The sequence below is a fragment of the Callospermophilus lateralis genome, chromosome 20, assembly GCF_048772815.1.
Source record: "Callospermophilus lateralis isolate mCalLat2 chromosome 20, mCalLat2.hap1, whole genome shotgun sequence".
NCBI lineage: Eukaryota > Metazoa > Chordata > Mammalia > Rodentia > Sciuridae > Callospermophilus > Callospermophilus lateralis.
The window spans coordinates 4,682,227-4,970,584 of NC_135324.1; the positions used below are offsets into that span (position 1 = coordinate 4,682,227).

General features: G+C 41.4%; 3 protein-coding genes and 1 pseudogene across 4 annotated transcripts; 3 read left to right on the plus strand and 1 right to left on the minus strand.

Moving 5' to 3' along the window:
- Positions 1-3,071: 3,071 nt before the first annotated feature.
- Positions 3,072-150,117, minus strand: Syn2 (synapsin II). Its single transcript, XM_076841048.1, has 13 exons — positions 149,604-150,117; positions 48,527-48,584; positions 47,307-47,398; positions 45,004-45,160; positions 39,973-40,062; positions 29,015-29,077; positions 28,651-28,793; positions 26,009-26,083; positions 25,436-25,538; positions 23,999-24,148; positions 10,749-10,809; positions 6,345-6,588; positions 3,072-3,774 (listed from the first exon to the last, which is right to left on the minus strand). The coding sequence occupies exons 1-13, from the start codon at positions 149,981-149,983 to the stop codon at positions 3,639-3,641; spliced, it is 1,752 nt and encodes a 583-aa protein (XP_076697163.1). The 5' UTR covers positions 149,984-150,117; the 3' UTR covers positions 3,072-3,638.
- On the plus strand, positions 30,456-37,703 carry Timp4 (TIMP metallopeptidase inhibitor 4). Its single transcript, XM_077106252.1, has 8 exons — positions 30,456-30,516; positions 30,645-30,722; positions 31,445-31,506; positions 31,677-31,848; positions 32,932-33,029; positions 33,498-33,612; positions 36,725-36,849; positions 37,479-37,703. Exons 1-8 carry the CDS (start codon positions 30,456-30,458, stop codon positions 37,677-37,679), a joined length of 912 nt encoding a protein of 303 aa, XP_076962367.1. The 3' UTR covers positions 37,680-37,703.
- On the plus strand, positions 98,829-99,187 carry LOC143385689 (large ribosomal subunit protein eL34 pseudogene; annotated as a pseudogene).
- A 79,935-nt stretch (positions 150,118-230,052) lies between the features above and the next one.
- Positions 230,053-277,710, plus strand: Tamm41 (TAM41 mitochondrial translocator assembly and maintenance homolog). Of its 2 annotated transcripts, XM_076841073.1 has the most exons (8): positions 230,053-230,433; positions 232,774-232,956; positions 235,806-235,898; positions 245,827-245,977; positions 258,360-258,505; positions 266,718-266,883; positions 268,177-268,239; positions 277,571-277,710. In XM_076841073.1, exons 1-8 carry the CDS (start codon positions 230,299-230,301, stop codon positions 277,645-277,647), a joined length of 1,014 nt encoding a protein of 337 aa, XP_076697188.1. In that variant the 5' UTR covers positions 230,053-230,298; the 3' UTR covers positions 277,648-277,710. The 2 variants fall into 2 exon arrangements, with proteins under 2 accessions (XP_076697188.1, XP_076697189.1); XM_076841074.1 differs by lacking the exons at positions 230,053-230,433; positions 232,774-232,956; positions 235,806-235,898 and adding an exon at positions 242,662-242,749.
- The last annotated feature ends 10,648 nt before the right edge of the window (positions 277,711-288,358 follow it).

Below are 288,358 nucleotides of genomic sequence, written 5' to 3' on the forward strand. Positions count from 1 at the left end.
GTGCATGCCTTTAATCCCAGCGACTCAGGAGGCTGAGGCAGGAGGATTACAAATTCAAGGCCAGCCTCAGCAACTTAGTGAGACCTTCAGCAACACAGTGAGACCCCTTCTCAAAAAAAGGGGAGGGGGGCTTGGGAATGCACCTCAGTGGTAAAACAACCCTGGGTTCAATCCCTAGTACCCCTCCCCCCCAAAAAACCCCAAAAGTTTATAAAAACAGTTGTGAGTAAATACATAATGGAAAGAATTAATTTATATTGATCCAAGGAGATGACTGAATTCCATGAGGATATACACGAGGCTTTCTACATTTATTAATCTGGGGTGAAGATGGAGGTAGAATATACCCCAAAACTGCAGAGGTGATTTGTATGGTCAGCACAACTGTCTATAAGGCCAAAATCTTAAAACATCTACAGAACTGTGACCAGCTTTTTCAGGATCCCATCCTTTAGGTCCTTATTTCTATCCTAGTATTCATCAAGCATTTAGTGACTGTTGTGAGGAACCATTTCTCTGTATCTGGGGCCATTTTTATTAAGTACCAAGAGGCCCATGTCTGAATGGAACTCCCCCACCCATGGTCCCGCCCAATACGAAGGGTTGGGTACAATCCATGTGTCCTTTGGACTAGGGTGCTGCATGACCTATGGTAAATATCTGCTCTTTTTGTACCCCCAGCTGTTCCTCCAGGATGACTCATTTTCTAAATAAGCTACTTGTGGTTTTTTTGGTCTGACATCACATGTGGAAGAATGAGTAATTTTTCAAGAACCAGAATTATATTTGATCCGAATAAGATATATAATGTATGTTACTCATGGTTGGAGGACAAGGGGTCAACGTTGGTAACAAGTTCTTTAACCTTCTCCCCCACCTCCTTTCCCTGGACCCGTGGATGCAGGGGAGGTGAAAGAAGGGGGCGGAACAGGTGTGGGTGTGAAAATCTTTGGTGTATGCGTCTCATTTTGTGATCATATTACACAAAATTTAATAAAATTACATTTTATGGCCTCTGCTAGATTGAACAAATAATATGGTGTAGTTATGAAGGCCATGAGTTTTGCTTCTATATTGCTTGGGTTTAAAGTCCAGCTTTATCACCTGACCAGCCAGGTGACCTCAAGCATGTTATTGAACTTTGATGTACCTTCATTCCCTCATGTATAAAATAATAGTACTTATCCTAGAGCCTGGTCATAAGAAATAATTGTTACATGTTAGAATAGTACCTGGAAGTTAACTGGTCCCGTGGAAGTGTTAGTAGAGATTTCTTCGGATCCATCACAATCTTTATGCTCATAGTAAGTGTTTAATAAATGCTTTTGAGTAAATGAATGCATTCTATTGAGAATATTTGCAATCAGGGGGACAGAAGCAATGATAAGCGGAGGATTCTTGGTTGCAAAGGGGTTCACTGCAGGCCACCTCAAAATATGCCACGTTGGGAACATACTGTTCATTTTGAACTCAACAGTGAAGCAATGACAGATATAGGGAGGATTCTCTGACCCTCTGTGTGCCTGAAGCATAATCTAAAACTTCTCACATGGAAGTGTCTCACCCCCAACCAGTACAAGATGGAAGAGAACATTCCTAGCACCAGAGACAGGGGATTGACGCTGGGATGGATCTGTACAAACAAAACCTTCCTAAGATCTGTAACTTCTCTTCCGGTAATTTTCTAGTGACTTTCCCATAATTTATTGGCATTTGCTCAAACTCCTTTGTCTTATCTCATCATAATTTATCATTCTTTGTTTAATCTTGCCTATGATTTGGGCCTAACTGCTTGTTTGGGCCTTCACTTTTCTTAAGAAGACTCCTGTGTGTGTGTAAGAATGTTAAATAAAATGCATATGCTGGGGTAGGGATGTAACTCAGAGGTAGACAGAGCCCGGGCTTAGCATGAGTGAGGCCCTGGTTCCACTCCCAGCGCTCCAAAAAAAAAAAAAAAAAAAAGAAAAAAAGCATTTGTTTTTGTCTCATCCTGTGTTCAATTCATTCTCAGGCCCAGCCAGCCACAGAAGAGAGCAGAAGGCCATGTTCCTGTCCCTGTTGCTGGAACTAGAAGGAACCCTGCACATCAATTACCTTGAGCCTCACCATGCCCCCACCTTTTGATTGGTTTGTGCCCTAGCTACGGGTGTGAGGGCTACCTCGGCTCAAGTGTCACTCAAGGGGGGGGGGCTCCACTTCCTGTTTTGCACATCTCAATCCTTAATCCTGGAAAACATGGGATGAGTGTGACTTAGAAAGGAAATTCACCTCTGACTTGGTGGCATTTGGAAGAGTGTTATCTTGTTGACTTGGATGGGTATCGTGTGCAGGAAATTAGATATGATGTGAATAGATTTGTTTTTGTCAGTGCCAATATGCATTGATCTTTAGAGCATTTGTGGCCTTTGGGAACACACTTGAGCATCAAGGAGTCAGGAAGAAGCCACAGCACAATCCCTTGGAGCCCATCTCCACTGCGGGCCTCTCCAGGATGCCCGTGTAGGACTCTGTCCACCAAAGCAGCTCGGTCCATTGATGCTGGCACCACCACGTGGGCATTAGCTGAGGAGCTCAATAGACCAGAAAAGTGGGTCTCACCTGCCTCATACAGGAGCAGGGGTGCTATGCTTATGGAAATGGTTTATTGCTGGAAGAAGGCCTCCTATGTTGGAGGAGGCTGATTTGCTGGGGTGTGTTGGAGGCCCAGTGTTAAGTGGCGTGTTAAGGATGGACACATCCTTGTAGCCTCTCGTGTGTACCTACAGTCACGCCCACACACACTCACAAGCAGCCCCACACTCCTAGGCTTTCATTGCCTACACTCAAACACACACACGTGCGTGCCTCTCATATGCTCTCTCAGCCTGAAGGGCGGCCCAGGGGAGACCTCTTGGCTGAATCAAATGCTGGTGAACGTTGCTGCTTTTATTACACCAAAGGTCTGACATTTATTAGGTGAGGAACACAAAACTGGGCAGACTGCTGTTAATAGTGGCATGCATTCTCCTCTACAGCGTAGCTTAGGAGTTCAAGGTCACTGCACTCATACGAAAGAAACAGTCTCCAGAGAGGACACTGCAGATCTAGTTTTCTGGAATGTCACAGACTTAAGGTGCTTTGCCACCACAGCAGCTTAGGGATCGTGAGGGGTTGGGCGAGTGTGCTTTGAACAGGTGTGACAAGGAATCGGGAAGGTTCTTAAAACACAGAGCTCATGGGACATCTAGGTAAGCTCACACTTCCCACACAGGTGGCACTGGCTACGAGGGGGCATGCTTCGCACTGCCTAGGAGCTGGGGAAGCTGTCAGGAGTCCTCAGTTAGAGTGAATCTGGCTTCACGGAAAGAAGACACAATGGCGCTGTCACAATAAGGCCACTAAACGCACAGTGACGACTACAGAAGGAAGCTCTCATGACTACAGGGGAGCAGCTCTTTCCTCTCTGGGTAGGCACCTGCCCTGAGTCTGTCACATGGTCCTTTCTGGGCTGCACAACATCACTGAGCACGACGGAGCAGAGGAAGGGGCTCACGCACGTCAAAGTCAGGGGACACGGCCACTAAGCGTGGCTGACAGTTGTTGGTGAATGTCTGGGTGCCTTTCCTGGCTGGGTCGGGTGCCCCCATGTGTCTGCAGAGCTAATCTGAAAAGAGGCTGGCAAAGGACTTCCTCAAGCTCCGGATGGTCTCCGCTTGGGCTGCGTCCTCACTGGTTGAAGACCGGAAGAAGGAGGACTCAGAGAAGCTGAAGGCATTTGTCAGGGACTGCGACTTGCTTGAAGATAAAAACCAGAGAGAAGGTGAGAGGGTGGGGGTTCCAGCGAGGCAGGGAAGGACACACAACCGGAGCCCCCACTCCCACCCCAGGGAGGCCACGGGTGGCTGTGCTACCAGGGCATGCTACCAGGGCTACCAGGGCTGTGCTACCAGGGCCACAGGTGGCATGTGCTACCAGGGCCACAGGTGGCATGTGCTACCGCTCATGCTACCTCCTCACCTTAGGTGCTGCTGAGATAGGAAAGGACAAGGGCAGCAGGAGAACGAGAGAGAAGGGGGAGAAAGAGAGATGGGGAGGAAGAAGATGGGGTGACTTTTATTTTTTTAAAATTTTCCTTTCTTGCAATGTGGGCCTCCTGCAGGCTGGACAGGCGCTGTCCCCCTGTGTCCCTAGCCCTGTTGTTTCTGTTGATTGCTAAAGGGCCTGAGGGATAAATTTCAGAGGCCCCCAACTTGGAAAGCGCTAATCCAGGAACATCACACCCTGCTCCTCTGCTAAAGGGCAGACCAGGGGCCTGTGGGCTCTCGCCTTTGCCTTTCCAGCAGCTGCCAAGTGGTGGATTCGGCATTGGAAGATTCTGGTTCCATGTCTTGGTTCTGACACTCACTTATGCCTGACCTTGGGCAAATCATGTGACACTTGGGTTTTCACTTGTGACATGCAGATGTCTGGTCCAATGATACCTAGGCCCTCTTGATTCTTTCCTCTCTATTCTTGGACTCTAAAGGAACTTTTTGTCTTGGCCAAAACCTCTAAGGGCTCCATTTTCCTGTTCTTAAAGTGGGCGTGGTCACCCCTGCAAGTCTCTCAGTCCAGATATGAGGTCTGTGGGGCTCAGGGGATGGAGGAGCAAGAGATGCATATCAGGACATGATTATTAGGCAGTTTGCTAATGAAAAAAAACAGAACCACCACATTTTAGGGACCTGTTTTTCCCTTTGGAGACCAGTGAGTGATCCAAAGGAAAAAAACCGTGAAGGCAGGAGGCCATGAGGAGGTTGAGCCTCCAGTCTTGAAGGGGACATCAGTTCTGGCTTTTCTAGGGTCCTGGCTTGTCTCCTCCTTGACTCTCACCAAATCCCTTTCCTGATGATTTCCAGCTCCAGAACTCTCCTCCTGGTGTCCTCTCCCAAATGCAGGAAAACTGCTTCTGTAGGACTTGTAGCAGACTCTCCTTTTGTGAACAGATGGCCTGCCTTTAATTAGGGCTGGGGACAAGCCCCAGCACGCTGGCCTCTGCAAGGGAGGGGATTCCTGTAGGCCCAACAGGCAGAGGGCACCAGGTACAGGCCTCCAGCTTGTCATCAGTCACTGGCTCTATTTGACAGCTTCAGCCCAGAGGCAGTGATGGCCTAAAGATCTGCCCTCAGGCGGGGGCAGGGCTGGCTCTTGGAAACTCAACACCAGCAAGAAGATACAGAGGCAGGCAAAATGTGGGAGGTGCCACTGGCTGGTGCTGGGGAGAGGAGCGGGTGGTGCCCTTCCCCTCACCAGGGATGGGAAGGCCTAGAGAAACTGAGCATCTGGACCCCGGAGCCCCAATGCTGGCTCTGCACTAGCTAGAGGAGTGGCTTTGAAAAAGGAAATCCAGGGCTAGGGTTGTGGCTCAGCGGTAGAGCGCTCGTCTAGCATGTGTGAGGTCCTGGGTTCGATCCTCAGCACCACATAAAAAGAAATTAAAAAAATAAATGTGAAAAAAGGAAAATCCATCGAATCTCTTAGAGAGATTCTCTCTCTCTAAGCAAGGTTTTCTCATTTGTGTGATGACTAGGTGATCTCCAAGTGGCCCACTGGAACCCTGGAAATCTGAAACCTCCTTTTCTCCCTCCCTAAAGATTTATTGGATCTGAGAAGCTGGGGGGGGGGGGGCCTCCTATCCTCTTAGGGTGACAGCAATCAGAGGTGTGTCTTGGCTCTGCTATTTCCAAGGGGAACTCCTCCGCTGCCCACATCTACTTTGGACAGAGCTGAAGGTCAAATGGACCTGGGATTAACTACTTTCTCTTCTTTCTTCTGGACTGCCCTGCTGATTGTACACCCCGGACTGTGAGTCAGAGGCAGGAAAGAGTGTAAAACCAAAAAGAAAAAAGATGTATATTTTTAGAAGGTGAGAGATGCACACAGAGAAAAGAAATAGAAAAGAGAGTGAGAGATGGGTTTAAAAAAAAAAAAAAAGATAACCAAAACCCTAGGCAACACTCTGCCTCGGGGCTGTGTTCCTTTGGGGTTGCCCAGGGCCCCCTAGGTTCAATACAAGAAAAACTTCATAATTGTGCAGGAGCAGTGCCACTCCCCAGCAAGAAAGCGAGGTGGCTGTGAGCTTCTAGCTAGACCTTAGACTGTCATATCCCACTTCCCACCCCTCCCTAGTCAACCCCCAACATTCCCCTCACCCTAAACAACAACAACAAAAAAAAACCCAACACTAGAATACAAACGCAAAAAAAAAAAAAAAATCATAAAATATGTGTAGGAGGAGCCCTGCTTGAAGGAACTTTCTAGCAGCTCTGGAGCCCAGGAGGAGGGGCAGGAAGAAGGGGAGGTAGGAGCTGCTGCTTGTCTCTTACTTGAGCTGTGGGTGAGGCTGGGGCTTCTGCGGAGGAGCGGCCGGGGGTGGCTGGGCCTCTGCCAGGGAGTTGCTGCTGGAGGGTGCATCTCCGTGGGTGGCGGTGGGGCCGCCCGGCCGCTGAGGAGCCGAGGAGGAGGAAGAGGAGGAGGAAGAGGAAGGTGGCAGAGATGGTCCAGGGGGGAGCCGGCGTGGTGGCAGCACTCTGCCTGGGGGCTGCGTTCCTTGGGGTTGCCCAGGGCCCCCTAGGTTCAGTACAAGAAAAACTTCATAATTTAACCATTTCAAAGGGTTTCCTCCGTAGAATCTATGTCTCAAAGGGTGTGGTTAAGTACCAAAGGGATCTAAGTTCTACTCTGAGAAGCCACCCCAGGCTCTCAAGGGCTCCAAAGGGAGTCCCTGCCCTTGTATGTCATCACTGCATGCTCCTCCTCAGAGGCATGGCAACTGAGTCACAGCAGAAATCAGGAGGACAGGGAAGAAAGCCGGGGTGACCGGGCCCGAGACAGAGGTAAGCTCTCTTACAGAAGGCCCCAGACCACACAGACCCCATCCATTCCTCAGAACTCCCAAATTCTATACGTCAGATGCAGGAGAGGGCCGAGGGGAGGAGGCAGCAGACAGGAATTCAGAAAACCCAAGAAAGAGTTATCAGCGACTCCCTGAGCAAATCGCCAAGCTTCTCTGGGTCTTGGTTTTCCCAACCATGAAACCACTAAACAATAAGTCCTAAATCTTTTAAGATGATAGTGTTTTTTGCTTTTTTGGGGGGTGGGGAGGGATAGGGGATACCAGGGATTGACCTCAGGGGCACTCAACCACTGAGACACATCCCCAGCCCTATTTCATATTTTATTTACAGACAGGGTCTCACTGAGTTACTTAGCACCTCTCTGAGGCCGAGGCTGGCTTTGAATTTGCGATCCTCCTGTCTCAGCCTCCCGTGCCACTGGGATTATGGGCGTGTGCCACTGCGCCCAGCTGACGATAGTGTTTTGAAGATAATGGATGAGAAATTTCTTCTAAAAGAATTGGGCTTTAGGGTCATGACTGATCATCACAGACTGGCATCTGGCATCACTGGGCTGCCCTTGGTCCGGCTCCAAGCCTGTGTGGGGCTGACTGCCACACTTGGGCTTCAAAACTGTACCCCTAACTTCCAGACTAGGATCAGTCCTTTCTTCTCAGACACTCTTGCCTCTCAGTGTCATCCTCGGGGGCTTTCAAGTGTGTGAAGAAAGTTGAACCCCATTGGTCCCCTGGGGATTCTTGTAGGCACCATCTGGCAAGGAGTCCCTCTATAAAGAACTAGTATACCTTTCTCCCAGCATGAAACACACAACCAACCAGTAGCCTTGAAAGAAAAAAAGCCCTTTTTCCTCTGAGGGTTGATGGGTGATAAGGGTAAAACCAGTTTGCCCAGATTTGGCTGAAGAGTGGGGAGGGTCCCTACACTCAGAAGTCAAAAGATGACCCCACAAGCACATGTAAACTAGTGGAAATGATGCTCGACTGGCCTGGAAGATCCAGCTTTTGGCCTCAATCCCATGGGCTGGCTGGAAACAGTGAGCTTACAGAAACTCAACAGGAGCTGAGAGTCGTATTCGTACTTAGTTTTCTAGAAACAGCAGAACCCTCGGGTTTTGGGGAGGCAGGACCATGTGTCTATGCCACTGTGCCCTCATGACTGTAAGTCGGCTCCCCTAGGACAGGCCACGGGCTCCCCTTTATCATCTTAACCAATGAATTTCAGGGTTAGTCACACATAAATAGGTACATACATAAATACATGGAATTCTGCATGTTTAAGAAGTTCACAGTTCAAGTCAAGTAACTATGGATGATGACAGATTAGAAGATTATTCCACTTCAATCAGCTCTTGTGTCTCCCCAAGCTTCACATCATCTGTATTAGGATTTTCTTGTAAAGTCATTCAGGTTGAGAGCTCAGCCTCTTGTTCCAGAACCCTGCGTGCTTTCCCACTGTACAGAGAGGTGAATAGCCAGAAACTTTACAACTTAACACTGAAGACAGATATAACTTTTCCTTTATTGCACATTAAGCTGTACAAGAGAGTCACAAAAGAGAGAGGTACTTCAATCACACTCCAGCATTGGCTGAGGGTCTCCCAGCTGGATCAGTACAAAAAAAGAGGGGGGGTGGGGGACAACATCAGAAATGTGTACAAAACACCTGAACGGCAATCCTACACTGTGACACAGATGTCCCTCAGGCCACAGAGTTGTCCCTTAGCATGCTGCCTGAGGGCACATGACAGTCAGGTGATATGCTCTGCTTGCGTTTGGCAGTGGGAGTCCTGATCGGTTTCTCCCTGCCTCAGAGGCCACGGCTGACCCCACCTTTGTAGCCTGACTGAATTCAAATGGCAACTTTGTATTTGTGGCTCACTGAATGTCACATGAAAAGCACCTGGATGTACACACTGATAACATGCAGAGAAGCAACACCACCATCAGCTCACTGCTTGGACAAAAATATTCGAAAAACAAAAATAAATGCGTTCCTCCATTCTGGGAAATGTTACTGTCTACCATTTCATCAGATTGGGAGGTATTTAAGGACCTGATTCTTAAGCAACCCACCTGCGAGTGCACATGTGCGTGTATGTATATATTTACAACAGACTGACTACCACCATCATCCAAGGGAGGGATCACAGGCAAGAACATTCACACTCTGTGCATTTCTCTACGGCCTTGGATTTTGCCAAAGGAGAACCAGGGCGTGTGCCCCTTGACATGTCCCTCAGGATCTATGCTGCCAACCCTGCTGACTCCTCAGACCTGGTCGTCTAGAATGGAGCCAGGTGGGTACAGAGGTGCGAGGGAATGTAAAAGTAGAGCCAGAAGCATTTCTTGTAAAAGGCAAACTGCTGGCACGAACTCCCCAGGGCCACGGTGCTAGAGAAGGCCACTTGGTACCCGTTCCCAGCCCTGCCCGGAGATGGCAAGACGAGGCACTGATTCCGAGTCCTGGTTTAATGAACTGCCGCATCATCTGCCCAGATGCTTCCTGCTGCGGGCAAGGGGACCAACTAGGAGGGCTCTTCCAGCTGCGAAGCCTCTGTCCAACACACACACAAGCTACATGGGAGACAGCTCCTTCCAGAAAGCTCTGCATTCCCAGGCCCGTGGCGGGCTACAGCAGCAGCTGAGAACTAAAGCTGGCATCAACCTCCGAGTTCCGTGGGCAGTGTAACCTACCCACTGAGGTGACGCAGGGTGTCTAGGTTTGGTGTCACATCACCACGCCTCAGGAATGGGCAAACCCTTCTCAGAATTTTAGTAGCTCCCTGCATTCTCTCTCCAACATTGCTGAAGAATCATCTCTGAACGTAGGTCAAGCTTTGGGGAACACGAAGCAGCCCTGGCACCAGAAAAAAATGCACGTATGGCTGGTTCAGAAACAGCAACAAGGAAGGAACGACTTTGGGGGTCTGAGATCAACACACGGAAAACACGAATTCACTTGGATATTGCACATCGGCGGCCCCGTTTTTTGTTTTTGTTTACTCTCATGAGTTCATCATCAAAACGAAGGGTACACTGGGATGTAAAATACAGAACACATTCCTGGAAGAAGCTTGTTCTTTGTATTTCATCACTAAAAACACAAGAGCTCTACAGGCACAAGCCAGCCTATTCACATAAACTCAAAACGGCACCAAATTTTAGCAAATGGAGGAAAAAGGTGGATGCCTTCAAATTCAACGGATGAAGCTATGGAAATCAGATCTTGAAAATCTCTTAAAAGTTCTATTTACCCTAGACATGCAGAAAGGAAGCGAAAGCACAGTTCACTGAGGATCCCAAGCACACTCATGGAGGTCAGTGGGAGGGGTGTTAGTCTGAGCCTGCGGGAGGAGACGGGGAGCTGGGTTTTATTCCTGTGGCCTGTTTCTCCCCTGTGCATCCTCCATGCGCCTAGCTCACCCGGCATCATCTAATACTTTAAAAAACACTAGCAAACCCGCCCATAAGGTAGAGTCCTACTGGACTTGGGAGAGGCACGATTCTTTTGTACACTGTTGACAAACAGCCCTGGAATCACAAAGTTATACAGAGAAACGTTAAGTGAGCATTACAAGCACGAACAGGAACAGGTCAACAACCAGACAGAGGAGCTGACACTGCATAGGAAAAAACACAGTCCAGTCAGCACTGAGAACAGAACGCAGCAACAGGCACCGACCAAGCGGAGGGCTGTTCTCCCCTCCCCCACTTTCCTTTCTTTCTTTTTCTTTTTTTTATGTTTTGTTTTATTTGTTTTTTTGGCTTAAGATTTTCTGCTTTTGAAAAATTAACTACCGATCACTTTAAGAGGCTTGGACTTGTTTTGGCCCTACTGCAATGCCATTACAGTCGAGAATATACTGTAAACAACCTTGCGGGGGAGGCCGCTGAGGTGGGGTCTTGCTGGAATCCGGATCCTTAAGGGTTCCACTCTGGAAGACAAAAATGCAAAAGAGATAAAAACAAAACACTCCAAGCAAATTCCAAAGAGAAACCCCTGTGGCTCCTTGGCAAGGCTGCAACAGCACCCGGTGGGATGGGTCATAAGTTTGTGCTGTTCCAGGAACACCTGGGAAGGACCCCGAGCCTCTGGGCCTGGGGCAAGGTGGGGGCAGTGTGGGGAGTGGGACCACCTTGACACCCGAGCCCGAGGCTCCTCGACCTCTTTTTCATTTGCTTTTCTTTAGGCTTGCTCCTTTCTAGAAGCTCTGGGTCTTGCATATCACCTGTGTTCTTCTCTGGCACCTGCCTGGTGTCCAGATGCAGGGAGTTCCAGCACCCAGCTCCAGACACAGGGTTGGTGGCTCCAGGGACAGGGGGAGTGGTGACTGGGCCAGGTGACTAACCCAGACGTGGCTCACTGCTGGAGTGGACTCTGGGGCGGGATCAGTTCTGGGGCCGAATCAGGGTCCTGTCTACTCTTTGGGCAGGGATGGACCACAGAGGGGAGGAGACAGCCATTTTTTTCCCAGAACCCTCCTTACCTAAAAGGAAGCAATAAGACATTAACGCTTGTAAAGTGCTCAAGGCCCAGCTGTCTTCCCCTCTCACACAGGAGAAATGACACTTTGCCCAACAACATGGCTCTGCTCCCATGCTTCCTCTCTTTCCAGCTGTGATTCTGATTATGCCCTGACAGGAATCAAAGACTAACATCTGTATGAAGGGCAGTGAACACTTGGAGCTTGACTTGAGCTCAGGGGAAGCACTCTCAAAGCCTAAGGCCTGCCAAATGGGCTGACAGTGACGTCAAACAGGGGGCTTCCGAGGCAGGGCTGTGAAGCGAGCTAAGTATATCTCCGGCATTCTCCCACTTCCTCTTTTCAGTGCTCCTCTCCCCTTGTGACAGGCCCCCAGCTCTACTCCCACATTAACGCCATTTCTCCACGTTCCCTCTTTCCCCTGGGCCTTGATTCTGGCCATCTATCTCATCTCCTGCTTATTAGAGCCTGTTTTCAGACTTATGACCAAGTAGAAGTGTTACCCTTCCCAGTGTCACAGCTTTGTTGACAACAGCATAATTTAGAACTGTTCTAACAAGAGGATTTGGGATCGTAACAGGCAGAGACATCTCAAATGTCCTTGGTCATGACAGCAGCGAGCGCCCATCCTCCCTGTAACCCCCAGCTACTCGAAAGTCACAGCAAGAACACTGCACGGCTTTTCCTTTCTTCCAAGAAGTCTCGTGGGGTCTGTGAGACTGTGCCTCAGCCCTGATCCTGAAATACCCGCATCCAGCTTGCCACGTGGAGATGACTCTGTCCAGCCAGCCATCAAGGCTCCGCAGTTATCCCCTCCTGGCATCTAAGATTCACCATCTTTTGTTTACCATGATGGTCCGACCTATATCAGTTCTGAGACTAGAAAGTCTCTTAATTCTTTTAACTCTTCTCTCTCCAATCCTTCATCTCCATGGCTACCTCTCATCCTCCTAAACCCCTTCCCTAGCTGTGCCACTAAGCTTCTCTAAGTGACTTAGAGCTCATACTTCCTGGGTGCTTACTGCATGCCTGGGAACATGGGGCTATTTTTATGCACTATCTCCCGTATACCTTGCAATGGTTCCATGAGATAACTCTTTTATCAGCATCCCTAATTGCTTCGGCATGGTTGGAATCAAACTTTCGAAACTTCTCTCTGCTTCTTCTTCTTCTTTTGGTACTGGAGATTGAGCCCAGGGGCACTTAAGCACTGAGTCACATCCCCAGCCCTTTTTAATATTTTGTTTAGAGACAGGATCTTGCTGAGTTGCTTAGGGCCTTGCTAAGTTGCTGAGGCTGGCTTTGAACTTGTAATCCTCCTGCCTCAGCCTCCCAAGCCACTTTGATTACAGGCATGTGCCACTGCGCCCAGCTAGACTTTACTCTTGTTTATGTCCTAAATGTGCCTGCTCCTCCTAGTCCTGACCTTGCCATGCCATCCATGTGACAGCTTCTGCCTGCCTGAGATGGACACTCAATTATTGAATAGCAAAAGTCATACAGCTTGTCTCCACCAGCTAGACAAGTTCTCGCCAGCCTCCTCCCCAGGGCATCATTTCAGGTATTACTGATGGCTACCAACGAATCGCCTCAGACTCTGGTTAAGATGAGTTTATACCATTACCCTCCAAGAAAATTTCAGAGAGGGTTACAGAAAACCACACAGCAGGAAAGTAGAACCAGGGCCAGTGAACCACAGCTCCAGAGAGGCAGACTTTCACTATTGTAAAAAACGGAACAGGCTATCTTAGGAGGTAGATGTGTTTATGCACAACTAGAGAATTATCTGACAAAGATATTGTAGAGAAGAAGATACATCTATTTAATATGAAATTTATTTAATCTAATAAATATGAAGGGCCCTTCTAACCCTGAGAAACTATGGGTCCAGAAAGAAATTTCTAAAATTCCATAGATGAATTTTACTGGGAGACTCCAGCCACTCGTAGGATGAGCTCACAGAGCGGGTCACACCACGAAGGCTGGCCCCAGCTCTCCTCAACCACAGAAATACACATGTGAGACTCTCAAGGATAAACTGAGCCCAAAAGTGTCCTTCCCAAAGCTTTGGGGAAGAACTCCCAAGGCAGTCCTTTGGGCTGGAGCCTGGGAATGTGCCTTGGCCACCCGAGATGGCGCCTAGGGAGCCTCTCCTGTTCCTGGCTCCAACGAGGTTGTGGACTGAAGACTTTTCAGGGGCTATGGGAGACTGAGAGGAGAGTCCCTAAGGACTGTCACTTGCCAGCTGAGACACTCTGGCTCCGCCCACAAGCCTACTGTCGGCTAGGGGCTGAGGGCCTATTCCCTGTGGGGTTTGGCTACCATGGGATCTGTCTCCAGTCACCAAGAGCCTCCTGGGATGCCAAATTCCACAGAAGTCTGGCCACTCTGGCGTCACTGCCAAAGTCTGGCTTGTAGCCAGCCCACAGCAGGAACCCGTGGTCATACTGAGCAGCAGAGTTTCTCTCAGGAAGCTGGTTGACTCAAACAGGTAAGAATGTGAAGTCCAGTGCCTGTGACCAGCTATACACAGAAAGGAACTGGGAAAATGGCCTTATAGTCACATAAGAAAAAACCCCAAACAACCCTGGGCTTCTAGAATGACTGAGATGCTGCTGTCAAAGATCTGATATGGCTGGAGGTGGATCAGTGTCTCCCGAAGGGGGAGTAACAGATCTGTCACTGGGTTGACTGATCAGTCCTCATAAGAAAGTTCTGCCACCACTTCTGGGCACCTCTTTTAAGGGGCATGCTGGAAGAATAAAATGGATCTGTGGAACAGATAAGAGGGTGAGAAGTCTGGAAATGACATCTTTCTTCATTTGACTTTGGACAAATGACATAATCTCTGAATCTGTTTCCTGAATGGCAGATGGTAGGGATTAAATGAGGGACCCATGATAGCACCTAGGGCTTACAGCAGAAGACTCAAGTTAAGTCTAGTACAAATCTGAATGGAGTCACAGGCTGCCTGGGGAGTAGTGAGCTTTCTAGGGCGAGAGGTGTTTGAGAAGGACCTGGACAAACTCTGGTCAGAGACACTGTGAAGGGCTGAAGCAGTCAAAGGCAGATGACTTCGACAGGCTCTTCTGGCTCTAGGCTCCCATTAATTCTTTCATGCATTTTTCAGTTCTTCAGATGTCTGAGATAGGAGATAAGCCCTTCTTAGCTGCACAGTCTGGAGCCCAGCAAGACCCCAGGGCTATTAGGCCTTAGCAGAGAGATCCCGCGGGCGCAGGCTGTGAGGGCTTGGCAAGGAGATCTGGCTGCTCCCCTCCGTGGAGGCCGGTATCCTCCTGTGTAGAATCCATGGGGCTTTTAGTGATCAGAGAAGCCAGGGGCAGAACAGAGCTGGGGAAGCTCAGAGACTCCCCCGGTTGATTAGGAGGAAAGCAAGAGTTTGCTTCACACAGGGCCACAGTGCCCATTCTTACCTTACCCTGTGCTCCAGGGACAGCACCACAAGACCATGGTGCATGGTAATGTGCAGAAACCCCTGAACTGGGGACCAGAAGATCCAGCTCTCCTCCTTAGCAGGCATGCGACTATGGGCAAGTCATTTGCATTCTCTTTGCTGATATATAAACACAGAGTTACTAGCTCCATCCATTTCACATAAGAGTTGGGAAACCTAAAATAATGAATATGCTTTGTAAACGAGTGCTAGGCAAAGCAAGAATGAAAGTGAGCATCACGAGTATCATTTAAATAGTAACAAATTTCATCCCGAAGGAACGAAGCCGTAAATGTTAGAATCGCATGCATCAGTGGAGAAGGTATTGTTGCGCAGCTTCCTGTCAGCTGGGGCGCAGCAGTTTCATGTGCGAGAGTTTCTGGGCTGGGCAAGGTCCCTGCAGATACAGAAAAGTCAGTTCAGAAAGAGCAAATATTAGCTCTTGAGGTGACTGTAAAGGAAATCACGGTCTGGGAGAAAAACCAAGCCCATGGATGAGAGTTTGTGGGGTTTTATCAAAGGCACCTTGAATTTGCCATCCCCAGCTGGAAGAGGGGAGAGCTCCTTCTGAGGTCCCAGCAGGATGAAGAGCTGAGGAAGGAAAGACGTGGAGTGACTCAACCCTTGAGAGCTGTTGGCTTGGGACCAGCTGCCCCCATCAAGGAGGAAGGCCTGTGCTTGGTCAGCATATCTGAGACAGGAAATTGGGAAAGGGTCCCAGGGTCTGGCCCCAGGAAAAGGGCCAGGCCAAGCTCCTTGCTGGACACGCCACAGAACTATTCTGATCAGCTCCCCCAGGCCCCGCTCCCCGGTCCAGGACCCCAGGGAGAATGAAGCAGCAGGAAGGAATGTGGTCAGGAGGCTCGAGGTTTTAGTCAGAGTAAAGGGGACAGCACGTTTTCAGCACCTTGGGACCTTTCCGGACTCTCCCTGGAAGTTACCAGCGCCCACCTTCCTTCCTCTAAAAGTCAGAAAGGTAACCAGGGATGCGCTGCTCCTACCTCGCTTCCTGAGGGGAATTGCTGACCGCAGGGCACGGCTTGCCCGCCTCCTGGACTGGCCCCTCCCATAACCTAAGGACACCAGAAATGTCCCAGAGGGGGCAGTCCATGAGTTCTACAGGGGCACTGAGGGTCAGGTCACCCGAGGTCAGAATGTCAGCTTCAAGTGATTAAAGATGTCCCTGAAAGTTAAGCCAGTCCCAAAATAGTCAGTTTCTCTTAATGTCTGTTAAGGGATCTGGTCACTAGTGGCTTTATCTGAACCTGCCCCAAATCTCCTCACATTCTCAGCTTATCCTCACTGGGGAACAAATTCTCTAAAGTCAGCCCTGCTGTGGGAAGCAGGAAGGCCTTTCGTTTGTCCTAAATTTACCTCTTCTAAGCTCAAGAGAAGCTGAAGCCCATGTTTGGGATCTGAGGGACAGTTGTGTCCCCTACATGCACAGCCTCCAGGCTGTACTTCTCAGGATGAGAGATCCCTCCCAGTCCTGATCTCCTAGCACTCAGGAGAGCTTGGCTTTTGGAGCCGCGGGGGCTGCAAAGATCTGGCTAGAAATGTTATGAGTCTCTCTTCAGACCAGAGAGCCAATAAACAAGGACTGGCAGAATGTCCCACCAGAGGCCAGAGGTGACCCGGCCCCGCTCCTTCAACTCTGAACTCTTACGATGCCTTTCCCATGTCCAGTGACTGCACACCATCTAGACCACGGCAATTGAGATTGGAAGGAGGTTTTAAGTCAGCAATACCTCCAGCCCCAGCCCACCCTTCCATCATGCCCCTGAGAAGCAGCTCATCCTGCCTCTGCCTGAACGTCAGCTGCCCCATGAGCCACACGCCACTGCCCAGGGCAGCCGTTTCCTCTCTCAGTGTCAGTGAGTGTATTCCCTATGCTGAGTCAGAATGTGTCTTCCAGCAGATTTGCCTTTGGAACCATTTCTAATCCACAATGGCACTGAGAGCTGAAGACACTGAATCATGGGCTCCTAGAAACAACTGCTATTCGATTGCAGTTCCTTTAACTCTTACCCACAGAACAAATCTGCCACATCCCTCCACCGCCTACTTTCTCTCCTCTGAATATATTCCAGTTAAAGTTAGAGTTTGTCCTTGTTTTATTGTGACCCTCAGACCAGAAACAACACCCCAGGTGTGGCCTGCCTGCTCAGGGAGGATGAGGCGGCTCATGTTCACCTGGCACCAGATGGGCATTAATGCTTCCAAAGGCCACGCCATGGAATCACTGCCATGGGTCTAACCCACAAGCTGAACAGCAAGGCAGCTGGCTCTGGGGTACAGCTGAGGGACACTGAAGAGAGACCAGTCCCCACCTCGCCCATCGGTGGCTGAAACTTCTGCATTAGCAATTCAGCCTTCGACTCCAGAAGATTTTGTAGGAAAAGAAAAAGGACGGGGCCAGTGTAATGAGATGAGAAAAGATTAGTTACGCTCAGGAGAGGACCAGATACTGCTATCTCTCCTGGTGGGGCCTGAAAGCTCTCTCTACTCAACATTCTCTCTCTTTCTTCTGGGGAGTCTGTGGAGCAACTCACACCTCTCCAGAGCCCCAGGATGCAAGGCTCAACTCAGATCGTGAATGATGGACCCCAACAAACGGTCCATGAATGTGTTGGGAGGATGGGAGACTTTTGGGTCCTGGGAGGAAGGTCTACACCTACACAGCCTGAGGGCTTTGGCCTCTACTGGCCACCAGGTGTCACTGCCACACTGATAACAGTCTCCTTAAAGCACTCAAAAGAGGCCAAGTACAGAGGGTCAGAGGCCCCAGCTGCCCCAAGCCCCAAGGCTGGCAGTCCAGACAGGCTGAGGCCGAGCTGCAGTCGGTTCCATCAGGCCTTGGCACTCATCTCCTGCTTTTGATGACATGGCCAAGGCTCCTTACATCCCTGCGCTTAGTCCTCAGAACCGTGCACAGCATAAGCTAGCTCCTGTTTTCCATAATTAATCTACCCCAGGCTAGGGAGCGGGCTGGGACCAAGATAGGTTGGCCCTCTACTTGCCACCGTCGCCCTCCCTGTCTGCCAGCCTGCTGGAGGTGCTCTTCTGTAATCAAAGAAATGAAATCTCTCTCTCCTGGAGAGCTGGAGGCAAGGAAGGGGAAAGATCAAGAGAGGAAGCTTCGTAAGCAGTTGGTCACTGGTCTGTTCTGGTTTTGGTCTAGAATTTGGAGCAAGAGGCAGATCCTAGGACTATGAATGACTTGGGCCAGAATCTTTTTCAGCCTGATCTTCTAGAGCCACAGAAAATAGACCAGCAAAAGGGCCGGACTCTGAAGAGTGACCCACAAGTCAGTAACAACATCAGGGGCTCAGTTGGCCATGCAGCGGCCAGGCTGGGACCTAGACAGTGTTCCTTGGTTTAGATCTTCCTACTGCACAGTCTAAGGTCTCCACAGGAGCCCGGTGTCAACTCCAATGTGCTGATAGGGAGTTTGTGAGGTTCATTCCCAGTGGGAACCCATTCAACAAGTATGCCTTGCAATGGCCTAGCAGGGCAGAGAGGTGGTGGGAGTGGTTTGCTGGATAGGAGGAACATTTTATCTTTGTTATTTGTGTAGAATTGATATCACACGGTAACAGCAACAAAAGTAATAAAAGACAGACTTCATTTTGTTATTATTGTTTAAATTTTCTACAGAAAACTGACTGAACTTGGGCAAACCACTCTCAACCATTCTTCTTAAAACAGTTTTGAGGGCTGGGGTAGTGGCTCAGTGGTAGCGCACTTGCCTGGCATGTGCGAGGCACTGGGTTCAATTCTCAGCACCACATATAAATAAATGAAATAAACGTCTATCAACAACTAAAAAGAATTAAAAAAAAACAGTTTTGATATAAGTCATATGCTGAGTAACAGTATCTGGGTCAATGATTGGCCATGTATATGATGGTGGGCCCATGAGAGTATAGTGCCTGGAGATGTCACAACCTTAGTAAGCTTAGCGGATAGAAAGTGCTATGCTAAGTATTAAAAAGGGAGAGGTGGCACCCAGCGAGTCAGTGAGTAGGTGGCAACTTTGGGTCTGATGGTTGAGGAAATACCAGTTACACTGCCGTAGAAGAACCAGCCATGCAAAAAATACAGAGATTAAAAAAGGAGGGTAGGGGAGAGCTGTCTGAGAGAGGACACAACCAACACAAAGGCCCTTACACTGTGGCTAGGGCATCATGAGCAAGAAGCAGGGTGGTACAAGGGCAAAGAGCTAGGCAAGGGCCTGCACGAATTACTTCTAGAAAATTAAGCAAGGGGTAAGGACACGGTTAAGGAGGGGGGAAAAATAAACAAGAATCCTGCTCTGGGCATGTTATATTTAGGATGCCTTCTAGGAATTCAAAAAAAGGTGTCTAAGGAGTTAGACATGTGAATCTGGAGTTCAATGAGTGAACTTTGCTAGGTCCCAGAGGCCTAGCAAAGGACGCATTTCAAGGAAGTAGCCAACTATGTCAAATGCTGCTGCAGAGTCTGCAGGGCAGGAACAGAAGTGACCACTAGGTGTGGAGGGAACATGGAGATGACTTTGCCCACGGCAGTTGCAGTGGGATGGTGGGGAAAGAATGTCGACTGGAGTGGGTTGATGGAGGAGGAGAGATGGTGGCTAAAACAACTCAAGATTGGGCTGGGAACAGAGAAGTGGGGCAGTAGCTAGAAGGGAATATGAAGTTGAGGGATGTTTTTGATTTTAAGTGGAAGCTGTTTGGATGTGGATGTGATGATCATTTGATGGTGGGGAAGAGAGGGTACCCTAGAAAGCAAAGTGGGTGTGATCTAGATGACAGGCGGAAGGGGGGCCTTGAAGCAGATTCACGTAGGTAAAGATTCAGGAAAGTGGGAAGTGACTGCAGGAACAAGGCCATCTAGTCTGAGAGACCCAAGGGCCTGCACCCAGGGTGACTGAAATGTCTCCTCAACCGTAAACAATGTGCTGTCACCCAGGACAGACAGGGAGGTGGAACTGTGACCAGGACAGTCATGCCTTCAAGCCCAAGTTACAGCATTTTGCCAAATGTTGGGTGCTTTATGTCTTCTGGGCGGCCTGGGGTCAGGGCACAAGCTTAGGAGGAAGCTAAAAGAAGATTCAAGAAGACACCATTCGATAGCCCATGAATTCAGTCATGATTTCAACTTAGAATCTGAACAATTTTTGGACGGGAACAATATCTCCTTCTTCACTGGAGTCCTGAGGCTATGAGCTAACTTCCGCACACACTCTGGGCCAGGCCTGTGTTGGTCAGTGGAAACAGAGGAATAGGCAAGGTTTGTGCCCACAAGGGGCTGCAAGTATCTGAGACATCTGTGATATTAACCTGATGGTGTGTGCTTGCCCTTATTAACCTGATAGTGTGGCCTTGCCCTTAAAGAGGTCTTAGCCTTTATGCCAGGCTCTCAGGAAGTGACCTCTAAACTCCTGGAATTTCCGGAGTGGCAGGAGTGTCTTTGTTATTCATGGTAAGTTCCCTAAGCCACATGGCATTAGCCTGATCTCCAGGGAACAGGAGCTGGAGACTAGAGTTCAACCGCATGACCAGTCAGTCCATCATGCTGAAGTAATGAAGCCCATAATAACTCTGAACTCTGAAGTGCAGGTGAGCATCCCTGGTTGGCAATACGTCATGGGTATGGTCACACGCTGACGCTGTGAGGGTAACACATCCTAAGGATAATGGAAGCTTTGGGTTTTGAACTTTCCCAGATTCTGCCCTGGGCATCTTGCTTTGACTTTAGTATTGACCTGTGTCCTTTCCCCACAATCCAACGGGACTGCGAGTACAACAGGGTTCAGTGAGCTCTGTGAGTTCTTCCAGGGAGCTGTCGAACCTGTCGAAGTTTGGGGAACTTCTGAATTTCGGCTGATGTTAGAAGTGAGAGCAATACCCTGAGGAACTCTGCCTTCACAGTCTGCAGTGTGTCTATCTAGCTCCAGCAATTACATGACTTTAGAATTGAAAGAGATCTAGAAATCATCTAACTCAACTCCATTTCATAGGTGAGGAAAGAAATGTCCAGAAATGGAAAGTAACTTGTCCAAGGTCACAGGGAATAGCCTGGGAGTCTCCTGACACCCAGCACAGGGAGCTTTCTACAATGCCCAGAGGTGATGGGAGAATAAACAGAGAAAAGCTCATTCTTGAGTCAGACTAACTTCACTACTAGGGATTTATGCAGGAGCCCATATATTTAGGGAAGCTTATTCTTTTTGGTTTTCTGCCTGCGCTTTGAGATATATTTCTCTTTAGAAATGTTTTAAGTTGCAATATTTAAATTTTATAAAATAAGGGATGCTATATTGTGGACAGGTACTTTGAATATTCCTTCAGGGTTCATATGCTAAAATTTAATCCCCATTGTGAAATATTAAGAGGTAGAAACAATCTGACTGGTATTTAAAGGTGGGTTTTATTATTATTATTATTAGGATTAGACAAGGTCATCAGAGTGGAGCCCACAGAACTGAATCCCAGTGACTATGAAAAAAGAAAAATAAGAGACACAGAACTACATGTGCTCCCCATTTCTTGCTATGTGATGCTTAATGTTGCCTCAAGACTCTGCTAGCAACAAGGCTACCATCAGATGCAGCCCCTTGTCCTTGAATCTCCAGAACTGTGAGTTAAAATAAACTTTCTTCTTTATAAAGTAGCCTGCCTCAGGTATTTCATTTTAGTAACACAAAATGGACTAATTTAAGGGGCTTGTACCAAAGAAGAGCTAATGCTTTCTGTGAGGTAAAACTTTTTTTTCACTAATTGTCTCTTTGACAATGAACTTTTATGTTTTTTGAGGCAACCACCATAGACCTAAATGCATTTCTGATAGGCAGTTGGCTGAATTTGCAGATATGGAATGTACAGATAGGGAAGGCCAACTGTATGTGTCACTTTTTCTTTAGGGCAGGAACAAGCAATAATCTGATTAACAGGATATTTCTAACTATTGACTAAGGCCTATTGTGGACTAAAAGACAGGACTAGTACCCAAGTATCTTTATTTCATCACATTTACTAAGTTACAAAATCTAGTTACAGGCCTGATATTTTTTAATCATGAAAATATTTTTCAGTATTTATCTACCCACTCCCCTACCTACCTACCTACTTACCCACCCACCTATCTATATTTAGTGATGTTGGGGATCAAACTCAGGGCCTTGCGCATGATGCTAAGCCACACTGTATCACTGAGTTATACCCTCAGCCCCAGGAACAGATTCTCCCATCTGGTCAGAGGTCCGATCCAGTGTGCATCAGCTAAAGAAGGTGTAAAATCCTCACCATATGTATTGAGTGGTAGGAGCCCACTGTACAAGGCTACTCTCAACATGGCTACTCGAGAGTTGCTATCTATTAGAGTTTCCATTTATCCAGAATCTATAAGGACAGGAGTATTCTACTCAAGACATTTTTATTGTTTTGTTGTTGTTGTTGGTGGTGTGCTGGGAATGGAACCCAGGGTCTTGTTGCATGATAGATAAGTCTTCTGCATGCCCAGCCCCTAAAGACATTTTTAGAGCAGAAAAGATAGTTCTTATGTTTTCCCATATGACAGGTGGGAAAACAGATTCAGAGAGGGAACTGACTTACCAATTGTCACACTGTTTTATTTTAGTCAATTCTTTTCTGGAAATATTTCCTACATTTTGTTTCTAGTTTTCTTAAACAGAATATGAAACACTAAAATGTCAGCATTCCCTTTCCCAATGACTCAGGTTCATTATTATGAGTATCAACAACACTTGCAGGCTATGATTCTGTGATATTCAAATATCGGGGGTAATTTCCTCTACCCTAAATAACCCACATTGCTGTGCTGTTTTGTTTTTTTTCTTCCCTCTTCCAGTGTCAGGGTGCCAGCCCTTTCTTCTTTCTTACTGAAGGATTTCTAGATTCCAGCTATTTGCTTCTGAGTGCAGCCTAATTGGGTGAGGCCTCCATTTTCAGAAGCGGCAGCGATGATCTCCAGGCCTAAGGCTGCAGGGATCCAAGGCCAGAGTCTACCTTCTTCTAAGACAACATCTGATCTTCACCAGGTGCTTTACTTTGCCAGGTTTTAGGTTCCTTACATCATTTAATTCTCCTAACAACCCTATGAGACGGGTTCTGTGATTATCATTCCTGAGCCAAAGATAAAGACCTTGTCCAAGATCACAACACCAATAAATGCTGGATTCAGAATTCAAACTGGGTTTCATTCTCATTTCAAAGCCCATATTTTGAATCACTATTATATTCTACCTCTCTAACCGACTCATGTTGGATTTTAAAGATTTTTGAGAGAATTCTAATTTATAAATTCTAATTTATAAAATCCATAAAGCACTCCGAACTAATAGCTTCTCCCCATAATTACACAGTTCTTTAGGGAAAAAGCTAGATCAGGTTCAATTATTTGATTCATTGCCCCAAGTGCAATGAATTTCCCCCACTTCATTATACAAAAGTTCAGTGGAGAGAAGACTGTGAATATTTTTGAAATATAAGATACCTTCTTTGTGGAACCAAAGAACTCCAGGTCTAGGGATCTTCCTTTCCTTGGCATATGCTAGAGCGACAGGGCCTAATGTTCCACAAAAAACTTCACTGTAGATTTCCTAGTAGACCTGCAGCTAGGATACTGTCACCATGATGTGACTGGACCTGAGTTAGGCACTATTAACTCAAGGCCACCACCTCCTCTCCCTTACGGAAAGGAGATCTTTAATTTTGAGTTTCACCTTGTCGCTCTCCCAGAAGGAAGAAACTGACTCTTCTCTTTTTCTGCACCAGATTTCTCAGAAAGACCCCTCTTTCTTTTTAAACCCAATTTAGCAGTGAACAGCTAGTGAGCAATCTGATACAGCTCCTCCTCAGAGACCTCCCATTTTGAAAAAGGGAGCATCCTGAGTCCCAGAGAAAGCAAGCTCTGGTTCCCTGGAGACTTCAAGTTCAGAGGGAAGAGATCTAGTACTCCATGCCTGTCAGTCCTACAGCTGATACTGCACACTGCTCACGAGAAGGCCCCTATAAGGGATGGTGGGAGATAAGCGGCCCTCCAGAGGAAGACAAGGAGGAGGGAGAAGACTGCTTAGATCCTATCCAGGCCTGTGGGTATCTGACCTCTGCTCCATTCTAGAACCACCAATGTCCAGAACAGTGGCTCTTGGCTGTCCTGTGTCTCTGCACAGCTGCTTACCTGTGGCTGCTGGGTGGTTAAGGGCCTCTGAGGAGACAGGACAGGAGTCCTCGACAGCAGCTGGTTCATCTTGCTGATGACTAGTTCAGTGATGAGCTGTCTGTCCTCCACCTGGTGTTCGCCAATCAGCGGCATGCTGCAGTCCATGACCTGGTGGAAGATGTGGCCTGGGTGAGGAAAGGGTCTGGAAATTTCAAGGCCTGGCCTGGTCTCCCTGGGCTGGTGATGAAGCAGGCGTTCTTCTCTTCAGTTGGAAGCATGGTCCTTGGCAGAAAATAGGACCTTTGTCCCCTCCTCCTGCAAACCTTGCCTCAAGCCACTTCCCTTTACCTTCACCCAGGCCAGGGATGGGGGAGAGGGAGATTGCTAGCTGAAGGTAACTGGAAGAGGGAGAGAGAAAGGAGAGGGCTTGAAGGGCCCAGGGCTCAAAGTTTGCAGACAGAGGAACAGGAAGACATGAAAGATGTTTCCATAAGTCTCTGCTGAAGAATGGGCAGTTTTCATCCCTGTGAATTTTTACCTGTACAATCTCTGTCTCCAAATAGGCTCTTTTCATTAAATGATCAGAATCCTCCCTGTGCTTCTGACTTGGGATGCCTTCCCTACCTGCCACTGATCCTGATTCTTCTTGAATCTCAGGGCCCAAAGCAATGGGTCCTTCTTTTTGGAAATGTCTGCCTTAGTGGGATCATAGCTTCCATAGTCCAACTGTCTCATTTATTGAGGAAACATCTGCTCCCACTCTGGGAGGGGAGGTGTAGCCATCCCAGAGTTTGAGAAGACCATGGGGTAGATTCTGAACCTGAAGCCCACTCTAGCTAGGCTCCTGACACTAGTTCTCTGGAATCACTTCTGGCCAGGAGCCTTTCCTGCTCCCAGGAAGACTGGGCGACATGTATGTGAAGAATTCATACTGTCATGGGCTTTTCTTTGAATATGGAAAAAGAGAGTCAGAAAAGTTGTGTTAGAGGATCAGGATAAGAAAAGTGTCTCCAGGGCCCAGAGGGATGCTCAGAAAAATCTCCTGTCCCCAGGTGCCCAGGTGGAGACACCGATTCACCCTGTGGCCTTAGGCACAGGCTCGCAGCACTTAGGCCTGTTTTCTTGCCTGTAAAATGACTGCAAAAGGAGGCAGCTTTCTCAAACTAAGAATACTAAAGTCACTATAGTCTTTCCAGATAGATGGCTGCACTAGGACCCCAGGAACCCATATCTGCCAGTTATCACCCCTGGTGTGCACAGGCTTAGCAGGTTGGAAGTAATAGCTCCCCACCGGTGGAGGTATCCTGCTATGCAGATGTGCTGTCTAGGGCCTTCCAACAACTCAGAAGATTCTACACTATAAATGCAGTCTGGGCTGTCCACATAGTTTTTGAGCCAAGAGTTTGGCCTGCAGCCTTGGGTGTTGTTTCTCAGATACGATTGGGACAGACTTACCTCAAAAATGTAGTCTTTCCCATCTTTGCCATGTACAGCTTTGACAGCACAGATGTCTAGGCCACCAAACATCTCAGAGCAGGTGTCCACCCATAGTTTGTACCTGGAGGGGACAGGAAGGTGTCCTGAGGATGGAGCATTAGCTCACCCCAAGCCTGCTTGCTGGTTGGGCTCTTCTTACAGCCTGTATCTCTCCCATCTCCACCACCCGCTTTTTCTATCCCACAACCATCAAAGGTGGTCCCTTATTTACAGAACTTTCCCTTTCTGCTCTCCTGATCCTACCCATCTTTTCAAGCCCAGGGCAGATTCCACCTCTTCTAGGAGGCCTTCCTTGGCTATTCCAGCCCATATTAACTACTACTCCTTTCTTGGAGATTCTGTGATATGCAAAGCCTTTATCTCTATAATTTAGCACAAGACCCAGTCTTGCCTGATCTTGTCGACTGGCTGCTTGGGCCTTTTGTGTTTTATCAGTCCTGTCTGCCCAGAGGCTCCCCTCCCGCTTTCTTACACCTCTTCATCTATGGTAGCCTCCCTCTCATGGGGGACTGGACCCCTTTGCTTACTCACCTGTCTGACATGGCGATCTGCTCCAGCATTGCAGAGCCAGTGTTCGTCTTCCAGTTCCCCGAAATTGATGTCCTCCTGCAACAAGGTCCCGCCAGGGTAGGACAGGCCATGAGCCACACCAGCAATGGGAGGCCATGAAACTTTTCAGAACTGAAGCTCACAGTTCCCTAACCGCTTTCCCCACAAAGAGCCTGAAGTCTGTCTGTGGAGCTTACAGCCCCACGGCCTCAGCCAAACTCCCACCTGTGAGACCCTCAGATCTGCACAATGGTCCACCTCAGAAGGCCTGGCTCCATGAAGCCTTCTCTGACCTGATCTTTCAAATGGATGGATTCTTGATCCCATTAGAATTTTGCCTATATCTCACTTAACAATCTAACATGTACTTTTTAATTTAGTTACTTGAGCTGAGGCTTAAGCTAAGACTTGTCCATAACTATATAAAACACCTGGGGTAGTACTGTGGCCTGTCCTCCTGCCTACTCACAGTGTCTGGGCATACAAAAACCGAATCCCACTTCTCCTGGGAGCTCTTGCAGGGTTCTGGTGAATATCTTCCAATGTCTTCTTCATTAGCACTCTCATTCACTCATTCAACAGTTAATTTCTGAGGTTCACTACAATTTTAGTCATGTGGCTCTGGGTCAGTCAATTAACCTCTTTGGGCTTCACTCATCTATTCAATGGAAATGATGACATCAGTCATCAATCTCTGCTATGTCCACTGTACCTGCCCTCTATGAGCATGGGTTAAGAATCAGCTAGTCTTGGACAACATAGGAGGTAGAAGACCAGGTTTCTGGTTCTGGATTTGCTCTTGGCTGGCTAGGTGACCATGGGAGAGTTAGTCTCTGAGCCTCTATCTGTTAACACAGGGTTGCCAGAAGGACCGATTGGTACAGGGTTAAGTAAACTGTAAAATACCAAAAATAGATCTTTTAAATCATAAGTTTTCACCAAGATATACTTACTGGGAAAGGGAATGGCTTAGGGGACAGAAAAGTCCTCTTACACCATGGACAGAGCCCTCCGTGTGCTATCCTCACCATGCAGTTTGGAGAGTAGTTGTGCCAGTTCCCATAAATGTCCTCCGCAGAGATCTGACTTCAGGCACTGAGAAATATTTATATGGAGGGGGCGACAACAACCATCTACTTGGACAGTACTGGCTGCTTTCTAAGGTGCCTCTTCTCCAAACCCCTCATAATAGCCTCACTTCAAACTCCCTGTTCTGAGTAGGCTGGAGTTCTTGCTCTGCTTTATAGACAAGAAGATTCAGACTCAGAAAGGCTGGATGACTTGTCCAAGATTGCATATTCAGTCACAGCAGATGGGAGATAAAAATCCAGGAAACTGGATTCCCTCTGTGATGTGCTTTTCCCTGCAACCACTACCAAGTTCAGAAAAAAGCAAATAAATAAATAGCTGAGTAGCTGGCAAAACCTGAGTAGAAACTCAGAGACTAGAAAATCACAATAAATGTAACTGTCTTCCTAAGCTTATGGTTTACTAAGGTATCCCTGTAAGCAACCTCCTCAAGGCGGGGACAGAGAGACACTCACTTTCAAGTTCCCAGCATAGACCATGACACATAACAGGGTCTCAGAAACTCTGAGTAAATAATAATGTCCCTTATATTTTTATTACATTTTAAAGTTAGCAAAGTTCTGTAAGACTTTACATCTCAGTTAACAATGGGACATGTGGCAGAGATCCATAAGGGCCCCCTAAAGTATGGGAGCAGATATGACACTGAGAGGCCACTCAGTGACAGCCCATCTGCCTGTGGACTTGCAGGTCATGTGACCTCTGTAATGGCCTACTGAGACTGGAGGCAGAACCAGCACCTTCTTTTCACTAAACATGGATGTTTTTCGTTTTGCAAAAACAAACAAACAAACAAACAAAAAGAAATGCCATCTAAAGTTTCTCTGGCTTTCCACCCTCCATCAATTTTGGGGATTTTTCTTTTAATTCTAATGAGGGACATTTTTAACTTTTCATTCTGCCGAATGGATAGAGTTTTGTGGGGAAGTCAACTACTCTTACAACCACTAGACTTAGGGCTGGATATTTGCATTTGGAGTTTAACTTTACCCATTTTTTGGTAGTCTGTTGAAGCACAGGATTCTTTTCAATGTTTAAAATGTATAAAACGTGCAAGTGCATAAAGTATATAAGATCACAAAGATATCCAATTAGAGTTATCAAAAATATTTTAAAACACAAAATATTTTGATTAGTCAAAGATGTGTTTCTTTAAATAATGTGATACAGAGGCAGGTCTAATAACTATCATGAGTTTTACATAGGGATGACAGTAACTGGTACTCAGGTCTGTCACAACTGTACTGTGATACACGATTACCTTTGGTGATAAAGTCCTATGTACTGCTACTACTATTGCCTGTAGTTTTTGGTTTATAACTGAAGAGAGCTAGTGAAATTAATACTAATTTTATTTCTCATCTTAGTTTACAGACCCCCTCCCTTGACTTCAAAAGAACCCAGGTTAGGAGTTCTAGACGTAAGTGGCATGCTCTCTCTGTAAGCTGCCTTATGGGCCTAGTGAGGTTCGACTGAGAGCTGGTGGCTGAGATGAACAAAAAGCATCTGCTGGGACGCTACACCTCCCCACTTACATGTAAGCCTTGTAATTGCCGCCAATCTTCTGGACTCGGATGTCATACTTGGCGTCAATGAAGGGCTCTGCTGTGGCGTAGGTCTGAGTGAGGGCCACCACACTAGCAATGTCCTGGAAGTCGTAGTGGTTTTCCACTTTGACCTAATGTTGGAATTAGGCAAAGAGGAAGAAAGGGAGACCTTAGTCAAAAGGCCCTGAAGCCTTCAAACCCATCTGAAAAGTGCCCTTCTTTATTATCCCCAGTATGGGGGATGGAAGCTAGGGCCTCATGCATGCTAGGCAAGTGCTCTACTGAGCTACCTTTCCAGCAAAAACACCCCTCTGGGCCCAACTCCACACCACTGCAGCCCCCACTGCCTTACCTTGCCCATACCGGAGTGAGCATGGCCAATCTTCACCACCACGGGGAATGTGGGCAGTGTCAGCTGAAGGCAAAGAAGAAAGGAACAAACTGGTCAGGTGTGCCTCTCTCTGTGGAATCCTATGCATATATTTCTTAGAAACACCCTTTGGGGGGCTGGGGATGTGGCTCAAGCGGTAGTGCGCTCGCCTGGCATGCGTGCGGCCCGGGTTCGATCCTCAGCACCACATACAAAAAAAACAAAAGATGTTGTGCCTGCCAAAAAACTAAAAAAAAAAAAAAAAAAAAAAAAAATTAAAAAATTCTCTCTCTCTCTCCACTCTTTAAAAAAAAAAAAAAAAAAAAAAGAAACACCCTTTGGAGGATCATTAAAGAACCAGACCAACCTATTTGCTTTACAAATTAAGAAACTGGACTCATAGAATGACAATGACTTTCCCAAAGTTGCACAGCATGTTAGAGGAAGAGCTGTTCGAACCTTGATCTTTCTGTGTCTCGCTGCTTCAATCTCCTCTGTTAGACAAACACTGGGCGGGACTGGCTCTCAGCTAAAGATGTATGTAAATTGTGTCTTAATTAACCTGAAGCTTTTTTTGAATGCATATTTATTATATCAAAGTCCTTTCATCATGTATCTCTTAGTACCTACCCCTTCGAAAAAGAGTACACCCAGCTGTACTCTTCTTCATTCAGAGTCTTTGCTGCTCACCAACACCCCAAACTAAACCTCAAACATGGCTTAATATGCTAAGGCCTAGTTCTGCCCAGCTTGGAGTTTGGAAGAGAGCTCATGTAAGAATTCAATATGTTTACCCTTGGAAAGGGATCCTTATGAAAATGAATGCATTCTTGAAGTAGCCTTATTTTAACAGAGGAGCAATAAAAACTTAAAAGAAAGAATTATCCTCCAAAGACAAGATTTCGAGCTGTTAAAAAAAAAAAAAAAAAAAAAAAAAAAGCTAAATGAAAAGAAATAATGTGGGGGCTGGGGATGTGGCTCAAGTGGTAGTGTGCTCGCCTGGCATGCGCGCGGCCCGGGTTCAATCCTCAGCACCACGTACAAACAAAGATGTGTGTCCGCCAAGTACTAAAAAAATAAATGTTAAAAAAATTCTCTCTCTCTCTCTCACTCTTTCTTAAAAAAAAAAAAAAAAGAAATAATGTGGTAGAGTATACAGAGCACTAGAATAAACATAAGGATACTTGTTTTCTAGTGCTTTCTGCCACTAACTTTCTATAAGTCACTTTATATCACTGAGCCTCAACCTTCACACCTGTCAAGTGAATGATTGGACTGGATGCTTCTGAGATCCCTCCAAATAATACATTCAGCTCTTATCTTGGTCTAGACATGGGATGAAGAACCAACCTGGACACCAGCTTGGGCCTATCCTGTCAGTCTCTCTCCTTTCAAATGTCACCAATACCATCCAAGTGAAAAGATGTCTTCTGAAGAAGATAATGGCAACCCTGATGAAAAAGTCAGATTCCCATGGAATCTTGGTGTGAGGAGATACTGGGAGAATGTGACCTGAGAATTTCAGCATTCCTGGCTGAAGTCAGTGGAGGCTGGGGGTGTAGTCCAGTGGGACAGTGCTTGCCTAGCTTGTGCAAGGCTCCTTGATCTCCAGCACTGAAGAAGGAGAAGGAGAAGGTGAAGAAGATCATGCAAGCCTATATTATGGAGAAAAAAATTGAGGTCCTGCAAAGTAAAGGTGACAAAGCTACCTAATGACAGAATCAGAACCTGACCTTCTACTTTCTATAGTTATAATTCAATGGTTCTCCTTCTATTGCGAGCTTTGGACAGTGGACAAGGCTTGGGTCACAACGAGGCCGAGCCCCTTACTTCTTTGGCCTCCAAGCTCCCCCATGTAGTCTCCAGTGGCTATAACATGCAATAACAATCAGTGTCGCCCAGGAATTGGAAACAGGGCTTTGAGGCCCAAAGTTTGTCCTAAGTGATGGGACACCTGAGAGAACTGTCCCTTGCTATCTGCAGAGTCTAAGGCTCCTGCTTAGAGAAAGGGTTTCTAAGCACAGGCTGCTGTCTCTGACATCTCTCCCCACCCCCCAGCTGACAGAGCCAAGACACACACACACCCCAACTTTCTCTGTCCCTTCCCTTAGTGTTTGCTGTTGCTTTGGAGCCTCATAAATAGGGCATTCAAAACACTTCCTGCAGCTGAAAGGAGCCCTGAGTAGCTTGTCTCATTCCCAGTATGCCGCTCAGCAAGGGTCCGTCCTTCTCCATCACTGTGTGTTTTGCCTGTTGTATTTCTGTCTGCCTCTCGGCCTCTGCCTGTCTCCTCCTCTCTGAGCCTCTCCTCACTGTCCCTTCTGCCTGAATCATAGCCCCTGGTCTTTCTGCCCTGGGGCGTTGGTCTTGGTTGCTCTTCTCTTTTTGCCCCTGACAGCATCCCTCTCCCAGTGTCTGCCCGCTACTTCCAGAGGCTTAGCTCCTCAGGACCCCCACTAACTCTCACTGAGACGGTCAGTTGGAGGGTCTCGGGTCCTGCCGTCACGGGTGGCCTCAAGCCAAAAGAAAGCGGAGTCCATTAGGGCGGGATTGGTTCTATGGTCATCTCATAGAGCCGAGGTGGGGGGGGGGTGGAGGGCCGGGCGTTCTAAGGCGCCTTGGACCGACTGTTTTGGTCCAACAGACCCCACAGCCTCCGATGGGGCTCTGCAGTGTGGTGCTCTGGAGCCCCTCAGTCGCGACGAGCAGGGTGCTGGTGCTGGGACTGCTGGCTTTGCTGTGGCCCCGGGGGCGGGGCGAGGCGTGCAACTGCCTCCCAACGCACCCGCAGCAGCATTTCTGCCGCTCGGCGGTTGGTGAGTCCGGCCCAGGCGGTCCACAGCAGGGGCGGTGGCGGTGGGGACTGGCTTGGAGCTGAGCGGTAGACCAGGAGTCTGAGGAAAGGGGAGGAGCTCAAACCCCCCCTTCACCGTTGCCTCCTGCTGAGGCTGATGGGTTGAGAGGGCTGGCACCAGAGCAACCTTGCAAGCACAGAGTCTGATTTGTAAAAAAATAGATTGTCCCAACCTCTATAGCGATGCCCCTCATCCTGACTATACTGCAACCTGGGAGTATCATTGAACTGGAGTGTCACCAGAGTGATCCAGCTGGGTTAGGGGTGGGGCTTGTCTCTGTCCAAGCCCATAAAGGAGGTTGCCACCGGGTCCCCATCCCAACTCTGATCTTTTGCCCTTTCTCTCCTCTATCTGGATGCCCCTTTTCCCATACCCTCGCATTCCTGGCCAACTCCAATTCATCCTCCAAGGGCTAACTCAGGACAGCTCTTTGGAGGCTTCCTTGCTCCCTGGCTACCACTGTGTCTCTATCAAGTTTGTGCTTCTACTATTCAGCGTTATTGGTTTTTATAGGCACATCCTCTGATAGACCAAAAGTTCTGCAGGATAGGGACCCGGTTGCAATCACATCTGTGGGACTTGTGCCCAGTACAAGACCAAAAGGAAGACTTTCATAAACAGTTTTTTTGATTAACGCCCAAATGGCAAGAGATGGGTTTTCTCAGCAGGGTCAGAATATTTATGGATTCAATAAACATTTACTAATATCAACTCTGGGAGAGCTTTGAGGCTCTGAGCTATTTCAACAGATGAGCCTCACAGGAATCCTTCAAGGGGCTCCTTCCCGCCCACCACTCTGACTCCTCTCCTTTGCCCACTGTTCCCAGAATTATAGGAACTAGAGCTCTCCAAATGAACAGGTTGAACAGGGCCCAAAAAGCACAGAGGCTGAGGACTTAAGAATCCCAAAGAGTTTGAACTTGCAGTGACTGCAGAACTCCTATCTATTACACCACTCAAAATCCAACACCCGAAATTCTCCAGATCCCAAATAAACTGCTCCAAGTGCTAATGGTTTCTTCCCTCTTTCTTCTCCCTGTGCAGTGATTCGGGCCAAAGTCACCAGTGAGAAGATAGTGAATGCTAATGAAGACCCTTCTAACCCTAACAAATTGCTCCGGTATGAACTCAAACAGATGAAGGTACGTGGGGGCAGGACAGGGCATTTACCCTCATTAGGCTGGTAGGGGGAAATGGGGTCTGTATTTTGGGAGGGTAGGTTTCAGACAATCCAGTTCAGTGAACTTTTTGTAGAGATGGTGAAGTGGAACTGGTTGGAATGTTGGGGGCAGGGACCACAAAACCCAAGGGCAGTGCAGTGTGGGGGCCTCAGTGGGTCCCATAGCTGCCATTGAGGTACCTTTCCTTCCATTGGAATAAATTAAGTTTAGGTTTTTAAAAAAAAATTTTTTTTAAGACAAAGACAACCCAGTTGGAGTCTGTGGACTCTGAGTGCACCAATTCTGAAACTAGACTTTCACTTAATTTTTGAGACTGAGAAAAGAGAAGTTTTTGCCTGTTAATATACAAATTATACTCACTGACCAAATACTGTGTTTTTGGGTTTGTTTTTGAGGTTTTTTTTTTTTTTTTTTGCAATTGTCTTTCAGATGTTTAAAGGGGTTGAGAAAGTCAAGGAGGTTCGCTATGTCTATACCTCTGTGAACACTTCTCTCTGTGGAACTAGAATAGCAGTCAACACTAAGAGGCAGTACTTTATAACTGGTAAGTCAAAGACCAGCGACTGGTGGGGATGGAGTTTGTCCCAAGGAGGTCCTGAGGCGGGAGCCAGGGCCTTCCTGGGGCAGCAGGTCAGCCAGGTGGCATTTTCTTACACATAAAAACAGTTGTGATAGTGACAGCCTGTTAGTTGGGAGGAGTCTTGGTGACCTCTCATTAAGGCAAGATTTTTCCTTAGAATGATCTTGGCTACTGCTTCCCAGTTTTAAGGAAAGGATACTCTCCCAGGCTCTGGCAGTAAGCTCCATTTTGAAACAGTTTTAATTAGCGTAAGATTTTTGGCATTTTGACCAAAATCTGTCTCCTGAAACTGCTCCTTTTGGGTTATCCCTGCCTTTTGTATGGACCCTAATAAGAGCCTTGAGTCTAACACAGTTCTGTTCCATGAACTTGGGCACAGGCAAGCCTCCATTCTGAAATGGTTTGGATGGAACAGTTAGAGAACTGTATAAGAATATGACTTCATAAATTAATAAATACAACATTAAATTATTTTGGAGTTTAAGGAAAGGAGGTATTTGTGTGACTGGGAACAATCAAGGAAGCTTTGCGATATAAGTGAGATCTAAACTGGCCTCTTTCAAAAGATGAAAAATGGCTGGTCCCAGTGACTTTGGAGGCTGAGGCAGGAGGACTGCAAGTTCAAGGCCAGCTTTAGTAACTGAGATTCTGTCTCAAAAATTTAAAAAAGGCGGTGGAGGGGGGGGAGCAGGCTGGGGTTGTAGCTTAGTGGTAGAGTGCTTCTGGATTCAGTCCCCAGTACTTCTCCTCACCAACAAAATAAACAAATAAGGAAGAAAAAAAAGAAAGAAAAACTATCTAGGAAGAAAGCAAGGAAAATGAAGAGCATAGCAGGTGGAGAGAACAGGCAGAATTCTACCATCCATTTATCCATTCAACAACAAATGACCACCTACAACGCACTGCCAGGCCTTGGACAGGAGAATGGAAATTCCAAAAACAAGTCATAGACTTCAAAGAGTTCGGACATGGCTCTTGAAGAGTGGCAGGCATTGGAGGCCACACTGATAGAGGTTAGCTCTAAGGATGTGGAATTGTGCTGAGCAGGGAGCTCCTGGATGGGAGACATGGCATGCTGCTGAGCCCTCTGGTTCCCAGCAGACCAGTGCCTACCAGTGCCTCTGTGTGTCTAGCCATTTGTTAGACTCTTAGGTACAAGCTCTCTGCCCTCAAGGTCAAGTATAATTGAGGGTTGGGATAACAACAAAACATAAGTCCATGGAAAAGCCATCAATGACACCTGTACCCTTTTGAGAAAGTCAGAAACTCTTTTTTTTGCCAGATTATGAAAGCCCTTTGAGACCAGAACACTGCTAACCTTTCTAGCTTGGACTTCTGCTATCTGTCTTAATAGTTCCTTGACCCTTCTTCTCCCAGAGCTGAAACAAACTATTTGGAGCTGCAGAAGGTGTGCCAATGGGATGTCATTCTGCCTTGGTGTAGGACAGTCCCAGTGTTCAGAAGACCTCCACTTATTTGACAGATGAAGTCCTCCCCATCCCTTCTAAGCACAGCACAACCTTCCCTCCTTGGAGACACTTTTTTTTCATTCTGCCTGTTCCTTACCTGGAGATAATTGGACCTCCTTTGCTCTTATACTGCATATTCTTTATAATCATACCATAAGGTCATTTTTGCCTACTTATCAGTCACATTTGAAGTTTCTTGGAGGCAGAGTCCTGTCCTATTTATTTCTGTATTCCTGGTACTGGGTTATAGCTGCTGTGATTTGTGAGCAAATGACTGAGCAGCGGAAGTTCTAGGAGAGGTGAAGGCCTGCATGGTCACAACAAGGACAAGGTATTATTAAAAAGGATCTTTGAAAGATGGGAAGGAGCTTGGTAGGAAAGAAGGGGAATTTTCTAATGTGCAAAGACTCACCAGGGGACAGAAGACTGGCCTAGATATGGGGAAAGACTGGAAAGGGGAAGGGATCCTATTATTTATTGAACATTTTCTGTGAGTCTTCAACTGTATGGGGAATTCTACAGACATTCTCATTTAATATTGACCAAACTTTATTATTATTATCTTCCAGTTGAAAGATTTCATGACTTTCTTTAAGGTTATACAGCAAGTAATTGAAAAGAAGAGGGTCCCGCATAGAGTCTCATTTTTTTTTGGGGGGGGGGATCAAAACCAAGACATTACACATGCTAGGAAAGCACTTACTTCAGCTACACCCCCCAGAGCTCCTGAAGTCTGATTTTAAAGCCCACCTTCTCTCTGTACCTATTAGAGAAAAATGTCTTTACCAGACCCCACAATTCTACCTTGCACAAGCATAATATGTTAATTTCCTGCTATAAAAATTATAGTTTTTTTTTCTAGTTCCTTCATTGAGCCCCATATTGTCACTGCTATTAAAAAGCCACTGGACCCTGCCCACTGAGGTATATTTTTAACCAGCACAGAGGCCCCTGAGTTATTTTGTTGGAAGATTCAATAAGATGCAGAAGCTCAGGAAGTAGAGGTTAACAGATAAAATTACATCAGGTTTCTTAATTAAAACAAAGATCCGTATCAATCTTTAGTCTAATTTTGGTAGTTCACAATTAAACACTGAAAATTAAAAATCAATACATTTTATTGCTTACAAATCTTAATACCTAAATTTAAAACATTACTATTTGTAACTAGAAATTGTGTTTCCTTCATTCTTTCAACTGAATATGCCTTAAAATAAAATTCTGATTTTTTACATTGGGAAAAAAAAAAGCCACTGAAGATGGTGGTGTAGCTCAGTGGCAAAGCATATGCAAGGCCTGGATTTAATTGCCAGTAATAAATAGATAAATAAATTAATAGGGGCTGGGGTTGTGGCTCAGCAGTAGAGCGCTTGCCTAGCATGTGCAAGGACCTGGGTTCGATCCTTAATACCACATAAAAATAAATAAACAAAATAAAGGTATTGTGTAGAACTAAAAAAATAAATATTTTAAAAATAAGCAAACAAATAAACCAACCAACCACTGGAGCTTTGGCTCATCATTGGCTATAATTCTGGGTTCTTGAAGGACCCAGGACTCTAGGAGCACAGTTCTGATGTTATATTCTCTTCTATCTCCCCATGAAGGTAATGTTCTCAATGATGGAAAAATCTTCATCAATATGTGTAACTATATCCAGCCTTGGGAAAACGTGTCCATGGCGCAGAGACAGAGTCTGAATCACCACTATCTTTTCAACTGTGACTGCGAAGTGAGGGGGGGGTCCATTTCTAAGACGATCTGGGGTGGGTGAGGGTCTTAAGCCTTGTAGACTCACCCTTCATGATTCTTTCCTTCATGTATTTATTTATTTATTTATCAATCATATTCTACTTGAAATATGGATCAGACACTGCATGAAGTTGGGGGTGAAAAAGCAAGAAAGAGTCCATAGTCCCTGACCTCAAAGAACTTAACATTTTGGCTGGTAGAGTGGTCATCATATAAAGCAGAAGGAGATGACTTTATCACAGCCACTATTTAGAGAGAGTCTACTTTTTGCTGGACCCTGTAGTAGTCAATTTATTTTAAATATTTAATTTGGTCTCCATAACACATTTGTAAAGAAATAAGACTTCCATTTTAAGGTAAAGAAATTAAAGCTCTGGGAAGTGAAGTACTTGCTCAAGGTCAGTGGTAGATTCCAGAAAATATTAGAAAGGTAATTCTTACACAAGGAGCATGGGGCAGGAGAACTCAGAGGAAGAGTGGGTATGAGGAAAGGCTTCATAAGACATGGGGGGCAGTCGAAAAGGGCTGGGAGGATATGTTGGGGTCTGACAGCAGCAACAGAAGAGGAAGGGCCTCTTCCTCACTCTGATGTTGTGGCTATGACTCTAGGTTACCATCTGCTACTCACCGACCTGTAACAAATCGATGCGCAATCAGTGTCTCTGGACAGACTGGCTGTTGGAACGGAAGCTCTATGGGAACCAGGCCCACCATTTTTTCTGCAAGAAGAATGAGTATGGCACCTGCAAATGGCAGCTGGTACAACACCACCCCAATAGGGAGGAGTTTGTTGATGTCATCGAGCCTTAGTAAAGACCAGTGACCACCAGAGCCTTTCGAGAGACCTGAAGACCAATCCTTCACTGTGGAACTCTGTTACCATCTACCCTGTTGCTGCTAGCCAATGGGAAGTGCCAAGTGGAAGGCCTTACCAACATCATGGCAGGGATGGGGAACATTACTCTTGTGTCTAAGAGCCTAGTCCATAACCTGGGAAGGTAGCATGACTTTTTTGTCCTGACCTCATTCCTTCTCTCCTTCCTCCCAACCCCTACCCCCAATAGTTTAATGTATTATTGAAAGTTTTGATCTGGTTTAGTTTGTTTTCCAAGGCCAAGACTAATTCCTTTTCTCCCCAGGAAAATAAGTGCTGTTTACCTTAAATTATCTGATAGGGGAGAAACGGTGAATGTTATACCTATGAAATGGTGCAGCCTTGTGATGTATAATAACAGAAGATGGGTTGACCACAGTGGTAATGGAATGAACAACACTATGGCTATGTGTCCTCTACTCCTCCTAACTCCATTCATCCCAATCCTCTCATGTACTCTCATCTACTTAGGGGACCCAGAATCACTCTGTGTGAGAGCTAAACAGCCTCACCTTCCTCTCTGTGCGGCAATCCCCTTGACACCATTCCTGGCAGAAGATCCTAGCACACCTCTGGATAGGAGGAGACTTGCTGTCTAGGAATGAATACTTTCCCTCCAGGTTAACTATTCCTGGTTCCCTCAGCTGATGTCCAGAGGCTGTCCCTTCTGCCTCTTTAAGGTTACTAATGTCTTCATTCCTACTTCAGGACTTGTTTTTAAAATTTTTATTTCTCTTCTTGTACATGGACCTTTATTTTATTCATTTATCTTTATGTGGTACTAAGGATTGAACCCAGTGCCTTTTTTCTTTTTTCTTTTTTTTTTTTTTTTTTTAAGCCAAAAGGCCTTTCTCTTGCAGAGTGGAAATTCCCCCTTCATCAGCTTTTGACATCCTGAGAGATGACCTCCTGGGTGCATATTTCAGGATAAGAGGATAGGAGAGAAATATCACAAGGACCCTGGGAGGAAAGAGGAGGAATACATCCTGCACTTAATGTAATTTTCTTCCCCATTGGTCAGCCCTGCTAGATGTTATAGCAGGAAAAAAATTGCTTTGATCCTCAGAGACTTCCTCCACCTCTCAGCTCATTGCCTGCCTCCTCATTGTGTCCTAGACTACCTGAGATCTCCAGCTGTGGGCCCCTCGGGGTTCCTCAGGCCTTCTGCAAACCTTCCTGGCTTGCCTTAAATGGTAAAAATCCTCATACTAACCTCTAGGATTTATTTAGGGCAAGGGTTTAAAATTCCAGAGCCTCTCCCTGAGGAAGTTCTGGTGAAGATGATGTTAGACATAGTTCTTTTCAAAGTCCAAGCTCCTCTCCCTCCAGCCCCAAATCTCCCATATGTGTGGTCTGCTGGGTAAGCAGGGATATGTACAATGTGCTAGAAGAAGGCTCAGGATTCACAGAAATGCTGCAAATGGAGATCCCTTTTGGGGGAAGGAATAGGAGGGTGAACAACAGTGTCTTTGTCCCAGAGCACAATACTTGCAAGGCTTTGGCAGCTAGTTTCCACTGGTGGGTTAAGCAGGATCACATCTGATCACACCAGCTTTGGGCAGAGGGTGTGGACAGTAAGGAAGATGGGCGCTTGAGCTCCAGGCTATGCTGGAGGAAAATCCTTAGTCCCAACCTTCTATGGACAAAACATCCCATCTCACTGATTTTTCTGACCTCCTAGGTTGCACTCAGAAAAAGCACAGGGTTAGCCTAGCCTTATCCCAGTTGGAGGAAGCCGAGGGAATGGAAGTCTGGTGAATAATACAAGAGCAACAGCTTATATCTAAGGAGAGCTTCACGCTTTATCAGAAAGCTATTACTAAGAGACTCTTTTAAGTTTTGTACCTATCGTGTTAGACATCCTGGTCAGGGATAGTTTTGCCCACCTGGGTGGTTGGAAAACTGACACAAGAGTGAGGAAATGTAACTTGCAGAGATACCTGGCAGAGCCAGAGATACAACTCCAAGTAGTGAGATCTTCTGATTGTTGGTCCACAGGTTCATTACTCCCTTAGATTTATTAAACTGCCCTTGTTGCTGTTATTTCCTATTCTGTCTCCAGAATTTAAAAACAAGAGATTGTTGGCCAAAATCCAGTTACTATAGCTCCACAAAGTGACTTGATAGTTCCATTCCAGTGGAATCTTTGGGATTGAGATGGTGAGATCCATGTGGTTAATTAAGCTCAGAGGGCAAACAGCAGAGACTCAGTCCCTACTTAGCACCTACCATCTCTTTGTGGTTGGGGTAGTATGTTTGCTCAATGAGTGGGAACTTGTCTCCTCCAAGTGTCTTGTAGATGGCCACCATCTGGGCAAACTGCAAAAGAGAAGAAAACATTTCAGCTTACTTAGGACAACTTCTGGAACAGGGGGACAAAGCATCAATCCATGAAACAAATACTGAGCACTTTCTCTACTGAAGGCTTTGTGCTAAGCACATTGAAGACATAAGTGAACATCTAATTTCTGTTCTGAAGGAACATATGCTTTAGTTGGGGAAGGGGGAGAGAGAGAGAGAGAGAGAGAGAGAGAGAGAGAGAGAGAGAGAGAGAGAGAGCACTTTCATTGAGCACATATTCAGTTTTAATGGTATTTCATTTAATCCATATCAAACTGATGAAGTAGGTGTCTTGTCTTTATTTTATGTACACAACACAGAGTGGGTAAGAAACTGAACTAAAATCCCAGGACTGAAAAGAGGTAATTCTAGGTTGAATCTTGGGTCTCTTAACTGAAAATACCTGCTTATCTGACCAATAGACCAGGAAAAAGCTAGAGAGGTTATAAGGCCAATTCTTGGAAGTTCAAGTGTCAAAAGAATGGAAGTTTTTTCATGGAGCTGTATGGAGTCCCCAGAAATTGGCAGAGAATGTCAAGAATAAAGCTATTCTTTAGAAAGATTTAGATGGTTATGATGTGTAGGATAGATCGGCCTAGTCTTTCTGGGACTGACTTATCCAAGGACTCAACTTGCTGGACCTTTCCCCTTTGAGAAATGGGATAGCTTCAAGGGGAAGAGGCAGAGAATATATATATATGGTGTCAGGGTTAAAGGGCTTTTGGCACCCAGCCAGCACCCCTCTCCCGTTTATAAATGAAGAAACTCAGGTTCAACAAGTCACTTGCCTAGTTGTTTAGTTGTTGAGCAGAGTTACAGCCAGGGCCCTTAATTCCCAACCTCTAACTCTCCCAGTTCCTTCAAGTAATTGCCTATCAGGCTCTGCAGAGACCACGCTCTCCCCACAGGAGACCCAGGACTTTCCTGTCCAGCCAAGACCCCCATGTATGAGCAACAGGGCAAAGCTTCTCTCTAGCACTAGAGGATTAGTTCATACTCCATACCACCAGTATCTAGAACAGCTAGAATGGAAAGTTGTCTGATCAAAATTAGCTTCTACTTATCAGAAAGAAAAGCTAGGACAATTTTTAAAAGCTCAGGTGATACTCTCTATAAGGAAGGGATGCTGGCCCACAAGCCAGGCAGAGGAAAAGGGGTTAGAGTAGCAAGAGCTCAGCCAGGTTATTAGAAAATTGGAGTCTTCTAGTTCTTGTTCTTCCTCCTAACTTGCTAGATATCTCTAAACAAGAGATTACTTCTCATTTTCTTCACATACAAAATGAGAGGGTTAAATCTGATCAGTTCCTCAAATTCTGTACCACACAGAATATCCCTTTATTAGATTTCCTCCCACACTCCACTAAATAACTGAAGTTTAAGTAATCATCTGTTGTGGCAGATGATTTTATGGGCAAAGATATTATTTTTGAAATGGTAGAAAATATTGGAATTCCTGGGCCACACCCTCTGGTGACACATAATTGGTGACTCAGGAGCTCTAAGGTCTCTAGGACAGAAAGCGAGATTCACAAACTCTCATTAAACAAGATTTTATTGCTGAAAAAGACTTCATGGTCTCCAGACCAGACCTCCTGCTTCAAAAATGAGGTGTCAGGCTAGGGAAGCAGGGGAGGGTGGAGGCTGGAATGGGGGCTTCCCTGGGGGAGGGCTCAGGACTCTTCCCTGTGCCCAGTGCACCCTCCATTGTACCCTGCTGCTCTCCTCTTTATTCTTCAGTTTGCACTGAATGTCAAGACTGTCCCTCAGACCTATCTTCTTATCTTCTTTGATTCCCCGCACAATCTCATCTGCCTGCCCACATGGGCCCAGCTAGTCTCCTGTTCTGCCCGGACTCTTGAGGCTCTCCAGCGTCCCCAGAGAGCTGATGCCAGCTCTGCCTAACAACCTCTGTCCTGCTGCAGCCCACGCTCTGGCAAGGTACTAAGGCATGTGGGGCCCTATCTGCCCCGTGTGTGGGGGAGTTACACAGATACCACACGGATGCCAGGAAGGCCTGCGGCAGACTCTCAGGGCCCTAGGACAGCCAAGACCAAAATGACAGCCAGTTCCCAGGCTCTAGCTGGGTCCCAGGGAGCTCACTCCACCCTCCTCACCTGATTTCCAGCAGTCCCTGTCTGCTCAAGCTACTAGGTTTGGCATCTAACCTCTGCCTCCCTGGAAACTTAGAGAAAGTCACAGGTACATGATTACCAACTAAACAAATATAATATCTGATAAGGTCTATTTCCTCTATTCACAATAAAGGAGTGAATTTGGGAACTGGGAAAAAATTCTCATAACCAATTACTCAATGAAGCAAGAAAGAATTCATGGAAGAAATGAAATTTCAAGATCCGTTTAAATAATATGTTTTCCCTATCTCTACTGGAACTTAAATGCTTTAGCTTGACCTTGCTTCATCTGTCACTAAAGAACTCAGAAAGTGGGTTAAGGATGTGGTTCCTTGGTAGAGTGCTTGCCTGGCATGTGTGAGGCCCTGGGTTCTATCAACAGCACTGGAGAGAAAAGAAAAGAAGAGAAACAAACCAGAAAGACTGACAGGAATTCTGATAAATTTAGAGCAATAAGGGGTGGTGGCATTCTTACTTTCTCAGGAATGCTTTCATTGAAAGCCTCATTTTTGCTTCTGAAAATCCAGTGGCCTGCCTTGACCAATTTCAGAGACAACACATGTGTTCAGATGTGCAAGGCAGTGCCCTTTCCAACCCACTGGAGGCCTCTCATCCAGAGCAGCCACAGTAAGAAATTTAGAAACATGAGCCAAAGCCATCATCTCAAAGGGACCCTCCCCTTAGTCACCAAATTTGTCCACTTCCATTAACAGGCAGAGAACAATATGTAAAATGTCATTTGTGTAAGCTGCTTAGTCAAACTGAAGGGAAAACTTGGTGTGTGGCCAGGGAGCCCTGTTGTTCTCATGCAATGCCAAAGGCAATGTGCTGGGATTGTGAATGGGTGAGAGTGTGACCCCTCACCAGATCCCAGATCCCACGGGGGCAAAGCCCTAGGCATAGGCTCTCCCTGTTCCATCTCTGGCCTCTGCCACAGTTTAGGTAAAAAAATAGGGAACTAGTTTCTTTATGAGGTTTCAGACACTGGGGGACTGTAACAACCAGGCTAGCAAAGGAGAAGCAGATAATAATATTAATCCCAGTTTGTAGACAAAGAAACCAGGACACAGGTTTAGTCAGAGGGCTGTTAAGTAGTAAAATTATTCAGAAAAAGCTGATAATAGTGGCATCAGCCTGTGTGGCTACAAGGAAGCCAACTTCTGCTAAGGATGTGGTTCAATGGTAGAGTGAACCACAATGGTAGAGTCCTGGGGGTGCCAGGGGAGGGTGGGTTAGGGCTTAAAAGTGTAGGAGGAAGGCCACATGACATGCGGTGAAGGCCTCCTTCGTGCTCTTCTGGGATGGATGACATACTCAGATCAAACCCCGTTAGCCTGTTTCCACAGAATTCTAGGGTTGCAGATGCCTCAGGCCACTCACAGGGAAAGTGGACTCAGAAACCCAACCCGCTCCTTCACCACAGTGGCTCCTAGGCCTCCTCACTCCTGCTCACTGCTCTTCCTCTTACATTGTAAGGCCCAGGATGGCGGCCACAGGAAAGCTGTCAGTTCAGGTGTGAAAAGAAATCTAGAGCAGGGAGATGGATCTGTTTGGTCAACCACCCTCCCTGGACTCCAGCTCTTGGCGGTCATGTGTGTGATAGCTGAAATCTGATTTTTGCAAAACATGAAGATGAAGAAGATGTGATGGGAGCAGGCATTTCTTCCAGAGATGGCCAGCCTGGCTCAGCAGAGCTACAAGCAGAGGAGCTGGGTCCCCTCAGTGTCCGAGTGGAGGCCAGAGTGCCCCGGGAGCAATCACAGGTCTCTCTCCCTGTCAAACTCACACGTTCCTTTTTCTGCTTACAAGTGTCAAATTCTCTCCCAGATTTACAGACTGACTAAGGAAGAGAAAACCAGACAATCTTTTCCTCAGAGTAGCCCAATCTACATGAGGGGCAGTGTGATCTAGAGAAATTCTGGATCTATAACTTTGGCAAGTTACTTAATCCTTTCTGGGTCTTGCTTTTCTGTAAAAAAAAAAAAAAAATTAATGGTGGTGATGATTTTTTTATAAGATTATCATGAGGATTAAATGATATTTAAAAAGATTTTTTTTAGATGTTGATGGACCTTTATTTTATTCATTTATTTATATGTAGTGCTGAGAATCAAACCCAATGCCTCACACATGCTAGGGAAGTGTACTACCATGAGCCACAACCCCAGCCCGGATTAAATGATATTAACATAGGAAAATCTCAGAGGTCGGCACCTTATAGTAAGTGGTATTACACTCTTTACCTTCTTCAGTTTTCACATCCCTACTGTAAAGCAGTCAGATCTGATGATCTCAAAGGATACCTTACAATTCATGTATGTGGCTGGTCCATGTGTATCTGGATAAATCTCACTCTAATGTTGTTGAGACACTTGATAGGACTATGTCACTCATATCTCTCTCAGCTGGACCATTTCCTTGGTCTCACTGAGCTCAGGCCTCTCTAGTAGTTAGTCTAGCCATTAGAAACGGCGAGAAACAGGCCTTTTTATCATTGCCACCCGCTATCAGGGGCAGAGCCTACAGACCTGTAAGGACTCCTTCACAGAATATCTGTACCACTTGGTTGAAAAGCCAAAGTTTCACTCTGCAGCAAAGGTGCCCAAACTGTGACAGGTAGTTACATGTTGTTGTGAGAACCTGTCCTGCCCCATGGTCCAGCTAGGGCTCGTCTCATATTCTCTCAGCTGGTGCCTACCAGTGGAGTACCAAGGTCCCTCCTGGGAGACTGGAAGACTGAGGCCTAGGTCCCACCCTTTTACCTGAGAGGAAGGGAAGCCTCACTCACCACCCATGGCTTGTCACAGAAGTTGTAAATGGATTCCAGAGAATTGATGCTGGGGAGGCCTGCATACTGCATGCCAATGATCAAGTGGCGGAAGTCCTCGTTCTCTGCCATGCCAAACGCATGCTGCCGGATGAGCACAAAGTCTGGCCGGAAGGATCTGGTAAGAACGCAGAGATAGTTTTTTCATTACTCAGCACCTCACGTTACACATCATCTTGTCTCCCATTTCCAAAGCCCAAGTCAGAGAAGATGTATTAGGGACCACCTAGTCTGTCACCCTCATTTTATTATTATTATTCCTTCCTGGGCTGGGAAATGAAATGTTATGGTACTTTTCAAAGGGGATTTGAGGAATGGACTTCGGAAATTCTCTTACTCCTTTGGACTAAGCATAAATAGCTTTAGGAGGGAATAAACACTTTTAAACCTTCACAACTTAAGTGAAGCTCCTTGTGTTTCCAAAGTTGGTGCTCAAGGAGGGTCCTGGAAGACTCTGAAGAAGACACAAAAGGCTGCCTAAAGCACACTGCCATGAGGTCTGACCTCAGTGCCCTGTTCAGAGTCCTTAAATCTGCTCCTTAAAATAGGCAGTGCCCTCATCAGGTCCCCAGGAGAGCAAGGGGCCAGGCTGGCTGAGAACAGATGCCAAACTTCCCAATGGTATTCTTCTTCCAAAGAGGATGCTGGGAAGGGGTACAAATATTTTTTGCAGAACTGAGGTTGAGCAACGGCTGCAGGAAGCACTGAGAATACGGAATGTTCTGATGCATGGGAAAGTTCCCATTTCACCTCCAGCCAGCAAAGTGCCTGGCCACTGCTCTCCACAGGACAAGGCTCCTGTCTTCATGCCCTCACCTCACAAATCTTCTCAGAGAGAAGGTGTGTGGCAGCACCCACCTCCACGGCTCCAAGGCTCAGCAGTTTCACACCGTGTGCGTGACCTACCTGGTTCTCTGCCAGGCACTCATCCTACCGCCACCTACAGACTTAGCCCCACCCAAACTCAGAGATCAGGGCTTAGGAGTGGGGGTTGAAGGAGTTCTCAGTCTCTCAGGGACTTAGCATCAAGTCAGCATGACATCTGCTTGGGCTGCTGTGACCTTGTCCTCAGTTCTGGGACCTGTTGTTACAAGGCCTTTCTGTCACTGACCTAGATCCTGACACTGGAAGCCTTATACGCCTGAGATCAAACTCCAACCCTATATCGCAGTTACAGGAATGGAGCGCTAGATGTGCGGCCAGTCCCTGAATTCCTACACTGGCACTCGAAAGGATGCCACCTAATTCTTGCCAGTTCCCTCCTGCTGTCCTGCTCCTGGACCTTTCTGTCATTACCTGCTTGTGTGTGTATCTCCATGACACATACTACTTGCATTTGGAGGATCCCATCCCCCCCTCTGTTGTAGGATCAAACTGAACTCACTTCTCACCCGGGTGGACATTTCTGTCTTCTCTTTAGTCTCCAGAATGAATGCACTCACTGTGGTTAGGTCCCAGACACCTCCAGTCTGACCTCTCCTGTCACTGACCCAGGTGCTATTGGGTCTGAGCAGACTGAGGTGGAAAGAAGGTACAGACTCCTCCTAGAACAAGACTGATTTCTGAAAACCTGAAACCACACTGAACTCCTGGAACGACACTGTAGAAACCATTCCCCACCATCTGGAATTCTCATTATCTCTGTCAAAGAACTATTAAGTGTAAAAAAATCTCCCATCTTTAAGGCACCCAGCATATCACCTGACATGGAAGTGTTCAATAATTGCTAATTTTTTTCCACCCACAATGTCTGTTCCAATCTTAGGTTTTTCTATGAGACACAAGTTCCCAGGAATGAGAAATATAAAAAGAACACAGAGCTGAGAGTCAAAAGAACTCATAAAGAACACAGAGCTTGCCACCAACTGACTGGGTGAAACAAAGCAAATCAACATAAAATGGAAAGTTGAACTAGATGTTTTCAAACTTTTTTAAAAAGCTATGGCACCTCGTTTTCCAGGGGAAATGATGGCGGGAGTACATCATGTACTGACTGAAGGTGGGGCAGGAGCCTAGTAGGAAGCCAGTTACCTCTAAGTGAGCTCTGAGTCCTTGAAGCTTCAGGGTGTTTTCTCAACCAGGGGACTGGGAACTCTGAAAGGCAGGAGGACTGCCCTCTCTGTCCCTTTTAGGCCACACATATCCTTTACTTCTCTGCACCACACACAGCACGGCTGTCTCATGCTAACACTAGACTTTGAAACCACTTCTTCAAGTCATAATGGAGACAGTGACGGTGACCCTGAGGACAAAAAGGCTTTTACCGAACAACCTTCGTGCCGTTCCTCAGCACCTGCATATCCACAGCATAGGTCCCATCTGCATGAGCCACCAAGTTGAGCTCTGAAAATTCCGCCTGGAAAACAACAGTAGGGCAGTAAGTTCACGGTCCTGACCGCCAAGTCTTCCATATAGCAGCAGCCGTCGCTGCCACACCACCAAACACTGACTTATAGTTTTCAAATACTAATTTCATCTAATTCTCATAGTGATTCTATGAGGCAGGTGGGACATAAATCATTACCAAAAGAGGAAATGGACAAACAAAACTTCTCACTGGAAAAAAACAGGAACAAAACTGGGGTCTTGTGACCCCCATCCTGGCACCCTTTGTGCTGCCTCTTAACAATGAAGGAATGAACAGGATAAATGTCCCCTTTCTCCAGTTTCAACATAAAAGCACTAGATGTTAGTTTAGGTAACTGGAATTTAGTTCTGCTCTTCCCCCAACTAGCTGCACAACATGTTAAGCGAGTTACTTGTTTTGCCTGGGGTTCAGTTTCCTCCATTTACAAAATGGAAATAATTTTTATCAACCTGGCCTATCTGACAAGGTGTTTTAAGAACTGAATGCAATAGCAGAAAGTTCTCTGACAGCCATAACACACCGCGCAATGAATAAGGAGTGAATTCTATCATTACCTAGAAAATATATTCATTGTTTAAACTGGACATCCCCCTCTTCCCAAATGGACTTGGTCATCTACTTATTATAAAGCAAAGGTTAGAAGAAAGTGAAAATGACTTCCCTGTATTAAAACAAAGGTGTGCTCTTTTCTAAGTTCCCTCTGAAGTTGGCTGTAGGCCCAGGGTCAGTATTACTGGAGGCAGCACACCTGAATGGCCCACATGTGCCTACCCCAGAAGATACTGTCACCAAGGACATGGAGGTATGGCCAACACCCTAGGAAGACATTCCTCTAAGGTCTTCCTCAGCCTGCAAGTGACTCTAAGAGCCACACTTCTTGTCTCCTTCCGGATATCGGAACCGTAAAAATAAGTCAAAGATATAAAAAGGAGCAGCCCTTCAGGACCTTGCTTCAGAGAGAGGAAAGCCCTGGGGAAAGGGTGGTGAGAGAAGATGGAGAGCCCAGAACCCAATGGCAGACACTGTACTCCACTTGGCAGAACTAGAGGGGTCACTCCAGGATGCCCAAGGGAATGGTGATGTCACAGATGCAATCTGGGACTTTGGGCTGGTTACCTGTTCCACCTTGATATCATAATCCCCAAGGACTTTTTTGCCCCGAAAGCACTTGGCCCTGGAGAAAGGAAAACAAAAAAACACAAATTAGTTTTGTGCAAGTGTCTGGAGTCAGACGTTTACTCTCACAAAGAAGAGGATTACGACAGACTGGACCTCAGAATGAGACTGTCCCTGCTACTTGGTCGTCATAAGCTCTCAAGCAAACCACTCTCACTTGGCCTCAAATTATCCACCTGTAAAATAACCCAAAGCACTCTGACTCTCAGCTTTCGAGATTTTATGATAATATCCCTGGTATTTGGCTACAAGAATCTAGAAATAAAAATTGGCTCAATGTTATTCTTGGTAAGGATAGGTCAATGTTAGACCTAGTCTATTCCGTGGTTTCTTTGTCTTCTGATCCTTTGTTTCACTCTGATTTTCTAGCTGTTTTCATCTTCGGACTTAGAGTTTTTGAAGAAATTGGTATTAACCCTTCATCTCTTCACACTTATACAAGGAGAGGAGGTGACTGAGGAAAGCTACTATGAATGAACATGAAACTTATGCTGTATTTCTGAGTAGTCAAGAAAAAAAAAGGAGTCAAGTTGAGTTATGCAGTCCACAGTATCTTCCCAATTTGTCATGGACCTAGGGGAACCCCAGATTAAGACATTAATGGCATCATGGTCCCTCATAAGCAGACTTCATTGATTCCTCCATTTATATCCAGTCTTATCTTGCCTCTAACCCACCATCCCCATAAAATCTTCTTTGCCCATTTAGGCTGGCTCTCCACTGTACAAAGGGCCTTTCTACACAGTATCCATAGGTCAGGCTTGCTTTGCCAGTACTTACAATTTCCAGCTGGCATGTTTCATTAGAAATTTTCTGGGAATCTCTTTCCATAATAAAGGAATAAACCAATATTATATTGGGTATTGTGTTCTAGAAATTACATGCTCGTTATTTTCAAGAACATTTCATTTAATTCTCATAACAAGTAATGAAATGGGAGAGAGGTCTTCATCTTAAAATCAAGAAAACCAAGATTCGGAAGAGGAAAAGGCACAGTGAAAGTTATTCAGCAAGTCAGTGACGGAGCTGGTATTTTACCCAAGCCCATGGGACTCAGAGCCCAGCGCCCGCCACACGGCACAGCGCTCCCTCCCTCTGCTCATTTCTTCTCTCCATCTTTTCTCCCACAGTATGAAAACTGACTTGCCATGTGTGCTCCCCTGAATTTTTTTCCCATTTCCCTCCTCCCATTCAAAATGGACTTAATGATGTTGTGAACACTAGTCATCCCACTACAAATACTTCCTAGCCTGGTTCCTGTCAACCTACCCAGGACGAGGCCAGGCTATTTCCTTTACTCTACGGATTCTGGAACAGCCTGTTCTAGGAAGTTGTCATTTGTCCTATCCAAGTCCCTGGCCACCCTGAAATTGCTCCTCTGAGGCACTCAGCTGGATCACTGAGGTCCATCCCTCCCACCTCTGCCCCAATTCCTTACTTAGCTTCACATCAGCTTGCTTCCAGGACTGCGATCCACATTCACAGCCCAGCAAGCCCCTCACACAGGGGGTCAGGAGCACATCATCCCTTTGGTTACTACTCCGTCTATGTGTGGCATAATCCCTGCTCTGCAGATCTTAAGATTCTGTAGGTCTAAGAGGACTAGAAAAAGAAACCAAGCAAATGACCTACAAGGTCACTTTCTTTCATGGGTTGAGGTCTGTTTATGGTGCTATCTGAATGCTTTTCTGATGCTTCCTATCTTCCTGTCTCAAAATAGCTCTCCTGTGAGATAAGTCTCAGAGACATTAACAATACTTCTCATTCTGTATCAAGACTTGCATTTTCAAAGCCCATTCCTTGACTTACTGACACAACTCTGCGAAGAAGCCAGGAGAGAGAGTACTGTCCATTTGATTGCTGGGGAGACTGAAACCCAGAGCAGTTAAATAATATGCCCAAGTCACAGAAAAGTTCACAGGAGTTGAGCCTACAACCAAGGGCTTACAGCTAGATGCTCACATGCTGCCAAGTTTTCTAATTCACGCATTTATTTTGTGGGTTTGAACACTGATATTGAAGTATATTTATAGATCCTGGCTGGGTTTATCTGCCACTTCCTGCACCTGCCTATTGACCAAGTTGGCTAGTGAAACTGTTTTCATGCCTCCCCTCCACCCCCACTCCCAGCTATCCTAATGCCTTTTCCTTAAGGTAATTTGTCCTGTTGGAAATCTTAGTTTGTGTTTCCTGGCCCAGGGTCACTGACCCCTGTTGGCTGAGCCAAAATCTTAGAGCAAAAGAGCCAAGATGGCAGGCAGAGGGGCACAGAGCCCTCTTCTGGAGAACAAACACGTTTTCATAGCTTCTGGCCCTTGGATATTTTGATGCCAGGCATTTTCATGAAAAATTCTAGAATTGGCTAGCAAAGACAGACGTCTTTCCTGACACTAAAAGACCACTAGTAGGAGACAGTGTGCTAGGATCCAGAGGATGGGCTCTGGAGTCAGTCTAGGGTGTAAATGACTCTTGGAGGTGCCCTTTCCTGTCCTAGGCAAGAGGCTTACATTGTTAAAAAATGGTGTGTCATATGGTAAAATCAATCAATCTACCTACTTATCTATCTTCAAAAATTATACAATAGGGTAAAATTTTAAATGTTCTCTTTTCTCATAACTCTTGTATCACACATAGTCCCCATTATTAGTAATAGACATAGCTCTCTGGTGCATGGGTGGGGGTGGGAGTGTGGATATAGCTGCAAGCATATATGCTTCAAATATGCACATAAAGCATCATGCCAAAAGAGTTTTTATGTTCATTATTGAAAATTAAACATGTATCTTAGTGATATGCTTTCAGTACACATCAATGGACCTCCTTCTATGTAATAGTTACATGAAATTCCATTTAAAGAGCACACAGTAATTTAGCCAATATTTATTGGTGAACATTAGGTCCATAGATTCTTGGTTTTTGCCATTAAAAATAGTGCTACAATGATTTGTTTGTTTGTTTACTTTTGTGGTACTGGGGATTGATCCCAGGGCCGTGTGCATGATAGGAAGCAAACTACCATTGAGCTATATATCCCCAGGGCCTGGTTTATGTTTTAAAATACATCCATAGGATAAATAATTTACTGAGGAATTGCTAGTACAAGGAATAGACATAATTATAGTTTTTAATGCATTATCAAACTACCCTCCCACCTAAGAAAAAGATGATACCACTCTCATCAGTGTTTGAAAGTTTGGGAAATGCACTTCACCTCCCCTAGTTTTCCGGCATAGTTCCTTGTATAAGATGAGAACAGAGTAGCTGCTCGATATCGACTTTCTGATTGACAGTCTTGTAAAATAAATCTAAAATTCATCTCAGTGTACTCAATCCTAAACAGAACCCAAGATGGACATCCTTGAAACATTGACTAAAAATATCTGTGGTGCCTGTGTTGTTAATTTCCCCCTATTGTGACATTTTCTTAACAAGCCTAGCAGCTGAGGACCTATGCAAGTTTAATGGCTTGTAGCTTCCTTGATGGACCATGTAATGTACCATCTCTCCCCTTATTGCTAAAATGAGTAGAGGCTTCTAGATTTAATTGTTGTTACTCAAGGATGAGAATGCCTTCGTCATTTCCTATGCAGTTCCCAACTAGGGCTTGTGACGCTGAGGAGCATGATTTCAGAAACTTCTGTGCAGATACCATCTCAAAACTTGGCCCAACCCAGGCAAGCTGAGCTTATGCGTGGGACAATGTAGAAAAAGTTCTAGAACCAGTAGCCAGGGAACTAAATTCAAGCCTACTACTACCAGTCTCAGCTGTGTGACTTTGCACAAATAACTGCTTCTCTGAGTCTTATTTTCCTCATGCGTAAAATGGGGTTAAAGCTGGGCACAGTGGCACATCCTGTGGCCCCTGCAAATCAGGAGGCTGAGATGGTAGCATCATTTGAGCCCAGGACTTTGAGGTCAGCCTGGGCAACACAGAGAAAGATCTCATCTCAAAAGCCGGGGTGGGTAGTGATAACTTTAAAAATAATAGTGAGCACATACCCATGCACTAAACATTTTTATTAATGTTTTATTAATTTTATCCCATTTATAATATCTGTCCTGTGGGTTGCTGAGAATGAAATCAGATGACATGGAAGTGTTTGGGAAACTCTGAAGTAATATAGAAATATGAAATCCCGTTAGCAGAAGGCAGCAGACATTTTTGCTGTTCACTGTTACCTCAGCCAACATGGCCTCTTCCTCTTCTGAACTTTCACTGTGTCCGTTGACTGCTTATGTTGGGCTCACAGCATCATCACCGGCCACCGCCTTCTGAAGTCAGCTATCTATTAATCTGACTTGCTTCCCAGTGCCACCCTCAGACCATCCCATGAGTCAATTTTGGATTTTCCAGAATATTTGGGATATAATTTTAGATATTAATTATGTCCTGATATTTGGTTATATGCTCTGAGCCTATACAAATATAATAATTGTATCTATAAATTTCTAGATTCTTCACAGAGCAGTGCACTTAGGAGATTCACAAGCAGGACTTGCTTATTGACTAAAGCTGTTAGGACAGAGCGGTGCAGTTTGGACAGCACTCTTAGTATGGAAACTGAAAGAGGCCATCCTTGGGACTGAGTGGATGGAATGCTTCTGCAGGTCCCATTGTCTTGTCTCTCCTTGCAGGTGCAAGTACCAGACTGTCAATCCCTATCTTTCTCCATAAGAAAATTTGTTTTCAGCCTCCACTGGAGCTAAAGGATCTCGAACAGGCTAGAGTACAAATCCTTCCTAGGTGACTAAGATGTGCAAAGATCAAACCTCAGGTGAAAAGATGGCAGCACTGATGGGAAAGGCAGTTGGGAGACAGGAGCCTCGGTGGTAGTCAGCACCCGGTGCATTCCTAGCGCTAGTCCCAACATCTAACAATGTGCTTAATTCTTGGCTCTTACTGGTTGTAACTCAGGCCTTGCTCTTTTGACCAAGCATCTGAAGGCTTCAGGAAGTTAGAAGATAAACTAGAAACAGCAGGGGATTCCTCCTTCCCACCCTACACCAGGAGGGTGAATCCAAGCCTGTCTGTTAGGGGAGTTTGTGAGCGCCTGCTGCCACCCACTGGCAAGATGGAGACAAACGCTCCACCACAGAGGCTCACACACACTAAGGGCCACTCCACCGGCTCAGGGATAAACCTCCAAGTGCTTGTTTCCTGTTCTGAAAAACCATGCTGGGAGACCAGGGCGCAGCGCAGGGGTAGAATGTTTGGTGAGTACACACAAGGCCCTGGGTTTGATCCCTAGCACCACAGAAACCAACCGAAGCAATTTTTTTGCCCTCTTCCAAAAAATGTGTTTTACACAGGTACCCCAAGCTGGATTGCCAGGTTTTTGCAACCTGAAGAAAGAAAGGCTGTGGTTAGTCTGTAAACTCAGTAAAAATGTACACAGCACCCAGCAGGAAAGGCTAGAAATATAAAAATGTATTAACAGCTGCCAAGTAGAGAAAACAATCTAGAAAAGACCAGTGTCAATATGGGTAAATGTTATGGCCCCTTTAAGTCTTAAAATTTATAATTATTATTCTAATCTCTGCTTTTCAATCTCTTCCTTATTAAAAAAAAAAATAAAGCACACACAAAATGACAGCAGCAACCAAAGCTTCATATGGCTTAGAAAGATGTAGCTGGAAAGTAAGTCTCTTGACCTTGTGTGTTAGAGTGTAGTACAGGCTGTCACCTGATGACAGAGGAATAGGGCACCACGGGAAACAAAAGACGGGGCAGTCTCAGGAAGGGTTCCTACCTTTTGCCACCTAAGAAAAAGGACACAGAATTAAAAGGTGAGGGCAAAGGTCCAGGGGCTTGAATGTGAGGTCAGGGCACGGCAGGGGTCCAGCTCCACAGGGCTTGGCAGGACAGGCGGAGACTCTCAGAAGCCAGGCTGGGTGTTTGGGGCTTAATGGTCAGTCTCCAAGACTTTTTAAAAACTTTTTATTATGAAAATATTTTTCCTCAATAATCATTGACACTCTCCCAAGCTATCACCCTCTCTGTTTCATTGTCGGGACTGTGGTTTGAGTATTTTAAAGCAAATCCCAAATGTCATTGTCCTATCCATTTTTAAGTATTATTGCTAACTGGTAATGACTTCTTATTTCTTATTTTCGTATTGTGGCAAAACATACATAACAAAATTTGCCACTTTAACTATTGGAAGCATACAATTCAGTGACATTAAGGACATTCACAACCATCACCCCAATCTATTTTCAAAACATTTTCATCATTCCAAGTAGAAACCCTTCTCTCTTCCCCTGGGTCCAAGGAACTTCTAGTCTACTACCTGTCTCCACCAACTTGCCTGGTGCAGGGCAATGCCTTTTTAAATATAAGCATCATTTTATTATTTTTCTAATCAAAATTAACAATAGTTCTTTTTCTTTTCTTTTTTGGTACTGAGGATTGAACTCAGCCATTCTTTATCACCCAGCTACATCCCTAGCCTATTTTATTTTTTATTTTGGGACAGTCTCACTAAGTTGCTGAGGCTGGCCTCTAACTTGAGATTCTCCTGCCTCAGCCTCCAGAGTTGCTGGGATCACAGGCATGTGTCAGTGCATCTGGCTAATTGTTTTTATTAACACCTTTACTGAGTCTATATTCAACTTTGCCAACTATCTCCAAAGATACTCTCAAAGATTTTAAGCTCAATCAGATTGATTTAGGAATGAGTGTAGTAACCAGACTTCAGGATTTGCTATTTTACTGGTACCTCACAAACCAATAGCTATTGTACAATACTCACACGACAATTCAATTAATCACTCAAATAATTGGCTGTAGGAACTTAGAAACTATATGGGCCACTATAGTGACATAAAAAAAAAAGGATTTAATGAAATGATAGGGGTATAGGACTTTCTCTGTAGATGTTTTAGAATGGAGACATAAATGGGACAGAAGAACAGGTAAGGCCTTAACAGCAGAAAAGGAGTTTTCCACTCAAATTTGGACTCATTATCTAATTCACGGACCTTCAAACTTTCTTCCAATACCCAGAGGTATTTCAGTTATGGATAACTGGGTTTGGAATAAGAAACAAATAGGAAGACACCAGCACACGTCTGGATAAATACAATGCTCTGTGGCCAGTCCTCGGTATCATTAATTCAGTGATTAAGTTGTTAAGTCAAACATTGTGCAGCGAAGGCACCGCTGAGATGGAGAGCAGGCTGCATGGTATCTTAGTCAACATTCATACAAACGATCTGGAAGACAGTGCCTGGGGAATTGCCAAGTTTGCAGATGGCATTCAGCTCTTCCAGGGATTAAAATGCCAAGCTGATTAGGGATAAACTGGAGGAAGATGTGGACGTGGGCAGAAAAGTGGCAGAGGAGTTTTAATGTGACTCAGTGTAAGAAAACATGTCCAGGGGAAATAATTTTATCAGAGTATTATGAACCAGAGTGCTCAACTGTAACCTGGTAAAGGAACCTGGAATGACAGAATATTGTATCATGACGATAGTTCCTGTGAGATACCAGAGGCAAAACCAAGTGAAAAAAACAGAAAACAAAAAAAGTTAGTTAGCATCAGCAGGTTTACTAGAAACCCAACATAAAGGGTTCCTCACTCTCTGACCTCATCTTCTATAAGCTGTAGTATTTTTTTTATTTTATAAGAAATAAGAAATCACATATAGCATGCCCACTCATCTAAACAGAAATGACATGAAGAAGGTAGAAGTGGCCCTGAGAAAAACAGAATTCAATGAAATGCCTCTGATTTTAGGAAAATTAAAATAATGAGTCAGAAAAAAAACCCAAAGGAGACACTCAGGTATGAAGGAGGAGAGAAAGAGAACTCTGTATACAGTTCACTCATCTCAGAAAACCTAAATTCATCCTCACAATATTTCATGTCTCTTATAGGAATGTTCCCTCAGTGTTACTGACTTTATAGAAAAGTGAGGCTTAGATGAATTAACTGATTTGCTTGAAGGTAGTGGGTGGTGGAGCTACTGAAATCAAATTATAGCTCTCCTGATGATCGAGTTTAGAGCTTGGTTACTTCTTTAGATGAAAGTGTGCTCTACTCATTTTTGTATTCCTAATGCTTGTTCCACTATTTGGCATAAGGTGGATGCTCAGGATGTGTTTATAGGTTTGTTGACCTGAATACAGCTAGATGTTTGGAGGTTAATGTCAGAGAGGGCAACCAGGTTTAATCTGCCACAGAATCCTGGGCTTGAAGACCACTAAGGACACCCACTGAGTCCTTCTGTGGAGTTGATGCAATTCCCTTCAGTGATCTATAGGAGGGTTTCAACAGCCTTCAGTGGCAGATGAGACCCCTTCAGTAAAACAGCAATCTCAAAGCTCTGAAAAAACCTAATTTCTGAGTAAACATTCCAGCTGTGACTTCAGTTGGGAGCAGCAAATAACTTTCTGAGCAGATTTTCTGAAGACATCTATTTTGGGGAATAATTAAATGATGCCGTATCACAAGATAACAAGATTATCAAATACATGGGGGAAAAAAGAATTTTCTAACTCAGGAGAACACATGATGGGAAGATTAGATGCATTTGTCTATAATTATAGAGCAGCTACAGAACAGAATGCTTTGGAGTCATGGGACAGATTCTCTTTCCATGACTGGCTTATAAAATTAAGTCGGGCTGATTTGATATTGGAGCAAAGTGGATCAGTTATAAAGTTTGCATTGGAAAAAGATCAGGCAAATATAATTATCAAAGGATATGGATGTATTTTATGCAAGACAGGCAGGCTCCTAGCACTGAGAAAGTTCCAGGTTTACCTCCACGGCAGTGAATCATACCGACAACCCTTGATCACCACGAAAGCTGCACATTTCCTTCCTTATGTAATGGTTTAGATTCAAGGAAATGTTCTCCATGACCTGGCTCCGTCCTTCTATTTAAAAGGTAGCTCCAACTTTTTCTCTCCTACAAGTCTGCTGAATTAGAAAAAGGTAGCCCTTCCTCTGGGTGCCTGCACAGGACACACTCCTGCATGGGGGCACTTGGCTTGGTGAGTGGAACATGAGGCTGTCCCTGTGCAGTGAATGACCTGCACAAGCCACATGCTGGGACCCTATCCTACTTCACCTACCATTCAGCTGTGCCTTGGTCCACTGTAAGTCACCCTGCTAACATTTCTCAAGGTCCTCCCTCATGAAATCTTCCCTGTCCTCCCCTCCTGCCATAGTTTCTCTCTTTTGAAAGTCCCGTCTGAAAACCACTGACTTGTTATTTTAAATAGACACAGTCTAGTCTCATCAGCTAATATTCCCCTTATGTGAATCTCTTCCTCCCTACTGTCTCAGAGGCCTCCCGAGGATGCCTGCGTGTGTTATGCTTTCCCTGCTCCCAACACCTCAGCATCACGCCCACTACGACCTTATGTGAAGTGCAACTATGATGGTTAATTTCTGGGACAGCCTGAGTAGGTCCCGGGATACCCAGGTATTTGGTATTTGTGAAGATGCTTCTGGGTAAGACTAACATTTGAATCAGTAGAAAAGGAGATTGTCCTCCCCAATGTGGGTGGCTTCATTCAATTGCATTCAAGGCATAAACAGGACAAAAATGTGGAGTAGGGGAGAATTTGCTTTCTCTGCCTGATGTCATCAAGCTGGGACATTGGTCTTCTCTTGGCTTTAGACTCAGGCTAAAGCTTGTACCATTGGTTTACCTGGGTCTCCAGTTTGACAAATGCAAATCTTGGAACTTCTCAGTCTCCATAACCGTGTGAGCCAATTCTGGCTTTTGTGGGATTCTGTCTGTCTCTATTTCTCCCTCCCACCTCCCTGCAATCAACACACAAAGTACTGCTACAGAAGGACCTTGCTGTTGTGGTAGCCTCTGTATTCATCCAATGCTCAGCTTAAACAAAATGAATTTATTGAATTCAATGAACAAAATAAATTCATTTATAAATATAGATGAAGCTATGATCATTTATTCCAATGTGTGTTGGAAAACCATCCTCCAACTTAATGTACTTTTTCGTTGTTGATGTTTTGCTGTGCTGGGAATCAAATCTAGGGCCTAGTCCATGCAAAGGCAAGCACTCTGCCACTTAGCTGTACCCCAGCTCTTGATATACTATTCTAGGTACAAGTCAACATACCGGTTATTGAAGTGCTTATATGTTTCATTCTCATGATAATATAAAAAATTAATGAGAACACAAAATTCTCTCATCCTTCAGAGAAAGAAAATTTTGCTTAGAAGCCTTTTTCTTATTTTAGTTTTAAAGAAACAGACACCGAGAGAGGAAAGATTTGATTAGTTAGAGATCTACCGAATGGTTAAGGCAGGCCATGTTCCCTTTCCATCCCACTATGGTGCAGCTTTAGAGCAACAAAGGCAACTTTCTCCAAAATCGGAGATTGGATTTCAACAGACAGAAATCCTTAAATATGATACCAAAGGATGTAGAGGACCTGGTTTCCATTAAGAGTGCTTGTGAGCCAGCCTCGGTGGTACATGCCTAAAATCCTAGTGGCTCAGGAGGCTAAGGCAGGAGGATCACGAATTCAAAGCCAGCCTCAGCCAAAGGAGATGCTAAGCGACCCAGTGAGACCCTGTCTCTAAATAAAATATAAAATAGGGCTAGGGATAGGCTCAGTGGTCGAGTACCCTTGAGGTCAATCCCTGGAACTAAAAAGAAAAAAAAAAAAGAAAAAAAGGAGTGCTTGTGAAATCAAGTATGCGAAGGAATGTAAACAGTTGGGCATTACAGAAGAAGATCCAATTTTGAATTTCCTTTTCCCTTCACTGATGAGTTCATTCTGTCTGTAATACTGTATCACCAGTGCACAGCTCATAGAGTAAACTGCTAGAAGGTGACAGAGGAGCTCTCCCCACATTCTGTTCACACTAACAAAGGCAACTGGGTCCTCTTCTCCTGGTCCAAATCCAAAGTGCCATGCCTGGTATCAGCCCACTCACCACTGTGGCTCAGAGGTGTTATATCTCAAGGCCATAACATTTCAGATTTCCAAATCCAAACCCAGGTGGCACATTCCATTCTACAATTTTCCAACTGGCACCAACTCAGGGGGAGATATCATTCACCAGAATAGGCATTCAAGACTGAAGTTTGGCAGGCTGAGAAGAAAACTGGCACTGTCCTGGAAAAGTCATGCCACAGGTTCCCAGATGTGCCCAGGTTGAGCACTGTGGAACCACCCTGGTTCTCAATGAAGACATGGACCTTTGATCCCATCCTCTTATTTCCATAGGTGTAGAAATTGGAGTTTAAGGAGAAATTGTGGCCCCAAATCATGCAGTGGGAGCCCTGCAGGAATGCAGACACCTTTTCAACTCGATGGTCTTTTCTCTATACCAAGTTCAGCCCAGAACTTATGCCTTAATAACAAAATTGAAAGATAGATGATGAAGTGCTAGCTCTTTGTGAATCTGTCATCCTTTTAGCTACTTCTAAATGATCCACTAAAATACTTCTCACATTCAATAAGCCCTAAAGAATACTTTTAAAAACCAACCCAAACTTATCAGCCTGAAAAACTAGTTCATTTTGTCTTTATGCTTGAAAGATTTCTTTGAAAAAATATCTATTATTCAGTGCTGCTATAATGAAATATATTTGATAAACCTTTAAAAGGATTGTAATTCTCATTCATTTATTCATTCAACAAAGATTCATTAGATTAGGCACCTATTATTTGCCCAACTACATGCCAGGCACCAGGCAAGAGGCAGGAGAAGGCAAGACCTTACCTAGCTTTAACATGAAGTAGAATAAAAATAATTTGGTGTTAAAAGAAATATAGTGGATTATTAGCTGGGTACAGTGGTGCACCCCTGTACTCACAGCTACTCAGAAGGCTGAGGCAGGAGAACCACAAGTTAGAGGTGAGCCTGGGCAAACTAGTGAGATCCCTGTCTCAAAAAAAAAAAAAAAAAAAAAAAAAGAAAGAAAGAAAAAAAAATTAAGGGCTGGGATGTAGCTCAATGGTAGAGCACACCTGGGTTCAATCCCCAGTACCACAGAAATAAAAGTAATTAAAGAAAGAAGCTGGACAAATATGAGATTTTATTCAGTGCAGCTTTTTTGGGGGGGAGTGGGGCAAACTATCACTTAGGAGAGCATGACCTTGGAGAACTACAAATTTGTTTACTTCTGTAAATGTATATGTATTTTAATCGGACTCAGAAGAATCTGTTTAAATTTATACCACCACTATAAATCATGCCTCATTGAGGCAAAACAAAAATTAACTAGTTAGAATCCTCAGCAACATACATTTCTTCAATCTTAGATTCATTAATTTGTCTCAATGAAGAAAGATCTCAAGCATGCAGAAATATTTAAAGAATGATGTCACAAATACTTGTGTATTCACCAGCTGGCTTTGTCAAACCACAATAGTTTTCCACATATTCTTTTCAAAATTTTATAAAAGAAATATACCATTAATATCCATTGTTGAAATGTCTTGCCCCCTCCTCTGTGACCTCATACTTTTTTTCCTCAGAGATAACTATTCTGAATTAATATTTGCCATTTCTTTGTATTTATACATTTTCCCATATGTGTATGTAGCCATCAACTAAATATAGTACTGTTTTATTTTGGGATTTAAAAAAAAAATTTAGTTGTAAGTGGACACAATACCTTTATTTTATTGGTTTATTTCTTATGTGGTGCTGAGGATCGAACCCAGTGCCTCACATGTGCTAGGCAAGGGCTCCACCACTGAGCCACAACCCCAGCCCCTATTTTGGGGTTGTATATAAGTGGCACTATTCTATATTTTCCTACAATTTTCCTTTTCTTACTCGATGTTATATTTTTGACTTGCATTCAAAGTATTTTTTTCCTACTTTGCATAGTCAAGATTTTTGTTTTTGTTATGTTTTATGCTATGAACAACCTTTACACTTTTAATTTCAATGTCTATACTTTCCATTTCTAGAAACTATTTGTCATATCTGCCTTATTTTACTCTTAGTGTCTTGTTTACCAACTTCTCTGCTATTGTTTTTTCATGTCATTACTTCCTTTTGGATTTACTTCCTACTTCCTGGAGGATATTAACTTTTGTGAGATCCTTTCAGAAATGATCAGTGAAATGTAAAGTTGACGTCATTATCTGTCTTAAACTGTCTGCATTTTATCTTCACTCTTGAATGAAGGTTTAACTAACTGGAAAGTTCTAGACTATTATTTTCCTCTTAGCTTTTGAGGGCATCTCATTGCTTTGTATATTTTGACCTAGCATCTCATCTAATTGTGATTCCTTGTAGGATATTTCTTTTGTCTTTGGATGCTCGTAAGACCTACCTCTTGTCTTTGATGTTCTGCAGTGTCATTCTGATATGTCTAAACAAGGCTTTAATGTATCCTGGGAACTTCCTAATATCTTTCATTCCATTGGGGAAAAACTTCATAACTTCTGAATATTGGTTCTTTTTCCATTGTCTCTAGTCCTTCCTTCTAGAACTATCACTGGACATATATTGAATTTTCTCATTCTAGATTCTGTCTCTTAACCTTACTTTCAAATTCTTCTGTTTGTTTCTTTGAGAGGCATCGTGATAATTTTAACTTTATGTTCTTATGTATTTTTCCCCCTGTACTGAAGATTAAAGCCAGGGATGCTTTACCTCTGAGCTACATTCCCAGTCCTTTTTATTTCCTATTTTGAGACAGAGTATCACTGTGTTACTGAGGCTGGTCCCCAAATTGTGACCCTTCTGGCTTAGTCTCCTGAATAGCTGGCATTACTGCTATGCACCACCATACCTGGCTTAGTTTTACATTCGTATTCACCAATTTTCTCTTTATCAGTGTCTAATTTCCTGTTTAAATAGCCATTACACTTTTTTAAAAGTATTTTCAGTTGTAGATGAACATAATGCCTTTATTTTATTATTATTTTTTTAATGCGGTGCTAAGGATTGAACCCAGTGCCTCACATGTGCTAGACAAGTACTGTACCACTGAGCCACAAACCCAGCTCCACCATTACACTTTAAATTTCAACGAATATTATTTTTATTTCTAGAAGTCTATTTGTCATATTAGCCTTATTTTGTTCATGGTATCTTGTTCTTTCTCATGTTTTTTATTCTTTCTTGTCCCTAACAACTTAAAATATATTAATTTTATGGCACAGATCTTTTTATCATCTTATAGCTTTAAAGCTTTTACCATCTGTGTGTTTGTGTGCATGCACACTGGGAATTGAAACCAGGGTCTCATGAATGCTGAGCATTAGCTCTACCACCGAGCTACATCAGCAGCCTAGATCTCTTACCATCTTAAGAAGATTTGTGTTTTCTTCTGCTAGGCACCCCAAGGTATCACTGGATGGGCACACATTTTAAGTTCTGGGACTTTGACTCTCTCAGGAAGTATAAATCCAAACTCCAAACCCAAGTGAAGGCAGATTTGTAATTATGAATTCTCAAAGGGACAATTTCTTTTATTTTTTTCTAGCTGGAGCACAAGCTGAGATAGGCATCTTTCTTGTGTGCCTGTATAAATGAGAATATTTTTTTTCTATTTACTGTTTTAGAAGGTCCAACCCTCATTTATGGGTCTCAGTTTTAACACCTGTCTTGCAAAGACTCAAGTCATCATCTCCTGCATCCTATGGTGGTATTAAAATCTAAGCTCTGTGGTTACAATGACAGACATCCCAGGGGTCCTGATTAAAAAAGTCCTCTTATAGGCTTATTACTTGTCTGTCTTCAGTTTCAGCCTCTGGACACTCCCTCACTTTCCTGCAAGCTCAGTTATGTATTTTCAAAGGACACTATTTTTTATTCAGGGTTGTTAGGAGTTTAGTGGTGGAAGATTTTCAGGTTTCTGAGTTCAAGTTATTGCTGGCAACAGAAGGAAGATTGTTCTCTTTTTCTAAACTTCAGATAAGAAGTTCAAAAGCATACTTCAATTCAATTCAGCAAGCATTTATTGGTTACTTACCATGATGATTAAATTTTATATGTCAATTTGGCAGGGCTATGTTGCCCCATTGTTTGGTCAAACACTAGTCTAGATGTTGTTAGGAAGGTATTTTCTAGATGTGATTAATATCTGTAGTTGGTTGACTTTATAAGTAAAGAAAGTTACCCTGAAAAAAATGTGTTTTAGGCTCAACTAATTAATTGAATCCCTTCTCAACAAAACTGAAATTTTCCAGAGAAGAAGAAATTCTAACTCAAGACTTGAACATAGAAACTCTGCCTGAGTTTCCAGCCTGTTGGCCTACCCTAAAAATTTCAGACTTACATCTGTGGTATCACCTCTTACCCAAGTTCCCAGTCTGCAGTCTTTGCTACAGGTTTTAAACTTGCCAGCCCCCACAATCAATTCCTTAAAATCCAATTTCTTAAAATATCTCTATCTTTCCTATTGTTTCAGTCTCTCTGGAGAACAATGATGGATACACAGGTCCTATGGGGGACAAAAAGATGAGTAAGATGCCATCCTTTCCCCTGTTGTCACAGAACTAATAGTCTAGGTAGACGGACAACTATCAAAAATGTAAAATATAATTCAAAACATTGATACAAAAATTACTTATTTATCCATTGCACAAATATTTATTAAACACCTACTATAAGGGAGATGCTGCTGGATGTTAGAACTAGAAAGACAAGGCACAGATCATCTCTCTAGGGAAACTACATAGTGAGAGACTCACATACAAACAGTAAACACACTGTGGAAGTCAAAGGTGACAGGTACACTCTATCCTAAGAGGAACATAATTCAGCAGAGACTTGAGGGAAGATATCTTGGAAGATATCTGAGCCCGTCCTAAATTTAGGTGGGAGTTAGCCAGAGAAAAGTAAAAGTAAGGGGTCAGAGCAAAAAATTCTGCACAAATGGACAGCATAGGCAAAGGCACAGGAGTGAGGAACGACGTGGTAATGCACAAAGCTGCTGCACACAGACTCCAAGGCAGGGAGCGACTGCAGATGAGGCTACACCGTGAGGATCCTACAGCAGAAGACTGACTGCATCAGTGTAGAAGCTAAGAAAGAGTTCTTAAGGAATGTGGCATGTAATTATGTTCTGGAAAGAAGAGTAAGATTTTACCAGGTAAAGATGAAGAGCAAGGGGGAGAGAACACAGCACCCAGGGAGAAAACAGAGGACATGTGAAGGTGACGTGGGAAAGAAGAGTACAGGGGTAGGTTATGGCCAGACCACAGGGAGCTCTATGATGCCTCCCAGGGGGCAGCTGGAGCTGTGCTCCCTTAGGTAGTAGCTAGAGGCCTGTGGAAAACAGAAGCTAATGAGGAAACTGCGGTTATAAACACCTAACACCTCCAAGGGCTTGGAAGGCCCTGAAAAACACACCTGGCCATGGCATTCGGTTGCTCTGAAACACATAGCCAGACTGGCCAAGGGACAGGAAACATCTGTGCCACCGTGACCTGCCTGAATCCGCTTTCTCCCTATCCTCCTTGGCACCACAGAAACTGGGAACAGAACAAAGGCTAAGGCAAGCCCCAGCCTGGGTCCCGGAGAAAAACAATAACAAGAGGGGCCAACCTGAATCTCCAGCGGGGAAAGAGAGGTGGACCCTGTCAGATTTCATCAAGGGGAGCACAATAAAAGACTCATTGTTACTGTTTCCTCCCCTTGGGAAATGAAGCTCGAAACATGAAGTTGTGGTTAAAGGCGCACTGACCTGGAAAGGAAACCTGGGTTCCAGTCCAGGTCCTGGGTCTAGCTTGCCATTGTTTTACTTCTCCAGGTCTCTGTCTTCCCATGTGCACTGGGAAGGGTTGGATCAGACTCGTGATTCCCCAGCATGTTCTGGGGAGTCCCAGAGTATCCCTGGGAAGCCCCAACCCCATTTCAATGAAAGTAGCTCCATTTTTACCTGTTATATATATACAGGGTTCTATCTAAAGCTTTGCTTTAAAAATTTTTTTTTTCTTTTAGTTTTAAAGATTATCCTGGACTTGACTCTCCAGGATACTTTCTAACAGTGGTCTTTGATTTGTGGTTTTGTGGTTAGTTGGTGCCAGGGAGACCCCACCCTGAAGACAAAGACAACCAGGCTGACTGCATTAGGAACTTCAGGGAAGGTCCAGATGGAGAGAGCAAAAGCAGGTACAAAGGGAAGAGAGGGAAAGTACCAGAAAAAAACATCAGAAATCACAAATAAGCAGTGAAGTAGCCAAGCCTCCAAGAAGAGCCCAAAGGCTTTCCTGGCATAGGTCAATAAATCTGACAACCTGAAAGAGCTGAAGAAATAACTATGGGATAGGTTTAAAACTCTGGCTGTGTGTTCTCCTGCAAATAATTAAAACCACAAATAACAAAAGCACAGTGTTATCGCAAAAACTACTGTTGAAGACAAAAAGAAAAAAAAATCACTATTGAAGGGGACAAAAAAAAAAAAAAGCTGGTGAGGGATCCAAGATGAGTTTTTTTTTCTTTGTTCAATTATTAAAAGTTTATCAAATTTCTGCTTGAGGCCAGAAACTGTTGCTGGGATTGCAGAAATGAATAGAACATTATCCTTGTCCTTCAGGAGCATAAAATTTGGTAGAAGAGACAAATAAATAAAGTGAGATGGGGGCGCAGTTCAAAATGGCTGAATGGTCACAAAAAAAGAGAAAGGGATAGTTGGGAATAATACTAGCTGACTTCAAATAGTAGCTAGATAGAAAAGAGATAGATAGGCAGAATTTTATTTTTTTTATTTATTATTATTTTTTTAAAGCTAACCAAGGAAGGATACCTTACACTGAGGCAGAAAAGAAGACAGCTTTTTTAGAGACTAAAGAAAGGAAAACAGGCAGATCCACTGAAGGGAAATTCGAACACAGGAGGACAGGTGAGAAAGCCAGAACTGGAAGGGAAGGGAAATATGGAGATTGCAAGGCTGCACCTTCCACTACAGTGGCCCTCAGCCATGCTGGCTCCTTAGCACCCCAAGTGTGGCTGGTGCAAAAGGGAAGTGGTATGAGAGGAAATGCACGCCCAATTTTGAAGATTTAATATAATACGAGAAAAGAATTTAAAATGTGTCAATAATTTTTATATTGATCATAATGTTAAAATGATAATATTTTGAATATAATGTGTTAAGTAAAATATATCATTACTTTCACTTGTTTCTTTTTTTTAATTGTGGCTACTAGAAGATCTGAATTTACATTTTGCGATGTGTATTATATTCTTATTAGACGGTGCTGTGTTAAACCTTTGTCATCTCCAGAAAATAAGGAGATAGTATATTCTGATAACCAACATCCTTAGAATGAAATATGTGTGGACCCATAAAGTTCTCCACATTCTACCAAAAGTCATTTTTATGGAACTAACAGCACACTGGTGACTTAATAGTCTTACAGCATTCGAGGTCTATGAAGAAGGGAGAAAACAAAAGAAAGTCACACTGTTTTGTAACTAAACTTTTGAAGTCATGCTATTTTGTCCCTGTGCTTTGATCACAAGCATGGGGACTTTCAGCAAGCTTCTACATCTCTCCATGCCTGTGTCCTCATCTATAAAATGGGACAAGACCACTCACTACCTATGTTTGTATTTTAATTTGTATTTTCCAAAGTTTTCATATAATATCTCGTTTGACCTTGAGAATTAGGCAGGGTCAAGATTATTCCTTTGGTTTGTTTGTGTGTTTTTTGAGATGACTAAAACTAAGGCAAAAGAAGTTCATTTGCTCATGGACATACAACTTATGAACCTGAGTCTTCTAACTGTAAGTTCGCTGCCCTTCCCCATTATCCATCCTACCTCTCCCTGTACAAGCATCTCGTCTGAGACTTCCTGTGCTTGCTTTTTATTTAGCTTCAGTTGTGCCTAAGCCATCTCCCTAACCAGACTAAGTTCTTTGAGTGCACAATGTGTAGCATATTCATTGCTAAAATCACATGTCACCTAACACTCTTTGTGAAGCAGGAGCTCAGGATTAAGACAAGGCAGAGTGTTGGAGAGGGTCAAGGTCAGAGGATATGGGAATCCCCACTTCCCAATTCGCTCTGGGAGGCTGCTTCCTGTCACTGGGAAGGGTGTCACTATCTTCGAGGCAGGAAGATCAAAAGGCAGAAAACAGAGATACAAGTGAGAGGATATTACTACTTGAGAACTCTAGGCAGAACTTTTAGCAGGTTATATAATAGATTCTGGTGTTTCCACTTTCACCACCAGACTGCTGTTCATTCTAGCTCCTTCTGTTATTAGGCTGGGACTGAGCCAGTTCTCTGCCTCATGGGGCTTTTCCGAACATTGAAGGATGAAATCTTACATGGGCAAAGCACTGAGTGAAAACAATCCAGAACAATATAACAAGCAACTTCCAGAGTTTATTTGAAGATTTTTGACATCAGATTTAAACAAGATGGGATATTTCTTTTCCTAAGAATTGTACCTTAGTAAGGTACAATTAGGGACTAATCTATCTCAACACTGAATCCAAGCACCTAGCAAATCTGTCACTTGATGAATGAATCCTAAATGACTTGTCATTTTTAAAAGAAATTGCATTGTAGTTTTTTCTAGGAAGAAAAACTGGATTCAGTGATCTTAAATTTAAGCTTTTGTGAATTAAGAGGAAACTGCAATGATAGCAATACTAAATGGGTCTTTTTTTTTTTTTTAAGAGAGAGAGAATATCAAGAACTATGTAATGTTTTTTAATATTTATTTTTTAGTTTTCGGCAGAAAACTAAACATCTTTGTTTGTATGTAGTGCTGAGGATCGAACCCAGGCCCCACGCATGCCAGGCGAGCGAACTACTGCTTGAGCCACATCCCCACCCCTAAGTGGGTCTTTTTACATGTCTATAAAGATGGGGAAAGGGGCACGGAGTTGCAGCTAACTACATTGATTTTATGTAACTTCCACCCAATATATCTATAGGAAATTCTTGGGTAACACGGGCATTGCAATGCCCTGTACTTCATCTTGAGGTTAAAGTCCAATCAAAAATGCCCTTGAAGCGGGCATAGTGGTGTAAGTCTCTTGGGAGGCTGAGACAGGAGGATCTCAAGTTCAAGGCCAGTCTGGGCAACCTAAGAGAGAACCTGTCTCGAAATAAAAAGGGTTGAGCATGTAGCTCAGTGGTGAACTGCTCCTGGGTTCAATTCCCATTACTGGGGGTGGAGAGGTGTCCTTGATTCAGAGTTTACACCATCCTTGCAAAAATCCCTACTTTCAAGTCCAGAAATCTGATTAAGGAAAGTTTTTCATTTCCTTTTCCCAGGAGTTCAGCAAGATCCACAGTTTTTGCTCTCTGGGGATTATACTCTCATTATTGCCAGGCTTTGATTTATCTGGGCCATTTCCCCCCTAGAGCTGATATATGGCCTATGAATCAACTAACAGGCTCAGGGCACTTTTTCTGGGCTATGATTAACCCTCTGATCCTGACTCAATGACTCACTCAGGGCTCTGACTCTCTTGGATGAGAAATTCCTTTGGTAAAAGAAAAGCCACTCATCTAAAAGTGAAGTAATGATCATAATTCAGTTGATTCTTTAAAAAAATTATTGGGTGGTGGCACAAACCTGTGATTCCAGTGGCTTGGGAGGCTGAGATGGGAGGATCGCAAGTTTAAAGCCAGCCTCGGCAACTCAGTGTGACCCTGTCTCTAAATAAAATACAAAATAGGACTGGGGATGTGGCTAGTGGTTGGGTGCCCCTGCGTTCAACCCTGGTACTCCCCCCAAAATTCCTGAATACTTATTATATGCTAGGAAATGCCACACTGGGAGACAGGCAAGCCCAGACCCTGCTCTGTGGAAGCCAGGATTCCAGACCCAATTCCTTAAGAGCTGACAGAATACCCACTATGTACCACTTACTATGTTGAGTGCTAGAGGAAAAGTTATATTCTGGGAAATAAGAGAAAACTCCCCAAACATAATTTTTCAACCCACTGTAAAATCAGGAAGACAAAAATCAAAGACCTTCATCCAGAACCCACTGGGACTTAAGTTCCTATGTAAATTGGAACACTCTGTCCTTTACATACATTCCCCCAGGAACTGGTTGTTTAAGGACATCAGAGTAGGTTCCTAAACATACAGAATGAATAATGGGTTAAAAGGAACTCCTGAGTCCTGGAAGGTGTCAACTGCCATATTTGACCAAACAAACAAACAAATCAAGTTATTCACAGCCAATTTTCTTGGTGCTTTATATAGGAAAGTAGAAAAACAATGTACAAGTATAAGAGTTGAAATGTCTTTCTGCAGTCACTGAGAACAAGCTGTGGGGCTAGCTGTCCATGCAGCAGGGCCAGAGAGATGAAACACATCCTTTCTGAAACCCCACCACACATTCCTTTAGGTTCTGAAAAGAGCAACAGTATGATAATCTGGGATAAGGTGCCCAGATCCAAATTCTGACTCCACGATTCATCAATCTTTTGGCCCTTCACAATTCACTTACCTGATTGAAGCTACTCTAGAATATGGGTCTCCTGTGGCCCAAGCCCATTTGCTTTCTGTAAAAATGCCTTGTTCCGATAAAAATTAGATCATTCTTTGGAACAAAAAATGGGAATCATTTCAGGGTGTTAAGATGTTTCTCCAACAGAAACAGTAATTAAGGATAAAACCAGGAACTGAGAGGCAAGTTTCTTGGGGGCATATTGCAGAAGAAAGATCCTGGGTTACGACATAGAGTCGAAGGCTAAGGGAGGAGGCAGAGTGAGCACAAAATTGTCATGCTGGCTTGGAGGCTGGTGAGTGACCGCGTGTCACATTCATCTTGCTGGCATTTGCTTTTACTTTGTGTTATGCCAACCTTGAGAGGCTGTGAGAAGGTGGATAGGAGAGGGTGCTCAAACAGGACCTATTAGGTTTCTAATTTGGTTTTCTTTCCCCTTCAACATTTTATTATGGAAATTTCCAAACACTCAGTAAGAATATTAGATGAAATTATTTTACAGAGAACCTACCATCTAGGTTTCCCCATTAGTATTATAACATGATACAAAAATTAGCTCAAAGTGGAACAAAGACCAAAGGGTAAAACGATTAAACTTTTAGAAGAAAACATGGGAATAAATCTTTATGATCTTGAGTAGGCAATTAAATCAAATGCACAGTAACCAAGAGTTTAGTCTCCAGAATATAAAGAACCCTAATGACTCAATAACAAAAAGTCAACTCGATTTAAAAACAGGCAAAGGACTTAAGTAGACATTTCCTGAAATGGCCAAAAACACTTGAGAAGATGCTCAACATCACGAGCCACTGGGGGAGGGGAATGCAAATCAAAACCACAAAGAGACATTACTTGACACCCACTAGGACGTCTGTAATAATGATAAGAAGATGAGCAATAGCAAGGTACAGGAGTTTGTGGGGAATGAAAACTCTGATGCATTAATGGTGGGAATGTCAAATGGTGCCACACTGTGTAAAACAGTATGGCAATTTTGGACCCGAGAGAACACAAAACAGGTGCTGAAATAAAAATATTTGTACATAAGTGTTCAGAGTTGTATTATTTCCAATGGACAAAAGGGAAAATGGCCCAATTGTCCATTAATTGATGAATGGACAAACAAAATGTGGCATATTTATAATAATAGAATAGTATTCAGTAATAAATACTATTACACACTATAACATAAATGAGCCCAGTGGAAGAGATAAGGCACAAAAGAGTCAACTATGTTATATCATTTATGCGAAAAATTCAAACAAGTAAATCAACTGAAACAGAAAGCAGATTAGAAGCTTTCAGGGCAGGAGAGGAAGAAACAGAGAGTGAATGCTTAATTAATGGGCACAGGGTATCCTTTTGGGTTGATAAAATGTTTGGAATTACATAGTAGTGATGGTTGCACAACTCTGTGAAAGTACTCAATGCTACTCAACTGCTCACTTCTAAACAGTTAAAATTCCTACAGGGATTCTGTGTTAAGTGAATTGTACCTCGATTTTAAAAATGGGGAGGGTTAAATATGGCCTGTCTCCCTGAAGTATAATTTTTACTCAAAGATATTTTCTCTTCTTTTGTATACATTTAACATTGACAAATATTATAGAGTAGAATTCAAGTTTTATGTCTATTTAAAAATCAAAACATAAAGCTTTAAATATTTAAAATTATGGCCAGCAGCTATTGGGTTACAATTGGACTCTCTTCTCCTTAGGGATACTCTCGACGGGGAAGTATTATATAAAGATACCAATGCACAGAACTAGGATGCTGATCTGGGCCACAATAATTCCTGGAAAGTGGAATAGAGATGAGGATCATCTTTAAGGTAACAGGCATATATTAATATTAAGATCACCACCACTCAACTTAGAACTTGCACCAAGACCTCTACACAAGAAAACCCTGTCACTCAGGAGAATAGGCACCAAACACCTCTGTGGCGATTTCTCCATTCATTTAAAGCCCAACTCAAACCTACTCTACAAAACCTTCCCTGGTCATTGAAGCCTATGATGGGCATTCCGCTTTGAATTACCATAGAACTTACTATTTGTGCCACAAGTATATACCATATACTAACCTAACCCGAATTCACTCTTAAAGAACTTACCTTTTAAAGAAGTGCACTGTCAGATATCCATCAAGCTGAGGTGTAGTGTAATGAGCTTTCATTAAGATACAGGAGAAATAGGTTCATGCTTTTGTTTACCATTCACTAGAAGTGTGATGAAGCCCTGGCTAGACACTTTGTCTTACTCAGGCTTTAGAGCCATCATCTACAAAATACATAGTAATTAACAAGGACTCCAGGAGTCACTGTATTAACCACAAGAGAATTATGTGCAATATTTTCCAAAGTGCTAAATACCACACAAATGTGAAGGATTTGTACCTATGTTTTCAGGAGTTCACAGCCTTTGTAATTTCATTATAAAATTTTTGAAAGGGACAGCCTATATATATCTGTGTCCTCCACAGCTACAAAGAGAGTCTCCCTCAAATAGTGAATGTAATAACCCATGTCATAACTCAGATGATGGAGGGAGTTGGACGATGTGGAATAAAGGAATAACATCAATTAACTGAATCTGACTGTAAAGTCACCAGGAATGTCCACAAAGGAAACAAGAGTTGTTCCAACAAATACAAAACTGGGGGATGGAGATAGTCAATCTGCAACACAGTATTTCTCTTGCATACTCTTAGACCCCCAAGTAGAAGCAGTCAAAACACCTCTGACAAGACCCTCCTTGTGCCACACCACCCTCATGTTTTTGTTTTGTTTTGTTTTAGCATTAAACATTGTTCTTCTTGGCAGGGATTCTACAGAGACTATGTAACCTATGGGTCTTATCCAGGTTTTTTTTTTTTTTTTTTAACCAATATTCTAAATCACTGTTCTCAAAGTTTTCTTCCCCAGAAGCCTGCCTGACACAATGATGCCATGACCCAGACCCTGATCCCTTCTCCCAGCCACTTAATACACGAGGATCCTAAAATTACACATCATACTACACGGCCACAGATCCTGAGTCTTCAACATGGAACAGTAGGCAATATCCTCAGAGGTGAATGGCTCAAAGCAGTGTTCAGGTGGCTAAGAGTTCCAGCTTTCCTTAAAAAATAACCCACTAACCAGAACTATTTGGTAGTCTGATAAAGTGGCCAACATATTGACACCAAGAGCAAATTCAAAGCTTTTGAACAGAAGTCCTACGTGAGATAAAGAAGAGAGAGAAAGATCTAAAATAGGAGACTTGCTAAATGATGAAGACTATTTCCTCAAAGCCCTATGATAGGACTGCTGAGGAATTGCCAGTTCTTTGAAAGTTCATTTAGACGTTATTACCCTAAGTATATGTATGAAGACACAAATGGTGTGAAAATACTTTGTGTACAACCAGAGACATGAAAAATTGTGCTCTGTGTACTATGAGCTGAATTGCATTCTGCTGTCATATATAACAAATTAGAATAAATAGAATAAAAATTTTTTTTAAAAAAATTCATTCAGGTTTGCTTAAGGACCTAAATGGGATTTGCATAGGATGAGAAGAGGAGAAGGAGCAAAATGAAGAGGAGGAGGATCACGGGCTAGGGATGTGCCTCAAGCAGAAGTGCACTCACCTGGCATGCTGCGGCCCGGGTTCGATCCTCAGCACCACATACAAATAAAGATGTGTCCACCGAAAACTAAAAAATAAATATTAAAAATTCTCTCTCTCTTTCAAAAAAAAAGTTCTAAAAAAAAAAAAAAAAAAAAGAGGAGGCGGATCACAACTAACATTTATCAAGTGCCACAATGCTCCAAATACTAAGTCTGTTCAGAACACAGCTCCACTGGGTAAGTATTATAATTACCTCTATATTAAAAAGGAAACAAACAAACAAATAGAAATTTCATCAAAAACTTACCTTAGGTATTCAGGCAGTAAATGGCAAGATCCAGGGTACAAATTTAGATCTGAATTTTTTCCAAGCATGAATTTCATGGCCTCTCAGAGTCTAGATAGGCAGAGTCCCCTCCTCTTATCCTGTACATCTACCCTAGCCCCAGGAGAGTTCTCTGAATAGATGAGTCTTATTCTCTTCCTTACAGATATGAGGGGAAAAGAAACCAGGGAACTTTGGAGGTGGGGGCTGTGTTGGGGAAGGAAGGAAAGATGAAAGAAAGCTAACATTGTACTGAGCACTTAATAAATGTCAGGCACTTCACATAGCTCCTTTTTATATTATAACAAAAATGCATTCATCGGTTTTTCTAATCCTACATAATTAGCATGAACATTAAAAAAGAGAGAGAGAAAGTAAAAAATTTTCTCAGTCTCATGTCCCAAAGGCAAGCTGTAATTGGTCTTATGAAGATAATGTAACATAATGATATAATAAACACCCATACTTTGATTCATGTAATCATCATAATCCTGAAGGCGGGTGGTATTATCTTCATTTAAGAGATCAGATACCAAGCTTAGAGAGATTAAATACCTTGTTCAAGATGACGTAGCCTGAAACCAAGAGGTCTGGTAACTGCAAAATGCAAACTTTTCCCAACACTGCCTGTGTCATCTGCACCTTTCTGTGTCCCCACACCCCCATCATGTTCCTTTCCTGGATCCAGCCTATTTCAGTTTCCTGTAAAATACTCCCTTAAAATGATTTATGATAATATTATTCTAGGAAGGGAAAGCAAGAATGAAAAATCTTCAACATATAAAGAAACATTTAGGGATGGAAGTACAGATTGTTAGCAAGGGGCAACCTGCAAGTTGAGTCTTTATGAACGCAATTTTCTTTTTTAAATTGGACATTTAGAATAGAAATTTGAGTTTTCTACAAATCCCTGTACCCCAAACTTTCCATCTTCTTTCTTCCTCTCTTTTAAGTAGCTGGCCAGCACAAGCTCTGTCATACTGCAACAATAACAGCCATCACTCAAAATTATAGGTTAATAAGTTACACAGGCAGGAAGAAAAATGTTAGCATTAGATAGTCCCAGGGTAACAGAATTTCAATTTCAAAGACAAAATTTGTCTTTGAAGCTACCATTGGTATCTATCTGGATGCTAGGAGGAAACATTTCATCTCTCTGATTCCTATTTTCAAGTATTTTTTCCTTTGGTTTAAATACTTCAATGAAATAAAAATGCTTAATCAAATCAAAATGCTTACGGCATATGATTATATAATATCATATATCTAAACAGTTGAATAGAACATGAAATAATACCACGGGGTATTAGAATGTAAAAGATTATGTAATCCAATTTGTTCTCTCCTCTAAAATACACACACACACACACACACACACACACACACACACACACTGCTGGGTAGTGGCAGGGCCAAAATATAATCCAACTTGCAACTTTTATTCCACACAAAAAAATAGTGCTCCATTTGTGTACAATGAATTGAAATGCATTCTACTATCATGTATAACTAATTAGAAAAAAATTTTTTTTTTAAAGAGAGAGTGAGAGAGGGAGAGGGAGAGAGAGAGAGAGAGAGAGAGAGAATTTTAATATTTATTTTTTAGTATTCGGCGGACACAACATCTCTGTTTGTATGTGGTGCTGAGGATCGAACCCGGGCCGCACGCATGGCAGGCGAGCGCGCTACTGCTTGAGCCACATCCCCAGCCCCTAGGAAAATATTTTTAAAAATTTAAAAAGTATGACATTTAGGGCTGGGGCTGTAGGTAAGCACTTGCCTACCATGCATGAGGCAATGGCTTCGATCCTCAGCACCACATTAAAAAAAATAAAAATAATCAAGTTAAATAAAAAGCATTTAAAAATATTTTTTAAAAAGTATGAAATTTATGTGAATATACAATTTGCAAGCTTTTGCTTATAAAGCAGCTATTAAAGAAAAAAACACTAGTAGATCCTATCTGTACTCTACCATTTTATTAAAACTACAAAGAAACTGAAATTAGAATTATACTTTACTTTTAAAAAATGTATCATGTTACATAATAATCAAAATAGCGGCCGTGGCTCTGAATTACATAATTTCTCATTCTTTTATTTACTTACTAAATATTTACTAAAACTAGAATATAAATTATATACTATGCCAGATAGTAGGGATATAAATATGGGTAATATTGCAACCTTCATGGATAACTACTAACACATTAATATTTAGTTTTTGAAAATGTAGACACCAGTATTTACTAAGTGGCATATTGTCTAGGATAACATATGGCCTCTCTTTAAGTCAGGCTAGAAAACATTTCCCCTTGTGGTATAAGAGAATCCACTTGTTCTCCTGAAATCTTAAGAGAAAATTTCAAATGAACCTATGTGAATTCTGCAGCTAGAGGACTTTTGAGAACATTATGGATTTTTCCCCTCCACGTCTGTAATGTTTTGCTTCTTTGTTTTGGTACTGGGGAATGAATCCAGAAGGCCTTTACCACATTTTTTATTGAGATAGGGTCTCACTGAGCTGCTTAGGGGCTTGCTAAGTTGCTGAGGCGGGCCTGGAACTTACAATCCTCCTGCCTCAGTCTCCCAAGTCGCTGGGATTGGAAGGCACCACTGCACCCTGCTACGTTTTTCCTTTTTTACAAAGCACTGGAGTTGCTCTAGAGCAAGGCTATCTTCTGATGTCAGTTTTCTTCCCTTTGCTTTCCTAAGGTTTCCAGGGATAAACACCCCTGGAAGGCATGGATCTTCTCTTTTTCCCTCTTGTTCTTATTTTCCATCATTCCAACACTTGTGAGATGCCCACCATATGCCAAACATACAATGATAAGAAGTGTCTCAGGGGAGGTGGAGGCTACTCCTGGCAATGTGGGGGTGAGGTATTTTTTGAAAGGTCAAAAATTATTTCACCAGGCTTTTGGATACGCAAAGAGGTTTAAGTTTAGGCTCAGTAATAATGAAGGAAGGACTTGCTCTGAATTCCTATTCCTCTTACTCAAGTGAATGAATGCGATGTCCTTGTCTAACACTGCAACTACTGCATGAGTTGGCATTCTCCTAATTTAAACTTGATGAACAGCTGAAATCAGATTGCTCATACAATTCAATTATGCTATCAAAGACACAAGCAGTTCCCTCTCAATTCATGACAGGGTCTGCAAATGGAAAAAAAATGGATGTGTCTCAAAGGGATGATCAAGGCTTCAGAAACAGTGATTACAAGTATTGTGCTGAGTGCTAGCAATGCTCAATCAACAAAGGACTTAAAGGAGAATCAAGTTAATGTTCATCTATATCGTCACCATGTTTTCCTTCTTATTTGTTTTTAAATTTTATTATTTTGTTCTGGAAAACATTTTACAAGTACTTTAAAAGTATGTATGTTCTCCAATTTTTCAGGTATGGGACCTGTATATATGCACATTGGTTCATGCATATTAACTGTGTTGTTCAAATTGTCGACATCTTTTACAAATTTTGTGATGCTTCAACATCAAATAACTTCAAAAGATGAACTGAAATCCCCTAGCAAATATATTACATTTGTAAGTTTCTCCCTAGAGTCCTATGAGTTTTGCTTTATGTATTTTGAGGCTTAGAATTAATAAATTTTCTGAGTTAATGTTTTTCCTTTAACATATATTTTGTCTGTTATTAACCTGACTACCTTAGCTTCTTTTTAAAAAGATTTTGTCTCGCTTTATTGAGGTATTTTTACTATTCTAAAATTCCCATGTTTACTGTTTACCTGGAACATCTTGTTTAAATATTTTCATGTTCTCATAGTTTATGTTTGTTTCTTATAAAAAATCATAAAGTTATATTTTAAAATTATTTTTGACATCCCCCCGCCCTTTTTTTGGTCCTGGGAATTGAACTCAGGGGCACTCAACCACTGAGCCACATCCCCAGCCCTATTTTGTATTTTATTTATAGACGGGGTCTCACTGAGTTACTTAGTGCCTCGATAAGTTGCTGAGGTGGGCTTTTAACTATCGATCCTCCTGTCTCAGCCTCTGGAGCTGCTGGGATTACAGGGTGCATGGCAACCCCTTTCTTTTGACTGTCATATTTATCAGGATTACTGGCTATGTTTGAACTTGACAGGGCTTTTCATTTTTCTCTCTTTTTTAAAAAAAATATTTATTTTTTAATTGTAATATTTATTTTTTGTTGGACACAATACCTTTATTTCACTTATTTATTTTTATGTGATGCTGAGGATCGAACCCAGGGTCTCGCATGTGCAAGGCGAGCGCTCTACTGCCGAGTCACAACCCCAGCCCTCATTTTTCTCTTTTCCACTATTTGAAAAAAAAAAAATTTTTTTTTTGTGGTTGTAGATGGACAGCAGACCTTTATTTTTATGTGGTGCTAAGGATCAAACCCAGAGCCTCACACATACTAGGCAAGCACTCTGCCACTGAGCTACAGCCCCAACTCCCCCCAACTTATTTTTTATTCGTTACTTTTCTAAGTTCAATTTCTCCCTGTGCTTATCTGGAAGTTGTATATATGGTATTTCCTTTCTTATAGTAGTTATTCTTAAAATTTTATTGCTGGCTGAGCCAGCTGGAAGTTAATTGATATCATACTTCCCATTCTAAACAACTCAAGGACAGAAGAAAGAGTGCTTCTCCATCTTTATCCACATAGGAATCACCCAGGGACTGTTAAAATGCAGATTCCAATTCAGCAAGCAGATGATACTGACATTCTATATTTCAAAGCTCTTGAGTGATACAACACCACTGAGTAGCAAGGCCTTTTACTTCAATTATACCTCTTTAGGTGGACATGATGCAAAACCCGGGATTTTAATTGTCTCCAAGTTCTATAATCACATATTATTATTTCATAAGGACAGTGTTCATTTAGAGCTACAGTTATGTTTACTAATTTCTTTGCTCACCTTTCTTTCTTGCATCTCAGAAATTCCTTCTGGGATTATTTTCCTTATTCTTCAAGTTCCTTAAACAAAGCTCTGCTAAATGGTGCATTTTATTTCATCCTCATTCATAAAAGACAGTATTACATTTAATAGTGTGGGGCAGGTTGTCTGAGTTTAAATCCCCAATATGCCAGGGATTGTCGACCTTAGGAAATTCACATTAACTTTCTTAGCCCTTGGTTTTCTAATCTGTAAAATGAGGATAATAATAATACCTACCTTAGAGGGCTTTTATGAGGATTTAGTGAACTAACACACTCATAGAACTGTCTGGTCCTGCATAATTCTAAGCAAGTGTTAATTATTACCATTAGAGAATTCTAGGTTATCAGTTTTTTTTTATCTCATCACTTTGGAAATATCACTTCAATTTTTCTAGGTCCTATTATTGCTATTAGGAAGTCTACTCTTTGTCAGTATTAATCAGAATAGCTAGGTTATGCTTCTCAAATAAACAATTCATGAAATCTCGGTGGTTTAACATATCAGTTTATTTCTTGCTCAACTTACATTTTCTACAAGTCAGAAGAGTTCTTTCCCTCAAAAGCCACCCAGAGACCCATGCTTTCAAAGGGTCAGTCTTGACATATGCTTCATAATAGCTCAGATGAGAAAAAGGGAATGAGAATTTTTGTTTGTTTTTGGTGGCACACTAGGAATTGAATGGTGCTCTACCACTGAGCTCCATCCCCAGCCTACTTTTATTTTGAGACAGGATCTCAGTAAGTTGCCGAGGCTGACCTTGATCTTGTGATCCTCCTGTCTCAGCTTCCTAATTCATTGGGATCACAGGTGTATATCGTAGTAAGCAGCTCTGGGTTATTTCTTTATATCAATAATCTAATTTATTAACTCTCTCTCAAGAGTGTCTAAGCCACTGTTCAATACAATCTACTGAGTTTCCTTTTCAATACTAATTTTTATTTCTAAAAGTTCCATTTGATTCTTTTTCAAATATTTGTGGTAACTTAAAATTGTATTTCTTTAAATAGTTCCTGAAATTCCTAATGTCTGAATTCCTTGGGATTCCAAATCTGCTGTTCATTATGAATTATTTTTTCCCATGAAAGGGTGTTAGATTTTTTCAAATGCTTTTCAATGACTATTAAGATGATCATATGGTTTTCCTTTATTAATAAGATTATTATTATGTTAAATGATGTTTGTATGTTGAATCAACTGTAAATTCCTGGGATAAGTCTCACTAGGCACAGGACTTACAACCTCTTTCACATAGCACTGAATAAAATTTGCCATTGTGTTTTTGAGAATTTTTGTGACCATGTTCATAAAGAATATTCTTCTGTAGTTTTTTTCCACTGTGTTTTCTGTTTTTGATATCAGGGAATCAGTGCCCTCAAAGATGAATCACTAAATGTTTCCTCTTCTAGTTTGTAGAAGAGTTTGTGAAGAATTGGTATTAAATCTTCTTGAATATCTAATGGAAAACAGCCAGTGAAGGCTTTGGTCCTGAACTTTTCTTTATGGGTCTTTAAAATTTAAATTACTAATTAAATCCCTAATTTTATGGATCTCTTCAGTATCTCTATTTCTTCTTGACCAGTATAACTAAAGATGTGTCGGATTTTGTTGCTCTTTTCAAAGAACAAACTTTTATTTGTTGATTTTTCTCTATTGTTTTTCTATTCTCTCATTTCTTTCCAGATATGTTTACTAATTTCTTTGCTCACCAACACAGGTTTATAGCAAGTTCTTATTTTCTAGTTCTTATTTTCTTTCTTTTAATTGCTTTGGATTTAGATTTCTCTTATTTATTTATTTTTTTGGTCCTGGGGATTGAATCCAGGAATCAGGTTATTGATTTTTTTTTTTTTTTTTTTTGATGGTGCTGGGGATTGAACCTAGAGCTTTGTGTATGCTAGGCAAGTACTCTACCACCTAAGCAATTTCCACAGCAGGTTACTGATTTTAAAAAATCTTCCTTCATTTTCAATGTAGGCACGTTCAACTACAAAAATCTCCTCTAAACACTGCTTTTACCACATCCCATAAACTGTGCTATGCTGGGCTTTCCTTTCCTCTAATCTCAAAAGTATTTTCTAATATCCCTTGTGATTTCTGCCTCGCCCCATTGATTATATTAAGAAAGTATTAATCTCCACCTATTTGTGAAATGCTCAAATTTTCCTCTATCATTATTTCTAACTGCATTTCATTGCACTTGGAGAACATACTTTGTATGATTTTGGCCTTTCCAGTTTTATTGAGACTTGCTTTATGGACTGTCTTGAAGAATGTTCCACACACATTTGAGAAGAATGCATGTTCTACTGTTAGGTTAGGTTGGTTTCTGGTGTTGTTAGAGTCCTCTGTTCCTTGTTGATCTTTTGTCTAGATGATTTTTTTTTTTTTTTTTTTTTTTTGTATCGGGGATTGAACTAAGAGGCACTTAACCACTGAACCACATCCCTACCCCTTTTTATATAGAGTCTCACCAAGTTGCCAAGGCTGGCTTTGAACCTGAGATCCTTCTGCCTTTGCCTCCGAAGTCACTGTGATTACAGGTATGCACCACCATGCCCAGCTGATCTTCCTTCTTAGACTATTATTGTTGACTTTTCAAATTTTTCTTTGAATTTGACACTTTTTACTTCATGTATTCATATATATTTATAACTGTTATATCTTTTGAAGGATTGATTTTCTATCCATATACAATGTTGCCTGTAGCAACAATTTTTGTCAAAAGTCCATTTTGTTTAATGTTAGTATAGCTACTCCAACCCTGTTTTAACTATTTGCATTGCTTATATTTTCCATGCTTCTGCTTTTAACCTATTTGAAATTTTAAACATTTTGTAGACAGCACACAGTTGGATCATATTCCTTTTAAAATCTATTCTGCCATTCTGTTTTTTAATTGGAGTGATGAATATGTTTGCATTTAATGCAATTATTGTTAACATAGGATTTACATTTACCATTTTGTCTTTTCTAGATCTTAGGTATTTTTTTTTTTGTTATTGTTGCTGTTCCTCTAGTCCTCCATTATGTTTTTTATCTTATGCTAAATATGTATTTTCTACTATACCATTTTAATGCTCTTGTCATTTATTTTAGTTTCCTAAAAGTTATTTTCTTACTGGTGCCCCAGGGGATTACAATTAACATCTTACTTTATAACAATCTTGTTTGGATTAATACCAAGCTAATTATAATAGTAGACAGAAACTTTGTTTCCATATAGCTCTATTCCTCCCTGTCCCACATCCTTTGTACTACTATCATACAAATTATATTTTATTACATGTTATTACATTTTTTGCTCACCAACACAGGTTTATAGCAACAAAGTCTGTTGTGTTTTTTTGTTGTTGTTGGTGGTGGTGGTGGGGGTGGTCTATCTAGAAATATTTTAATTTGTCCATTTTTCCTAATGAACTTTTTTTTAAATTTAAATTAATTTTTAAGCCAGGCATAGAGCCTTGGAAGGCTGAGGCAGAAGGATCGCAAGTTCAAAGACAGCCTCAGCAACAGGGAGGCAATAAGCAACCTGTCTCTAAATAAAATACAAAAAAAGGGCTGGGGATATGGCTCAGTGGTTGAGTGCCCTTGAGTTCAATCCCCGGTACCAAAAAAGAAATTATTTTTTAAACATACATGAAAACTGTACATATTTGTGGATATTATGTTATTTTCCTCTACATGCATAAATTGTATAGTGTTAAATCAGGTTAAACTTATCTCCTTAAAGAGTTATCTTTTTTTATGTTGGTAACATTCAGAATCCTTCTATTTTTTGAAATATATGGTACATTATTGTTATCTATAGTGACTCTAGTGTACAACAGCACACCAGAACCTTTACTCCTAGCTAACTGTAGTTAGCTAGTTGGACTTGGAGAACATACTTTGTATGTTCATACATACCCACTGAGCAACTTCTCCTTGTCCCTCTCTTCCTCGTGCTCTCCCCACCATTCTACTTTCAACTTCTATGAGACCAACTTTTTACATTCCATGTGAGTGAGACTATGTGGCATTTGTCTTTCTGTGCCTGGCTTATTTCATCTAACATAATGATCTCCAGTACTATTCATTATTTCTGATAGTTTTTTCTATACATAAGATCATAACATCTGGAAATTGACAATGTAACTTCCTTTTTTTTCTAATTTGGACTCCCTTTATTTCTTTCTCTTATCTTGCTCTGGCAAAGATTTTCAGAATAAAAGTGGTGAAAGTGAGCAACGTTGTCCTGTTCCAGATGTTAGAGAGAAAGCTTTCAGCAGTTCTCCATTCATAACATCGTAGTATTATTTTAGCTGCTGGCTTTTTATATATGTCCTTTATTATGTTAAAATATATTCCTTCTATACCTAATTTGTTTACATTTTTATCATGAAGGCATGTGGAATTTTATCAAGTGCCTTTTCTACATCAATTGAGACTATCACATAGTTTATGTCCTTCCTTCTGTTGATGAGGTAGATCACATTTGTTGGTTTGTGTATGTTGAACCATCTTTGCATCCCCAGGATGAATTTTCCTTAAGATACATCATCTTTTTAATGTGTTATTGTGTTTGATTTGCTAATATTTTGTTGAGAATTTCTGCATCTGTGTTCATCAAGGATATTGCTCTATAGCTTGCTTGCTTTCTTGTGTCCTTATTTGGTCTTGGTGTCATTTGTGCCCTTGTTCTGACCTTATAGAGTGAGTCTGGAAGAATTCCCTTCTCTTCAATTCTTTGGAATAGTTTAAGAAGAATTAGTATTACTTCTTTAAGTATTTAGTATAACTCAGCAGTGAAGCCATCTGATCTTCTTAGAGTTACCTTGATGGGAGACTTTTTATTATTGATTACATGTTGTCACTTATTGTTCAGATTTTCTATTAGTTCATGACTCAGTTTTGAAAGAGTGTATGTGTCCAATTCTTCTAGATTATCAAATTTTTGGTGTAAAATTGTTTGTATATCCCTTGTATTTCTAGGTGTCAGTTGTAAATTCTCCCTTTTCGTTCCTGATTTTTATTATCTGTGTCTTCTCTCTTTCCTTTTTTTTCCCCCAGTCTAGATAAAAGTGGTAATTCTGTTTACATTTTGAAAAGCCAGGTCTTCATTTCATTATCTCTTACATTATTTTAGTCTAAATTTAATTTATTTCTGCTCTGATCTTTATTCTTTTATTGATTTTTTTGTTTTCACTTGTTCTTATTTTTCTAGCTTCTTGAGATGCAAGGATAAATTTGAGATATATTTCCTGATGTACGTGCTGACGGCTATAACCTTTCTTCCTCACTCTGCTTGAGCTATATCCTAGGTGTTTTAGTACGTTGTATTTCCATTTTCATTTGTTTGAAGAAATCTTTCAATTTCCTTCTTGACTTCTTCCTTGATCCATTTGTTATTCAAGAGAAGTCTATTTAATTTTCATGTATTTGTATATTTCTAATATTTTTGGCACTGATTTCCAGTTTTGCTGAATTGTAGTCAGAAAAGATACCTGATATGATTCTGCTTTTTAAAAATTTTTGGTGATTTGTTTTATGGCATATTATATGATCTATCTTTTCCTTTATTTCTGAAGGAAAACGTTAGAGAAATTCTTGGCCGAGATCCTTTTTTAAAAATTTCCAGCATCCTGAACACATCATCCTACTGCCTCTGGTTTCTAATCAGAAGGAAGATGTTCATCTTTTTGAGGAACCCTTGTGTATGAGTCACTTTTCTTTTTCCACTTTCCAGACTGTCTTTGGGTTTGCTTTTGACAGTTTGATCATGATATGTCTAAATTCTTTTAGGTTTATCCTCCTTCAAGTTTGTTAATCTTCTTGGATATGTAAATTCATTAACTTCATCAAATTTGAGAAGTTTTCTGTCATTTCTTCAAATATTCTTTCTGTTCCCTTTTCTCCCTCTTTCTGGAACTCTCAGTGCATTTTGCACTGGTACACTGACAATGCTCTACAGACCCCCAAGTCTCTGTTCATTTTTTTTTTTAATTTTCATTTCTGGTCCCCAAGCCATATAATCTTAATTGTCTTCTGTCTCCAGTGTATTAATTCATTCACTCTTTTTTTTTCTTGTTAAATCTGTATTGAACTTCTCTTGTGAATTTCTCATTTCAGTTATTGTATTTTAAAACTACAGAATTTCAATGACAAATACATGTGCACATAAATGTACACACACAAAATATACATATTGAAGTAGGACAGACAAGGCTGGACACCGAGAAATAGCAGGACGCAAGTTTATTTGCTATAGCCAGGTTCAAAAGAGGGACTTTTCACCTTCATCAAATTATCCTTCTGAACCCCGAGTTCGGAAAGTTTTAGACTTTTACACCCAGTGTTTAAGGGGAGGGGCTCAGAGGCTCACAATCTGAAGAAGTTCACATAAAAGCAGCTTTTTCACTATTCTGGGCACCCAATTCAGGCCAAGGACACTCTGTGAGAATCAGTGTCTGGGAAAGGGAAAGTCTCCCTCTCCTTTCTTCACAAGAGCTGGCTCCACAGGACCTGACTTAAGTCCTTTGAGATGCAAACACCTCTCTGAAGCTCCAGACCCAGGCTGGAGGCCTTGAGTCCCTTAGTACACTCTGTTTCTGCCAACACACCCTCCACTGGAAAACTTTTAAAGAAATTCTTACTGATAGTCTAAGAACAATTATGGTGAGGGTCTCTGGAGAGGCTTAGTTATGACAAGGGGATTCTGGGTGGAGGTCTCTGGCCTGCTTCAATGTAAGTATTTATAACTAGACAGGTCTGAATATACTCACATAAACATATATTCTATCTTTTTATTAATATTTTCATTTGAGGAGACAGCATTCTCATATTTCCTTTAGTTATTTAGACAGTTTCTTTCAGTTATTTGAACATCTTTAAAATAGATGATGAAAGTCCAAAACATAAGGAGAAGCTGATGAGCACATATGAACTTTGTAATACAATCTAGTAGCAGAAGTCTTAAGAGAATAACAGAAAAGTCATATGCTTTCTTTTCAACTTTAAAAAAATGTCACTTGGAATCAAATGAGTGAGAATATCCTTCTGGAGCTCTGGACTGGCTCTCAGGACACCTGGGTTGTCTTCCAAGCCACCCCCTGACCTTCTGTAGGATTCTGAAAAAGCCAACAAGAATCTGTCTTTCAATGAAAATGCTTAATTTCATCTTTAACTCATACTTGCCCTATCACATTTATGTTTTTAGGAAATATTCTTTCCTGAATTATGCAGAAAGATTTGTAGGATAGCAAAACTGAAAGTAGAGAGAGTAAATGGGAAGTTACTTTAAGTTATTTTAAGAGTTTAGGTGAAAGCTGATGGCAATGACCTGGACTAGAGGGAAACAGGATGGCTTGAGATAAAATAAAGGGGGTATAAAAGATGTGATTTAGTGTTAGATGCCACAAAAGGGGGAAGGGAGCAAAATGATCTCAAAACTCTAGTTTGATTGGGTGGTTGGTGGTACTATTTATTAAGATGGAAAAAAATGTTGGGGAAGAGAGAGGTTTAAAGGAGAAAAAAACACAACAGGTCTACTTTATTGATTGATTGGCTGATTGATTTTTGGTACTAAGGACTTAACCCAGGGATGCTTAACCCTGAGCTACATCCCCAGCCCTTTTCATTGTTTTTTTTTTTTTTTTTTGAGACAGAGACTCGCTAAGTTGCTGAGGCTGGCCTTGAACTGCAGTCCTCCTGTCTCAGTCTCCTCAGCCCCTGGGATAACCGGCATGTGCCACCACAGCGGGCAAGCTCTACTTTAGACAGATATGTAAGATACGTAAGCAGAGCTGCCATGTAGATAGCTGAAACTCAACATGGTGGAGATAAAGATTTAGAAGTCAAGATGATATCATATCTATGGCAGTGGTTGAGATCACCCCCCCAAAAAAAATACTTTAAAGAGAGAAGAGATAAGGGTTCCCTTCTGACCCTTGAGGAATCCCAAGATTTAGAGACCAGGTAGAGAGGAAATGACAAGGAAAGGATCTTTAACAGCCACTGAGGCAGGAGAAAGACAGATGGAATGGCTGGCTGTGCCTCAGAGAACAAGTTCAATAACAGAGTTATTGACAAGTTCAATAACACCTAATTTAGGTGACAAACATTTTGCAAGTGGTATTTCAGTGCAGTTGAGGGGGATGGTACAGAAGCCAAATTGTGGTGAGTTGAAGAGTAAACAGAGGTGAGAACTAAGAGACACTGCATATCAATGACTCTTTCTTAGAACATTTTCTTCCCTTGGCTTTAGAGACACACTGTACTTCCCTGGGTCTCCAGCCCGTTTTCGGTCACCTTCATTGGTGTTGAGGTTCTTTATAACTCAGGCCATCCTACTTGGCCCTTCCTCTCTTCTGCCTAAGGACATTAGTTAGCACAGTTAGGCCAACAACTCCCAGACTGTACACTGGACTTTTGTCTCAAATCTCTCCAAATTTGCGTATTCGATTGCTTATTCAACATCTCAAAATTAAATTCAACATCCCTCTCCCACATCTGCTTCTTCCAGTGCTCTAGATTCTCCATAAATTCTTCCTTGTTTTCCCAGTTGTTCGGGACAGTCATCTGGGAGTCACACTTCATGTTTTTCTCCCATCATATACCACCACCAATCTAATAGATAATCCTGTCCATTTTACATCCAAATATGCCTTATTTATTGACTATAGACTATGTGCTAGGCACTCAAAGGTCCCTTATAGACATAACCTTTCCCACTAAGATTCAGAAGTTACCAATAGGGTAGGTATTATTCCCATCTTGAAACTGAGGCTCAAAGAGGTGAACTAACTTATGTTGGTAACATGGAAAGCAAATGGCATAGAGGGAGGTGGTTTAATACAAATATGCCTGCCTCCCCGCAGCCTTTTTACCCCCTACTTTCCCTTTCTGAGACGAATCTCCTCAGGAATAAAATGAACCTAATATTTCCTAACTTCAAACAGTCATAAAAATTAGGATTAAACTGTAAGGTACATATTCCAATGCATTTATTCCAAAGGGAATAAATGCAAGAGGTGCTAAGACCTTTACATTCTCTCACTCCTTCCTCCATACTGTTTCTGGAACCAGTCAAGTGATATCAGGATTATACGAATGAACAAAGACTGTTCCTTGCACTCAAGAAGCAAATAACCTATTTAAAGAGACAGAAAAAAAATGTAAAAAATAATGAGATAATAATGTAAGACAGAGAACTAAGCATTAAATTTCATGACAGAGGGCTGGGGTTGGCAGAGCACTTGCCTCGCACATGTGAAGCACTGGGTTCAATCCTTAGCACCACATAGAAATAAATAAATTAAATAAAGGTATCATGTCCATCTACAATTAAAAAGAATATTTTTAAAAATATTTTAAAAAATTTCATGACAGATGCTTCTTAGAATTTTTGAGAAAGGAGAAAAGGCATTCAAGGGATGGGCATGGGAGAGGGATTTTGAAAAGGACCAATTCATCGTTAGAATATCAGAAAACAGCAACACAAAAGTCAGAAAAGAAGACTCTAATATGGAAAGGAAAATTACATGTTCAGAGTCAATAATGAAGGCAACCCTGATTTTAAGAGGTGCTTATTATTTCCCACATCAAACTGTTCTTACTACCATAGTTTCCTTGTTAAAGTTTCCAATGGATAAAGGAAAATCTTGAGCCCATTATTAAGACCAAATGCCCTTTAATGATGGCAGAGCCATCATTAAACTGTCTATCTACCTTTACAGGGGAGGAGACCAAGCCCCAGACTTTGACCCACATGAGACAAAAATAACTCAGATGCTGGGGTGTGCTTTGAGAATATCACTTTTGTCCAAATAGGTCTAATGACATCAATCACATTTTCCTAGCTCACATTCTCAGCTGTAGCTGCTGGTACTGACAAACATCACCATTCCTGAGTCCAAAGTTTTCTTTGATTAAAAACCCACAGAGAACACCAATACTAATATGCCCACCAGTACTAATATGCCCACTAAGTCTAGGGCTTAGATAAAAGTTTTATTCTCCAGAACTTGTTCAATGAAAACCAATTTGACTTTATGTGAAAGAAATGTGATACAAAGTTTGCCTCATCATTCAGCAGAGATTCTGGATAATAGTACCATAGAATGTTAGAGGTGGCAGGAAACCTGGAGATAATTTGATGTTACTTTACTAATGAGAGCATAGAAGCCCAAAGAAAGGAAAAATTTCAAGATCAAAGGGACCCTACACAAGAGGAAAGATCGTTAAGATAGCTAGCAGACCTTAGGAGTCTCAGAATGTCATGAAAATGAGGAAAAAAGGAAAATTTATAGAGCTACTCTCATGGCACCTATAATGGTTTTTGGTACTAATCAAGAAACCTAAAAGATTATCCAAAGTCATCTCAAACTGTGACTCGACAGTCCCATTTCTCAAATGTTCCAGAAGGTCATTCAATAAGTACTTATTGTGTACCAACTATGCATTTTGCAACATTGCAGGGTGCAGAATGCAATGACATAAAACATAGTCACTGACTCCAAGAAGTCTACGATGCAGCTAAGGACTTAATAAATAATGCATTTCTATGCAAATGAAGTTACTATGAATGGTCAAGAGATGGCAAGCAAGTGGTACAGCTTGTAAGTGTTCTGAAATCAGAAGAGCTTAGAAAGATCCAAGAGCAAGGAGTAGAGTGAGAAGACATCATGGAGGAAACTAGAATTTGGACAGGACAGTCATTTGGCTAGGAAAGAAGATGGAGAAGTCCCTTCAGACTTGACCACAGCAGAAAACCTACATTTATACATCTCCTCATTGATGAAGAGATCTAATCAGAGAAGGCACAATAAAAGATGAGATTGGAAGCAACTGCAAATACTAAAAAATGCACATCGTTAATCTTTTTTGATATCCAATTATGCCACCTACTAGTTGTGTGGCTTTTTAAAAATTTTTTTAGTTGTAGTTGGACACAATTCCTTTATTTATTTATTTATTTATTTATTTATATGTGGTGCTGAGGATCGAACCCAGGGCCTCACGCGTGGGTAGGCAAACTCTACCACTGAACCATAACCCCAGCCCCAGTTATGTGGCTTTGAGTAAGTTATCTAATTTCTATGGAAACAGGAATAATACCCTTCACACTATTGTAAGAATGCTAAAATAAACATGGGTAAGTACCTAAACTAGATCAGTGATATAGTAAGTGGACAAGAAATGGCTGGGCATTTTTGCTGTTCTTGTTAATTTTATGTTTGAAATTAAATGTGTGAAGGAAAGTTCTAGGTCAAGAAAATGTTGGAGAAATGATAATGAAGTTAGTTAAGTTCTGAACAAACAGGACAGCTGGAAGCACAATTTTCACTCATAGTAGAGACTATAGCACTGGTAGGAGGTGGATGAAAAGAGGATTGGTATAGGCAGTGGTTCTCAAACACGGGTCCATGTCTCTGTCTGGTAACTGATAACTATAGACTAAGTGACAATTGAGGTCCCTTCCAATTCTAAGAATTTCTGGTGAAGAACAATAAGAATTGTTGTATATTACAGGAAAGTAGTTTTCTCATCTATCATTAAGAACTTTTTGTTTGAAGGGAATAGTTTATTTTTAAAAAATTACCTTATGCCAATCATGATGGCCACTATGTATATGATAATGGCTTTTTTCTAGGGTACTAACACTGTGGCATTTTTGTATATAGAAATGTTTCAATAGGACCAAGAACATTAGAGAATAAAGATCTTAGATGAAAATGGACAGTAAAACTCTAGTGTTCTAACCCACAGAATTAATTTAAACTCCCTCTGACTTGGTAGCACTGTGTCAAGAACTTTTTAACCATCAAAGTAATCCAACCGACTTCCCCAAGAGGCAGAAATATGAAAGACAGAGAGACAGAGGGAAAAATTCCGAGATACACATGTTCAAAGCCTTTATAAATGCACAAGAGAAATTAAGAAAAGACATGAAGAGTGACAGTTCCAAGTCAAAACTTAGGTATCCCGACTTCTAACCTAGTACCTTCTTCCTGTATAATAAAGGACAAGTGCATGAAAAGAGGAAACTATAAAATAATACCTATATCACAGGATTATGAAAGTCTCAAGGCTGGAGAGTGGCAAAGGATATATCTTCTCTAAAACTTCTTCCTTTCTTCTCCTTCTCCTTTTGGTTAGAACAACTTGGCAAAATAAAATTCTGGTTTAATTGTTCAACAATCAAAATAAAATTCTGGTTTAATTGTTCAACATAGTTTCATATATACATCAAACAGGCCAAAAAAAAAAAAAACAAGTAAATAAACTGCAACTTTATAGACAAAAAAATTTAAAAAAATCTTTTTATTTGGCCTTTTTTACCAATTACTTATAGGACATACCAACCCGACTACTTGATAGGACACAAACAAAAAGTTACTGGAATGCTTGGAATAAGACTTTGTTGTCATTTTTTATTTTTTTACAGTTTTTTTTTCTCTTCTGAGATTACAGGGGCTGGGGATGTGGCTGAGTGGTACCATGGAGGAACCACTACCGCTACCGCAGTGGAAAAGGCACTGGATTCAGAAATAATGCAAAGATGGCTTTTCAAAGCTGCCAGGGCGGGAGGGCTCTACAACGTCTCATACAGGTCTCTCTCCAATTCATTTATAAATATCTTTCGTAACAAGACAGTTTCTACTTCTACGTCAGCACTTCAGAAAGTCCTTCCTTATACCATACTTGGCAAAAAAAGAGTTACCATAGCAGGCCTGAGACTGCTATCCTCAGAAAGACCTGTTTGCAAGATTGGCCTTGGCTGGCATCTGGGAACCTGGATTTCAGGAAGGTTAAGACCATTCTCAGAACTCAAAGGAGTGGCTCCCTGTGCCTGCACTGTATTATAAACAATGGTTTAGGTGGAACTCGGGCTTTCCTTCTGGGAATCTGAAAAATCCGTATGTACTAGGCAGACGTTGCCTACAAGATCAGCCTACAGCAAAAATTTTGGGCACGGAGTCTCTACTGAGCTTCCCTGATAGACAACATTTTAAACTTGTCACAACTTGTTGCTGGGAGAATTAAGTACTTCCCGTGTGATGCCACCAGAGCAGGACTCTTGGAAGCCTACCCGTGGTTTTCTCTAAACTTTGCCCCATGCACCTTTGCCCCTTGTTGATTTTGCTTTGTAGCCACTCACTGAATAAACATAATTGGGAGCATGATGATATGCTAGGTCCTGGGTGTTCTTCTATCGAGCCATCAATCCAGGGGCTGCCTTGAGGGTTCCATAGTGAGCCAAATTCTGTCTTCCTCAGCTTCTGCCCAGTGGTCCTTCAGTTTCATACCTTAGAACAAATATTATGTTTAATGACAAACCAATAAGCTCATGAAGAAAAGTGATATAGAAAAGCTCCATAGAGGAAATAATACTTGAATTGGGCCTTGGAGAAAGAATGAATGACTCACAGACAAGTGGGAAAATAGATTACAAATCAATTTATTTTGATATTCAAGAACAAAGTTTGAATATAGAAGAAGGTCAAAGATTGGGGTGCGGGGAAGACACAGTGATAGAATGAGGGTAAATTAGGTAGCTACTGAGAAAAATGTTTCCAGGGATCTTGACTCTACTTTTCAAACACAGTTAGAAATCATCAATTCAATTATAAAACCTTCCTCACCCCAGAAATGTAGAGAACGTATTCTTTGAATCTGTAACAAAGGATAGATCACCATCTGAATTGCCTTCTCAAGCACTCTTTCAGAATTTTTGCAATTTGTCAGAAGAAATAAAAGTAATAAAAGAAATAAAAATAAATTAAAGGAAGCCAAAAGCTCAAATATCTAAAATGAACAACTTAATAATGTGCACTAAAATTAGGAATACCAAAAAAGCATATCCTTTCAGTTACCTTTTTATTGTAGAAATGTAAAATATGTGGAACAATAGCTCGTTCCTTCAGAAACCAACAGAAGGAAATTATTTATTCCATTTTCCTTTCAAGCAGCTATGTGATCAGATATTATAGGCATACTTGTAGCATTGTTTTAGATAAGACAATTGTGGTACATAAATAAAAGTCACATTTTCACTTATTTATTCAACTAGCATTTTTCAAGCATTTATATGGAAAGCACCAGGCTAACAGTACAGATTAACCTTTGACTAAATGTTGTTGTCCACTGTCTAAAAAAAGCTCTAAATTCTCAACTCCAGATGTGGTGAAATTCTTTCATCAGTGAAAATACATTAATAGATGATGCTATTTACTTCCTTCACACTACTTAATGATATTCTCTCCCCCCCACCAAACTATCAGCATTCAAATTTTGTTTTTATGTTAAATTCAGACTAAGTGACTTGGGCGTGTGTAGGATTTCAGCTTGACATGACTAAAGCCATCTAAAGCCATAACTGCCATGAGTACTCCTAAATGCCCTGATGGGTTTTCCCTGCAGTTTTCCTGGCATGTTATAAATAAACAAAACCATTAGAGCGATATGTGAAGCATTACAAATGGACCCTAGTGCATTTTGTGCCAGAAATATGCCTGAAGTCATTGACGTTAGGGTGAGATGAGCCAGGTTCATTCCAACTTGGATGAATTCACTTGTCCCGACTATATAAATGCCCCTTCTTCTAGCTCAAATTATGAGGCTCCACTGTTTTGCTGCCAGCTAGGACCATGCTTCTGTCAGCAATGCCTAGTAAGTTGCACTCTGTGAAAATCTAGATCCATCTGCATCTTTCTTCAGCTTGGGAATGGTTCTCATACACTGGGACAGGGTTATCCTCATCCATAATGGTGATAATAATCATATCTACCTCATAGGATTACTATAAAGCTAAAATATATTAAAGCATGTATCTATAATAGAGTCTAGCAAATACTAAATACTCAGGGAATGTTGGATATTCATATTACCAGCTACATGCTCTTTTAAGGCACTAACTCATTCACTGTTTTAAAAACAATGTGGCTAGGGGCTGGGGATGTGGTTCAAGTGGTAGCACACTTGCCTGGCATGCATGAGGCCTGGGTTCGATCCTCAGCACCACATACAAAGAAAGATATTATGTCCGCCAAGAACTAAGAAAAATAAATATTAAAAAATTCTCTCTCTCTCTCTCTCTCTTTTTAAAAAAACAAAACAATGTGGCTTAGCCGGGTGTGGTAGCACACACCTGTAATCCCACCAGTTTGGGAGGCCGAGGCAGGAGGATCTTGAGTTCAAAGCCAGCCTTAGCAAAAGTGAGGCACTAAGCAACTCACTGAGAGCCTGTCTCTAAATAAAATATAAAATAGGGCTGGGGATGTGGCTCAGTGGCAGAGTGCCCCTGAGTTCAATCCCTGATACCCCAAAAAACAAACAAACAAACAGAAAACAATGTGGCTTAATGTTACAAATAGGCATTATATGTGCTTTGGAGGAAAAAATTTTAAAAGGATTTATGTATTCCTAATGAGATTTTAAAGAAATGGAAAGCCTCTCTCTACTTGCCAAACACAGAAGAAAACATTGCTGATAATTCATATTACATAAGGAATTTTTTATTAGGGAAAACAGAAAAAGTGGCATTTCTTTTCAAATATGGCCTGGAAGATTTAATTTTTTCATTTTAAGAATACTGGAAGGCTAAAATGAAAACAAACTTGCCGCATCCACAGATAAATGTGGACTGCAAGTTATTTCATTATTCTACTACAATAGCAGCGCATCTTTTCATTATATGCCTCCACCTGTGCTAGGTATTAAAAACTACATATCATATCATAATTGATACCATTAATTATGCCCGAAGTAATTTTTCTTCAAATAGAATAAGAGATTTCTCATCATGTTACCTAAGTATTTAATGTAACTGTTTTCCTGTGATATCAGTTCTACTTCTTTGGAATACAGGAAGCTCTGGGGTATGTGATTGTGTCCCCATCAGCTAATTTTGATATGGAATGAAGCACAGAAAGACACTGGACTAAAAATAAGACCTGGATTTTCAGCCAAGCTCATAAACCATATCTTGCCAGAACTTGAAAAGTCATTTCAGTCTAGGTCTCAGTTTTTTTCATTTATCAACTGAAAAAGCATCCAATGGTGACCTGTTGGGAGGAGACTGGAATAACTGATGGTTCATATTTAGTAAGCTGTGAAGTATTAAACAGATGTGCAATAACATAATTAATTTAAAATTAGCAAGGTTTTATGTTCTAGTGGAAAAAGACCAAACAAGTATACAAAGAAATGATTAACAATACTGACAAGTGTTATGCAGGAAAAAGGCTTTACCAGATGTAGATGGTGTGAGATGACCCAGAGAGGGTACACAGGATGAGAGGCAGGGCCCCTCTGTTCCTGAGCAGGAACTCTAGCACTTAGATATCTGACAAACTCCCAGGTCTTCCTTCTGAGTCACTTCTGCTCCTCCCTTTCCTGTATCCAGCACTAAATACCAGTGTTCCTCGCAGGACAGCCTTGATTAAGAAAGTACATTCAGACAGATAGCCCAGTCATAGCCCATTCATCCAGCCTGTTCCCCACCAACCACCTCTCTCATAGTTGATCATTTTGTTATTTTTTATGTATTCTTCCAGTGTTTCTTTTTTAAAATATAAATGAATGTATAACACTAATGTTTCTCTGGGGTTTTTCTAATATTACAAATAATATGGACTTTGTTGCTGATACTCAACCAAGAGGCAGAAATGAAATCTTAAGCCTATACAAGGAACTAAAATCAGATCACAAAACAAAAATTCTGGAACTAATGACTAATTTGAATATAAAAATTGGACAAACAATAATAACACTTGAGATGGAAGAGATGATGAAAATAAGACTATGAAAGGATAAAGAAATTGGTGGAAGTTGGACTTTATGCCATTTGTAATTTTCAAATTTTAAAGTTTTCAATATAAAAATAAAAACAGGATGTATAACTTTCAAATTAATGGACAGGAAAAATGGGGATCTGCAAGTTGGTAAAAGGCAGGAAAGAAAAGAAATGATGAATAGTAAAAGCACACTAGTGAGTATTATAAGAATAGCAGAAATTAATCAACAAGGCATTAACTATAATAAATGTAAAATTTCAATTAGGACAAATATTGTCAGATCAATTTTTACTTTATTTAAATGCTGTTTATAAGAGATACATTTAAAACACATTAACATAGGAAGGCTGAAGGAATGGAAAAAAAGTATCAGACAAGACTATAAAATAGATAAAATAGAATTAAAGGCAAATAGAATTGATGGAGGAATAAAGAGAGTCATTCGATGTAGTTAGTGGGAGCAATCTACCAAGAAAATAAAACTACTTGGAAACATCTATGGCCCTAATTCATGATTTCAAAATACATGAAGCGAAGCTGACAGACTTGCAAGGAAAAACTGACACCTCTACAATTGAGATGGTGGGTTTTAACGAACCTCTCTAGATAATTAGTAGATTGAGAAGAAGGAAATGAGTAAGTATGTGAAAATTTATATATAATTTGCAAACTTAATTCAACAAATGACTAAGATACCAACAATTAAAGGACATGTTCATCTTAAACACAGAGGGAGCATTTTTAAAAATCAATCAATCCAAGGCTATCAAACAAGCCTCGACAAATTTCAAAGATTCAATCTTTGACACTAAATTAGAAATCAGTAAGAAAAGTTGTTCAATATTCTGTCCTTTGGTTAAAGATGACAGGATGACACAAATACTTAAATCAGTTACCTCTGGAAATCCAACAATAATATATGAAAAAGGTTGCTTTGTTGCTTTTTTAAAGGCTAATTCTACAAGTACAAATAAAAAATAGGAAAAAAATGACATCCCCAAATTTTGGATGCTGGAAATGGAAGGAGTAGTGATTAACAGTAGATTTGAGAAAGCTGAATACTAAGTCAGGCTCAGGGAAAGCAGAGTAGTTTTTACTTTCTGCGAGGGTCTCTGGCAGTGATGTGACAGGTACAGGTGAACAGACAGATCAAGTATTAAGAAGCACGTTAGGCCTCACTGTCCTCTCCACCACCACAGCTGGCTGGGCACCATTCCCCTGGGTCCTTCACCCATGCAAGAAGCTGAATCTCTGAAAAGGTTAAAAAGAAGGATCTGGGGCCCAGGGACCACTAAGCACATTTGAAGATAGGGTTATTGAACTGAAAACTTGTTGGATACAGGAAAAGTTTACTTTCTGACTGTTGAGAAACCCTAGCCCATGCCATAATGAAATTCCAGAATGCTAAGAGCCATGACTCTACCCTCTTAAGATGAGTAGTTGGAGTGTCTTCTGAGCTATTCAAGAAAAAAAATTAAGATAATAACGTATTGATTAGGTCTACTGGATCTCCTGAGAGTGAAGCCCAGAGTAGACAAACTCCATCTAAAAACACACAGAGCTTTCAATCACCCTTTGGTGCCCTGTCTTTACCCTTGAACAGACAGTTGAGAATAACATACCTTTTAATAGACACTACTCAACTAAACACAAAGATTAAACCCATAAACAGGGAAAGAAGCAACCGGAGAAATGGAGACTAAGTAGAGAAATTAAAGTTTTAAAGGTTATTGTTAATATCCTCAGAAAGATAATGGAGCTATTATAGAAAATAGGATAAGAGAACAGTTTAAGAAAAATAAAGAAGAGAAGTTCAGGAGGAAACTCTAGCATTTACAGTCAACTGAATTTTTTTGTAACAAGGGTGTCAAGAAAAGTCTAGAGAAAAAAGAGAATTTCCAACAAATGATGCTGAGATGGCTGCACAGCCACATGCAAAAGAATCACTTTAGACCACAACCTCATATTGTGTACAGAAACTGACTCAAAGTGGATCAAAGGCCTTATATTTGTAAAAGGTAAATCTATAAAATTGTTAGAAGAAAATAACCTAAACCCTTCTGACCTTGGTTTGGACAACTGATCTGACCTCAAAAACACAATCAACAAAGGAAAAAAAATAACTAGGACTTCATCAAAATTAAAAAGTTTTGTGATTCAAGATAATACCAATAAAGTAAAAATTTAACTCATACAATGGCAAAAATAACTGCAAATCATGTATTTAATAAAGGTTTGGTATCATGAAACGATGAAGAACTCTTATAATCTAATATTTCATAGATAATCTGATTAAAATGGTCAAAAGATTTGTGCAGATATTTCTTCCAAGAACGTATACTTATAACCAATGTCACTTGAAAAGATTCAATTTCATTAAAAAACCATCTGGGAAATACAAATCAAAATTGAGGTACCAATTCATGCCCAGCAGGATGATTATAACAAAAAAATAAGTGTTGATAAAGATGTGGAGAAGTCGGGGTGGAAAACCCTCAAAGATTGCTAGAGGAAATGTAAAATGATGCATTTGGAGAAAGTTTGGCAGTCTCTCAAAGGGTTAAAGACAGAGTTCCCATATTAGTCAACATCCATTCCACTCAAAGAGAATTTAGAGCACATGTTCATACAACCACTTATGCACAAATGTTTCCAGCAGCCTTATTTATAAAATCCAAAAGTAGAAAGCCAAATGTCCATCAGCTGATCAATGGATAAACAGAATGTGATATATTCCTAGGATGGAATGTCATTAAGAAACAAAGTGCAACCCAGTATTGATATGGCTATAAAATGTTGGAAACATGCTAAGGGAAAGAAGCCAATCACAGGAGACCACATACTGCAAAACCCCATTTACATGAAGTGTCCAAAAGGCAACTCTGTGGAGAGAAGGCACATTAGTGGTTGCCCAGGGCTTCGAAGGTCAGGGAAAAAGGAGATGAGATTGCTAATGGCTTATGTTGGTGTGAAGAAAGTATTTCAAAATCCAATTGTGGTGGTGTTTCACAACCCTGTGGATATACTAAAAAGCAGTGCACTTTAAATGTGAGAGAAATCTCACAGGCAAAAAATTATATCACAGGAAGGAAACTCAACTGGAAGATTGGAAGAAATGTTATTGAGAAACCCTTTCTGAGAAGACAAAAAAAAATGGATTTTCTTTTTATTCTTCCAAGGATGGTATCTAGAGGCATTCAGAATGGGTTAGCATTTGACACACCATCTTAGGCTTTCCTCTACTACAGCCTTTAACAAAAGGAGGCTGTCCAGAACTCCTGGTAACAGAATTATGTACATGTAGACCAAGAAGATTGGGAAACTGGCCAAAATTTGCACATGGCTCATGCCCTAGTAGACTTCAAGGGGTTTGTGCTGTGAGACCTAAAGTTTTTGTGAGATTATGTAAAATGTAAAAAATATGTGAAAAGGACCTATGGTGTTTCCATGTATGCTAAATGTGTCCATGACAGGATCAAGCATGTGTTCCTCATTGAGAAGCAGAAAATTGTTGTGAAAGTGTGGATGGCACAAGCACAGAATCGGAAAGCTAAATTTTAAAAATGAAGCTTCTTTGAATAAGAAAAAAATGGCAGAAAAATTCAGAGATGGAAGGTAGAAATGAAAAATAAATGAGAAAATTAGCAGATCAGTTCAGAAAGTTCAACCTCCAAATAATAGTTACAGAAAGAGAGAACAGAGGACTATGAACTGAGAATTAACAATAAAGAATTCAAGAAAAGTCCCAGAATTGGAGGACCTGTTTTCTAGATTGAAAAGTGTCCCAGAGAGCAAGCAAAATAGATAAAAATAGATTCTCATCAAGATTCATCAATTTAAGTTTCAGAAGAGCAAGCCAACAAGAAAATTGTAAACGCTGTCAGGGTAAAGAGTAGGAACAGATCACATTAAGAAGATCAGGTATCAAAGTGGCTTCACAGGAGCAATACTGCAATCCAAAATTGAGCAATGTCCTCAACATTCTAAGAAAAAAATGACTTTCAACCTAAAATTTTAGAGCCAGAAAACCATCATTAAGTTCTAGGGTGGTATAAAAATATGTCCAGTTGTGAAAGGTAGAACTTTAAATGTTCCTGTAAGATATTAAGTGGAAAGTGCATACGAAATGCACTTACTACATCTAAGTCCAAATTTTAATTTGAAAAAGGTAAAGAATGCTTGAGAAATGCTTATATGACACAGAGGGAGGAGTCTTAGAGCTTTTGCAGGAAAAGAACAAGGAAATTGGATGATACCTACAGAGAAGCAGGGGAGTCAAGAAGCTTTTCCTTCTTCATTTTCCTTCTTCTCCTTCTCCTTCTTGGTTACTATTTAAGATAAGGTTACTATTTATGATATGCAAATGAAAATGGTTATTCAGTAGAGAAGAAGAAACTGATACTATTTGGTATACCCACTCTATGAGTTTTATAAGCCTTCCTTTACAGCAGTATAAAAGCTTCCTAAAGAGCCAAATAAATACTCACCAAATTTTTGACAATTTTCTGGACACCATCAGTACCAACTGCAATCAGAGCCTTGGACTGGATCTGTGTGTTGTCATACAAACTTTGCTTTTCTAAAGCTGCAAAGACCGTGAAGTGATCTATCTAGGCTGTTAGAACTGATAGTGCTTGAAGGGCTAAGAGAGGAGGCAATCACTGTACAAGTATTGTCTTGGAAAATACATCAATTCTCTCAGCGCTCTAGGCTCAAGCTATGATTGTGGCTGTGATTCTTGATTTTTTTTTTTACCGTGTATCAGAAGCTCTAAGCAAAGTTTATCATCTTCAACCTAATACATAAGCCATCCAAGCTCTCAAATGTTAGCTGCGGAAAGGACTGCAGATATCATCTTGTCCAATATTCTCAGTGTAAAGCTGAAGAATCTAAGGGCCTGAAAGGAACAGTAATTTTTCTAAGTTTAATGAAGATCAGAAATTCTTTTAAATGGTTTGAAATCAATAATGTTGGAATCATATTTTAAAATCATAATTCTTTTATTACTTAGGAAAAAATAGGGGCCAGTGATGTAGCTCAGTGGAGTTCTTGCCTAATAAGTGTGAGGCTCTGGGTTGGATTCCCAGTAACTAACACACACACACACACACACACAGTAAAACACAAAACAAAAACATCAAAACTGGAACTCAGAACTCCAAGTTCAATTCTATTACATTGTCTCTGCCTTGCCTTTCATCAATTATAACACATTTTTATACTTGCTACTTCTTGGACACATTCCTGATATATCATTATGCTGGTGTATATTATAGAGGCTATGGTGAGTCAGTTGATCAGTGGGTCAAATAAAGAGCACCAATGATTTTGGCACAAGCGAGTCATTTTTGCCAAGGCCCAACAGAAAGCCTGAGGATATGTGAAAGTAGCTCACAGCACCAGCAGGCAGCACAGAAAAACCTGTATTCCTCATTATTATGTGAAATAAATGTACCTTCCTACTGTTTAGTAAAAATGGCATTCTGATCTCAACTTGAAAATCTTAATAATGACCCCCCCAAGAAACAAAATGTTTAGTTATAAAAATTATTAAGGTATTCAGCCCTTCACAGGTATTTTGCCCTTTGTAAGATGCTCTGCAGGATACAAGGCTAGGGATGATGTCTGCCATCAGGGGACTTTCAAATAGTTCATCGAATTAGAGTGACATATATGCTTTCTTTATATCAGGAAAAGGCTCTAGAAGTTATATGATTGCTCCATTTTGCAAATGGGAAGGCTGAAGACAGGAAAAGTAAGTGGCAAGGTGGTGACCCAGCTCATGTTAGAACACAGTCGGCAGACTTCCTAATGACTGCTCTTAATGCACCTGCTACAACCACACACCCATGAGTAATTTTAATGTTCCAATCCTCTGCAAAGAATTCGAGAGCACTTTCCAGCACATACAACAGGAAAAAAAAAAAGTAAATTATTGATGGTGTTAAGGCAAGGAAAACAGCAGAAGCAGCAGAAAATAATGAAGCCAGAAGAGTAGTACAGATGTAAGCCTTAGGGTCCTGTGTACAGTTGCTAAAGATGGACAATAAATTTGGCACTCGACTTCTGTACAGCAAAGCAAGGGAGGGAAACTAATCAGACTTGTCTCATCATTAAACAGAAACAGGCAAGTTGGTTGGTAGAAGCCTCACTGTTCCTCATTATAATAAGAGTTGAGAAGAATTTCTCCCAGAAATTTCTCCTTTTCTTACAAAAAGGGAACATACACATGATATGTGGATATCCCAAATAATTTTTAAAAATAACAATCTAACAGACATTTATTTGAAGTATTCGTGTAGTGATGTCAAGTGTATTTATTACAGCAGTTCAACAAAGAGATATAAATAATACAGACTAGAGAGAAACAGAGGTTCCATAGAAGATTTGGCCTTTGAGGATGGAAGGAATTTCACAAGGAATGTCTACCTGCCAGAAAGAGTTGAAATAATAAAAGGAAAAATCCCCTTCTATCACTGAATGACTTGGGTAAATAAAACATGGACACCACTCATTCTGGTTTTTTTTGTTTGTTTGTTTGTTTTTTTTACCTTACTAAAATCTGTGTACCTCTCCTGGGGAAATGTGAAACCCAATTCAACAAAGCTCATGAAGAGGTTCTTGAACAGAACTGCTCTGCATTTTGAATGCATCTACCCTGCCACCCTCTGTGATGATTGGACTTCAGCATGTCTATTTTCATATTCTATATGCTACAAATATTCTGATGTATCTATACAAATGTGGTTATATAGCTATACAAATGTGGTTAGTGTAGAGAAGGGGAATTATTTGGATTGGAAAATTCAGTAGCTAGGCAGATATGAAGCCCAATAAAATTCATCCAGATTTTCTTCCAATGCTGCCAAGAGTTTTGGTGAATATAATTCATGCCATACAGCTTGATTAGATTCCCCCACCCCTGAATCTTTTTTCTAAAACAACTGGCTCCAATTATCCCTGTTTTCCTAAGAAAGGTTTTGTTTATTTTTACTTATGATGTTGAAACAGCTGCTTTCATTTTTTTGTAACTAAAATGTAGGGTTTTTTTTTTTAAAGTGCAGTTTTACATTTACAGAAAAACTGCAAAGAGAGCAGAGAGTTTCCTCAATCTCCAAACTCAGCTTCCCCTATTGGCATCTTATATTACTACAGTACATTTATTATAATTAATGAACCAATACTGATTCATTATTAACTGAAGTGCATACTTTATTCAGAGATCCTTAGTTTCCCCCCCTTTTACTGATATATAATTCATATGAGTCACTCTTTTGAAAGTGTGTAATTCAGTGGTTTTAGTATATTTATCACTTTCTAATTCTAGAACATTTACATTACCCAAAGCAGAAACCATGTACTAATTAACAGTTACCCTCAAAAAAAAAACCCTATTCACACCCCCGTTCTGGGAAACCTCTGATATGCTTTCTCTCTACAGAGGTGCCTTATGGACACTTCATATAAATGGAATTATATAATATGTGGTGTCTAGTTACTGGCTTCTTTCACTTAGAATCATGTTTTCAAGGTTCATCCACGTTGCAGTGTAAATCAGTACTTCATTCTGTTTTATTGTCAAATGACACTACATTGTATGAGTATATCACAGTTTATTTATCCGTTCAATGGTTAATGGGCATTTAGGTTTTTTCTACTTTGGGGGTATATGGATAATGCCACTGTCAACATCTGTATATAAATCATCATGTTTTTAATTCTCTTGGATCTAACTAGGAGTGGAATTATGGCTCATATGGAAACTCCACATTTATCGTTTTTGAATAGCTACAAACTAAATTCCCAGTCATACCATATTTATCTTCCCACCAGGGTTTATAAATGTTCCAATTTCTCCACTCTCTCACCAACACCTGTTATTGTCTTTTTGTTATAGTTGTCCTTGTGGGTGTGGAGTTATATCATTATGGCTTTGGTTTACATTTTCTCCCTTATGACTACTGATTTTGAGCATCTTTTATGTACTATTGACCATCTGTACATGTTCTTTGAAGAAATGTCTACTCAAATCCTTTGCCTTTTTAAAAACTGGCTTGTCTTCTTAATGTTAGGTTGTAAGTGCTCTTAATAAATTTTGGAAACTATAACCTTCTCAGCTATGTGACTTACTTTTTTGTTCTCCATCCTATGAAATCTTTAAATTTTACAGATAGTGTATCTTGAAGTGTAAGTTTTTAATTTTGATGAAATTGTGTGTGTGTGTGTGTGTGTGTGTGTGTGTGTCTATATATATATGTTTTAGATTTCCTTAGTTATCACCTAATGGCCCTTTTCTGTTCCAGGTTCCTATATGACACCACCCTACATTGAGTCCTCATGTCCACTCCTCTTGACAGTTTCTCAGAGTTTTCCTTGTTTTTGATAATCTTAGTTTTAATAAGTACTGGCCAGGCATTCTATAGAATGCCCATGCCCTTCAATTGGGCTTTGTGCCATATTTTTCTTTAGACTCGGGATATGTTTTGGGGGAAGGAAGATAACAGAGGAAAATGTTACTTTAGTCACATAATGTCAAGAGTATGTTCTACCAACATGACTTCTCACTGTGGATGATGACCTCAATCACCTGAGTGAAGCACTGTTTGTGTTTTTCCACTATCAAGTGACTCTTTCTTCCCTCTTTCCATGCTGTAATCTTTGGAAGGAGTCACTAAGCACAGCTGATACACAGAGTGAAGTGTTCCATTTCCTTGGTGCAGAGCATCTACATAAATTATTGGTAATTATATTACATGGGAGTTTTTTCTCTCCTATTTAGTTCTTTTATCATTTTTATTTATATATAACAGCAGAATGCATTACAATTCTTATTACATATATAGAGCACAATTTTTTTCATATCTCTTGTTCCTATTTAATTCTTTAATCATTTATTTATATCAGTATTGACCCATGGACAGTTATCAAATATTTTTTATTATAATCCAACCCTACTTTATTTTCTTGCTCAATTATTCCAGCTTTGGCCACTAGGAACCCTTTAAATTGACTTCTACACTCCTTTGACACACCCCAATCAATGTAATAGATTTCTGAATGTAACTATCTATACATAAGGTGAGCATGAGTTCATATGGATGTTCTAATCCATTACTATGTGGGTTATTCTAGCTTCCTTCCCAGGCTTACCTGTAAATTCTAACTCCAACAGTGAGAAACCTGGCTCCCACTATTTGCCAGCCATTTACTTGACTGTTCAACTTCAGTATTTATGTGCAGAAGTATCAGAAATTTTAATCCATATCCCCATGGGATACAACATTATCCATCAGGAGAAAGTGCACTTTTATAGTTTCTTTTGTCTTTAGTCTTACAGAATCTTCCCATTTCCATGGTCAATGAAGTCAGCACCTTTCCCCCTGATGTTAGAGAGGTTGTTTCATACCTTTGGAACTATGTCACATCCTGCATTCTGTCCTGGAATCACCTGCCCTCCTAAGTGAGTCTTTTGAAATTTTCAAACATAATGGTCCACTCCTTGTGCTGTTGAATTCTGTAGATTTTGACAAATGCATAGTGTCATAGTTTCAGTATCATATAGTTTCACTATCCCCAGAATTCCCTGTGCTTCACTCACCTTATTCAAGACCTCCCCTCCCAGCTTCCCCCAGCAACCACTGATTCTTTTTTATTTTAGAGTATTATAGTTATGCATAGTAGCTGGGTTCATTTTGACAAAATCATATATGCATGGATTTTGTTTTCCTGTTCTTTCTTTTTCTTATCTAACTGCACTACCTGGGTTACCGAGTACAATGTTGAACAAAAGCGGTGAGAAAAATATCTTTGGCCTATTTCCAATCTTAGGAGCAAAATGTGGGTTTTCACCATGATATGCAATGTTTGCTGTGGGTTTTTTTTTCTAAGATGTTCTTTATCAAGCTGAGAAAATTCCCCTCCCCTTTACCCTCCCCCATCCTCTTTTCAACCACTGATCTTTTTAAGTCACTGTACTTTTGCCTTTTTCAAAATATCACATAATTAGGATAGCTTGCAGATTGGCTTCTTAAACTTGGCAATATACATTTAAGATTCATCTGTATCTTTATGTGGCTCAATAGCTTATTTTAATCATTGAATAACATTCCATTGTATGAATGTTCTACAGTTTGTTTATCCATTCACCTACTGAGGGACATCTTGGTTGCTTCCAGTTTTTGTCCACTGTGAATAAAGTTACTAAACATTTGCATACAGGTTTCCTCTAGGCATATGTTTTCGAATCATTTGGGTAAATACTTAAGAGCATGAATGCTGAATCATATGGTAAGATTATGTTTAGCTTTGTCTGAAACTGCCAAACTGTCTTCCAAAGTCTACACATTTTATTGAATCTTACGAGTTCTTTGTATATTTGGATACAGTCCCTTTATCAGATACGTGTCTTGCAAATATTTTCTCCCAGTCTGTGTCTTATGGTTGGATTCTCTTTTTTTATTATTTTTATTTTTTTAGTTGTCAATGGATCTTTATTTTTATTTATTTATTTACATGTGGTGCTGAGGATCAAACCCAGTGCTTCACACTGGGTGTGAAATGCTCTGCCACTGAGCTACAGCCCCAACCCTGGATTCTCTCAATAGTGCCTTTCATAGAGCAGAAAATTTTAACGAAGTTCAATTTATCTTTTTTTTTTTCTTTCATGGTTTATACTATTGAGGTTTTATCTAAAAATTTACTGACAAACCCTAAGTCACCTAAATTTCCTCCTGTGTTTTCTTATAGGTTTATCAGTTTGTATTTGAGATTCTGAAACAGAGCTCCTGAACTTCCTGATGTAGTTTCAGTTTATGGTCCATTTTGAGTTCATTTTTGTCTAGGTATAAAGTCTGTGTCTAGGTTCACCATTTTGTATATGGAAATATATTTGTTGAAAAGACTGCCTTTCTCCATTTAATTGTCTTTGGCCCTTTGTCAAACATCAATTTACTATATTTGTATGGGTCTATTTCTGGGCTTAGTATTCTGTTCCATTGATCTATTTATCTATTCCTTCACCAGTACCACTCCCTTGATTACTGTTACTTTATAATAAGCCTTGAAGTAAGGTTGTGTGAATCCTCCCTTATTCTTCAATATTGTGTTGAAGGGCTGTGACTTTCCATATAAACTGTAGAATTAGTTTGCTGATCTCTCCAGAAATAGCCTGCTGGGATTTTGATTGGGATTCCATACCATGTATAGAGCAAGCTGGGAAGAAGTGATATCTTAATAATAGTGAGTCTTCTGATACAGGAATAAAGAATCTTTCTCTTATTTATCTATATTTTTACTTCGTTCTTCAGAGTTTTGTAGTTTTCTGCTTAATGATCCTGTATATATTTTTGTTAGATTCATACCTTCCCTGCTTGTAAATGGTAGCCTTTTTTTTTTAATTTCAAGTTCCAATTATTCATTGCTGGTACACAGGAAAACAACTGACTTTTTTATGTTAGCTCTGTACTGTGTAACCTTGCTCTACTTATTAGGTCTAGGTTTTTATGTTTTTCTGTCAATTCTTAGTGATTTTCTTCATAGATAATCATGTCATCTGTGGACAGTTTTATTTCGTCCTTCACAATATCTGTTCTTTCTTTTTCTTATCTAACTGCACTACCTGGGTTAGCGAGTACAATGTTGAACAAAAGCGGTGAGAAAAATATCTTTGACTTATTTCCAATCTTAGGAGCAAAATGTGGGTTTTCACCATGATGTACAATGTTTACTGTGGGTTTTTTCTCCCTAAGATGTTCTTTATCAAGCTGAGAAAATTCACATCTATTTCTAGTCTCTGAGTGTTTATCATGAATGGATGTTGCATTTTGTCAAAGGTTTTTTTCAGCATCCATTCCTGGTCTTCAAATATCTGCAAAGATTTTTCTGTTCTCTTTTTCTTCATTTTCTGATATTCTAACTACGTATTACCCCTGTCCCACAATTCTTGGATGCGCCATTGTTGTATGAAACTCTTTTCACTTTTGTATTTCTGTCTGAGAAGTCACTACTGATACATCTTGAAGCCTACTGACTCTTTTCTCAGCTGTGTCCATCCAATTAATAGCATATTCAAGGTACTCACCATTTAGTACAGTGTTTTAAAGAAATTTTTGAGTCGCAGGTGGACACAATACATTTATTTATTTATTTACTTACTTATTTATGTGGTGCTGAGGATTGAACTTAGGGCCTCACATACTCTAGGCAAGTGCTTTACCACGGAGCTATAACAGCTCTAGTACAGTGTTTTTTTTATTCTAGCATTTCCTTTCTGTTTTTTTCCTACAACATCCATCCCTCCACATACATTATCCATCCATTCTCTCGTGTTAGTTACTTTTTCTACTAGGACCTTTACCATGAGTAGGTTAATTTAAATTTTCTGCCTAATAATTCCAAAAATGTATGTCATCTCTAAGTCTGGTTCCGATGCTTGTTTTGGAGACACTTTAGACTACTTTTTATTCCTTTTAGCATGACTTGTAATTTTGTTTGTTTATTTAACCCAGATGTGACATATTGGGAACAGGAACTAGAGTAAATAGGCCTGAAATGTACAGTTTTATATTGTCCAGTTGTGTTGTGTGCTATAGCAGTAAGTGCCAAAGCTTGTAGATTCCTCTAGTGTTCCTGTTTACATCTCCCCTGAGGTCTCCTGAACCTCCCCCTTAGATAGAACCTGTGTGTTATAATTTTGGTTGTAACCCAACAATTATTCTGGCGTGTTATTGGTGTGGTGATGAGATGAAGGGAAAGGAAGCATTTTATACACTCAGTCTTTAAAATCTCAGTCTTTTGGAGGGTGGTATTGCTGTTGCTGGTCTGTGACCTTCACAAGCATCTCTGTTTCATCTCCTTCCCCAATTTAGATGAGATAGACTAGAGGGCTCTGGAAATCAGAGAAATGTTCTTCCCTACGTGGGAAAAGGTTTCATCCCCTGGAGAGTCAGTGTTTGTCATAGAGAAAATTCTGGGCCTATATCATAATGGTAGTTGTTTCTCTTTTCCTGCCAAAACCAATATGGGATCTTTGTTGTCTCTTCACAATGAGAACTTGGTGGAGACACTGGGAGTAAGACCCCTGCAAGTATGAAGCTGCTCTGAAAAGTAAGGCCAGGAGTTTCTTACTCTCAAGCCAGTCCACACTCAGCCTCCAGCCATTCGACAAAATGATTTTCATTTTGTTCAGCTTTCCCTGCGATAGCTAGAACAATGCCTTCCAAGCTCTTTATACCCTGGAGCTGATTGATACTTGCTGCTTGCATTGTCATCCTTCAGTTTCTCTTGAGGAATCAATCTGGCAAGATATTACTTGGGATGTTATATAATCAGAGAGGTAGATTTAGAGACATCTCAGTGGCGGGATCCAGTCTTGGGGTAAAAAAATAAGGATCCCTCTGTTACTCTGCTCTAATCTGCCTAGATGGCTTAGCTGAATTTCTACCCTAATTTTGCTTATCTTTGAGGACAGGATGTCTGAAGTCCAGGAGTCCCTCTTCAGGGAGTGTCACTGAAACTGACTGATGGCTGCCAGAGTGACACCAGAAAACCTCTAACTCATCATCATAAAAGACAGGAATGTTCTTTCTCTTTATTAGCCTCTCTTCCCTAATTCCCTTCACTCTGTATCTATAACCTCCTGTAATCCAAGGTACAGAAAGTTGATTTGTTGAGTTTCACTTCCCCCTATTCTTGGCCAAAAATAAACGTTTCCTTCATTGTTCAATGGGGGATCAGTCTTATTATTGGTTCCACAATTCCAAGAGGAATAAAGAACCCAGCCTTTGGAATAAAAATCAGTTAACAGCTCTTCTAATTTGGTGGAAATGTGGAGCTCAAATGCATAACTAATTGGTTTTGTAATATGAGAAGCAGCTGAGACCTGCCTAGACTGGAATGAGCAGGGCCCCTCAGGGCCCCAAGGAGTGGTGGTACAGACAGGTGGGTTCTTCTTTCAAGCCATTCTCAGCACTGCAATGATGCTCCAGTAGAATCCTGCAAGTGGGTCAGGAAAAGCAAAATTTCAAATACCACTCTAGCACCATGCTCCTTTCTGGGTTTTTCTGTGCTTATTCCCCCTCCTTTTTTCCTCCCAGCACCTTCATAGTTCCCTTCTCCAGTGCTTTTATCTTATTCAGAGCCATTTTGACATGCTAGTGCTTATTGTTATCAGGAGGGCTGATTTCAAAGTAAATGAAAATAATTGAGGCAAACTGTCCAGCTCTGGAAGGAACAGTCTGCTTCAGCAATGGAACAATCACTTGTCAGGAAAAGAAGTAAATTACTATTATCTCACACCATGCAAACATAGAAAAGTTAATGACTGGAATAACTGACACTCACTTGGGAAAAAAAACACCTGAATTCTAAGTCCTTTCTTATATATATGAACAGTATAACAGCACATTTGAATGTAATGTCTTTTACGAAGCAGCTGGGAATCATTCAGAAGTCATCTACTATCATTAAAGAGATCATTAATTTGTGGGAAAGAAAATGTATTTATGCTGAACTGTCAGGATCTTCAAACATCAGAAATCTATTACTTTAAAAATATTCAAATAGTCTACTAAATCAACCTCCAAATGGCCTACTGATATCTACAATGTCGTTAAAGGTTATTATATAGATCAGTTCTTAAACACATCATAGATGATAAATTCACACACACAAAAAGAAATAAGTAGAAATATTTTAAAAGGATAAGGATTTGGGCTGGGGATGTGGCTCAAGTGGTAGCGCGCTCGCCTGGCATGCGCAGGGTACTGGGTTCAATCCTCAGCTTCACATAAAAATAAAAATAAAGATGTTGTATCCACTGAAAACAAAAATAAATATGACAAAAGCTCATCAATACCAAACTATTAAGTAGAAAGTTAACTTTCTAACATCAAGCTACAATCCAAGAAAAAACACTTTGAATCTTAAGTCAACTTAGCGTTCAGGGATAAAGTCAATACCATATAAGAGGAGAGAAAATACAATCCCTTCCTGTAGCATATATGTCTGTATCTTTGAGATTGTTTTGGTATTGCTCAGCTACTGGACTCTATTTGAAACTCATGTAAAATACCTTTGTTCATATTTCAGTAGATGAACAATTTTTAAAAAACGTAAGATTTACAGGTGTCACTGTATTTTAATATCTGATGTTGTCTTCTTAGAACTATTAATTTTTTCTGTTAGAATAAGGAACATGATCAGTTCTTTACAGAGCTCAGTTGGGGGTAAAATTTTAATACACAGGTCAACCCTCGGAATCAGCATGGTTTCAGGACTTTAGAACTATTAATTTTTTCTGTTAGAATAAGGAACATGATCAGTCCTTTACAGAGCTCAGTTGGGGGTAAAATTTTAATATACAGGTCAACCCTCGGAATCAGCATGGTTTTAGGACTCCTGCAGATACCCAAATCCTCAGACATTCAAGTTTCTTAGTCTACAGCCTGTATCTGTAGATTCTGCATCCACAGAATGAACCAAATACAGATAGATTCCTGTGGATACGAGGTCAACTTTAATGTTTCCATAGAATTTGATACACATTGAACATACAACTTTTTAGAAGGAAACTAACTGTAGAATAGCTACTACAGACACTGGGTTTACAGAGAAATTAATGTAGCAGCCACACTTCTTCTTGCCAACACCAGTGAAGGACATAGAAAATCCACTTTGAAACCAAAAAAGATTTGGGCTTAAATTCCTGCCCTGCTGCTCCTTACCATGCACAAGTTATTGAACCTCTAGTAGACTCTATAAAATCAGGATAATTAGTATTCAAGATAACATCTATGAAATGCCCTATTACAGAGCCTATTCTACAGTAGTCAAATGTTTAAAATATATATATGCTTCTTTCTTTTCTCCTCTCTGTCCACTAATTCTCTTGCTCATGAGTTCAGATCACAGAAACCTCTTAAAACTCTAGGCTATAAAAGAAAATGAAGATACAGAAAAGCCACCCCAAAAGATGTATTGCTCAGAGTTTAATCAGTTGTTATAAGGTAAACAGCCATGTATCTGCCACCGGTTTACGAAACAACTCTGCCCACAAGCAACTCTTTCAGTGTCTTATCCCAGCCTTAACCTCCTCCCTTCCCCCAACAGAAACAACTCTCTTGATTTTTACAGCAATCACTTCTTAAAGTCTGCATCCAAGGGTAGATTTTTGGATGTTTTAGCCTATTAAAAACAAAACTTGTGTCTCCCAAACCTCGATTAATCCATAGGTTTCCCCTTTACCCATTTCTTTTCCTTGGAGTTGCCATGTCGAGGAACCCATACCTGGATCCACATAGAGCATTAGGCACAATCCAAGTTTTGCTGATTGCATTCTCACCAGGAAAATCAACATCTTTCTCAGTTCCATGTGTTTTCTAAAACTTGGCAGCTGGACCCAGAGGCTTGATGATTCATGTTAGATCACTTTATGTTCTTTTATCAGAAGCTCATAATGTCTGTGTATCCATTTTGTTTCTGCTTTTGTGATATTAACAGCTGTTGGTGTCCAGTGTCCAGATGTGTCAATTCATTAGGAGTTAAAAACTGGTAATACTCTAAATTTTATCATTTTTTTACAAAAATTTATTTTATTTTTATAGGCCAGTAACCAATAAAAAGAAAATGAAATTAAAAGAGTATATTATTTATAATGGCATCAAGAGAACCATTAAACATCAGAGATAAAAGCAACGAAATATGTGGAAGACTTCCACACTGAAAAACCATAAAATGGAACTGAGAGAAGTTAAAGAAGCATCACATAAATGGTGGGCTACACCATGGTCATGAACTAGAAGATTCTTAATTATAAAGATGTTGTTGCTCACAAAATTGATCGAGTTAAATTAATCACAAAATCCCACCAGGTCTTTCCTATGTATATGGAAATCCATTTTTTCTACATACTTAATTTTTCTTTTATTTTCTTCATTTTATAACTTCATAAAATGGGACTTAGCTTATCCAACTTAAAATTTTCTGGAAGTGTGTATGTGTACAGTATATTTTTTATTCAAAATACCACCTTTGCTGCATCCCTGAAACATTGCTCTGTAGGATTTTCATTATTATTCAGTTCTAGGTATCCTAAATTTGTATTATTTAACAGTGTGTTTTTAAATTTTCAAAATACATGGGGAATTTTAAAAAACTATCTTTTTATATTAATGTCTAATTTCACTGTTTCAGAGAAAGATCATTCTTCATTTTTGAAACTTATTGATGTGTCTAACACACAATTACCAGCAATAACTGAATAATCTTCCAGTTCTATCTTCTCCTGTCCTGATTTTTTCATATTTTACAAACATTCCATGTATATGTGAGAAAATGTATATTCTTAAATTGTTAAATATAAAAATCTATATATGCAAAATGTCAAGCATCAAGTTTTTAAATTTTGGTGTTTATATTCATGTTGCTGATTTTCAGCCTTCTTAACCTATCAATATTTTTAAAATTTTTTTAGCTGTAGATGGACACGATACCTTTATTTTAATATTTGTTTTTTAGTTATAGGTGGGAAAAATATCTTTATTTTATTATTATTTTTTATTTTTATATAGTGCTGAGGATTGAACCCATGCCTCCCGCATGCTAGGCAAGTGCTCTACCAACCCCAGCCCTGACCTATCAATATTAAATTTCTCAATAGGATGCTAAACGAGAAAAGAAATAATTTTCTAAATTTTAAAGAAAAATTCTTTTCAACCTAAATTCCTATTTTTCACTAAAACTTTCAACTAAATGTATGGATGAATAATGGTTCTTTTGAACATGTAATTTCTCAAAGGATTCATCTCTTAGGCATCTTTTCTTTAAAAAACAAAAAACTCTTGAAAGATATGCTGTGTCAAATGAGGTAGTAGAGTAAAGCAAAACAGAAAAAGTCACAGGCTGGGGGTGTAGCTCATGGTAGAGTGTGTGCCTAGCACATGAAAGGCCCTGGGTCTGATTCCCAGCACCACAATAAAGGAAGGAAGGAAGCAGGGAGGGAGGAAGGGAAGGAGGAAAAGAAAAAGTGGCATCCATAAAACAGTAGCTATTTCCCAGGAGGGTAGTAAAAAGTGCTGGGGCAGCCCTAGAGTGCGAGAGACCTTGCTAGCAAATTGTCCAGACTGAAACAAAATAGGTCTCTGGGAGGGAAACCTCTGGGCAGAGGACAGGAGAAGATAGAACTGGAAGATTATTCAGTTATTGCTGGTAATTGTGTGTTAGACACATCGTCTGCTCTTCCTCGGGTTCTTGTAGATTTACTCACTCTGCTTCACATGCCACTGTAGTGATTCTGTGTAGGCTCCTATGGGTCCATCTCCTCAAGCCAGACCACAACTTCCAGGTTCAAATGAAGTGCCACACTGCAGAACCACAGGATCCTTCTTCCCTTTTCACTGAAGATACATTTGCTGATGCAACCAGGAAGTAGGCAAGGTGAGGGAAGGTCTTCTTCATGGTAAATTTTAACCAGTGGGAGACAGAATATAGAAATCAATCAACAGATAAAGTCTATCTCCCTTCTTCTGATGAACTATTCTGACCATCCACAGTACAGCCGGATGGAAATGTTCCTGAGTAGGTAGGTAGGTGTACTTGCTAAGTGACCAGCTATAATCTCTTCGTGACTTATGAAACAGTGGCCAGAGTGGTAAAGCCTCACCTTGCATCTTCTTCCCATCCTTCCTACCTCGCTTCCCTCTACCATGATTCTTGTTTTCCTGAGATTTTATCTCTTAATGGTGTTCGCATTTAATGCTTACCTTGACTCTGTTATTAGGAAATGTGGACCACCTCACAGTGATAGATTTGAATGAAACATTATTAAAAATTTTAATTAAGGCTTACAAAACATTCAAGCAAAATATAAGAGAATACTATTAACTTTAGGGTGGGGAGAAAACTCTGTAAGGTAAACATTATAATCATAATATAGTATGTCATCTAGCTCTGCAGTACACATTGTGAAATAATTAAATTTGACAGATCCAGCCTAGAGGAAGAGTATGAGAGCTACATTTACATCTGCCAGGTAATGAGAAAGAAAGTTCTTTCAATCAGAATCCTGGTCCCAGTTTTAAAGTAGTCCAATGTATGACCTTAGACAAGATGTTTAATTTACCTTTGTCTCAGTGTCTTCATTTATTGGGTTGAAATGATACCTATTATGTTTTTTGCAGCACAACTTTTTATTACAAAACAATGTGTGGAAGCACATTGAAAAGTGAAAAGTCATCGTTCAGACGAGGAGTGGAAGCCAGTAGAAAGTTCACAGCAGCATCTAGGGATCAAAGAAAGGTAAGAAGGATGTGCAGGCAAATTCCCTAACTTATCCCTTCTTTGAAAGATAAACTATGGCGCAATGCTAAGAATTTCAAGAATGTTATGAGCCTTTGGAATTAAAAAAAATTTTTCCCTTTTCCCAAAGGAGAAAGACATGACCATTCCCGACTCCTGTGGATAATCTTTATTATAACAATTTCCCAACTTGTTGTTCTGCCTCTAGTCTCTTTTCCCACAGAACCATCTAGCTTGCCTAATATTCCTAACCTATGCAATCCACAGATTAGGGATCTATCAATAATGGCACCAGATCCCTAAACTTAGGTTCTATCCTCTCTCCATAAATTTGTATTGATTTTTCTGGTCCAGTGAAATTTATTTCTTCTTGCTGTCTTTGAACAATCAACTTAAGTCCTCCCACCCCGGAAATATAAGCAACAATTAAGTTCTACCACTTGATGAAATTCTATGCTATCTTTACATACCTAGACTCCTTCAGGCATTGTATGAATTGTAGAGAAGAACAAATATATCTTTCCTTCTCCTAACTGCTAAGCACAATTGTAATCAGGTAATAGGAGAAAGGAAGGAAGGAAGGAAGGAAGGAAGGAAGGAAGGAAGGAAGGAAGGAAGGAAGGAAGAGAATTTACTTACTTAACCTCTTTAAACTTCTAGTTTTTCTTCTCAAAAATGTGGATAATACAGAGAAACTCTGAGACTAAAAAATCATGTGTATGTGTGAGAGTATAGTATACTACTTAGCATGCAGCTAACATTAAATGTTTGCTGAGTCATAATAGTGAAATGCAGATATTCATCCCATATGACTGAAAAGATTAAATAAAGATGTGTCAACATATTAGCAACTGAAACATTTGACAGGTGCACAATTATCATTTCAAAGTACAAAACAAAAAAAAAACAGAATGAAAAAAGAAAACAGCAGGGAGCTAACTTAGAAGTGGTAGCTACATCCAAAATATATCCTGGCTTTAACAAGATTTCTGGCCTCTGAAAAGCTTCCTTCTTAGCGAAGCTGAATGGACACCTAAGAAAACTGCCAGAAGAGGTGAGATCCCAGCACATCCGACACACACAGGCTTTGAACAGATGCTTTTACAGAGTGTGCTCCAAAGGACATTCTTTGTAAGAGACCTACTTAAGGAATATTCCCTCTGGTCCAGAGAAGATCCTAGGTAAGCCTGTTCCAAGTAGGCTGGTGTGGGAACAAGCCCAAGTGTTCAATTTTGGAAACTTGAGATCTACTTAATGGTTGGAGAGTAGCTCACAACTAAAAGTACTCCATAAAAATAATGGGGCAGGCCACAGGATCTCTCAGAACTTTCAGTTCTAACATTTGGGGATTTAACTTTACTTAAAAAAAAAAAAGAAAAGAAAAAGAAGAACTTATAGAGACAACAGCAATTTAAAGAGTAGAAGAAGAGCAGTCGCTCTGGAGGAGAAGGTTTCAGTCCCTCTGCCTCTGCACAGACGGAGAGCAATGTAGAACTCATCTATAGCACAATACCTTTTGTAGTGTTTGAACAAATAAGAATATTTTCCACTGGAAGCTGAGAGAACCTTAAGAAAGTGACACTATCCCCTTATCATAGTCTTATAGGTTCATCTTAAAATTCTGCTAATCTGGAAAGTTAATTTTTTTTTTGCTAGAAATTTGGTGCTAAAATATTTTTGCCAAAAAATATTGCTTTTTTTTTCATTATCTGAACTGTAAGTCTAAAATTCTTATGGAAAATTACATTGATAGCCAGAGAACTGCTGAGAATGATGCTAGAGCCTGCTTGGAGCTCTCCAGGGTACTGATTTCATTTCCAGCTGGTTTCTGACCTTCCACTTGGATGCAAGGATGTTTCCAAATCTATCCATCACCTAGGCAGAGATGTGGCACAACCATAAGACATGCCTGGTGGACACATGAATGAACAAAAGAGAAGAATATCATAGCATAAAACATAATAAGACTGCAAAACAACATGAATTCATCATCAGTGGTTGACCTAGCCTCCTACTTAACAGAGAAAATAGAAGCCACCAGATGGATGAGTCCTCAACTTCCCACCATAGAATCTACACAGCTTTCTGTATCTTCACCCCTAGTCTCCTCCATCCCTTCTGTTAAAATAACACATCAGGTGCCCTCTTTATGTAAGACCAAAACCACCTGTGAGATGGACCTCATTCATCTCCTCCTTCTCTTAAAGAAAACTCATCACCAATTACTGTTCCCTTTCTATACAATTCACCTTTCTTATAAGTTTATTATGGCACATAACTGGGAGTTTAGTACATATAATGAATCACCATTCAGTCATGAAGAAAATATTAAGGTAGTTCTTTCTTGTCCTGACATGTAACAGTCAAGGAATAAAATATGCTTACCTGAAGTTCAGGTTCATATACTAAACTGCTGATAGTCATCCTGGACTTGAATATCCAACAGGTACTTCAAACACAACATATCTTTAAAAAATGTTCCTCATCTCCCCTCAAAATCTCTCTTCAGTGTTCCTCATCTCAGTAAATGGCACTTCTATCTACCCAGCTGTGCAAAGACCCAGTTAACATACATTCTTTGATCTGCTCCTCTTTTTCACTTCCAATCTAATCAATCAATGAGTCCTGGCAGTTTTAGCTATTATTATTATTATCATCATTTTTTGGCACTAGTGATTGAACATGGGGTGCTTACAACTTAGCCACATCCCCAGCCCTTTTTAGTTTATTTTGAGACAGGGTCTCACTAAGTTGTTTAGGGATAAATTGCTGAGGATGGACTTGAACTTGCAATCCTCCTGCCTAGTCTCCTGAGTAGTTGGGGTTACAGGCATGTACCATGATGCCCAGCTTAGCTATTAAATTTTTCTATATTATTTCATCTCTCTCCACCTCCACTTTCAGGATCTTCGTCCAAGACAATGTCATCTCACAGGGACTTCTGCAATAGCCTCTTCATTATTTCCCAGCAAGCACTTTTCCCCTTCTCCAATCCAGTCTCCACTAGATTGCAGCCAGGGAAGTCATTTCCAAAGGAACTTCTAACTGTGCTCTTCTCTATCAAAATTCTTACATAGTTTGTTATTTCTAATACAAAAGAGTGCAAAGTCCTTAGCAAAGCCTCTGCATGATCTAAGCTTTATTTACTCTGGATTCATTTCACATCATTCACCCCCTAGGGGAATATACTTATTCAAACTAATTCTGCTCTTTCCTTGTCGGGAACTTCATATTTTTCTTCTAGAATGTTTTCCTCCTTACTTGCCTATCCAACTCCTCGTCACCCTTCAGGTCTCAATTTAAACGTAATATTCTCTGTGAAACTTCTTCCAATCCCTCAGATTCAACAAAACTGATTTTAACTCCCTCATCCAATTCACCACACATTCATTCATTTATTCATTCAACAAATATTTATTGAGTATCTAAACTGCACCAGTTCTTTGGCTCAATAGAAAGACTATAACTGTGAACAATTCTGACAATATTTTTAACTGATAAAACATATCATAGTAGAAAGTGTAATCACTAAACAAATAATTATTTAGTTATAATAAATACTATAAAATAGAAGTATAGGGTGCTTGGAGAATGAGTGACGTCTGATAAATGAGAGAAGTAATTCAAATACAGTTTTGTTCTGCTGACTCTAAATCCCATGCTTTCTCCTTAGTACAGTGGGCTATAAAGTCAAGCTTTATTTTTGTTTCTAAGAATAAATGATTCTATCTTTTTTTCTTCTTAACTCCACCAGAATCAAATTCTGTAAAGCACTCTGCTGTGCTTCTGGGAGGTGTTCCTGAGTGCCCCACTACCCAACATGGTGGCACTCCACTCCACAGGGCCCACAAATCAGCTCACTGTCAACAGTGTTCTGGGATTCTGTGGGCTTAGGGATCTAGGAGAGTGCAGAGGAGTGCAGAGAACTGTGCAAACACAAAAGATGGGAAGACTAATTCTGCCTGGGGGTATAACTTGGATGAAAGTTCTCTGTAAAATGTAAAGCACTATTCAAATGACTGTTATTAGCGATGGCAATAGTGGTAGCAGTCTCCAGGCAGTTGATTCCCCAAGGACAAAAACAAAAGCATCTATTAAAATTGAAATTGAGATCCATGTATTCATTTAATCCATAAAAATTGAAATCTATTTCTACTCATTCGTTCTTAGCATCGGATTTTTACTCATTTTACAAACAAAATTCCTATTTGCAGTCAAGAAGTAACTAATTTGTATATTTTGCTTTTATCCACTGCTTTTTATTACATCAGAACAACTCTGAAAGTACATCAGTTCTCATTTATTAGAGTCATATCTCAGTCTTTAAGCAGTCACTGAGGTTAAAGAAAAACATTAAAATATACTAAATGTCAGAAAACTCATTTTCCTGATACACCACAAGCACAGCCACAGCCCTCTGGTGGTGACAGAGTGGAATGACACTGAGTTGAAAGTTGAGACAATGACTCCACATTACCTGAAGAGTCCTGTATTGTTAGGAACCTCTGGACCACACAATCTTTAAGGCATGCAATTAGATTTTTAATGATCCTACCTCTGTAACTTCTTAGATGCATGACCTTGTGCACATTTACTAACTTCTCTAGTCTTCAGTTTCCACTTTCATAAAATAAAAATAATTGCACTCATCTCATAGGGTAATTGTGATATCAAAGTACATATGTTAAAATAATCAAAGTACATATTTAAAAAAGATTAATACAGTGTGTGGTATACAATTAGTACTCAATAAATATTTTCTATGTTATTCTTACTATTTCTCTCAACTCTGAAGTCTTAAGAATTCTATAAACCCATTTCTATAAAGCACATAAAATATAGAAAATCTGTACTATAGATATTGTTCTTATACCCCATCAGTAGGAATGTGCTGAAGTTCACAAGAAGAACTAGTACCATGAAGACTTCAAAGGAATGCCCACTGCTCATCTAGAAATCTCATTGCTTCCACATACTTCAATAAAACAAATCACCATCACCCAAGATTAAAGGACTCCCCTTATTTTGAGGGGTTCTAATGTTTAAACAAATAGCTTCATCAGATTCCACATATCTCCTACTCATTAGCCTAGTTCTTTCCTCTGAAAGAATAGAAAACAGTTACTCAGAATTACTTTGACCACAGAGCAAAATAAGTTTAGATGGTTACTAAGTTCTCAAGTCATATTTTTGGAACCCTTTACTTTTCCACTAGGATCTTATTTCAAATCTTTCAATATCCTGCTTACTCATGAAATGGGAAAGACAAGGGAAATATGATATTCTATCTGTACTCTGAATTAGCTTGACCGTTAGAGAAGAATTCTCACTTAGTTTTGCCTTGCTCATGCTGTTCAGGTTCATACCTTTTTTCTCCTCTCCTCATGTGAATCCTACGTATCCATTAGGTTCCAATTATAATTTTTTGCTGGCACTTTTGATTTCACTTCACCATTTGTTAGTTGAGCAAGGCAGCCATCAGCATCAGCATTGTAAAAGAGAAACCTGGGCTCAGACACTAAAAGATTTAGCCAAATTTACAGAGCTGATAAGGGACAGCTCTGTAATTTTATAAATCCATTGAAACATCAATAGTCACAGTGGTCAGAGTTAACTGTAAAGAAAATGCAATGACAGTTAGTCTTACCAAGAACATCTAAACCACCAATCTTGATGCTTCTGATGAAAAAATATCCAGTCTATTTAAAACTGATATTAAGATGTAAGTAAATCTACCACTTAATGAACCTGGTATACTCATTTTAAAGATGAGAAAACAGAGTCTCATTAAACTTGTCTAAGTTGCTTGTTCAGTTAGAACTCTTATACATGCAAGTATAAACTGGGCCAAAAAAAACAATTTATAATGCACATATTTGAAAGTCTAGGTTTTGAGTTCAATAGCTGTTAGGAGTTAAAAGGGCCTAATTTTTGCTCTTCATGTCTATTTGGGCCTCTCTCCCAGGCAGAACTTTTCCTGAGGACCCCAGCTCTGCAGCCTCTTAGATTCACATCCAGTGCAAAAAGGATACAACTCTTTTCTTTGATCAAAAAATTTTGATCAGAAGTCAGAATCCCAGGTCCAACCAAATATTTGGAGTCCACTCCTAAATCAATCTCTATGATCAGAAAATGTAATACTCTAACTAGAAAGAGATGATATCACCTCCCTGTAGTCAGGGGTAAAATAGGCTCTGCTAAAGCACAAACTTTGAGTTCTGGGTGGCTCTCCAGAGGGAAATCTGGACTTGGGGACTAAAAGATGTATGACTGCACGAATGGTGTCACTCTACTTCATGTACAACCAGTGTGCTCCATTTGTGTACAATGAATCCAAGAGCTTTCTGCTGTCATGTATAATTGATTAGAACTAATAAAATTAAAATTTTAAGAAAAAGAGGAAATGGACACTAGGAGACAAAAACAACAAAAGTCCACTATAATAATACAACTAAGTAGAGTCAGATCTTGGACCAGAATTTGTACTGTGACCCCCCCCCCCCATTTGAGGGTTTTCCCTATTACACTCTGCTACTCCCCTGGAGGAACAGACTATCCTAGAGACCTCAATCAGCTCTCATCTTTGAATTATGTAAGCTTAAAATATTTGTTTTCCTTCTTAAAAAGAGGTTTTCATGAAAAGTCATCTTCAGAAAACTCTCTGGGAGAAAATCCTGCTCCATAAGGAAACTTTAGTATCACCATTCAAGATGATCTTGTTATCATGATCCACCTTTCATCTACGCCTAAGACTAGTCATACAGAACAGAAGATAAATCTCAGGTTGAATATTAAGGGAATCAAAATGCTTCCAATCTGGACCTCAACCTCTCTACTAATCAATATATTTTTTTAAATATCTATTTTTTTTTAGGTGTAGATGGACACAACACAATACCTTTTATTTTTATGTGGTGCTGAGGATCGAACCCAGGTCCCACCCGTGCTAGGGGAGCGCTCTACCGCTGAGCCACAATCCCAGTCCCTCTACTAATCAATATTTTTTAATAAAGTTCAATTGGATTTGGAAGGCCTACTGGGCTACTGGTGTTGCTAGAAAACCAGACATCCTAGGAAGAAAATAAATTTAATTTAGTTAGTCAACATTTAATGAATGTAAAGCAAAAAGCTAGGCATTTGGGGAATAAAATGATCAAGAACTCCTCTTTGGGGAGTCTGCAGCTTGGGGAGGCAGACGTGTAACATGATTATAATGCACTGTGAAAGAGTTATGATAGATCTCTTATGAAGTGATATGGAATAAAGTACAGCATTCACTTCAGAATGGAATTATCTGACAGAGGACAAGGCCCAGAGAGAGTACAATGAAGGATAATGATGCAACCAGGAAGAAGCTAGGAAGAAACCAAAGATGGACTTCTGTCTTTTAAAGATTGGCAAGGGGTCCTGAAAAGTGAGGAAGCTGGAAGAGGAAAATATAATTCAGCAATTAATTAACAGATGTTAGGGAGCAAAGATTCCTGGTGAGTAATATGGAAATATAAAAATGAATAAGACAAGATCTCCAACCTCAAGAGACCTATTATATAATATATAAGGCAAATCACATTATGAAAGACTGCAACTGGGTGCAATAAAACTGAAACAGAAAAATGAATGTGGAGTTTCAGATAAAAGAGAACAGTGACAAAAGACAAGGAGAATAGTAGGTAAAGAGGAATCCAGGAAAGAAGTGTGACTATGTGGGAGGTGAAGAGTAAGTGGTGACACGGGGAAGACAGATGCCGAGAGCAGCTCAGGAAAGGGCTGGGGTTGTGGCTCAGAGGTAGAGCACTTGCCTAGCACATGTGAGGCACTGGGTTCAGTCCTCAACACCTCATAAAAATAAATTCATAAAATAAAGAAATTTTGTCCATCTACAACTAAATATATATATATAAAAAGTCTTCCATTAAAAAAAAGAACCTCAGGAAAAAAAGATGGTTACAGAGACCCCTGGCCTTGCACTGAGTTATCCACCTTTCACAACTGTCACCGATCCAGCATGGGTGAACCATGACATTTCAGTGCCCAGCACTCTGGAGGACACCATCATAAATTCCTCGGGCAGTCAACAGAAGAAGAAAACAAAACAGCTGAGAACAGAATGAAAGGATGATCCTAACCATGAGCTTTCTATTTTATCTTTCTATGTCTTACTTTTCTAACCTTAGAACATGCCCGGTGTACAGGAGAACTTTGAGTAAATGTCAATTTTTCTTCCTTTCTATATTAGTTTCCTAGGTCTGTCCTAATAAATTATCACAAACTCAGCAGCTGAAAATAAGTGAAATTTTATTCTCTCAGAGCTTTGGAAGCTATAAATCTGAAGTCAAGGTGTTGGCAGGGCTATTTTCCTGACAAGTTTTAGGGAAATATCTGTTTCTTTTTCTTCCAGTTACTGAGCTATCAGCAATCCTTGCTGTCCCCTGGCTTGTAGTTGCAATTGCTGCCTCCATCTTTACAGAGTCTTCTCTCTATGTCCTCTCTAACATAGGTGTATCCTATGTAAAGTAAGTCAGGGGACTTATTAGGGACCACCTTAAATCTAGGTCGGTGCTGTCTCAAGATTCTTAGTTTTATCTGTGAAAACCCATTTCCAAATAATACCACATTCTGGAGTGCTAGATGAACATGAACTTGGGGAGGAAATATTATTTAGCCAGCTGCACATTCGTTTTCAGATCCATTGCATTTGAACACCTGCAGCTCTCATTACTGTCTAGTTCACAGGAAAACATTATCTTTCCATTGAAGTCCCAGGATGATTCCATGGCATTCAACAACCATATCTGGAAATCCCTTAAGGAAAACTAGGATTTTAAGAAATCCCAAAGCAAGTCAGCATTTCCAATAGACCCAAAGTTCCAGTTCTGTCTAGACCAGTTACCAGCTGTGAGGCCTTGGATGGATTATTTCAACTCTGTAAGATTCAATCTCTTGATGTCTAAGTGGGTACATCACACAACTTGGGGGAGAATTAAGAAAGATAATAGATTCTCTGAACTTTAAAATGATATACAAACTACTTACTAGTTATAAAACTTCCAATGTTTAATTGCTTAACAAAAGGTACTGAAGGTGTCAGGCACCATCTTAAAAACTTCTATGACCTCAAAGGGTGCTCATCCAACACTAATATACAAATTAAAAATATAAACCATTTAAGTTATTTGGAAAGTATTATATATGCCTGTTAGAACAGTGAAGACTGATTGATACTAGCTTGAAGGAGGAAAAAACTAGGCTAACTGTTATAGGACAGGCAGAATTTAGCAAAATAAAAAAGGAATGTTTTGAGCAAGGGGTACAGGCGAAAATGAATACTACATCTTGGGGGAGGGTGTGGAGACCAGCCTGCCTGGAGCAGATAGTGAATGCTGGGGAGAAAGAGAAGACATGAAGCTAGACAGTCTGCCTAGACCTGATGCAGAGCTGCAGTCAGGAGAGGTGCCTGAATGGCGACTACAGGATAAAAGCAGGGATTTAAGGGGCGGGGGGGGGAGCCTGGCAGCATTTACAGCCTAGATTGGCAAGGAAGAGGCTAAAGGCAAGGACACACTAATCCAAAACATGCTCATCTTCACCAGTTGCTAAAATCGTGACTGGCAGCAAGCTCTGTGATTTCTGGAAAGCTGCTTACTTCTTAGACAATAATACTAAGCCTTCCCGGGTTTTTTCCAGTGCTGACTTCACTAAACCAATCACTGGATTGTGTAGAAGCTTGCATTTCATATTTCTCATAATCCTAGGGCAGAAAAGCAGCCTGGAGGACACCTAGGTAAGCTTCAATCCGATGACAAAGTCCTCTCTAAAGCACTGGATCTGGCCCATTCCACCAAAGCCCCCATCCTGAAAACAACTGAGGTCAAACACATCAGCTCCTCACAGGGACACATGCCTGCCTGAGTCTTGGGTGCTCTCGTCTGGGAAGGTGAGTGTTCTCCAAGGCTAGAGTAAAGGAGGGACACCAGGATCCTGCAGCTTTTGACAGAGATGCAAGCCATACCCAGTGGTGGCTGGCTGCAGGGAGGCAGGTCTAAGTCAGTCTGTCAGGTAATGAAATTCTCACTCCATCTGCTCTGAGTTCTCTGCCAAGTTTTGGTGCCTGGACACATGAGTTTCCCACCCCCACACCCATCCCTTTCTTCTCTGAGCAGCAGAAACAAAATCTGTTTCAATGCTTCATCTTTTTTCCTCTTTCCAGGCTCCAATCCTAAGAAATTACCTCTCAGTTACAGGTTATAGAAGAGATGGGGGAAGCATATACTCCCCTATAACTTCAAATGGGCAAGCTGCCTCAGTACAACCTACAGTGGGCCAAGGATGCCTGGATTTTCCATCACTAACACATCAGTTCCTTGCTGGGACTTGGTCCTCTTTCTTTATCTCTCTATCATTCTTTCTTTTATCCCCTCCCCCTTTTTCTGAGTGAAATACTGGGTCTATTTTTTAATGTGTGGTATATGGAAGTAATTAAGTCTGGTAATAAAAAGAACACTTGTGACCTACACTCGCTTTAAGAAATGGAACTTGCTAATACAACTGAAGCTTTCTATCATACCCTCCTGCTCCACCCTGGCCCCCATCAGAAGGGATCACCAGCAGCATTTTGTGGTTGCCATTCTTTTCTCCTATTCATCAGAACTAAATTAACTCACTAATTCAAAGACTGCCTACCTCCTATTTTTCTACTTCAAAGTCCACTTTCACTTCCATTTCTGTTTGCAACTATGTCAGCCCATCTCTCATCAAATTCTAATCATCTTTGAGAAGCTGAATTGTAACCAAATCCTTGTTCATGATAATCCAAGTGGTGAACACCCATGAAGTCTCTTCTCAAACATGGACACAGTCTCCCAAATCACCAACTTGTGTCCCAAATCTGCATTCCCTTCTTCCCACCTACCCTTCCTCCCTCCCTCTTTCCTTCTCCTCTCTTTCAAGTGATGGAATCTTGCTGTTACCCAAACTGGCCTTGGACTACTATGCTCATTCCTTCTGCCTAAATCTTCTCAGTGGTTAGGACTATGTGTGCAAGCCACTAAGCCCAACTAATTCAAACCAGCATACTTTCACCTAATTACTCTACACTTTATTCTTATAAGGTACATAATGAATATTCCAGGCTCCCTAAAACCATTAGTCTACTTGGCCAATGTGGGCTATTGCTAGAGGTCTGGAACCTCACTATACAGGTTACATGTCATTCACACTGGACCATCAACTGTGTAAAAGCAGGAAATATGTCTGAGAGAGGGTCTGATTTAGAGATTAAGGCCTGATCCTATCTGATCTCAAAAAAAAAAAGGTTGGCCAAAGCTGAGCACAGTGATGCAGAATTCCTGAAATCCCTGCTACTCAGGAGGCTGAGGCAAGAGTATTGCAAGTCTGAGCAAGCCTTGGCTAAAATCAATGAATTGTATATTTTAAAATGATGAATGCTATAATATGCAAATAATATAACATTTTAAAAAAATTCCCAGCTACAAATCATTTCAGTCTCTTGTGTCCTACATGGTGTCTCACACCTGGAAATTATTAAACTTACCCTACTCATAGCATAATCTGTTCCATTCACAAAGTGCAGTACTAGAATTGCTTACAACTCTTTATACACTCCAGGAATGTTACTCTTCTGATTGTTGATTCCCCAAAGCCCCTTTTATGATATTAATGCCTAACATCCTCCCCCTAAACTTTTTTCTACTGAGCTATGAAATTTGTATTCGATAATACAATTATTCTGCTCTTGGAGTCCTAAAGTAAACACAGGTTTTGAATTCAGACATAAATTCAAATCCCCACCACTTTCCAGCTAAATGGGGTAAAGTTACTTAATCCATGGCTCATTTGTAAAATGGAGCTAATACCTCTCTGAAGGTGCAAGGATTCATGTAGATTACATTTTATTATAAGATAACACCGAAAGTGTCTGTTAGCAGTTACATTTCAATAAATGCCAGTTCACTCCTTCTGTTTTGTAAAAGGGATAAAGATGACATTTTGCCCCAACTGACCAGGTTCTGTGCCCCAATCTAAACATTTCCTACTCAAGATAGGAATTTCATAGGATGTAGAGACTACAAATGATAAAAAGGAGGCTAAGGGGTGAAACATCTTTTATATGTGTTTATTTGGAAATCTGACTCCCTACCTAATGTAATTCATAGGCTCATTATATCTGACTCTGAAGCTCTCTAGGCAGGGAGACGGGTGCTTGACAGGAGAATGTAAAGGCACACCACTCCAATTACCACAAATGGAATATATTACGAATAAACACACGTTTCTGGGGACAGAATGAGGAGATCCTTTATGGGAAGAGCTGGAACAGCTGAGCCCGGAAGGCCTACTCTAATTTTTCACACAGGAGGTAAAATTACAATCTTGCCACTTCCACTTTTGATGATGAGTTTAAATGGCAAGGACACCGCAGAGTTTATTACAGTGTGAGACTTGCTGCCCATCAGCACAGTCTCTCCCACTCTCCTTCCCCTTTGTCTTATACACACATACATCCAACACCCTTGAGCCAATTTAGAAGAAATTAGTATAGGTCCCAGATCACCAAGCTCTCTAACCAGAATCACTTCTGAGTTCGTGAGTGCCGCCACTGCCTGCCTTAACATCCAAATACTGCTGTACATAAGGGCTTGGAGTCGACAGGAGCTCAAATTCATTAGGCAGCAATAATCCTAGAGACACTCACCATTCTTTTTTTTTTTTTTAATATGACAGCGGAATGTATTACAATTCCTATTACACATACACAGCACAATGTTTTATATCTCTAGTTGTGTACAAAGCATATTCACACCAATTCGTGTCTTCATACATGTATACTTTGGATAATAATGATCCTCACGTTCTACCATCATTTCTAACCCCATGCCCCCTCCCTTCCCCTCCCACTCCTCTGCCCTATCTAGAGTTCATCTATTCCTCCCATGCTCCCCCTCCCTACCCCACTATGAATCAGCCTCCTCATATCAAAGAAAACATTTGCCACTTGGTGTTTTGGGGGTTGGCTAACTTCACATAGCATTATCTTCTCTAACTCCAACCATTTACCTGCAAATGCCATAATTTTATTCTCTTTTATTGCTGAGTAATATTCCGTTGTATGTATATGCCACATTTTTTTTTATCCATTCATCTATTGAATGGCATCTAGGTTGGTTCCACAGTTTAGCTATTGTGAATTGTGCTGCTACAAACATTCATGTGTCTATGTCCCTATAGTATGTGTTTTTAAGTCTTTTGTGTATAGACCGAGGAGAGGGATAGGTGGGTCAAATGGTAGTTCCATTCCCAATTTTCCAAGAAATCTCCATACTGCTTTCCATACTGGTTGCACCAATTTACAGCCCCACCAGCAGTGTATGAGTGTACCTTTTTCCCCACATCCTTGCCAACACTTATTGTTGTTTGGTATGCATAATAGATGACATTCTGACCGGAGTGAGATGAAATCTTAGAGTGGTTTTGATTTGCATTTCTCTAATTGCTAGTGATGATGAACATTTTTTCAAATATTTGTTGATTGATTGTATATCCTCTTCTGAGAAGTGTCTATTCAGGTCCTTGGTCCATTTATTGATTTGTTTTTTTGGTGCTTAGCTTTTTGAGTTCTTTATATATTCTAGAGATTAGTGCTCTATCTGATATGTGAGGGGTAAAGATTTGCTCCCAAGATATAGGCTCTCTATTCACCTCACAGATTGTTTCTCTTGTTTATTCTCAACACTATACTCTCCTAGTCCCTTTACAGTGTGGCCCAAAGACCCTCCCAACCTCATCTCCCAGCATTCCTCACTCTTCTTTTCATCACATACATCCACACCAAGTAGCGATGCCCCCCTGCCTAATTCCTCTCCCTGAAATGTCTTACTCCTTTAATCCCTCAGTCCACTTAGGGAACTCCTACTCTTCCTTTAAGTCTAGCTCTGATGCCTTTTACTTCCCTAACCTCCTATTCTAGGCAAAATAATTACATCCCTCTCCACCTTCTTACAGTGGTCAGAAGGACAGCATGAAGGCCTTGTTTATATATAAAGAAAATTTTAAGGGTGAAAATTTTGCTCATTTCAGTTTTTCCATTCACAATATTTACAAGAGTCAACAGGACCCTTAACAGAGGTCACATATGGATTTCAAGCATATTATTTGTCACATAATCTTTTGCTTTAAGACTGCAGGAATAAGCTCAACACATATATAACAAATAAAACCAGAGCTACTCTGGTTGCAATAATATACAGAGGATCCAAAGTATTTCCTACTTGGGTCCTGCCACTGTATACCCTAGGAGGTCCCATGGAACCACAGACCCCAATTCAGAACCTTCTTTTTAAAATATTTATTTTTTAATTGTAGATGGACACACAATATCTTTATTTGATTTTTATGTGGTGCTGAGGATCAAACCCAGTGCCTCACGTGTGCTAGTGAGCGCTCTACCATTGAGCCACAACCCCAGCCCTTAGTACCCTCTTTTTATAAATTAGAAAACCTGGGTCGAGAGAAAGGAAATGTGGTATTCAAGGTCATACAACAATTTAATAGTAGGGCCATGACCAAAGTCTCCTGCCTTCAAGCTCTCTCCATCACATGTTATTCCTGCTTTCCTTGTCTTGAGGGAAATAAAGCTATGTGAAGAAAACTGGTAAAAGAAATAGGGGTTTGGCTAGATTTAAATATTCAATGGGAGCTTCTTCCATCAGCTTGCCAACTGAGGCGGAGGATGTGCCAGGAAAATATCTACCCTGGGACGGTCTTAATGACTGGCTGCTAAGAGACTCGGGGTAGGGAAGCAGAGTGGGCAGAAGGTTGGGCGAGGTGCCTGGTTGGGAGGCTGCTATTTGCAGGGCCAGCCAAGTACCATGTCTCTGAAGGGGACAACTTATATGATGGGCTTTCGGGGTCATCTGGAAGAGTCCCCTCTACTCACCAATAAAAAACAAAAAAGCAAATACACGCCTCATTGGCAACGGCAGTTTCTATGTGGTGTGTTTAGTCTGGGCTCAAGCAGACATAGGTTGGATTCTGGAGGGCAAATATGAGCTGCCTGACTAACCTGTAGTCTCAATTTTCTGGCCTGTAAAATCAACACAATAACATTGATCTCACAGTTTACCTAAGTGTTATCTTGATTAAATGAGACAGTGTGTACTTGGCAGTACCAGGGATATAGCAAGCATCCAATAACCAGCAGTCCCTTTCTTCCTTTATGTGAACTATAACCCACTCTGCTCAAGTTTCTTACAATATAAAAGCCTTTGAAATTGAAAACATTGACAATATGAAATTGCTAATGACTCAATATTTGTCTACTCTCAGATCCATATGCCAAAACCCCAACCACCAATTGTGAATATTTGGTGATGGGGCCTTTGCAGAGTCATTAGTTTAGATAAGATCATGAGAATAAAACCACCAAGATGGGTTGTTGTCCTAGTAGGAAGACGAAGAGACCCAAGCTTTCTTGCTCCCCCATGTGAGGACACAGCAAGAAGGTGCTGTCTACAAGCCAAGAAGACAGACTCACCAGAACCAGATCACACTGGCATCCTGAACTCAGGCTTCTAGCCTCCAGAACTTTGAGAAATACATTTCTATTGTTTGACCCACCCAGTTCACAGTCTTTGTTACAGCTGCATGAACTGAATGAAACACTGTATTGGTGAGGAACTTTCATACACTGCTACTGGGAATGGAAACTCTGTAAAACTGGTACTACCTACTAAAGGAAAGCTATACATATGGCCTAAAACCCAGGAAATTCCATTCCAACAGAAGTAAGAGATTATACTCACCAAAACACATGCACAAGAATTATATGTAGCAGGCTGGGGATGTAGCTGAGTGGTAGAACACTTGTCTAGCATGCATGAGACTTTGGGTTCATTCCCCAATACCACACACATAAAAAAGAAAGAAAATTGTTCAAATTGGTCATGGCATCATGGTTCACCATAATAGCCCAAAACTGGGAACAATTTAAGTATCTATCAACAGCAGAATAAATAAATTACAGAATGGAGAAATTGTGGTATAGTCATACAATAAAATACATGTCAGCAATGAAAAAGAATAAACTAATCTACATAAAAGAAACCAGATGAATCTCATGACCATGTCAAACTAAAAAACCAAACATAAAAGATGTTATATTTTATGATTCCATTTATATTAAATTCAAAACCAGACAAAATATATGGCAAAGAAAGTCAAAATAGTTGTTACCTGTTGAAGGAGAAGTAATGATTGAAAGAGGTTATCATGGAAGTTTAGCAGGTGCTGATATTGTTATATATCTTTACTTGGGTCATACTTCATACTTTGTGAAAACTTCTCAGGCTATACAATTATTATTTGTGAACTTCTATGGATGTCAACTTTATACTTCAGTTTTTTAAATGTTTACAGAGAAAACAAACCTCTGAGAGAGAGAGAACAGAATGAGAGTCATCAGGTCCCAGAGCTCCTGTAGCCTAGACTATACTCTCTGACACCAACGTATCCATTCCTTCTCCACTGTTGAGGTTCTATTTCAAGCTTCTGATACTTCGTAGATGCACAATCATAACCTGCTCCTAAATAAGTTCTTTCTAATCCACATTTTCTAAATTGTCTCTGCCTAAATTTTCCTAAGCATGACACTGGTCAAGTCAGACCCCTGAACAAAACTATCTTTCCACTGACCACAGGATAAAGTGGAAATCTCTGATCTTTGCATTCAAGCTTCTCCTTAACTGATTTCAGGATCAATTCATGATCCCTCCTTATCTTGACTTGCTGCCTTAATCAAATATAACAAACCAAATAAGACATGGCCCATGCTTTGCTTTTCTCTTTCCACTGACTGATAGGAAATGGACTTGGGCAGAAAGCTGCTATTTGTTTGTGAATGTGATGAAAAGCTAACAAAGTCTATATACTCCCCAAAGCTACCTCTCTATCCTCCATCCTTCCTCATTATTTTCTTGTGGCTGGGGGATAATATTTTAGAAACTTCAATTTCTTCCTCAAATGATAAGGACTGATTGCAAAATACAAAGAACGGATCTAGCTCCTGGCAAATAATAAAAGTAATTTCACCCCTCTATTTGGTGGGTCTCCTACATGATAGTGATGGTGACAAAGGTTTTTTTTATTTATATAGCACTTGAGAGTTTACAGAGCACTTTTCTAACCTGCTTTATTTCAATTAAATCTCATTATAGCCCTAGAAAAGAGGCATTTGCATGCACATTTAATATAAGGACACCAGGACTCAGGTGAATGATAAGGCTATGTCCCAGTTCTTACGTTCCTAGGACTCTGCAATAGATGAGTTTTATTTCTGACAGCTGTCTACCACTCTTCAGAGCATCTCTCCTGATATCCACCATTAGACATGTATTCCAGCCCTCTGGGTATCGTGGTCACCATCTCCATCACACTGAGTGAGAGACACCATACTTACCCTCCTATGGTGATCACATCTTAGAGGCCTCCAAGATTAGGAAGTCTTTGTAAACTCAAAGAATTCAACTTACATGGGGAAATTTTAGGCAATGCAGATAAGGTGGGAGTAGCACTGGAGAAGACTAAACAGTGCCCCCAAAATTTCATATTCCTGCAACAATTTTTTGAGGCCTATTATCAGTCAAGCTGCTGAATAAAAATGGCCTTTGCCCCAAGGAAACACACAACTACCCTCTAAGTGTCAGTCCTCCGCACCGCCACTGACTTTGGCTTAAAGAACTGTTTTCATGACTCTATAATCCCAGATTTTTTTTTGCCAAATTGAAACAAGAACCCAAAAAGGCATCTGGACACTGCCTTGCACTCCTCTTCATTGACCATGAATGTTCCATGCAAAAACAAACCACCAAGTAAGTTGCCAAAAGGTAAGAACAGATGTTTCATATGCTTTTAAACAAACATTAGGGAAAATATTTAGCCTGTACCAGTACTCAGAGAAATACATGTTAAAATAGTCAAATGCTACTTTATGTCTATCATGCTAACACTTAAAAAGATAATATCATGTTCTGGAAAGTGAGGTAAAATGTTTGATGGATTACAAATTGGAAAAAAACTTACAAGGAAACTTTTATAGATATTACAATATAACAATAACTACCAAAACTACATCTCATAATAATCTTTCACCAAATAGTTTCTCTCCTAAAATCAAGAATGCTATGAAATAATGGTGAAAACTAGAAGTCAACACAGTTCTCTAAGAGAAAGATAATTGAAGAAATCATGGTATATCAGTCATGAAAAATGCCACTATTAATACTATGTAAATACAGTTATTAATAGTCTATATATTATTCCACAAAATTACTAAGAAGATAGTTATTTATAAGAAAATTGAAATAATAGCTACTCTATAATCACAATTATGTAAAATATGTTTGTATTTGGACAAATATTGGAAGAGAATATGGAAAAATGTGAAAGCAGCTGACCCGCTACAGTGAAATTATGAGAGAAACATTTTCTATTTAAAACTTCTTTTAACCACATTGATATATCACTAAATCACACTTTATCACATTGCTTATTTAATTCCCTGTCTTCCCACTGAATTATAAGCTTCCTGAAGACAAGACAATGTCTCCTGTGCTGGGCAGCATTATAGCACCAGTTCGTTTTGGAGAGTTCAGGAAAGAATGAATGAAATCATGGGAAACCCCAAAATAAACACTGCCTCAAGGGGAGAGGAGGTGGATCATTAAAACAAACAAAGGCTCATCTCTGTGTGTCTACTTCTAGGATTTAACTATGGGAAACCCAAATCAGCCCACAGAAGAATCTCTGAGGAGTCTTTCTTCCCTTAAAGCTACTGCCAAGATCTTTGGTCCTAAAGAGTCTGGAGAAGAACACAGCATCTGGAGTGGCCAAGGCAGCAGGGAGCTCCTGAGATTTCCAGGCAACACCAGTGGTTAAAGGAGCAGGAGCTTCAGCAATCCTTTCCCTGGCCTGAAATTCACTTTTGACCCAAACTTTCCATATAACTACAGCTGGAATTAATGGGAAAGTAAAGGATATAGAAAAGGGAACACATTAAAATAGAGAGAAAAAAAATAGATCAGCAAAGAACAGTCGTTTTAGTAAAAACTTAAGTCTGATGCCACCCTGAGTTCTGGCTAAGAAATAAATTTTGAGGTACAAAGAAAAATAAGAAGCTTGAAAGGAATTGAGTTCTAGAGAGTAAATCCCCTTTCCTGACATCTTAAAATCAGTCTGAGATATACCAGAGGCAGCAGAAGGACTCCTAAGTCATTAAAGTATTATAAGCATTAACAAAAACACACCAGGAAAAGGAGACAATTTTTAAGTTATTTTTCAACCAACCTACGCAACACCTGTCACAAACCATACAGGCTCTTTCCAGGTTAAGCAATTTTTTATCCATCCTTGATGATTTTATGCAAAAGCATCATCAATAGATTAATGTAGATTTCAGAAAGGAGTTTGGCTGCACAGAGAAAGAAGCATTAAGCAAAGAGAAAAGGCATAAAGAGTCCAGATTTGAGATGGAGCTCTGCCTACTTCAGTGTTATAACTTTATGCAAATCACAATTCTCTGCACCTTGGTTTCTTAATCTAAATAGGAAATTATACCAATTGATCACAAGATTAAGGTGACAATTAAATGAGATGATATACAAAGTCAATATACATAACAAATTAAGTTTTACTTAAACAAAAGAACTTATTGCAGAATCAAAAATGCTACCATTTCCTTCCAATGTCACATTTGAGTGCATTTTTTTTTCCCAACTAAAACTGACTGTATAAGTTATCTGGAGGATACAGGAAAATCAGTTTCATTCCACTTTGCCAAGTCAACTAATAGTTTATTCTTTCAAAGAGTAGAATTTTCAGGTAGGTAGGGAAATTTTTGTACTTTGCAGTACTGTCTAAAAATCTGAAAAGGATTGCCAAAGGTCATTAACAACTCATAGCTGAGCTAAGATTAATTCAATCTGCTGAAAACTAAGGGCAAGAAAATAGGGCTGCTGATAGCAATTTGGCCTACATCTTCCAATAACCTGCCGATTTCAAATTTTCAGTCTCTTCATCTCCCATCACCAAAATTTCTCCCAAATAGTCTTCCTGACTATTTCTTGTACTGGAATATGAGACTTCATGTCACAACTTTGTTTCAGAAAGTATGTCCACCTCTGGAATGGGTCCCCAGTCATAAGACACATGTCCACGGACAGATAATAAGAGGTACCAGTGGGAAGAGAAGGCACAGTAAACGATACTCACTGCCTCCATTGTTCTAACCAGAACCAGCAGTCCTAATTTTGGAGAAAACTGATTTTCTCCCCAAAGTATAACTAGAAAACTGCCCATGGTCATATTTAAGAGGAAAGTAAATGGAGACTTCTTTTTCATATCTACTCTGGATCCCCTGCCCCCCAGTTGCTATAGTTAGCCCATACCCTCTATGGAACTCTGTATATGTTACAATATGCAAAGTCCTTCCAAAGAGTATCTTGTGAAGAAAGGAGGACGGGTACTATTTCTCTGGTTTTACGGATGAGGAAAATAAGATTCAGAGAAGAGCAATAGCAACTTGTCACGGCCCAAATTGGTTCATTCTCAATCTTTCCACCACCACCATCATGGCACCATCTATCAGCTTTTTGTGTCAGAATCTGGCAGTTTCTGTAAGAGATTCCCAGGTAGCACCAAAGCGAAATAATTAAGCTACATGCCCTTGGAAAACAAATAAATCTGGAAAATGGTCTGAATTGATATTGATACTTAAAGTAAGTTTCCAACCAGATTAGCTCACTATCTAGCTCTACGGCACCTGAGACTCAATCCAGGAAGCACACAGAAATATACACATTGTCAAAGCCAAAACCTGGGTCCTGGTCCTGATTCCATCACTTTCTGGGTATTAGAGTGTTGGTAATCCTCTTCCTCCTCTGATCTTAATTCCTTCATTAAGTAAAAATGAGAGTAATATTAATGACTGCACCTTAGATACTACTGCCTAGAGGATTAAGTGAAGCATGGATGTGACAGTGCTCAAAGTATAAAGTTTCCACAAATAAATCAGCTGAAGAACATCTTCCTTGGAGACTGTTTCAAAACACAGGTAATCAGTGTTTTCTAAACTATGTACAACAAGCTACTAAACAAAAATGAAAGAATATTCATCCAGGTTTGTTCTATTTTTCTTTTTCTTTTTTTTTTAACTGTCATGAAACCTGTCTACAAACCTGTCTACAAATGATATTACTTGACTTGAAGCCTCCTATAAATATATACTCATGTGGTAAGTTGTTGTCTTAAAGCTGCTACAAAAATCTGCTTGACATGGTGGAATATTTATTGAACACCTCTCACATGCCAATCACAATGTTGGACATTTTCAACATCTATCTCAATTGATTCTTATAAGAACTTTCTGAGATATATTTTATCTGCTTTTGTAGATGAAGAATGAGAAGCTCACAGAGAATAAGAAGTAGCCCAAGGTCAAACATGTTCTTATGTCACTGAGGAGAAGAAACACCAAGGTGTTTAGGCAAGGAGAAATCTGGATCAGAGATTACAGAGCATGACCGTTAAGTGCATGGATGATGGACTCCCCCAGTTCATATCCTGTGAGCTTTAGAGTCCTCATTTGTAAAATTAGGTTAACAGTAATCTACTTCATAACCTCTTATATGAGTTAATACATCCACTTAAACCAGTGCCTGCCTTTAATACATTACATATTATCATCATTGTTCCCTTCCCACTTGTCCAAATTTCTTTTTTTAATTTTGTTTTCAGTTGTAGATAGACACAACATCTTTATTTTATTTATTTATTTTTATGTGGTGCTGAGGGTCAAACCCAGTACTCCACGCATGCAAGGCAAGCGTTCTACCACTGAGCTACAATCCCAGCCCCAAATTTCTTTCCCTTTTTTATCTTCCTGAAATCTGCATATCTCTTATTACTGTTATTATGCTTTTGCTTTCTCTTCCTTTTAACTGAAAGTCCCTTCTCCTTCCTCATTAATCCAAATCACATTTATCCTGCAAAGCCCAGCTCAGATCTTGCCCTTCTGTGAGCCCTATCCTGACTTCTCCAGTCCAGTGTCTTCTTCCTTCTCTGAACCATCCTACACTGTCAAACAATCCAACTTTCACATGTCATTCAATTTCTAGAGACCATTTAATTTATAAGAACCTCTAAAGCTCTAAAGATAGAAAACTTGGCTCATATCCCTAACTTTTGAAAGAGAAATTGAGGCTTCAAAAGTTCAATTGCATATTGTGATACCAAATGTTAGTTGGCACAGTACAGATTTCAACCCAGATGTTTTAAGTATTTGCAATGCTCTTTCCATTATATTACACTAATTTGTCTCTTTGAGATTCTGAATGCATTCTCCAAATTGAAAGCATACATTCTATAATTATCTGGTTCCAAGTATTTCACTGGTTTCACAGCCCTCCCAGCAGCTAACACAGTGCAGTTACTAGTTGTTGGCAGATTGTTTAGCTCATTAATCTTGCATTGGTGCTTTTTTTATCCGGCAGTTAAAATATTAGTGGACACAGGGCTCTTGTAAAACTTAAAGATATTTATCAAAAGAAGATAGGGACCAAAAAGGGCAAAATACTTATATAACTCCCTAGGGTTTGCATCAAAGATCCAAAAAAGAAAGGAATCACTCTACATCACTGGATCTGTGTTATCATTATTATCAATATTGGGGCCCTCCAAGGATTCAAGTCCACAGTAGATAAACGTAACCTCAAATTTCCTCCCACAAAGTCGAAGCCTCAATATGTAGAATTAAATCGGGCTGGTGTTATTGGGTAAAGTTGTTAGGCCCCTTGTACAGGAAAACAGGTAAGAGGTATAAATCCTGGAAAAGGATTAGGGCTGTGCTTGAGCAGACTGGAATGAAAGAATGGTCCTAGCAGGAAGAAGAAAAGAATAGACCTAAAGCTTGAGAAAGGTTCAATTAAATAATGACATCTCAGTGTTTAAACTGAGAGAGAAAAAGCAGAAAGTAGCAAGCAAAACACGAGGTGTTTGTGCACCCCAGAGAAGGGAGCACCAACGACAGGAAGAACAGATACCTCATCAGCGTCATGTAAGGGAGGGTGTAGGAAATTATAATCTAGTAGCAATAATTAATGCTTTTATACTGCTTTACATTTTATAAAAAGATTTTATATACACCACCTGTTGTTGACTAGTCACTTTAGTTAATGTAGCTATTATTTGTATTTCTAAAGAACTAAAGAGTTTCTTTTGCTCATCATTGATACTTTCATGAATCACTCACTTACTGGTTTAAGAGTAATTTCTGGAAAATTTCTTTTTTCTACCAAATGCTGGGGATGCTGAAATAAAGTTAAAGTCATTGCCTTCAAGGGAATCGCAGCATTGTCAAAGGTGGGGAAGACAGACAAATAAAACCTCATCATAATTACAGAGTTAATTGCTAAGAGAGGCACCAAGCATATCATGATTTTTAATATACTGAAAGAATTTAAAAAGGATAAGTCTCTAGCCCTGCCTCTAAATGAATCAAAAACTGCAATTAAAAATAATATATGTATACTTTTAAAATAATTTTTATTGTGAATATTTGAGGTATACAATAACATACTCTGGGATGCATATATAGTAAAATGGTTTTGATAGTGAAGGAATTAACATATCCATCATCTCACATCTCCATTCTCCCTCACTGTGGCAAGAGCAGTTATCTTCTATTCATTAAGCAAAAATCCTGAATACAATACACTATTAACTATGGTGGTCCTGTTGTACATTATATTTTTTGACTTGCTTATTCTACATCTTTGCTACTCTGTACTATTTTTTTTATAAATGTCAATATATGGATAGAAAATAAAACACTGGTTAACAGGATAGAGAGAGGTGCAGGAAATAGGGAGATTTGGGTCAAAGGATAGAAAAGCAACAGTTGAACTGAGTCTTGAAGATTATCCAGAATTATCCAGGCAAAGACACAGGAAAATAAGATCCTTTCAGGTAGCAGTAGTAGCTACAGTTGTCTGTAGTCTCTTAAGTAGTCTGTCAAGGCTATATCAAAATGAAGAGTAGTCAAAGAAAGATAAGACTAAGGAGGTAAGCAGAGTCAGATCATGAAGGCTTGTACTTTCTTTCAACATTTGAAAGAATATATTGTTAACAATAATTAAAGTTTTATTTCCAAGAAAACAAATATATTATTTGTGATAGTTCCGAAGAGCCCATATTGATCTGAAAATTAAACAATTCCCACATTGTACTTGCAAGAACAGGAAAAAACTGTGTGGAAGAAGGCACACAAAACTTTGATAAGCACACAGGCAAAGCAATAATCCAAAAGGATTTCTTCTCTTATGAAATAAGCAGCTCTGGTGGCCCAAGATTAGACCTTCACAATGAGGGGAAATTTCTCTCACTGGGGATATGATGAGAAGGCAGGGTTAACTTAAAAAAAAAAAAAAAAAAGGCTCCATAAGAGTCGAGGTTCAGTAAAGGATAGATAAGGGAAACTCAGTCGTTGGTTTTATTCCTTTTGCCCTTCCTGTGCTCAGAGCTGCTGTGAACCAGATAATAATTTCCAGTATTATTGGCTGCCATAGCTTTCTCTCATTCAGAGATAAATCTCTAAAGATTTGTGATTTAGAGTGTTTGAAAATTAGTCCTTAATTCAACGGTCATAGAAGATAAAAGTGAATTTTCTAATGCTTCTATTTGAAGAGAATAAGGATAACTTTTAATATAATATATACCTCAAATCCTAGGATACTTCTTAAAGCTCTATTGTTTCCTTTCTCATTCTCTGAATCTCTGCTCAACTCAAGAAAGCAAAGACTTGTTGACCTCAAACTATGGGTCAGGTCTTCTACTTGGTGCTAAGAATGCAAATGTGAATAAAACACGAATCCTTTCCTCAAACTCACTATCTTGCGGGGGAGGCATTCAAATAAATAAATCCCTATGCTGAGTCCAATGATAAAGACACCCACAGTATGGAAAAGGGGTATGAAGCGGGCATAGATTCCTAATAAAATCTAGGACTCGTAGAAGGATTTCAGTAAAAGTAAATACCCATCTCAATTTCAAAACAGATTTGAGTTTAGTCAAGAAAAGGAAGGGAAAAAAAAAACAGGTAGATAGCATAAGCAAAGACAAGGAGAATCCCATTTTGTATATGGAACTGCAAACAGTTCAGGATTACTAGAAAAAGAAGTCTAGGGATGGATACGCTTACAAGGTGACTGGGGAAGAAAGCAGGGGTCAAATCACTAGAGGAGCATGAACTTTACCTACAGGACATGGGAAGCTACTTAAAAGCTTTAAGCAAAGAGATAAAAATGTCAAATTTGCATTTTAAATATTTCATTTAGGTTATTAAGTGGAAGTCATGAAGAAGCTTGCAGAAGTGCTGGGTGAAATCTAATGAGACCTTGAAACAGGCACCCACTGGTGTCCCCAATTGAGAATGAATATGAGAAGAGCTGAAATAGGGAGGAAAATAAGGAATTGGATATTAGATCAAATGAGCTTGAGTTACCTTTAACCAACCAGATGGAAATGTCCAGTTGGCAACTGAACATATATCTGAAAATCAAGACAAATTTCTGGGCTTAAAAGTAAAGAGATAGGAACAGATTACATTTAAGAGGTAACTGACATCTTGAGAATAGATGGACCAAGGATAGTAAGTGGAAGGAAAAAGGAAATGAGCAGAAAATGGTCCCCAGAGGAACATCTACATTTAATGAGGCAGGTAAAGAAACTTAAAGAGGACAGTGTTGAGTAATCAAGGGACTTCCAAAGGGAAGATAAACAACTGTCATACCCATCAATGAAGGTCTAGACTGGCATCTTCCTCTGGATTTAGCAATTAGGTTTCCCAACAAGAACAATTTCAGTATTACAGAGAGAGCAAAATCCAAGGTCAGAGGAGAAGGGCAAAAATATAGAATAAGGAAGTAGAAAAAACAGTGACAATTCTCTTTCACATTTGGAGGTGATTAAGAAGGTAAGGAGAGCAGGGCATGATGGCTCACGCCTATCAGCCTAGTACTCAGGAGACTAAGGCAGGAGGATTGCAAGTTCAAGGGCAGCCTCAGCAACTTAGCAAGACCCTAAGCAACTTAGCTAGGCTGTTTCAAAGCAAAAAATAAAAATAAAAAGGGCTGGGGATGTGGCTCAGTGTAGAGTGCCCCTGGGTTCAATATCTGATAATCAAAAAATAAAGGAGGAGGAGGAGAAGGAGGAGGTTGTTGTTAGGAGCAGTTTTTCACTAATTTATGTACACAGATGGAGCAACCAATGGAAGAAGCAATCAGTAGAAAATGAGAGCATGAACAGAAGGAAAAAGGAATGAAATTTGCAGCAAGAAATGAAAAAGCCAGGAAGGGTGAGTCTTTTTAAACAAGCAGTACTCCCATCCATTGAAAATGCAATAAGGAACACTAATATGAGGATAAGAGAGAAGCAGCCAGGTGCAGAGGTGCACACCTGTAATCCCAGCAATTCAGAAGGCTGAGGCAGGAGGGGCACAAGTCAGAAGCCAGCCTGGGCAACTCTGTAAGATCCTGCTGCAAAATGTCAAAAATAAAAATAAAAAATAAGCTGGAGCCAGTTGTAAATAAATGTAATGAACAGTGTGTGTTAGAGAAAAATGTTAAGGAAATTAATTTCAAAAGACCTGTGGTTGCTTTTATTTTGTTTATATATATTCTGAAAGCAATGTGAAAGATGGACTGGATAGAGAAAATATAGATGTCATCTTCTGAAGGCATTCTGTATATTTCTCTCTTCCTTCACTTCCTTTGTAGCCATTCTTTATTAGTCACAGGTGGAACTGAACTAGAGCTATTTTAGAATTTATGTAATTATTAAATAAAGATTCGTGTAGCTCTGCCCCTGTTAAATATAGCTGAGTTAAATGGTAATGTTTCTTTCTTTAAAAAAAAAAAAGAGAGAGAGAAAGAAAAAAAACTAACTAAATTAGATTGTCTTTTTATAAAATACAAAAAGAAAAAAAAAAAACTTCCAATGACATTGTCTTTGTGACTCTCAATTTAAGAAGAAAAAAAAAGATTCTCTCTTTGAAGTGTGCAAAATTAAACAATCACCTGCACAACAAAATTTGGAGCACTCAAAAAAATGGGATCAAAATAAGGTGAGTATCTGCAATTGCAAACAGGGAAGGATGCATCAGGAACTATGGCTCTTTAGCTCATATGAAGTGCTTTTCCAGGACCTTATTTTTTTGAATTCTCGTAACATTTTTTGAAACATACATATTGTTATCAACATTTTATAGATAACATAACTAATTTCTAAAAAATATTTTCACTTGTAGATGGACATAATAACTTTATTTATTTTGTGTAATGCTGAGGATTGAACCCAGTGCTTCACACATGCTAGGCAAGCACTCTATCACTATCCAGCCCAATTTTTGTTTTATTTCAAAACCTAAAACAGTGTCTGGTTCATAGTAGGCCCCCAGTGAAAATTTGTCAAATGGGAGAGAGACATTATATAAGTGTAATAAAGTCCTATGGCTAACAATGGACCAGATCTCCATCCTAGGTCCTCAATCCTGTACTGCCACATTGTTTCATGTTGCTGAAGACAAGAAAATAGGGTGACTGAACATAATCTTCACCTACTTTACACCTTTCAGTGAATGGTTAACACTTCAGAAATGCCTGCTGTCAAGATATAAACACCAGAGCCTGTATACATCCCCTTCCTCATAGTCATGCTGCATGGGTATCCCTAGAGTTCAGAAACTGTAGTGTCTGCTCACTTTATTCGCTCCATAGGTCACTGGCCTTTTCTATATCTCCTCTCTCTGAAGGGATATTATAGCCTTCTGGTAACCAGTTGCACCTATGTTAGATGACAATGCCACGCAGGGAACATGCAGAGGGTCTCACTCACAAGATTTAGAGTTGCCCACACAGTGGGAGTGCCATGAAACAAACACACACACACACACAAATCCATGATGCAATCCTCCATCCTGAGGGCACTGCATTTATAAAACCATGCCAATATAGATGGTAGATATCATCTTTTTTTTTTTTTAAGAGAGAGAGAGAAATTTTTTTTTTAATATTTGTTTTTTAGGTTTCGGCGGACACATCTTTGTTTGTATATGGTGCTGAGGATCGAACCCAGGCCGCACGCATGCCAGGCGAGCGTGCTACCGCTTGAGCCACATCCCCAGCCCCTGGTGGATATCATCTTGAAAAAACTGTGTATACCAACTTTTTGTAAACTCAGGAATTTCAAAAGTAGGGGGGGGACATACTATTTAAATGAATCCCATGGTAACTATATTTGCAAGAAAAATAATCTTTTTATAAGAAAAACTATCACCTAATCCTAGCTATTTTGGAGGCAGCAGGATCATAAATTCAAGGCCAGCCTGGGCAACTCAGTGAGGCCCTATCTCAAAATAAATTTAAAAGAAAAAAAAAACTGTCACCAAATTTTCCTCCTGTAGAATTTGGCTTTATTTTTTTTTTCTTTTTCAAATAATCTAGGTTCAGATCCAGACACTTCAGCTTAATAGTTACCTAATCTTACACAAGTGACTACTTTTCTGAGTCTGTAATCTATGAAGTAGATATTCAACCTACTACTCAGGATCATTGTGAAGATAAAATGAGACTGTAAAGCAGCAATTGAGAAGTAAACACCATTCAACATATGTATACAAAAGGTCTTAGGTCTATCAGGAAGAGAAGAACTAAACTAAAAATCCCCAATTTTCATCCTTAATAAGGAAACACACAGCACACTTTACAGGATTAAGTCTTTATTTCCAAGTCAACACATGGTAGCAACATTGAAAGAAGGTGGTATGAATGGAAAGTAATCCAAGGTGAGCTTTTCATTCAAGGAAATGTTTAATCATATATTGACATGTACAGGAATAACGTCATAGGAAGAAATTACAGAGTTAAAGTTTTTTGAAAGAATATGACACAAAACTGTCCCATAGAAATAATGCAGTACTAGAAAGGATCTTAGAGAGTCTGTTTCAATCCTCTCATTTGACCAATTTTAGAGAATCAAAGTCCAAAGATGCAAAGTGGTTTACCTAAGAATACACAGTGACACATTCTTATGGAAGATTTCAAACTATAACATCTTTATTCCCCAGAATAACCTATCTCTATGTTCCCATAATACCTTATACAACTTATTATCATGTTATATTAAAACCCTGTTTAAAACTATCCTCTTATCACCTGGTATGGTGGTGCATGCCAGTAATCCCAGCAACTCAAGAAGCCGAAGGAGGAGAATCACAAGTTCAAGGCCAGTCTCAGCAAATTAGAAAGACCCTAAGCAATTTATTGAGACCCAGTCTCAAAATAAAAAAGGGCTGGCTCAGTGGCAAAGTTCCTCTGGTTCAATCCCCAATATTAAAAACAAAACAAACAAAAAACTATCCTCTTCCCATGGACTAGAAGATTCCAATATACTAGGCTGCTGCTCAATTTATACTTACATCCCTAGCACTTGGCTTGTGTTTAGATGCTCAACTGCACTGAACCATAATCCAGTTAAAATTGTTTGGTAAATGTGAGGGAAACACACGCATTTCCTATTTTGACTTTTCATTCCTTTTAACCAAGCTACATATTAAAAATGCTAATGTTGATATAGAGATGGGTTCCTGAAAGGAATATCATCTTATAGCATAGGTCCAATTAGATTGCTGGATTTATTTATTTATTTTTTATTTTTGTACCAGGGGTTGAACCCAGGGATGCTTAACCACTGAGTCATATCTTCCGCCCTTTTTATTTTTTTCTGTTTTGAGACAGGGTCTCACTAAGTTGATTAGGGCCTAGCTAAAGCAATCCTGCTGCCTCAGTCTCTGAGATTATAGGTGTGTGCCACACCAGCAGATTGTTGGATTCTGATGACTGGTTTTCTTTCTTTTTTTTAATATTTTTTTTTTTAGCTTTAGGTAGACACAATATCTTTATTTTATTTTTATGTGGTGCTGAAGATCAAACCCAGTGCCTCACGCATGCCAGGTGAGCACACTACTACTTGAGCCATATCCCCAGCCCCTGATGACTGGTTTTCTAAGAATCTTTTTCAACCATTTTGAAACAATAATAGCCCAAATAAGAAACAGTATAATTGCTGGTGTGGCTACAGTGTGATATGCTCAAGTCATTCTTTTTTTAAGCACTTTCTAATAACTCCACAATGAGCCTTTAAAAGAAGCAGATGCAAACAGTATTTTTTTAAGTAGAACAGGGACTAAATTGAGAATCTTCTCAGAGTATCTTAAGAAACTTGAATTGGAGTCAGAAGATGTAAATCTAGTTCCTGTTCTCTTGCTAACTTCTTATTTGACCTTGGGCAAATCATTCCATTCTTTGGGTTAGATGATCACTCAAGTTCCTTCAAGTTTAAATGCTATATATAAGCAAAAGTTTCCATCAGTCCATGAGAGTCAGGGATGGAAAAAAATAAAAGTAAGGAAAGTAGAAAACAGGTAGTATATATCTATTTCCTCAAATTTCTTCAAGGCTCACTTCTGCCATGAAGCCCACTCTAGCCCACATCTATCTCTCTCTTTTAAACTTCTACAGAATTATACTACTATTGTTAAGAGTTAAAGAGATTTATAAAGTGTTTCTACTAACATCTGGCATATAGAAACTGCTCAATAAATGACAGTAGTTGATGTTGTACCCATGCCTTTAGCACTAATCACATATCCTTCTGTTTGATGCATCTCAAATTAGTGTGATGATGAATCACCTGGAGATACTTGTATAAGTATAAATTCCAATTCATAAGATGTAAGGTGGAACCTGAAAGGGTGTAGCTCAAAAAGCTCCTGGTTGATGCTAATACCACTGGCAAGGACCACACTTTGAACACAGGGATAATTTCTAGGAAACTTCTTAAATTTTTTTTTTTTTTTACTTTTCTTATCTATCCACCTGGAGGGTAAGCTCTTAGAAAACAGATACTATTTCCCATTTTTCTTAGCAAATAAACCTTATAAAAAGAAGGTGCTCAATGAACATCTGTTGAATTATCACATCTGCTGTATCTAGGAAATTAAGAGTGCCTAGTTATGCTGATTTTCAAATAAAACAGTGAAATGTGCCAGAATGAAAAGCTAACTTGGCCACAGGGATCAGAACCAATGAAATGGAGGTTGAGGAGAATCTGAATGAAAACTTACCTCTTTACCAGTGAGAGGATAATACAAAAAAAAAAAAAAAAAAAAAAGATGACATACACCAATTGGTACCAGTTCCTTGTTTAAGTATAAAGAACATTAAAGTGCAATCCTAATTGCACTTCAAATTTAGAAATGAACCTGAAGTCATACATTTTCTGATGATATAAAAATACTACTAATAATGAATAACTTATATAATGAAATTGACTTCATTTTTTAGTGGAACATTCATATTTTTTCAATGATCTTTTAGTGTGCAATTAATCTAAATAACTCAGGCAACATGAAAATATTTCAAGCAAAAGACAGAGAAACACCCTCCAATATTCCCATCAACCTAGTCAGTAGTAAGGTCTCCAAATTACATTGCCCACAATTATACTAATAGAAATTCAAAGAAATCTGCTACGTATAAAGGATGTTCTGAGAGGGTGCCTATTTTAAGCTTTTCTTTTAAAATCTCCAATTATTCAAATGCTTGATAAAAACACTCTTTATTTTAGCATTCTATAATTCCGATGGGACCAATATTCTTAAATTCTACTGGGAGATTACTCTCTGACTTCCTATTTAAACACCAGGAAAATGAAGCGGGTATATATGATACCTGCTTACTGAATGCTATCTAAGTAGCTTAAACTGTGAGACAGATTTATCAAAATCAGCCTTTTGAGCCAAAACTACTTTTGTAAGGTACTGTGCTTGTCATAAGCAGGCACCTGCTCCCTAATTCATAGGAATCTTTCAATAAAATCATTCATCAATATTTAACTGAGTTGTTTTTAACAAATTAAGACCTATGTTAGAAGACGGAAAAAGTCTGCAATTCTAGGAATTGCTATTAAGCACAAAAACACAGAAGCACAGAAGTGCTGTCAAGCACTAGACTCAAACTGGGCTTATAAGTTTTAATAAATCAATGTTATTACTTCAGAGAAAATCAGAAAGCAGTTGGGAGTCAGCCCACAGGAAAGTGGCTTCTATTACTTCCATCAGAAGTCTAGTCTCCAGGGCAAGGCCAATTCTCTGGTTTATGCCAGGTACTCTTCCTAGAAAATAATACTATAAAATGAGAGTTGAAGATCTCAATCCACTGAAGCATTCCTAACTAAAACACAGATATGCAGCAGCTTTATAGTACAAACACAAAATAATTCTCTATCTACCTCTGTGTACTTAGACCCAAACAAATAGCCTCAACAGGATGAGAGATCAAGAAAAAATGAATAAGGGTCAGATTCTTACACAGAAAAATGAAACACCAATGTCATTCTCTTTTCTCCTCTTTTTCCTGGCCTTCCCTCAGGACTCTCGTGTGTGTGTGTGTGTGTGTGTGTGTGTGTGTGTGTGTGTATGTGTGTATGTGTGTGGTGTGGTGCTGGGGATCAAACCAGGGCCTTGAACATGCGCAAGCACTCTACCAACTGAGCTATCTCATCTTTTGTGAATCTTTCTCCAATAATTCCAGCTCTCATTAATTATTGAAACACTAGTCTCAACTAATAATTCTTGATCCCATTTTGTTAACTGTTTTATGAATCCATTTGTCTCCAAAATTTGAGAATGAGTTCTCCAAAAGGTCCCTACATTGTTCATCCCCCTAAAGGGAACTTATTATTAATATTGCTAATAATAATATAATAATATGAGGCAATATAACATAATGGAGTGGCAACAATGGAGCAGGCCTAAATTCAAATCCTGGCTTTACCATTTGCTGGCTATTTGACTATGAACATTTCACTTACCTTTTCTAAGGCTCAGTTTTATGGGTGAGAATTCAAAGGGATATCATTATTGACTGTACTCGTAGAGTTCGGCATACAATGGATGCTCAATAGAGCTTAGTTACCTTCCCTTCCCCCTTAATAAGCACTTGTTGATTTAAACTGAGAGCAATTCTCATGTGGGGGCTGTCAATGGCACTGAAGTATTTCCTTATACCTTTGCCATTACCCCCCTTGCATGACCTCTGTCATTTCCTGGCAAGGATCTTTCTACGCCACTGAGGAGAAGAAGCCAATCACAAAAGTCACCCAGAAGACCCTAGAATGGCTATATCAGCAGCTAGCAGGAGGGCACCTCCACATCCACATCTCACTTCTCCCTGTTCACACGCTCCCCCTCTCCCCAGGGCCTTTCAATGAGAGATTGAGGGAAAAAAGCAATGAAGCAGCCAAGAGGAAATGGAGATAAACAGCTCTGTGGTCCCTCTGTGCCTCCCTCTTGGGAGGAACACTCAGGTCCAACCTCAACCCCTTTGAGAAAAAATAAAACAAACAAACTAAAAAAGCCTTTCCTCATATTCGTAAGGAAAAATCATCCCAGATTTCTGGCCCTCTTTTCTTCAAGCCCTTTACCAGTCAATTTCACCATCCCACCATCCCACCATCCCACCATCCCACAGGTCAACCTTCTGCTGCATCAAACAGATCCACTCCTAGTCTTAAACGTTCATTCATGCTTTTCCCAACTAGAGATAACAGTTTTCCCAGCCTTCACCATTCTAAGTTGGAAAAATACAACAATCCCTTTAAAAAGAAAAAAAAAGAAAGAAAGAAAGAAAGGAAAAGAAAAACATCTTGAAGTTTCCCATCTACTGCATTAAGGCAGATCCTTTTATTGTGCACCTGTAAAAATCCCAGAATATATTATTTAGGTCTTCATCTCTCAGCTGGAAAAAGCTACCCATCGCTTCCACCCCCACATCCACATTATTAAAAACAAAAACAAACCAAAAACCCATACATCCCTTCCCTGCTGCACGAAATACAAGAATTTTATTCTTATTAAACAGACTTTATTAAGACTTCAGCCACACTCGGAGGAAACCAGCCGATGGACAGACACCTGGGCTACTACATCTGTGATTTGATCCACCTTGATGTGCATATTTGATATCAGTCTTCAAGGGTCCAGGTTTAAAAAAAAAAAAAAATCACCACCACCCCACCCCGTGCCTATTTTTTCATTCCCAATTCACTGCATATCTCACGAAGTAGAACCTCCTTTTTTATAAATCGGTCTTTCAAAAAGGGCCCTCTGGGACCATTTTCATTTAGGGTTTGAATGTGTCTAAGCTATCCAGTCTGCCCCTTCCTTCTCCCTACCCCCGAAAGAACTATTTCTTCAGAGTCTTTCCCGGTTGCAAAAAGTAGCTCCTTTTCCCTGTTTCGGGGCGGTGGGGTGGAGGGGATCTGGAGCATCTGAGGAAGTCTTTTAACTCTGGAGTCACCTGTCCGGGCTGATCAGCGCCCTCCCTCGCCCCCCAAACGCACGCACGCGCGCACGCTCGTCCCCATCTCCCTGCTGCAGGACCACGCGGACCCCACTTTGCACTGGTCTGAGCTGTGTCCTTGGGGACCACCCGGGACCATGCTCTCCCCGACCTGCCCCGCTCCCCCACCCTCCCCACCCCGCGAGACGCGGGTCACCTACCAGTCGGTGTGCGGCTCGTCGACGACCAGCAGCACCTTGGCCTTCCTGGCGGCGGCGGGCGCGGGCGCGGGCGCGTCCACCAGGCCCGCCGAGGCGGCCGTCTGCTTCACGGCTTGGGACAGCGAGCTGAAGAAGCTGCTGCCCACCGACGGCGCCGCCGCGGGCTGCGGCGCGGGCTGCGGCGCGGGCGCTTGGGCGGGCTGCGGCCTCCGCTCGGGGCCCGGCGACGCGGCCGGGGTCGCCGACGAGGCCGAAGCCGCCCCCGAGGGTGGCGGCGGGGGCTGCTGGGGCTCGGGCCGCTGCAGGTCGGTCATGTAGCCATTGGGCAGGTTGGCGATGAAGCTGCTGTCCGACAGCCGGCGCCTCAGGAAGTTCATCATCTGGTTTGAGGGGCTGGGGGCGCGCGGGTCGGCGGGACCGGGAGGCGCGGTGGGAGGCGAGGGGCGGAGGGCGAAGCTGAGGCGGCAGCTGAGGCGGCTGAGGCTCGGTCGGCGGCGCGCGAGCCCAGCAGACAGCCGCGGCGCACTGGGCGGGCGAGCCCGGCAGCGCGAGGCTGGGCGGGAGGCGGGAGGCGGGCCTAGGGGCGTGGCTACGATTGGCCCCGCCCCGCGCCGCAGAGTCGGCCCCGTCCCCGCCTTGCCGCCCGCGCTGAGGGCTCGTGGCCGCCTTCTCTCAGCTCTGAGGGGACTTGGGGATAGGGAGAGCCAGGCCTCCCGTCACCTGAGCGTGACTGCGTGGAGAGGGCGTGAGGGCTAGTCCTTCTCCCCGAAGGAAGGGAAGAGAGAGCTGAGAGTCTCCCCACCACCTTTTTTTGGTTGGAGAGAAAAAGAATCGTGTCCCAGCCGAGATGGAGGCGCAGGAAACCATCCCCACTCCTTTTGGAAGGAAGAGAGGTGTCAGCCTCCCTACCTTGAGGTGAGAAAAAGGAGCCGTCCCCCTCGCGCTTGTACACACACACACACACACACACACACACACGTACACACACGTATGCATCCCGTAATGAGAAAGAAAAGAATCACCTCCTTTCCCAAAGCTAGGGAGAAATGAGCCATGTCCCCAATCCTCAGGTGAGGGAGAAAGGAATAATTCGCCCCCACTAACAAGGACCCCTGTATGGTGAGATTAAAAAAAAAAAAAAAACGACTCCTTCTTCCTCAAGGCTGAGAGAATGTGTCTCCCCACCCCAAGAGGAGGTCAAAACCACAGGGAAGGCTACCTCCTCTACTTTTGAGAGAAAGGGATCCTATCTGATGTCTGAGAAGGAGCCATGGGGTGCATTTTCAGTGGCCCACCTAATAGCTCGAACTTCTCTCCACCTCCTCACTGATCAGAGAGAGGAAGCCATGGGAAGTTTGGAAACCCTCTCTGCAGGACCCCACAAAGGGGATGTCTAAGGCTCCCCGTCTGCTTCCTTGACATGCATTGGTGCATTCAATGCTGTTGAAAGATGTTTGGTTTTTCCCAGTCCATTCATTGTTCACATCTGCCTTACCATCCACGAGGACTTTTCTGATTGTCACCTTCTGTGTGCCTGGACTCTCAATCTTGTGGGAACCTGGGACTTTTACTTTCACCTCTCATGGTGTATATCTCATGGGATAACATATTCGTTGTATTGGAGCACAACAGAGCAGATGTGCTTTGCAAGTAGACCACCTAGAGTGATAAATGACCTTGGACAAATTACCCCTCTGAACCACTTTTCTCCAGATGATAAAAACAAAAAAGAGCAGAGATAACACTTTTTGAGGATGTTCGAGTAAATGAGAGCATGTGTGAAAAACATCTGGTATAGAGTGGATATTACAGAAGTGGTGCCTAAATTATTATTATTTAAATTGGCTCTCAGTACGTATTAACTGGGCTGGATAGAATCAGTAAGTGGCTTGTCACTGATATTGGCAGGCCATTCTTGCTTCCTACATCCCAGCTGGCACAGCTTGGGCTTGGAGATGTGCAATCCAACTCTGAGTCAGTGTATCAGAGGGGTGTGCAGTCAATTGTAATAATGCAGCGGGCTTTCCTGCTACCAGGTCCCAGGCTCAGGGATGGGAGCAATTAGGAAGTGGCCCCTGAGTATGAGAAGTTTGCAATCTGTGGGGAATCGAGGGGAACACAGGAATGATTCACCACAATAAGATGGAAGAGATGCCTTGGGTAAGGTACTCTAGGAACACCAAGGAGGGAAGAATTTGTTCTGTCAGTGAGGCTTGGGAAAGGTAATATTGAGCTGGGTCTTGAGGCATCTCTAAGAGTTTACCATTAGAGAAGTGGAGGAAGTGCTCAAGTGGATATAGCAAGGAGCTATTGTAGCTGATGACTTCTCTAGGAATATTCCCTCAATCCTCCAGGAGCACCATATATTGTCTTTGTTAGAACTCCTGAAGAAAATATAATAAAATATTGTGGTGACTAGAATGTAAGCTTTTCAAGAATAGGTTGGGTCTTAACCATCTGTGACCCCAGCATCAGGCACCATACCTGACACAGGTCGTTTGAAAGGTGAACTGTATTCTTATCCACCCCAGTTCTTATCTATTGAAGAATAATACTGATGTCACTAATAATTAAATAAGGCTAATTTAATGCACTGTCCTTCCTGGAAGTATTTTGAGGGAATCAAAGGAATCTTTTCCAAAGATATGTATCTCTACTGGTGGGATGTCAGGCACTGTGTCACTTCTGCTTTTTATGTGACTGGGGACATCCTTTTTATATAACTATGTATAAAACTTGATTGATAGATGATAGATAGAAGAGAGATTTTATTAATTCTCCCAGTAAGCTTGTAGTGTATGTGTAATTTTTTTAAATGAACCAATTAACAAATATGTTTTGAGTGCCTAATTCACATGAACATTATGCTAGGGACTGGAGTGTAAAGGAGATTAAAAGATGAATCAAAGTCAAGTTCTTGCCTTAAGAAGACAGTTCAGGCCTGGTGCAGTGATGCACATCTATCATCCTAGCCACTCAGGAGGCTGAGGCAGGAGGATCGCCAGTTTGAGGCCAGCATCTGCAACTTAGTGAAACCCTGTCTCAAAATAAAAAAGGGCTGGGGAATGGAGCTCAACAGTAGAGCACTCCTAGGTTAAAATCCTCAGTACTGCAAAAAAAAAAAAATTAATAAAGAATGAGCAAAATCTGAGGCTGTACTCACAAGAAGTAAGATTGTATGATCTACTCCTAGAAACCAAAATCCTTTTCCTTATTGTGGCTTTATTCCTTGAACTTTTGCAAAGCACCTGGCATGTAGTATACCCTCCAGCATTTGTAGGGGAGGCTCAGAGAGACTCTGTTTGTGTACCGATGTTCCCTCTGATCCACGGTTTTGCAGTGGTGCGCATGGTGCCAGTTACCTGTGGTCAACTGCAGTCTGAAAACACTAAGTGGAAAATTCCAGGAACAATTCATAAGTTTTGAGTTATGCATCATTCCAAGTAATGTGATGAAATTTCCCACTGTCCTGTTTTGTCACGGGGGACGTGAATCATCCTTTCATCCAGTGTGGATGTACTGGCCACCCATTAGTCACTCAGAAGCTGTCTCCATTATTCCATCAACGGTCGTGGTACCAGGGTGCTTAGGTTCAAGTGACCCTTGTTTTACTTCATGACTCCCAAAGCACAAGAATAATGATTCTGGCCAAAAGAGAATATGCCAATGAGGAGCTGTAAAGTGCTTTCTTTAAGTGAAAAGGTGACCGTTCTCAATTTAATAAAAAAAAATATATATATGCCAAAATTGCTAAGATCTACGGACAGTCAGATGTTTTGAGAGACCAGATTTGTACCACTTTTATTATAGCATATTGTTATAATTGTTCAATTTTATTATTAGCTATTACTATTAACCTCTTTCTGTGCCTAATTTATAAATTAGACCTTGTCATACATATGTATGTTTAGGAAAAAATAGAGAGAGATTTTTGTGGTTTTAGGCATCACTTGGAGTCTTGGAGTATATTCCCTGAAGGTAATGGAGGACTACTTTGTATGTTAATGTCATTAGTGTTCATCCAGCTTGTCTTTTTATGAGCCTCTCAAGGTGTGAGATTCTGTGTTCCCTTTCTCAGAATGATCTATAATGCCAGATAAAGCATCTAACACAGATTAGTCTCCCAATCATGGGATCTAGATCAGAATGTTCCTTCATTAAAGCAATAGAGACAGACTCACAAATCAACAAAAAGTTTATCAAGCCACATCCGTATGATCCCAACAGCTGAGGAGGCTAATACAGGAGGATCAAAAGTTTGAGGCCAGCTTCTGCAACTTGGCAAGGCCCTAAGCAACTTAGCGAGGCCCTAAGCAACTTAGCGAGACTCTGGCTCAAAATAAAAAAATTTTAAAAGGGTTGGGAGGGCTGGGATTGTGGCTCAGCAATAGAACGCTCATCTAGCACATGTGAGGCCCTGGGTTCGATCCTCAACACCACGTAAAAATAAATAAATAAAATAAAGGTATTGTGTCTAAATACTTCTAAAAAAATGTTTTTTTTTTTAAAGGCTGGGAAGGTATCTCAGTGTTAAAGTGCACATGGGTTCAGTCCTCAGTCTTAAAATATTAAATATATATATATATATATATATATATATATATATATATACACACACACACACACACACACAACATATATATCAAAAAATTCTATTAATTACATTATTTTCTGATAGATTTTAATAAGAATTTTCTTGTGGAAGAACAGACTGTTTTCTCGTTGGGCATAGGAGGTCATTGGTCAGTTGTGTACGATCAGAAGTTCTTCATCTTCATCAGTGGGTACAACTGTCAACCAGTCTACTTCGACCAAAATCCTCCACATTCCACTGGATCCTTGCCAAGAAGTGTCTTTGCCTCCTGTACTTTATTAAACACGGTCCTGGGTTTTAATGAACTGTAGTGGAAATCTTCCTCTCATCGGTACCTGCGGATCTCAATCCCAGATCCAGGTACAATATGGCACTATTAGTCTTTTACCTGGAATTGAAGAGAGAACTGGATTTGGATTTAGGAAATTCTACAAAATATAAAAATGTAAAAAATATAAAAAATTTAGGGTCTTTTCTTCCTGTCTTCCTCTAAGACCCAATAAGACTTCCCTTTTCCTCAGGTAGAGGGCATTTTTCCCAGAACCATCAGCAATCCTCCGTGACCTATGAAGCCACGTGTTAGGTTCGCAAAGATGTCTCCCAGTTGTGGAAGCCCAAGGTCTTCCCTTGTGTACCTTGTGTCATTGTGACCATCCCCCTGGGTTGTAAACACAGATAAATGTCTGAAAACTGCAGGTGAAAGAACCCCTGCTAAAATCAAGAACCAATTTACATGCTTTGAACTCAAAAAAACCATGCTTAAAGGAAAACGTGCTACACTGAGCTCCTTGCCAAAATGCAAGGTTTCCTCTCAAAAAAGGAAGTCACCTAAAAAAACCTGCCTTCCTTGGCTCCTGATCACATCCCAGGATGAGGGACCCCATTCCCATTCATCTGCTCTCAAGAGAAGTCAAAAGAGTTTGGGATCCAGAAATTGTTCGTTCTAGTCCTGCTTGGTCACTAAATGGTTTTGCAATTTTCAATGAGTTGCTCGGGCCTCCTGTGCTCACAGGAAGAGTGGGAGTGTCTGCCTGATTTGAAAAGCCCTTTGGAAGTGCCAAAGATTTATCAGAAGAGACATCCATCATTGCCTGCCACACTATCTCTTTACCTGCTGTTTTAGACGGTCCATGACAAGCGTTCATCATCTCCATGGAGGTGGGCCTGTTTTGATGGTGCTCAGGCTAACCCTCCAGATGACTTTCTCTTCAACATCTGTATAGGGCCAGCCATGCCCCCACCATGAGCTGGGCCAGTTGGCTACAGTTAGGAACCACACATATATAAGTCAATTTCTAAATCTGTCTTCTGTTCGTTATATATCTTCTGAGCAAGTCAATTCCTGCCTCAGTTTCCTTACCTGTCAGAGAACAGTAATAACTATCAGGACTACATTGAAGGACTATTGGGAAGACTCAATAAGACAGCATTATAAAATACACTCAGAGTGTATTTTATAAGCTGTAAAGGACTGTGCAGATGTTAGCTATTTATATTTCTGATGCCTGTGGAACCACAGAGCTCACCAACACTACAACTGAAATACAGAAAAAGGAGTCTCCCCACCCATACTTATCCCAACGTTAAATACCCAGGAGAATCCAGGCAGGTGTGAGGCCGACTCTCTTGCGGTGACTCTCAGGTTTAGTCAGACCTGCTAATGTAACAACCGCTTCAACTAATGCTTCTACCTTCCCCGGGTGACCTTGAATGGGGACACTTCATTCTTCTCTCAAGGGTTCCATTTCCTGGCCTGGAAAATGAAGGAGAGGGAGCTGAGCCAGGTGATCCCCAAGGTCTGGTGCTGGGACATTCTCTAGGCGGAGAGGGAGTACAAGCAGGGGCCAGGTCTGCAGAGCAAACACTAAATACTAGCAGATGGTTCAAGAAAGACGCAAAGGAGATGTGAATTCTCAGTCCAGGTTTTGCCTGATTTTAAGGGAGTCAGAGATGGTCCCCTTACCAAGTCTCCATTTCTCTGATGGTGTTGGGGACTCAATAATAACTACAATTAAACTACATACCAGAAACTGCCCATATGTTATCTTCATATATTAAGTATCAACGCCCCCCCCTGCTTTTTTTTCTAGCCAATGAAGCAATTTATACTCAGCTATGATAAGATCTCGGGACTAAAATGTTGCAGAGCTAGAAAGCAGGACTGACCGAATGCAAAACCTGTGAGATTCTCCATTAGGATATTCGGACAAACCCCTAAGAGAGATGAATCCATTAATAAACACACTTATCAAAAGCCATCGGAGAAATACCATGCCCTCCTGGACTCTTCTCATAAGCTCCCCTACCATCTCCTATTACCCAAAGTCTTGCAGGCACAGAGAATTAGCATAACAGGACCCTGAATAAATTGATCCTGCCCAGGGAACAAGTTAGCTTCAAGCCAGAAGAATCTAGCTAATGAGACACCCTTCTTTCCACCCCAGTGTACCCCAGCCCTGTTTTCACCCAGCCAGGACCCCAGCTCCTCACCAAGCAGCTCTGGCCTTTTGCAGGATGCTGATGTGTTGGCTGTTGCTATGGCGACGGAGGAGCATCTCTGTCATGCACACATGAGCAACAGAGAGTGGGTTTCCCCCGCCTGGGAAACTCGGAGGATTTATCAGTTGTTTTCCAGCAGCCTCCTCGCACTGCTTCAGCCAGGAGCAAGGGAACATCCCCTCCGCTTAGCGTTGGACCCACACCAGAGGCAGGGCTGAGCGTTCTGGACCACTTCTGTGCAGAAAGCAACCCCCTCCCTCTACTTCTGGTACAGTCCTTGTTCGATGGAGATGCCTTCCCAGTGGTGGGAAGTGGGACTGACAGGGTGCTAGTGAGTGAACTGCTGTGTTTACAAAGAGCCAACAGGTAGCCCCTGGCTCTTCAGTCCTCCTGGGCCACTCCTGGATTGTGAACCAGTTAGATGGTTAGAGCCAAACTCATGTAGCTTTATCCTCTGCTTCAGCCACTCATGAACAAGGCAGTATCACGCCATTTCTCTAATAAGACTTAGTTTATTTATATGTAAAAATGGGGTTAATAATTCTTTGCAAAGTCATTGAAGAAAATTAAATGAGATTGTATAAATAGGTCCTAATACCAAGGCCACTTCATGATAGGAACCCCTTTTTTTTTTTTCAGGAGAGGCTACTGGGGATTGAACTCAGGGGCACTCAACCACTGAGCCAAATCCCCAGCCCTGTTTTGTATTTTATTTAGAGACAGGGTCTCACTGAGTTGCTCAGGGCCTCGCTGTTGCTGAGGCTGGCTTTGAATTCAGGATCCTCCTGCCTCAGTCTCCCAAGCTGCTGGGATTATAGGTGTGCACCATGGAGCCCGGCTGGGAATGATTTTATGATAGCAATTATTTTTTAAAAAATAGCTTAGTGAAACATGTTCTTATTTAAAGATAGGCAGATATATGTTTTGTTGTTTTGTTTTGTTTTGTTTTAGTACTGAGGATTGAACCCAGGGGCATTTAACCACTGAGCCATATGCCTGGACCTCATTTTTTGTTTTGAGACTGGATTTCACTAAGTTGCTTAGGGCTTCGCTAAATTCTTGAGGCTGGCTTTGAACTTGTGATCCTCCTGCCTCAGGCTCCCAAGTGGATGGGATTTCAGGCATGCACCACAGTGCCTGGCCCAGATATATGTTTGAATTCCTGGTTTGATCTTCATATTCTGATATCTATTAAGTATTCTGAAGTCAATTTTTTTGAGTCTCCTTTTCTTCATGTGCAAAATGAAGAGGTTGGGATAACCTATGAGATTCTATGCAAAAGATTTTATTTTGATATAGTTATCATATCTGGTTAGAATTTGGGGATTCTGACTAAAAAGGAAAAGAAAAAAGGCACCTTCTATAGCAGTGAAATAGCACGTCGTCATTACTGCCACCTTTAATGAGCACTGTATGTACTAAGCACTATGACAGATGCTGGCCCACTCTCATTTACCCCTGGCAGTAGCCATCATGAGGTAGGAATCATTTTGGCAAATTTGCAGTAGAGGAAAATGGGTGAGCTCTTCCAACAGTTGCAATAAATAAATAAATAAATAAACAAATCCTAACTTTGCCCTTACTCTATCTGCACATTGAGAAAAAATTTTCCTCCCCTGCCAACCCACGACACCACATCATATGAGTTCCTGCGTGGCTACCCCCAGGGAGAGGTTCCTTAGTTCCAGGGCCAGCTCAGAGCAGATGGCCCCATTTCTACTCTTATAAAGAGCCAGCTCCAGGGATCTGAGAAAAGAGTTGCAGTCCAAGGTCTCACACTTGACTCTATGAGGGTGATTCTGTCTGAAAGCACATCAGCATGCTCCCTCCATCCCTTCCCCTCCACCCTGCATATTTGCAGAATCTGCCATGCATGCATGATGAAGAGCTAAAGATACCTGACTGGCTTGCCTGCCGCCCATTCCTGATCAGGAGTGAGTCAGTATTTCTATCTCCTGGTTTTTATCTTCTCCTTAGACTGCTAGTGTCAAGAGAATGTCTTTTCTCATCTCCAAAATAGCATCTGGTCCATTCGAAGCAGGCTAGAAGTAGGCTGACTGCCAGCACCCTCGTTTCTTGGCAGATAGATGGCATTCCCCCATCCAATTATCTTGAAGTCTCCTTGCTTCGTGATTCAGCCAACCCCTCCATCAGGAGCCAGACCCAGGTAGCCTAAAGTCACCTTGAACAGATCAATAGTAATGATGGCTACAGATCTCATCTTCAATTCTTGCATCAGTTCTACTAGGTAGGAATCTCACTCTCGTTTTTTTTTTTTTTAAAAAATGGGGAAACAGAGGCTCAGAGAAGGGAAGAGGCTCCCCCAACGTCACACAGCTTGGCACAGAAGAACAGAGATTCTCAACTTTAGAAAGAAGAGTTGAACAGTTCCTGAAGGCCGCTTGCTTTTCCTATAGATCATAGCCAAATGCTTGGAAGGTTCTGGGGATTAGAGAGCATGCCAACCCAGGGTCGCAGAAAATATCCCCTGTGCTCTCTTCAAGTGTGCCTCCAAACATCTGCTCCAGCTCTTCCCTCAGCTTAGGATGCCCTTCCCTGTACCCAGCAGCGCAGTGCATGTTCCAAAAAAGAAACCACAGGTTTCATGGTTGATTGAGCTGCTCTGGAATCCTGACTGTACCATTTGCAAGTTTGTGATTTCAGGCAACTTATCTAATCCCTCTGAGGTTTTCTTCCACTGTAAAACAGGGCCATCTGCCTCACAGTGTTGTCATGACAATATGAGCTTGAAGGGCCTAGCATGGTGTCTGACAGTTAGCAGGTGCTCATGATTACGCCCTTCCAAATACAGCTCAGGCACCACCGCCTCTAGGAAGCCCTGCCTGATTGTGCCTCTCTCCTCCAAGCCCTGACATGTATTCATTTATTTATTTTTTCTTAATTCATTGAACCAGTATTTTAAAAATACATAAATAACTCAATCATAGTACTCAGCACATGGTGTTGTAATTACTGGGTCATGTTCTATTTCCCCCATTAGACTAGGATCTTTCTGAGGGCAGAGATTTTTGTCTGAGTCATCTCTGAATCTTGAATGCCTACTCTGGGGCCTGGCAGGAGGGAGGAAGTGAGAAAGCAACAATAAATAAATAAGCAAAAGTCAAAACAGAAAAAAAAAAAAAAAAAAAAAAGGAAACGAGACACAGGACTGCTTGTAAAGACTTGCTCAAAAAAAAAAAAAAATTTTTTTTTTTTTCAAAAGAAAAAAAGGTAACCCATCCCTGTATCCAGGGAGGCTGGAAAGATACCTGATCCTTGGGCAGCCTCCCCTGCAAATGTTTTTCCCAATTTCCCCACTGACAGGCGCTGACAAGAGAGGAATATCAATGACCCCCTGAATAGGAAATCTCAGATGAGCCCTGCACCCAGCACCCAACGTGCAGACAGGCAAGTCTGCAGAAAGGAAAATTCCAGTTGAACAGCCGATGGGGATAGACTGCAGCCCCAGGCCTGGTAACAAACAGTGTGTGGAGCTGTCAGTCGGGGACCAAGCTCCGCCCACCTCCAGCAACTGCGACTGCAGCCCCAGCAACAGCACAGCTTGGCAGGTGAGGAGGGCAGCCAGAGATTCAGCAGGGAAGCAGGTGGCTGGCTGAGGTGGGAACCTCTGCCCCCAGCGCTGGACAGAGCTGGAATTTAGAGACGGATCCTTGGGCAAAAGGGGCCAGGGATGAAGAGGAGCAGGTCTGTTTTCTCCTGCCTCCCCAGACAGCTTTCCTGCCCACCACCAGACCCCCAGAGGGACTTTTGAAAGTCCCATTCTAATCCCACTAGAGAGGGGAGAGCCACTGTTTTACAAGGAATTCATGCATCTTGGTAATACCATTCTTGTTTATCTATTTGCCTTTCTCCTCCCCCTCCTCCTCCTCCTCCTCCTCCTCCTCACTGGGGTTTGAACCCAGGGGTGCTTAACCACTGAGCCACATCCCCAGCCCTTTTTATATTTTATTTAGAGACAGGGTCTCGCTAAGTAATTTAGGGCCTGGCTACATTGCTGAGACTGTCCTTGAACTTGCAACCCTCCTGCATCAGCCTTCTGAGACACTGGTATTACAGGTCTGTAATCTGGCCACCACGCCCAGATTCTTCCTTTTCCCTAAATAAAGTCGTCTGTGCCTGTCATACCTCTGTGCCTCTTCCTGGAATTCTGTTCCTTCTTCCTGGAGTGCACTCTGAGTATGCTTTGCTGAGTCAGGGGTCCTTGTACTGGATGAAGACTAGAATCCTCAGACTAGCATCTGAATGCAGACACAGTTTGCTTAATAGGCCATCCTAGGAAGCATGGGGGTGGGGTGGAGTGAGACAAAAAAGGTAAGGGAGCCAGGAAAAGGGGCATTAGTGAACAGGTGGCCACTGTGGGCAACTGGGGTCCAATCCCCCCAAAGAACTCTGGTACTTACTGTAGACCACATTTTGGAGATGTTTCCCTTGAGGGGTGAGAAATCTAGAGCATTTAGCCACCAAATCCCATTCAAGCTGGTTAAGTAGTGATCCTGACGCCATTCACTCCCCCAGCAGCTGCCCTGTGCAAGACCCAGGCACATCCTTGCACCAGAGCAAGTGCCCAACTAGAAAGTTACGGGGAGCACTGGCACCATCTGCTACCCTTGCCAATCTAGCTAACTGCTCCACCTTTTCCAAGGCTCAACTCAAAAGCCAGTACCTCTAATCCAAAATAAATTTCATAGCCCCTCTCTCTGCATTGCCAGAGTATGTTGAACACAACTCTGTTGAGTACTTATCCTACGGAACTTTCTGCGTATCTTCTCCACTGAACTGTGGAATCCCTTTAGTGTCCTGACTTCCAGCACAAAGAGACACATGGATAACAGGTGCTTTGATCCTAGTACTGATTAAATATCAGTGATAGTTGAGAATGCTAACTATCATTGATGAATCCTAATACTAGCTGAAGAAGAGTTAGAGGGGATTTCTTAGAGGCCTAAGATCCCATTTTCCTGGGAGGGAAACACATTATTGCCTCTCATGATATGAGAAGAAAACAGTTTCAAGTCATATAATACTGGATGCTACCTTAATTTCCTCAAGATGAACAATTGTCAGGAAGATAAGACTATCCAAAATAAGTCTATCCAGACTGGGAAAAAAAAGAGATAAGTCTCAGATTGAAACTTTAATTGGCCATCTTTTGCTTGATGTGGTCATCTCATGGTGGATTAAAAGGCATTAAATTTATACGTATTTGTAGCTGTTTATAATATGCTTCACATCATCAATCTGTTTTAATATCCATGGTACCATCCTAGAGATGCTTCAGCATAGGGATTGGGCAGTCCCTTAGCTAGAACCTTTAAATGACTTCTGTCTCAGGGGTCTGGACCTTGCCTACAAGGTGAGAGAAAGGATTGGAACTCAAAGTCAAATCCAATGTGACGTTTTCCAAAGTAGCCTGAGACAACACAGCCAGAATTGGAGCTTTTACCTTGTTGCCAAAACAACATCCACTTAGGAAATATGAGGGAAAGAAGAAATTATTATAGCAACGAAAGAGATGGATTACCTATCATAAAACTTAACGAGATGTGTACAGATTCTTTTGAACAAAAATTAATATGACTCAGGAACAACAAAGAGCACTTGAGCGACAACAGAAAAGGTAGATCATGTCCTCAGATGCAACATCATTAAAAATGTCATTTAAAAAATTTTTTTTAATTTGTTTAAATTAGTTATACATGACAGTGGAATGCATTTATGCACTTTGATATATCATATATAGATGGGATATAATTTCTCATTTTTCTGAGAGTACATGTTGCAGGATCATATTGGTCCTGTAGTCACATATATACGTAGAGTAATAATGTCTATTTCATTCTACTATATTTCCTCTCCCTACATCCTCTCATTTCTCCCTAGACAAATTGGGAAATGGAATGCAGTTCAAAAAGAAAAAAAAAATGCCAATAAATTTTGGGGGATAAATAGACAAATTGACTATGAAATCCACATGGAATAAATAAGCTGGAATCACAAGAAGAATTTTGAAAAGGGACATTAAAAAGAGAAGAACTGGCTCTACCATTATTAGAATGTCATAAAGCTGCAGTAGTTTAAGCAGTGTAGTTCTTGTGTATGGAGAGACAGATCAATAAAGAGAAAACTCAGAAATAAACCTAAATGTATCCATAAATCTAGTATAGAATAAACATGGCATTTCAAGCCAGTGGAGAACAAGATTATCCAATCAACATTATTGGAATAATTGGATTGTTACCTTGGGAAGAAAAAAAAACCTAAGTTTTAAGGTCCATATCTCACACATTACTTCAAAAAATTTCCAGATGGATTGAAACCAAAATAGTAGTGGGAGAAAACGTAGGAAATTTTATTTTATAATCTAAGGAAAAGCTGTCTAAGAGTGATGTATCGCAGAAGTCATAAATTTTAAAATTGATAAATTTGACTACCATGATGTTCCTCCATGGAAAACGCTTTCATAAATTCCTAAGGCAAAAGACCTACAGAGGAAAATACTTGCAATCCACACCACAGGCAGAGCACAGATTTCCTTAATATATTTAACAAGCTTGTACATATCAATAAGAAGCAAAACCAACAAATACACGTGTGTGTGTGTGTGTGTGTGTGTGTGTAGATGATAGTAATGAGTATAAAAGGAAGGAAATATAAATGGCTTCTATGCCTCAACATAAGAAGAGAACTAGATGCTATGATTTGGATATGGTTCATCTCCTAAAGATTCATGTGCTGGAAACTTGGTCTCCATGGTGGAGTTGTTGGGTTGGTGGGAACTGTTAAGAGGTGAGGTCACTGTGGGAACCACCCTTGGGAGGGATTAATGTAGTTCTCAAAGAACCTAAATTAGTTTCCAAGATAATAACTTATTATAAAAACAGCAAACTTGTCCTGGGCATCCCTTTGACTTCCTGTCTCACCATGTGATATCTTCCACACATGCTCCCGCCATTATGATACATCCACCAGGAGATGGTCTCCAGAAGCTGAACAAGTAGGGCTTGTAGCCTCTAAAACCATGAGCTAAATATACCTCTTCTCTTTATAAATACCCAACCTCAGGTATTTTATTAATAGCAAGAGAAAACAGACTATTACACTGGATAACCGAGAGAGATGCCTACACACCGTTTTGTAATTAAATTTTGTGCCGCTCGCCTGTGCTACCTAGTTCAAAACAAACAAAGATGATTTTAATAATAATCTATAAAGCCCAGGATCCTAGCTAAAGGGACAACTGTGGGCATCCATTGCATATGTGGGAAAACATGGAATAAAACTTGGTAACAGAGAGACTTAAAGAGTTCAAAGCAGACTGGGGGTGTATAAGTGGTGTGATCAGTCTTACAGTCTTAGATGTTCAAGTTCCAGTTCCATTTTGTCCTGTGTGGCTTTGACAATTGACTTCTGTGACCCTCGGTGTCCTCATCTGTGAAATGGGAATAATCATTGTAATGACCAAGCATGGTAATGCACTCCTGTATATCCAGCGACTTGGGAGGCTGAGGCAGGAGGATCACAAGTTCAAGGACAGCCTCAGCAACTTATTGAGAACCGCCCCCCTTCAGGAACTTAGCAACACTCTGTCTCAAAAAAAAATTTTTTTTAAAAAAAGAACTCGGGATGTAGTTCAGTGCTAAAGCACCCTTAGTTTGAATCCCCAGTACCCACCAAAAAGAAAAGATGAACAAGAAGTGCCTAACACAATACCTGGCATATTGTAAGGACACAAAGGGCAGCTTGTATGTCCTAGACTCTGACTTCCCCAGCTTGACTGTAAATTTTATCTGCACTTCCTGTCTGGCAGTCCCAAAACCACCTCTTTTATCTCAGAAGATGCCTAAGGAATAAATACCTCAAATCCTCTTTTTGCAGTTATTCTTTTTTATTTCCCAAAGCCTCCAATACCCAAGAATTAACAGATTTTTATTGACTTGCACAGAGCTCTCCGGCCCTGACTTCTGGAAAATTCCGTTAAGGTTCTAAATATACTAATCTATAATTGTGGCTCAATGTGGTTTGCATTAAGAGTTCAGCGTGTGCATTTTATACCGTGCCACGGCTGATCCAGCCCTAGACCTGTCGACCAGGCTGTCCTGCCCACTCGTCGCATTCCTGCCAGACCTTAAAAGCAAACTATAAATGGTAGCTGAAACCCTGGGCAGTCCTTAGGTCCATCTCCACTACTATCTGACCCTAACTGACCTGGGGTCAGTCCTGTGATCCAGGTCTCCCTGATCTATTCCCTGACTTTGATCCCTACCTCTGGCCCCTTCTGGATGATGGTGATGATGATTTTTATTATCTTTTATCTTTAAATATTCACAATAAACCACCTTTATTTGGGCTCAGACCAGGAATCGACCTCTCTGTATTTATCGGTTTCTTTTCCCACATTGTCTACAGCCTGTTTCCATAACCCCAGGAGCTGTTTTTACTTCTGGTAACTGATCTTGGCCCTCTTCCAAGTTCTTTTAGAGCAAGGTGGTCCCTGTCTGCTACTTCCAGCTAAACTCTTGATGAGCCAGGGGCTCCAGGTGGGCCAGTTTTCTTGTAGGTGTCAGGCAGGTGACCTTGAGGACAGCGAGAACCACCTTCTGCCTTTTTGTCACAGAGTGGCAGGATTTCATCAGCTACCTTGGGGTAGTCCCAGGCCTTACTTGGTCTTATGGGGTAGGGTGTCTTGCACAGTCTTCCAAATGATGTGGGTGGGGTCCCAGAAGTGGTAGGGCCTTGGGATGGGTTGGTGTTCATCTCCTTACAGAGCAAGGCCAGGTACTTTCACTTGTTTCTGTAGAAATGCTCAGAAATGATCCTTGCAGAACATGACCGCCATTTTCTAGCCCAGAAGTATCTATTTATCAGTGATAGTCACCCCTATGTGGCCCAGGAGTTGGCCCCAGCCATTTAACATCGGGACCTGCGCCTCCACCATCTTTAGCAGAGTCCTGAGAAGCTCCTTCTGTAGTTTTATATTTTTGTCTTCCCTCCAGGCATTAGTATCTCAAGACTCCTGAATAATTTTTTTTGAGGGCGGGTTACTGGGGATTGAACTCAGGGGCACTCAACCACCGAGCCCCATTCCTAGTCCTATTTTGTATTTTATTTAGAGACAGGGGCTCACTGAGCTGCTTAGTGCCTCACCATTGCTGAGACCTCCCAAGCCACTGGGGTTACAGGAATGTGCCACTGAACCCAGCTCCTGAATAATTTTTGACACTTTTTAATTACATATTTTTTATGGGGAGTTATTTGATGTTTCAATACATGTTGTCTATTGGTCAAGGCAGTTAGCATATCTACCACCTGAAGCATTTCGGTTTTTTTTTTTGTTTTTTTTTTTTTTGTTTTTTTTTGTTTTTGTAATGAGAACATTCAAAAACCTCTCTTGGGGCTGGGAGTGTACTTTCTTCTGGCTATTTGGAAATATTTAATATCTAATTTTCAATTATAGGCTGCCATGTCCTAACATGACTCATTCTCTTGATTACAGTTAGTTGGTTCATCCAACCCAACCAATTCAATTAGTCTTGTCCTGGGAGAGATTTTTTTTTATGATTTCTGTTTTTGTTTGGTTTTTTTCACCTCCCTAGGGAAAAAAAAAAGAATGATAATTATTGTTATGGCAGTAGGAGCTAATGTAAAAACTAAGGTTCATCCATAGCTCTTTGGGGTACCTGTTGGTTCAGGTCTTTTGAAGAACAGATGCCATGGTGGGATTAGACATGGAAGACTTCTCAGGGGAGCACAGGGGAAGGATAAAGGGGGAGAGAGCAGGAGTAGGGCAGGGAGAGCCTTCTGATTGCAGGACACCTTGCAGCCAGATCCATGAGGAATCACCAAGTTGAAGTTGCCTATTAGCAGATTGGGCCAGCAATAGACCCCCCGCTCTGTTAGCTGGAAACAGTTTGTATGAAGCATGGCCTCAGCCAAGCACTAGTTTGGATCCACAGGAGGGGAACCATGTCTTCTGGTCCACCTTGCTCCCTACAGCCAGGTCCCTCCAGGGTAATCTAGTTCTCCGGATGCAGTCACTGAGACAGGATTAAATGTCCAATGAGAGAAAACCAGGAAGGAAGCCAAGAAAAAAGAAAATGGTAGAACCATCAGACGGCAGAGCAAGTGGAATCCCAGTTGACAGAGAACGAGAAAGCAGGATCCTAGGTTCCCATGTGGAGCCAATTAGGTTGGACAAGGCCGTTGGAGAGACTTCAAGCCAAAATCAGTCATCCGGGGATGCTGGGTCTTCCAGGGCTGGGCCTGCCTTAGTATCTTTGACAAACTTGTCACAAGCTAGAAGCAGCACACCAGAAATGGAGTCTTCAAGCCAATGAACTTCAGCAGCTGGGGGCTCAGTGGAATTCTCTGGCTGCATTTTTCATAGGCACGTTCTCTCAGCCACCCTAAGGAAATCTGAGTGGTGCATCTGGACAGCTTCCAACGCCACCCTACAGACAGAAATGTAGCCTGCTATAAGTACGACATCACTATAGTGACAAGACAGAAAGAGAATCCTGGCACTAAGCACTTGATGATATTTCTTCCTAAAATCTAGAGTTCCCTGCCTTCCACAGAATTCAACTGTTCACGTTTTCCTTGCTGAGCCAACAGTCTCCTCATTTTGCTTGCTCTGGTTTGAATTGAGTTTCTGTCAGACTCCTGATTAATACAGACCTAAAGGCAACAAATGTGAATGGTGACATTTCGGCCTTATGATCAGCTGCTGGGGGAAGCATATTTGGTCAGGGAATTCAGAGTAAGTCTAGGTAGTGGAATTACTCAGACAAATGAGAACTAGTGCTGGGTTCCTCATAACAGTTGACAGTTTGAACTGAATTTGATGAATAAATGGTTGCTTAATAACCAGGAATTCTTTAAGAGTAGGAACCACGAGTTGTGTCTCTCAGACCTCCAGCATATGTAGTTATTCCTAGCACCCAAGAATCAATAAATACTTATTGAATAAAGAAGAAGGATTTCCACCCTCAGTGAGCTCCCAGTCTAGTAGCAAACCAGACATAGAAACTCCAATAGCATAAATGCTGTTATAGAACTGCATACACGGTGCTAGGGAATAAAAGAGGAGGAACATTTAATTCTGCCCTCAAGGATCAAGAAGTCTCTCACAAACTGCATGTGGTGACGCATACCTGTAATCCCAGGGGCTCAGGAGGCTGAGGCAGGAGGATTGCAAGTTCCAAGCCAACCTCAGCAACTTAGTGCGAGGCCCTAAGCAATTCACTGAGACCCTATCTCAAAATAAAATACAGGGGCTGGGGTTGTAGCTCAGTAGCAGAGCACTTTGCCTCTCATGCATGAGGCACTGGGTTCAATTCTCAGCACTGCATATAAACAAATAAGTAAATAAAGGTCCATTAATAACTAATAAAATATTTTTAAAAATAAAATAAAATACAAAAAAGGGCTGGGGATGTGACTCAGTGGTTAAGTGCCCTGGGGTTCAATCCCCAGTGAAGAAGAACAGAGGAGGAGGAGGAGAAGGAGGAGGAAGTGGAGGAGAAGTCTTTCCCAGAGGGACTACAAAGAATAAATTAGACTACCCCCCAAAAAAATTACATTTGTTTAATTACAAAATAATTAAACCTTAAAATATAAAATAAGAATAAATAATATTCACAGAAGGATAAAAATATCTTGCTAAAAAAATAGAAGCATCTACAAAGCTTTGATGACATAAAAATATAAAGAAGTTTGAGAAACAACAAATTGGATTGAACTAGACCATCAGCTTCTATGTCTTATGAACTGAGTCTTATTCTTTAGTGAACACTCATTACTTAGCAAAGGGCTTAGAGCTTAGTGAGTACTTAGTGCATTTTGTGTTGGGAGGGTGTAGTATTCAAAGTAGCAAAAGCACGGCAGTGGAAAAAACCAGCTAGGTATCTCTCAGTAGACAATTGGATCGAGAAAATGTGGTCTAAATACAAAACAGAGTTTTACTGATCCACAAAGAAGAATGAAATTATGTCATTAGTTGTTGATGGACCTTTATTTATTTATATGTGGTGCTAAGAATCGAGCCCAGTGCCTCACACAAGCTAGGCAAGTGCTCTACCACTGAGCCACAACCCCAGCCCTGAAATAAGTGGGGTTTTTTTTTGTTTGTTTGTTTTTTTAAGTAGGATCTCATTAAAGTAGGAGGATGAACAAGGGAGAAGAGGAAGGGAATTTAGGTGGAAGAAGGGGGATTGGAATGAGGAGGAATTACAGGAGGAAATTAAACAAACTATATCATGTGCATGAATGAATATGCCCATTAATTTCACTTTTATATGTAACTCTGATGTACCAACTGAAAAAATTAATAGAAGGAAGACAATAGCACAAAGGAAGGGGAATGGGGGAGGTAGGGGGTAAGTGGAGAGTGCTGGGGATCGAAGTGGAGCCAATTATGTTCTATGAATTTATAAGTATATCAAAAGGAACCCCACAATTATGTATAACTATAATGAACTCATGAAAAACAAGTGGAATGAGATAAGACTAAACAAGTTGGAACCAGATGGTGATAAATAACAGTAAAGTAACTAAACCTTAAAATATAAAATAAGAATAAATAATGTCCACAGGAGCAAACATTAATTAGGCACCTGATGTATGCCTGGTTCTATCCTGAAAAGTTCATGGTCATTATATGATTTCCTCTTTCAACGATTTTATGAAATAGGTACTGCTATAATACACACACACACACACACACACACACACACACACATATATATATATATAATATATTAGTTGTAGGTGAACATAATACTTTTATTTTTATGTGGTGCTGAGGATAGAACCCAGCACCTCACACATGCCAGATGAGTGCTCTACCACTAAGCCATAGCACCAGCCCTAATCCCTTTTTTAAAAACAACTGAAAAATAGTGATGCTCAGGACAAGGGGTGGCCTCACCAAGGTCAAACAAGAATGCTAGAACAGAGCCGGGATTCAAATCCTGGTTCAGTTATTGACAGAGGCAAGAGCATCAGAGCATGATACCACCTCCCACCCCCCGCTAAAGAGGATTCACTTCTTTAAGATCAATCTGATACCCCCCAAGCGTCCCTTACCCCTTTGTCCACCTCTCTGGGATAGAGACTCAGAAGTGGGCTGAGGTATGAGCTGAATGACATGACAGCGTTGGATGGGAGGGACCAAATCCATCAAGGAAGAGACGGGGGTTGGGGGAGAAGCCAGGACATGGTCATAAATGCCACTCTCACACCCAACACTTGATGATTTGTCCTATACTGGGCCCTGTGTCCAATCCTTCCATGGGATCCCTCTTCCATGGGACCCCCCCCCCCCCCGTGTACAATCCCACCCAATGCATGAGAATTTGAAGCTCAAAGAAGTATGAGATCATGCTCAAAGTCATTTAGCTATTTAGTAGCAAATCAAGGATTCTAACTATTTCTGGTTCCTACATCAGAAGAATGCTTTTCTCTGTCTTATATTAACCGCTTTCTTTTTATTCTTCTTTTAATCATTTTGTTTTTCTTTTTCATCCATAGACACATAAAAACCAGAGGCTAGCTATCGGGTTTGAGGGGTTGTATTAAACACTTGTTAGTGCTCAGGGCTCTGCCAGTTTCTCAGATTTTCTGATCAGCTCTGTTGAGAGACCTGTTGCTGTTCCCAAGCTGAGTCACAATCTATAGTAAGCTGCTTTGGGAAGGGTTTCTATCTGGAAGATTAATTACAGGAAATTTCCAAATAGAAGCATCCCTTACTAGTTTTACCAGAGGGAAGCCATTACCACCTTCCCAGTCTGTATCAGGGGTGAAGAAGCACCCATTTTTCTCCAAATTGAAGTTCTGTTTAAAATGTGGTTCTTTTTCCTTTTCTTTTTCTATGTTGGGGATGGAACCCAGGCCTCCCACATGCTAGGCAAGACCCTACCACGGAGTTACACACCCAGCCCTTAACTATGTTCCTTAAAGTTATGCTCTGATAAACTTGGATCTCTATCTGAAAGCTCTCTAGCTGGAAAAAAAAAATGGTAACAAATTCTAAACTAGCTGTCAGAGAATTTGGCAATTAGAGAAAAAAAAAATGAGTTTGAGGCATCAATGAGATCGCACAATTATGTAAACTGTTTCTTTCTCCTTCTGTTTCACCCAGGGGTGAGAAAGGACCTGTTTAGGAGAAAGAGCATGGCCCAGACCTCCCTTGGCAGAACGAGAGGACAAGGAAGGACCACAGAGGCTCTTCGACTAATGATCATCCCATAAAGACTAACTGGAGAGGGATATGAAGCAGAGAAGCCACTAGGAGTCTGAAAAGACTTTTAATGTCAACCTTGTTTGAAGCATGTCCTGCCCAGGTGAGCTCTGGGAGGGTTCAACGTGATGTAGGGGATGGGGTGACCTTATTCAAGGTCGCAGAGCAGGGATCTGAGAGACTCAGAGCTAACTCTTCAAGTTGTTTGTAGTTATGCTCCAAATCTATATTCTATTTGTAGATGATCTTAAGATGGGCAATTAGGTCTGCTTACTATTCTCTTTTTCCTTATTCAAAACAAAGGTTTAACTAGAAAAACTAGGGATAACAGGAACCTACCTCAACATTGTAAAAGCTATATATGCTAAGCCTCAGGCTAGCATCATTCTAAATGGAGAAAAACTGAAGGCATTCCCTCTAAAATCTGGAACTAGACAGGGATGCCCTCTCTCACCACTTCTATTCAATTTAGTTCTTGAAATACTAGCCAGAGCAATTAGACAGACAAAAGAAATTAAAGGCATAAAAATAGGAAAAGAAGAACTTAAATTATCGCTATTTGCGGATGACCTGATAATATACTTAACAGACCCAAAAGGGTCTACAAAGAAACTGCTAGAGTTAATAAATGAATTCAGCAAAGTGGCAGGATATAAAATCAACATGCATAAATCAAAGGCATTCCTGTATATCAGCAACAAAACTTCTGAAATGGAAATGAGGAAAACCACTCCATTCACAATACCCTCAAAAAAAATAAAATACTTGGGAATCAACCTAACAAAAGAGGTGAAAGATTTATACAATGAAAACTACAGAACCCTAAAGAGAGAGATAGAAGAAGATCTTAGAAGATGGAAAAATGTACCCTGTTCATGGATAGGCAGAACTAACATCATCAAAATGGCGATATTACCCAAAGTTCTCTACAGGTTTAATGCGATGCCAATCAAAATCCCAACGGCATTTCTTGTAGAAATAGATAAAGCAATCATGAAATTCATATGGAATAACAAAAGACTCAGAATAGCAAAAGCAATTCTAAGCAGGAAGTGTGAATTTGGAGGTATAGCGATACCAGAGTTCAAACTGTACTACAAAGCAATAGTAACAAAAACAGCGTGGTACTGGTACCAAAACAGGCAGGTGGATCAATGGTACAGCATAGAGGACACAGAAACCAATCCACAAAATTACAACTTTCTTATATTTGATAAAGGGGCTAAAAACATGCAATGGAGGAAGGATAGCTTCTTCAACAAATGGTGCTGGGAAAATTGGAAATCCATATGCAACAAAATGAAACTGAATCCCTTTCTCTCGCCATGCACAAAAGTTAACTCAAAATGGATCAAAGAGCTTGATATCAAATCAGAGACCCTGCACCTGATAGAAGAAAAAGTTGGCTCCGATCTACATATTGTGGGGTCGGGCTCCAAATTCCTTAATAGGACGCCCATAGCCCAAGAGTTAATAACAAGAATAAACAAATGGGACTTACTTAAACTAAAAAGTTTTTTCTCAGCAAGAGAAACAATAAGAGAAGTAAATAGGGAGCCTACATCCTGGGAACAAATCTTTACTCCTCACACTTCAGATAGAGCCCTAATTTCCAGAATATACAAAGAACTCAAAAAATTAAACAATAAGATAACAAATAACCCAATCAACAAATGGGCCAAGGACCTGAACAGACACTTCTCAGAAGAGGACATACAATCAATCAATAAGTACATGAAAAAATGCTCACCATCTCTAGCAGTCAGAGAAATGCAAATCAAAACCACCCTAAGATACCATCTCACTCCAGTAAGATTGGCAGCCATTAGGAAGTCAAACAACAATAAGTGCTGGCTAGGATGTGGGGAAAAGGGTACACTTGTACATTGCTGGTGGGACTGCAAATTGGTGCGGCCAATATGGAAAGCAGTATGGAGATTCCTGGGAAAGCTGGGAATGGAACCACCATTTGACCCAGCTATCACCCTCCTCGGACTATTCCCTGAGGACCTTAAAAGAGCATACTATAGGGATACTGCCACATCAATGATCATAGCAGCACAATTCACAATAGCTAGACTGTGGAACCAACCTAGATGCCCTTCAATAGATGAATGGATAAAAAAAATGTGGCATCTATACACAATGGAGTATTATGCAGCACTAAGAAATGACAAAATCATGGAATTTGCAGGGAAATGGATGGCATTAGAGCAGATTATGCTAAGTGAAGCTAGCCAATCCTTAAAAAACAAATGCCAAATGTCTTCTTTGGTTTAAGGAGAGCAACTAAGAACTGAGCAGGGGGAAAGAGCATGAGGAAAAGATTAACATTAAACTGAGATGAGTGGTGGGAGGGAAAGGGAGAGAAAAGGGAAATTGCATGGAAATGGAAGGAAACCCTCATGGTTATATGAAATCACATATATGAGGTTGTGAGGGGAAAGGGTGGGGAGGGAGAGAACTGAACAACAACAGATGAGGTAGAGAGGGAAGATGGGAGGGGAGGGGAGGGGGGATAGTAGGGGATAGGAAAGGCAGCAGAATACAACAGTCACTAATATGGCATTATGTAAACATTGTGAATGTGTAACTGATGTGATTCTGCAATTTGTATTTGGGGTAAAAATGGAAGTGCATAACTCACTTGAATCAAATGTATGAAAGATGAAAAAAATAAAATAAAAAAAACACACAAAAAAACAAAGGTTTAGGGCTGAGGGCATAGCTTACTGGTAGAGCGGTTGTCTAGCATGCATGAGGCCATGGGTTCCATCCCCAGCACCGAAACAACAACAAAAATGTATCATTGACCCTAAAAAGTCTGCCTTTAGTCTAAGTCAATTCTCCAGCAAAAAAAAAAAAGAGAGAGAGAGAGCTGGTTATGATTCAGGCCCTCAGATCCCCCATTTTTAAATATCTTTTCTTTCTCCTCTTTCTCCTGCCCCAAGACTCATCTCAGTGTACTCTTATTCTCTCTCCTTGTTCCTTGACTTCAAGGAAGACCTACTCTCAGGGACAGATGCACATATCCATATCAGAATTCTCAAGCAACGGCATTTAACAAGGAGATAAGAATGGCCTAAGCCAGAGGAATTGATATTTAATGGTAGAGCTTCAGAGGCCATCAAAGAGGGAAACAGGAAAAGCAGAGTCTTCCCAGGGCCCCCAAAGTCATCCCAACCAACAACCATATGCATTATGAATCAGATCAATGTCGCCAAATTTTATAGGTTTGGCCAATTTCAGTAAGAGGCCATGAGCCACATCAGAAACCACACTGGACCGGGAATCTTCTGAACTTTGTTTTCCTTATATGCAAACACTGGAGGTACATCTCATAACCCCCAGCTTAACATTGTGATATTTCAGAAGGTAGCTCTGTAAGGGTCGTGGCTGGGATGCTGTCTCTGTCGCTGATACTGGGGAGACTTGGCAAGACCCTGAACCTCACTAAGCTCTAGCTTTCCCATCTGTATGATGGGAATTAAAAGTATCTACTTTGGGATGGGGTTGTGGCTCAGTGGTAGAGCACTCGCCCAGCACGTGCAAGGCCCTGGGTTCGATCCTCAGCACCACATAAAAATAAACCAAATAAAGGTATTGTGTCCAACTACAACTAAAAAAAATAAATATTTTTTTAAAAAGTGCCTACCTCAGAGGATTGTGAGAAATTTAAAAAGTTACTGGTATATGATAGGGTTCCATGAGTAGTTATTTTCATTGCCTCCTGTTACAGAGTGATCTGCTCTTTCCCAAGCAGCAGCCTGTCATCTGTAAGGTGACTATTCTTTTAAAAAAAAATTGGGACTGAGCATAGTGATGCACACCTGTAATCCTAGCAACTCAGGAAACTGAGGCAGGAGGATTACAAGTGTGAGGCCAGCCTCAGCAATTTAGCAAGTCCATAAGCAACTCAGCAAGATCCTATCTCAAAATTTTCTAAATAAATTAAAAGGGCTGGGGATGTTGCTCAGTGGAGAAGTGCCACTGGGTTCAATCCCCAGTACCAAAATATAAAAATTTAAAAAAAAATTGAGGATGAACATTCCATTAGTTTTACCAGTTTCTCTAACCAATTTCAGAAAGAACTTTATGTCCAAAACAATAAGAAGTCTGTTGAGAACAAAGAAAATGATTTCTTTCTTAAACAAATGGAGCTTTAATAGTCTAACTTTTCACCCCTGTATTTATGAGTCACTGAAATTAATTGGGTTTGGTATTGAAAGAAGCAAATTATTCTCCTTATGTTTTCATAATCAGGTCCCTGGAAAGAATTTTTAAAGAGAAATGAGTATGTTGCACCTGGTCAATATTATAAAACAATTAGTTCTCCAATTTACAAGAGGATAACAAAAATATCACATTTTATTAAGTCTTCTTGGAAATAAAGTTGGATCCTATCAGCTTAATAGTTGGTGACAGTTTCAGTCCTCCTTACTGTTCAGCATAGAATGTACACAAGAAATCATATAAAAATTGAATATTTTGTTCATCAAAAGTTAAAATGTGGGGCTGGGGTTGTGGTTCAGAAGAAGCACACTTGCTAGCATGTGTGAGGTCCTGGGTTCGATCCTCAGCACCACATACAAATAAAATAAAGGTATTGTGTCCACCTACAACTAAAAAATAAATGTTAAAAAAAAAAAGTTAAAATGTGGGGCTGGGGTTTTGGCTCAGTGGTAGGGCACATGTTTAGCATGGGTGAGGCACTGGTTTTGATCCTCAGCACCGTATAAAAATAAATAAAGTCATTGTGCCCATCTATAACTAAAAAAAAATTAATAAGTTAAAATCTTTGTCAGTTTAAAATATCCCTTTACTTACTTAAACTCCTACAGTGCCATTGATTTCTTTCATATTTTCTTCCTTTAATGCATAAATAGGTGCATTATAAAATATAGGTCAGAAAAAGGAAAAGAAAAATCCACCAAACTGTGCAACTAGTTACCAAACCAGACATGAGGAAGACATCCTCGATTTCTCCACACATGACAGCATTCAGCTAGTCTTGTCAACTGCACCTCCTTAATAGCTCTGGAATCTCCGTCCATGGCCACTATAACCCAGGTCAAGTCCTTCTCCTGTCTGACCTAGATCCATGGACCAGCAGCCGTGGTACCACCTGAGAACTTGTTAGGAATGCAAAATCGCAGGCCCTCTCCAGACCTACTGAATCCGAAATTGCATTTTTAATAAGATCCCTGGGTGAGTCCGATGTCCCTTAAAGTTTGAAATATACTGCACCAGCTTCTGTAATATCTACCAAGCTCCTGGATGATACCCATGTAGCTCTTCCATGGATACATTTTGAATGTCTCCTCACATATTTCCATGTTTCCAGCCTAGCCTTCTTCCAGTCCAACCTATATTTTGCCAACTGACAATATTTCATACTGTCATATGAAAGGATCACTTCTCTGATCAGAACCTTCAACAGTTCTTGGAGTGCCCATTTGTGTTTCTGGTATTAATAATAATAGTCGGAGGAGTTGTTGCTGTTGATTTGGGTTTTCATTGTTTTGGGGGATGCAGTTTGGTCGACCTCTTTCCTAGTTTAGCAATCCCCACTGTTCAACTGTTGAAAATCCCATCAAAGCTCCTTAACCTGACTTCCAAAGCCTTTCTTTATGTTTGTATTAGTGAAGGTAGCGGGATCTGCCAAAACACATCAACTCTCAAAGCTCAGAAGTTAACACAAGAGATTATTTCCTGTGTACATTTTGTCCACGATGTGTATTCTTTTTTTTTAATATTTACTTTTTAGTTGTAGTTGAACACAATATTTTATTTATTTATGTTTATGGGGTGCTGAGGATCGAACCCAGGGCCTCTCATGTGTGAGCCACAACCCCAGCCCCTGTCCACCAGGTGTATTCTTGATTTAAGTAGTGGCTCAAGAGCCCAAGCTCTTTCTACCTTCAGGCTCAGCTATATTCAGCGTGGCTTCTCTGATGCTGGCCATTGTGGGTGGAAGAGATAAGAATAGGACAGTCTTTAACTGTGATCGCAATTAAGTTTTATTGAATTTCAACTGTTTAAGTCACCCAATTTTTAGGGCAACCTAATCCAGCGAACACAGATTTCGACTGGTGATGGTTAATTTGATATGTCAGAGGGCCCAGATATTTAATGACTTCTGGGATCTATAAGGGCATTTCTGGATGAGAGCAGCATTTGAACTGAGTAAAGCAGATTGCTTTTCCCCATGTAGGTAGGTCCATCCAATCTGTTGAAGGTCTGAAAAGAATAAAAATTTGAGTCAGAAAGAATTTTTTTTTCTCTCTGTCTGAAGTGTCTCCAAGCTGGAACACTGGCCTCCCACCTTTGAACTTGAACTGGAACTTGCACCAATGACTTTCCTGATTTTCAGGTCTTTCAATTCAGGCTAGAACTATATCTTTGGTTCTCCTGGATCTCCAGCTTGTTCCCTGTAGATCTTGGATTTCCAGCAGTTAGAACTGTGAGCAATACATCTTTGTTGTTTAAGCCACTCAGTTATGGTACTTTTTTTAGGGCATCTGAAGCTAACTAAGACACATACCCCAGTTCTGACCACCTTTTGGAGGTTCATCTTCTCCAGTTTTACTTAAATGTGTGTACAGTGAGAGGGAAGAAGGAGGTAAGAGATTTCACAACTTCATCTCTAGGGACAGAGATGCATATGCATCCTGATGAGCAGGAGAGGCCTCACCCAGCCCCCAAAAGAAGCAAGTTTGTGGTCTGAAGCCCAAGTGGGCCATCTGATTTAACCAATAGAAAGCTGGGAAGGAAACAATGACAGGGACAAGATATAGGATTTCTTGCCCTTTTCTCCATTCATTCATTTTGTTATTGCACCCTGCCTTTCCAATATCCTTATAACAGCCTCCTGATTGGTCTAGGTGCCAACCGTCTCTTCCGCTCCCATTTGTCCTTCACCGTGCCATTGTAGAAATCGTTATCTGGGCTTGTCCCTTCATTTCTTGGTGGGTTAAGAGCATGGAATTTGGAACCATGATGCCTAATTTCACGTCTCTTTTCTGTTCTGACTAGCTGTATTGCTTTATCGAGTTACCAAGTTTCCTCATCTATAAAACAGGGGCATAGTAGATAGATTGGTGACTCCCTCCCCCCCACCCCACCGTCCTGATTCCCAGAAACTGCTGGGAAGGATAATTGCATTTTAAAAAGAGGTCTATACAAGTAATTAAGTCAAGGATCTTAGAATAAAATCATCCTGGATTATCCAGTGGATTGTAAAATTAATAGCAGGTATCAAAAAGAATGACCATAAAAATAAAGAGTTGGTTTTATTTTAGGTTCTCAATGCTATTCCATTGGTCTATATGTCTGTCCTTATGTGTTTTTTTATATATATATATATAATTTTAGTGCTTAGTATAGGACCTTACACAAGCCAGGCAGGTGCTCTGCCACTGAGCTATGTCCCCTGTACCACCACCCCCAATTTTTAAAAAAATTTTCTTTTGAGACAGGGTCTCACTCAGTTGCCCAGACTAGCCTTAAACTTGACATCCTCCTGTCTTAGCCTCCCAAGTACTTAGAATTCACCACCATTCCTGGCTGTGAGTCATTTTTTAAATGGGATATAATTTATAAACCATAAAATTCGTCCTCCTCAAGTATGCAATTTGGTGACTTGTAGCATATTCACAAAATGATGTGATGTGCAACCATTACCACTTAGGTCCAGAACATTTTTATTATCTCTAAATCCTTTTTATGGCCACTGTTTTCTTCTTCTTCAGACTATACTTTTGTTTTTCTCTCATTCTGGGGGTTGAACCCTGGGCCTCAAGCATACTAAGTTCTACCAAGTGAGCTACACCCCCAGCTAGGTGACAGACGGGCTTTGGTTCCTTCTGTTGCTCTACCCCTAAGCGAAGTGACTATAACTAAGCTGTCTGGGTCTGAGATCTTCCTAGTTTTAAAACTAAGGGAACCTCTTTAGTCCTGGTCACATTTTAGTAAAATGGATGAAGATGGACCTTCAACTGAATAAACACAATTATTCCCTGTGGTATACATTATCAGTGCCCTGTCCTGTGTCTTACCACTTGAATTTGTGTATCAGCTGCCTCTACACTGCCTGAACCTCATTCTTTGTCTAAGGATTTCACCAAAACCATGGAAGCCTACAGCACTCAGAACAGTAGGCTGGATTAACCCAGCTCTGTGGGAGCAGCATTGATATTGATGGCCACTCTTGGGTGGGATAATTCTGAGGCAAGAGTTTTACCCTGGATTCTGTCATTTCCCCAGAGGGATATGTTTCATTCACCCACGGTGGCAGCTGACTTCATTGTGTGCCCTTACTTTCCTGCCCTTCTTTGCTTGATCACTTTTCCACTCTTAGATCTTTATCTCGGGGTCTTTTTCTGGACAAGTCCAAACTACAACATCCCCCATTCCCAGACCTTTGAAAGAGACACCGAGCACTTTCTCAAACATGTGTGGAGTGTTTTTGCAAATGGAACTTCCAATCCTTTCTTTCAATCAAATTGCTGCTCATCAAGTCCCTATATAGACATTCGAGAATTATCACCCTATGGCTGGACAGATCTTGACATCTTCCCACCCCCAAAACACCCAGTTCCAAAGCTAAAACCACCTTCAATCTTCATGTTCCCTCTCGGGCTCAGGAAGGCCAAATTCAAAGCAGGAAACTTTCTAGTCATGGCTGGCTGCACTCCATCTGATGGTACAGAATCACATCAGCACTTCTTATTTCTGTTTATTATCAATGTCAGGTCCTCTTGGCAGGCAGGATCATGCCCCTGCCTGTCAGTGGTGAGAGTTGTCTGAGCCCTCTGAGAAAAATGGATCACAAATGCACTGCAGTATAAATGCAGAGAGAAGCAGGATTATGAATGCAGACAGCCAGAGCAAAGTGACACTGGAGAAAGGGGATCTGACCAGAGTCACACCCAGAGGACCCTCCACTACCCCGAAATCTGTTCGTGACATGTGCATGAAATCCCACCATGAGACAACTGAACTAGAGTATGTTTGCTGAAGGTGTCTTTGCAGCTATATCTCCATCTCACATGGTCTTCTTCATTTTTTTTTTTTTTTGGTTGACGATGGACGTTTATTTTATTTATATGTGGTGCTGAGAATTGAACCCAGTGCCACACACATGCCACTCCACAAGTGCTCTGCCACTCAGCTGCAATCCCAGCCCCGACATGTTCTTCTTATAATGGAATATCTACACTCCTCCACTAAGAGGTGGGGTCTGTACTACCTTCTCTCAAAACTGGCTCTGCTTCAATGCATGAGATGAAGCAGAAGTGACATTGCATGAACTCCCAGACCAGGTCATAAAGGCAATATGAGTTCTGCCTGGATCTCTAGTGGGATGCTTGCCCTAGGAACCCAGTCACCTTGCGAAGAGAAAGCTCAGGCCATAAGGGACCGCAACCTGCTAGTTGTGGCCAGCTTCACCACATGAGTAAGTGAGATGTCACATGTTTCCCACCCCAAGACTTCAAATCCTGCAACTGAAGACTGCAAGAGAAGAATAAAGAAGAATCAGGACTTCTCCACTCTGCCCTGTGAGAGATGGATTCTCAGAAACTGAGATATAATAAATGAGCATTAGTTTCAAGACCCAATTTTGGCTGATTTCTTATACAGCCAGAGATGACTAAAACAGACGTGAATTCTTTGGTTGTACTAGAAGGCGGCCTGTCTAGGTAAAAGCGGTCCCAGATGGGGACACGCATGAGGCTGGGTAGTCATTACACTCTAGTGTGAATCACTCCTACTTGGTACCATTCTTTTGTCCCTCCACATTCACACACAAAAAAAATATGGTTAAAAGTCTTAGGAAGCTGGAAACCTGTCATCTCAGTGACTTGGGAGGCTGAAGCAGGAGGATCAAAAGTTCAAAGTCAGCCTCAGCAACTCAGCAAGGCTCTAAGCAACTCAGCGAGGCTCTAAGCAACTCAGCAAGATCCTGTCTCTAAATAAAATATAAAAAGGGCTGGGGATGTGGCTCAGTGGTGAAGTGCCCGTGGATTCAATTCCTGGTACCAAAAAAAAAAAAAAAGGTATGATGAATAGATCATCCAGATAGGAATCAGCAGATCTCGGTTCTAGTCCCAGCATTAAGGGAGGCTGACTCTATAACCCTTCCCAAAGTCACTGTCCTCTCCATTGTGCCTCCACAGAACTCAGGCAAATGTGATACCTCTAGACCCAAGCATCTGGTGCAAGAAAGCCTTCAAAGTCTCAAAGTGACCAGTCCAGGGAGCAAGGTAAGGTCAAGGTCAAAGTGGGGTCAAACTAGCAAAGAACCCAGGTAGGGTTAAGGGACTCAAGGTAAGTCCCATTGTCAAAATATCCCTCACAGGTGTGACGGTGAGGGCCCAGGTATGCAGCTGATAACTGGCGATGGGACCACCCAATGACAATATTAGATAAAAGCTCCAAATCCCAGCACTGCCACTGTTCAGCTGAACTAAGCTTGGGCATGTTCCTTAACCTGACTTGGTCTTAGTGTCCTCATCTGTGATGCAGAGGTGATAATTACATCCTCTTGATAAGATCATGGAAGGTCTCTGACCTTGCACCTATCAAAGTTGACCCCATCCCATGAGGCAATGAGTACTGATGTTTCCCAATGTCAGGAGAATGATGGTTAGAAACACAGTTTTAGATGGTAAATTCACAGGTCCTTCGACATAAAATCACATGCTTCCTCCACCCTGTCTTCCCCACCTCGAAACAATAAACAAACAAGTACATAAATAAAAGTTGAATTCAGTTAAAAAAAAATCTCCTTGTCTTCTTAAGTTGCCAAGAGTCTCACTAAGTTGCTGAGGCTGGCCTCCAACTGTGATCCTCCTGCCTCAACCTCCCTAGCAGCTGCTATTACAGGCATGTACCACCACACCTTTCAATCCTTCTTCTTATACCAAGGACAAAGTGTCAAATTGGTGCTCCTAAGCCTTTACCACTTCCCTCACTATTGCTGATCTGCAAATCTCCCTCTTTAATAATGAAAAGCCTGAGGCCTGGAGCTCAGAGAGTTCCCAGGCAAGTGTCTAGCTACCATTTAATAACATTTTTGCTTTTGTTATAGTTATTTTCACAGTTCCTCTCCTTTTATGGTAGATGATTCTGGTTTTCCATTTAACACAGCGATTTAAAAATGTTCTTTTAAAGCAGTAAATTGTGTTGATGTTTTTTTTAAAGCAAATCTGTTTCAAAATATTAAATATATTATGGTGTAGACGGTTCTTGGATTTGGAAAAGAACATGAGAATGCTCTAGTCGAGTGACAGACATTTGGAAGTATGATATTAGGCCGCCAAGGGCAGGGGCCTGGGTAACAGCTTCATGGAACTAGGTGGACCACCTGACAACTGAACCATGTTCCTGGTCCTAAACTCTGTTCCTACAGTTCCCTGTTCTGCTTCTAGGACCCCAGTTCTTGAGTTGCCCTCCCATCCTTTCAGATTCTGCCAGAAGGTAAATCAACTCACATTTTGGATTATTTGGTACAAATATTTATAACCCAGCAATTCAGTTTTTAGGAATTTAATAAAATAACCATGAATGTGCCCAGGGTGCATGGCTGAGAAGATTTGGGGCCACATTATTTAGGACAAGGAGAAACTGGGATCTTTCTAAAGAGCCAACTATAAGGAACCAGTATAGCAAATGAAAGTACTGTAGATCCCCCAAACAGGCTGGCCAAATGACAATAAAATACCAACTACTCTGTACCAAATACTTCTCTGGGAAATTTACACGTTAACTCATTTAATCCTCACAGTGCTTCTACAAGGCAAATGTTAGTATTGTCCCCATTTTACAGATGACAAAACTAAGGCAGAGAAAGGTTAATTATCTTGTTCAAGGTCACACAGCTGGTACCTAGCAGAGCTGCATGCCTGTAATCCCAGCAGCTCTGGAGGCTGAGGCAGGAGGATCACAAGTTCAAAGCCAGCCTCAGCAACTTAGCAAGGCCCTAAGCAACTTAGTAAGACCCTGTCTCAAAATTAAAAAAAATTAAAAAGGGATGGGGATGTGGCTCAGTGGTTGAGCACCCTGATACCAAAATAATAATAATAATTTTAAAAAAAGGCATGTTCTCTCAGTTACTATGCTGGAGTCTCCTCTCCTTGAGACCAATATTGGAGGTGAAAATGATTGAAAAGCATTCCCAAATATATTAGTAAGTGAAAAAGGCAGGTAGGTACCAAAAGAAAAAAAAAAAATCCGGAAAAACATACACCATATGTCAAAAGAAGATATTTCTGGTTGGTGGGATTATTTTTTGCTATTTTGTTTGTTTCTCTGTGTTTTCCAGGTTTTCTGTACTGAATGCTTGTTACCTTTAATTATAGAAATGAAATTTATGCAAAGATGGCTTTTCTACTCAGCTTTCCTATTCCTAGCTGCTCCTTAAGAGAATGAACAATAACAATAAAAATGATCGTAATGATGGCCGACATTGAAGGAGTTATTGGTATTTTAATGGATTGACAAGCATGATCTCATTTAATTTTTCACAACCAGTACCTCACTGGATAGGGCCTCCCGGATTATGCACTGCACAACCCCAGGGGTTACAGCTGACATAGAATCTACATTATGGACTGGACTGTGAATGGTAGCCCTTGGCAACCCAACTGCCTAGCAAAACCCAAGAGATAATAAGCTAATAAGCAAAACCAACATGGAAACCCAGGGTCCATTCCTCTTGTTCGTAGTTGCAGGGGGAGATACCCAGGGCATATCAAAGAAGGCAAAATAAAATCTGGACATCTAGAAACAGGCTTTGGAACCAACAGGTGCATGGTGACAACATGAAAAGCGAATGCCAAGAGTTAGGACTCCCCACCCCTCTAGACCTCGGCTGTAGACCCTGCTCTGTCCCCACCTAGCTACAGGAGATCTTCAGAAAGTTCCTTCCCCCCACCACCCTCCTTCCTCTGGGCTCAGCTTCACCATCTGCAAAATGAGGGAATTAGACAAGATGATCTTTAAGATCTCGCAGCTCCGAGAGTCTACAATTACAGATGGCATCCCAATATGGGCCCAGAATCGTGCCCTCCCACGCAGCATGGACCATCTCCCTCCTGCTTGCTGCAGGCAGCATCTCTCAGGCTGACCTAGTTTGTGCGATGGGGAGAGAAGGGCAGAACAGGGCATGCAGGGGGAGTGAAGACCCAGAGGCTCCTCTGCCTCTGCCTCTCTCACCTCCTGAGGTCTCTCCTCCCAGCTCCTCTGAATGCAAAGGCTTAAAATATCTGACAGGGTGGCCCTGTGGTTTCAAAGCATTGCTTTTCTTTTTTTTTCTTTTTTCTTTTTTCCAATCGCATTGGTGATTCACCAGGGTTTCTCTCTGACTTTCCAAACATGCTTTGTGGAAGTCATGCTTGCGGGATCTTCAGGGTGTTTTATTAAATGCAAAAGCAAGATGCAAAGCCGTGCGCACAGGGTGAGAAATAAAACGCTGCAAACATACACTTGTGTTTGTTGGTGGAGGGAGCTCTGGAAGGAAACAGGAGACCCCGGTAGCCATTTGTCTCCTGGGAGGGAAACTGGGTGGAGGTTGGGCAGAGGAGGAGGAAAACCTTATGCCTTTTTGAGTGTGTGTGTGTGTGTACTACCTACTCAGTTGTTTAAAAAATCAACAAAAGACATTCTTCCTCCAAGACTCCCTGCCTGGCTGGGTTCACATAACAAAATACCCATAGATGGCATGGCTTAGACAACAGGAATTTATTTTCTCACAATTCTAGACCCTTGAAGTTCAAGATCAAGGTATAGGCAATGTTGGTTCCTTCTGAGAATTCTGTATCTTCACATGATAATCTATGTATGTCTGTTCAATTTTCTTCTTTTTTTTTCTTCTTGGTTACTGGGGATTGAACCCAGGGGCGCTTTTTACGACTGAGCCACATCCCTAGCCCTTTTTATATTTTTTTATTTTATCTTTAATTTTTTTTTACATAGTTGTAGATGGACAGCATGCCTTTATTTTTATTTATTTATGTGGTATTGAGGATCAAAGCCAGTGCCTCACACATGCTAGGCAAGTGCTCCACCACTGAGCTACACCCCAGACCCTATATTTTTATTTATTTTATTTTTTTAAACACTTTGAGATAGTTTTAATTACTCTAGTTGGACACAATATCTTTATTTTATTTATTTATTTTTATGTGGTGCTGAGGATCGAACCCAGGGCCTCGCATGTGCTAGACGAGTGCTCTACTGCTAAGCCACAACCCCAGCCCTATATTTTTATTTTGAGACAGGGTCTCGCTCAGTTGCTCAGGGCCTTGCTAAGTTGCTGAGGCTGGCCTCAAACTTGTGATTCTCCTGCCTCAGCCTCCCAAGTTGCTGGGATTACAGATGTGTGCTGTGTTTGTAATACACTTTCATTATCTCTAGTCACAGAACCTAATGTTTATCACTTATCTTGCCTCCTAACTAAATGCTGGGCTCCAGAGAGCAGGGCCTACAGAAATTCTCATCTTTATGGACCAGAAGGTAGCAATAAAGAACAGGGTCTGGCTGACTAGTTTTCCTGGAAGCAGCAGCCCAGGCTGATTTGGAAGGCCATAAGGATATAACTTGGAAGAACTTTCAGAAATACCAGAGGGGCCACCTTTAAAAGCAGGGTTTTTTTTTTTGTTGTTGTTTTTTGTTTTTTTTTTTGGAATGAATAAGATATGAGAATTAATGTAATACAACCCCCTCAGGAACCATAAGCTGATGACGCCAAGGGATGTTTGAGCTATATATGAAACTCCTGTCTCTCCTGACACACAGATCTGCCTGGCACAATGACAAGCATATTAGATTTGTAGTGGGCATCTGCTGTTAGATCTGTCAAGCAGGGATCCTTCATTAGGCTCCTCCAGAGACACAGAACCAGTACAATATACATGAAGAAATTTATTTCAGAACTTGGATGCTGTGCTCATGGAGGCCAAGGAGACCCAAGATGGAGAACAGGGAAAAATGGTGCTATCATTCAGCCCAGGTATGAAGGTCAGATGATGGTAGTCCAGTGGTGTAAGTTCTGATCTGAAAGCCTGAGATGCACTGACATCCAAGGGCAGGAGAAAATGTACATCTCAGCTCAGGCAGAGAGAGAGAGAGTGAGCGAGAGAGAGCGAGCACACAAGATCATTCCTACTGTCTTCCCCTTTGCGTTTTGGTTCTGTGCAGGCCCCAATAAATTAGATGATGCCAACCCACTCTGGTGAGGGTGCATCCTCTTTATTCAGTCTACTGACTCAAATACTAATATTTTTCATTTACACCTTCATAGATGCTCCCACACTTGATATTTCATCAGCAATCTGGGCATCCCTTATCCCAGTCAAGTTGGCACCTAAAATTAACCATTGCATTCTCTTTGGATTTTTCCCCCCTGGGAAAATAATCCAACTTTCTTTTTGGGGAAACCAACTCAAGCCATTCTCAATCCTTTTTTTTTTTTTTTTTTCCTCCATGTGCTTTAAATGGGTGGACAGCATCTTCCTCTCCAGGAATCAGCCCAGAGTCCATACCCAGGCATTTTAAGTACTCTGGTTTACTGTGATTGGCTCAGAGATGAGCATGTGACCCCAGATTGTCCAATCAGAACAATTTCTGGGAGTTTTACTGTCAGGAATTTAGGAATTGCTCTGAAGGAAAGCAAAGTTTTTTGTTTTTGTTTTCCACCAGGGTTGCTAAACCGGAACTGCTAGTGGCCCTTTTACTACTGTGAGAAAAACATCAGTCTGAATTCCTGTTTCTTTTGTTTGAGCACCTGGATACAGCCATGCATGAAGTCATACTGGCCCTGAACATCGTGTTTATGTGAGCCAATAGCCATTCCTTATATCTTACATTTGTTTGAATTGGGTTTTCTGTCACTTATAGCCAAACGAATAGCCCATACTGAGAACAGGTTCTCTATAATCTCTATTTGTAATTCCAATCTCCTCTCTTTGTAGACCTGGAACTATTTCACTAGTAAGTATCAATTCATGCATCAAATAACTTGCACATATATGGCCCTTTAGAGTGTACTTACGCCTTTCTTAAATTGTGTGTGTGTGTGTGTGTGTGTGTGTGTGTGTGTAAATTGGTATTGGAGATGGGAAGGAAACAAAATGAGATTGACTGAAGATTCCACCTTCCAGAAGTATCCAATGTTGATCCTGACCCAGCCAGGACACTTCCACTGGAAGGTGGTTGATTTTGTGGTCTGGGCCGATGATGAGCTACAGCTCACCTGTATCAGCTGACAAAATGATTTGTTAAATATTTGGGAATTTTGTGGTTGGTTGCTGGTGGGTTGAAATTAGCCATGATTAGAGCATTTGTACCATGGATATTGTCACATCTACCAATTGAGGCAATTTACCCTCTAGGAGAATTGGTTCACCAGTAAATCACAGGCCCTGACATTGATTCAACGGGTTCCCAAATGGTCAGCAAGAGTAACTGCTGAGCAATAATAACAACCACCATATTCCTCTTAAGACCACTTCCCCCACCCCCGGGATTAAACCTAGGAGTGCTTTCCCACTGAGCCACATCCCCAGCCTATTTTATTTTTTGAGACAGGGTCTCACTAATTTGCTTAGGGCCTGGCTAAATTGCTGAGGCTAGCCTCAACCTTGTGATCCTCCTGCCTCAGCCTCTCCAGTTGTTGGGATGACAAAAGGATGTGACACTATACTCCACTCTCTTCAGAGCACTTTTTTGTCCCTAATCTCATCGCGTGCCTCCAGCAGTGTGGAGAAGTAGAAATTTCTTACCCATCTCCTTCCAGGTCAGGAATCCAAAGCCTACAGATGTATGGTCTATGGTCTGAGGCAGAGCTAAGAAATAATCTCAGTCTTTGGGCCCTGGGCTGATGTTGTTTTCATGACACCCTGTGGGAGGTGATTGGAATATCAAAACGGGGTCTAAACAAGCAATTTGGTCACCGGGTATGGGAAAGCTGTTTCTATCAAAAGAGCATTTTAACAATATCTTTCGGAGCAGAAGTAGCCAATTAGCAAAGTGGTCACCCAGGGATTAGCAATAATACTACACATTCAATCTGCTGAGAAAACACAGCATTGCTTCTAATAAATTATATACCTCACAATTTGCACATAATTTTTTTTTTTGTTGTTAATAAAGCCCTTTCAAGTATTTTGCTTCCACAGATCAACTCCTTAAAAGTGCCTGGAAATTTGGGCCCTGTGCAGGGGGCGATTAACCTAAAGCCCACCACCAAAACTCATCTCCCTTGACTACTAAAATATCCTGGGAAAAAAAACTGAATATTTACTTTTGCAAACCTTTTGATACCTATAGACATGTGATCTAGTTCCGGCTATTGAGATTTAACTAAAAGTTCTACTTTGCTGATAAAAGCTACCCTCTATCCCTTCTTTATCCTGTCTAAAACAAGGATGGATGTGATAGCTGGTGCTGCAGAAGCCATTTTGTAACTATGAGTCGACAAGACAAAAAGCTAAGTAGAGCAGATCAGAAAGACAGCAGAGTATGGGTCTTTGATGATATTATTAAATCTGCCCTGGGCTTCTTCCTGTTTCTATTCTTAGTGACAAAACAAAGCACTGTCATATTTTAATTGCAGTAGAAACACTTCTCGTGTTACTAACAATTCAAGTTCTAGGATTCTATCTTAGAGATCATAGATAGTAGAGACAAAATGGAAACAGTTTAAGTTCAAGAGGAGGTTAATGAAATAAATTGTCTGGTGGCAATACATTACATACTCTTCAGTTGTTGAAAACTATTATTATATTCCAGGAATTTTTAATCTTGTGTTCTTTTTTTTTAATATCTTTATTTATTTATTTTTATGTGGTGCTGAGGATCGAACCCAGTGCCTCACATGTGCAAGGTGGGTGCTCTACCACTGAGCCACAATCCCAGCCCAACCTTGTGTTCTTAAATAATATCCTTAAATTATATATAGACATGTTAGTGTGGATACATATGTGCCTTTTTATGGGCATATAATTCATATCAGATTTTCAAAGTTTTCAAGAAATGTTTAAAAGTCATTATAAAGGAAAATTTACGGATGTCCAAAGCTGCCCAGAATATTTGGGGGGAACATAAGTTTGCAAAACTGTGTGCATAATATTCTTGCATGCAAGAAAAATGGTACATATGTTGTAAAAGCAGGCATACATGGTAATGAGGGAAAATTTGCAGAATACATAATTGGGTTCCATAAAATAGTTTTATTAAAAACTTGCCAGACGCGGTGGTGCACACCTGTAATCCCAATGGCTTGGGAGGCTGAGGCAAGAGGATCGTGAGTTCAAAGGCAGCCTCAGCAAAAGTGAGGGGCTAAGCAACTCAGTGAGACCCTGTCTCTAAATAAAATACAAAATAGGATTGGGGATGGGGCTCAGTGGCTGAGTGCCCCTGGGTTCAATCCCTGGTACCGAAACAAACAAAGAACAACTTTTAAGGGGCTGGGGGTACTATGACTCAGTTATTGAGCACTTACCTTTTGTCATGATGGCTTTTGGCTGCAACCCCCAGCATTACAAAATAAAATGAAACTTTATTTCTTCAAAGTGAACTTATCTCAGTCTCATATGTTTCATTCCTGATGAGAAAACATAATCTTACCATTCAAAGTAACTCACAGACACTTCCTGATATAAAGTGATGGGTCAAGAGACTCCCACTCCCTGCTCCTTCCCTGCTCTCTAGGGGTGGTTTGAGTCCTTGGGTAGATGTCTGTGCCATCCTGGAATCCAGAGGGACACTTGGTCCCCCACTCTCCCTCTGCTCTTCCCAGGCCTCTGCAATTCATCTTCTCTGGTTGCCATGGTCACAGTCTGACCACCTCTGCTAAAGCCATAGTCCTGCCCTGGCTACCAGTTGAGGTGTCCCTGTAGTCCAGGTTTACTTTCTTGTAATTTCAGCCCATTGAGCACGGATCGCAAAGGTTCATGGGAAATTCTCAGATGCTTTCCCACAACTGAAAGGATGTCCTTGGCTTTACCCAAGCAATAGTTACTTGTCCCTGAAGATACCCGGTTTGACCTGGAGTGACTTAAACGTACTTACACAAGAGAGAAGAGGCCCCAGGGCCTGCTGGTTTTGTATTCTTGCTAAACCTACTGAGGGTTCCTAGCATCCATTCCCAGTGCCAGGTGTGGGACGGAGCTCTGAGTCCCTTCTCAGAACCTAAACAGTATGTCACCTCCCTTCTCATCCCTCTAATTCTCCCTCTTCTTTCCAGATATATCACTCTCTTTTTAAAATATTTTGTTAGTTCTAGATGGACACAATGCCTTTATTTATTTATTTGTTTGTTTATCTATTTATTTATTTTTTATGTGGTGTGCTGAGGATCGAACCCAGTGCCTCACAGGTGCCAGGCAAGCACTCTACCACTGAGCCACAGCCACAGCCCTTTTATTGTATCTTTTTTATTGTTGTTTGTATCATCCTGAAATCTGGAGGATTTGATTTCTATCTCTTCTTTACTCTGAGGTTTCTCTTACAAACACTGTGTGTTCTGAAGCTTCTGGGTTTGCTCTTTTATGCACAAAGTCAATCTATTGAAAAATCTAGCTCCAACCTTGTGAATTAAAAAGTACATTCCAAATTTTGTCCCTGCTGTAAATTCCCCAATCCCCTTAGATATGGCTAAGAATGTGGGTTTTTTTGTTTTGTTTTGTTTTGTTTTTTTCTGTTTGTGTAGAATATTTCTCATCCTTAGTGGATAATAGCTGCAAAAGGCCTGAAGGAGAAGTGTAAAACACGAGATATGAGGTAACATGTGTTAGAAGCAAGAACCCTCTTAATAATTCAAAATATTGTCCTGCTGGGGGTGCATTAGAAAAGACCTGAGAAGATCCACGCAGAGGTGTTGGCAGCCGTGATAGCTGGATGATGAGAATGCAGTAATGTAATAGCTACAGTGGAAGTTACAGAGAGCCCAACCAGCAGCCGCTTAAAATAACAAGAGTTTCTTTTCCTCATAAAATAAGATGTCTGGAGGTAGGTGGCGGCTGACTTGGTTGCTGGCAACCACTTAGAAGCAGGGCACTGTCAAGGCCAGCATCTGTGCAGTCCCCTTGGCCTGTGTCTGTGGTCTGAAGACGGTTGCACCTCCCACATTCAAGGGGGAGAGGAAGGCACGAACCCCATCTGTTTATTTGAGCTGGAAAAGCAAAAGTCTTAACATTTTCATCTCATTGGCCAGAACTGGGTCACATGGCCACCCTAGCTGCAAAGAAGGCTGGGAAAATCAGAGGGCAGGTAGGCATGGGGTTAGCTGGCTACTGGTGCCTACCTAACACTAAGAAGATTTACTTTTTAGAAAAAAAATATTCTTGTTTCTCAGTAGCTTCTAATTTTCCCAGTGTTGTCCAGTTTTGTGCCCATAAGTGCTATGTTTAATTAAATACAAATACACAAAACTTAGAAATGAAAAGCAGTGTCTCATTTGATCCACCCAACCCTCGGCCCTATATAATTTTACTCTTATATTTTAAACAAAGGTAGGGCCAGGCAGGGTGGTGTGTGCCTGTAATCCCAGTGGATCCGGAGGCTGAGGCAGGAGGATCTTGAGTTCAAAGCCAATGTCGGCAACTTAGTGAGGCCCTAAGCAACTCAGTGAGACCCCTGTCTCTAAATAAAAATTAAAAAGGGCTGGGGATGTGGCTTAGTAGTTAAGCATCCCTGAGTTCAATCCCTGGTACCAAAAAAAAAAAAAAAAAAAGAGAAAGATAAGATTCAAAAAATCAAATGACTTTTCCAAGGACAAATTATTGACAATGTTAAACAAAGCATACAGGTATTCGGGCTCCCAATCCTTCCATTCTTTTAATACACCAACTTGCTGTTCAATGTCAGAAGGTTTTCCGGGTACCATAGCGCACATCTATGATCTCAGCAGCTCCAGAGGTTGAGGCAAGAGAATCACAAGTTCAAGGCCAGAGTCAGCAATTTAGCAAAACCCTCAGCAACTCAGTAAAACCCTCTGGTCTCAAAATAAAAAAAAAAAATTAAAAATCAAAAGGACTGTGGATGTCACTTGGTGGTGAAGTGCCCCTGGGGTTCAATCCCAAGTACCAAGAATAAAAAGACGTATGCCTGGAGACTTCTAAATGAAACTTCAGTTGGGTTGATTGATAGACTAATAAAGGGTAATCAAGTACAACACAAAAGGCCTAATTTTCATGTGTCAAGCAGCTGTGAGACATTAGGCCTACACTGACTGTCCGTGCCTCTCCATGCCCCTCCCATCTGTTCTGCCTGGCCTTTCCCTCTTGCCACCCCCAGCAAAATGTCACTCACTGGAAAGAGCTCCAGCTTTGCCTATGGTTCCCCTGGAGTCTGTTTCCTGATTCTGCTACTTACTACCCACAATGCCTTCAGCAAGTTGCATCCAGTCTGAGCTTATTGGCATCAAACAGAAGCTCAGTAACTTATAGAATTTCAGCCTATAGCCTTGCACTATTGCTTGCAAACTCAGACAAGCCCTCAGCTAGAGCAGGAGGCCACAGCTCTCCTCTCTGTTCACAGAGCAGTCCCTTGTACGGCGTCCCTCTAAACTTAAAGCAAGCAGATTTATGAGCAGACTTTGAGAACTCAACTGGTTTGCCAAGTATGTTGGTCAGCTTTCCGTTACTGTGACAGTAACACCCGAGATGATCAGTTAATAAAGAGGAAAGGTTTTATCTTATAGTTCATGGCCTATTGGCCCTGTTGCTTTCGGGCTTGTGGCAAGATCATACATCATAGTACAAACAGGGAGGTTTTGAGCACAGATGATTGGAATCATGATTCTTGGCATTTATTAGCTGTGACTTTGGTCAGGTTACCAAAAGCCTGTGTCTCACCATTTGTTCATTTAGAAAATGGGGATAATAAATAACTTATATCTTATAGGATTGTGATGATTCTATAAATTAAGCTGCCTAAAGCATTTCAAATGATGAATGACACATCAAACATGTGCTATTAACACTATTATTATGAACACTTACTTTGTGCCCAAGGCACCGAGTCACGCAAGATTGGAACTTGGAGCTGATTCTGTATCTGCACTTCTAACTACTCACCTGCTTCCATCTCTAACTACCTTCTCAGTTGCTTTCCTTTCCCTTCACAACCTCATCCCTCCTGTAGGTTCCTGGGATACAGGCCTTGTCCCTTCTTGCCACTCTTCATCTTTCCTTTTCTTTATTTAATCTCTTTCCCTCTGCCTCAATGCTGGCGGTGGTGACTGACTGTTATAACAATTATATCAGAGATTCAGTTCCAATGGCTTAAACACATTTCCTCTTTACTCTTTCTCTTACATAAAGGAAGTCTGGAAGTAGGTAGTTAAAGGCAGGTCTGGTAGCTCCACCCTCAAATAGTTTTTCTTATTTTATGGCACCCATCCTCAAAGTTGCCTCATGTTGACAAGACTGACGCTGCACTTCCAGCCATCAAATTCACATTCCAAGTATTAGGAAAGGCCATGATTATGAGGAGAGACTCTGCACAATCAAAGCCCTTTAAAGAGCTTTCCTGGAAGCCCCAATCAAGCATTGCCATTTGGTCACTCGTATCTTTACAGGAGACTGAGAAATAGTTTTTCATGTGTGCACCTTCTTACTCCTAATAAAATTCTATTATTCAGAAAAAAGAAGAAGACTTTTTACTGGGGAAGCAACTAGCTCCTGTTACTGTCCCATCTTAAGACAGAAGAATAGGACAATAGATACTAGCTAGGAAGTGAGCTCTTTCTACACCGTCATTCTTAGTGTTCCTGCCGAGGAGAACACTGTCAATAGCTGGGAAGAGTTCTTTGAGGAGCCACTTAGGTCGATGATAAGACACCCAGGAAGCTCGGTTCAAGATCTGTGGGTCCTTAGCTCATCTTTTAAATAGGAAGGTTCAGATTAGCTGCAGGCCTTTTGTTTTGCTGAATGGAGACGTTCATTTGAATCCAGAGCTCTTTTGCTTGGACAACAGAGAGACCAAATACCGCCAAGAGTCTTATTTGTTTTCATTCTTAACACCCAACAACATTCAGTCTCCTCTCCAAATACCCTTCTAACAAATATTTGAAGAATGATGACTTAAAAGGCTGCCAAATCATTAGGCTGCCTAGGATAATTCCCTGCGCTCACCCATATCTGGTTCCTCTTTTCCTCTTTCTGATCATATAGAAAGAAACCACACTACCCAGGTCTGCTCTCTTGCAAGTGTACAGGGCCATGGGACCCATGCTGGCCAGCAGGCTGTAAGTAGAGGTGAGACATTTGATTTCCAAGCCTCAGCATCCAAGAGCAGGTGGGAGTTTCTCTGTTCCCCATCATAGTGAATGTGGAAATCTTGTGTTGAAATGGAGCTACAAAATTGAAGCAGCCTGGGTCCCTGAGTGTCATATTGGGGTAGGGAGGGCTGCATGGGGTGTTGGATCTGGGTTCCCAAGGACTTTTGCCACTTAGAGAATAATATTTTACTAATAGTGCAAAAGGAAAGCAACTCAAGTGTCCATCAGCTGAAAGATGGATAAATTAAATGTGGTATATCCATATAATGGAATATTATGCAGCAATCAAAAAGGAAGAACTATTGATCCATGCTACAAACTAGATAAACCTTGAAACAAATGACCTCGTGGTATTGATTTAATTTACATGAAATGTCCAGAAAAGACAAAGACAGAGACAGAAAGTACATTACCAGTTGCTGGGAGCTGTGTTGAGAGAGATAAGACAAAGTAACTATTAATGGGTACAGGGTTTCTTTTGTGGGTGATAAAAAAATGTTCTAACATTAGATAGTGGTAATGGTTGCATAACTGAATTCACTGAAAGCCATTAAATTGTATGATTTAAATTGGTGAATTTTAGGGCTGGAGTTGTGGCTCGGCAGTAGAGCACTCGCCCAGCACATGTGAGGCCCTAGGTTCAATCCTCAGCACCACATAAAAATAAATATAATAAAGGTATTTTGTCCAAGTACAACTAAAAAATTGGTGAACTTTATGATATATGAATTTTACCTACCATAGTTGTTTTCAAAATGGCATAAATCTTTGTTGTGTTCAACCATTGAGATATCAGGGTTTACTACTGCATACAACTTAGTTTACTTTAGATAAAATACTACCCAATAGACATTAGACAAAATGTCTATATAGTCAGCCTTGGCTATCATAAAATGTAAATAAGGCAGGATGGGAACATAGATCAAGGATCAGCTCATTGCACCTGGTGAGTGATAGAAGAAGTAACATTGGAGCTCAGCATTGAATAATGCATAGAATAGCTCCCTGCTGCCCAGAAACAGGTGGGAGGATAGATGGATGATGGATGGATGGGTGGATGATGAATGGATGGATGGAGGGAGGGGTGGTTGGATAGATGGATGATGGATGGATGGAAGGATGGATGGGTGGGTGAATGGATGGATGGAGGGAGGGGTGGTTGGATAGATAGATGATGGATGGATGGATGGGTGGGTGGATGGATGGATGGAGGGAGGGTGGTTGGATAGATGGATGATGGATGGATGATGGATGGGTGGGTGGATGGATGGAGGGAGGGGTGGTTGGATAGATGGATGATGGATGGATGGATGGATGGAGGGAGGGGTGGTTGGATAGATGGATGATGGATGGATGGGTGGGTGGATGGATGGATGGATGGATGGAGGGAGGGGTTATTGGATAGATGGATGATGGATGGATGGATGGATGGATGGGTAGATGCTGGGGTGGATGGGTGGTTTCTCCTCTGCATACATAGGTGTGGTACTTGTGTGTTCTTTTAATCTTCCTCATTGAATCATAAGCACCAGTGAATTGGGCTTGTCTTTTTATATTGGTTCTTTTTAGTGATACATAACATTAAGATTTATTTTGACATAATTATAAAAGCATGAATATAACTTGTTCTAATTCAATCTCCACTACTTCCCCTCCTCCCTCCCCCAGTTCCCTTTCCTCTACTCTACCGATCTTTCCACTATTTACATATTTTAATTAGTGTCTTGTGGATACACACACACACACACACACACACACACACACATATGTGTGTGTGTGCATATATATACACTAATATTTATATATATATTAGGCTGTGGATATACATGATGTTGAGATGGTGAGTTTTTCTTTTTTTGAGACAGGGTCTCCCTAAGTTGCCCAGGCTGGCTTTGAACTTGCAATGCTCCTGCCCCAGCCTCCCAAGTCACTGAGATGACAGGTGTTGCACCACCCTTCGGGGCAAGCTGGGTCTGTCTTGCTTGCTTCTGTATCTCCACTGCCCAGCATTGTGTCTGGCCAATGGTAGGTGCTCAGTAAAAATTTGGTGAATACACTGAGAGGATGGGTGAATTGGCAGATGAATCTGGAATTTTCACAGCTGACTTAAAGGTGAAAATTCTTCTGGAGAGAAAAAAAAAAAAAACATGAACTCAACTTGTGTGGTAGCCAGGAGTGGGAAGGACACAAGCTCTAGGGTCAGTCTGGCTCCGTCACATCCCAGCCATGTGACCCAGAGCACATCTCTTTCCTTCTCTGAAATTCAATTTCTTTCTCTGGAAAATGGAGAGAATATGTGTCTCGTTCAGTCAGAGTGTACACAAAGCAGCTAAGCATCATTTCACACCATGGTAAACTGTCTATATATTTATATAAATTTATATATTTTATAATAACCCAAACAAGAGCTCTATGTCCTCGTTTAACTCTGATAATAATCCTTTAAGCTTTATAACACGTTGTTTCGCAAATGCATCGGATTCGAAGTACAAACCCACTTTCCCAAACCTTCACCCTGGACATTCTGCTCTGGTAGGACTAGGGTGAGTCCTAATGAATCCCTAATCTCATCAGACATTCCACGACACCCTTCTGATGAGCAGGTTAGTGTGAGCTTGTCTTATGAGCAGGTAAAATGTGGACGTTATACTTTTCCCCACCTCATTGATAAGGAAAGCGAGTCTTACACCAGTGCTTCTCCCAAGCATGTGAAGATGTGAAGGAATCTCCTGGGGATTATAATTCAGTAGGTCAGAGATGAGCCTGGCGGACCAGAATTTCCATTTTTTAAATTTTGTTATTATTACTAGCATCATGAATTAGGGTGCTGGGGATGGAACCCAGGGCCTCGCACATGCTAGGCAAGCGCTCTATCACTGAGCTACACCCTTACCTTGAGGACTAGGATCTCTAACAAGCTCCCAGGTGATGTCTGAGGTCTGAGGTCTACACTGAACCGCAAGGAGCCAGCTTGCAGAGTGAGCTCCCTGTCCTCAGAGAGCCGGACACACCAATGTCATGATCCTCCCCACAAAGATTCCCGGGTAAATGGTAGGGGGTGGGGCCTGGGCACTGGGCTTTAAAAAATAAAATAAAATAAAACTCTCCATGTGGGTCTATTTTACGGTCAACCCTCCACACCCACTAGTTCTACATCTGCACATCAACCACTAGTGGATAGAAAACATTAGGGAAAAAACAATGTGTCCATACTGAACATATACTGGCTTTTTTCTTGTCATTGTTCCTCAGCAATACAGTATAACTACCATTTATATGGCATTTCCATTGTACTGAGTATTGTAAGTCACCTAGAGATGATTTAAAGTCTTTAGGAGGATGTGCCTCCATTCTGGGCAGACACTAGGGATCAGAGCATCTGGATTTTAATATCCCTAAGAGATCCTGGAGCCTGTCTCTTGGGTTCCATCCTAAGCACCACATAAAAATAAAAGGCATTGTGTTGTGTCCATCTACACCTAAAAAATAAATATTTTGTTTGTCCATCTACACCTAAAAAATAAATATTTTTTTAAAAAAATATCTGCAGACCAGGGTGAGTATAGCAGCAGTTTTATTATAAACCAGAGATATGGAAGACCCGACCCTAACAGTACCTCTCCGCACAGTGTGAGGGTCCAGGGGGGTTATATACCACTTGGTTCACTGCTATTGGTCCAAGCATATGCTAATTAGGGCAGAAACTACTAACGCTATTGGTCAATTCTTGAGCCCTGGGTTTGGCTATTGGTCAATTCTTGAGCCCCAGGTCAGGTAAGCGCGAGGTTGAGGTCTGCTTAGGGCTGCAGCGCTGCGTGCAGTGGGTGCCCATACTGTGGCCAGGGCTGGCCACGGAAGGGTGACAGGGTGGCCTTGGCTACCTTGGGCAGGGGGGACTCCACACCTTAGCCCTGCTGGCCGCCAGCCTCCGACCCACCAGTCACTCCGCGCTCCAATTCTCCGCTGCTGGACTTGGTGGCCGGGGAGCCTTGTCCTTTTTTGAGGATTTTGTTCATGGTGGCCGACTCCATTGCTTTGGGCCTGAGGTGACACATAACATCATGGCAGAAGGGCGTGGAGGAAGAAAGCTGCTTAGCTTATGGCAACCCAAAGAAGAGAGGGAAAGAGAGGAGGGGACCAGGGAAGAGCCGAACCCTTGCAGGACATGCCTCCAGTGGACCTACTACGAGGTCCCACTTCCCAGTCGTCCATTCGGCTATCAATGGATTAACATATATAATGGATGAATCCGCTGATGAAGGTTGAACTATCATGAGCAATCTTCGCCTAAAAGCCCCACCTCTGAACCTTGCTGCATTGGGGACCATGTTTTCAACCCATGAGCTTTTGGGGGGGACATTCTAGATCCAAGCCATAACATGAACCTAGGCCTATATGGAACCATCGCCAAGTATCATGTGAAAAAGTTCAGAAAATGGTCACCATTTATTATTATTCTTAGAACTATGACCGTTACTAACAGACGGAAGGGAGACTCAGCAAATAGGGTCATTATGGGTGGGGAGTTGGGGAGATCCCAGCTATCAATGCCCCAAAGAACCTAAGGCTGGGGTCAGAAGCTACAATTTGGTGGGGACAGGCCACCTGCACAAGCAGAGTGTCATGCAGCAGAATGATTTCTGCTCTTACTCCCAGCTGTGGGCAGAGAAAAGCAGACCAGCGTGGGTTGGGCCACTTCCCTCGCCTGCTGGCATCTCTCCAAATAATCTGAGCGGCCACTGAGACCTGTGCTCACCTCACACCCACGCTTGCAGCCTTTTAAAGCATGGAGACAAAAGACAGGCTGTCCCGATCCCGAAATCAGAGACGCACAATTGGACAACCTTGAGAAAACTGTAGCAGCCCCTAACTCAATTTCTTACCAATTATCCCAGGGAGATGTCTCCAAGGGAAGCAGGTCTGTGGCCTGATTAACAAGAACACCAGACCTCCGGAGGCAGACAGACATCCCAACCACAAAACTCATTTGGAAGATTCCAGTTACATGGCAAAGAGGCCTGGCTGTAATTTTCAGAAATCATGAGAGGCACCGCATGACACAAATAATAAAAATAAAAGCCATCAGGCCTGGGAGTGTGGTGGAGCATGTGCCTAGCAGGCATGAGGGCCAGTTCAAACCCCTAAGGTTTTCTTAATTCTGCAGCAAAGTCAATCAATCAGGCAGGGGAGGGCTCATTTTCTGGGGATGGAAATGGCCCCCCAGGTTACAGGAGGAGTCTATGAGTTTTATAGTTTACAATGAGGGTCAATTGATCATTGGAGACTCCAGACATGCCGTTCAGACAGTCGGGGACCTAGATGTGCAGGTTAGAATTTTAATTCAGGAAGGCAATGGTAGAAAGTTTGAAACTCCTTGTCACTGGGAAAAGCTCACAACTCGGTGTTCACTGCCTGTCTTCCTTCCTTCCTCTGGGATCCATTGTTATCTAGAACTTTACTATTTGCTTTTCTCCTTCCAGGACTCATCTGCAATGGAGAAGGGTGAAAGTCCAAGGCCCCAGCCTTTCAGTATTGGGACCCATTGGGGTTGGGAAGGGGTGAATGTTTGCTTTTGGTGGAGATGCCAGGGATGAACCCAAGAAGGGATGAAGGTTTGCTTTTTCCCTCGGGGTCCACTGTAACTGGGAAAGGATGTACTGGGAGAGGTTTAACATTTGGCTGATTTCCCCTTCCTCCTCCCAAGCCACACTGCCACTGTGGGCGGCTGTCTTTCAGGAATAGTATTTTCCATAATCCTTCATAAACAACTAGCATTTATGTGTTTATGGATGGCTTACTCAGGGCCAGAGTATGCTATGACCTTTCCGTGCATTCTGTCCTGTATGAAGTAGGTACTCTGGACCTCTCTCAACAGGCAAGGGGATTCAAGTTCATAAGAGAAGTTCAGGGTCACTCCAAGGGTCAGTGGCACAGCAGGGGATTCTGAACTCAACCTGAGTTTTGACCACTTTGTATTTTACTTTTCCCTGTGTAGCTGGGCCTCCTCTATCACTGCTCACTTGGCCTCTAAACAAAGAAATACTCTTCCTCTTAACTGTGGAGTGTTAAAAAATCTTTCTTTTCCCTGCTGAGCCCCAGGAGAAACAGAGACCAGCTAGTCCTGGGTACCCACATTCATCTCCCCAAGTTGCCTGCTCCACAGCCCATGAAAGGCATTGACTTTGAGATGGCCGGAGGGCCCCAACGACACAGACTAATGAACATACCCTGCTTTGAAGGGAGGGGACAGCACCTGAAAGAGAGGTTGTTCTGAACCTCTTGTGTATGGTTTTTCTATCAGAGCTTTGTGCTGTTTTAATTTGCCCCAGGGATCTGCAGGGACAAACCCTCTGTTCTGAAGGTTTCATGCAGAAACTACAACCAGCCTGGCCATTTCATTTCCTATCAAAAAAAGGGGGGGGGGCCTGGTGACATTTTGAACCAGCTGGCACATTTCTGTTCTAAAGAGCAGTATTGTTATTAGCTCTTATTTTTATCCCTTCACCCCAGGGCATACCAGGGTTCTGTGTCTTACACAAGGTGACTCCCAGGATCCAGCACTGTCTACCTCCCCTGTCTGATCTCTGAAGCCCCAAAGCCCTTTCAGACCAGGACAAAAGGTCTCTTTCCATAATTAGAGGCAAGACTTAAAAGGAAATAGTCATGAGAGGAATGAAAGAGAGATCTTTCCAGATGATGAGCTAGCAAGGCTTAGAACCATCCTGAATCTCAAGTCTGAACTATAGGAACCCACCTACGAATGTCTTGGCAGGGACGGGGCTCACAAAGAACCTAGGATCAGACTTCCATTTCTGGCTTTTTGCTAGCTAAAACAAACTAGTGAGCAAAGAAATTCAAATTTCCTTATTGTAAAACTTTGCAAGGAAATGAGGAAATGTCTTCCCTCGAGTTCAGAGCTAGCTAACAAGCTGGTGAAAAACTGGACTCGAGCGGTGAATTTCAAGTTCATTTGTTGGCTTGTGTCCATTTTGATCTGGAAACTATTTAGCTAGTAAGCAGATAAGGAAATCCTTGGGGCTGGGGGTGTAGCTCAGTGGTGGAGCACTTTCCTAACATACGTAAGACCCTAGGTTTGATCCCCAGCACTATAATTAAAAAAAAAAAAAAAAAAAAACAATTCTTTATAAGACTATTTTGGTTTCTTCTTTTTTAGATCATTTTGTGTACAAACCTAGACATCTCTACCAGGTTCTTGCAGTCACTATGAGATATAACCTTTGTTTCTTACCAGGGTTGGGCCACAGATTGATCACATAACAGAAATATTAATGGGCAACCTTGGTAGAGTGTATTTGTCAGGCACAGTTTTAACTTGTATTAACTCATTTGCTCCTTGCAACAAATTCTGTGAAGTACTGTTTTCTTCCCTAGTGCACATATGAAGAAACCGAGGCACAGGTGTTACTTGTCCAAGGTCGTGGACAATAAGAGACCAACTCAGGAGGATTTGAACACAAGCAGTCTGGTTCCAGAGCCTTTGCTCTTCTCTCTCTCTCTCTCTCTCTCTCTCTCTCTCTCTCTCTCTCTCTTTCTTTTTTTGCTTCAGTGCTGAATATTGAACCCATGGCCTTGCACGTGCTAGGCAAGTGCTGTACCACAGAGCTGCATCCCCAGCCTGTCTGTCCATCCTTCCTTCCTTCCGTTCCTTCCGTTCTTTCTTTTCATTATTTATTTTATTTTATTGGTACTGGAGATTGAACTCAGGAGTGCATTATCATTCAGCTACATCCCCAGCTCTTTATTTATTATTATTTTTTAAATTTTATTTTTGGGTACCAGCCATTGAGCCAATGGGTACTGTTAACCACTGAGCTATATCCTCAGCTCTTTTAATTTTTTATTTTGAGACAAGTTTGTGCTAAGTTGCTTAGGGCCTCAGTAAGTTGCTGAGGCTGGTTTTGAACTTGTGATTCTCGTGCCTCAACCTCCTGGGCTGCTGGGATTACAGGTGTGCATTACCATTCCCGGCTCTAAGCCTCAATTTCTTTGGCTTTTTTCAGGTACTTGGGGTTGAACCCAGGGGCACTCTATCCCTGAGCTACACCCCAGCCCCCCATTTTTAAAGAAAGTTTTTCATTTTGGAAAAGGGTCTTGCTAAATTGCTGAGGCTGACCTCGAATTTACAATTCTCCTGTCTCAGCCTCCTGACTAGCTGGGATAACAGGCATGTACCACCTTGCCTAGCTAAAATGACTTTTAAATACTGACCTCCTATCCAGTGATCTTGCTAAATTAATTTATTAGTTTAATAGTGTTTGTATAGAATCTTTCAGATTTTTTGCATACACAATTATAGTATTTACATAGGATGATGTAAATGATACTTCTTTTCCAATAACTATGCCTCTGAACATTTCTTGCTTTGGATATTTCTCTCTCTCTCTCTCTCTCTCTCTCTCTCTCTCTCTCTCTCTCTCTCTCTTTTCTTTTGCATTGTTGGAGATGGAACCCAGAGCTTCAAGCATGCTAGGCACATGTTCTACCACTGAGCTTCATCCGCAGTCCTGGATCTCATTTCTTTCTTTCTTTCTTTTTTTTTTTCAAGAGAAAGAGAGAGAGAGAGAGAATTTTTTAATATTTATTTTTCAGTTTTCGGTGGACACAATATTTATTTTATTTTTATATGTGGCTGAGGATCGAACCAAGCGCCCCGTGAATGCCAAGCAAGTGCGCTGCTGCTTGAGCCACATCCCCAGCCCTGGATATCATTTCTTGACTGCTACAATATAATCCAAATTGAAATGCCAAATATTGGAGTTCTCTGTAGAACCCTCTTCTCTCCCAAGATCATCAATTCCTTGGAATCGACTGCAGATATTCTTTCCATATGTCCTTTATCAAATTTGGAAAGCCTTCTGCCCCCCAAAACAGAAAACATGACTATAGTAGCATAAAAATAGAAAATTATTTGTGTACTTATCTAAGGAGTCACCTAAAAGACAGTCTAAATAAGTGGCTGCTGAAGCTCCAGACATCACATCTACATTCAAGGCAGGAAGAAAAGCAAAGGGGTCAAGGATTCTCATGTTTATACTCAGAACGCTTTTCCATAAGTCCCCAGAGCAGATTGTAGACCCTGTAACCAGAACCAGGTCCCATGAACTAGGTCACATGGTGTCTTCCAACTTCAAGGGAGCCTGAAAGAGTGGGGTATAGAATGATTCCAGTTGATTCAGAGATCTGAGCCAGGCATATTGCCTCTGAACAAAATGATAGTTCAGTTACCAAAAGTGGGGGATGGTAGCAGATAAGCAACCAGCAGTGTCTACTGCAACTCAAATAAACCTGTCTCCACCAGAGTGGCTGTCCTCCTGCTCTCCTCTGTCTCCGATGACTATCTCTGAATGCCACCACCTTCTGCCACAGCTGGAGGAGCCTCTGGGGTCAGTCTGCCCTGTGACGTTGCAACCAAGGTCAGCAAAAGTTTCTCTCCTGTCTCAGTGCTACCCTGGTTTAGAATTGTAACGTGGTAGTGTCACATGTGCTTACGACATTCGGTAATCAGTTCCCCTACAGCCCTGTCCTTGCTAGGACCCAGAGACAAGTGTCTGGGGCTGAGTCCAAGGTCCAAGAGAAAAACCCACACTCTATGCACACTGCCTCCTTGGAAGACCACTGTTGATTCCTGAGTCATTTTGGCCATGCTGGGTGCTACAGTTGGGACTTTGACTGTCCCTTACATGTTAAAGACTTCTTACCCAATCTGCAGTGCTACTGGGAGGGGTGGAACCTTTAGGAGATGGAACCTCATGGCAGGAACATAGGTCTTTGGGGGCATGTCCTCAAAGGCAATATTGAGACCCCAGCTCTACCTGTCTCTATTTTACTTCACAGCTGCCATGAGGTTAACAGGCCACCTCTACCATGCAACTATGTACCAGGACCAAACAGCTTTGGACTGAAACTATGAGACAAAATAAACCTTTCCCCTTGTTAAGTTGATTCCCTCAGGTATTTTGTCACAGTAACAGAAAGCTATCTAACACACTGGGGTACCATCTTTCCTCTGGATGATTTGGTATCCATAAAGTACTAGTGTTCTGGTGAGTTGGGATGCTGATCTGCATCCCCATGCACATGTAAATAAGCTAAAATCTCAGAAATCATTTTGGCTTTGGAGAGCTTTCCAACTTGAATGACAAAGTGGTTTTGAATGTTTTGTTTTTTAAGTTGGCTGGCAAATCAAGAAAACTGGGGTCTAGACCCACTGCTGACACTAACTAAATAATTAATCTTAGGCAATTTTGCTCCCTTCCCTGGGCTTCAGTTTCCATACCCGAAAACATAAAACAATTAGAACAGATGGTCTGTCATGTTCAACCTAGTTAAATGTGCTAAGAAAACGCCCTAGCGAGCCTGCAGTATTTGTTCCTCAGTATTCATCGATTTAGATCCTGAAGAAGTCTTAATATTATCTCATTAACTGGGCATGGTGGTGCACACCTGTAATCCCAGCAACTCAGGAGGCTGGAGCAGGAGGATCATGAGTTCAAGACCAACTCAGAAACTTCGCAAGGAAGGCCCTGAGCCACTTAGTGAGGCCCTGTCTCAAAATTAAAAAATAAAAATAAAAAATGACTGGGAATATAACTCAGTGGTAAAGCACCCTGGGTTAAATCCCCGGTACCAATATCTTACCCCATTATCAAAGATGAGGAAACTGTATGAGCCAGAAAGGTAAGACAACTTGCCTAAGATGGCATAGCTCATAAGCTGTGGATCCTGGATGATGATGATCATCATCACAATTTGCAAAAACCCAGGGTCTCCTGCATGCTAGGCAAATGCTCTACCACTGAGCTACACCCCCACCCTTGGATCCAGGATTCAAAGTCAGCTACATCTCACTCCATCCCAGGCTCTGGACCATCAAAATATGTGGCCTCTACCATTGCTGGTCCCAAAATATTCTGCCTGAGAATGCAGTTTCTGGAACCAGCCGTGCAAATTCTCAGCTGCACGGAAGATGTTCTTGCTTCTGGTGGAGCTGAAAGCGCTCCCAGGTGAGGGGCAGGGCTGTCATCCACCCACCCATCCTTTCTGTGGATTGCCTGCCTACACGATTACAATTTTCTGCTAAGCTTTTAGTTTTCCTCTGCGTTTCCTTATCATGGCTTCGTATTTTATGGCTTCAATATAAATAATTCACTGGGAATTGTCATCTTCAGCTTGCTATAGAAATGAGATGGCTCAAGTCTACAGCTGAATTGAAAAGTGGAAGAACAAGTACCCTTACCTCGAAGGATCCAGATTTGGGACAGAGGGGCCCCACCACACGGGCCACCTACATTGCTCATGCAGTGGCACACATCTCAAGGGGTTAAAAACAAACCCCAATATGTGTGTCCTCTTCTCATAACCTCCAAGGGAGTCTACATACCCATTTCAACAATTCCTCCTCAGAACATTTTGGTGAAGTTAAGCCTTATTTATTGAGCTGCCTCAATTTCCCCCAAAACAGCCAACATCTGGGAGGTATTGTGGTTTGGTATTAGGGAATGGTTTGGAATGTGCCCCCAAAACTCACATGTTTGTTGAAAGCATGGTCCCTAATGCAATAAGGTTCAGAGATGGGGCTTTTACGCAATGATTAAATCATGAGGCCTCTGACCTCAACAGTGGATTAATCCAGTTAGTGGATTAATCCATTGGTAGGTGAATTGACTTGTGGGAGGTGGGACCTAGGTAGAGGAAGTAGGTCCCTGGGGACTCATCATTTCCCAGGTGTGTGTCTTTCTCTCTCTCTCTCTCTCTCTCTCTCTCTCCCTCCCTCCCTCCCTCCCTCTCTCTCTCTCTCCTTCCTCGTTGCCATGAGCTGAGAAGCTTTCCTCTGCAATGTCTTTCTGTCATGATATTTCTGCCATGGGCTGAACCTATGAAAACATAAATCAAAATGAATCATTATTCCTCTAAGTTGCTCTTGTCACATGTTTTGGCCACAGCAAGAAAGAGCTGGCTAACACCAGAGGGAAAAGTCAAACCCAAATGGGAGTGTTCCATTGATTGGCTATGTTCTGAAGTAAGGACAGTCAGGATCCCCAGATTCAAAACTCCCCACCATTCACTGACTGATGTGGTATCTGGGGGATTTGCAGAAATCCAAGCAATGGCTCCCCCTTATGACTTTATTGTTTCCTATTCTGATAAGTTTGGGGATCTCTAAGGAGCTAAAAGGGCTTCTCTTGCCTCTCTCACCTAAGCTGTCGGCTAGTGCTCCTTAACCTCTTTCATGAAGGACATCTTTTATGTTTTTCTAAAACACAATAAAATAAATCACTAGGAAAAAAGTAAGAAAATAAGATATTAAAATAAAAGCCCATGTGTTTTTTTGTTAGATTCAATAGGGGGGAAAATTACTTTGTCCAATCGCTGTAAATACTTGTAAACACGTGGAATTTCAGTTCTTACCTTGTTGGAGACCAGTTTCAAAAGTTTCACAGGCCAGCACTGACAGACTGTGACTCAACAGCATTTTGCCAGGCTGTAGAGGGCGCACCTGTGGTCTGTGTGCCACCAGTCCCCTATCCTACAATCAAAGCAAGCATCGCCAATTTATTACAATGCTCCTTCTTCAATGCACTTAATGCCCCAGATTCCTTCTCAGCATATGCATCTACTCAGACTGGGCGTGCAAAAGGAAAGCCACTTCCGATCCCATCCCTCATTCCTTTTGTTCAGTCACACACTCTGATCCTGGCTCATCCGACAACACAGAACCAATGTCCTGAGCATCTTTTGCATCTCTCTCTTCCACTCTATCCAACCAGGATCCGCCTTCCAAGTGGCCTGTCTGTGCACTTCCCTTCCCCACCCCTAGGTGGCACTGGAGGGCAGATCCAGCACTGAAGAGAGAGAAACATAATCCTCAAGTTTGGAGAAAAGAATAGGCTGAGAGAGTTTTCCCTCACCCACTTCTCTTTTTTATCTTTTTCTTTCTTTCTCTTTGTACCAGGAATTGAATCCAGGAGCATTTAACCGCTGAGGTACATCCCCAGCCCTTTTTATTTTATTTGGTTTATTATTTTTTATTTTGGGACAGAGTTTTGCTAAGTTGCTTAAGGCCTCACTAAGTTGCTGAAGTTGGCTTTGAACTTGCAATCCTCCTGCCTCAGCCTTCCCAGCAACTGGGATTACAGGCATGTGCCACCACACCCATCTATTTTTAAAATCTCTTTATACTCTCCTAGCATATGGCCCAACCATGTGCCTTGAATCTTTTAGTTGGAGGTACCATCTGGGGAGCACCTGCAATATACCAGGCTTTATTTTAGATGATTAATTTTGTGATCTCAATTTATCATATGACATTCCTATGAAATAGCCATTCTGAGCGCCCCATTTTATCAGAGGGATGAAGCTCAGGGAAAAGAACTGCTCAGGATCATGCAGACAGCCGGGCGTGGTGGTGCACACCTGTAACCCCAGTGGCTCAGGAGGCTGAAGCAGGAGGGTTTCAAGTTGAAAGCCAGACTCAGCAATTTAGAGAGCATGTCTTAAAATTAAGAGAGCTGTGGATGTGGCTTAGTGGTTTAGCCCCTGTGGGTTCCATCCTCAATGCCAAAAAAAACCCCAAAAAACAAAAAGAAGTTCATGCAAATATTAGTGATAGAGCTTAGGTAGCAAAAGGGGTCTGCTGTATTCCAAGGTTGGTTTATCATTCAGTTTTTTTTTTTTTTCTGGTGATGGGAATTGAACCCAGGGCCTCCAGCATGCTAGACAAGAGCTTTACCACTGAACCACACCACCAACCCCGGCCCAGCCATTCACAATCTTCTCATCTCCATGCAGACCCAGCCTTGGAATGGGAAAATCGGGCTCAAGCTCCCCCTACAGGTGATATTACGAAATGCACAATCTTCTCCAAACTGCAGGAGAGGCAGCACTTCCCTGCCCCACCCCTAGGTGGCACTGGAGGGCAGACAGGGGCTCAGCCCCCAACCCCAATCTTTTACCTTAAAAATCATAAAATTGATGTGCATCGAGAAATCACAATGTGTCCACACCCACAGTTCGTGGGCGTCGCCAAGACTTTTCACCCAAAGCGTTCCTTTGCCTCTCAGACTCCCAGAATGTTGACATTTTAAGGTGGGAGGGTAGATTATGTCCACCCTGAATAAGTGATGGAAGGAGTTAATGTTTTATCAGAAGCATTGGCTGGAGAATCCACCCATCTGGCCTCAACAATCTGGACTCCCAGACAACTGCAGAAATAAATAAAACAAAATAAGAAAATGAGAATAACAACTGCTACTATTTATTGAGCTCCATATGCTGAGAGCCGTGATAAGCAAAGAGATGCATACCTAAAATCCAAACCACATTCCTTTGTATTTCTTCAGTGAAGGGGGAGATTTTTATTCTTTGAAAAAGAATGATTTTTTTCTCAAGACTCTGAAGTCACTTTGAAATAGTGGCAGATGAAAAACGTGGGCAACAGACCTGAATATCAGCTGTATTATATAAAATGAAGCAATGATACAGATAATGAGACCAATTTCCTATGTGCCTCAGAAACTAGCTCTTATGACCACTAAAAAGAGGGTCCTGGAAGGTTTTGATCAGTGACTGCCCTCCCAAAGAATATTTGTACTTAAATTTTTTTCCCTTTACAAAAAATCAGCTTTTGTTTTGTTTTTCTGAACAGAGGCTATTTATCTTTATTGTCGAAAATAGAAAATAAAAAAGATCAAAAACAAAACCATCAATTCCTTCTCATCTTGCGTTATAGCTTTTGTTGTTTCCAATTTTGCTACTATTATACTGCAAAGAATATTTTGTATGCATATGCTTCTTTCAATCCCTGGTTTTATTTCCTTAATACAAACTGCTAGAAACAGAATTTCCAGACCAATGAGTATATATATTTTTAAAACTTTCAGAATTCACTATCAAGTTGGAAAATGAAAAAAAAAATGCTACCTTGTTTTAAGATGAATATTTTGATTATTAAACCAGAACTTTTTGTTGGTTTGTTGTCCTAGGGATTGAAACCAGGAATACAGGCATATCTTATAACTGAGCTACATCGTCAGCCCTTTTTTTATTTTTTACTTTGAGACGGGTTCTCACTAAGTTGCTGAGGGCCTTGCTAGTTTGCTGAGGCTGACCTCGAACTTGTGATCCTCCTGCCTTGGCTTCCTGATTAAGTGGAATTACATGTGTTCACCATCTCGCCTGTCTCAGAACTTTTTTGTTTTGTTTTTTGGGGGTAGCGGGGATTGAAATCAGGGGCACTTGACCACTGAACCACATCCCCAGTCCTATTTTATACTTTATTTAGAGTCAGGGTCTCACTGAGTTGCTTAACACCTCACTTGTGCTGAGGCTGGCTTTGAATTCCTGATCCTCCTGCCTCAGCCTCCTGAACCACTGGGGTTACAGGTGTGCACCACTATGCCAGCTCAGAACTTTTTTATATGCTTTTTTTTTTTTTTTTTTGGTGTGTGTGTGTGTATTTGTTCTTGTATGTATTGCCAGTTCAAGACTTATGCTTTATTTTCATATTGAAGTAGTTATCTTTTTAATTGGTGGGTTTGGGGTTTAAAGATTGCTTACATATGAAAGAAACTAAACCCTTATATGTCATAGGCTTCCCTAGGCAAGCTCTTTACCACTGAGCTATATTCCCAGTCCCTTGTCATATTCACTGCTTTTCTTAGTTTGTCTTTTGCTTTTCTATCTTTAATGATTTTTCAAGTCACATTTTTTTTTTTTTTTTACTTTCATGTGGTTGGGTCTTTAGGTCTTTTCCTATATGGAATCTGTCCTTGATCGTATATCAAAAGCCTTTTTCTGCATGGAGATTAATAGTCACTACGGCGACTGCTTTGTAGGGAACAAGATGTTTGGAGATGGATTCTATAAACACGGATAGATTGCTTTCAAAATCCTTGGTGCTTTATAATCATACTCTTAAATTTATTCATTTAATCTTTTTCTTTTATTCTCCCAACCAACATCTAATGGATTCTTTTATTTTCTAGGCTTTGTGCCAACAGCTGCAAGTGTAGAGAGGAATATTTTAAGAGCTCATAGGTCATTGTGACCCTGTTCCATTTCGGCCAAGGCCTAACTCGGTGACCCCGGAGGCCACAGGAAGAGGAAGGCTGTGTTATCATCTCTTTCTTGGCCTCTGGTCCTCGATCTGAGCCTGCCCCTTAAAGTGGTGGTGCATCTTCATGTCCCTGTTGCTCATCATGGTGTCCCTGGGTGATCACCGCCAATGAGGTGATCAAGGACCCACCTATCGCCCCGAGCATCAGAGCTTTGGGTGCCACTTCACGGTCCACCCATGAGACCTCGGGCAGCAGACTCAACTCTACTGGGGGTCAGAGCTCAGTGTGGAGCGGTAGCCCAGCATGCATGAGGTCCCGGGTTCAACCTCGTGCACTGGGCAATACAAAACCTCAACCACCACAAATAGGGCTCATCACCTTCCTCATGTCCCTCATTATCCTTGTTGGGCTCAGGACATGGCCTCACTACATACCCAAGGATGGAGCCGGCAACCAGGGGGTCCCCCCTTCCTCTCCAGCCTCTTTATGACTTCTAGCATCTGACCAATCACCAACGCTTGGCAGTTCCACCCCCTAATATCTTTCATCTCCAACTCCTTCTTCCCAAACCCATTACCACCAATTACTCTGGGCCACTCTCATCTTGTCACCTGGAATACACTGCCTTTGCCTCTTAACTAACCTCCTGCTTTCCATCTGGTGCCCTTGCAAACTCTCTCGGCCCAGCAGCTGGAGTGATTTCTACCGAGTGGCTCTGGCCCTGTCCCATCCTGCCTTTGAAGTCTCTTTGATTGGTCCTCCTTGGCCTCAGGATGAAGTATCAGCTTCTTAGCCTGCAAATCTTTTATGATGTGACCTCTCTAGGCATTTCTGGGATTAATCTTTGCCTGCTTCTTCCTCCTCATTCCAGCCACATAAACTGTTCACAGATCCCTGGATACAGCCAGCTTTCTCTCCTCCCCAGTATGTTTGGTTGAGGTACCGGGGATTGAACCCAGAGGCACATTATCACTGAGCCACATTTTATTTTGAGACAAGACCTCGCTAAAGTTGCCAGAGACTGGCCTCAAACTTGCAAGCCAAGCCTCCTGCCTCAGCCTCCCCGTTCTCTGGCATTACAAGCAGGTGCCACCAGGCTTGGTACCTCCAGGGCTTTTCAAAGGCTGATTCCTCTGCTTAGAACTCTTTCATCCACACCCTCACCTGGCTAACTTATCCACAGAGCTCAGCTTAGATATCACTTTCTCCAGGAAGTCTCATCCATTTTCATGTCCAGTGACTTCATTAAATATCCCTCTCTCTGCTCCCACAGTCTCTCTTCCTTCTTAACTTAAATATGGGGGCTGGGGATGTGGCTCAAGCGGTAGCGCACTCGTCTGGCACGCGTGCGTCCCGGGTTCGATCCTCAGCACCACATACAAACAAAGATGTTGTGTCTGCCGAAAACTGAAAAATAAATATTAAAAAAAAAATTCTCTCTCTCTCTCTCTTAAAAAAAATACGGTACCTCATTGTCTGTTTAATTGTCTCCCTCTCTCAGCTATAGCATAGCTGCACAGGTTATCTATTGTTCCCCTCACAAAAGACAATGCCATAGAGTGGACCCTAGAGTTGTGCAGTGTACACCCTACACCACCGTCTATGTGAGCCCTAGCTGTGACCACCTCGAAGAACAAGAGCTACATGTCTTGTTCATTCTTGTATAACAGAAAATATTCCTTAAATTTTAGAATGTATGTTTGAATATATGGATGGATAAATGACTGATGAATGGGTAGATGAATGGATAGATGGATACAGAACTTGTTCCTTGGTCTCCATTCTTGCTGGACAATGAAAGTCCACACCGTTCATTACCCTCATTATCCCCCATCTGGTCACCTCTAACCAATTGGCCACTTCATGTGTCCTGTGTTTTGTTTCACCAATGCCTTACTTATCTCTGGGAGTTGATCCCTCTATCGCTTAAAATCAAGACTTATTCTCTTTATTTATGGTCCCATCTCTAGGAGTCTTAAGGTTGAATTAGGAATGACTTATCACCTGGGATTACATGGGGTTTTCAGCTTAGGAGTACTCTCTGCCATGTTTCCTAGGGTGTGGAAGAGTTGAAGAGAAAATAATTAAAGGGCTGAGGATGTAGCTCAGGGGTCCAGCACTTGCCTATCATGGCCAAGGTCCTGGTCCATCCCCAGCACTGAAAAAAAAAAAATCGTGTTTGCTTCTATTTGTTTGCTACCTCCGGAAATCCACAGAGAAACCCTTTGTTTTTCTCCTTTTTAAAAAAAAAAAAAAAAATTTATTTGTTTATCCTTATGTGGTGCTGAGAATCAAACCCAGGGCCTCACACGTGCTAGGTGAGCACGCTACTGCTGAGCCAGAAGCCTAGCTCTTGTTTCTCTCTTTTTGATTGTTCTCTTTATACTTCCCTTCTCTCAAATGAAAGCAGACTTTGATTTGAGATTTTGCTTTGCCCCCCACCCAGCAAATGAATCTTGAACCTCACTGAGCCTCAGTAGACTGGGGGGGAGTTAGCAATCTCTAGGCGTGTGTGTGTGTGTGTGTGTGTGTGTGTGTGAGAGTGAGATATGTGTGCATGCACACACATGCACAAAAAGAAACAATATAACGGCTGGGGTTGTGGCTCAGCGGTAGAGTGCTTGTCTGGCACAGGTGAGGCACTGGGTTTGATCCTCAGCACCACATAAAAATCAATAAATAAAATAAAGGCATGCTGTCCATCTACAACTAAAAAAAAAAAAAACTAAAAGACAATACAAGAAAAAGAAGGCACAGTGTCCAGGGAAGTAGCTACATAAAGTCTAAGGTATCTTTCTCTCCATTCATCCGTCCATCCATCCACCCACTCATCCATCCATTTATCCATCCATCTATTTAGCCACCCATCTTATCCTGATCACTTAGGGATTTAAAAAAAAAAAAATACCAGGTTACTTTCTTTTTTAAGCATCTGCTTTGTTAAACTTTGGCAAAACTTCCATATTTTAAGTTTCTCATTTAAGCCAGACACAGTGATGCACACCTACAATCCCAGAAACTCTGGAGGCTGAGGCAGGAGGATCGCAAGTTCAAGGTCAACCTTGGAAACTGAGCAAGATCCTGTGTCAAATTTTTTTAAAAAAGGAGTGGGGGCATAGCTTAGCTATAAAAGTGCCCCTGGGTTCCATCCCCAGTAGTGCTACAGCCCCAGCTCATGCAATCCATTTTAACCAACACTCCAGGTGAGATTCTGACACCAGACACAGTTTGAAAACTGTTGCTTAGGGGCTGGGTTTGTGGCTCAGCGGTAGAGCGCTTGCCTTGCATATGTGAGGCCCTGGGTTCAATCCTCAGCACCACATAAAAATAAATAAATAAAATAAAGGTATTGGGAAAAAAAAAAAAACACTTAAAAAAGAAAACTATTGCTTAGCTGATGAGTGACTGGTGACATACAATGCCCTGGGAAAGGGCCAAAGAGGAACTGAATACACTAAGGAAAGAAATTTATTTTTAATATATTACAAATATTATTTTTAATATATTTTCTCATTGTGATAATGACTAACGACATATTTCATTGGTGGATGTATTTGAGACTGCTTACTATGTCTCATGCACTAAACCCAGCAGTTTTTCCAGTAGAGGTCAAAGTACTCCCATCATTTCCGTGGTTCCACAGGAGGAAATTGAGGCTTGGAAAGGATTAGGAATCTGCCTGTCATCACACAAGAAAAGGTGAAGTCAAATTCAGGAGTTTGGGCACTGGGGATGTGGTTCCGTGTTAGAGCTCTTGCCTTAACATGCACAAGGCCCTGGGTTTGATCCCTAGGACCACCAAAAGAAAGTTGGAATCTCAGAACTTGGATTCAAGGCTCTGCTTTAGAACTAACATTTTTTAAATTAGCTTATAAGCCAGGCATGGTGGCATATGCCTATAATCCCAGCAATTTAGGAGGCTGAGGCAGGAGGATCACCAAGTTCAAGGCCAGCCTCAGCAACTTAGCAAGGCTGTCTCAAAATAAAAACTAAAAAGGGCTGGGGATGCAGTTCAATGACTAAGTGCCCCTGTGTTCAATCCCCAATACCCCTCCCCCCAAAAAAATTATGTTATGAAACAATCAATATTATGGAAAGGTGAATTGAGCTGACATTATTTTTCCTGATTTTCTACATTTCCTACATTGCTCCATGAGTATGTATTGTTTTTTAATCAAAAAAGAAAAAATCATTTTTTAAAAGGCTACCTGTATATTATGATTATGATACAGATTTACCCATATTGGAAAAATAAAATTCCATATAGTGTGCTGAGAGCTGTAGCTCAGTGGTACAGCACTTGCCTAGTGTGTGTGAGGCCCTGGGTTTCATTCCCAGTGCGTACACACACACACACACACACACACACACACACACACGCATAAAGCATATAATTATATATAAATGCATATATATTTTGTATAAGCACATTAGACAAATCAACAACTATTTATTTACAAGAAAGAGACCAGAAGTCTCAACATCAAAATGTTAGCAAGGATTATCTCTGGGTGGTAGGATTCAAAATTATTGTAATTTTATTCTGCTTTCTGTTCAGTGTTTTTTTTTTTAGGAAAACATGTCACTTTTGCAATCAGAAAAAAATATATATTATTTTGATAACCTGAGGCTTTCTGACTCCAACACCAGAATTCTCTTATAGCAAACTGTCCGTATATTTTAAAGACCCCTTTTCTAGTTTTTCCCAATAAACCAGGTTTGTTTTTCTGTTGAATGTTGTGACCTCTCATTTATCCCATTCAGTGTCACCCCAAAAGGAATCAAAACCTTCTAACAAGTGGCTTCCTGCACAGATACCAGATAACAGCTCTGTTTCAGATTTTGCCTGCCGTAATGTTGTTCTAAATAAAGACTAGAGACACACTCTGTCTTTCATTAGATCGTAATTGAGCTCTCACTAATTTATGGTACTCTGCTCTCTGCATTATTGACAACATGTACATGAAAGGTTATAGCCTCTTCCTGGCTTTTACAGAGATTATGGGATCCCATGGGGCATCAATCATGGTGCACACCTGTCATCCCAGTGACTCAGGAGGCTGAGGAAGGAGGATCTCAAGTTCATACTTACCATTTTAGTGGTAAAGAACCCCTGGGTTTAATCCCCAGCATCCATTCCCCAGCTACTAGAGCTGGGGATTAGCTCAGCAGTAGAGCACTTGCTTAGACAAGGCCCTGGGCTCAATCCCTAGCACACACACACACACAAAAAAGTGGGGATGTACCACTAACTCTTGACACTGGGCAAAATATTTGCCTCTCATGAGTTCTCCTTTCTTTCTTTGTAAAATTAGAGAGGGACTGGGGGGTATAGCTGAGGGCTAAAATTCTTTTCTAGCATGTGCAAGGTCCTGGGTTCTATCCCCAGCAACACACACACACACACACACACACACACACACACGAGAGAGAGAGAGAGAGAGAGAGAGAGAGAGAGAGAGAGAAATTAATGAATGTGAAAACATTTCAGGGTGTTTATGAGGATCCAGTGAAAACATACATAGGAAATTTCCTAAAGTCACTTGTCAATATTAGTTTCTTTCTTTCTCAAAGATTCGTGTTTTGATTCTATTAGATACCAATAGTGCACAACCTCTTCAGCCTGTTTCCTCATGGGTTGGGTGAGGGATGGGGGTACTCCCACTCACCTTCATGATGATTTAGGGAGCACGGAGATGAACTGCCCAGATGCCCTTTCAAGAAAGGACTTGTCCCCACGGTCATCTCCTGCAGCGTGTCCTTCAGGAACAGCCCATTTAAGACCACTGCTGTGTCAATCATATGGGGCTGGCCAAAGCTTTCTTGTGTTGGGCTTCTCCTTCTGCCCAATCCAGCTTCTTCCCACCCCCTCTCCCAGCTACTGATCTCTGATCAGTCTCTTGCATTGCCAAACTCCATCTCAGTTGACTGCTCCCACAGAACACAATCTGTGACAGCATCAGGTTTCTGAGGAAACAGGCAACAGATGAGGGTTTGGAACGAGATCATTCACCAGCGAAGATGCTTCACTAATTGTAGATGGAGCACAGACAGCTCTGGCACAGGGCCTCAGGGCTCAGTTGTTAACAGGTTCAGCTGTGGTGAGCTGGGCTGGCATATATATTGGTGAAAGGGAGGCATTTTGAGAAGTGTGGGCAACTAGTTGCTATAGAGACAGTGGGATTGAATGGAGGATTACTTTCCTTGCGCTACCATAACAATGGGCCAGAAACTTGGCCGTTTTAAAGAAAAGAAAAAAATGTGTTTTGGAGGCTAGAAGTCCAAAATCAAGATGACATCTTGTGGAGACCGTGAGGGAGAGAGAATCTGTTCTGTGTCTCCTCTGCTGCTGTAATGCCTGGGTCTTCAAACTCCAATCTCTGCCTTCATCTTCATATGGTTTGCTTCCTTCTCTGTCTCTGGATCTCAAATCTCAATCCCTTTCTCTTGTATGGATGCATAATTGGATGTAGGGCATATTCTAAATCTAGCATAGATCTCATCTCAAGACCCTTAATTACATCTGCAAAGACCCTATTTCAGGTTATGATCACACTCTGAAGATGGGATAGCCATATCTTTTGGGAACCACAATTTAACCACTACAGATGATTATTGAATACCACAGTGAATGCCTTGGAGAGAGATCATGAAAAGCCTCTGGATCAATAAGCAATTGAAAGCCACATGTGAAAGCCAAAGGACCTCCTGAGAGTGTCCAAAGAGGTTCTTATCCCCCCCGCGCAGCGAGAGGGCAGGGAGCCGAGGACTAGCAAGCTCAGGTCCTTATGGTCAGAGTGGCCAAGATCCAGTGCTCAATCAAGGCAGATCTGTATGCCAGGGGCCAGCCCTGACTGTGAAGAAAAATTGGACTTGACACAAATTGGGAACATCTGATCCAGATGTAGATGCTCTGAGCCTGCGTAAGCAGCCCGGCCCACCTTAAGAATTAACTCCTCTCCTTGTTTGAAAACAATGCAGAGTCTTCTCTCCAATAATATAACAATGCACCACCCCCTTTAGGGTTTGTCCCCACTAGAAGGACTCTACAGGGTAGCTATGATGGGCTAGCCACTATGCCTAGATGTAGGTGACATGCTGGGCCTGGTAAGGAAGGAAAGAGACTATATCCCCAAAGACGGTAAGACCCAGAAAGTGAACCAGATTATATTGGAGCCTCCTCGTCCCCGCCAAGAAGCGATAGCTGAGCGATGAGCAGCAGAGTGCCTACAGTCGGGTTGGTTGGAGCGTGGGTGACAAGCACAGCCCACTAGGGGGCAGTGCTGAGGTGAGGGGGCGGGGAAGCTGTCAGTCACCCCGTGCACCCTACTGAGCATGCGCAATGAACCTACTGATTCCCGCTTCTGGAGAGAAAATGGAAATAAATCAAACATGAATGGGCTTAAGAGTGGGCCAATAGCGTTAGTAGTTTTTCCAAACCCTAATTAGCATAACTTTGGAGCAATAGCATTGGTTCTTTTTTCAAACCCTAATTAGCATAAGTTTGGACCAATAGCAGTGACTCAAGTTCTGTATAAACCACCCAGTGCCACGCAGTTGGTTCGGGAAGTTGTGTTGTTTCCTTTCTTTCTTTTTGTGTGTTCTTGTTTATGTTTTCAAGAAATTGGCTGCTTATGCTTATCCTAGTTTATGGCGTTTGTTTGGGTTCTTGGGCTAAGACCCATAATGAAAGATTGACAGTAAGCTGTTTTACTTCGCTGCAACACTAGAAGATAATATTTGCAATTTGGAGGTGTCATTCTTCTCTGTGGAGGTCTGTAATTTATGCATAGCCTACCTGCCAGCACAGGCAGTGGATTGAATTTCATCTCCAAGCCGGTTTTGCTTGTGAAAGTGTTAAAACAAACCTTCTTGAAATGTGAACCTCAAGGTTCTGTTACTCAAAAAACATTTGCCTGACCACCTAGAAAAGTGTACGCAAAGTCGTATGACTTTGACTTATAGTAATGCAGACAGGAAAATTCTCTCTGTAGACCTCATAAATATTGCTTTTATGTCTTGTATCTTAGGTAAAACTGGGTATTGACCATTTACCACAAATATATATAGGCATGGTTAATGACTCCCGCCAGTTACAGCATAAGCCACTCCTAGCACAACAACAATAACACCAAAAACCCACAAAAGCAGACACTTTTTTTTTTTTTTTAATGCTGGGAATCAAACCCAGGGCCTTGTGCATGCAAGGCAAGCACTTTACCAACTGAGCTACATTCTCAGCCTGCAAACAATTCTTAGCAGATAAGCTCAGATCCCCTCTGAGGTACTAGGCAGATGTTCTAACTGCTTTTCTTTGGAGAAATTCTTCTATGTGGCAGTCTGAGTGAGTTGGAGTACAGATCACATGCGTAGCCTGCAGCCAAGTGGATCCCCCCACCCCATGTAGGCATGGCGGTCCTGAGGTAATTTGGGCCAAGGCATGCCAACCTGTCACCCTCAGGCACCTGTCACTCCTGGGCACAGCATGGGTGCCTGCTACAGAAGCACTCCAGGCAGCCCAGTAACCCCACTGGACAACCTCAAACTCCCCTTCCTGACCTACCACTGAAAAACAAAACAAAACAAAAAAAAAAAACCCGGAAAGGTTGTTGACCAATAGAGTTAGTGCAGTAATTGGACCAATAGCATTGGTTCTTTTTTTTTTCAAATCCTAATTAGTATAAATTTGGACCAATAACAGTGAACCAACTGCTATCTAAACCTCAAGAGGGAGCCAGTTGGAGAAAATTTGTCCTTGGGTTCTATGTTGTGTTATAAGAGTTCTGTTTTGTTTCTACTTATCTCTAGATGTTCCTCTAGATGCTTGTTTATCTTGGTTTATAAACAAGAATGGCAGAAGGAGAAGTTATGCTGGGATCTGCTGAACACTGGAGAACACAGCGTCCATTGAAATCTGTAGTAGTTTTTGTTTAGAGGCTTATGTAGACACATCCCACCTGCTAGTAGAAGGAGTGAATTGAGTTTCCTCTCAAAACTCCTGGTTTTAATATGATATGTGCATTTTTTTTATGCTCTCATGGGCACCGACAATTCCCAAGGCTGCAGTCAGAAAGCTCAGGACTCAAGGAAAAGCTGATGTTTCAATCTGGGTCTGAAAGCAGGAAATCTAAAGTTAAAAGTCATGGGGGTGAGTTCCTGTAATCTCAGTCAAGCAGAACTATCCCAAGTTTGAGGCCAGGCCCTGTCTCAAAAGGGTTGAGATCCAGCTCAGTGGATCCTGCCTAGCATGCTTGAGGTCCTGGGTTCAATCTGAAATGAGGCAAGCAAAAAATTACGAGTCATATATACTGAGAATTGTCCCATTCACAGATGCCATAGTTCTAGAAAACCTTGCAATGAATTTGCACAAATTCCAGGAAATAAAAAGAAGTAAAACTAGCAAGTTATAGCATATGACCTCAAAGTAAAAAAAAAAAAAAAAAATCAAAAATTTTTACATACTAGCAGTGAATAACTGGAAAATGAAAATTGAAAACCAATACCAGGGCTGGGATTGTGGCTCAGGGGTAGAGCACTCGCCTAGCACGGGCAGGACCCGGGTTTGATCCTCAGCACCACATAAAAATAAATAAGTGAAATAAAGGTATTGTGTTCAACTACAACTAAAAAAATAAATATTAAAAAGAAAAAAAACTCTAGGTTTAATGTAACAAAATATATACATGATCTGTAAGAGAAATCCAGCTCCAGCATGTTAGACTCATTGGAGCACTATTTTATGGGACAAAGTGTTACCTGGCTCTTTAATAAAAATAAATAAATACATAAATAAAATCAATTAAGACCTTTAAAATAAACTGTTGTGCTCTTGTCCTTCCACAACGGTAATTGGGGCGTCAGGAAGCTGCACAATTTCTTTCCTGGACTTTAGGATGCCCTGGTGCCTTCAGGCAAAAGAAATGTGTGGAAATTAGCCTTGATTATTTTGGGGACATGGAGACAATTCTGTGACAAGAGAGTGACTGACACCAACATTTCCCAAATTGATGCCACAGTGTATCAATCCCAGAACATGTTAAGAGAGAAGGGGATAAGGGAGGAAGTAAAGAGAGAAACCTACTCTGGGAAATTGGAAAATGCTACATGTTCTATTTTTTTCTTAAGAAGGTTCACAGAGCTTATTGACATATTACTGCTCCGAGAAATCCCAGAGCAAAGAAATCATTTGTTTCTGTTTAATCCAGAATTTGCCAAACTCAGTTCACCGTGGATTTTTTTTTTCAAATAATAGTTCAATGAAACCCACTTTGGATATGCTACAAATTTGGGACACACTGCAGATTGAGATGGTTAGAGAGGCTTGGTATATGGCAATTAATTCTTTCTCCTCTCACTGTTTTTTTTTTTTTTTCCAACTTAATTTCAAAATTCAGGGCCAATTTTTCAAGATGAAGTAGGCAGCTGCTACGTTGCTTGAATATCAGGAACAGTAAAAATAAAAAAATATATATCAATCCCAGAACATGGGAAAATAATGATAATTGCAAGTACAATATTAGCAAACTCATTCATGGTACCCACTACGTGTCATTATTATTCCAAGTACTTTATGTATGTTAACCACTTAGTTGTCATGGCAACTCTGGGAGGTACATATTTAATTGGAATTTAATGGGGATTGATACATGTGGAAACTGAGGCACAGAGCCGCTTGTCCAAAGTCATAACAGCTAATAACTTGACTAAGCCAGGATTCGAACCCATATAGGCAAACTTCATATTTACTCTTTCCCTCTGAAGTTTTGATCATTTTAGTCTATGAAATAAACCAACCAAACATTGCAGGATAAAATAACATAGTTTCTTCTTTGTTTAAACATGGAAGACCCATGTCCAGTATTAAGACTCATCAATGGGAAAAATAACTGAATCTTAAGAGTTTTAACAATGGGAGAAAGGTTTGGACTTCTCTAGGCAAAAGAGAGTCCATGCCTGTGGATTTCATTTCTTGATTTCACAAGACTCAGAGGAAGTTAATGGTTCCACTTCACCTGTTTCTTTGCTGTTTCTGGTAGTTTGGGCGCCTGGGGAGCCATGTCACCAACATAGTGGGGCAGGAAGAATAAGATAAAAAGCATTTATTGGCAGCTTAATCTCTGTCAGCTGCCATTCTATGTACTTTTTAGACACTATTTTGTTTTCTCAGTGCTATGAGCCACGTATATGTAACTGTCTCCACTTTTTAAATGGCAGGTAAGGAGGATGAGGAAAAGAAGGCACAGAGATTGTCTTGTTCAAGGTTATACAGCTATTAAGTACTGGGGCTTGGATTCAAATCCAGGTGATACCTCAGAGCCCCTCATCCAACACTGAAGATGTAGTAAGATGCTCTCAATCTGGCCTCACTGTGCATGTCAATCATCTACAATGGACAAATGTGATAGAGGTGACTCTTCTGACAAGATAGTTATCAAGAGACCTCCCCTTCTCCAACAGCAGATACAGTGAACAAGGCCTTCAATTGTAAGAATTACAGATCCAAGATTTTTTCCTCCATTTTTTTTTGCTGTTGTTCCTTTAAAACACTGATTAGAAGAAAAACCAAGGCACAAAAAAAATAGATTTTACAGTGCTTCTTTAAAAAAAAAAAAAAAAAAAAACATTTTAGATGAGGTGAACCTTCTAGTTGAAACCCAGCCTGTCAAGGTCATTGTTAAAGAATACAGACAACTGTTAGATAAATCAGAAGAATGAAGCCCAGCAATCACTCAAATCAAGTGGCATTTATCTTGTGCAATAGCTCTCTAACATTTTTATTTCATTGGCATGAGCTTTCCAACAGAACCCTAAAGTGATTATATAGAACACTAGGGCTTTTTAATAGCTTCTAACTTAGCAAGCCACGGTAATTTAAAAGAGAGCGGATGAACTGTAAGGAGCAGGGAGATTTCTGTTGAAGAATACAAATGGGCTCTCTGCTACATCGCTTCTGTCTGTTTCTGGGCAAAAGCAAAAAAAAAAAAAAATGCACACAGAAATGGCTTGGAACTTTCCAGCTGGTGTTTTTTTGCATTGTCAGAAGGGGATGTGTTTGTGAAAATGACTGATAATTAGGTGTGAAAGCCGATAAGGGAGAAAAATGGAGAAAAATTGCAGAATCTTTTATATCAAAAGCTGAAATGAACCCTATTGGTGGGTTTGTGAATTGATACTGTTTTGGAGGGGAGTTTAGCAACATGCTGATACATTGACTCACCAATTCCATCTCTGGGGATTTATTTTATGGTAATATTTACACAAGAACAAATAAGAACATATAAACAGGTGTTCATTGTAGCATTGTTTGCATTTGCAAAAATCAGAAATAGGACTCAATGGTAGAGCACTTTGTCTAGCATGCATGGAGCTCTTGGTTCAATCCTTAGCCTCATCAGGAGGAGGAGAACTAGAAATAATCTATATCCATCAACACGAAAACATTTAAACAATATGCATATTTTAGAATGGCTTCCTGCTAATAAATGGAGTGAGATAGATCTACATGACTGACCCAGAGAAATGCCCTGGAGATATTATATGGAGTGGGGAACATTTTTCAAAATAGTGAAAGCAGAGTTTTGAGATGAAGCTGGATTCGATGCTTCTGCTGACAGGTGGGGTCTGCACAAGCTACAGGTCTCTGCAGCCGAGAAGTATTGCAGATCTTAATGGTGGACCATGCCCTCCAGTGTTACAGTAGACCCTAGCAGCTCACTGTCAATTTCTTTTTTTTTTTTTTTCTTCCTGGGTGAATTCAAACTATGTATTCCACATACCAGGACTGAGTGAGGGTAATGGTAGGAGTTAATGAAGCACAGGGACAGTTTTTTTTTTTTTTTCATTTTTTACTAGGGATTAAACCCAGCAACATTTATCCTGTGAGCCAAGTCTCCATCCCTTTATGAATTTTGTTTTGACACAGGGTCTCAGTAAGTTACTTAGGGCCTGGTTAAATTGCCAAAGCTGACTTTGAACTCACTATCCTCCTGCTTCAGCCTCCTAAGTCATTAGAATTATAGGTATGTACCCCTGACCCCAACAGGGTATAGATCTTACACAAAAAACAGGACCCAACAGCAGGCTTTCTCTGCCTGAATATGCTGGTTCACTGCTATTGGTCCAAAGTTATGCTAATTAGGGCTTGAAAATGTGCTAATGCTATTGGTCTATTCTTTCTTTCTTTCTTTCTTTGTTGTAGTTGGACACAATACCTTTATTTTATTTATTTTTGTGTGGTGCTGAGGATCAAACCCAGTGTCTCCCACGTGCTAGGCGAGCGCTCTACCACTGAGCCATAACCCCAGCCCCTATTGGTCAATTCTTGAGTCCCAACTTTCAAGTCTGCCCTACTTTAAAATACTTGTCGTAAGAAGCTAGAGATTGAAGTTGCAGGCGAGGAACACACTTCTGTGACTGCTGCAGGATGATGGGTCAGCATGCCTTGGCTTGCCAACAGGGCTGGTTTGCAGCATCTTAGATCCAGGGCACCTCTATGGCAGGACCCACCCAGCCCCGGGGGACTACTCCACTGCTCCACCCCTAGATTTACAACCTTTCAACAGACACCAACACACTGTCTACATAACACCTGGTGTGCTGGTCTAGGGTTTTATATTCCATTTGATTCACTGCTATTGGTCCAAACGTATGCTAATTGGGGCTTGGACATGTACCAACACTATTGGTCAGTTCTTGAGTTCCAACTTTCTTTCATTTTCTTGTGGTAGGAGGGAGGAGAGCGCTTCTGCAGCAGGCATCCCCCATGGGCAGGCTGGGATTCTGCAGAGTGACTGGTCAGTGTGCCTTGGCTCACTGCACCAGTATGGCAGGCTCCACAAGGCCCTGGGCTTCAACCCACTCTGTGTTCCTTCCCTCTTGGGTTCCAGTACCAGTTCTCAGCAGAGACCAGTATACCCACCACATAGCCTGGCAGCCAGGGAGCCATGTCAGTAGTATTGAAGTGGCATCCCCTTTCTGCATAGAAAAGTCTTAACTTGGCTTCTCCAGAAATCTTCACCATGGCTGATTTTAGGACTGTCAGCAAAAGAGTCTCTGCAAAAGAGTTCAATGGTGATAAGCTTCCTATTTTCATGTCACCCTGTTTTACTTGGCCACTGGCCGGGAAGATTCCAGCACTCCAGGGGGTGCTGGACACCCTCTTACTAGTTTTTCACAAACATATCCAGTATAATAGTTTGTAGAAATGTGCAAACTAGGCTTCTGGCCTTGAGCTGGGCTTCACAGAGATGTCTACATTTTTAAAGATAAGTTACCAACTGGGCTCCATGGTAACAGCTGGCAGGGGGAGGAAAGAGAGGGGAGAAGAAGCTCTCCCCTTCTCAGGTGTTGTCCTTAAAGGGTTAACCTGCCCAGAACAGTGGAAGAAAAAGCTGCTTTTATGTGAACTTCTGCAGACTGTGAACTTCTGAACCGCTCCCCTTATATGCTGCATATAAAACTCTGAAACTACCTGAACTCAGGGTTCAGGGGATTAATTACAGCAAAAGCTGTGCCCTCTGAACCTGGCTGCAGCCAAATAAAACTGTTTCCTGCTATCTTTGGTGCCTTGCCTCGTTTGACCCTACAACAGTATCTTATCATGATTCCATTCAAACATGTTTTCAATATTAATATATTCATAAAAATATCTGAAAAAAATACATACCAAATATAACCAGTGCCTACCTCTAAGGGATAATACACACATTTTGTAAAGTTTACATTTTCATGAGCATGGATTCACTTCTGCAAACAGGAAAGAGCTGAACTATTTTCTCAAGGGAATAAGGAAGACTTAAAAAAGAAATGCCTGGTCCTGTGGTTAATGCAGTGTTCCGATGAAGGGGTTCAGTGCAATCCCACTGTGAGTGTAACCATCTGGGCAAGAGTGATATCTAGTAGGAACCAACCAAAATCTCTGTGCTTGCACAGCGAGACGGAAATGCACCACGTCTCCCTTCTGCCTCCTTTATTAATCTCTAGGCTGTGCCTTTGGCCACTGCTCCTGCTTCTGAAATATGTTTATTTTCTTCTCTTGCACCACAAACATTTCAGAAGGGATTTAAACCCAGTGGGAAAGACCTGGACGTGGATAAGGCAGTCCTGGATTCAACCCCAGATTTCTCATTCTGCTCCCTCTGACTGGTTAATCTGCCTTCCCTTCAGGGTCTTGATTTCCACAAGTTAAAAATGATGCTCATTCTTAGGGAACTTGCCTCAGAGTCTTTGGAATGGGAAAAAAAGGGAGGGGGGGGTAAAGTATAGACAGTGCTTAGGCACAGTAAGTTTTGAATGATGCCTATTATTTGTTACTTTGGGTGCTGGGGATTGAATAGAGGGCCCCCCCCCACACACACACACACACTAAGTATGTGCCCTATCACTAAGTCACACACCCGGGCCATTATTATTAGTCCTATTAAAACCAGAGCTTTGAGGTAAAGCTGATTCCCTGCTTCCGCTAATAAGTAAGGCAGAAGGTTTTCTGCTTCTGCTGACCAATAACATCTGCATGACATGCTGATGTCTGCAGCCTGGAAATTTCACAGTTCTTCCTCAGGATGAGTTAAACATCACAGTAGGTTTTGCCCAAAAACCAGAAACGAACACCTTACAGTGGCAGCGAAGGAGATGACTCTACAGCACATATTCTGGTCTAGGGGTTCATATGCCACTTGGTTCACCACGACTGGTCCAAATTTATGCCAGATAGAGACAGGAATGTGGTAGCACTAACAGTCAATTCTTGAGTCTCAACTTTCATTCAAGTCTACCCCACTTTCAATTTCTCATGGTAGGAAGCAAGAAATTGAGATTGTAGGTGAAGAAGGCACCAGAAGGAATACGGCAGGTATCCCCAGTGAGCAGACCAGGCTGCTACAGGGTAACAGGTCAGGACATTTTGGCTTGCTTCAATACAAATTAGCTACACCCCAGACACTGTGGAGGGCTCCACACAGCCTGGGGCTTCAATCCTCTAGGATTGCTGCGCTGCATCTCTGGTATAGTTTCTCGGCAGAGACCAGCAGACCTGCACAGAATGGAGGATCCTGGTCTAGGGATCTATATAGCACTTGGTTCACTACTATTGGTCCAATCTTATGCTAATGAGGCAGAAATGTACCAATGCTATTGGTCAATTCTTGAGTCCTAGTTTTAGTTCAAGTCTACTCCACTTTCATTTCCTCCTGGCAGGAAGCAGTAGATTGGGTTTGTAGGTTAGGGCTGTAGGGGCTCCAGTGAACTTTGGCTGGTGTCAGTGCCGGTTCCCTGCACCTCTGACCCACTGCACCTGGATGGTGGGCTCCACAGGACCCTGGGCGTCAACCCACTGATGTAACAAACATCACTGGTGCCTACCTCTGAGGGAATAATACACACATTTTATAATGTTAACTCTTTTTTGAGTATGGATTCATTTCTGCAAACAGGAAAGAAAGAGTTTGAACTATTTTCTCAAGGAAAGAAAGAAGATTAAAAAGAAACGCCTGGTCCTGTGGTTAATGCAGTGTTCCAATGAAGGGGTTCAGTGCAATCCCACTGTGAGTGTGGCAATCTGGGCTAGGGTGATATCTAGTAGGAACCAACCAAAATCTCTGTGCTTGAACAGAGAGAATGAAATGCACCGTGAATGAAAGTCTCCCTTCTGCCTCCCTTATTATCATCTCTAGGCTGTGCCTTTGGCCACTGCTCCTGCTTCTGAAATATGTTTATTTTCTTCTCTTGCACCACGAACATTTCAAAAGAGATTTAAACACAGTGGGAAAGCCCTGGATGTGGATAAGGCAATCCTGGGTTCAACCCCAGCTTTCTCATTCTGCTCACTCTGACTGAATAATCTGCTTTTCCCTTCAAGGTCTTGATTTCCACAGGTTAAAAAAATGATGATCATCTTAGGGAACTTGTCTCAGAGTCTTTGGAATGGGAAAAAAGGGGGGGGGTAAAGCATAGACAGTGCTTAGGCACAGTAAGTTTTTAATGATGCCTGTTATTTGTTACTTTGGGGCACACATGCTAAGCAGGCCACTCACCCCATCCCAGGACCTATTATTAAGCCAGTTAAATCAGAGTTTCCAAGAAAAGCTCAACTCCCTATTATCCCTGCTCCTGCTAACAGGCAGTTTTTCTGTTTCTGCTGACAGATGAAGATTGCATGACTTTCAGACCTCTGAAGCCAAGAACTGTGGCACTTCTTACTGAGGGTGAATAAGTATAATAACAGAATTTGTTAAAACCCAGGGACAGACACCTTCCTAAACCCCAAATAGGAGAACTCTATAGCAAGTCTTCCAAATCTGAGGGGCTTGGTCTAGGGGTTTATAAACCAATTGGTTCACTGCTATTGGTCAAAGCTTATGCTAATTAGGGCTTGGAGATGTGCTAATGCTATTGGTCAGTTCTTGAGTCCCACTTTCATTTTCTGGTGGCACATCAGGAAGCAGGAGGTTGAGGTCTCAGGATGGGACTGCAGCACTGCATGGAACGGGCTTCTGCAGTAGGTATCCCCACTGTGCCCAGACCTGGTGGCAGAAGAAGGGCAGGTCAGTGGCTTTGTCCTGCCTGTGCTTTGGGCTCCATGTGGCAGCAGGCCAGCTTCAGGAGGCCACTCCACTGCTCCATGGTCCCTTTTCAGCAAGGACCAGTAGGTTAGCTGTCCCGCTGAAGCTGAGAAACCATGTTATAATCGATTTTTTTTTTTTTTTTTTTGGCGGTCCTGGGAATTGAACTACCACTGAGTTACATAACCCTGCCCTTTTCATATTTTATCTTGAGGCAGAACCTCACTAAGTTGGCCAGGTTGACCTCAAACTTGAGATTCTCCTGCTTCATCCTCCCACACTGCTGGGATGACAAGCATGAGCCACCGTGCCTTTCTTTGTGGAACCTCTCCTGTTTTCTGTGTGATAAACTGCTACCCATCCTTCAAGACCTGGCAACAACACTTCTCTTCCTGTGGTCTCTCCCCTGCACACCCAGAACTGATTAAAGTTCCCTTTTGGAAGGAAATTATTATAATGCTGGGTGCCCAGGTGCATGACCACACGTTATATTCTGATTTCCTTGTATCTCCTCCATATACCTCTAGTCCCTGCACAGCTATAACCCTGATCTATTCTCAAATTTCTCAGCACTTAACCACAATTAATTTTTCCTGTTGAATTATCTCCCTTTTCTCTGCTTCTACCACCCAGGAGTCACCATTTCATTCATGGTGGCCTTAGGGTAACAGTTTTGGTTACTGGTTTCTCAGCCTCTTTTCTGCCTACACCAATCTAAGCTAACAGCTCACTCCAACAGATTGGTACTCAAAACCTCTGAAAGAAAGGAGAGAGAATTGTGAAAAGAACCACAAGGTGGAGCCAGAGCTGAGTTTTAGCTCTGGTTTTGCTACAGAATGATGTTGCTTTATCTCTCAGAGCTTCAACTTCATCTGTTAAATAGAAGCGATTACCTCCTTCCACAGGGTACTAGAGGGGGGATAAATGAGAAATTCATGTGAAAATATGCCCACGTTACCTGCATGTTAGATAGTACAACTTTCTTTTTTCCTTCTTTCCTCTTTTTGAAATGGGGACCATATTACTCAGGCTGGCCTCAAAATCTCTGGGCTCAATCAATCCTCCTGCTTCAGCCCTCTAAGTAGGTGGATCTACAGGTGTACACCACTATGCTTGACCCATTGTTGAGATGCAGAGTATATAGGGGCAGAATGAGTAGCTATAAAGTGTCTGTCCTGGGTATCAAGCTGCATCCTGAAACTCCAGGTGATCTTGAGCAAATTTCTGTGGTCGTAAATGAAGAGGAGACCTCTAAGATCTTTTCTACCCTCAGGTCCTGTTTGAACCAGAAACCACGTCTCACCTGATGTGAGACCAATCCCCAAGGCAAAGGGGCAGAGAGTCTTCTCTGCCCTTAAAATTAAACTCAAATATCAGAGGACATGTGTGCAGTCTTTTTCTATTTGTGGAGCACTTTTGTATCCATCATTGGATTTGAAAAGGGCTTTATTAGGAAGAAATCATAGCCAAATATTAGCAGCTTTTAATCTCCAGATGGTGGAATTTGGCATATTTTAAAATTTACTTGTGTTTTAAACCTTCAAAATCTCCTTCAAGCTGGGCGCGGTGACACACGCTTGTAATCCCAGTTACTCAAGAGGCTTGGGTATAAGGATCACAAATTCGAGGATAGCCTTAGCAACCTAGTGAGACCCTGTCTCAAAAATAAATAAGTAAATAAATATTTTTAAAAAAAATTTTAAAAAGAGCTGGGGATGTAACTCAGTGACAAAAATACCCCTGAGTTCAATCCCTAATACCCACCTCCCCCCCAAACAAATCTTTCAATTTAAAATCATAAAGAAGTGATGGTTGCACAACATTGTTAAAGAAGAAATAGCACTGAACTATATACTTTAGAATAGTTAATTCTATATATGAGGTTTTGCTTCATTAGAAAAAACCTTCAACACACACGATTTTATAGTCATTTCTTAAAACTGTGACTTGAGGAGTTACAGAAGATTCCTTAGAAGCAAGAGCAGTTTAATTAGCTGACATGAACCTGCACCTCCCACCCATCTCCTAGACCCGCTTAAAATTGCAGCCTCAAGCCAGGCCTGCAGAGCGCTCCTCCTACCACCAGGGGACTCTGCAGAGCTCCCGCGTCCTCACACACCGGCGCGCGCCGCCTCTTGCGCCTTTGAAGCGCGTGTGCGTGAGGGGCGGGGCCAGGAGAGGAAGCTGCGCCTGCAAGACCGCCGCCCACCTGAGCCTCACACGATGCTCCTCTTACCTTCGGTTCTGACAGACCGGCCGCTCCAACTGCGTGCGAGTGTTTGAAGTCCCACCTCTCCACTCAGTCGTCATACGTTTGAGCGGGTGTCCCCACTTCCATTTCCCCACCCTTAACCACTTGTCCCTGCTACTGTTTTCCTTCGCCCTGCTCCACCAAGGGTCCTCGTTTCTCTCAGCCTCTGACCCATGGCGCTGCAGGCGCTGCACAGCTCGGGGGTGGCCTTCCGCAAGATCCTGTCTCACTTCCCCGAGGAGCTGAGCCTGGCTTTCGCCTATGGCTCCGGGGTGTACCGCCAGGCGGGTCCCAATTCAGATCAGAAGGTGAGCCCGGCCCCAGAGACCGGACCTTCCCCATGCGGTTCCTCCCGGTCCACCCCATTGCCAGGATTCTGCTTGTTCTCCCTTCGGAGCCCTAGGGTGGCCTGCGCACTCCAGGCGTCAGTTAGGAGGATGCAGATAGTTCAGAAGTGTTCTTAGTATAACGACAATGTGAGCTAAGTTTTGAAGGATAATTTAGGAAACCACTTGGGATTCCTAATTGCAGGAGCTGCAGTTAGGTGAAGGGAAAAACTGTTGCCCAGGCAAGGTGAAAGAAAGAAAAACAGTTGCCAAATTCTAATTCAGTTTTCAACCTGGACACCTCGTTGGAATTTTCTAGGGAGCTTTAAAAAAAAAAAAATTGCTGGGTTCCACCTGAGATTTCTGATTTAACTCGTCTAGAATGGGGCTGGGCTTCAGGAATTCGAAAAACGTCGCTTGATTCTAATGCGCAGCCAAGTTTGAGCTCCTATCTGCAGCTGTGGGAGAAAATACAAAATAATCCTCTGATTTCAAGGAAATTGATGAATTGTCTCTAGGGCCAGGGCAGGTACCGTGAAGGTAACTAAGGACAACAGTTAGTGGCTAGCCGGTGTGTGTATGCACTTCATGCTCAGCATATTTAACAAGTGTCTAGTCGGGACTAAACGTTGTTACTCTTCAGAGTTGGCTGAGCACGTCAGCAATATAATTTTCATTGTGATTTACAGAATTCAATGTGAAAATTGCAATAGGGGCTTAGATACTTGGCTGTAATTTGCCTTTTGGTTAAAGTTTGCCTATTCACTTCCTGGTGAGGCTATCTACAGCCTGGATTTCCTATCTATGCTGTTACAATGTTGTTCTTTAAATTGGCAGCATATGAAGTTATGTGAGAAATTATAGTATGATCTAATTTTCTAATATACATTTACATAATTATAGATATTTAAGAATGTTTATCCATGTCTTCCTCACATCTTAAGTATCACCAGTGGTTTGTGGATCACAGTGAGGGAAACCCAGAGCATCCTTTAGTCTCCTGTAGACTCTTCATCATTTTTCAGTGAAGGTTTTCCTTTGAGTAGAACTGGTATTCCCTTCAAAAAAAAAAAAAAAAAGATTCTTTCCTTACCCTCACTCTCATCCCCTACATTCAAGTTAACAAACCTTGTATATTCTAATACTAAATCTCCTCCAAACCAGTCTCTACCCCAAGTGCCTCGCCTCAAACCTTTTTGTTTCTCCCCTGGAATTTTTTAGTGGTTACCTATCAGATTTCCCTCATCCTTTATCTCCACTCTCCAGTTAGTTCTTCTGCAGGAACGTTTTCTAGCATGGCAAACAGCCTCTCTGGTCCTATCTCCCACAACATAAGTATGTTTTGTTCCAGTAGCACCAAACTGCAGGTCCGGAACATGCCTGACTGTCTCCTCCCCATAGAAGTAGTTTCCTGTACATGGCTCTGTGCCTTCCTCATGCTTCCCCAAGTACTTTTACCAGCCCTGTTTCCCTTGAATGCCTTCTTCAAGACTCTTACTTAAGTTCCATAGAAACATTCCTACTTCTTGTTCTCTTGGATCTGCCCTCTTTTTTTTTGAACCAGGGATTGAACCCAAGGATAGTTAACCATTAAGACCAGTGGGGATCTTTTTTATTTTTTGAGACAGGGTCTCAGTAGGTTGCTTACAGCCTCATTAGGTTGCTGAAACTGGCTTTGGATCTGCAATCCTCCTGCCTCAGCCTCCTAAGCCACTGGGGATCTGCCCCCATTCTTAAGTGATATTAGTACATTATGCATTCCTCTGTCAAGTCATCTACTCCCTCCAGTAGACTGAGCTCTTCCACCCTAGGACCCATCAGAACTCATAGGTACTTTATTAGTAGTTGTGAATGACTTATTTCCGTTTACATACTACTTAGTAGAGTTTGTCCAAGTGATCTTTGATCTGGAAGAAAAGTGGAACACATTTAACTGCAGTTAGGTGAAAGGTAATGTGGCATAATTATTCAGCACACAGAATTTATTACCATGCTACTTAGGTCTGTGGCTAATTAGCCCTGTGTACCAAGGCACAGTGCTTATCCTGGACATTGGTTTCCATTCCTATAAAATTAGAATAGTTGCATACCTACCTTGTAGGATTATTGTGAAGATAAAGTAAGTTGCTGTATATATTATATATAAAGTGCTGACATAGTACACATTAAATCAGTATTTGTATTAAAACAAAGTTCACATTGCTTTCAGAGATTGGAGACCCTAGATCTTCTGTTAATCATAATAGCACAGTATTTGTGAGGGTTCCACTCCATCTAGCCACTTTTCCAGGAATTAATGAATTCATTCTCTTTTCTTTACAGAATGCAATGCTGGATTTTGTGTTCACAGTAGATGACCCTATTGCATGGCATTCAGAAAACCTGAAAAAAAATTGGAGCCACTACTCATTTCTAAAAGTTTTAGGGCCCAAGATTATCACATCTGTCCAGAATAACTATGGAGCTGGAGTTTACTACAATCCATTGATTATGTGTGATGGTAGGGTAAGTGACGTTAGGCCTTTGTCTTAACTTGGCTGATTATTAACCTTTGTTAAAAGAGCACCAGTGAAATATGTATGTTTGTGCAGGTGGGAAAGGGTCACACTCCTGCTGGATGTTCTGAACCCAGGGACAGAGCAGGCAATGGAGTCCTCAACTCCCCTTCATTGTGATTGCAGTGTGAGAAGGTGATTGAATGTTACTTGCTTTTTTTTTTTTTTTTTTTTTTTTGCCTTTAGCCAAGTGGTTCCCAAGTTTTAATCTGTTGTACACACAGATTGCAGGGATTCACCCCCAGAGTTTCTGATTCGGTAGGTCTAGTTGGAACTGGAGAATTTGCTTTTCTAACAAGCTTCCAAATGACACTGAAACTACAGGTCTAGGAACCACACTTTGAGAACCAATGGTTTGGTCAATGTGGGGAATAGGCAGCCCTATTCAAGATCACGGTGGAGATCAGTCTTATCTAGAAGGAGGAACAGACACCCCCAGGAAGAAATTGGAAGTGAAGGGGGCATCAAGAGAGGCTGGTAGTCTGTGAGACCAAGTAATAGACAGGAACCTCTTGGTGTTAGCACGTGAGTGGGATTCAAGTGTGGGGTATTAGAAAGCAAAGGTCTCCAAAGAGGGATTGTCTGACATCAGAGACCCTTGCCTATCTTTTAGACGAGAAACAACCCAGAGGTTTGGGTTGTAGCTTAGTGGTAGAGTGCTTGCCTAGCATGTATGAGTTCCTGAGTTTGATCTATAGCACTAGCACTACCCCCCCCCCAAAAAAAAAAGCAAACCAGATGAAGCATTCCAGTATCTTAAGAGGACTGTCAAGAGCTAAGTAGATCCCCAGAATGTGAAGACCAGTGGGGATCTAACTCAGTTGCCTCCTGGAGATTAGTTGGGTTAGGATTGAGATATGGGCTTCACTTGCTAGACTGACAATCCTGCTGATTTTTAGAGCATACTTACAGGTATATGAATCATGTGGGGATCTTTTAAAGTGCAGATTCTGATTGGGTAGTCTGGGATGGAACCTGAGATGCTGCATATTTTACAAGCTGTCTGGTAATGCTCAGGTAACTGCTCAAAGGAGCACATGTTAAAGGTCAGGAGACTGGAATACTGACTTGAGAAGGATCTGTACTTGGCTGAGGAATGAGTGCTGTGATTGACTGGTGATGTCTGTAAACCCTTAAGGCCATCTGTTTGCTTTTCTGGTTGAGGTCCTATCCTGCTTTCCCTGCATTTTTTTTTCCTTTTATATGGTACTGAGGTATGAACCCAGGGGCACTCTACCACTGAGCAACTTCCTCACCTCTTTTTAAATTTTATTTTGAAACAGCTTCTTGCTGAGTTGTCCAGACTGGCCTCATCCTTATAATCCTCCTGCCTGAGCCTCCTGAATAGCTGGGGTTCCAGGTGTGCACTACACCTAGTTAGTTGCACCTGCATTTTGCAGATGAGGAAATGAAGGTTTAGAGAGAACACCTTCCAGAGGTCAGGTACCTAGTTAGTGACAGACTTATAGGCTTGTGCTGTTTCTACTGTCCCCCCTCCTGCCCCCCAGCTATGCTTGTCTGTAGGAAGAATGGTTCCTGCAGTCCTGTGGCCTAGTGGAGGGAAAAGGTAGTTATTCAGCCCAACCTTCCACTTCCACTTATTCATGCAAAACACATAACTGTGTACTTTATCCATAATTAATATTATGCTGAGCCTATCTCTAATTAGTAACTTTCAAACAGTATTACAAGCTCCAGTAACTAAAGGTTTAGGCAAAATTGTATTCCAAGGGGACTGTACATTTTAATTGAAATTCTTTAGACACTTTTTACATATGTGCAGCCTGAGAAGGCTATTTGGATACCAAAGTTGAGTACAGTGGATCTGAAGGTATTTGTTAACACAAATAGGACTTTGTAACCTGGGAAATCTACATTCAGGGTTTATACAAATTATTATGGAAATTGACTTGACCATAATTCCATGTGTTTAGCACTGATAAAGAGGTTTTATTTGGGGATGTTGCTTTGTAACTATAAGCCTTTCAAAGTCAACAGCAACAGAGAAATTGACTATGTAAAAGATATCAGTAAAAACTTTTAATTAAAGAAACTTTCTGTTATTTTACAATGAAAAGAACATTGGGAACTGAAATTCTAGTATCTAGTTTGTTTATTTGTTTGTTTTTGTGGTACTAGAGATGAAACCTAGGGCCACATGCATGCTAGGTAAGCACCACTGAGTATATACCCAGCCTTGTTTTGTTTTGGAGAGTGACAGGGTCTCTCAGTATTGTTTGGGCTGGCCCCATACTACAGGCTCAAGCCATCCTCCTGCCTCAGCCTCCAAATATCTGGGTCTATAGGTACATACTATGCCTGGCTCTAGGACCTAGTTTTAACTCTGTTAGTACTGTTGCCACTTTGGGTGTTTAATTTATTCTTTCTGGGCTTCAGCTTTTTATTTCTCAGATGGAGAACATGAACTAAGTCAATATTTCTCAAACGTTTGGAAAGGACCAGTTTATTTATTTTCTATTTGTTTTGTTTTTTTGCAGAATGACTCCATTATGGTGTCTAAGAGCCATTCTGCCTTTAATACCACATGGACCTAAGTTTGTGATCACCTCACCTCCTGTACTTTGAACTATACCTTGAACTATATCTGAGTTCCAAATCAGTTTTGGACATTAAACCTCTAAAGAGTTTTGGTGGAGATTTGGGTGTTCCCATGGAAGGCATTTTGAGGGACTTTGGAAATCAAGGTCATACTTCTGTCCAGAATTTGATGTTTTGTACTTGCATAAGCAACAACCTGATATTTGGATTTTTTTTTCACCCATTTCTTTCCTTTTTCAGCTTATCAAATATGGGGTTATTAGCACCAGTATTCTAATTGAAGATCTCCTCAACTGGAATAACTTATACATTGCTGGACGCCTCCAAAAACCGGTGAGTGTGTGTTTTTTTAGGCTGCCATAATCAGGGTCCCTCTGAACCTGACTTGACTTTATTCCTTGTGATTGCAACGAGATGGAAATCTAGGAAATGGAAATGCCTGTTAGATCCCTCCTCCTTCTACCTATAAAATTCATTACCAATGTCCCGATATTACTTTGTGATATTGTGACATAATAAGAAATATATGGTTGGGTTTTGTCCTTGGCTTGTGACACAGAGCTCCTAAAAGCCTTAGAATTCCTGAGTGTTAGGAATAACAAGTCCCTTTCAACCATACCTGAGTTCATGCTAATGAGGGGACTCTTTTTTTTTTCTTTTCCTTCTGGCTTGAACCCAGGGCCTCATGCATGTGCATGCTAGGTAAGCACTAAACTACTGAGCCCCATCTGCAGCCTTCCCAGGTGACCCTTGATGGGCCCCTAGATAGCTTCAGGATAGGGACTGGATACCAGAAGAACCACCAATGTGCTTCGTGGGCTGGAACTTTCATCCCTACCTCCCATTTTCCACCCACCTCTGGGAAGGGGTGAGCGGCTGGAGATCAAGTTACTCTCAATGGTAGTGAATTCATCAGTCATGCCCAGGTAGTGGGACCACCATAAAATCCTCAATAACAGAGTTCTGAGAGTTTCCATGTTGATGAACAAACACATTGAGGTGCTGGGAGGATGGGGCCTTTAGAGATGGTGCAGAGTTCAGTTCCCAGTCCCACCCAAGGATACCTTGTCCTCCTACTACTACTACTACTATTCCTCCTCCTCTTCCTCTTTCTTCTCCTTCTCCACCTTCCTTCCTTCTCCTCCTTTCCTTCCTTCTTCTCCTCTTCCTCTTCTTCCCCCTCCTCCCTCCTCCTTATCTTCTTCATACTCCTTCCCCCTTCTTACTCCTCCTCATCTCTCTTCCCTCCTCCTCCTCCTCTTCCTCCTTCTCCTCCTTCATTTGTGTGGTATCAAACCTAGGGTCTTGCACATGTTAAGTGCTCTACCACTGAGCTACATTCCCAACCCCTGCATCACTCTATTTAGCTGATCCTGAGTTGGATACTTTAGAATAAGCTGGTAATAGTAAGTAAAGTGCCTTCCTGAGTTCTGTGAGCCCTTCTAACAAATTATCAACCCAGAGGAAGGGATTGTGGAAATTTACAGCTACTTAGTTGTGTGGGATTGAACCCCTAGCTTACGGGATCTCTATATAGCTCGAGATAGATAATATCAAAATTAAATTCTATTGTGGGACACACAACTGGTGTCCAAAAAGTTGGAGAATTGGTTGGTGTGACAGAAAAAGCCCCACACATTTGGTGTCAGATGCTGGGAGTAAAAGACAGATTGTCCCCCTCAGGTGCAGGGTCAGTCCATTTGGGGAGTTGGCAGAGAAGGTGTCCAGTACCTTAGTGGCACCTCTGTCAGTACTATGTACATCATCATCTTCTCTAGAAGCTCAGGGTACTACGTGTCCACTGTTGTCTCCTCAAAAAAGACAGGACAGTGTCTGTCACACAGAAAGCAGTCAGTAACTGTTGAGTGAATGAACGAGTCAGGCCGTCATTCCAGGGGAGAATGGTATTCTGGACCCTGTTTTATCCTCCTGAGGCCAGTGGTGATGTCCTGTCAGTATGTTCTTACCTCATTGGGGATGCTCCCGAAAGAGACTGTGGGGTTTTGGCTTCTCCATGGCTTTGATAGAAAGGAACAGGAACAAAGAAGTGGGAAGGAACTTGAACTTTTAACAAGTATTTGCAACTATCATCTTTTTTCTTTTTTTCAAAAGTATGGCCTATTTTCTGAGAAAGCTTTTTTTTTAAGAACTACTTGAACCAGGTACAGTGGCATACTTCTAGAATCCCAGTAACTCTGGAGGTTGAGGCAGGAGGATCACAAGTTTGAGACCAGCTGCAGCACCTTAGCAAGACCCAATCTCAAAATAAAAAATAAAAAGGGCTGGGGATGTAGCTCAGTGGTAAAGTGCCCCTGGGTTCAATCCCCAGTACAGCAAAAGAAAGAACTATGCTAACTAGTCACAGTTGTCAATCTCACACAGCTCCCAAGGAAAATTTTCATTATACTGACCAGGGTCTTAGGCTCCAAAAATAGCAGATGGGTTGTTCTCAGGTATCTCCCATAACAGCAACCCCTTCCTCCTTTTATAGTGAGCTATGAGGAAAAATTAGAGGGTTCTACAGTCATAGTCCATTTGATCTGTGTCAGAAAAATTTCTTTATTTGTGTATATGGGGTGTCAAGATGCTCTTGCTTTGAACCTGGGCTTAAAATTTAGTAGTGTAAATGGAATTTTATTCAGAAAGAATAAAACTCTTCCCAACAAAGAACAAATTCTGTCATTTGCAGGAAATTGGATGGAACCAGAGATCATAATTTTGAGTGAAGTAAGTCAGACTCACAGAGAAAAGTATCATATGTGAAAACTAGAGAGATGTTTCCATTCATATATGAAAGATGGAGGGATGAAACTGGGAGGAAAAAAGAATATGGTGAAAATAGAAGGGAGACCACTAAGGTAGAGGAAGTAGAGAAGGGGAGGAGGACTGGAGGATGCTAGGAAGTGAAATTGACCAAATTACACTTTATTTATATATGTATATTACCACAATGAAACCCACCGTTCTATATAAATAATATGCATCAATAAAAAACAGAAAAAAAATAGTATAATTCTTTAAAATATGCAGAAATACTTGAGCATATTATACATATATATGCATGTGTAAAAATTTATGAAGCCAAACCTTTCAAATATGTACACTTATATAAATTTTCCTTCAGTAAAAACCTTTTATAATTATGCTTATTATTATTATATTGGCAGTGCTGGGGATCAAGCCTAGGGTCTTGCACATACTAGGCAAGTGCCCTACCATTGAGCTACATTTCCCCACCCAAGAAAAACAGATTCTTTGAAAAAAAAATTTTTTTTTGTAGTTGTAGATGGACAGAATGCCTTTATTTTACTCTTTTTTTTTTTTAACTTTTTAAAATTTTTATGTGGTGCTGAGGATCAAACCCAGTACCTTACACATGCTAGGCAAGTGCTCTGCCACTGAGCTATGGCCCCAGCCCAAGAAACAGATTCTTATTGAACCTAAGAAATTACTGTATTACCATAAAATAAGAATATTCACCAATAAATTTTAAAATTTTGCAGGGATGATTAAGTAGGGAGAAAAGAAAATGTTGTAATTTCCTTTCAGAGTGTAATCCATAAATAGCTTGAAATAGAAAAAGAAAAGATTTCTCATGTCTGACAAACAAAAGAATTTGCAAGGTGCTTTTTTCTTTTGTTTTGTTTTGTGTTTGTGGTGCTGGAGATGGAACCCAAGGCCTCACATATGCTAGGTAGGTGTTCTACCGCTGAGCCACACCCCCAGCCCATACATACATTTTTTAAACATCCAGAAACAACAGGCTTACTGAAATAATTTCAAATATCTATAGATGAATTTCTCATTCTTAGACTGGATAACAGGTAAAGCTCATAATTAAGCAAATAAATGCAATTGAAAATTTATAAATATTCATTTTACTCCTAAGGGGTTTATAATTTATAAAATATGTTATTGATAGGAAGATAAATGAATGTGGAATTAGAAGTGTTCAGTCATATTCATTCCTACCACTTATTAGGAATTTATATGAACTCAGGCCCCTGGTTTTATCTTTCTGAATGTCAGTCGATTCATGTGTAGCATAGGGATGATAGTACTTACCCTGCCAAGGTCACAAAGGTGTTGAAAATTGGAAACAGAGTATTATTGTTGGGAAGAACATGGACATTTTAGTTATAGTCTGACAGACTAAGGTTAGGATCTCAGTTGTGACCCTTATTAATCTTGTGACCCTCACACCTTGGGATATTTTCATCTGTCGACAAGGGTTCTGAAATTCCTGACACTTCAGAACCATTCAGAAAAATGATATTTCCCTTCTCTTCATCCCTGGCTATCTCAGTTATGTTGAGGTCAAATAAGATCAAATACAAAAATGTTGCATTATTCTCTGTACTATACTTTATGCCTGGAATTTTTTAAATTAAAAAAAAAAATGGTGTTAGAAACCTGAGATGCCCTGAAATCTAAGAATGTAAGTACTGGAAATTATCTTTTTGCTTTGTTTTGTTTTGTTGTTTTGGTTTTGTTCTGGGGATTGAACCCAGGCCCTTGCACATGCTAAGTATGTGACCTGCTGAGCTACCCCCTATGGCCTAATCTCAGAATTTATCGAAATGTCATATGTTCTTGTAAAATAAAAGCAGTCCAAGACAAGGAGTAGCAGCTACACTTACCCTTAAACAAAACTGTGCATTTCTTGGCTAATTTAGAGAATAAAATATCATTGATAACAATGATTATCTCTCTTATTAAGTTTCTAATACAAAAAAATTAGGGAGTTGGGGACATAGCTCAGTGTGAGAGCATGTTGCTTAGCATGTGCAAAGCCCTGGGTTCAGTCATCCCAAGCACAAAAAAGGGGCAAAAAAAAGGAAAAAAAAGCAAAAGAAAGTTAAACTTTCTTAAGCTTGCCACAGTAGCTCACACCTGAATCCCAGTGACCTGGGAGGCTGAGGCAAGAGGATCACAAGTTTGAGGCCAGCCTCAGTAACTTAGTAAGACCCTGTCTCAAAAGAAAAAAATAAAAAAGGGCTGGAGGTGTATCTCAGTGGTAGAGCACCCCTGGGTTTAATCACTGGTACCAAAAAAAAGACTTATCTTTTTAAAAATTGAAAATGATAAACAAGTGAAGTGACTCCCTCCCGCTCCTGCCCCGACTTTTCCACTCATGTGGAAATCACAGTTTAGCTGACTTCTCTGTGGTCTTTCAACAACCATTTTTCCCTCTAGGTGGCAGCAAGTATTAATCAAACTTGAGCAAATCTGATGAAAGGGTCATAGCATTTTCAACAAGAAAAATTAGTAGATATTTTAAGAATTATGAGAATGAGTATGAATTCTTTGTTTTTATGTTTTAAAAGCAGTTACATTGTTATATTATCTAAAACTTCAAAATTGACTTGCACTTTGCAAATTGAAATAGAATTCCTCAATTACTTGCAAGTTGAGTCTTTAAAAGGAATATACAGGAGTTAAAAAGATGGACATTCTGGGAAAAGTTGAGTCTAAAATTAAATTTCTGTTGTACTTTACTAGCAACTCACCTTATAATTGAGGAGATACTATGTTTTGATTTCTAGTACAGACTTAAGTTTCTGAGTCATTTAGTCATTTGCTGTGTGTGCACTTGTGTGTGTGTGTGTGTGTGTGTGTGTGTGTGTGTGTGGCTGAGCAAGTCACCACTGTACTACATCCTAAGCCCTGCAAATATTTTTTGAGTGAAGAACCATGGAATTTAAATTACTTAATAGAATATGTGAACAATCTTTTGTAAGTTTAAAAAAAACCAAAACACTAAAGCAAGTTAAAGTCAGTTCCCTAATTACTTTGACATAATTTTGGATTTTTGTATTTCACTTGTTTTTCATGTATAGATGATTTTGTAACATTTTTAAATTTTTTTTAATATCTAGTTTCTAGTTGTAGTTGGATACAATTCCTTTATTTTATTTATTTATTTTTATGTGGTGCTGAGGATCAAACTCAGGGCCGTGCACGTGCTAAGTGAGCACTCTACCCCCGAGCCACAACAACAGCCCTAACATTTTTTATACCTTTATTTTATTTATTCATTTTTATATGGTGCTGAGGATAGAACCCAGTGTCCTGCATGTGCTAGGCAAGTGCTCTACCACTGAGCCACAACCCAGCTCTGTATAGATAGTTTTATTTGAAGTTTCTTTTTATCTTTCAGGACTCTAGAGATGGAACCCAGGGCCTCAGGCATGCTAGCCAAGGTGTCTACCACTGAGCTACACCCCCAGCCAGTAATGCAGCATTGGTTTTTGTAATAGCTTTATTGAGGTACACTTCACGTACCATAATTCAACCATTTAAAGTGTAAAGTTCAATGGTTTTTAGTATATTTACAGTCCTGTAACTATCACCATATTATAGTTGTATTTATTTATGTATTTCAAATGGGAAAAATTTCCCTGGTATAAAGATCCCTGAACTGGAAATTGGGAAACCTGGTTTACTAGTTTTGGCTCTTCCCTGCTGTGAGCCAGGCTTTGGTTTTCTAGCCTTTGAAATGCAAAGATTGAGCCATTCATTTAGTTATTCAAAAGATAACTAAGGTTCTTCTTTGTGCATGCCAAAAAAAAAAACAACCCACACTATTTGTCCTTGAAGATCCCCCAGTCCAACCGGTAGATAAGGTTTGATCCCACTCTTGTGTTCCACCCTTCTTCATCTTTAAGCAGTGACTATTTAGAAGAGTCACCCCTCCTGACCATTTGGAATGGAAAAAAGTTCTGGCCAACGGTTGAGTAGTTCAGCACTAGGTAGGGTTGCCTTCTTTGTAACCGAAACTTCACTCTTCACAATTCAAGTAGTCTTTCCCAGTGACTGTTATAGAGATGGAGGGTGGCTTTCTTTTTTTCTGTCTTGAAAGGTACTCACAAATCTCTCCTTTGAAAGTCCCTCCGAGCTTTGCTCCTTCCTCTCTGCAGTCAAGATCTGCACCCTGGCAGTAGAGCTAATGTTATCTATGCAGTTCAGGTCGGGGCATTCCCAGTAAGGTACAAACAGCTATTCACAACTCTGAGGACTTTCTTCTTTTCCCAGGCCTCTCTGGCAGTGCCCCAAGCGTTCACTGGCTTTTCACTCTGAACAACAAATAACAGTGCTGCCGAGACAAGTTCCTAGTTCACCTTTCGTTGAAGAACCAGATCAGCACAGTAGCAGAGCCTTCAGAATTCACGTTTTCCCTTTGAGTAAGGATGCTTTTATTTGCACTCTCTTCACCTTAAGTACTGGACTGCTTTCTTACAACCTAAGTAGAACAGATTTCTTGGAGAACAATTGGTTATTCTGTTAACTAGGAGAAAATCTTCCAAACTTATTCTTTTGTTTGCCTCTTTTGAGTTGTTAGCGTCTCAAAATAGCCTCTGATTTCACTGGGTTTCTGTAATAGCCACAGAAAGAAAGAGAGGTGGGGGGGAGGGAGGGAGGGAGGGAGGGAGGGAATAATTATCAAGAAGGACTGGTAAATTAGGATGAAGACTGAAGGGTAGGAATATGGAAGCAGAATGGTATCACAGGGGACACATCAGGGGACTGGACCTCGCTTGGTCCATTGTGCCACTTCTTAGAGAAAGATATTTAATTTCTCTGGCCCTCAGTTTTTCCACCAATAAGTTGAGGAAGTTGCCTTCCTAGATCACTGATTCCATATGGAATACAAATTTTACTTCTAAGGTGTTGTAGGATCTTAAAATTTCAGGAGCTGGAGATGCAACTCAGTAGTCGAGTACTTGCCTAGCATGTTTACAGCCCCCAGTTCAATTTCCACATTGAAAAAAAATTGTTTTAAACTTTTGTCAAAATAAGTCAAGCAGAATACATCCCTAACTGAATGCATGATAATAACTCAAAATATTTAGAACTTGATTTGCATAGTGCAAGGGTGTGGCCCTGGTTTTGCCATTGGTTCATTGTGCAACCTTAGGCGAGTCTTGTTCCTCGGTGTTATACTCTGCAGATGATGGCAAAGATACTAAACTCACCCAAGCCGAAAGGCTTAATTAAGGTCTATTAAGTTCTCATAATTATAAGGGTGGAGGAGGTGATATTGAACCAAGTGGCTTACCTATCATATATGAGGTATAGATGTTGGAAATATTCCCTCAGAAAAAAGGTGGATAACACAAGGCAAAAGTTAGAATTTAGGTTGTTTTTTTTGTTTGTTTGTTTGTTTTTTTAAAGAGAGAGGGAGAGAGAGAGAGAATTTTAATATTTATTTATTTTTAGTTAGACACAACATCTTTGTTTGTATGTGGTGCTGAGGATCGAACCCGGGCCGCACGCATGCCAGGCGAGCGCGCTGCCGCTTGAGCCACATCCCCAGCCCCAGAATTTAGGTTGTTAAGCTTGATTTATAGTTATATGTCTTATGGTGCTACCACTTTTTTTTTTTTTTAACAACAAAAAACTATACCTTAGGATAGCATCATTCTCTTCTTTCCAATAAAACTTTATTTTGGAGTTTCTTAGAGTGTGCCTTTTGTATGCCATCTTAATTCATTATGCATTATTATTTGGCAAAAGACAATTTTATATGCCCTGTTTTCTATTATAGGAGGAAAATTTATCAACAACACCAAGTTGTTTCAGTTGATACATTTCAGATATCTATGAGTCCTTATTAAGGACTTCTAGACTCTTTTCTTTGTATAGAAAATCAGTCAGTAGCAGATGTTTTAAAAAGATTATGGAGGGACTATAAATTGATATAACCATTCTAAAGAGCAATTTGGTAATTCTACTTCTAAGCAGAATGGCTAAAAGTATTCTCAAAATTTGGTCTCTGGCTGGGCACTTTAGTGCATGCCTGTGATCCCAGTAATTCAGGAGGCTGAGACAGGAGGATCACAAGTTCGAGGCCAGCATCAGCAACTTAGTGAGATCCTGTCTCAAAATAAAAGGGACTGGGGAGGTGGCTTATTGATTAAGCACACAAGAGTTCAATCCCCAATACAAAAAAGGGAGGGAGGAGGTGTCCCTGAACCCAAAACAGCCTCAACATTTCCTAGGACCTTGTTAGAAACAACCCTCCCGCAGGGCAACTGAATCAGAAGCTTTGGGGTTTGGACCCATTATTATGTGTTTTAATAAGCTCTCCCATGATGCTAATGCTAGCAAAGATGAAAACCCCTGGCTCAGAGAAACTCATTGCCTGTGTACCAAGAAGCACACCAAAGGAAGCTCATTTCAGCTAATGTATTGTGTATCATATCTCATTTGGTTGTTAACTCCATTTTATCGATAAGGAACTATGCCCATCACCACAGCTAGGAGGAGATGGAGCTGAGACTTGAACATATTCTCTTAACTAGAGTGCATTTTGTGTGTGTGTGTGTGTGTGTGTGTGTGTGTGTGTGTAAGTAACTGGGGATGGAACCCAGGGCCTTACACATGCAAAACAAGCACTGTACCACTGAGCCACATCCCCAGCCCTACCTTGCTGTTTTTAAAAACTGAGACTTTGAAAACAGACTGGAGCTCTTGTGTATTTAATGGATTTGGAGACAGTCAAAGAGCTGTTTCTGACATGGATTTTAGACAGTCAAAGACAGCTGCTTCTGACATGTATTTAGGAGAATAATGCTTTGTATTGAGCAAAGCACGAACTCAAACATTTACATTTATTGTTGTTTTCAATCTTTGACAATTCCTTGATACAAATCTGTTATCCCTATTTTATAGATGATGACTTAAGTTCTGAGAAGTTAGGTCATTTGCCCAAACTCACACAGTTAATAAGTATCTGGATTTGAACCCAGATCTATATTTAAAACCCATGAGCTTTCAATTGTAGCTAATTTCTTTCCATTTTCCTTCACCGAGTTTCAAATCCGTGTATCTAAAAATCATAAGGCATGAACTGCCTAGGTTATTTGTGGGCAAGAAGAGAGGTGAGTTCTGAGTAAAGAAAATGCCTTCTCTCACTAGAAAATTTAAAAACTGAGATGAAAAAATGAAAATATTAGTATTCCCAAAGGACGTTTATTGTTTTTCAAAGCCTGTGGTGAGTTTCCTCATTTAAAAAGAATATTAATTTTGTTTTCTTTGGCATTATGATCCCTTCCTATGTGATGATTTCTCTGATTTTGGCATAAGAGGAGATTCTGGGATTACTTATTAGAATAGTAATCATTTCATGTCAACCAAACTAATATTCCAAGATCCTCAGTGGTCGGCGTCTGGGATGGTTCCAGCTATATGTGTCAACCTGTGGCTTGAGCAATACTCCTTTTCTAAAATTTTTCTTCTGAATGTTTGCCTTTTCCAGGTGAAAATTATCACAATGAATGAAAATGTCATCCTTAGGTCAGCGCTTGATAAAAATCTGAAGAGCGCTGTAACTGCCGCTTTCCTCATGCTCCCCGAAAGCTTTTCTGAGGAAGACCTCTTCATAGAGATCGCTGGACTCTCCTACTCTGGTTAGTGTCCTGTGTGCCCAAATCTTTTCCAAGAAGGAGATTTGTCATTTGATCACTATGCAAATAGCTTGTTCCTCACCCTGCCCTGGGATTGCAATATTCTTAGTTCTAAATTCTATCACTTCCTGTGTCACTTACTGCAGTAGCTTTCTGATTTGCCTCCCTACATCCAGTGTCTCCCTTCTCCTCTCCACAACCCTCCAGATTTTTTTTTAATATTTATTTTTTAGAAGTAGTTGGACACAATACCTTTATTTAGTTATTTTTATGCGGTGCTGAGGATCGAACCCAGGGCCTTGCATGTGCTATATGAGTGCTCTACCACTGAGCCACAATCCCAGCCCCCCTCCAGATATTATCCGAGGGTGATTTTTGGTTGTTGCTGTTGCTTATTTTTATTTTGAAATGATTGCAAATCTACAGGAAGGTTTTGAGAATAATAACAGAAAATTCCCATAAACCCATTTCCCTGATCCACCAATTTTAACATTTTACTATGTTTTCTCATTCTCTCTATACCAGTGGTTTTCAAACTCAGTATGCCTTTGAGGCCTTATTGAAATAACAGGAGGGCTGGAGTTGTGGCTCAGTGGTAGAGCATTTGCCTAACATGTGTGAGGCGCTGGTTTTGATCCTCAGCACCACATAAAAATGAATAAATAAAATAAAGGTATTGTGTCCATCTATAACTAAAAATATTATTGGGAAAAAAAAGAATGTGGTGGGGCATACCTTAATTCTAGTGATTTGGGAGACTGGGGTAGGAGGATTGCAAGTTTGAGGCTAGCCTCAGCAACTTAGTTAGACCCTATTTTAAAATAAAAATAAAAAGGGTTGGGAGTGTAGCTCAGTGGTAAAATACCCCTAGATTCTATTCCCAGTACTGCCAAAATAAAAAATTAATTAAAAAACAGATTATTGACCTTACTCCAGACAGCTGATTTAGTAGGTTTGGGAAATGGCCTAAGACCTTGTATTTCTAACAAAGTTCTGGGGTGATGCTGATGCTCCTCTTGGGACCCTGCTTTCCACTGCTCTTTCTGTATATAAATGTACTGTGTTGTTGTTGTTGTTCCTGAACTGTTTGAGGTCATACATATCATGTCCTCTTTAGACCATAACCACAGTACAGTTACCAAATTCAGGAAATTTAATACTGATGCAGCAGGTCAAGGTGGCCCACATCTATAATCCCAGTGATTTCAGAGGCTGAGGCAGGAGAATCTCAAGTTCTAGGCAAGTCTCAGCAATTTAGTGGCACCCTATCTCAAAATAAAATAAAAAGGTCTGGGAATGTAGCTTAGTGGTAAAGCACCCTTGAGTTTAGTCCCTATGATGATGATGATGATGATGATGATGATGATGATGATGATTTTGATCAAACTGATAATCCATATTCCAAATATCAGGCATTCCAATAGTGTCCATTATAACATGTTTTTTCTCAAGTACATGACCTAGTCAAAAATCATATACTGAATTTAGTTGTACCTCTCTTTATTTTTTATTGTATCGTCTGGTGGTGGGGATTGAGCCTCAGGCCTCATGCATGCTAACCTCACTTTTCCTTTTCTTACATGACATTCACATTTCTGAAGTCTACAGACCAGCAACATTTGCCTCTTTATAACCAGTGTTTCCTCCCTTATATGCAGTCTGTCTGTATGAAGGTCACAGAAATTTCCTGCTTCTTACCAAACTTTCCCTCCTGAATTAAGCGCTCATGAAGAGTTTTGCTCAAACCAGTCTTTACTGCATTGGTCCAAAGTTGTGATTTTCCAAATCCTTTTCCTCCACGGGAAGGAAAAGCTTTCCCTTCTTCCCCATTCATTTAATGTATTTGTTTGTTAATTTGTCTAAATGTTGACTTCTTTCCCTTTCCACCAGTTGTTTTCCTCAGAGATGGCAGCAGATCCTATAAAGGGCGAGGGGAGTACTGAGAGGATGGGGCCCCTGGTTCCTCACCCAAGCTTCAGCCAGAGGAGCATCACATTTGTCTGTTTCATACAGTGAGGTCCCGTGTAAGATCTCAGTTACAAACTGAGGATGTAGCTCAGTGGCAGAGGGCTTGCCCAGCATACACAAGACCCTGGGTTCCATCCCCAGCACCATTAAACAAAAAAGATGTTTTTTTCTTTCATTGACAAGAAAAATTATCTGCTACTTAAAAAGTTTAAAAACCACTGTCTTAAATCAATAATGTCTTTCCCAGTTTCTTAAGTGTAAGTCAAAGAACTCAGTCCTCAAAACAGCTTATTTATTCTCCAAATCTCAACACAGATAATATTTCATGGAAATTTAATGCTGTAAGAGCCTTCAGAGGTCTCATTCTTCTGTCTTCTTCCTAAAATGCATCTAGCACAACACAGCTGTATTTGCAACACTGGAAAGAACGGAAGTGAAGTAACCTTGACCTTTTATTGCTTCCAGCTTCACCTGGCAGCATCCATGCCCTTCATCAAGAGGCAAAGAGTAGGCCTGAGGCTGGGACTCAGTGGCAGAGCGCTTGCCTAGCATGTGCGGCTCTGGGTTCACTCCTTAGCACCACATATAAACAAACAAAATAAAGGTGTGCTGTTCATCTACAAAAAAACGAAAACACAAAAAAAAAAAAAAAAAAAAAGCAAAGAATAGCGTGACTACTTACCAGAATAAATGGGTCCATGTGCATGCAGTGAGTGGGAAAAGAGAGTCCATTTTTGGAGTTGTTCCCTCCCTAAACTCCCACATGGAAAAAAGTGTCACAGAAGCCTTTTGTGGTACTGGGGATAGAGCTCAGTTGGTAGAATGCTTGTCTTGCATGCACAAGGCCCTGGCTCAATCCCCAGCACCTCAAAAAGAGAAGAAGCCTCTTGTGGTGGGTAGACTTTGGGAGAAGATGGGATTGCTCTCTGGGGCCCACAGTGTTACCACTCTTATTTTTTACTCCCATGTAATAACATCTGCATAATGCAGGGTGGATTCTGGCTGGAAGCTCTCTTTAATAAATTCTGAACATTGACTAGAGAGTAATGGGAACTACTTTTACATGTCTGTTGACTCTTTTGGTCCTGGGAATTGAATCCAAACCTCATGCTTGCTGAACACATGCTCAGCCACTGAGCAATGTCCCCAGTCTTTGATTTTCTTAAGTGTCATTCAAGTTATTATAAATCTGTAGCTGAGTTTTGCTAGAACTAGTCTGGTAAGGGTAGAAAAGGATGTAGGTCCTGTGAGTAGGTCATTTTCACAGCTTTGAGATTTGCTTCAGACATTGTGTCAAAAGGCTAATTTTCCTCCTATCTTTCCTAGGCTTCTGAGAACCCAGTATCCTTGAATTGAAAGAATTCTGACCTTTTGTTAAACTCAAATCTCCCAAGACCTCAGAATATTCCAGTATTGAAAGTACCCACCCAGCCTCTCTTTGATTTACAACTTTGACATTTTCCATCTTTTCCCAGTTGAGGGGTTATATGGGGTCCCTTGCCTGTGAAGTTCAACATTTCTCCTTCCAGGAGAAGAGAAGAGGAAGGGATAGAAAAAATAGTGCCTCTCTGTGATAATTGGACAAGTTCCTGCTAGTAGTTACTGGCAGAGTCAAGATCTACTGGTATTACTATGAATAATAATAAACCATACATTTTATATAGTACTTAAAGGTCACTTTGACTGCTCTGGGGCCCCTATTTATGGCAGCATTATTGTAAATGATGGGTGAGAAAGGAGTAGGTGGAAGAAGAAGGCCTGCAAAATTAGGAACGAGAAAGCTTTCTAGTCCTTCACTTATTCTTAGAAGTCAGCACTTCAATAAACAGGAAAAGAATACCAAATGACTTTGAAATAGTCACCTGGAGGTTTCTTAAGTAAGTGCAAACTATAAAAATGACTAATTTTAGGTAACGATCCTGGCTTAACATTCATCAAATGAGTCAGCGATACGCAAAGAGCTGAAGATAGAACTTCTGCTCTAAGGAACTTCACACTGGTAAACACGTGCAGGCACAGTGAGTCAGTGGTGAACTGAAAAAACACCATATGTCAAGAAGACAAGGGGAGGTCTAGGGGAAGGGTCCGTGACCTGAAGTCTATGGCTGGAGAAAGCCTCATTCACTATTGTATGCCAGGAGCTACCCTCAATATTTGGGATGTGATAACTGGTTTAATAATCCTCATGAGAGCCTTTTGAGTTGGTTGCTGTGTTATTGTCCCATTTTACAGATGAGAAAACTGATGCCCAGAGAGGTTACCTGACCAACATCCCTCATCTAGTACATGGTGGACCTACCACCAGCTTTCTGAAGTTGCTTGACTCTTTCCAAGCCCCCCGTTTTCTTATTTATAAGGTAGAAATAAGTATCTCATAAAGAAGTTTTTAGAGAGATAATATATATAAAAGCCCCAGCATCTTATCTCATTGATAGTGCTCAGAAAATGGTTGTTACTGTTTTATTTACTGTGGTACTTGGGTTTGAATCCAGAGGCACTTAACCACTGAGCTACATCCCCAGTTCTTTTTATTTTTTATTTTGAGACCAGGGTCTTACTATGCTGCTGAGGCTGGCCTTGAACTTGTGATCCTCCTGCCTCAGCCTCCCTTAGTAGCTAGAATTTCAGCTGTGTGCACCATACCCACTGATTGATTGATTGAATGGTGCTGGAGATTAAACCCTGGTCTCACACTTGCTAGGCAAGTACTTGACCACTGTGCTATATCACCAGCCCAGCCAGAATTAGAAAACTTGTTACGTGTTGACAAAAAAATGTTCAAATTGGAATATTTAAGTGGATGGGAACTTGACAGCCCCAGTTCATCTGTCCATTTAAGGTCCTTAAGGAGTGAAAAAACACCTCCTAGCACTGTCCAGGGAGAGAATGAATGGGCTGCTGTCCATGCCAGATTGACTGAACACAGGCAAGCTGACTTCTAGGAGCAAGCAAAGCAGCGAGGGAGTTGCCAGTCGATTATTGGGGGAAGAAAATCAGTGTGCGTGCCCGCACTCTAAAGCAGGAGTAAACGCCTCATGCCTGGATTCTGGTGAAAGCCAGTAGGGAGACATTTTTTTCTCTGGAATGAACAGATTGATTCTGTGATGTAATACCTTCCAGAACCTTGCCAGCAGTGCCACTGGGTGCTCTGGTCATGGGGGCAGGGGGACTTGGAGGATTCAGGAGTCCACTGTCAAGATTAGGAGGCCTACTGTCTCCTTGGCCGACTTGACCTTTGGTTGAGGCCACAGCTGGGACCTCTGTGACCCAGTGTACACTTGATTATTTCTGAAAAGGTAGCATTTCCAAAGGACACGGATCATGAGTAACGTCTGACTCTGGTGACTCCTGTGTCGGGATTCTCTTCGTGCTTTACACGAGTCAACTCATTCATTCCCTCCAGTGGGGAAGCTCATCCCTATATGGCTCCCAGTTTACGTTTGAGGGTGCTGTAGCTCGTGTAAGTGCCAAGCTGTGATTTGAATTCAGAGGGTCTGATCCCAGAACCCTTGCTCTCGCCCCCCATTGTTCCGTGAAGGGTCCGTGCTGGGTCACAGCTGGGACAGTTCTCCTCATGGTCCTGCTGGCTCCCAGGGCTCCCACAGGCCTCCATCCTGGCTTATCTGAGGTCTTCCCTGCCAGCCCAATATTGCCTGTTGTTTTTCCCTGCCCCCCCCCCTTTTTTTCCTCTACAGCATTTCCCACAGTCTGACACACTATACATTTTATTTATTGGTTGGTTTAATTTGTCTTTGGGAGGTTTAATTTGTCTTTTTAATTTTGTCTTTGTTGTTTCCAGGATTTGGGGGAGGTTGGTGCTGGGGATTGAACCCAGGGCCTCACTATATACCTCTCTAAAGTAGAAAAAAGAAAAATAATTCAGATTTATGTAACAGTACTTCAGCAGTTTATTCTTACCTCACCCTCTTCTGTGTGTGAGTTGTGCAGTACACTGTCTTTCCTGCAGCTATGGAGATATTTTTGAGAATGCCTTTTGAGTAATACATTAGGCTGGCTCTTAGAAAAACTGCCTTAGGTTTCTTTTATTTTTTGGTTTATTAGCAGTACTGGGAATTAAATTACCAGGTGTTCTACCACTGAGTTTATATTCCCAGCCCTTGCTTTTTCTTTTATTTTGAGACAGGGTCTCACTAAGTTGCCCAGGCTGGACTCAAACTTGGCATCCTCCTGCCTCAGGCTCCCAAGTACCTGGGTTTAAAGGAATGTGTTATTGCATATGGCTTGCTTTACTCATTTTTTTAAAATACAAAGTACTTATTTTGTCCTATTTCAAAAGAATGAAGTTAGATCCCTAACTCATACCACACACAAAATTACTCAAAATGAATCATAGATAGAAGAGTTAAATGTAAGAGATAAAACTCTTAAAAGAGTGACTTTAGATTAGAAAGATGACTTCTCAGATATATACCAAAATGTATATCAAAAGCAGAAACAATAAAAGAAAAAAAATAAGACCACATAAAAATTAGAAACTTTTGGGCTGGGGATGTGGCTCAAATGGTAGCGCGCTCGCCTGGCATGCGTGCAGCCCGGGTTCGATCCTCAGCACCATGTACAAACAAAGATGTTGTGTCCGCCAAGTACTAAAAATAAATAAATGTTAAAAAAATTCTCTCTCTCTCCCTCTCTTTCTCACTCTTTAAAAAAAAAAAAATTAGAAACTTTTGTGCTGCTAGTAATATCATTAGGAAAGTAAAAAACAACTAACAAAGTAGAAAAAATGTTTATAAACATACATCTGACAAGGAACTACTATCAAAATATATAAAGAATTCTTTTTTTTTAAAGAGAGAGAAATTTTTTTTTAATATTTACTTTTTTAGTTTTCGGTGGACACAACATCTTTATTTTTATGTGGTGCTGAGGATCGAACCCAGTGCCCCGCACATGCCAGGCGAGCACGCTACCACTTGAGCCACATCCCCAGCCCCTATTATAAAGAATTCTAACAATTACAATAAAAATAATCCAAGTTTAAAACAGGCAAGGGGCTGGGGATGTGGCTCAAGTGGTAGCACGCTCGCCTGGCATGCGTGTGGCCCGGGTTCGATTCTCAGCACCACGTACAAACAGGGATGTTGTGTCCGCCGAAAACTAAAAAATAAATATCAAGAAGAAATTCTCTCTCTCTCTCTCCTCTCTCACTCTCTCTTTAAAAAAAAAAAAAAAAAAAAAAAAAAAAAAAAAACAATAAATAAAGGCATTCTGTCCATCTACAACTATCAAAAAAATTTTTAAAAAATTAAAAAAATAAAAATAAAAACAGGCGAGGATTTGAATAGGCATTTTTGTCAAACAGAATATATAAATAGACAATAAGCACATGAAAAGATGCTCAACGTTATTTGTATTAGGGAAGTGCCTGTCAAAGCCACATAGACACCACTTCAGAACCACTAATATAACTGTGGTATCAGGACAGACACACCAGGCGCATGCAGTGGTGCACACCTGAATCTCATAGACCGGGCAGGAGGATCGCAAATTCTCAGTAACTTAGTGATACCCTGTCTCAAAATAAAAAATTAAAAGGGCTGAGGATTTAGTTCCATGGTAGAATGCTTGTCTATCATGTTTAAGGCCCTGGGTTCAGTCCTTAGAACTGCAAAAAGAAACCATCTAGTTTGGGATTCAGTCCTTGAATTACCACATAAAATCTTGCACTGAACAAATTGTGTCATTTGCTGCCTGAGGTAGGGCCTAGATCATTGTTATCTCCAGTGTCTAACACAGCTCTTGGGGCTTGGTAGCCACCCAGATATTCAGTGAACTGAAATAACAGCAATATTGTGACTAATTGAAAAAAAAGGAAAAGTTAACCAATAATTGTTATCTTAGATGCAGGGCTTCCTGTCTCCTCTATCCTTTGCCTATCCTGTTTGTTTCTTTTTTGGTTTTGGTACTGGGGATTGAACCCCGGACCCAGAGGCTCTTTACCACTGAGCTACATCTCCAGCCCTTTTTTTTTGTTTTTTATTTTGGAATGGTGTCTCACATAGTTACCCAAGTTGGCCTCAAACTTGGAGTCCTCCTATCTCAGCCTCCTAAGTTGCTGGGATTACAGGTGTGCATCACGGTGCCAGTTTGCCCATCCTATGTACATATCTTACTATCAGCATTATCTGCTTTACTACTTAACAAAACATTCTCTAATACATTAGCTTTGTAAATCTGAAAGGAACTGCAAGGTGGTGGAATTAGTAGGATTGTAAAGCCATCTTACAGAGAAGGAGACTGATTCAGAAAAGCTAAATAACTTGTCTCAAATCACCCTGGGACTTTGCCAACCTTGGAAGAGTCTTTCTATGGTGCTGTGCACCCCTCTCCCACCCTCAAGTTCATAATTAGGCCCCTGGATGCTGGTTGCATGCCTGGATCACAGAGCTATAGATGGTTTACAAATCTCTGAGCATCAAATCCAAAGAGAGATTATTCTTTTGTTTGCCCTATTGCATTATTCTGGCAATTCTCTGGGTAGAATATTCAAGAGTTAAAACCAGCAATAAAGATAAAATAAAAGCTAAGAGTCAGTTTTTCTCAATCTGTTGCAAACAAATCTCCAAAGATAAGAAAATTGATTCTTATGATCAGATGCTGGTTCACACTGTGCCCATGATTTTATTCACTTTGTTCTGAAGAAACAAGTAATCAGCCCGTTTATCTACCATCCCCTGTGGCTGGGCTCAGGGTTCTACTCCGCGGCAGTTGGAGAAATTCAATTCAGCAGATTTATCCATGTGCCTTCTCTGTGCCAGGCAGTGTAAGAGGGGCCAGGGGTGCAGAGCTGAACGAGCCCAGTCCTTGTTCTCAGAGTCTAGGGTGTTCTCTAGGTCCTATAGTCATGGCATGCAGTTGTTCTTTAGGGAGAGGATTTGAATTCATTTGCTTTTACATTTTAATCAATTGAATACATATTGTTATATTTGATGGCTGTAATTTTTAATGGTGTTACACTGTTCCTCCATGATAGGATATGGATTTACCATCATAGTTTAATCATCTACTATCTAAACTCTAAGAATTTTATGTGTGTGGAAAGTATAGAAAGAGAAGGATTAACATGGATATTTAGGACTCAGCGGTGGTGCAAAGTAATCTTTCATTTCAGGGGCAGCCCTGTGAAATTTAGAGTTTGATGACATTTCATCCCTTCAAAGATTAATAGGAGTTTTCAATAAAAGTATCAGGGTTTGCACATTTGGAAGTTAACCCAGCCACATCTCCATTCACATTTGTCATCTCACCTATATGTCTTGTGAATTTATTTTTAAATGCTAGAAGTAGTACATCAGCATTATAGAAGTGAGGCAAATCACAGAGGAAAATAGTTGCCTAAAATGTCACTACCCTGAAACTGAGAGGCACTTGGACCTTGGGCAACTTATCTCTGAACCTTAATCTCCTCATCTGTAAAACTGGAATGATTTCAACTTTATGAGGCTTTGCTAAGGCTAAGAGATAGCACAGAACATATACCCAAAACCCAGAATATGTGGATATTTTATTAGAGCAAAAATAACTTCTTTCGTGTGCATGGTGCTAAGGATGGACCCACGTCTGTGCATGCGAGGCAGGCCCTCTGCCACTGAGCTTCCCTGTAACCCCCCATCTTTATATGATCCCTTTGTCTAGTTTTTCATGTTTTTTCTTTTTTGCAGTTTTTTGTTGTACTTATGAACCCTCGTTTCTTATTGCACATTGTTATACGACCATTTTCCATGTTGCTATATATGTTGGCTGTAATTTTTAATGGTGGTACACTGTTGCTCTGTGATAGGATATGGATTTATCACCATAGCTTATCCATTTACCCTATTGTGCATTTGGCTTGCTTCCAGTACAAATAACACTTCAACGAACAGGGTTTCTGTTGTTCTTGCGGTGCTGGAGAGCAAACCCAGGGTCTTACCCATGTCAGACAAGCACTCTACCACTGAGCTATGTCCTTAGCCCATATTTTTCAGGGGGAGGGGCTACCAGGGATTTAACTCAGGGTCACTCAGCCACTGAGCCACATCCCCAGCCCTATTTTTTATTTTATTTAGAGACAGGATCTCACTGAGTTGCTTAGCACCTCATGGTTGCTGTCGCTGGCTTTGAACACCTGCCTCAGCCTCCCAAGCCACTGGGATTACAGGTGTGTGCCCCTGCGCCCAGCCTCAGTCCATTATTGATATGTTTGTACTTCCTGGGAAGTTTTAGGCAAGTACTTAATCTCTGTGGCAGTTGCCTTGTCTACTAACTGGAGAAGGAATGGTCTGTCGGAGAGGAGAGCTGCGTGGGTGAAATGGGGCAGCACAACAGCCCGGAAGCAGTGCCTGGTGTGTACCAGATGTTTAGTAAACATTACCTCTTATTTCTCTAGGCTTGCCCACCAACCATGGGGTTTCTTGATTCACTGCCCTCTAAGGATTTTGGCAGTTTCTGATGTCAACAGCAATATGTAAAAGGACCAGTTCCTCAACACCCTCATTAGCAGTGGATCCTTGGTTTTAACTATGTAACTCTCTGTCCCTTTAAAATAGGGTAGCAGCAAATATACAGCACTTGGCTAGCAGGAGTAAGGCCCTGCTTTTCATCCCCCTCACTATAATCAATCAATCAGTCAAATTGGAACAAAATAGCAAATTCATCCAAAGTTGGGCAGTGTGTTAAGGGTGGGATCTCTTCTGCACCTTCACCTGAACAGTCAATGCCTATGCCAAGGTCAAGTTCCTCAGGGTGTTTAGAATTCTGGTTTTCTGAAACCACTAGTCCCCAGCTGATTTCTACCAAATTATTGTGTAAGTTGGACCTTTGAAACTTAAAAAACCAGCATATTTTATTTCTTACTGAAATGCCGCCTCTCTGGATAAATTATAAAGAAGAGAGATTTATTTGAGGTCATGCTTCTGGTTCAAGGCCAAGAGACCACATCTGGTGGTGACTCTGCTGGCAGAGTCCCACATGGTGCAGGGCATCACATAGTGATAGGGAACTTACGTATGTCTGTCTTCTGGGAGGCTGCCGGTGTTCAGTCACGGGGCCTCTACCCTGACCAACTTATCTAATCCTCATTAATCTCTAAAAGGCCCCACCTCTAAGCCCCAGAGTCAAGTTTCTTCCCTTTTAATACCTCCCCAAAGACATTAAATTCCAACATGAGTTTCAGAGGGGACAAATCCTATTCAGACCATTGGCAGACCTCTTTATATTTTTACTTTTCCTTAAATAAGACACCAGTTGGCTCTAGAAAAATCCATGTGGCAGGCAGTGGTCTCTGAATTCTTCTCCCATCTAGAGACAGTAAATTGGCAAGGATAACCAGTGTGCCCTGGTTTGACAGTTAATACTTGTTCTGGTGTAATTGTCTGTAGTGCTCTCTTCATCCTCTAAAATAACAAATTATACCATCCTCCTAGTCCCAGGGGTTTCTCAGAAACTGGGGCATCTGCCCGTACTTGCCACCTCCCTGGCACTTAGCTGTCTGTCCAAGAAAAGTTTCAGCCATATTTTTCTCACTGAGCTTAACCTGGGAGGGTCCAGCTTCCTTTTTTCTTTTTCTTCTCTCTCTCTCTTTCCTTTTTTTTTTTTTTTTTTTGTATTGGGAATTGAACCCGGGGCCTCACAGTTGCTAAGCACACACTACCGCTGAGCTGCACCCCAACTCCTACCAGCCTCTTTTGAATTCACATTCGCCCACTGGGTATTCACTCAAACATTCTCTTTTCCTCCAAGTCTCACTGATGATTGTCAGTAGCAGAGGCAGGCACTTTTCATTTTGTTTCAAAAGTTGCTCTTTGTGCTTGTTATTGATGTTTCAGCTCATTTCATGTCACAGACAAACATAACACCCCTCATTTCTCACCACTTGCAACTTTTCAGATTATATCTGCCTTTAATTTCATCTTAAATGTAAACTTCTTCTTATTGGGATTTTTAAGACTCTCTGCTCTTGCCCTCATCAAATGCAATAAGGTTAATTACATTCATAAAGCTCCCCAGAAGCCCCCATGCAAACAGATCCACAATGAGTGAGCAATGGCAAGGACAAATCTCAAGTGCTAATACACAACTCCTGTCTCCATGAATGGCCATAGGCAGAGCGTTGCTTTTAAAATAAAGGATTATAAGTACAGAATCTTCTGCATTAGAAAAACAAAAAGAAACTAGCTTCTCCCTGATGATTACCTTTTGCACTTAGGTAACTGCGTTTTCGCTAGTCTATAGGGCTTTGTGATTTGAGAAGCTCTAAATAAGTACCTGTCTTCCTTGGGTAAGTTTTAAGGAAGCAAAGAGTCTGGGTAAAAGATCCTGCCAGGCCAAAGCAGGGCAGTACCTGTGTGGGGGCTACAGTTCTACATGCAAATGGGGATTCTAAATGGGAGTTTATTTTTCTGTCTGTTTTAACTAGGTGACTTTCGGATGGTGATTGGAGAGGATAAGACAAAAGTGTTGAACATTGTACTGCCCAACATGGCCCATTTCCGCGAGCTGTACAGCAGCATTCTACAGGAGAATCCCCAAGTGGTGTATAAAACCCAGCAAGGCAGACTGGAGGTAAACCATAGGTGGGAAATAACTTCCATCGCTCCTAAGGCAACAGCTACATGAGGTACTGGGAATTGAACTGGAAAGACAACTTTAAGAAACAGGAATTAGGGGCTGGGGATGTGGCTCACGCGGTAGCGCGCTCGCCTGGCCTGCAAGCGGCCCGGGTTCCATCCTCAGCGCCACATACAAAGATGTTGTGTCCGCCGAAAACTAGAAAATAAATATTAAAAAATTAAAAAAAAAAAAAAGAAATAGGAATTATTATTATTTTTGGTACTGGGCATTTAAGCCAGGGTGCTCTACCACTGAGCTGTACCTGCTGGTCCTTTTTTTGACTTTTTTATTTTAAGACTGTCTCACTGAGTTCCTCAGGCTACCATTGACCTTGTGATGCTCCTGCCTCAGCCCCCTGAGTTGCTGAATTGAAGGTATCCACCACTGTGCCCGGCAAGAATTCTTTTTAAAACAAGAAAAGAATAGATAATGTGAAATGCCAGAACAATCATTGCTCATTTTAACGGATTTTGCCATTCTTGCTTCAAGTTAAAGTATTTTTGTTTTCTGCTTTTTAAATATTTACTTTTACCAAAATATCTGCCCATGGTTTAAAGCCAAGTGGTACCTTGAGGTTTATAATAAAAAATAGCAATTTCCTGCTCTGCCTTTCCCTGTTTTCTATACCTACTCCAGAGGCAGCTTCTTCAGCTTTTTAGCTGATTCCTGTGATATTTACCACCACCTTCTAAATAACAGGATTTGACTTCTTTCTTGACTGTTTTCAGCTTTATACTTTATTTTTGCCATCCTACTGTGAAAATGAGGATTTTTTTTCACTCTTACACTACCCCGTCAACACACACGCATATTTTTCTCCTATTTCACTCTCACTTTTCCCCTCTTACCTCACCCCCTCATGTTCCATTATAGTTATTTTATAACTATTCATTAAGTTAATATTCAACATTTACTTCATTATGACAATCCCCCCATGCTGAGGATGGAACCCAAAATGTTGTACATTCTAGGCAAGTGCCCTGCCACTGAGCTCCACCCCCAGGGCTATGACAGCTTCTCTTTTATTGCTGAGATACAGTATTATGAAATTCCCTTTCCTGTACAACTTGTTTCTCCTGGAGTTAATTGCCTTCCCCCCTCCCGCTTGCTTGGTTTATTTGGTAGAGTGCTTGTGCTTGCCTAGCATGGGGAAGGCCCTGGGTTCATTCCCACCATAGGGGGAAAAAAATCCTGAAACTCTCAGAGATCTATGAAACTCATCTGCTTATAGTCAAATAAATTGAGTGTTTTCTCCCCCGGCCCCTTGAGGACATTCTTCCATGAGGCCCCTGTTCAGTCCCTTCCTAGGCTACTTGTTTTCTAGGATTAGGGTCCTAACTTCTTTTTGTTATCACCCTGAGAATTTCCCTTGGTAGTCTGTCGTTTGCTATTCTGTCTTCTGGATCTTGTATCTTCCTCCTTCATAATTCTGGTGAAGAATGTCTGTTAGTACCTTCCTCACATAGATTGTGAGAGCGGCAAGTGTTTGGGATCAGATACCTCTGATAAATCTACCTCACTGATGGATCATTCAATGAGTAATAGGCTAGATATCAAATTCTAGGGTAGAAATCATCTTCCCTCAGAATTTTAAATCATAGCTCCATTTCTTCTTTCAGTATTGCATTAAATATTTGGTGGCATTCAGATTCCCTATCCTTTGGATATGACCCCTTTTATCTCTCTGACAGTGTTTAGGATATTTTCCTTTTTTGCAGACTTTTGTTGTTGTTTGTTTGTTTATTTGTTTTGGTATTGGGGATTTAACCCAGAGGCTTTGAACCATTGAGCTATTTTTATTCTGAGGCAGGGACCTGCAAAGTTGCGTAGGCCCTCACTTAGTTGTTAAGGCTGGCCTGGAGCATAGGCATGTGCCCCCACACCCAGTCACTATTTTTAACTTTTGTGATGACTTGCCTTTATTTTTGTACACGTCTGTTTTAAATTTATTATTTGAGCACTTGGTGGTCCTTTTGTATCTGGAAAATGATGAAGTTTAGTTTTAGGAAATCTATTGTTTCTGAAATAATTTCCTCATACCCACTTTCTTAGTTTATTCTTTTGGGAATTCCTGTTATTTGTGGAACTCCTGCTTTGATTTTTTTTTTTCCCTTTCTTTCCTGTTTCCTCAGGTTTCTGTTCAGCTTTCTGGAAGAATCTTTCAAGACTGATTGTTTAACTTTTCTGCTGAATTTCCAGGTCCCATTGGAGACTCTTTTTTATGACACCCTATTCTTGCTTTATTAATGCATCATCTCTTCCTCAACTCTTTAATGATCTTTATTATAATTTTGAAGTTTTTTTCTTGCTCCCTTTATTTGTCTTTCTTAGTTCCTTTCATTCTCTCATCTATTGTATTAGAGGTCTTCCTCAAATATCTGAATGCTTTTCCTGGCCTATTTTTAAAAAGTGAGACACTAAAATGCAGACTGAGAGTTCCTTGTGACAGATAGAGTATACCAGCTGATGGGCTTCATATGGAATCATGTACCAAGTACTTGGCTATTTTATTAGAGGACCCCAAATGTCAGTATCTGTAGAATTTCTTCAGAGAGACATCTAGAGGACAGTGAAGGGTTATATTTCTACATGCCAACTTTTCTAGAAACTGAGCAAAAGAAAAGGATTGGAATTTCCTTTAATACAAAGCTAAGCTTATTCAAACTCCTCCCTGTGATCTGCAAAAGCAGATGTATGATCTAGTTTTCAGTTGGTTTTGTATCCAAGGTATTTATAAAATAAATAAAAATTTGTTTTAGTTGCAGTTGGACATGATATCTTTATTTTATTTTTGTGTGGGGCTGAGGATCGAACCCAGCACCCCGCACATGCTAGGTGAGAGCTGTACTGCTGAGCCACAACCTCAGCCCAAAAATGAAATTTTTTAAAAAATAAAAATAAATAAATAAAATAAAAAGATATTATAATAAATAAATATAAAAAATAATAAATTATTTAAATAATTATTTAAAATAAATAAATTTTTTTTTAAAAATCTGGGCAAGAGGTACTAAGAGATCTGTATCTGCAACCCTACCTCCTGCTGATCAGGGTCATTTGCTCCTGTTGATATGTAAGCACCTCATTTCCTGGACTTTCAGCATGGAATTCTAAAGTGATCCATGGTAGTTCTAGCTTAAAATTTAATGAGATATTTGCTGTGTCTTGGGAGAAACCATCCTCCTCTGAGAACTGGGACCTTTAAATCCACAGATCTAGAGTTTTGAGATGAGACATACTGATTCCCAGGTAGCCATTGGAGGTGATGCTAAGCAGGTCACTCAGTTCCCAGATCTATGTCTCTGCCAGTTGGAATAGTATTACGCAGTGGTCATTAATTTAGGACATCTACTACACCATCCCCACAGGGTATCATTGCCAAGCTGGTGCCTTAGCTGTTCCTTGGTGTCTTTCATAGACCTTTTCAATGTGACCTGCTAAAATTTTAAGCCAGAAAATTATTTGTGTGTGTGGCAAAAATTGTCCCCCTTTGAGAACCACTGCTCCACTGGGTGGTAGTACAGTGGAGCCGTGGTCCGGTGCCCACTGAGGTCCCTCCACTCTTCCTTTTCTCTAAAGTGAGCCCCTGAGTTCTGTCACATAGTACACCACGTTGACGAATCTGAGCCCCATGCAGTGGTACTGGCTAGATTCTGTAGACAGAAAAGGTAAAGCTCTTGTCCTCTCCTCTCTCTTGGTATTGGGTCTGAACATTTTTCTCTGTTCTGCCTCTAGAACCTAAGGAGGCCCAGCCCATCACTGTGCTTCTGTCTTAATGGTGAGAGACATGAGATGCCATGAGTTAACCTCTTCTCTAGAGAAAATGTCCCAGCATTTAGGGATCAAGACTACTTGACCCTACCAGGCACGGTGACACATACCTGTAATCCCAGTGGTTTACAAAGCTGAGGCAGGAGGATGGTGAGTTCAAAGCCAGCCTCAGGAAATTAGTAAGGCCCTATCTCTAAATAAAATATAAAAAGGGCTGGAGATGGGGCTCAGGGGTTAAGTGCCCCTGGGTTCAATTCCCAATACCAAAAAGAAAAAAAAAAGATTATTTGACCTCTAAAAATCTCACCTAGGTGTTGGGCTCTGGGAATCTTCATCAGTATCTCAGATCCTCTGGAATGAATCTATCTGCCAAGGCCTCCAGCTCACCGGGTGACACATTATGTCAGTGATCTAGCTCACCGGGTGACACATTATGTCAGTGATCTAGATCAACATGGTGATATACCGAATGTCCAAATAAACTGGCTTCCTTCAAGTATAACAGAGGGGGGGATTTCTAGCTGTGAGGCAAACCATAAAGTGTAATGTTTTCTGTCCCGTGAGTGAGAGCTGATTCTGATCCTCTGACCTAATTGAGATGGAGAAAAGTGCACTCATTCACTATGTCTGTGATCCCAAATGCATTCCCATAGTTTTATTGATCTGCTTTTAGAAGATTTACCACATCTGGCACAGCAGATGTTGTTGGGGTTCCTACTTGCTTGAGTTTGTAACAGAGTCTGCTGAAATCCACCAGGCTCTATTTGGTTTTATAAGGGCCACACTTAATGGGGATATAATGGGGGTCCATCAATCCTTGTGTTTGTCAGGATTCTCCAGAGAAACAGAACCAACAGAGAGAGAGAGAGAGAGAGAGAGAGAGAGAGAGAGAGAGAGAGAATGAATGTGTGTGTGTGTGTGTGGAGAGAGAGAGAGAGAGAGAGATTGATTTTAAGAGATTGGCTCATGAGTTGTGGGATCCAGTGAGTTCTTTTTTCCATTACTGGGGATTGAACCCAGGGATGCTCTGCCCCTTAGCTACATCCCCAGCCCTTGTTATTTTATTTTGAGACAGGGTCTCCTGACATTGTTGAGGGCTGACCTCAGCCTCTCAAGTACCCAGAATTATAGGTATATGCTACCGTGCCTGATGAAGTCTGGCAAGTTCTGAGTTTTGAGACCCAGGGAGGAGTCAGCCTTGCAGCCTTGAGTCTAGAAGCAGAATTCCTGGGGTTGGGAGAGAGAGACTTTAGCCTTTTCTCTTAAGTCCTTCAACTGATTGGATGAGGCCTATCCATAATCACAGAGGGTAATCAACTCTACTCAAAGTTGACTGATTTAAATGTTGTTTGCATCTTAAAAATACCTTCCACTCAACATCTAGACTGGTGTTGAACTCAGCAGCTGAACACTACAGCCCAGCCCAAGGAAACACAAAATTAGCCACCACATCCTTGAGGGCTGCAGCTGGTACTAATCACTGCCATCTCTCCCGGGGTGATGTTTTATTTTTTCTTTACTCTTTTGGCCAGCAGAGAGAGTGTCAACTTCAGAGACTTCCACTTGGTCTGCACTGTGGCAGCTCCAGAATTCCATCTTGGAGTCTGCCTGTGAGGACCACCCCTGGCACCAGTTGTGTAAGATTGGGTAGATTTGCTAAAAAAGGCCTCTGGTCCTGCGGTGATGCTTGGGATCCAGAGGGCCCCTCAGAGTTGTCCCAACTTGACTCAGAGGCTAGGCCTTTGTACTCTGGCATTGTCCAGTTATTGGATACAGGCAACTTCCTTTGGCTAGAGACAGTTCTAAAAAGGACTCCGGGAGGGGGACTTGGCTGACTTTCCCAGTACCTGGGTCCGCCTCAGATCCGGGTGGTGTGCCACAGTGTCCACTATCACAGGACTCTGTCTGCTTTTTTTCAATATGAGTTTTATTGATGTATTTTTTATGCAACATAAAATTGATCCCATAGGCACTGTACCACTGAGCCATACCCACCACCCTTTTTTATTTTTTATTCTGAGACAGGGTCTTGCTAAGTTGTCCAGGCTGGCCTAGAACTTGAGATCTTCCTGCCTTAGCCTCCTGAGTCGCTGGGATTATAGTTGTACATAATTCATTGGCCTTTATTATATTCATAGAGTTATGCAGCCATAACCACAGTCTAATTTTAGGACATTTCCATCACTCTGTACAGAAACCCATACCCATTAGTAATTCCCAGCTTTCTTCTCCCCCAGGCAACCGTTAATCTACTTTCTGTCTCTATGGATTGGCCTACCCTTCATATAAATGGGTACTTCATATAAATGGGATCATACAATAAGTAGCCTTTTTTATATCTACTTTTAAAATGTATTTTGACTTTCACAATTTAACTGCTTTCACTTTCACACTTTAATGAGAATCTAAAAATAAAAAGAATCTGAACATGTCACCTAATAATTTTTCTTTAAATACGATTTCAAATAAAAATTCCAGTGCATTCTTTTCTTCAAGAGAAAGCATTGGCAAACACCATTTTCTAATTCCTCATATTACTCAAGCCATTTTGGCATTTCTAAAATTCCTAGAATCTATATTTCATTGCCAAAGCATAACTTAAATATAATATCCTTTTGACCTATTTCAATACGTGGCTCCAAAACAAGAATCTATAAAAATCATTTATAGGATATTCTACAGAAATAAGAACATTTTTTTTTGTCATCTGTATAGCCAATGGTACGTAAAGGTGGAACCTATGAATGTAGAACAATCCTAGTAATAAATATGAGGTGTTTGGATTTTGTAAAAAACACCCGTGTATCTTTAATAGAGCCACTAATGGCATTTCCTTCTTCTTTGCATAGATTTTTTTTTAAACAAAACTAGAAAATTCAGGCATTAATATATGTAGACTTAATAAATATATGTTGGGCTAGGGTTGTAGCTCAGTGGTAGAGCACTTGCCACACATGCGTGAGGCACTAGGTTCAATCTTCACCATCACATAAAAATAAACAAAAGATATTGTGTCCATCCACAACTAAAAAAAAATATTTTTAAAAAGTAAAATAAAATAAATATTTTTTGAATGAAAAATATGATAGAATGAGTGAATTCTAATTATTAAGAAAATTGATCAAAGTTAAAAAACCTGAATCTAAAATTTCATACATTTATTTGTCCAGGTTTTTTGTTTTTTAACTATTCTCTTAAATAAGTTAAGGCCCAAACATTTTTTAAAAGAATATAACAGAAATTCCTACTTAGAAAATAATGTAGTGGGGGCTGCATTTGAGGCTTAGTGGTAGAGCACTCGCCTGGCATGTATAAGACACTAGGTTCGATCGATCCCTCAGAACTCCATTAAATAAAGGTATTGTGTCCATCTACAACTGAATATATATATATATATATATATATATTTTTTTTTTTTTTTTTTAATAAAATTACATGCTGTGCTGCTTAGGGCATCATTGCTGGTTCTCCTCTTGGCAGGCAAGCAGTGTTTACATGTAGACTTTTTAAAAGTGTAATTCCATGAAGCACAGTAAAGTGTAATGGTGAAGCTGGTCTGGTCACAGTCCTGTGACTACGTTTTGATTCAGTGGAAGAGTCTAATGCATAGTTTCATATGTTTTATTCATGTATCTTTCACAGTGTACTTTAGAACTCATTAGGAATAGAGCCACTCACATTGCTCACTCTTATATAGCAAGTGACAACAGCTAAGTTATATTGATTCATTTATTCATTCCCTCATTCATCCAATATATTTCGAGTACCTACTATGTGCCAGGGGATTAAAAGTGAATATTAGTCTTCCTCATCAGTATATTCCTGCAGTTTGTGAAGTTCAACACGGTATGTAAAAGTCTATAAGGACAAGAAGCACAAATTCGTGTGATCCAGTGATGTTAACTCAAGGCTGCATTTAATGTGGGAAGATGATCTAAGTGCCCTGGTTTGATAGGTATTTGTTACCTGTAGCCCACCTTTTGTAACCACTAGAGACAAATAGAAATTTTAACTGAAAGTCAGAAACTCATCCTTAAAAGAGGCTTCTCTTCTTTTCTTTTGTCAAAATGGAATATTATAGGAAAAGAATTGTTCTTTTTGAAGGGACTTGGGACTCTAAACACAAAGACATTGAGTTTCAGAAAGAAGAGAGTTTCCCTAGCATGCTGCCTAGGTTAGGTGTGGGTGCTTATTGTTTATGTGATTTGATTTGATTTTACTTTATTTTTAATAGAAGAAAAAAACCCACTTAATTACATATGTATGCATGGGAGTCCCACATAATATGAGATCCCTGTTTTTGTTATTTTAAGTAGAAGCCATGTGTCTCTGAATATTTATAGAATTCAAAGCACTTCCATAGACATCATCTCTCTCTTTCTTCCCCCCTCAGATAGATAAAAGCCCAGAAGGACAATTCACTCAGCTGATGACATTGCCCAAAACCTTACAGCAACGAATAAATCACATTATGGATCCTCCAGGAAAAAACAGAGATGTGGAAGAAACTTTACTCCAACTTGCTCATGATCCTGACTGCGGTGATGTGGTGCGGCTGGGTATGTTTGTGTGTTTGAGGCGAGGAAGTGCTAGCTACAGTTAAAGCAGGCTTTGTGTGCAGTGGAGATGTATTATTTCTTCCTTCTTCCCCAGGAGATTGAGAGAGAGATTGCCTCAGGGAAGAAGGAAAGCTCCAACACTTTCGGGTTTTTCCCAATCTACATTTTCATTGGCTTGAAATAAAGTGGTGGAAATCCTTTTTTTCAGATTTCTATATCCCAAATCACTGTCAAAGGGAGAAGACGCACTGCTTTTGGTTCCAAGAGCATAACTTCTAGAAGTTGTTTAAAAGATGGGCCTTTGTTCTCCATGGTGGTCTAAGAAAGAAGGAGACTGGTGACATTTTTAATGTTTTCATAATATCACACCAGCTGGGACACAGCTCTCCCCACTGGATGTGTCTCAGTCTGTGTTCAGCAGGTTCCTTCTAGCATGGCCCACATTTCACAGCATCATCCCCAGGGCCTCCCCAATTGTCAGAAAAAATCGGAAACTTCAGAGATTCACTTCCCCAGAAGTGGTAAAGGTAATTTACGAGGTCAGCCAGTAAAGAAATAATTACAAATTGAGAATGTCTCTCAAATGAGAGCCTTCTCCTCTTATCATTTATTGAGCTTTTAGTGAGCCCTCCCAGGTGCAGGCCTCCCTGCTAGATGTAATTCACAATCACAGTGCTGAACACTGCTGTCCTGGGTGGCTCCTCGCTCTCCAGCAGGACCTGCCCAGGTTTTCAGAGCACACATTTTTATGCTCCCTGCTGCAAAGTTCTGAGGCCCATTGTTGTTGTTTGTTTTAACGTGTCCTAGTAACAGTCTGACCTCTGCTGCTGCTTTGAAGGGATGGAAGACTTGTACTGTGGCTCCTCACTTGAATACACTCTACATGTGTTTTCATGATGGAGATTTTTCTCCTAGATTTAAAAACACACACACACACACACACACACAAAAAAAAAAAAAAAAAAAACCTTACATGGACTTAAATTAGTAAAATGGTCTTTGAGGGTTCCCTGCCCTCCATCTCTTGTTTTAAGGTGAGGTGGCCTGGGCCCAGAGCAGTTCAGTCATTTGCCTGAGCTCACACAGCTGGGTAGTACCAGAGCTGGCCCCTCCAGGGTCCTGGCCCTCAGTCCTGATGCCCTTTTCACTGCCACTCTGTGGCAGCAGAAGAGCTGGATTTGCTGCTTTTACTGGATAACTAGAAAGAATATTTAGTTTCAGGTTTTAAAACTGTTAAAATAACTAACATCTGTTTTCGGTTTTCTTGGTGTCCTATTTGTTTTTTTCTCACAGGGCTTTCAGCAATCGTGAGACCTTCCAGTATAAGACAGAGTACCAAAGGCATTTTTACTGCTGGTAAGAACTTTAGGAAATCCATATGGCGGCGACTGGATTGTGGCTCCGTGGGCGACTGCTGGCCTAGCATGCATAAGACTGCAGACTCGATCCCCAGCACCCTACAGAAAAAGAAAGGAGAGAAAAGCCAAAATTCACACACCGGCTGGGTTGTGTGGCCTTAATGCTCCTGGTTAAAACCAAAATACGATTAACTTTCCCTGAGTATTGGTGAAAGGCTGAACTCTGAGTGTCACACACTGAGATGTTTAGTAACATAAAAACAGGCCCAGGAGCAGTGTCATCTGGTAGCCCAAAAAATGCCACACCAGTTGAGGTGCTGTCAAATGTCTCGACAGCTCCTTCCTGGCAGGACTTCATTCCTTATGATTTTATATTTATCGCAGTTCCACATACAGAACATTGTAAAACAGCAGTCCCCTGCACTCCCGCCCTTCTTCCCCCTCTTCAGAGACAACTAATTCCAGGTCTCTTGAGTTATTTTTGTTTTTATCGCCATTTCTGAGAATAATGAATTTCTCTTACTCCTTCAGTGTTTATCTTCAGGTCCAATCTGTTGGTGTCTCACTGTGGGGGATCAGAATTCGACTCCTGCATCTACCCTCACCATGCTTACCCTCTTGGTTGTCTCCATCCTAAAATACCTGTGGTTTCGCCAAGTCAGCGTTTAGCATTTAACTTTTTTCCATGGGGGTAAATGGGTACTAGGAATCAAACCAAGGGGCACTTTACCATTGAGCCACATCCCCAACCCTTTTTATTTCTTATTTTGATACAAGGTCTCACTGAGTTGCTTAGGGCATCCTTAAATTGCCCAGGCTGACCTTGACCTCACATCCTCCTGCCTCAGCCTCCTGAGAGCGGGGATTACAGATGTGCACCACCACACCCAGCTGGCATTTAACATTGTTATGAGCCACGTGATATCTTTTCCTTCCCTGCAGTGGAGAGTGTCTCCACCTGTCCTTTTGTCTTTTGTGGGAATTCAGTGTCACTGTGTCTCATGTCTTTCACTTTGTTAGTGTACGTACCCATTTTGGTGAAGCACATGATCCAGTGATTTCCTGTGCATAGGATACAAAGTTGGGGGCTATGCATGGCTGAAAATTTCTTTGTCTACCCTCACACACAATTAATACTTAAGTTGGGTATCAATTAAAAATCATCTCTCTTTAGAATTAGAAATTCTAGTCTTTAGAATTCTGAGATCATTGCTGCCGTATGTTCTCACTTCGAGACGCTGTTGAAGTGCAAAGCCATTGATTCTTAATCCTTGACACATGCATGTTCTTTCTGGAAGACCATTAGGTCTTCATTTTTTTCCCAAGGCTTTTAAATCTCTCAGTGATGTGCTTTGATATAACTCTGTTTTTGTCTGTTTTTTTGGGTACTCGTTGTCCTTTCAGTTTGGAAACTTCAGAATATAAGAATATAAGAAAAAATTCTTTCATTCTTTCTATGATTTTTCTCCCATCTGTTTTTATTCTCTTTCTAGAACTCCTTTGGACTCCCAGACTAGTACTTGGATTTTCTTTTTTGTAGTCATGGGGATTGAACCCAGGGGCACTCTACCACTGAGCCACATCCCCAGCCCTTTTTATTTATCTTTTTTTTTTTTTTTTTTTAGAGACAGGGCCTTGCTAAGTTGCTGAGGCTGGCCTGGAACTTGTGGTCCTCCTGCCTCAGCCTCACAAGCTGCTGAGGTCACAGGTGTGTGTCATTGCACCCAGCAGAGTTTTCTTTCTTTTGTCTCCTGTACCTCTTTGCTTTTTTGCTTATTTCTGGGGAGATTTTCTCAACTTTAGTTTCCAATCTTTCTGTTGAGTTTTTGTTCTGTCTTTTTGTGTTGTGTGTGTGGTGCTGGGATGGAACCTGGGCGTCCCGCATGCCAGACAAATGCCCTACCACTGAGCCACATCCCCAGCCCTGCTCTCACATTTTTCACTTCCAGCTCTTTTTTTATTCTCTGAATGTTCCCTTTTATTGTTATTGTTGTTGTTTTTTGTTTACATCCTGTTCTTGTGTTATGGCCTTAAACATTTGAACATATCCTTAGATATTGCCATGTTTTCCCTCCAAAGTACCATATTGATTCATAGTACCACAAGCACCGTGTGAGAACTTGCTCTTCTCCCCATTCTTCCCAACGAACGATTGGCTTTCCTCCTTCAATCTTTTCTTCATATGACTTTTGATCATCTCTCACGTGCTAGCTACTCCGGATATAGAAGCAAACACAGCACTGTCCTGCCTTCCAGGGGCTCGGAATCTAGAGGATACAGATGTATTAATAGAAACTGGTAATCTTGGGTGCAAATAGGACTGAAGTAGCCCCAGAAAGGGAGTGATCTTTCCACCTGCACCTGCTCCCTGCATTTGTGATCTCCTGGGCACTGGTGCGGTCTTTCAGTGTCTTCCAGCCCAGCTGCCTGGGTGCCCATTCAACATGTGGGCCTCAGGACATAGCATCGCCCTCCTGAACTTCTAGAAAGATTCAGTACCATTTATGCTTAATGTATTGAAGTAAGGATCTTCCTACCACTTGGGGGTGCAAAACTTTTTGCATTTCAAATTAAGATAATCATTTAATCTATGTTCTTGCTGGTTTATCCTGGCAAGACTACAGGTGAGGTGCTTTTGTTTGCTTGAGTGATTCAGGCTGTTAATTAAGGCTTTGCATGATCGCCACTCCCTTGCCATGATCCTTCTCGAGTGAGGCTTGACGATTTGTTTTCTTAATCTTGGCTTTCTATGCTATAAGGAATATTAGAATTATTTTTGTTACGTTTTTAGTTGTGTTAATAGTGTGGTTATGGGGTTTTTAAAGACCATTTTCTTCCAGAGATAACATACTAAAATATCTGTAGATAAAATGTCACAGTGCCTGGCACTGGCCTCAAAATAAAGCATGATAAAGAGAAGTGAATAAGGACTGAATGACACAAGATTAGCTTTGAGCCGATATATTGTTGATGCGAGTGGGGAAATGTGGAGATCTGTCATGGCCACATCCCCAGCCCTTTTTATTTTTTATTTTGAGACAGGGTCTCACTAAGTTGTTGAGGCTAGCCTCATACTTGAAATCCTCCTGCCTCAGCTTCCTGAGTTGCTGAAGTTACAGGCATGTGCCACCATTACAAGCTCTGGTTTTTTTTTTTTTTTTTTCAATAATCGTGATTTTTTTCTCTAATAAAAGATTTTAAAAGTGCCATCATCATCATGATCTCTTGATACCTCCAGCCTGGAATGAGACTGATCCAGCCTCTTTTGCTTATTCTTTCTCTTTGCCAGCAGGGGGCAGTGGGTCACAGAGCCTGCAGCCCAGATTCTCTGGTGTCCCCCCTGGGTGTGGATGCTGCTTCCCCGGAGCACTTATTTGCTTCTCTTTCACTTCTAAGGATGCCACATTGCACCGTGGAAGTAGAGCCACAGAAAGGGTGTAATCTGGCTCTGAGGCTGCAGAAACTGGAGAATGGCAAGCACCTCTTTAAATTCTGTGGGTTTCCCTACGTTGTACTGTGGTTTCTGTTTATGGCAGTCGTGGGCTGTGATGAGGTGCCGAGTGCAATGCCAGGGACAGGGACTTGTGAACCCTGGAGACTAGCGTTCATATCATGACCTCTGTGACTTGAACCACTTGCTTAATTTTTCTGATTTCTAATTTCACAGAAATAATTATGCCTGTCTTACTAGGTTGTGAAAATCTCTTCTTAAGAGGTAAGGTAGTCCCCATCTTGCCTCCCTGTGCAGCCTTCTACTCCTACAGGAGTAGAAAGGAAGATTTCGTCTTCCCCTTAGCTAGAATTCCGTTAAGTCTGGGGAGACAGCTAACCAAAGGGGCTAACCTTGGGGTCAGAAGACGTTAGCTTGAGGTTCTATTTTTTCATTTAACCTTGGTATGTTAATGATCCTGTCTCCTGTGAAACAGGGATACCAATACCCAACTCACAGGGAGTTCTGAGGCCTAAAAAGGCGTCTAGTGTGTCACCCAGTACCCGGTGGGTGCTATATAAATGTTACTCTTCCTAAAAAGAAATGGAAATCAGGCATCTGTAACCAGCTCAGAGGATTGGGCATCTAGTATACTCTGTTAGAGGACATGGTAGTGTATTCTCATATAGCCTGACACTCTCTCATAGTTCTTTTGAAATTTCCTGAACATTGGATACACCCATGTTCAAGTGTGAGAACAGAAATGCTTTCAAAGCTAAGCACTGCTGGTTTTTTCCCTTTTTCCTGGGAGTTTCTTGTTTAGAAAATAATATCAACTTCTCCTAGACCAGGCTGTTAGTAGACTAGTGTCGTTCTCATCAAGGTCACAGGTCAGCAGCTGAAGCCAGCCTGCTCAATACTGTAAAAGACTGTGGCCTCCTCATACCTGCCTCTCTGCCTGTCATGGTGGCAGCAGATGGTGTCACTTCTCAAGTTGGTGATGAAAAAATATGGGAAGAGAGGGAGAGGAGGGGTCAGACTCAACTCTCAGGTTTCTGGCTTGGGCAGCAGAGGCTGCTCTCTAAGCTGGAGGAGGCTCTGAGTCTGATCTCAAAGTCTTGCTTTGTTTTCCATTTGGCTTTGGACAGTCAGACTAACTTCTGGGTCAGATACCTCTTTACCACTTCAGCTTCAAAAGATTCAAGTGAATTAACAAGGCAGGTTTGGTCTTGTTCCTGAAGAGATTCTGGCATGCCTCAGTTCATCCTCTCCAGCCCTTTCCTGAAACACAATAGAATGTCACCATTTCTTCTCTGATTTCGTAAAACTAAAGTGTTTCTCCCAATTTTTTTTCACTTCAAATTTAAGCAAGAACATGAAAATTTTTTCTTCCAATGTTTTTTTTTTTTTTTTCAGTACTATATATTGAACCTTGACACCCTCTCCCACTGAGCTACACCCCTCACCCTTTTGATTTTATTTTGAGACAGGGTCTTGCTAAGTTGCCAAGACTGGCCTGGAACTTGTAACACCTCTGCCTCACACTCCCAGGCACTGGGGTTATAGGTGTGCACCACTCACTATGCCCTGCTGAAAGTTCTTAGAAAAAGCTGTACTTTTTCCTCAGGAGAAATTTTCTTTGTAGGTGTGTCTGGCTGTGGTTGGAAATTAATGGGAAGAGTGTAGGGGACTTCCTGATTTGCTCCCTAAAAATCTAAATATAAAATTATAGGAAGATAGAGACTGGCCATCCTAGTCATATCTTTGGCTCACAGTGTTTTCTGGAAATTTTGTCTGTCAGGGGACCCTTTTGCTTATGGTCACACAGAGGTCTAACGTGTGCGTTAACTTTGCTGCAGGTCATGTGAAGTAGGCTGGACCTCAGCATAAGAGATGTCTCAGGAACCCTGTGTTGATAGAGATTTCTGTGCTCTTCCCGGGCAACACCTCCATTCTGCAGCACTAATCCATATCCTAGTGACTAGCCTGAGCATCTCACTGCAGAGGATGGATGCTTCTAAGGGGACATTGCACCATTGTTGAGCAAGGAGCATAAGATAGAGCCAGGTTTCTCTTTCTCCAGTCTCTCTTCTCTCAAAGACCATCTAAAAGGATTCTGGGGAGTCATAGAATTCCTAAATCACTACTCTTTTCTCTAGAAACAAAGCAGAAACAAAGAGCAAGCTTAATGCAGGCTCAGTAGGACCCTATGGATTGTAAGCTCTGTGAGGTGAGAGACCACCCGCCGTCCATGCCAACACCCCCAACAGCTTGCCCAGTGTGCACAGCAGCATGAGTGCCCAAGGACTCTCCCACTACCCCCACGGGCACTGCTTCCCAAGACTCTGCACCAGCCTGACTCTCAATGCCATGGTTCTGTTTTGCCCATTCTGAAGCTTTATGAATATACGTGCTCTTTTGCATCTTCACTCCTCATTAGTCCTCAGAACATCAGGCGCACCACGTGGTTGGGAGCGGCAGGAATCCTATTGTAGTCTTCCCGGTGCATCCACCCTACTGTTGATGGACACTTGGGCGGTTTGCAGTCTGGAACTATGTCAGATAGTGCATCTGTGCATGTTTTTGTACTGATCTTCTAGTGAGCATGTGCATGCATTTTGGTCAGGTATATACTCCGGGAGAATTTCTAGGTCTCAGAGCATGTGAAGGTTCAGTGTTAATAAATAACAAACGGTTGTCCAGCTTTACAGTCCCACTAGCAGAGTTCCTGTTGCAGCACGCGCTGGCCAGAACTTGATAGTGTATGTTCTTTCCAGTAAGAAGGTATTGGTACCATCTTGGGGTTTAATTTACATTTTTCTGATGATGAAGGAAGTTGAACATTGTTTGTTTCTAATATGTATATATATTTTACTTGTAGGAGGGCACAATACCTTTATTTATTTATTTTTATGTGGTGCTGAGGGCCAAACCCAGTGCCGCACATGAGATAGGCAGGTGCTGTTCCATTGAGCTATAACCCCAGCCCTTGGCATTTTTTGTATGCTTATTTGGATATCCTCTTTTGAGAAATATCTAGTCTAGTCTTTGGCCCATTTGTCTATTGAGTTGTATGCCTTTTTCTTCCGGAATTTTCTACATAGTCTTGATAAAAGTCCTTTATTTATTTGTTTACTGGTGCTGGAGATTGAACCCAGGGCCTCACATGCCAAATACTTGACGCACCACCGAGCTACAGCCTACATGTCCTGTATATGTTATATAGGTAATCTGGGGATTATCATTTCACCCTATTAATGATATCTTTTGGTGAAAAGAAATTCTTAATTTTGCTTAGTCCAGTTCATCAACTTCGTTCTTTATGGTTAGCAGTTTTTTTGTGTTTTGTTAGGAAATTTCGGTCTATTTCAAATACAGGGAGTTTAAGTCCAACACTTTTGTTGAAATGAAAACATTAAGGCAGAAAGGGCCCTTTTTCTAATCTGCTGGGTTTTGACCTTTTGCAAATGTTGGATCCCTTTGCAAGTCTGTCTAAAACTCTGAACCCTCTCATAGAAGCACATGTAACACATACATGGCTTCCCTGCAGTTTCAGAGAGATTTAACTGAGGTCCAAGCTTCCTACGGCCCCTTTTTAGAGTCCCTAACATTTTACGGAAGAGGTAGTTGACCAACAAGCGAGCGTCACACGCCACACAGTTTGGCCCAGCTGGGCCTAGAACCCAGATCTCTGGACTCCTGTTCCAGTGCTCTTTATAACCCATTTCCCTGCTACAGTCCTTCTGAGAATCTCTGTTTGGCAGAGCCCAGAAGAGAATGTGTTTAGTCGAGGAGGTTTCATGGTGACGTTCCTCCGCTTTGTGTATTTACCTTAAATGTTTGAGCTCCAAGGAGTCTGTGACTAAGCTTCCTGAAGGTGAGCTGGGAATTATCATGGTCTGTGCATCTGCCTCGAGCCGTGACTCAGCGCCCTGGGGTTGCTGCATTGAACCTCGCAGTGTGCAGCTAACTCCCTGCATTCTGCTCCAGTTCCTGGTTAGTTCTGGCTGTAATTTTAAAAAGCGCCTTATGTAATAAGTTACCGGCCTCTGTTCTCAAGTGGGTGAGGTCTACCAGAATGGTTGCTCCAGGGAGAAAATTAAAAGGGGTGGAAGCAGAGAAAGAAGCTGTGAGCTTCTTGACAGCCTATGTCAGTTCACAAGTAGTCACACGGTAGACGGACCAGGCCACAGGAGCCAGAGTTGTTAATAATTTTACCTGTAACTGTGGCTTTCTCCCTGTCACTGCCCACAGTAACTCCTTCACAGGTTCTAAGTGAACCAAGTACAGCACCACGTGCCTGTAATCCCAGTGACTTGTGAGGCTAAGGCTGGAGGATCGTAAATTTGAGGCCAGCCTCAAGAACTTAGCAAGACCCTGACTCAAAAAAAAAAAAAAATGTTTTTTTAATTGTTTAAAGAGCTGGAGATGTAATTCAAAAACATGTAGGATTCTAAGCAGACTAGGCAGTATACAAGGGGCAGTATACAAGGTATTTTAAAGAGATGACTCAAACCCCAATATCAGGCATGTCTGGAATTAATCCTGTCACCTTGTCAGCATGCTCACAAGCACACTGCTGAGGATGTGCATTCCAGACTCACAGCACGCTCATTGTGTACATCTAAGGGTGAAAAAGATTATTGAGTTCTTTGGGCCACACACACCCCGAATGATATCCCTCTCCACATGAAGGAAGTCAAGTCCATGGTAACATCCCAGAGTAGGAGCCTATTAGATCTGAGAGACAAATAGCATTCCCACTTATTTTATCCCATTTTATGTCTTTCCCCTGAGCACCCCCCGCCCCAGAGCAGCTCTTCTGTCTCATCATGTAGTTATGATTAAGTCATAAGGAGTGCTAGAGGGTCACCTAGGGGTGCTAGAGGGTCAACTATCTGAATAAGGTGCATTTGTTCTTACATTTCAAAAGCATTTATTGAGCACCTACTATGTGCTGCAGGGTGTTGTACTATACAATGGGGATGCAGAAATTTATAGGTCAAGGTCTCCATCCTCAAGGAGCTCACAGTCTAGCCAGAGGGACGGGTGAGTCCCTTGACAGGCACTAAACAGTGGGGTAAGTGCCACTCGGGAGGTGAGCACAGGTGCATGGGACCATCCTGGCATTTCTTGGAGTAGGAATCCTCAAGCAAGTATCAAGTCTACTAGGCAGAAAGTGGTGGGAACACAGGTAGGCAGCATACACAGGGACACAGCAAGATGAGGTGCTTGGAATATAAGCCTGAGAGAGGGAATGGGCAAGGATGCCCAATCACGTACAGACTTTTTTTTTTTTTTTTTTTTGTATATATAACTGGGGATTGAACTCTGGGGTGCTTTACTCCTGAGTCTTTTTATTTTAATTTTTATTTTTGGGTGCTGGACATCATTTATGCTAGGCCAACACTGTACCACTGAGCTACATTCACAGCCCTTATTTTTTATTTTGAGTCAGGGTTTCACTAAATTGCTGAGGGTGGCCTTGAACTTGGGATCCTCCTGCCTCCGCTTCACAAGTTGTGGGATTACAGGCATGCACCACTGTGCTGACTGAATTACAGGCTCTTATCTGTGCCTCTCTCTTTTTTAAGAGACCTACCAAATCCAAAGGCTGCCAACACACTCCTAACTCAAAACTTCACTTATCCCAAGGACTCAGGTTTTGTTGGCATTCATATCACTGTTTCAACAGATAGATATGTAGACCAGAATCACTTCCCCCTTACCAGTCACGGTGACCTTTGGTAACCTTTCGCTCCTTGGGCTCCTGGAGCATCCCCGTCTGCCCATCACTGCCCCACTTCTAGAAAAGTCTTCCATAGAACATCCCTGAACCTCTCTGCACATCCACCCCACCAGCCTCCATTTTCTCACCGTCTCTTCTTTTCTTTTTCAGGCTTGAAGAATTCAGTGATTTACAGTTCACTAAAACTGCACAAAATGTGGAAAGGATGGCTGAGGAAAACATCCTGATTTTGCTTGCTTTTATAAGTGTTATGTATAGATGAATAAAGTGTTTGATCCTTTTTAACAGAACAGTGTTTGTTACCTTGACCCACTGCGTGAATTTTGAAGAGACTGCTATTTGTCTTCTATTTGATTTTTTTGAAATGTATACATCAGATATTTACCCAGGTGGGACTCCAAATATATAAGAGGGCTGAGCAGCCGAAGAAAAGAACCATGAGTCCTGCATTTTGTAGACATTGGAGAGTCGGAGACATGACAGGTGATGTGTGCCCAGATGGACATGCAGCCCAGGAGGGTTGCAGGCTGGGCAGGCGGAGCTCGGCCTGTCTGCTTCTGTCCATAGTCTCCCTCTTGTTTCCTCTGGCTTTGCCAGCAAGAACTCTGAGTATCATGAGAGGATTTTTCTGGATTAGGCTTTTTACCTTTTTGTTTTCCATGGTGTGTGACAGAGTGACTTTCGGATGAGGAGCCTGAGACAGAATCGTTTAGGCATCAGGACCCCCATGACAGTTACCTGGACTAACAGGATGGACTCATTCATTCTCCCCAGTCTCTTTCCATCTCTCTGCTGTCCATCCTTCACAGTGTTGGTGTCTTACTAAAGCTGGCTCCCCTCATAGTTGTGAGAATGCTGGTAACCATTTCCAGGGCTGTCGGTTTCCCCATCCCATTTTGGGGAGACAGAAGATTCTTTTCAGGACTTATCTTAGAAAAGCAAGAAGGAAAACTTCCCAGCAGCCTCCAGCAAGCCTCTGTTTGTATGGGCCCTAATTGAGTGACGTACTCATTCCTAAGCCATTAAGTGACAGAAGGATGGACCATGCTGACTAGCGCAGGCCTGAGCTCCTTACCCCTCTCCAAGAGGCAACTACCCCACAGGCTCTGGGACTGCGGAGAAGGATTGGACACCTGAATAGAAACTGAGGAGGAAGGGCGTCAAGAAGCAAGCCCGTATCCATCTCATTACATGGATCTGTCCAGTCAAAACTCAAGATTCTTTTTTTCCTTCACAGCCATGTGACTTTGGATGAGTTATTTAATCTCTCAACAGAAAACAGGGATAACATTACAAGATTTCATGAATTGAGAACTAAGATTTATTCATTCATTGTCATTTGCTGCCATCATCTTTTGTACCATGATTTTTGTTATTTTCTTCCTTAAAAAAGCTAAAATGATTTCTCACTGCTTATAGGACAAATAAGAATCTTCCCTGCCTTGCTGGGTGCAGTGGCACATGTCTGTAATCCCAGCAGCTTGGGAGGCTAAAGCAGGAGGATCGCAAAAAAAGTCAACAGTTTAGTGAGGCCATGAGCAACTTATCGAGACCCTGTCTCAAAATACAAAAAGGCTGAGGGATGTGGCTTAGTGGTTAAACACCCTGGGTTCAATCCCAGGTACCCTCCCCAAAAGGAAGAATCTTACCAGCCTCATCCACACCCTCTATAATTGGGCTTTATTTTACTTAAACCTTTGTCCCTGTGTCTGATGCAGCTTTTTATATCCCCAAGGTAGATACTTTGCAAAGTAGAGAGTGTCAGAATAGCAGATCAATTCTACAAATGTGGATTCTGAGACATCTGGAGAGAAGGCGACTGCTGGGGTCATAACAGGTGAGTGATGGAGCTGGGACTTGAACCCAGGCTCCCAAGCATCTTCCCATGCCCTTTCCCACACACCCTGTACCTCTCATAAGAAATGAACACTCAAGTCTTTGTGTTCCTCTGTCCCCTACATGCATTCTCGTCTTCCTCTTCCTTGATCCAGTTGAAAGGTACATACTATCTAAGTTGGGAGTTATCCAACTGGTATGTAATGATGAGAGGAGAGAGTCCTGTGAGGAAGATGGAGTCCTTTGGCAAGAAGTAGTGCTTTTTGTTCCTGAAGATCCAAGAAAGAAATGTGTTCCCTCTCCAGCTGTGTCCTTGGGCAAATTGTTTAAAACTTCAGATCCTCAGTTTCCACATCTGTAATGTAGGCATACTCATACCCCTCTGTCAGGGTTGGTGTTAGAATTAAGTGTGATAACTCATAATCCATCTACTGTGGTTCTTGGTACACAGTTAATATTTCTACAAGTATCATAGCCATTCAATTCAAATGGTGAATTTGGATAGCTAGAGGTAATCCCACATTAGTCAAGAGTCCTGTTAGGAAGAAAGAAACTACCCTAAGTATATCAAGTAGAAGGGATTTAATATAGGGAAATAGTTGTAGAAATATTGGAAGGCGCTAATAAGAGAGAAGGGGGGTGCTAAAGGAGGAAGAGGGGCTGTGTGCAGAGAGCAGGGAGCTGCTTACACCCCTGTGCTAGAGTCTACAGGCCCACATCTAATGCTGTGTTGCTGCCTATGGTGGTTTAAAAAAATACATCCTCAAATTCTTTGGCCCTCCTTCCATCAGTATGTGGAATTTAATTTTCCTTCCTTGAATATGAGCTGGCCTTAGTGACTTGCTTGTAACAGAATGCAGTAGACAAGATATTTTGTGCCTTCTGAAACTAGATCTCAAGAAAGAGAACAAAAGATAATAAACTTCAGCCTGGCTCTTGGGATGCCTTTTAACACCCTTAACAGCTTCTAAGGCTGCCATGTTGTAAGAAATCTTGGGACACTCAGCCAGCTACAGCGACATCAGCTGCCAGGTGAGTGAGTGAGCAAGGCTTTGCCACAACTCCAGCCCCAGCCCATTTTCTGCAACAGCAGGAGATACCCCAAGCAGGAACCACCTAGCCAAGCCAAATTAGCTCCCCAAAGTCTAAAAAATCAATAATTCTTGGAAATCAGTAAGTTTGGGAGAGACTTGTGGGCAGCCTTAGATAACGGGCATAGTGCCCCCACCACTGCTGGAGATGCCACTTGTCAATCACCAGTGCTTGCTGCTGCTGCTGAGTCGGCCCTGGGAAGTTCTCTCATCCTCCCACCTGATCTCCTGCCACTGTTTCCAATGGGCAGGACTGAATAGAAGACTAGGGACTGTGGTTTCCAGGCTCCTATCCCCAGCAGAAGAGAGATGAGTATTAGAAAAATAGGTGTGGAGTGCAGAGACTCCAGATAACTGGCATGGTCCACTTGTGGGGACAGCATCCACATGTGCCCTTCAGTCATACAAGGACCTCTGCCCAACTGCAGCAATCATCTGCTTCCACCCCTCATGAAGCAGCTCACTTTCACCCAATAGAAAAGGCTCTCACTCTGGCAGGAGAGACAAAGTCCCAGAAGTTACTTCATCAATCTCTGTGCAATGGTAACTCCTTTTTAATTACAATACCAGCTGGATATTGTATAACCTAGAAACTAACCTATTAAGCCACCCACACTCTATATAGAAAAATAGGTGAACAAAGAGGGTTAAAAATACATATGTGCCTGTGAGAGAGAGAGGGATAGAGTGTGTACATCTACCTTATCAAGCAAGGAAGGAAATACATATCCAAAGCTCATTTTAACATTGATCATGATATCCTATTGATGGTTATAACATATTTCTTCCATTACCCATCCTGTGTTCCTACTGTCCTTAGCCTGCACTTCAGTTGGGCATTTCCTTACCTGTTAGAATGACCCAAGCCCTCATTACTAAAGAGCTGTCTTTATGGAGTTGCTCCAGGCTTTTGTTGTTTTTTTCCATTGAACATGGCTCCATAGCACATATTGGATAGTGAGAATTTGATTAGTTTTTATAGAATTTCTCATATGAACTCATTTATCCCCACAGTAACCTTATAAGCTAAGTAACTGAGTCTCAAAGAGGTTAAGAAGTTTGCCCAAATCAGCTAGTAGCTAAGTGGTAGAGCCAAGATTCAAATCTGTGTCTTCGAATAGTCTAAATTCAGTCTCAGTACTTCTAACTGCTGTGCTGGGCTGGGGGTATAGTTCAGTGGTAGAGCACTTGCCTACCATGTGCAAGGCCTGTGGTTCAATCCCCAGTACTGCAAAAAAACAAACAAAGAACCAAAAAACAGCTGAGCATGCAGTCAGTGCCTAGTAAAAACCAGCTGTTATTATTGGTGTTACTTTAATTTGATGCTTATTGGAATTGTAAATCTTTTACTCTCTGCCTTATAAAACAATTGGTTGGCTAAACAATGCCCATCAAAGAAAAGGGTATCTTTCTGATTTTTAATAATTCCTTAAAACATTGTTTCAGAACTTAAAACTGTTTAATGAAACATCTGATTCCCAAAAGAAAGTGAATTGAGGGTCCTGGTTTGCAGTTACAACATTTTCCTCTATCAGCCAGGTGGGAAAAGCTTTGGATTTGATAACCAAAACTACATAATTGCATCCCAAGTTGGCTCTGCCACACATCAGCTCAATGACATTGGGTCTGATCTTGCTGGTGGTTGAGCTTCAGGATGATCAGTCTTTGAGAGATTGGAGGAAAAAGTGGCTCAGTGAGACAATAAATGCAAGCAAGCTCCACACTTCCTGTGCTCACAGTGTGATGTTGGAACCAAGTGACTCCAAATGAGAGTCAAAAATAGCCATGCACTCAGCTTCCTTTATTCTCAGTCACATGAGCAGAACTTCTTAGAAATAAGAAGTCCAATGGTTCCCTGTGAGTTGCTGAGGGTCTTCACAGCCAGGAGCCTGGATTGAAGTTCTGAATCATGACTTCTTACTCTTTGAGGTACTGGTACCTGGGAATCTTGAGGTCCCATGTCCCAACTGAGCCCTGCCCTCTAGCACTCCAGAGCTGGTGATCACCTTAACTGCCAAAACACCCACTGTGAGCTACAGGAAGCATAGGACTGAATCTTACCAGACTTGGAAGATGCACATTGATGTAGTTACACCAAAACACAGCCAGCTATTCTGACCCACAAAAGTATCTATCTCCCAAATTCTAACTTGTGGTGAAGAGTGAGTAAAGTTTTATAGGTATAAGCTAGTATCCTTGTACCTACCTTTAATGTAGTGAAGGATTGTATAAAATAGGGAAAATAGTCTAACATTTATGGGAGGCTTTTACATAGCAGGTATGATATATAAACAGCTTCATTTAATCCTTACCCTAATCCTACAACGAAGGCTCAGTTCCATTTTTTCCTCCAACCAAAAAAAACACGATTACAAAGGTTAGATGTTAACTGAAATATGTTTTTTAAAATTTTTTTTTAAAGAATTTAACCTCTATTTATACTTATTTGGTGCTGAGGATCAAACCCTCAGTACCTCACACATGCTAAACAAGCGCTCTACCACTGAGCCACAACCCCAGCCTAATATGGAATTTGAATTCAGTCTTATGTAACTCTTAATTCTCCTCTCAACTTTCCTATTACATCATGCCTTTGGGCCTTGCCTACAAGATATGGACGTTTCTCTCCAAATTTATCCAGATGATCTCTCCTTTATTCTTTATTACTGGCCACGGAGCTAGAGACACCTGGTGGTGTTTCTTTCAGTTTCTTCTCTTCCTTTTGAGATCAAGTGAGGCCATAGAAAATTCCATCCTAGAATGAGCTGCTCTAGATAGAGGTGGTATATTACATGTTAGAATTGATAGGAAAGCTAAAAGTCATTAAAATTCCCTTACTTTCGGGGTGCCATAACTCAGTCACAGGTTGTGACTTCCAAGGTCATGTCTATTTTTGACAGGATGGACTGAAACCTGAGTCTCTTACTTTCTATTAATCCCCTCTTTGCTTCAGCCTTGTGTTCTACCCACGCAGCATATGGGTGAATTATAACAGGGTCTCGAGCCTTAGACAGAGGAACAAAATCTCTGGGCTCCCTATTTTTTAAAAAAATTACTGGATACCTGATCTAAATATAACTGCCACCTCTAACTTGGGTTTCATTGCCCTCCACCCATCTTGTATAGCTAATCTAGTAATTGAGCTTCAGAAGAAAGTCTTTCCTTAGAATTCCAGGGTACAGTGGATTATATAGAAACAGATCACAGGACATGGCAGATGGAAAGCAGGAAAAGTCTTAAGGCAAATCTCAGAGAGGAGAGTTTGATTGAATAGGTTTCAATTCAATGTGTACCAAGAATAAAATGTTGCTAAGCAATATCGGGTCGGAGAGCAAAGGAGTATGCCCAGAGGAACATTCAGTAAGCTTACAAGGTTTGAACAAAATTTACCTGTGCATCAAAATGCAAAATGAGAAGTAACAAAGTTCCCTCATTTATTGTTTTTTTCTCAAATATTTAATAACTATTTAGTAAATGATTATTGCATGTCAGGAACTGAAGTCCTAAAGAGTCATCCCAACTATAATGGTCTTACAATGCAGAAGAGTAAGTAAGCAAGTAACTTTTAGATTCCTTTTTTTTATAAGTGAATAATTATAGGTGTAATTATTGGTTGCTATGGAGATACGTCAAAGTAATGGCAAACGTTGGTTGAGCCAGTTCAGTGTGTCAGGCACTGTGCTCAGCACCTTCAATATGTTCACTCATTTAATCCTTTCCACATTCTTATGTAATAGGGACTTTTATTATCTGTATGAGGCAGCAGAGGCACAGAGAAGCAATATGCACAGTGTCACAGGTAGTGCATGACAGTCAAGATTCAAAACTGGACCATCCAGTTCTAAAGCCCTTTCTCTTGACCTCTTTCCTAGACTGCCTTTTAGTCACTTAGTGTTCTCCCAGTTGGAAGGGAAAGAGAAAGTGATGCTCAGTCTGTTGCTTTAAGAACAAGAAGGAGTTACTCAGAGAAGGAAGAGTAGTCCAGGCATAGGGACAAGGATATTCAAAAGCCCTGGATGAAGAAGAGATCAGTGTGTCTAGGGAACCCAGTTAGCTCCAGATGAATGAAGTGCCAGGCAGATGCTGTGCAGGAGCAGGGCTGGAGCAACAACCGAGGCCAGATTAGGAAAGATCCTGGCCTGGTAGTCTGTTATTCCTTATCCCCAGAGCATTGGAGAGCTAGTGAAGAATTTTGAGCTGGAGAGAAACGAAACAGGATTTGCATTTTATTAAAAGCAGTATGGCTGCAGCTTGGAGACTGAATTTGAAGGGGCAGGATTATGGCCTAGGGCAGAAGTGCTGAGAATGGACCAGAAGGAGTATATTCAAGGAATGCATAGGAAGCAGACTCAGTACAACCTGGTGGTCAACTGGGAAGCAGTTGGCTCCAAGACTCTGGCAGAGGAAACTAGGAGAACAGTATGTGCCTGTGTACCAAGCTGGGGATTGAGAAGTGGCAGATTTGGAGGTGGCATGAGGACAGTGGCATGCCTGGGCATGTCTGTGGAAGATGTTTAGCAGGTAGTTGCCTACTCAGGTCTGCAGCAGAGATGATGGTTACAGACACCATGGATGAGATGCCCCCAGGACATCTGCAGAGTACCAAGAGAAGAGAACCAAAGACACACCATTTATGGACAGCAACATGAAAGAAAGCACCAAAGGCACCAGAGGAATAACTGGAGGTCAGAGGGCAACCAGGATGCGTTCAGTCCTGTTACTGTTCCTCTCCTACTTTCAGGACCCAGCTGATAGGAGAATCTCTGTCTGGAATGTTGCCAGTCCTGTGACAGAGGGAAGACAAGACACAGTCAGCTACTTTCCTGCAGAGCATGGAAGTGCGCACCTGTAATCTCAGCTCCTTGGGAGGCTGTGGCAGGAGGATCACAAGTTTGAGGCCAGCCTTAGCAACTTAACAAGATCCTGCCTCAAAATAAAAAATAAAAAGGACTAGAGATGTAGCTCAATGTTAGAGCCCTCCTTCTTATTGTACTAGTTCCCTAGTATAATAATAACAACCACTACCTACTTTCCTCCCTGCAGCATCACCCTCCTTATGGGAGGAATAATTTCTCTCCCTGATGGACGTCATGTTTGACCTTATGGCTTGTTTTAGCTAATGGATTGAGAATGGGAGCAAATGGGTCACTTCTGAGCAGAAAAGTAAGGGCCAGCCTAGAGCTGACTGTGTCTCATCTTCCCTCTGCCACAGGACTGGCAACATTCCAGACAGAGACTCTCCCATCAGCCAGGTCCTGGAGCAACATGCAGCAGGGTCAAAGCTGACCCATTATGCACACTTAGCATGAGTGAAAAATAAACATTTGTTGCTGTAGCCTCTGAGGTGTTGGAACCGATCGTTACTGTAGTACAACCTAGCCTAGATAAGATGGGAAAAGTCAGAGTCAGCTGGGAGATCCAGTCAATAAAAGTTTCATGTAGTCAATTGATTTTTGACAAAGGACTCTTACTTCTCACCATGTACAAAATTACTCAATTGGATCAAAGACTGAAATGTAACCACTAAAACTACAGAAGCCTAAGAAGAAAATGTATGGTTAAATCTTTGTGACCTTGGATCAGTCACTGTCTTCTCAGACACCAAACCACAAGCAATAAATAGATCAACTGGACATCATTAAAATATAAAACTTTTGTGTTTCAAAGCTATCATCAAGAAAGTGAAAAGGATGCCCCCAAAATGGGAGAAAATACTTGCAAATCCTCTATCTGGTAAGGTGCTTATACATAAAATAAAGAGATATAATTCAATAACAAAAAGATAATCCGCCATTTTAAAATGAGCAAAGGATTTGAATACACATTTCTCCCCAGAGAATACGTAAGTGGCCAATGTAATTCTTCAACCTGTACACTCAGAAAAATGAGAAATTATATCCCATCTGATTCAAATGTATGATTGTCAAGATCATTGTACTGTCATGTGTAACTAATTAAAACAAAAAAAATACGTGAAAAGATGTTCAATATCACCAATCATTAAGGAAATGCAAATGGACCCACAATGAGAAGGCTAAAGTAAAAAGGATGTTTTAACAAGTGTGGGGAAGAAGTGGAGGAATCAGAATGCTCCTACACTGTTGGTGGGAATGTAAAGTGGCCCAGCTGTATGAAAAATATTCTGGCAGTTCCTCACATGGCTAAACAGTAGCCATATGACCTGGCAATTCCACTCCCAAGTATCTACCCAGGAGAAATGAAAACATAAGTCCACACAAAATCTTATACATGAAAGTCCACAATACCATTAGCCATAATAGCTGGAAAGTGGAAACATCCCCATGTTCATCAACTGATGAGTGAGTAATTAAAATGTGACATGTATCGTTCAGTGGTGTTTTGTTAGCTTCTTCACCACTGTGACCAAAAGGCCTGACCAGAACAATTTTAGTGGAGGAAACGTTTATTTGGTGTTCATAGTTTCAGAGGTCTCAGTCCACAGACAACCGACTCCATAGCTATCAGTGGACTAATCCACTGATTTGGTTACAACCCTCATCATCTAATCATTGTATCTCTGAACCTTCTAGAATTGTCTCACATTAGGGCTTTTGGGGACATCTCATATCTAAACCATAACAGATGGAATAGTCACAATAAAAGATGAGGTACTGACATGTGCTACAACGTGGCTCAGTCTTGGAAACAGTATGCCGATGCTGAGAGCCATAGCCCAGTCTTAATGACGCATGGCATTTTTGCCAAAATGGAGTGGTTGAGAGGTGATGCCAGCAAGCCATTGAGATGATAATAGTTATGTTAAGCTGTGTATTCAATCGTATATTAGACCTCTGCTGTCAACCTCCGCCGCTACTTTGGAGTTCTCGCAGGGATTCCCAGAGAGTTCCCATTGGTTGGGGAAGCATGGGAGGAGGGATTGCTGGAGGAGGGATTTCCGGTTGGTGTATGGTGTGTCCAGGGAGAAGGCGCCTGTGTGGCGTTTGCGGGAGTGCGGAGAATAAAGGAGTTCCTGTTTTGAACCTACAAGGCTGTGTGGCGGCTCGGTTATTTTGTGCCCAGCCAGACTGCAGCATGCCAAGTGAAAGAAGCCACACTTAAAACACCCCAATTGTATGATCCTATGTATAAGAAATGCCCAGAAGAGACAAGTGTATAGAGACAGAAAGTAGGTTGGTGACTGTCTAGAGCTAGAAGAGGTTGATAATAGGGGCTTGGGAGTTACAGCTAAGGGACTGGGGGTTTCTTTTGGGTTAATGAGAATGTTATAAAATTGATTGTGAAGGTTGCACAACTCTGAATATTCTGCAAACCACTGAATTGTGCACCTTAAATAGTTGGATTATATGGTATGTCAATTATATCTCAATAGGCATTCAAAATTTTAACAAAGTTTTTGGGGAGAAAAAGGTATTTGATATAGTCTCAAAAGAATGGTAGGAGTTTAATAAGTTAAGAAAGAACAAGTAGGAGGGGCATAAATCTTGGTAAAGTAAGGAGTTGACCCGGAACAGGAAAGAGTAAGAGTAAGATATATATAAAATATATATATATATATATATATATATATATATATATATATATATATATATTTTTTTTTTTTTTTTTTTTTTTTTTTTTTTTTTGTCCAGGTTTAGGGTTTTGTGTTAGGGTCTTAAGCCAGGGCTACCTCTCATCACTAAACAAAGCTAAATTTTGGAACACAGGCATAAAGGATATCAAACTGCCTTTGTTTCCTGTCAAGTGCTGTTCCAGAAAATACCTGCATATTTTTGCTCATTGCTTCCAGCCCTCTAACAGAAGATAGAAAGAAGTCTTCAGCCTGCCCCAGAGTTGGCACTGCCCTTGAAGATCTAAGGTTATGGGAACCTTAGAGTTGACTATGTACAGACCTCACCCCTTGGGTGGCAAAGCAAGACACAAATGGTGGGCCCAATAGTGACATCAGATTTTACCTCATTTGCATAAAAGGAACACATGTTTCACCATTCTTTTATAGAAACTGGAGAAGCCAATATGATTTCTAAAACTG

What these genes read in the sequence shown, in the direction of transcription:
- Timp4 (XM_077106252.1), top strand. Translation starts at nt 30,456, where the DNA reads ATGTCTTCTGAAGAAGATAATGGCAACCCTGATGAAAAAGTCAGATTC. An exon ending in AAAAATTGAGGTCCTGCAAA is followed by an intron (nt 30,723 to 31,444) that starts GTAAAGGTGACA and finishes TCCCTCTCCCAG; the next exon opens with TGTCTGCCCGCTACTTCCAG. An exon ending in GAGGCAGTACTTTATAACTG is followed by an intron (nt 33,613 to 36,724) that starts GTAAGTCAAAGA and finishes CTCCCCATGAAG; the next exon opens with GTAATGTTCTCAATGATGGA.
- Tamm41 (XM_076841073.1), top strand. Translation starts at nt 230,299, where the DNA reads ATGGCGCTGCAGGCGCTGCACAGCTCGGGGGTGGCCTTCCGCAAGATC. An exon ending in GTCCCAATTCAGATCAGAAG is followed by an intron (nt 230,434 to 232,773) that starts GTGAGCCCGGCC and finishes TTTTCTTTACAG; the next exon opens with AATGCAATGCTGGATTTTGT. An exon ending in CCCAGCAAGGCAGACTGGAG is followed by an intron (nt 258,506 to 266,717) that starts GTAAACCATAGG and finishes TTCCCCCCTCAG; the next exon opens with ATAGATAAAAGCCCAGAAGG.
- Syn2 (XM_076841048.1), bottom strand. Translation starts at nt 149,983, where the DNA reads ATGATGAACTTCCTGAGGCGCCGGCTGTCGGACAGCAGCTTCATCGCC. An exon ending in GACGAGCCGCACACCGACTG is followed by an intron (nt 48,585 to 149,603) that starts GTAGGTGACCCG and finishes TCCTTTCTCCAG; the next exon opens with GGCCAAGTGCTTTCGGGGCA. An exon ending in CAGATCGCCATGTCAGACAG is followed by an intron (nt 25,539 to 26,008) that starts GTGAGTAAGCAA and finishes TGTCCCCTCCAG; the next exon opens with GTACAAACTATGGGTGGACA.